The sequence below is a fragment of the Pelmatolapia mariae genome, linkage group LG14 (genome assembly GCF_036321145.2).
Source record: "Pelmatolapia mariae isolate MD_Pm_ZW linkage group LG14, Pm_UMD_F_2, whole genome shotgun sequence".
Lineage (NCBI taxonomy): Eukaryota > Metazoa > Chordata > Actinopteri > Cichliformes > Cichlidae > Pelmatolapia > Pelmatolapia mariae.
The window spans coordinates 21,539,605-21,827,962 of NC_086239.1; the positions used below are offsets into that span (position 1 = coordinate 21,539,605).

At 40.8% G+C, this 288,358-nt stretch overlaps 7 protein-coding genes across 11 annotated transcripts; 4 read left to right on the forward strand and 3 right to left on the reverse strand.

Moving 5' to 3' along the window:
- Positions 1 to 1,000: 1,000 nt before the first annotated feature.
- Positions 1,001 to 6,978, forward strand: laynb (layilin b). The gene is made up of 7 exons (XM_063493274.1): positions 1,001 to 1,330; positions 3,647 to 3,953; positions 4,505 to 4,656; positions 5,007 to 5,051; positions 6,005 to 6,082; positions 6,187 to 6,304; positions 6,400 to 6,978. The coding sequence occupies exons 1-7, from the start codon at positions 1,258 to 1,260 to the stop codon at positions 6,725 to 6,727; spliced, it is 1,101 nt and encodes a 366-aa protein (XP_063349344.1). The 5' UTR covers positions 1,001 to 1,257; the 3' UTR covers positions 6,728 to 6,978.
- A 2,395-nt stretch (positions 6,979 to 9,373) lies between these two features.
- Positions 9,374 to 58,710, forward strand: sik2b (salt-inducible kinase 2b). 2 transcript variants are annotated; one of them, XM_063493475.1, is made up of 15 exons: positions 9,374 to 9,897; positions 13,343 to 13,459; positions 20,791 to 20,854; positions 32,973 to 33,134; positions 38,952 to 39,076; positions 39,554 to 39,677; positions 42,211 to 42,437; positions 44,358 to 44,510; positions 44,966 to 45,124; positions 47,234 to 47,465; positions 47,561 to 47,854; positions 50,261 to 50,418; positions 51,097 to 51,210; positions 51,389 to 51,480; positions 53,223 to 58,710. In XM_063493475.1, exons 1-15 carry the CDS (start codon positions 9,760 to 9,762, stop codon positions 53,866 to 53,868), a joined length of 2,805 nt encoding a protein of 934 aa, XP_063349545.1. In that variant the 5' UTR covers positions 9,374 to 9,759; the 3' UTR covers positions 53,869 to 58,710. The 2 variants fall into 2 exon arrangements, with proteins under 2 accessions (XP_063349545.1, XP_063349546.1); XM_063493476.1 differs by having other exon boundaries at positions 51,392 to 51,480.
- Positions 58,711 to 66,090: 7,380 nt separating this feature from the next.
- ppp2r1bb (protein phosphatase 2, regulatory subunit A, beta b) lies at positions 66,091 to 81,132 on the reverse strand. The gene is made up of 15 exons (XM_063493157.1): positions 81,001 to 81,132; positions 80,303 to 80,393; positions 80,084 to 80,184; positions 79,081 to 79,313; positions 78,792 to 78,939; positions 78,519 to 78,674; positions 76,776 to 76,890; positions 76,606 to 76,676; positions 74,096 to 74,230; positions 72,567 to 72,740; positions 72,332 to 72,392; positions 68,766 to 68,920; positions 68,018 to 68,160; positions 67,799 to 67,890; positions 66,091 to 67,691 (listed from the first exon to the last, which is right to left on the reverse strand). The coding sequence occupies exons 1-15, from the start codon at positions 81,076 to 81,078 to the stop codon at positions 67,675 to 67,677; spliced, it is 1,770 nt and encodes a 589-aa protein (XP_063349227.1). The 5' UTR covers positions 81,079 to 81,132; the 3' UTR covers positions 66,091 to 67,674.
- Positions 81,133 to 81,875: 743 nt separating this feature from the next.
- med29 (mediator complex subunit 29) lies at positions 81,876 to 86,378 on the forward strand. Its single transcript, XM_063493293.1, has 5 exons — positions 81,876 to 82,146; positions 83,403 to 83,609; positions 84,388 to 84,446; positions 84,546 to 84,636; positions 85,563 to 86,378. Exons 1-5 carry the CDS (start codon positions 81,997 to 81,999, stop codon positions 85,788 to 85,790), a joined length of 735 nt encoding a protein of 244 aa, XP_063349363.1. The 5' UTR covers positions 81,876 to 81,996; the 3' UTR covers positions 85,791 to 86,378.
- A 1,566-nt stretch (positions 86,379 to 87,944) lies between these two features.
- mlf1 (myeloid leukemia factor 1) lies at positions 87,945 to 98,061 on the reverse strand. 3 transcript variants are annotated; one of them, XM_063493334.1, is made up of 8 exons: positions 97,729 to 98,061; positions 96,792 to 96,954; positions 92,662 to 92,706; positions 91,366 to 91,449; positions 90,917 to 91,045; positions 90,530 to 90,689; positions 88,947 to 89,085; positions 87,945 to 88,832 (listed from the first exon to the last, which is right to left on the reverse strand). In XM_063493334.1, the coding sequence occupies exons 1-8, from the start codon at positions 97,773 to 97,775 to the stop codon at positions 88,790 to 88,792; spliced, it is 810 nt and encodes a 269-aa protein (XP_063349404.1). In that variant the 5' UTR covers positions 97,776 to 98,061; the 3' UTR covers positions 87,945 to 88,789. The 3 variants fall into 3 exon arrangements, with proteins under 3 accessions (XP_063349404.1, XP_063349406.1, XP_063349407.1); XM_063493336.1 differs by lacking the exon at positions 92,662 to 92,706; XM_063493337.1 differs by lacking the exons at positions 91,366 to 91,449; positions 92,662 to 92,706.
- A 1,383-nt stretch (positions 98,062 to 99,444) lies between these two features.
- On the reverse strand, positions 99,445 to 220,464 carry rsrc1 (arginine/serine-rich coiled-coil 1). The gene is made up of 10 exons (XM_063493407.1): positions 220,394 to 220,464; positions 219,741 to 219,935; positions 215,589 to 215,711; positions 198,885 to 199,094; positions 175,342 to 175,378; positions 161,524 to 161,575; positions 123,588 to 123,659; positions 104,917 to 105,023; positions 102,730 to 102,837; positions 99,445 to 99,762 (listed from the first exon to the last, which is right to left on the reverse strand). The coding sequence occupies exons 2-10, from the start codon at positions 219,917 to 219,919 to the stop codon at positions 99,670 to 99,672; spliced, it is 981 nt and encodes a 326-aa protein (XP_063349477.1). The 5' UTR covers positions 219,920 to 219,935; positions 220,394 to 220,464; the 3' UTR covers positions 99,445 to 99,669.
- Positions 220,465 to 222,658: 2,194 nt separating this feature from the next.
- On the forward strand, positions 222,659 to 230,572 carry shox2 (shox homeobox 2). Of its 2 annotated transcripts, none has more exons than XM_063494047.1 (5): positions 222,659 to 223,133; positions 224,802 to 225,010; positions 227,456 to 227,513; positions 227,846 to 227,934; positions 228,761 to 230,572. In XM_063494047.1, exons 1-5 carry the CDS (start codon positions 222,878 to 222,880, stop codon positions 229,052 to 229,054), a joined length of 906 nt encoding a protein of 301 aa, XP_063350117.1. In that variant the 5' UTR covers positions 222,659 to 222,877; the 3' UTR covers positions 229,055 to 230,572. The 2 variants fall into 2 exon arrangements, with proteins under 2 accessions (XP_063350117.1, XP_063350118.1); XM_063494048.1 differs by having other exon boundaries at positions 228,797 to 230,572.
- The last annotated feature ends 57,786 nt before the right edge of the window (positions 230,573 to 288,358 follow it).

The following is a 288,358-nucleotide window of genomic DNA, read 5'->3' on the forward strand; positions in this document are numbered from 1 at the left end:
ATGCATGTCCAGATATGCTTCTTGATGCAAGGACTCATCTGATGCAGGTGCAGATTGGGCACTTGTCTTGTGATCAATAAGTGAAGATAGCAAACAGATGGGTGACTATGTATGCAGTCTTCAGTTGGTTTTATGGCTGCAAAGGCCAGTGCACATAATTCAGTCCACTCAGTTCCTCTTGATCAGAGAAAGACCCCCACCCTGGAAATGACCACTGACTTCACATTCATTTAGAATAGTGATGAAATAATTTGGCCAGAAAGAAAAATATCTGGTGGAGCTGGCGTTGAAATTTGATTTATTTTCATTGCATAATTCATGTCTGATCCAGACAGTCTAACCTCAGTCATTTCTACTCTGAAAATTAAGGAAACCAGACCAAAGCAATGAACAGGAAGTGCGGGTCTAAAAAAATACTTTCCTCTTCCTCCACTGCCTGTTTTCCTGTTTTATGGGCAATCCCTCGCTCTCTTCCACCCAATTCCTCTTTATTTTTTACTCTGTAATAATCTTACTTTGTGTCCTTACTGTTTCTCTCTCTTTGAATGTTGTTTTCACAGTGTGGTCTAAATCATTTTCCTCTAAACGTATTACTTACTGACGCATTTCTTTTAGTTGTGATCAGTATGTTTTTAAATAAATAAAATACAAAAAGCAGCATAATATCAAATCAACCTGTTTATCAGAAAGACACAATGAAAAACTGAATTCTACTATTAACGAGCAACACAACATTTTGAAGTAAACCTGTTTTTTTCTCCTCTGAGCTGTTTTTTCCCTGGACATGGCACTCAGCCAGGAAGAATGAAAGATACTCATTAACAGTTTTAATACAACGCGCATGATATGCACAAAGAACTCTATTCATCCTATCATGGCATCAGTATATATGAAATGGGACTCTGCATTGTTGATTAAGAACTGCACGGACTTATACCTCAGTGATTACAGCTAAAAAGAACACCAACTCTGTTTTTTCTTGCGACATATGTACTTTTTTTCTTTTTCTTTTCTTTCTTTTTTTTCAAAAATCTGCTCTGTCTATCCCTCCTGATTTTTTTTTCTTTTTTCCGCCTCAGCAGACGGCATATGCACGCCTTCAGCAAGACGACCCACTTTTAGGCTGAATAGACTATTCTGCTGCTCCTTCTGTGTCATCACTGTGTTTACCACGGAGGTCTGAAGCTCAAGCTCATATCCCAACTCCCTAGTTTACACCTTATTTACGATTCCAGCACACGAGGTGAACATGTAGAGATGGATTTTATGAAGCTGTTTGGCACTGTTATCGCCGTTTTGTTCCACCCTGGATCCGCTTCTAAACTTAATGGTAAGAATTTCCTTCGAAGTGGGGAAAACTCCCTTAAAAAAAACAAAAAAAAACTTATAGTAGTTTTATTTCCGAAGTGTACGAGTTTTGTTGTTTTTGTTTTGTTTTTCGCCGAGAAAGCTTCGATAATATCTGAATGACAGGACCATGAGTTGCATTTGTGTTGTTGTTAATGTTTAAGTTAACGGGCTTAAACCAGAACCGCTGGAAAACTTGTCCTCGTTGTGCGTGTGCGTGTGTGTGCGCTATAATCATAAACAGACAGCAGTCAAACTCACAGCACAGCAGCATGTGATTAGGTGGACGAACTCATTTAATATGAGGAAGAATTATAATTTAACACCTTTAACTGTACTATAGCGCATCAGTAGGACTAAAAGGATACAATAATGCTGCTAACTATAGGCCTATTCACAACAATAGCCATAACTACGCCAACATAATGTAAATCCCTATGCAGTATTGTGTTTTTTCCCCTTCACAGTCTCCGCTGCGAGCCAGTCTGAAGGTATTTCGAGCCCATGGTTTGATCCCTTGTCTCTCCCAGGCTAGCTTAAGTGATGTGCAGCAAGTAGCTAACTAGGATCAATTGATTGTGAAAAGCTGAAGAGACTGGGACAGTTGCAACACTTTTTGCACTTCTCTCAGTCACTCTGGGGATGTTTGGCTTACTTCTAGTCTGGGCAGACGTTGATATCTTGGTCATGTTTCCCTTGAAAGAGATATTGATCTCAAGGGATTTCCTGGTTAAATAATGCCAGTGATCAAAAGAGACTAGCCAGACTGCTTTGATTTGATAGGAAAACAACAGTAACTCAAATACCAACTCCTTACACCAAGATATGCAGAAGAGCATCTCTGAACACACAGTACATCAAAGCCTTGAAGATGATGGGCAGCAGCAAAAGACCACACCAGGTGCCACTGCTGTCTAATAAAAGCAATGGAAACTGAAGTTTGCATGGGGTTTGCAAGATTATAAAAACATCGCCTGGTCTGATGAGTCTTGATTTGTCCTGTGACATTGGGTTTGCAGTGTTAGGATTTGGTGTAAACAGCAGGAAAGGATCCATTCTGCCTTGTGTCAGTGGGTCAGACTTGTGGTGCTGGTGTAAAGGTGTGGGGGGCATTTTCTTGACTCGCTCTGGGTCCCTTTGTACCAACTGAGTGTTGTTTAAATGCCACAGTCTACCTAACTGTTGGTGACCATGTCCATCCTTTAATGACTGTAGTGCCTAATGAAGGTTCTGGTTAGTGTGTATGATGTATCACTCAAAATCTTGATGTGACTTTTGAGAAAGTCAGAAGTTGCACATGACCCAGTCTCAGAGGACGTTTGCACCATGAAGAAACTTGATTACATTTGACTAATTAATTAATTGCATAACTACTATTACTTAATGATAATTCTAAAATAGCAATGACTTTGCTGATCTTGATTTAACTTGCAGATTCTACTGAAGACAAGTTCTGTATGTTTTTATTTTAGTTAGATTTATCAGCACACAATGTCATTTAATTCAGATTTTACCCTTTTTTAAAGTTTGGTTCTTAGTTTTACTTCAGTTTTACTAAAATTGTTTATTCTTTAGTTTAATTTTAGCAAACTTCAACAACCTTGCACTGCAGCGAAACACAGCCACGTGTTTTCGATTGTTCTTGGGAATGTATAGGCAATCAGATTTGGCAATCAGAACACAACAAATTCAATTGTGCATTTTAATATAAGAAAATAGAAACAAGGGAGGTTTTTTAGCCTGTCTCACATGGGCTCATATTTCTTCATTCTTTTCATCAGATGCAATAGGATAAAGTGCGCGTAAACTAACCAAAAATCTAGAAAACCTAGAAAAACATTATTCTGATGGCTGCTTTGATATGGTTGCCCTGCTCTCTCCCATGACAAAATATCATGTACCAGCCTGACACACTAAGTTTGACGGATGTGGAAGTCAGAAAAACAGTGATTAAAACTAAGTCTGGACATACAGATGGTTGAGACAGCAAATTTTGAAATGTGAAAAAATGAGAGTAAAATAATTTTTACTGGAGTGAGACTGATGTAGAAAAAAAAACTTTTTTAAGCCCTTGAAAGTAAAGGTATAAATATCAGTACCATCTGGTTGACTCTGCCCACATTGCAGTGGAAAGAATTTGGCAATGCAACCCAAACATTCTGGTTCCTATTTTTTGTCTGTGACACTGTAAGCAGCTTAAAATCTTCCTGCCACACAGATACCACAGGAAGAGTTCAGAAAACAAAAACCCTGCATTTATCATCTTGTTTTCTCCTCAATGCTCCCGGTTGGTGTCCAGGGCAAAGAATATGCCGGAGCGGGACACAGCGTCCGTGTTACAAGGCGTCCTACATCCACGACAGCAGGCGAAGGCTGACCTTTGAGGATGCCAGACAGGCCTGCAGGTTGGACGGAGGCGAGCTGCTAAGCATCGAGACGGAAAGTGAGCAGCAACTGATGGAGAGGTACATACAAAAGCTGACCAATAGAGATGGCGACTTCTGGATCGGGCTCCGTCGCAGCCCGCAACGTTACAGTGTCGGGACGTCAAGCCCAGGTTGCCCCTCGCAGTATTACTGGTTGGATGGAAGCAAGGCTAAGTTCAGGTTTTTCCCTCTTTGTTTTAAAATATATTTTTCATCTGTGTAAATGTTTCAGCTGCATCTGTGAAAACAGTAAGAGCAGCCCCCCGAGACACAGTGTGCTGCAGATGGAAGTGGAAAAAGGCTGTATTCAATGATGACTCAGAAAAAAATATTGGATTAGGTGATGTTTGTGTGGGAGCGAAGGAATGTCTAATGTCCTTTGCAAGAATTTGGGATTAAGATAGAAATAAATGACACACCGTGTTTGAGCTCAGGACAGCACGATGGTGTGGTGGTTAGCATTGCTGCCACACAGTAAGTGGGTCCTGTGTTTGAATCCAGCATCCAACAGTGGAGTTTGCATGCTCTCGTTATATCTGAGTCCATTCTCTCGAGGTACCATAGGTTTCTCTCACAGACCAGACACATGCAGTTTAATGAGGTTTGTGTTAGGTAATTGGTGATTGTAAATTGCCCATAGGTGTGAGTAAGAATAGTCATCTGTCTCTGTCAGCAGTCGAATGAAAGAAAATTGATATATAGTCTAAACTTGTGCATCTTATTTGTTGCAGGAACTGGCACTGGGATGAGCCATCGTGCGGGAAGGAAATGTGCGTGGTTTTGTATCACCAGCCCTCTGAAACACCTGAGGGTCGTTTCCTGTTCAAGTGGAATGATGACAACTGCAGCTCCAAGAACAACTTTGTCTGCAAATACGCAGAAGGTGAGCTGGTATACCTCACAAATACTAGTGATCTAGCTGGCTTAAGAGTGCTGGAAAATGTTAAAATTTGGTACTCTTGGTTGTTTTTTTTTAGTTCCTAAATCTACAAAAACTAGAATTTTATTGTCTAGGGATCGCTGCTACAATGTATCCACTGCTGCCAGCAGCTAAAACTAAACAGAAAGAGTTTTAATGCTATGTTTTCTTACAACCGACATTAAAATATAGCTGATTACATGAAAAGAGGGGAAAAAATGACTCATTTCTTTCCATAAAGCAACCTTTAGTAGTCTCACCCATGTATTGCTTTCTTCCTATGAATAACACTAATTTATTTCCCTGTTCTGCAGAAAAAGTACCAGTATTTACCGAGGACAGAAACACAGCATATGCAGGTACTTGTCAGCTTAGAAATGCTAATATTAGAACATGATACACCTCTGTACTCACGTCTGCTGTGTGCTGTGCATTCTGAAAACAACCATGTATTCCATGTAATGTGATCGTATGAAAATTGTTATATTATACATAATATTATGTATGTTCGATTAAATTTTGTTTATTGTCCTTTGAGACAACCAACACCTGCAGGAAGCATCCTAATCAGATGCCTGAACCACTTCGACTGGCTCCTTTCAATGTGGAGGAGCAGCAGCTCTACTCCAAATCCATTTTTAATAACCAAGCTCTTCACCATTACTTTAAGGGAGAGCTCAGCCACCCTTTTCATTGCTTATATCTGCAGCCTCATTCTTTTGGGTATTACTACAGTCTTCATAAATACATAAAAGGTTAAAGACAATTTATACATGCTTGTGAACTCTTTTAAACACTTTTTCTGCGAGAAACATGGTAAATGGGCTACATACTACATGTGTCATTCACCCATGCACACCTATTCAAAAAGCACTTTTTTCTACTCATAAATCCTTTCTAGCTAAATTTCACACACATTCATACTCCGATAAATGCATTGGAGAGCAACCTGAGGTTCAGTATCTTGCCTAAGCATATTTGGTATGCAGACTGGAGCAGCCAAGGATCCAGCCACCAACCATATAAAGATAAAACATGAAGAACACACAGATACAAAACGTATTCTCTGGAGAACTCTATTTTTTTTAACTGCGAAATTTTCTAGAAATTAAAATGCAACTGTCCTCTGCAGTAGAACATATGCGTCAGCTGTAATAGTCTATCTATGGGTGAGTTTAGTGAAATCATACATTATGTGATAACAATATATATATATATATATATATATATATATATATATATTATGGACTAATCGAATCATTTAAAATATTTTTCACATGCACCTGTTGATTTTGTTTTCTGGTTTCTCTAGCTCCATCTTTGATTCCAAGCATATTGTCAACCACAGAAAGTAACGAAAGGATAAAAATAGCACTACCTGAATCCTCTGGTAAGAAAGGAAAGAAAATATTCTTGATACTCGGAGTCAGCACAGTATGTTTTGGGAAACTATGGAAAACCACTGTGTCACAAGCAAAGTTCTTTTGTTCGCAGTATCTTTCTCTGGCAACACCCTCAACATTTCCTACATCCTTTATGCGACTATCCCTGCGCTACTATTGCTGTTGTTTGCAGCTGCTGGTTTCTTTTGCTACAAACAGCATGCTAAGAGGTAAAACAGACAGCTATAAGAGAATTTTTTTTAAATGCATTTGATTATATGAGTATGTCCTGTTGATTTTAACTTTGGCCCTCTTTCATATTTAGGAGGAAGACAGAAACAGAAAGCTATCCCAGCAGATCAAAACAGTGGGTGCTAGCAACAGCTTCATCTTGCCCTGTGCAAGGACCTTATGCCTACAGTGACATTACCAAACTGCCTCACACTGCTCTGGACAGCAGGATAGCAGCAGAAATCATGACAAAGTACTCCGGTTCTCCGTCCCATGACTCCCTGTGCAACGATTATGAGAATGTGTCGTGTGTGGACAACGAGAGCGGCTTTGTCACCAATGACATTTACGAGCCCTGCAGAGCTCAAAGCCGGCGCTGCCGCAGTCAGACTGGATGGGTGGAAAATGAGATCTATGGATAACACCGGTGTCTGCAAATGTCCGTCAACCACAGACAGACTACAGTTACACTGTGCGGTGCAGGATTTCTAAACAGCTTGGCCATATCTGCACAGGTTTCATTCAATTTTCTAGTCCTGCATGTAGAATATACTGTCTGCAAATCAGTGTATTCCATAAAACAGGGATTCTTAATGTTTTGTCCATGACTCGGTATTCACCTACACATGACTTTATATTTCTGATGTTTTAATAAAAATGTGTTACAGTCAGACCAATGGCACTGTTAACTCCGTGAATCACTGTGATAGCATGCTGATAGATGTAGACACATTGTTTTCCATATTCACCATCGTAGTATGGATGCCCAAAATTGCAGACTAGTTCCACACACTATATAAAGCTGAAGCTGATCGAATCTGATTGAAAAAGAAAAGGATGAGAAGTTAAAGGATTGCCAAAGTGATTCTGATGAGGGCACAAATGTGTGTATACAATTTCATAATAATCCATCCAACAGCTGTTGAGACCCTTATTGTAATCCACTAATCTTATAGTGGCACTTACTACATTACAGGCTATGCACTGAAATGCAAAGGCTGGAAACTGCAAAAATACAAAACCAAATCATGCCATAAAGGTTCCAAGATTTCATAAGGTTAATGAAAAGTGGGTGAAGATATTACAGAAAAGTTAAAGTGAAACATCAAAAGCATTAGTCTATTTATCGCCTGGGGAGAATGCACAAATTTTCAAGGCAAATTTTGGTCCTGTATTAAAGTAATTTAGGCTAAAGAGGCAGGCCATCTGATAGACTGCTGATAATGCTGTCCTTAAAAATTGTGTTATATTTTAAGTTAACTGAATAAATGGTAAGACCAGTTCATCAAGCAGCTAAAGATGCAGGTCATGTATGCACAGGTCTCTAAGCTAAGCTAACAGAATGGGCTTTTTTTTTTTTCAACTCAAAGAAAAACACATTTTTGTGCCCACTTATTTCCTTTGTTCAGTTTAAACCTTCGGCTCTAATAAATTATGCAACATTACAGCAGCACTAAAGTTTTTAGAGGTTTTAGGAGGCATTAATGAAACCAAAGAAGCATTAATAGTTCAGGTCAGCTTGGTGGTGCAGCAGCACTGCTGAATCTGACATAACAGATTATGCAATTAGCCTAATCCTGCAATATTGCACCCCCACAGAGTTACTCATTTTGTAAACAATTGCACATTAAACTACTCAGCTTCTCTTTTTAAAATAATGTCAAAGGATATGATGAGTCAGAAGACAGAGACGGTTTGCTTGTTGGCTTGCTGCTGTGATGGAGACTCCAACCCAGGGACTTTTTTGACCTTTTCTCTAAACTTGAACTTTGGTGTCATCCCTGTGTAAGGCTTCCTGTTTGGTCTCTGATGTCAGAGCCCAGCAGAGAACATGAGGAAACACCGATGGCTGAACTGCTGTGGCCAAAATAAACCTCAAAGTTGTGCAGTTTCCTGACTCCACCTGATTGTACACGAGGTTCAACTTTCCCACTGATCTGACAGAAACGTGAGGCCAGTTTAGAATATATCACACCGTTAATCAATGCATGTGCATTTCCATGTTCATTTTTAAAGATCACTCTTTACGTTACATATACAAATGTCTGTGTTTTTTTCTAAACGTGCACTGAGTGGGTGTTGGATCGGTGTCTTGGAAAGATGTAGCAAGCCCAGTAAGGAGAGGCTGAGTGTGTTCTTGGAGAATGTTAGACAGGAAATGCCAAAAGCACATCTGGAACTCTTACATTCAGGAAGTCAATGCGTGACAGCGGAGGCCTTCGGAGCGCTGCTCTGCCTGCCTGCTTAGCAATCCACTGTTCTCCGTTTGACTGTCACTACACAACAGAAGAAAAGCAGTGCCAGTTGCAGAGCTGTGCTGTAATTCAGACATGAAGATTGCTTCTTTTTCTGATGTGTAGTTAAGATATTTTGGCTGCATTCTTTGTTTAATAATAATATAGATATACTGGTGGGATCTGCTTGAAAGCGGCTTGAAAGCATGAAGCGTGATCAGTCAAGCACTGAGGAAAAGGAAAATATGGAGCCTCGCTTCAGTTTTCTACTTTTGCCAACAGATGGTGCTGTCATGTAGCTGACAAAAGTGTCTTTGTGGCTGATAAAATGTCTGATTTTATATGAGGCTCTGCATATTCCATTATGTAATGTTATAGATTAGATATGCATGTTGCATAGCTGGATTAATCAGCTATATACATACATACATACATATATATATATATATATATATGTATATAAAGCACAACTAGCTGTTTGTTTTTTTGCTTCTTAAATTATTTTTGTTTTTACTTTTTTTGCAGACCTCACTCTGGAGGCTTTCAGGCCGGTTCAGACCGCTTTTAGCCCCTGTCTCCCCCTGCATTTTTCACTCTCAGCCGACAAAAGCTTATTAAACACCTGCAGGGCAAAAACTTCAAAGTTACCTATGCGTGCAATCAAGAAGGGCAGGCGAGCAAACAGATTTCAGAATAGCAATTTTACCGGTTGACGTAAGAGGTGGGTCTGGTTGTCCTGGCAACCAATTGGCACTGAAGTGTGGAGCGGCTCGGTGGCCCCGCCCCCTGTACAAATACCCCTATGGCTTTGACGTCAATACACGTCAACCAGAGAACATGATGCCTCTTTGCAAGTCAACTCGTGTGCTCTGTCGCTGATAGAGGCGCCTCAAGCTGAAATATTATAGCTCTATTGTACTGAAGAACGTGGTGTGACAGCCCGCGGGCTCAGCAAATGGCCAGCTTCGTATCGCCACACTAGCGGACAGGGTCGCCACAGTGGCGTTCAGGCTGCCGAGGGCGACACAGAAATCAACTTTGTGTATTTTAATGGACACGCTTCGAGCGGCGGCGGCGGCAGCAGCGGCGGTGGCGGGCGGTTTGTTTTCCTTTCGTCTTTATCTCGAGCTGCTCAAGTAAGCCCCAGTCTGCCCCTCGTGTGTCCCTGCACGTCTGGCTGCCTCCTACTCTTCCACTCAACAGTCCCGTTTTAGAACAGCATGGTCATGGCTGACAGTGTCCAAAAACCGCTGATCCGGGGTCCGGTCCGAGTGGGCTTCTACGACATCGAGCGCACTTTAGGAAAGGGCAATTTCGCTGTGGTGAAGTTGGCCCGACACCGCATAACCAAGACGGAGGTGAGTGTGTGAGCAAACTAGTTAGCCCGAAAGCTAACTTGTGCTACTGTTTTAGCGGAGTTATATAACTTTTATGCACAAGTTGACACCCCTAGATAGCGAAATGCTCTCCAGCACCGTGCACTAAATAGCATCTTTGGATCACATAACTACCGGCCACTTGGACTGCTCCGGTTCGAGCAACAGCTGGTGTGCCTGAAAGCTTGCAGGTACAGGAGCAGTGAATGACTGCACGTTCACCCCTCTCAGCTGACATCACTGCCAGTACAAAAAAAAAAAAGGTCTGACCACTAGCGCTGCTGGGAAACACAAACTGTGAACATGCATGCTTTATTATTATTATTATTATTATTATTTATTTGTTTTTCTGCACATGCATCCGTTTGGTTAATGACCCAGACGGTAGCCAAAGTGTACCTACTCAAGAGTGGCTGGTGCCGTATCTGGGGCATGCAGCATGGGTCGGTGGTCCCCTTATGTAATTCAAGTAATGATGTGATTTTTTTTTTTTTTTTAGTTGTTTCTTATCCCAGCACTGCTCAGAGCTTTGTGATGAGGAGGGTATGTCATGCCAGATATGCTGTAATTGGAAAGCAAAGTATTTTGCATGCAGACACTGCTTTTTAGGGGGGTGGGGGGTCGAGGGTCTTAACTAAGCTTGGAGTGATATTACAAACATTGCACACTCTTAGGTAATGCAGCATGAGAGCAGAGGGAACAGGGCTCGGGGTTTGTTTGAGTGTACTTCTGGTTTAATGTCATCTTTGTGCAGAAGGGCCCTTTCTCAACCAGTACCACGGAGTGCCACAACTTTCTGCTGTAATGACAGAGACACAAGGAATTTGCTGTGAAGAGTGTTCAGTTAGAAAAAGATAAGGGGCAAAGAAAAAAAAATAAAATAAAAGCTGTATTGTGTGAGACAGTGATAAGACTGGAGAGTTGCTGCACACTTTGATCTCTGGAGCCTCCAACTGATTACACCGTACAGAAAAAAAAAAACATAGATTTACATCATCCAGGCGAGACCCTTGGTAGGTTTAATGAATAACAAGGCAACAAAATGGCTCTGTAGACTCTTATCTTGTTACTCTGGTTATTAAAGCACGCAAAGTGGCACAGCATTAGTCTAGCCAGGTAATCTGCACCGTGTAACATTAACAGCTCTGTGAATGCAGGTTTTAATTTCAGGCAAACGTTACACCAGGTGATTTCAGTAAGCGACTACACCTCTCCCTCAGCTGGAGTGGTATTAAAGATGAATGAAAACATGGGTTGTTTTTTAGGCTGGGTTTGGTAGAGGTCACTCAGTGATGGTCAGTATGGAGAACAAATGCAGCTGCCTAGCTCTGGCAGTGGGCCTGGCACTGCTGGTTTTTTAATTTTTTTATTTTACAGCAGCCAAGGTCGGCCGGAGTGGCAGGCTATTAACTTATGTGATGCCATCTGCCTTGAGAATTTGCCCGGGCACAAGCGATATTAGCATAGTGTAAAGAAAACCAGTGTACTGACACATGAAACAGCAGATGTGGTGCGACGATGTGAATGTGTGGGCATATTCCCGGACAGGTTTATCTCTGTGTAAATAACCTACTTTTTCTGTGCGTGGCCCCTGCATGTGATACTGACCCATTCATCCCAGTAAGTACATATTGCAGCTTGTGGCTTTACATACTGTTGAGCCATTCCCTTCTGGTCTTGTGTGTCCGCTCAGCAAGTAGTACATCTCTCCATATCTGATTATAGCATCATCATGTCTTTCTGCTTTCATTGTATGAGCTAAATTCCCCTCTAACTCATTGTCCTCCAGTGACCTTGTGCCAGCACAGTTCACGAGAAGTCTTGTGTGCTGTGTGTGGGTTTAGTTTTGTTGACAATGTAATCAGCTAGCACAGATCTTTTCATGTTAGGTGCTCTGTTGTCCCTCTGTAGCAGAACAAAGATTTTGAATCTCATGCCCGAAGGGTCTGCACAGGTAGCTTGAGTGCCATTAAAAGATTTCGATTTAATCCTGAATTGAACACCTGCCCGTACGTAACTAGGGAGATGATAATGGAAAGTGTTAAACCTATCAAAATACCCATTGCTACTCATCTGTAAGTCCAAACTGTTAATATGTTAAAGGCAGGTCAATAAGTTACAGATCTGTCGTTAAAATTAAAAGCTGTGCTCATGCTCCGCGCAAGAGAATGCATTACATTTCCTTGACTTATTTGAATAATACCGCTTCACTGACATAGTGGGCTTGAACCTAAAAAAAAACAAAATATGCAGTGCGCTGTGATAGTCGATCACTGCAACTTTCCTGATGAAAATTTTAGTAATGTGAAAAGAATCTGCTGTTTATATGATCGTCACGCTACAGACAAAATGCCTGTGATAAGTGCCCGGATGAAAATCCAGTGTCAGACAGTGTTATTTTGGAATCAGATAAATCCTCAAACCACATGGCTCTGTAACCCAACTTGCCTTTCTAAGATAGTACCCTATAGTCTGTGCTGCCACATTCTTGTTTTGTCTAAGCAGTTCCAGAAGTCAAATTTATTCAGTTTTATATCATGGAAGAATTGGAAAAATGTTGAATATTCACGTTTCTGAAGCAGTAACTAGATGCTTTTTAGAGATATTTGCTTAAAATGAACTTGAATAAATAGCCACTATTTTGATAGCTGATTAGCTTTTCCCCCCACTCAGAATTAAGAATTTCTTTTTTGCCCTCATAATTCTGTGTGGGTGGGTAAATTAAAAAAAAATAAATCAAAGTCTAATAAATTCTTTGAAAATCTAAATTCTGACTCAGAATTCTGAATAAAACATTTAAATCTAAAAACTTGATGTTTCAGCTCAGTGCTTTAAAATCCTGCCCTCAGCTGAGTTTTCTAGCTCAGTCTAACGGTGGTGTGATTGCCGGGGTCCCCTGTTGTTTACTCGTTCAGCTTTGCTCACAGATGCTTGGAGCACTTCTGATGAAATGCTGTTTATGAGACAGTCTAAAGATGAGATGTTAATGTTGCTCTGCTCCTTCCCGGCCAATGTTAATCAAAGCCAAGCGTGTTGGAAGTTTTGCGTGTGTGATTTACACTTGTTCGTGTCATTGTGGCCGTGTGTATATCCAGTAAAGCAGGTGGTTGCATCAGTGGGATCTCCGATGTAATTTTTCATTATTTGAAGACTGTTTACGGAGGTTTTGGTACAAGCTGTATTTATCTCACGAACAGTTTTCTCATTTCCACAAAAAAAAAGGCACAAAGAAACCCCGAAGAGGAGCAGACTGTCCGCCTTTGTTGCTTGGAGAACATTAAATTCCTGTCTCCACTAGTGTTTGCGTAAATCTGGGGAGCTCCTTGTCATTGTCCATCAAACTCTGATGAGCTTTAACAATGACTCCGTTGTGTGTTATTAAGAAACTGATTGTTTACAGTTGTGTTGTTGATGCTTGATTCTGCAGGTGGCCATTAAGATCATCGACAAGACCCAGCTGGATGCCGTCAACCTGGAGAAGATCTACAGAGAAGTTCAGATCATGAAAATGCTGGACCACCCCCACATTATTAAGCTCTACCAGGTGAGTCTCTGGCTTCATTGTGTGTAGCGCAGCATCTTTTGAGTGCCAGATGGGGACTAAACGATTAATCATTTTGGATGTGCTGATTTCATCTTTCTACTTTGATTTGGACTACAGCATGGCATGCTTTTTTTTCTAGTCTCTGGTGCATTTTATGTCTCTCCCAAAAGGAAATATTTGTTAATTGTTATTCCCCTGTGTTGCAATGCTGTGAAGATAAGTAGTCTAGTGTCATTTTTTTAAATTTAGCGTTTGTCTCCCACTTGACAAGCCTTGATCAAGACTTTTTCCAGAGATTTATTTCTGTCTTGAGTGCTTAGATCTGACTTTTTCTTTAACCCGTCCAATCCTAATCTCTTGCGATTTCTCACAGACACTGTACAGGGTGGGCCATTTATATGGATACACCGTAATAAAATGGGAATGGTTGGTGATATTAAAGTCCTGTTTGTGGCACATTAGTATATGTGAGGGGCAAACTCCTCAAGATGGGTGGTGACCATGGTGGCCATTTAGAAGTCGGCCATCTTGGATACAACTTTTGTTTTTTCAATAGGAAGAGGGCCATGTGACACATCAAACTTATTGGTAATGTCACAAGAAAAACAATGGTGTGCTTGGTTTCAACGTAACTTTATTCTTTCATGAGTTATTTACAAGTTTCTGACCACTTATAAAATGTGTTCAATGTGCTGCCCATTGTGTTGGATTGTCAATGCAACCCTCTTCTCCCACTCTTCACACACTGATAGCAACACCGCAGGAGACATGCCATCACAGGCATCCAGTATCCGTAGTTTCAGGTGCTGCACATCTCGTATCTTCACACCATAGACAATTGCCTTCAGATGACCCCAAAGATAAAAGTCTAAGGGGGTCAGATCGGGAGACCTTGGGGGGCCATTCAACTGGCCCACGGCGACCAATCCACTTTCCAGGAAACTGTTCATCTAGGAATGCTCGGACCTGGCACCCATAATGTGGTGGTGCACTATCTTGCTGGAAAAACTCAGGGAACGTGCCAGCTTAAATGCATAAAGAGGGAAACACATAATCATGTAGCAATTTCAAATATCCAGTGGCCTTGAGGTTTCCATTGATGAAGAATGGACCCACTATCGTTGTACCCCATATACCACACCAAACCATCACTTTTGTTGGTCCAACAATCTTGGAGGGATCCATCCAATGTGGGTTAGTGTCAGACCAATAGCGGTGGTTTTGTTTGTTAACTTCACCATTCACATAAAAGTTTGCCTCATCACTGAACAAAATCTTCTGCGTGAACTGAGGGTCCTGTTCCAATTTTTGTTTTGCCCATTCTGCAAATTCTGTGCACCGATCTGGGTCATCCTCGTTGAGATGCTGCAGTAGCTGGAGTTTGTAAGGGTGCCATTTGTGAGTAGCTAATATCCGTCGAAGGGATGTTCGACTAATGCCACTCTCCAGTGACATGCGGCGAGTGCTACGCTGTGGGCTCTTGCTGAATGAAGCTAGGACAGCCACTGATGTTTCTTCATTAGTGACAGTTTTCTTGCGTCCACATTTTGGCAAATCCAACACTGAACCAGTTTCACGAAACTTAGCAAGCAGTTTGCTAACTGTAGCATGGGAGATGGGTGGTCTCGTAGGGTGTCTTGCATTGAAATCTGCTGCAATGACCCGGTTACTGCGTTCACCAGACATCAACACAATTTCGATCCGCTCCTCACGTGTTAACCTCTTCGACATGTCAATGGCTGTGAACAAAGAGAAACTTGTAAATAACTCATGAAATAATAAAGTTACGTTGAAACTAAGCACACCATTGTTTTTCTTGTGACATTACCAATAAGTTTGATGTGTCACATGGCCCTCTTCCTATTGAAAAAACAAAAGTTGTATCCAAGATGGCCGACTTCTAAATGGCCACCATGGTCACCACCCATCTTGAGGAGTTTGCCCCTCACATATACTAATGTGCCACAAACAGGACTTTAATATCACCAACCATTCCCATGTTATTACGGTGTATCCATATAAATGGCCCACCCTGTAGAGGTGATGTTGGAAGAATGCCCAGAGTACTGCATATATTTAAACAAGAATTTAACAGTTTACGAAAAAGTTTGTCAAAATTTATTAAAAGCGTCATCACACGGGCCCAAATTAACACGTGCCCTTAGAGTGTTTTCTAATGTAAACTGCTGTAATGGGTGCTCTGGGTTAGTCTTTATCATCAATCAGCCCTAACTGTGCAAACAGTCTCACAGAAAAGACAGAAAGAGAACATCATGGGTCAATATTTGTGGTTGGGAAACAATGTTTTCGGGTGAGTAAGGATAACAAGCTTCAGAGTGTGGAGTAATTTGTTGAAAATGTACATTGATGAGGACATTATGAGTCTTTTTTTTTTTTTTCACCCAGAAAAGATTTCTGGAGCCTGTTGATATTACTTTCGTCTTTTGAATGAATACGTGCACTTTTCCACGTCTCCAGTCAAAGTTTATCTTTGTGAAGGCAGGGGCGAGACTGTAATGTGTAACATGCATTGACTGTGTGGACCCAAAGTAACAGCTGTTGAAGGGCCCAAGAATTTGCAAGGAGACAGTTATGTGGAGGAGAGCTTGCTGTAGTAGTAGTAGTAGTAGCAGTAATAGTAGTGTGAAAACGCAGGAGCAGTCCAGGTCATTTTCTAATGCATAAGCAAACAACCATGGCCTAGCAGAACCTGCCACTGCAGTTACAGATATGAGAGCATAGTTAATGACTGACTGGCTCTCTGCACTTATTTCATCTCTGTATGTGTTGCACACTGTATGAAGATACCAGCGGCAGAAATTTAACAAACTAATTTTGGATTCATCATATGTAACGTGTGTTTTAAAATGAGTTGTAACTGACTGCTCGACTCCAGCACGAGTCACCACGTCAGTTTGTATTTGCTAAAACAAACTGAAACCACAAATGTTCCGTCAGACTTTGATTCACCATCTGGCAACAGCTTTATTTTTCAGCATGCACTGCCAGTGCAGTAAAAGCATACCTGGATTTAAAAACCACAAAACACACACACACTTTGTAGCACTATCATTCATAGATTGGCCTCCCCATAGTCTTGAATTGTGCGGCACATGAATGTCCTTCAAGAAGCCTGGAGAACTATTCCCAAAGACTACTTAAAGAAATTACAAGAAAGTTTGCATAAGAGTTCAGGCTGTGTTGAAAAATAAAAAGGTTTTTACTTCCAGCTTCAAGCTTGCCTTGTGTACTTTTTTTTTTTTTATTTAAGTTTGCACATATTCTTAAATTTTGTGGGCACCATCAGCAAACAATGCCAGTTTGGTGTTTTCTTTGGTTTTTTAATTTGCAGTAAAATGTCTCTTTGCCTTGAGCTGAGATTGTTTTTTAGATGAAGTACGTTTCAGTGGTTTCTTCACCAAGTTTATTTTTTGGACAATATCATGAGCACAAACCATTAAATAGACAAGAATGCTGAAGAACATGAACTTTTTTCTTTTTTTCTTCCCCCTCTGCACACAGAGGAGCCAGTATGTTATACTTCAGTATTATACTGGTTTACATCTGAATGCACGAGACACAGTCCAGAGTTTGATAATTGGACATTTAAAGGTGAACTCTGGTATTGCTCCTTTCCCCACAGGTTTTCTTGTCTGAAGACATCCTGACATGTTGCAGTAGAAAATCACTGGGTACATAAGGAAAATTAATGTTGGCTATGTTCCCTTCAGAGTTAGAGTCCTGGTGTTGTGCGTGTGGTTCGTTGTCAACCTGTCATGAGATACTGGGACGCTTGAATAGATTATAGCTGCTGTTAATGTTATTATTAAGAGCTTTATTTCTTTTTCCTCCTATGGAAAGTTAAAAAGTATGTTGTTGAACAAGTATATTTCACTTTGTACACACCTTTTTTTTTCTTCTTTTTGATCGCATGCTGCTAATTGGGGTGAATGTGATTTTATTTTATTTTAAATGTGGTACTATTAATGCTATTAGTTCATTATTAATATTAAACCAGAGCACATTATTAGCAGTATGAGCATATACTGAAAATATTTCAGGGAAATAAATCCTGCAACTAAATAATTTCCCATGTGCCACCTGGGCACTTTTACAGCATTCAAATAAATTTAGTCGACTCACAAAATAGTTTTTTCTAAAGTGAACAATCTTGATTGTTGGACTCTATTGGCATTTTAGACAGCCGAAGGTAAACTCATTTCACATAGTTACCATGATGGCCGCTGCTTTTCATAAAATAACCCTAACCACTGATAACTCAACAGTTTTGGTGATTCAGTTGTATTACATAAGCCTTTGGGTCCTGTTACATTTACTGTGTAGGAAAAGTAAATGAGTGTTCATTATCATTACACAACCATGTGGCACTGTTCCAGCTTTCTGTTGAGTTATTTTGGTGCGTATCATTATTTCCAGCAGCCTAACCATCCAATCAGCGCCGGTCAATTAGTGATTTCCTTTCCAATCTCATAAACTAGGATTGGCTCTGTGGCCCAGAGGAAAGCCTTAGCCAATGAAGGCAAACAAAGATACAGAACAGCGGATCCGGACTCTAGTTTTTCATGTGTTATGTAGCCTTTTCTTGTATTGGCCCCTGATCTGACTATCAAACTTTTTGGTCCATCTTTTAATCCTCTGGCTGTTTTTAGGGCTTCAGCTCTCTGCTTTCGCTCTTATTCTAGTCGATGTTATTTTTTGAAAGAGGTTTTGTAATATTGAGAGTAATGCCAGTACAATGTGAGTGCTTCATTTGAATATGAGTCATACTAAAGAAAAATGATTGAATCCATTAAGGATAGTATTGGATTGACCCTGACCCCATGTCAGTACACCGAACACTGCAATCAATGGTTGGTGTGAAAACCCATTCAGTTCATTACATTTAAAGCTATAAATCACTATTTCACAGTGCTTTTATTAAAACAATATACTGTAATGTGATTAATACTAGAGAGGTAGCAGCTGCAATTATTATGTTATTTATTTATTTATTGGGGGGGTTCCTATCTAACTACAGTTAGAGGTAACTATAACTGACAGCTTATGCAAGCCAAACATCTTTAGTTTTTAGGTTTGTCAACTAAACTTTTTATTTTCATACTAAAATAAATTTTTAAACTTCAGTTTCCCCCAAAACTACAATAAGTTATTACTGAAACTGCTGGAAATAAAGTGCTCTTTCACTGGAAAGATGTACAGATGATTAGTTGAAAATGACCTTCTGCACACCCACCTTTACCTGACACATTTTACCTTACCAAACAAAAGCATGCGCAACACGGTTATATAACCAAAAAAACTTAATTTTCCAGTGTGCTGATTACGTCACCAGATAACAGGATATCAGACTTTTTTTTCACTCAGTGCTATTATTTTCCTAATAACTGCTTTAATCCTTTGCTTATAACAAGCCTGCTGTCTTGTCACAAAGATTTAGCTACTTACTGGCTTTGTTAGCTTCTTTAAGCTAACAATCTTCTGAAGGTGACTGAAGTGTCTAATTAGATTGATTGATTGTTAGGTTTTCCACATGTTGGTGAACTTGTCTTCATCGCACGCATGAAAAGGTCCAGCTCATCATCAAGCATAAGTGAAGCTGACCAGCCGATCACCGAGTCCCGAGTCGAGGATGTTGAAAATCAGCAGATTCATGTCATTGTCGGGTCAATAAGTCCCTTAATTAACAGAGGAAATTAGAGGTGCTCTTTATCACAGTCTGATACTTAAAGTAGACAGTATCTAAAATAATGTTTAATTGATCTTCAAACCTTCTCGTGAAGTTATCTCAAAGGACAGCCAAAGCCAGCCCACAAGCACTAACACACAGTGCATTTCCATTTATTGGTTTTTAAAATTCTAACTATGAATTATCTCAGAATTTACTGCATGCCATTAAACCTCACAAGCAGGACTGGCTATATCAAACCCCTGTAATTTTTTTTTTTTGTCATGAATTATTCATTGTCTTGTTTACTTACTTTGATCAGAAGGTCCTGATGATGAAAATTGCCTTGCTTTTTATTATTTCCACCACTTAGACTGTTAATGTTGTGCTTGTGATAGTTTTGTTTGTTTGTTTGTTTGTTTGTTTTTGTCACAGGTGTCAAAAATCATTCCCTGCAGTTGCACAAGAGCATCACTCTTGTTGACTAATGTGCATTACCTCTAAAATTAAAGTAGAAGAATAAACTGTTGATTTTTATCACATGGCAATGTTGGCACTTCTTGAAGATGTTGCCCAAAAGATCTTCTGCATCTGTCAGCCCTTAGCTCTGCTGTCTTCCCAGATGTATGAACTTTAGAAAAAGACCAACAATATAGGAAGGTAGCAATCCCGTGTTTGTGTTATTCATGCGCAGGAGAAACTGTGAGATCAGCCACAGAATAAAAACTGCTCTCTCCCACAGTGGGCATTTTATCTTGTCAAACACGGGTGATTTAATATCATTAATAATGACTACATCTACTCAGGTGGGGCCAGTGCCAGGGCCCCACTACTCTCCATGCTGGTTTACTGGCACGCCGACATGAAACAGAGCCATCGTTAATACTATTAGTTACACCTGTGCTTTTCCTGCTGCGCCGGGTCAAAATGTCTGCTGTGAAAAGGTTTATTTTCCATTAGATGCTGTATTGGCTCTCAACAGAGTACCAATACCCAGATTTAATTCATCAATCGGTTGTAAACAGAGGACAGAGAATGTGTTTGTTACAAAACGAAGACCAACCAAAAAAAGAGGAAGAAAAAGGCTTTAATTTCCTAAATCCATGAATCGGTCAGTGTAACAGATGGAAAATTGATCATAAACAATGAGCGTGGGATTTCTAGTGTGAATGTCTGGCTCGCTGTGTCTGATTCATCCTCTTCTCTTCATCTGACTCTCCCCTCCGCATTTAATTCTATTCATCTCCTGAGTGTTTCTGCTTCTAAATCGGTTCTCCTCCTCCTACACAACACAGCACCGGGTGAGGATGGAAAGGTTTTAAGTACCATTCAGATATACTCAACAACACCAACCGTCCACCTCCATTCTTTTACATGGTTGCCATATTTAGACCCGTGCCATTCATGCATTTAGTTTTTCTCACAATTTTACGAACGCCAGACACTGCAGTTTAAACACACATTGAGCCCTGTAGTCAATTGTGTGATATTTCTGGTTATTTTTATTTTTTGGGGTTTTTTTAACTACTACTACTTCCTTCTTTTTCTTTTTTTTACATTTATTTTTACTTAATCTAATTCTTTTTGTGTGTCTCTTTTCCCCCTCCCCCCTCGGCCCTGTTCCTTCATCCTCTCCCTCTCTCAGGTGATGGAGACGAAGAACATGCTTTATTTAGTCACGGAGTATGCCAAGAGTGGGGAGATCTTTGGTGAGTGATCTTTTCAAGTATACGATCAGTCTGCCCATTGCTATTTGCGTTCTTCCCATATCAACTGAAAAAAAAATGTACTCTGTTGCGTCAATAAGGTTTTTGACAAACAAGGAAGTATCAAAGTCTTGTTGAGCTTGAGTTGCTATTACGGTTATCCCAGCCTCAATCTCAAAGGTCATATGATTGATGCAAATCTGACACGAGTATCCTGTGACCCTTGTCATGTGCTGCTGGTAATTGTTGCAGTAAATGTGCTGACATTTCTTTCCTGCTGTATAAAATGACGTCACCCCAGGCCTGTAAAAGCTGCCGGAGGGCAGCCTCAAAGGGAAATAAGTTCGATTTATTACTATCTGTACTGCAGAATCGCCCACACTGGACTGGTTTACTGCTCAAATGTTGAGATAATGCATGTCAAGGAGATAAGATTCCTTTCTTTGTCCTGGCAAGCAACATGTCATTCCTCCTCTTTCATTAAGATGGTACTTAGATTAATTTTCAGTGCTCCCTTTGTTCAACTCCGGTGGGATGTTTAAGAGCATTTGTCATATACTTGTACAGGTACAAGAATGGTTTCAATTTCTTTTCTTTTTTCCTTTATTTTGTTTTTTTGCACCATACAAATAGTAATATACCAGAAACCAAGGTTTTATAGGCGAATCTTCCTTTCAGAATCTGTAAGTCAGAGTGAGTCCTTGCAGCTAGTTTTGTGCAACCAAGTTTCCAAAATCCAAAGAGAATTATTTTACTATCACTGAGAGAAAAAAAAAGTTTCACATTGAAATCCTTTTTGTTTTCTGTTGATCAGCAGATTTATTTACCTAACTGCTGCAACTGCATTAAAGTTTCCTCTTACAAAACAGATCGGCGCACGATTTTAGAAGCTAAAGCTGTAACCAGACTTAATACGTTGTTCTTGATCTTTCAGACGAGCAACAGTCGTAAATTTAGTTTTCACTTAAAATGTGGCTGTGCCTGACTGGATGATTGTGGTTTGCAGCTTTGTTTAAAACTGCATAGTGAGTAAAATAAAGTTAATTTTAGACCAAATAACAGAAGAACTCATCAAGGTTATTTCAGAATGACTCAGCATTGTCTTCTTCCACCTAGCTTGAAATTCTTTGGAATTGCTGATCCTGAAATAGCTGTTGGCCAAAAGACCAAAGCCCAAACATACAGAGATTTCTTCATTTACTCGTCAGATGAATGGTGAACAATTCGGATTTCTAAGTCTGAAAGAAAACCAGAAGGCTCAAATGTGAAGGCTAGATAGATTAGGAATGTGCCAATCAAAAAGTTTATCTGTTTCCTGCTGTCATGGTCTTGGATATCCGCCCACACTGACCTGATCGTGGTCTTATATTAATAGACTGAGGAAGAATCTTTCTTTCATGACAAGCTGTCTTGTCATTTCTTCAAGTAGTCTTCATAAATAGTTTTCCAGGATTCTTGAAAGATATTCAAAGCTCTTCTTCGATGTTGGCTGCCTTTTGTTCCATTGTCTGTCAAGATGATCCCCCACTGCTCCAATAATGTTGAGGTCTGGGCTCTGGGGAGGCCAATCCATGACTGATGGTGTTCCATTATGTGTTTTTCTGTCCAGGTATGCTTTTACTGCATTGACACTTGGTTGGGTATCATTGTCATGTTGAAAAATGAAGCTGTTGCCCACTTTCCACATGGGATTGCATGGTGGATCAAAATCTATTGGTACCTTTCTCCATTCATAATTCAATCTGTTTTAACAAGGTCCCACTGGCTGAAATGGAGCCCTAAACCATGACAGAGCCTCCACCATGTGTTACAGATTGCTGTAGACACTGTTGTACCTTTCTCATCACCTCCTGTGTCAGTTTTAACCAAAAGTTTCACATTTGGATTCATCACTCCATAAGACCCTGTTGCCACTATGTTTTTTTTCCAGTCCTGTTCTGGAGTAATTTGACACTCTTCCAGTGAAACCATTTCTCATGAGATTTTTGTGAACAGTAGATGGATCAAGTGCCAGATCCATCTCTCATGTCCTGTGTCAGGTCTTTGTTGGATATGTTTTTTTCTTAATGACTTGACATGGCAAATGCTGGTCATCTGCTATAGATGGTTCATTAAGTTATCAGTTTATTTTAGGTTTGCCACTTCTTTAGTCCTCTGCTCATCCAGTTTCCACAAATGTTTTTAAGGTCACACTGCACACCATGCTGAGATATGCTAAGTGTTCAGCTAACAGCTCTTTGGGAATCATCTTGTTGGTACAAAAATACTATATTATATCTGAAATGTATTTTGTGAATAAAGAAAGCTAAATGTTTTGCTGTTAGCTTCCTTCATACTGTCTTAGCTCTCCAACCAGCAACCAGTGCACTGCTGCTTATATGCGGCGCACTGAAAACAAACAACTATAGAGACCAACTAGTATGTAGGTTTATATTTGGCATTTAATGTCTGAATCTAGAAGATACAATAAAATGTTTTTTAAAGTGAGTTTATTAAATTATTCTCTGTTTTTGTCAGAATCACAAACAAAATACACTGGTGCTGGAAAGGACAGACAAGTCAGAACATATCGAAAATAGTACACGAAGATAAGAAGTTATCTCAGTCGACCATAGCACCACACGCACTATATCGCTGCACAACACACACACTCAGTTTGTACACTTTGTACAGACTACAATCTTCAATCCAGGTTGCTGGACACGAGCCCATAGGCATTTCAGTTTGTTGCATTAATTTCTGGATTTTTAATATTTAGGTAAATATAACCAATATAGTCTTTTTAAAGGATTCTGGAAAAATTCTAATTCAGAAAAAATAATGTAATACAAGTAATTAAAGAATTATGAACATAAGTGTAGGCCTGTCTAATGTGGACAACCTGTAAGTGGCTCATGATCCAGATAGATTAATGGCCTCACCTGTTAGACAGTCTGAGAATGCTTGCCCTTAGCCTGCTTCCAGACACGGGAATTGATAGGATTAGTCAAGCAGTAGCCTATGATAAGCTTAATAGTCATGTCTTATGTGTGAGTGTATGTTGTTGTTTTGTTTATTGTTTTAGTGTCTTTGTAATTCGAAGAGCAGACCAGTGTTCCACTTGTGATGTTGACTCAGCAGCAACAACTACTGCCTCTGTGACCTAGAGAGAGCGGGGAAGCAGACCCAGAAAAACATGAATGAAATGAGTGTGGTTTAAAAACAAGGAGGAAGTACAGAAGTGTACAGCAATAAGGATGGAGAGGCTCACATGGTGTTGCAACTAAAACTTGCAATTTGAGCAAACGGCAGTTTCTGCTAAGAGAGTTAAAGGGCGTAGCAACAGGAATTATCCGATTTCAAAAGGCTTTTTAAGCCAAAAGACTATTTTTTTTCTTTAAGTAATGGGCATAGAAGCTTTCAGCAAATTTAAATTACATGGCTAAATATTAAAATTTTACATAAAAACATACGATGTTCATATGGACATATGCTATGTGTTCCCCTCTAGACACATAGAATTTTCCATACGATAGTCAAACTCGTCCCATACTGGAGCGACTGCTGTTGTTTCAAATAAGAACTTAATCTTATGTACAACTCATTTGAGCCAAAAGCTTTGGATTCAGACTGCTCTCAATGCTCAGTTTCCCGTAGGTTTTTCCACTTATGGCTCTGTTAGATGTCATTGAATCTGTACCTGCCTGATACCTGCTGTTCAAGCCTCATGTTTTCAAACCGCAGGACTGTCGATCGGAGGGAAGCCGGCCTCAAAGAAGGGTGGACTATAAAAGCATAATAGGTTAATTTTAAGCTAGGGTAGGCAATTAATTTGTTCAAGAAGCCACAGGAGAAAACTGGGACTGTTGTTGAAGATCGTACCAATAAACTGAACTCAGTTCATTTCAATATTAATTTTATCAGTTTATAAACTGCTGCTGGTAGGAGTACATGTTACAATTAGGTCTTAATTGTGGCCTAATTGCCCACCCCTGTTTTAAGCCCCCTTCTGTGTGCAGCTACTCAAAATAATAGCAGCACAAATGATAATTGCTTGCATTTCAATAATTTAGTTTCTTTTAAATATGAATCAGGAGCCAGGAAACTGTTAGGCTTGCTTAGCAGAAAGACTGAGAAATGACTAATGTGGCATAAAATCTTGCGGTTATAAATAAATTGTTTTAAAAGCGTTGGTATGGGTGGGTGCTTTTGGACACAGTCGACCTAGCCAGTTTTCTCTAGTTTCCTTCTATTAGTATTATTATTTTTATCGTCTAATTGTGTCCTGGCTGTAGAGAGTGGTGTCAGTTTAATCATCCAGCTATGAGCAAGAGTTTGCGCAATTCCCAAAATGTCAACCTATCCCTTTAAATAACCGATCATGATGATGGGTCAGCCTCATTTTCTGTAATCCATAGATGTTCTCATGGATCATCTCCTGGTATTATAAAACCATTGTGTCCTGATTCCTCAGACCCCTCTGCCCTGATTGCACAATGTAATGTAGTTATGTAAGACATTTATATGTCATCATCAGCCACAGCAATAGCAGCTTTGACTCAGCCAGGCAGACAACAACTGGTATCTGCAGCACTAGACTAGTATTACAGTATTCAATCTCGTGAAATTGAACAATCATTTCAGATTTCCAAATACACTTTGTGGAGGTGGATCAAGTCATGATGCACTCAGACAAATGGATAAGCTGCCAAGCCAGATCTCCAGTCTCTTCCTCCACAATCACCCTCCAGAGAGTTGCCTCCGCTTTGCTGACATGATGAATATCTTAGGTCTGTTCCTGGCCATAGGTTATAAAGAGCGGAATTTGTGAAGTTGTAGTGTAGTGCATGCCGTTACAGCCAGTCAGTGAAACGAAGGATGAGCCTGCAGTTCTGTCTTCAGACCAAATAGTAAATGGTGCTGTGGAGGAGCAGGAGGGGGTAGCATGTTTGTGTCTGGAGCCGCAAAGACAAAGAAGCGGATCTGGGTTTGGCACCAAGAGGGGGAGAGTGATGGGTTCATTCTTGCGAAAGGGTGGGTGGGCACAGCATAGGCATCGATGCCAGCTCGCTGATGTGCTTTGTGTCTGTCTGTCAGTCAGTCAGTCTGCTGCTCCACAGTCTGCCTCGACACCACAGGATGGATCAAACCTGGAAATTGGGTCAACCACAAATAAAGCAGAGTTGCAGAGAGCAGAAGCAGTAAGGGAGAGGAGGCAGAAGAGAATGGAGGCGAGAGCAGGGGACATCCATTTGAATTTGGAAGGTGGTGGGGAAATGTAGGGCATGCATATTTAAGAAAGCACTGCTGGAGAGAGGGGAGTATAATAGCTGGCAGTGAGTAAAATCACTCATGCAGATCTCTGTCTGGGTGTTGGGAAGGGAATGAGATACAGAGTGTGTTGACTTCAAAGGAGTACTCAGGCTATTTTTGAAAAACAGTTACTTAGACTGTCAATTTCAATTTCTCCATGAGCCATCCTTCATATTGCTTGGTCACTTTTCAGCAGATCTGTCAACCATCAGAAGCTTGGACTTCAGTGACATCAAAAGACAAACGGATGGCTTAAAGAAAACTAGAAGTACTTGCAAGCTTTGAAGGCAAAAATATACCTTATACAAGTCTGTATATAGATCTTTCAGATACATATGGTACAAAGCCTAAACTATAGCTATTTCCTCAATAAAATTAGAAATAATAAAGAAAGAATAAAAAGAAGATATGCAGGGACATTTAATTCTACAGTTCTACAAAGACTTTTCAAGGTCATCTCACCAGCTGCTCTTCGATCAACTAATTAGTGTCGGGGTGGCTTCTCAAAAGTTTTAAGTATGCATTACTTATTTGTACGCTCCAAAAAGCATACTTTCCACAAAGAGCACAGCTAACTTGTTACTATACATGTGACATTACTCCACAACATCACCTGAGATGCATTGCTATGTAATTGCTGGTTAACAGTACAGCGTAATTATGCCCACATGTCAACACAAATTCATGTTAAAGGTGATTCTTGCCAAACAAATGTCTCTGTACCTTTCTGCATTTTATTTTCCAAATACACTGTCAGTGGTCAGGTGATTGTTACTTGAGAACATATGAAAATATGCATATATGCATTAATACACTCTTATACTCTGCCCATAATGGCAATGCACTGCATTTCAATTAAATCTGACCACAGTAATTTGTTATCCCCAACACTGCAGCTAACCAAACTGAAGCTACGCAATTAATGCAGTCAGTACCAGTGCTTTCCATTATGTAGAAAGCACTAAATAGATAAAGAGATGTCTTGTATATATACTTTATAAATGGGAATGGGACTTCTATTTGGTGTTCTTACTTGACTTAAAGGTTGTGTTTGAATAGTGTACCTCCCATCCCATGGAGTTATTTCATAGCTTTGTGAAAGTGCATTCAGATTCTTTTAGCAATGTGTTTCTCCTTTCTTATGTCCTCATGAATTCCTCCACGTCTTTGCTTGACCTCCGTAAGACTTTCCATTGAGGTCAAGGAGGGTATTTTGGAGAAGCCCTGGAACTTTGTGTGACAAGTATACCACAATTTCAAGTACTGTTCATGTAGACTAGTTAAACCAACCTCTGCATTGTGCAGATAATATATGGAAAGTCAAAGAAGCGCATTCTACTTGTGTGTGTGAATGTAATCATTGCTATCTAAATTCCAGTAGATAAGGTAATATATATGGCTTTTTGAACAGGGATGGGGGTTAAGCATGAGGTTGCTGACTTCCTGTGTTTTGAAAGAAGTAATCCAAAGTATTTTTAGTTGAGCGACAGGCAGATTTTTCCACAGAAGTTTTCAAGGAGCCAAAAAAAAGGAATAAATAATAATAATAGTAAAAAAAAATGTTAGAAGAAAAATGTGCCAGACTTCACCTGATATGTTTGTCTGCATTTGAGCTCAGCTAATTTGCTCCTGTCTTCAGTGTGAGTTCAGACATTTGAAAGCAATGTAAGTTTTAGTGATTGATAAAACAGAACATATATATATAATATAATCTTTTAGATGTGTGCATTTTCACACCAAGTACAGGTGTTGCCATCACAGCTTTAACACCTCACTCTGATTACTTTACAAGCTCACCTTCATATTTTATATTTATCTCAACAGTAGTTTATCATTTTTAATGGCACTGCTATTAATCATCTAGGTAACACGCTAGCAAGGCTAATGTGAGCTACATGATCTTGTATGTCAAACATCAGTGTCAGAACTCCTTTTAATGTGTTTCATTTTTTTCTTTTTAGGGTCTTGGAACCCTCACTCAAAATACACATGATTGACAGACTACAGCATACCTGAATACAGCTTTATTTTTCATCAAGTAAATATGCTCACAGGCCTATGTAGAGTCAGGTGTTAGCGCTATAAAATCCCTTTTGATGAAGCTCTTTCTACAGACTTTGCCCTCGTCATGAAATATCAGCATACAACGATATGGCAGAATGTTATTTTTATGGGTCATTTATATGTCGAGGCTTTCAAAACAACATATTCTAGCTCATCTCACTCTCGGGTCACATGAAGACATGTGTAAGTAAAATCCCAGCTCCAGATAAAAAGTAACGTAGATATTGCATGCTATACATTTGTATGTGAATGTTAAAGTATGTCAAGATGGATTTATTTATGCGTGATTCAGTATCCTTGACTTCTAAATGCCTCTCATGTGGCTGCAACTAATTGCCGTTTTTCTTGTGGATTAGTCTGCCGTTGCTTTTTAGATTTGTTATAATTGTCAGAATGTAGTCTGACGTGTTGAAATGTTAGTGTTATCTGACCACCGAACCCACTACAGTATAGAAGAAACTACTTCTGGGTTCTGCCTCATTCACAAGGGGTTGCCAGAGTGGGTATCTTCATGTGTTTTGGGGTGTATTTTCACCAGCTGCCCTTCCTGACTCAAGATCAGAGGGATTTATATCTACTCCCGGGATCAAACCGGGAGTCTTTCCGTTTTAGACAATGTGTAAATCACTATACCAGGGATGTCTTACTCATTTTACATCCTGGGCCATAGACAGTCCACTTTGAACTTAAGTGGGCTAGACCAGTGAAACCTGCCTTTTTTTCCCATGTAAAGAAGTCTAATTACATATTTAATCCCTGAGATGTTTTAATATAAGAAAAAAGAAGTGCAGTTTCACAGTACATCTGTTTTTCTACTTTATAAAATGCCATAGTAAATAAAAAGTCTGTCAACATGAGTCTGAGAAAGAAATGTCCTTTTTACCCCTCATTAGTAAATTGTCGTCACCCTGCTGGGCAGGCGGGCAAACAGCGTGGACACCTAAGTTTGAGAACAAGGTGATGTAGGATTTTGAAATGATACCATAGGTGCAGCTACTGAAAATCTCAGAAAAGCTTGAATCTCGTTGACCCTTGACCTTGAGGTCAAGGTCAGAGGTCTAGTTTGCTGAAAATCTTGTGAATGGGATAACTCGAACGCAGCGATGTAGGATTTTCAAATTGTGTGTCTACTAGGAGATTCGCATTGGCAATCACCAGCAATTATTACTGTAAAAAGCATAAATTTGTATAGTGTATATAGTGAAAACCAAGAAACCTTCTTTTATTTTATTGTTTATTTGTTACTTATTTACCATGGTGTAGTATGAATGGCCATGAGGGAGCGCTTTATCAGTCAGAGAAGCTGCAAAACCCGTGAAAATACACTTAAAAGTCCAAATTTATGCCCTTCTTCACATTTTCCAAAGCCGCCAAACGGGTTAGATTGGAGTCTTTGACAACCGATTCTGGCCCCAGGCCTTTTATTTGACACCCCTGCACAGCACTATGGAGCCATTCAAAGGGTACTTCAAAATGCACATACCTACATTTTTGATTTTTGTTTTTTTTTTAAGGTAATTCCAACAAATGTAGGTATAAAAGTTTGTTTCTTCCTTTTAAAAATAAGTATTGGAATAAAGGATTACCAAGACAGTGGTATCACTTGATCACCTAATCCAACCCTGAATGTGTTTTTAAAAACACATGCCCTAGTTAAATAACCAGTAAGTTTCAATGGGAGGGGCTTACAGTAAATAGGTGGAGTATGTAGGTTTAAGATGTGGGCTTTGTTTCTCCAGATAAAACAGAGGTGTTATTTTTATGTGTGTATTTATAAGTATCCAAAGAAGGACAAGTGAGGTCAACTATAACCACCAGTAGCTGCAGTTGATGTTTGGCTGATTGGTACTTGGATGACATGGCATTGCTCTGTTCCAATTGGCTCTGTTCCCCTTTAACCCCTTTGGTGTGCCAGTATTAAATCAACACAAGCATCCATCACCATGCATATAGATGTGACTTTAATGAGGCCGTCGTATTTAAGTGGTTAGGGTATCAGTTACTGATGTGGAAACGGAGTGTGCGACCATGTGGCCCATGTCCTCTGCGCTCACACACACTCGCATGTATACACGCTCCCAGCGCCTGGCCCACGGTGTTATCTGAAGTCTGTCCAACAAGCCGGTCTGTACCCATGATGTTTGTCCCCTTCAAACCTGAGCAGCTGTTAAGAGATTTAGCTCCTCACGCAGCTCTCAGCAGAAGTGGAACACAGTGGCTTTTGAGCTGTTCCCTAATACCCCTATGATTCATACTTGTTCTGTTCGCTTTCCCAGAATGCCACTCTGCATGCCTCACTGTGCTGAGGTCCTTACCCTCACCAACATTGTATCAGTGGATTACTCATCCTTCCACTGGGGCAACATGCTGCATACTCTGTGTGTGAGTGTGTGTGTGTTGTACAGTGTTGTTTGCTTAAACAGTAATGGCTTGTTTTTCCAGTGTGACTGTAGAACAAGCAGTAGCAACACCGTGCTGCTGTTCATACAGAGCTAAGATACGCTTTAGTGTTCAGCGTTTGGTTTGTTGAGCATTTCAGTGTAAAAGCAGTCAGGCGGTGTTCTTTCCAGAGCTGCAAACAATAGTCAGTTGATCAAGCAGTCATTGAGAGAAATTAATCTGCAGCTGTTTTAGGCTTTAAATTGATTTCTTTCTCTTTTTTTCTCTTTAACAAAATTACTTTTACACCAGGTTTTGCATGAAGAAGAGGGTGCAACACCACATGAAAAATAGAAGTCTTACCTCTCTCTGTGATGGCTGCAAGAAACCCTGCTTTAACTCTTTACCCCATAAAGATGACCTTTTGACACCTAAGTGTGTGTATGTGTGTGTGTGTAGATAGATAGATAGATAGATATAGATGTGGTTTGGCCAACCATTAGAATAGTTTCTGTGCTTTTCCAAGGGTAGCTACACAGGCGCAGACAACCCTCACTAACCTCTGATGCAAACCTCATCATTTTTGTTTTATAAGCAGGCCTGAAATGTGAGAGAAAAGACCTTCAGTGTATCCCTAGTTGGTTTTCAAGGGGTAAAGAGTTAAACCAACCACTTTGTACAATGTTAGGCTCTGTAACAGTATGGCGAGTATTTATGTTGACCCATAAAGAAGGCTTTAAAGACCAAGAAAAGGAGAGGTTATGTCCTGAAACGGTTTTTATTTTAGATTGCTGTTTTCCACAGGTGCAACCTTGGACCTGCCCAACACATTCCCCTCCCCAGTGTGTTTTTTGATTAGCACCATTGCTTGAAAATTCCCCACGTTCATTAAAGAGACCTACTCTTATGGAATTTGTCAGCCACTCGCTAATAAGGTTTTCTCATTCTGTTGCTATCTATCACACACAATTTTAATATCGGGGCTTTGAGATGCAGGGCTGTGTAGATGAGGTGTAGTGTGATGCACAATGGTGGCCTCAACACGTATACTTTGAATATTTTATGTTTAGTTGACTGCCCACATCTGAAAAAAATGTGCAATCAACTAAATTGGCTTTTAGAGAGGCTTAGTATGACTTTGCTGTGCCTGTAAGTAGTTTGTGTGCACACCACTGAAATGACAGCGATATGAAAAGGAAAGCATATCAGGTATGTCTAACGAGTTAAAAGACAAAAGCAAAATATTGTTTTTATTGTCTCGATCAAATCAAGCTGCCGGTCTGCATCTGCTTCCTGATTACAAAAATGCTCTCTTATGAAACTGACCTAGTGGGTCTTCCCATAATTACATTCCTCATGATTTTGTGTTGGTGGGGTTTGTTGTGGTTGTTGTGCATTGTTGTCAGGTTTAGTTGGTGGTCTGTAACCATGCCAGCTGGAAGGACAGGCAGCAGAGTGTCCTATCTTGTTTGCCACTGAGTGTGAATTGAAGAGTTAGCAAGCTATCTGGACAGAGAGGTGTGAAGAGGAGCCCTGCCGACAGCAACAAACGCCACACTTTTCAAAGTTCACAGGGCTGTAAAAAAGAAAAAAAAAATCATACATCTTGTAAAATAATCTGTCGAGACAAACTTCACACAAACAGTAAGGGCAGAGGGAGAGCACACCATGAGAGAAAGGTCAGCGATCTGAGCGCTTAGAAATAGACGACGGCAAAATTTATGACTGTGGCTCTCCAGAGAAAGAATCGACTCTGGTTTCTTGTGTCTTTCTAAACAACCACAAACTCACTCTTTGGTCCTGCTGTGTGCAGAGTGTGTGCTAAGCAGATAAACTGCTAAATCCAGTGTTTTTGCTTCTCATTGGAAAAAGAGCTCAGTTTGTATTTATTTCAGTATCCTATTAAACCGACCCCCAACTTACAAGCTGAGCAGTGTGCGCTAAACTAGGCATTATATAGCAGAAGACCTGTTCTCGGAAAACTTCTGTCTCCACTTTCCTCATTCTGCTATGACAACACGGTGCATTCTTCGCCATCAGCCAATGCCTACTCACGCATGCACGCGCGGGGCTAGAGCAGGGGTCTCCAAAGAAAAAATACATTTTGCATCTTGCACTGAATGAGTTCACAAAACACGCTGTAATGTAGAGCAGCTGTAAGCTACCACTGGCACCAAGCCCGCACCTCATCAAAACCTATTATATTTTCAGCACAACCACTCGGTTGAATGAAGAAATTCAACTTTTATTGCATTCTTTTCAACTGTATAGTGATACCTTAATACGTGTTCGGAAGGCCTGTAGAGCCAGGTTATGTAATCAATTAAAAAAATGATATAGACTTAAAGTTCTAACATGACACGTCACCTCTTTCCAATGTCTGCAGACTATCTGGCAAAGCATGGCCGTCTCAGTGAGCTAGAGGCCAGGAGGAAGTTCTGGCAGATCCTGTCAGCGGTTGAGTACTGCCACAACCGGAACATCGTTCACAGAGACCTGAAGGCTGAGAATCTGCTGCTGGATGGCCATATGAACATCAAGATTGCAGGTAACACATTGCACAGGGGACTCATAAACTCAGTAGATGAAAAATCCAGGATCTCCGCATGAGTTTTTGATGTATTGCCTGTCATGATCTCAGCGCTCGTGGAGTTCAGAAATGTCTTCACTGCCTGCTTAGGTCATTTTTGCAGTGTTGAGAATTGGTCAGAGGTTGCTTGCAAGATAGCTGTTTGCCGACACATCCCATGACAGACATCTTAAAAGCTTAAAGGCCTGTGTTACTTTTTCAAAACAGATGATCAGAGGAACTTAAAAATGCTTCCCTGGTGACTCTTGAGTTTAAAAACATGAAAGATGGAGGACAAAGAGAAGAACGGACCCAGAGGCAGATATTTGAGGCTAAGCTGGAAGTCTGTAGTACAGGCATCAAAGTGTGATTATTAAGCAGCTGGTGTTTAGAGCTAGCTTGTGGGAATGTCACCCTGCTGCCTTGTCCCGGAGCGGAGAAGGGGAAGGCTGGGGTAGTCGCAGGGACGTCCTTAGGTTTAATGGAAGAGGAGCTAGGGTGATGGGATTGACTAGCTACTTTGGAGACAGAGTATCGGATAAGGGGATGAAGGAAGAATGATAAGGAGCGTGCATAGCAGGGTGGCAGGCCTTCAGGACCATGCTATGAGCGAGACTGAGGTTTATCTGAGGCTTAATTCAGAGCTGATACTGAAATCCATCTAAGGTGAGCTGATCACATGAGAGCAGCTAAAAATACGAGTGTGAAAGGATACCAGACCCTGAATATGTGCTAGAGAAGGAAATGGCTTCCTGTCCTCAAAGGACTTCATATCATCAGCTTCAGGTAGTTGAATCAAATCCTTGTTTATTGGTGTGATAAATGCACCTTATTTTTTCTTCTGATACCAGAAAAGGGCAAAGCGGACAGAACTACAGAATAACTGTTTTCGTTGCATCATTACTCACATCATCCTGTCCACGGTTTCTCAGAAGGGTCCAAGATGATAACCTGGAGATGTTATTACCCGAGCAGTAATTTTCACAAACATGTCTGACTCACAGCTGATTGTCCACACAGCAGATTAGATTTGATGCAGGAAAACAATGAACAGAACATTACCTGGCTTGTGATTAGTGAAAATTTCTCTGGGGAGGACATCATCTCCAAGGTACACGCCGTGCTCCTCTTGACTACAACATGCTCGAACAAGTTTGGTAAATGGCACATGAAGTTTGGATGAGTACAGGTGTCAGATTTGCACTGTACATGGGATCGACTCGTGTCGAGAGAGTTATAGATGTACTGTTTTTTGTACTCGTGCTGAAACGTAATGGTTATGTTTCGTTGTTAAGTAATCAGATTATTTTCAGATCTTAAGGGAAAATGTGCTAGGCCTTCTGCTATCAGGGCGCTATTGATTGAACCATTAGTTTGTTCATAAAATGTCCTCAGTTTAGTAACATTCAGACGAACCTTTTTCACAGTCTTAAGCAGGGCAGTGCATCGTAGTCTTCTGTACAAGGACAAGTTATATTGGTGAAATACACTCTGTAGTCACAATATGAATCAAAACAGTGAAGGTCGTGAGACTGATTTCTAAAGAAAACGTTGCTTAAGTAGTTTTGGGGAAATTACACTTTATCTTGCTTTTAATGGTGTTTCTGTTATTTCTTTTTATTTAAAATCTTAGTTATTGTGTTATTAAATGTTATTTTGTAAATGGGTCTTCAAGATTAACACAAAAGATTAAAATGAAATTAATATTTATAATAATAAACATTAATCGTAATGCAGTGGTTGTATAGGTTTAAAATAGAGGTTGAAAGGTATTTTTAACTGACCACACACTCGCTGTCAATCAGAAGCCCATTTAGCCTTTCTGAATCCTGACATGCATTCGTCAGACATTTCATTAGGTATACCTTGCTAGTACCAGGTTGGACCCACTTTTGCTTTCAGAGCTGCTTTATTTCTTCGTGGCATAGATTTAAGAAGGTGCTGGAAACAGTCCTTGTGGGTTTTGGTCCATATTGACACGGTAGCATCACGTAGCTGCTGCAGATTTTCCAGCTGCATCTATGATGTGAATCACCTGTTCCACTACATCACAAAGGTGCTCTATTGGATTGAGATCTGGTGATTATGAAGCCTATCGGAGTACACCGTTACACCGCTACCATCAGCGTGAACTGTTTATAAAAGGCAGGAAGGAGCCACGACCACATCTACGTGTCTAAAGGCACTGAGTTGCTGTCATGCGGTTGGCTGATCACATATTTGCATTAATGAGCAGTTGAGCAAGTGTTTGGTATTTTTGCTTGATAAAATAAACGGCTAATTAAATCTTAACATAATCAATTCTTTTTCTATTTGTCGGCTAAATCCGTTTTGGCACTACTCTGAATGTGTACATCCAGACAAAGTGCCAATGCTTCTGGGTTTTTCTCTTCTGTCCAGTGGTGGATTCGTGGCTTCTAAAGGCCACCTCTGGTCAGTCTGTATGTACCTTAACAGGCGGTCAGTCAAAGAAAGGTCATTCTCCTGGTGGCTGCAGAGGAAAGAGGAACAGGAGCAGCGGGGAGTGCCCTTAATGTTTTCACTTCAAACAGCCCCTTTACATTCGAGTTGACAGATTGAAAGCAATGGAAAGAGAGGAGGAGGAATAACAATAACAAAAGCAGGCATTGGCTGCTGGTTCAGAGTAGGCGAGAACGCCGCCATTGTGGTTAAGCAGGGAAATGCACGTGTACAGTGCAGTGTATACATTTCCTGTTTTTGAGCTTTATTCACTTCATGTGTTTTGATCACATTATCCAATACATGTTGTCATATCACTAAAATGCTTTCAGCAGCCATTTACAGCTTCATTATTTGAAGTTTTCATGTTGAAAGTATCCACAATGACGTTGCTAAAAGTGCACCACACCCTAAAGGTGTTTCATGTCTACCTCCAGATCAGAATCACCACTCTAAATGCTTTTTGACAAGAATCTGTTTAATTAATATTAAACATTAAATTAATAACAATGTAAAAAATATATGAAAAGTCTAATAGCTGCATAATTAAGACTGTTTTCCCAGCTGAGGAAAGCACACCAAATTTTACATTGTATGTCAGATTCTCAAAATTTCAACTGCGAAGTAAGTTGAAGGAAGAAATGTTCTTTTCTTCACATGCTACATAGAAACTTACAACATGCTTCATTTCAATTCATCAAGTTTAATCATGGGAGGAAAGTTAAAGGGTGAAAAATGTTGTTGTGAAGGAAGCAATAAGAAGGTTCAAGAATCAAGAGTTCAGTGTTTTGGAAAACCTGATGTAGAAGAAAAAGGAGGATAAAGAAAAGCAGCTGCAGCCACAAGTTTACTGATGCTCCATACAAGTGTGCCATCCTCTAACTGCATCATCATACTCTTATTTTGTTTTACACGTGCAGTCTTATAAACCTTCATAGGTTCTTGCCTGTAATCTTTTAGCTAATAATATGTTAATGTTGCCGTGCGCGACACACGCCCGCTCGTGCCCCGCCCTTGCTGTAGAGCTGGGACTGCTGTTAGTAGCCTGCAGCATGCTGGAGTGTTTGACGTCAACCAGTCTGTTCAGTATTCAGCTCCATGAAATGGGTCACAGCTTCTGACGATAAACCAGCTGCACTGCTCCGCTCAGCTCTGCCTGCATCTCACATCTCGCATCTCACCTTCGCAGCAGCATCAGACAGCAAACATACTTGTAATAAACCCACAGTGTCACGCTGCTTTAGCTCTCATTTTATTCCAGCCGCACCTGCTGCTACCTGCATTGCAGTAATTAAACGGTTCAGCTACACACGCTCACGTACACACTCAAAGAGCCGCTCAGCTCTGTTCAGGAGTTTACCCTTTGCTAATTACTTAAACTTGATTCCTACAGGTATTTAAGCTATAATGTGCTGCAGCTTTCCTTGTGTGTGCAAAAAACAAAAACAAAAAAACATTTGACAGCCTGGATTCTTCATCGTCTTCTTTATTTTTAAGCATTTTGCCTTTTAGAGGCACCATGCAGCAAAGTTTGCTGTAGAAATGGCCAGTCTGATCACATTTTATGATGTAACTCTTGACTATCAGACCTCTGTACACCCACACAGCCTCAGTTTTTAACACTAAAACAATTTGTCACTACACAGAAAAAAGCGAAACCCCTAATAATTTACTTACCATTGTGTTTCTAGCGTTCTAAATCTGACTGAGTCATACAGATTCAAACTACTAAAAACTAGGTCTGTCCAGCTTATTTGTGAGCGTTTGCTCAAAGATCCCCAGTGCGAGATCAGGAGGAGAGACAGACCCAGCCTCCGGAGGTCACAAGTTAGTGCACTCCTAAGTGCTGGTGCCAAGCCCGGGAGGGGTTTCTGGAAGGGTATAAAATCTGTGCCAAATCAAATATGCGGATCCATCCGCTGTGTCGACCCTTCGGGAAATAAGGGAGCAGCCGAAAGTACCTCTCACCTATTAAAGTTAGAAATGGATACTTGGTTTGGTCTGGTTTTGATTTTTGTGAAGAACACAACAGAACAAAACAAAAAATAAACTTTAGAGAAAATTGTGTTTCCACAATTCTCTGAACACATGGAGCTGACACAGCAAAAAATACAAATTTGTTGATAATTAAAAGTCACATGATCCGTTCTGATTGTCTCGTCAGTTTGAATTTGGCTTAAATTGGTCGATAGTTTCTTTTACATGAACTGCAAAGGATCGTGTTGAGGAATAGGGGGTTTGGGTCGCACACTGCTCATTGTGTTGTTTGTGTCTTTGCGTGTGTGTGTGAACCCACATCACCTCCAGCCCCATTATGTAAGCCAGATTTTTTTTAATCTCTTATTTATTTGTTTTGCAATACATTTTTGGTGTTTATGTAACTGTTTCGAATTATGGAAAAACGGTGGGGGTGGAGGGCTAAGTGAGCGTGATTGTCTGCTCCTGTGGCTGTCAGGCTCCGTGACGCCTTCCCATTGATAATGAACTAACTAAGCATGAAATTATTTATCCATTGTTATTTTTCCGTTTCTCTTTTTTTTTTTTTTTTTTCTTTTGATAGAGCAAAGGGTATTAACAATTCAATCCAGTCTCCAAGTTGATAAATAAAAATCAAATTCTCAAAACTAAGAAGCTATTTTTTTTTTATTTGTATAAACTGAATTAGAACAAACTAATCTTTTAGTTGAAAGGACCTGAGGGATGAGAAGAAGAGAACATAGGTGAAAGTCATATTGACTCATAAGAAAATAGGTTAGCTGAGTGATTGCAGGCACACATGTTGGCTCAGTGCAATTTGTCCGATTATGCTGCAACATTTAGTTGGATGGTAATGAAAGGCAGACATGAACTTCCCATAATTTTGTGTCCATTTGTTCACATTTTTTTTTCTTCTGAAGATTAAAATCTGACTTTTAGCCATTCTAGAGGGAACCAATCAGAGAACAGCACCGATTACCTCATGTCAGTCTCCAGGGGAGGTTACCTCATACAAAGGTCCATTTCGTAAATGTACAAATATGTGGATCACACATTGCGTTATACAAAACTTGCATGAACACACAAAACTATGAACTGCTACTCTGAGTTTTGTGTCTTCATGCTGAATTTGATAAACTATTTATAGTTTTCCCATTTCAACATATCACATCCACACTGTTTATGGTCTCTAAGTGCCTGAACTCTTTTTAAAAAAAATGTTTTCTTTACTTTTACGGTCACAGGGCAGAAACTGCTGGACAACAGCAGGATTTCTGTGTGCCATTACCAACTCTACAAGCCTAAATGTCTGAAACGATCTTTAATCTACTTACCGCCCTGATGTTTCGCCTTCTGCAGATTTTGGATTTGGCAACTTTTTCCAGCCCGGGAAGCCTCTGGCCACATGGTGTGGCAGCCCGCCCTATGCTGCTCCAGAGGTCTTTGAGGGACAACAGTATGAAGGCCCACAGCTGGATATCTGGGTAAAATGGCTGATTGCATAAATCGGACATCTCTTTAACACTTTATTTTTAATAATTCCTTGTAACTGCATACCCGTGGATTGAATTTCCCTGTAATATCTTCTCAGCTCTATTGCTGAGATTTTAAGCACCGTTTGCTTTAGTAAGCCACGTGAAATCATCGGATGCAGCTCATTTCTGAAAACGTTTCGTATTCATATATTAGTGGAAACAAAGTTTTGATTTCCTACAGTCAGCAGGTTTGGTTCCTGTCATGTCGTTCTGCGGTTATGTGGAATGTGATTTCCCAACCACAGTTTGTAGCCTCCTATATATCGCAATCATTTACCATAAAGTCGTGTGTGGACTCGTGCTTTAGTGGGACACGTGTGTCTGAGTTGTTTACATTTACATACCTAAGATTGATTAATCTACTGGTTTTTCTTCACTCCTGTCCTCACCTTGTTTTCTTGTGTGTGCATTTTTTCATGTCTCCAGAGTATGGGGGTGGTGCTTTACGTGCTGGTGTGTGGTGCATTGCCGTTTGATGGGCCCACTCTGCCTGACCTCCGGCAGAGAGTACTAGAGGGAAGGTTTCGCATCCCCTACTTCATGACTGAAGGTAAGAGGAGACGGCCTTGCTTTTTCCTGCAGGCACCAATGCGTTTGGTGTAATAGTGAAAAACTTTCGGGTCTTCTATACAACAGCACGTAGTCAAATTGAGGGAAAAAAAGTCATTAAAGTTCTTGGTAGGAACACTGACGCACAGACGAATAGATCACGCTTTCCTATTTGAGTCACTCCTGCAGCTATAACCAGTCAAGAGGTCAGTCAGCATTCCACCGATTTGAAGGGGATACAATATGAAGCACAGCAGTGTGTGTGTGTGTGTGTGTGTGTGTGTGTGCGCGCCTGTGTGTTTATGTGAGCATTCAGGCTGCAGAGTGAGTCAGTTCGGCTAACGGTCTCAAGCAGCCCTGCTGTTAGCGGCTGTGCTGGCTGGCTGGCTGTAGATTGAGTCCAGAGCTGGAGCTGTTTATGTAACCTGGGGAAGAGCCAGTGAAGCCCTCCAGCAGCTTGCCTGTCTGTCCCTCTGTCTGTTAGTATGTCTGCCTGACTCATACCCTCTGTGAGACAGCTTCCTGTCCGTCTGTAGCCCTGTCTGTTTCTTCTGTCTTGTTTCTCTGTGTCCCATCTGCACGTCTGAAGCAACTTCTCCGCAGGGGGGTGTGGTTAGAGAGTCGACCAGACTTTTTTTTTTTTTTTTCCTCCTCCTCCTTCTTGCTGTTCGGGACCTTGAAACAATTAAGACATACGGGGAATGTAGGAGTGTAATGTCAGCTCCCTGGCCAGACTGACACTCGAACCCGCCTACCCACCCCCAGTCCAGCCCCTGTTCTGCGAACAAGGAGAACATAGTGTGCTGATTTCTTTATCCAGAAACGGTCCGTCTTATTTCCTCCAGTTGCTCGCACTGGCCGACACTATAGTGCACAGCACAGGCTTGGACCACACACTGTACATGCTGTGGTTAACCCCACAGCCAGCGACTTACTTAGTGACTTAATAACTGTAAAAGACGTCATTTTTTTAAGGCTTGTTGGCTTGTTTGAGTATTCTTTGGTCAGCAAAAACTAAGGTCATCTTTTAAAAGCTAGGTTTAGAGGGCTATCATATTTACATGTAATAGCTACCTATGTGTAGCTGCTTCCCTTTCTTTAGGGCAGAACACCATTGAGCAGAGGAATGTGTGTATGCTGGGGTAATTACTACAGCAGCCTGTAATCATTCTGTATGTTCAGTCATGTTTGATGGTGGTTAAAATATTGGGATATTACCTGTGAGATAAAAATCAATGATATCTAAAACGATTACTTGCTCTTAAATCCATTGCAGTTCCTCTTTATTGGAAACTCTACACAACTCCAGCACTGCAAGTGTTAAAACTGGGATTGTTCTGTGGTTAAGTCATGGTGGTGTAAGGCACTGGATAAGAACAGACTGTGGATCAGGCAGTCAGCTACATGGGCATGCATTCTCACCCCCTTTACATGTAGTCTGACCTTTCCTGGTGGTTAGCAGAAGCTCACCTTCAACTGTTCTTATAAACAGGGCTGTAGCAACAAGCAGAGACTCAGACAAATTGTAGTGCATTGTGCCGCGTTTTATTCAAAAGGAATTTGTAACTTAGCAGCTGCACAAGCTGCTAAGTGGCCACAGCGTGTAGTAGAAGTGCATTGAAGGACGTGCTGGTTATGCACATAACGAGGAGAAAATTGAGTTGGCTGCACTACCAGGCACAAGGTAGAGGGGAAAAAAAGTGTGATGTAAGCAGATGTTAGTAGATCAGCAGGGCAACTGAGAAGAATGTGCAGCAGGGAGTTAATGTTAGCAGACAGGTCCTTGGGCTCTGTGTTTATGAACTGCTGAGGGTCTCTCTCTTCACAGGATATCTGCTGAAGGTGATGCACGGAGGAAAATGTTCCGAAAATCAAATTCTCTTTGAAAACTCGATTTTGGCATATTTGTATCTGAGATGTTTGTTTGCTAAAGTAAAAAGATAATATGACGACTACTCCTGAGAACGTGAAAAACTTCACTTTTTTTTTTTATAAATGCTACAAAATAGGAGTGATTAATTTCAAAAATAATATGTGACCAATTGCAGGGCTTATTTGATGAAAGCTTGCCTGTTTTGCTTTAAGATTACTGCAGTCAAGTAAATGTGTAACGTTGCTGTCTGGTAGGCAGGAATGCACTGCAGGCAGTAGGGGTGCAGTCAGGCCAAAGCAGAACAGCCAGGGGAGCTGTAATCCTGTTAAGAACCCAGCTGTGTCTGACGTCAAACTCATCTAGCCTCTAACTAGAGGTGAGGAGCTCTCATTAGGAGGGAAGGAAAGTAGAAAGGAGTGTAGTCACGCTGTTCAGATGTGACGGCAGGAGAACCTAAGAAAAGAACTTAGCAGATTTTAAGCTCTTAAAGTGTTATTTCTGCCCCACTTCATCTGGGCTACTTTGATAAGGGCATGAGGCTTTGAGGCTTTGTCTGCGTCATTATATTTACAAGAAGTACTTAGCATTAAGCAAACATAAAGGAACATTTTCTGATCATAAAAAAAAAATCCTGACTGATTGCTCTTCCCATCCCTCGCAGACTGTGAGCACCTGATCCGCAGAATGTTGGTCCTGGACCCGTCAAAGCGTCTCTCTGTGGCCCAGATTAAGGAACACAAGTGGATGACTCTGGATGTTCCTATACAGAGGCCAGTACTGTACCAACAGCCTCTGTCTTCTGACGGTGAGGCCGGTGTAGGAGAATACAGTGAACAGGTCCTTCGGTTGATGCACAGCCTTGGTATCGACCAGCACAAGACTATAGAGGTGAGAACAGAGCAAGAAGGAAGTTTGTGTTTTTTTTTCTTTAAGTTGAATTATAGTGTAAATGTGTGAGGTTTAAAGGTCATGTCTTTAGACTGTGGAGGAGGCGATAATAATGATAGTGGACAATAGATAAGCATAACTCTAACTTTGCAGGTAACAGGTATATTTCACTGGGCTGCATGATAAAGCTGAGAGTTCAGCAGTAAACTACTTAAACTGATAAAAGTAGGGGGGGAAAGGGTTCCTCATTGTGATCCAAGGAAAGATTTAATAGTGAGTCCATAATTGGGTATTTTGGGTAGTTGCCTATCTCGACTAAATGGTATAATTTCATTGCGATCCTCTCTTCAACCCTTCTCTTGCTAAGAAATTAAATTTATCAATTACTTCATTGGCGTAAAGAACATGCACACTTCTGAACTAATTTTCCACTATTCAGCAGTCACAGTACAGTTGTGTTAAGGCATTCACACACATTCATCATGGGCATAAATGCTATTGCTAATTTTGTGCTTTTAATCATTTCTTTAAACTGTTCTTTTTTTTCCTTGATGGAATGATTGTACAGCATACATCTTAAATGACCTTAAAAACAAGAATTGGGAGCACAAGTTTGAATTTATTCTGGATTTTTTCTAATCCACCCATGTTCAAAATTATTTAGGCTCAAATACACAAATACAGCACTACTAATATGTGGTTAAATGTCCCTTAGCAACTTGCGACTCGACCAGAAGCTTTTGGTAGCCATCAACAAGCACATCAACAACTTCTTGGCAGAATTAGTAGAGTTCAATTAAATTGTTTGTTTTCCTGGAACAGACCTGGCTTTAAAGCACAGTCTGCAAATTTTTAATAGAGTTGCGGTCGGGTCTTTGGGAAGTTCCGTCCCAGATGATTAATGCGGACCTGCTTTATCCATTCCAAAACCAGTTTTTAATGTGTACTGAAGAATTTGGAAGAAGTCCTTCTTCATTATTCCATCTACTTTGTGCAATGTATCAGTACCAATGGCTACAAAACAGCACCAGAGCATGATGCTACCACCACTTTACTTAACAGTTAGTGCAGTGTTCTTAGGTTTGAAAGCCTCACCTTTACTCCTCAAAACATACCTCTTGTCAGTTTGGCCAGACAGCTCGAGCTTCGTCTCGTCTGACCATAAAACATTCCCCAGAAGGTATTTGGCTTGTCCATGGGGACAGCTGCAAATTTCAGTTGAAGATGTCAATTTTGTGGCACTTATTAATAAGAATACAATTTTATTTCTGAAATCATCATTGAGTTCTGTGGACTTTCCCATTGCTCAGAGTATTGGTCAGTACAATGAGTCAAACAAATCCATGTTATCACAAAGAGAAAATACCAGATGTAGTCGATTATGATCACTAACCAGAAGTTAATAGAACTTGTAAAGTGATGATATTTTAGAAACTCAAAGCACTTAAAAAAACAAGAATTAGGTGCACAGGTTTGAATTTATTTAAGTCCTTAAAGATGTGTGCTGTACAATCATTCCATCCTGGAAAACAAACCATTAAAAGATATCATTAAAAAGCCCATGTAAATGTGTATGTAAACTTCTGGCCACGACTCCATGTAAATATTTTACAGCCCTGATTGAAAGAGATTCTTTTTACTCTCGAGGAATCAAAACCACTTTTTGAACTACTAAATCGAGTTGTGATTAAAGTGAAACTTATCTGAACTGCTGTATATAATGTATGCTGCCTTGTCAGCTTCCATATTCTCTGCATTGTATTTTTATCAACACTCCGCTCTTCAGCTGCTGCAATAACCCAGTTTCATACAGGGATAATTAAAGAATTATCTCACCATATCTTAAGAGCTGTCACAGTCAAGTCATCCTCATAACTTCCATCACAGACACTACCATTTATATTGTCTGTCATCCTCCAGTCTCTGCAGAACAAAAGCTACAACCACTTTGCTGCTATCTATTACCTGCTGGTGGAGCGGCTAAAGGCCCATCGCTGCAGCTTCCCCGTCGAACAGAGGCTCGACGCCCGCCAGCGACGACCCAGCACCATCGCCGAACAGACTGTCGTCAAGGTAACTTCAGGGCATTGAGGCGTTTCTGAATAATGCGTTTAGATTATTTTCCACGCCTCCCTGATCAAAGCGCTGTTATTCACACCTGCACCCAGGAACAAACAAACGGAAAGACATGGCCCATCCATTTATTTGTCCGTGTCTTCGTGTGCTCTCTTGCGGTCTTTTCTACCCAGCCTTGATCTTAATGCCTTTCCCTTGGTTGCATTATTCATGTTTTTCTTTTCTCTGCCTACGGCCTCTTCTTACCAGCACTGTGCAATTCCTCTCTCATTTCTATCACCATGTAGGACCTAGCTTTCCTTTCTGGTTGGCGTTGTAAAGGCAAAAATTTACAGCCCCTCGTATTTTGTCGCAGTTACATGTTTAAGAAGGATATTGTTATGAGCTGGTCTTAAATTAAGGGGTTTTGATGTAATTTCTAAGACTTATCTTTATTTTTTCCCTCTCCACAGTCGACCAGTGTTTCCGCCCAGGTGGGTTTGCTCCAGCAGGGCGGTCGTTTGTTGCGTTCTCCTGCTGTGCCTCAAGCGTCCTCTGATGCTTTCGCCTTCCCCCAGACTGCATCTCCCCTGGAGCAGACTTTCATGGTGGAGGATGTCAACACACCCAAAGTATGTTCAACACTAGTAAAAACAAGTTGTGTCTTTGTAAATAGGGATGTATTTTTGTTTTGTTGTGCATCTCCTTGTTTGTTCACTGTCCTTGTTTTACAGCTCGCTCACACGAGACGACTTAGTCGCTGAATTTGTAGTTATTACGGTCATTATCAGCTGCTGCAAGTATCATCCCAATAAGCTTGCCATGCTTTGATGAGCATGCCCGCTCGCTGTAAATCAGAAATGTCTCTCTACACCTCAGAGTGTGTGTGTGTGTGTGTGTGTGTGTGTGTGCGCGCGCGCACCAGACTCCTTTGAAGTTTTGAGCATCTGCAGCCTGGCAGTGTTGGGGCTAGGCGATTAAAAGACATTTTATTTTCAGTTACAATCCTGGCTTCCAATGACTTTGGGGAAAAAAATAAATGCAGCACAATAATCATACAGGTATATTCCCCCCCCCAGTCTTCTGGCTCATGTTATAAATCCAGATCATCCCTTTTTCTTTAAAGCAGTGTGCTTTGATCCCCTTCCTAAAAGGCCAGACTTGCTCACAGTTTAGTTCAGCTCGAGTCAGCATGATGGAAAGAAAGCCTTCGGTCAACAAAGGTCTATCTGGAGGAAGTTTCCATACCTTTGGAAATGCTATGTTGCTCTCCGGTGGCTTCGTGCAGATCTCCCGAGACCTGCAATTCTCTCCGGGCCTCTTGTAATTCTTGTGAGAAGAGATTCGCAGTCAGAAATCCCCACCTGCCTGTGCCTTACCTCCACCACATCAACCCTGAGTTCTATACCACCTGCACCTTTTTTTTTTTACTAGATTTTTAATAAAATTTAAATGTAATGAAAAGTACAGCTTTCAGCATAATTATTGAGTAATCATGTCAAATCGCTGTGATTTTAGTGTTAACCGCGGATAACACAGATTCCAATTTTTGCAATTAACAAGCTGCCAGAGTGCAGCTGACAATATCCTCTTATGTAAGTACTCAACCAGCACTCACATCAGACAGGACAGCTGCTTGTCCTGCAAGGCTCCTTGACAGAACACACACACACACACGCACACACACACAAACTGCTCTTCCTCTTTCTTTATTCATCTGAGCTAACCAACGGCACTTTCCTACATGCCTGTTGTTAGGAACCCCCATAGCCCCCACCTAACAACAGGCATTCAGGAAGAACAACTACAGATACATGCAGTATCGGTCAAAATTTCTTATCCATCCCACCTGCACGCCTGGCTCCAATAAAGAATGATTTGTGCGTGTGAGACAGTCTGTGGTAACAGAACAGGGCAGAGAGTCAGAGTGCGTGTTATCTGCGTGAATGGAGTGCAGTTATGTAAGCGGTCCTGTGATGATGATGTGACCTAATGCAGAACTGAGTGAACACACATGGACAGGAAGCTTCTGCACTGCTCCAGCGATCTCGCCGCCCAGACTTCCTACCCATCCGCAGACAGCTCATCTCTTCTTTTTTAAGCTTCTGTCTTTCTTTATCCTTCTCTGTTTCTGGTTCACTCTTTTCTTTTCCTTTTAGCTTCATGTCTCTCCCCTCTTCATCGTAACCTCCACACACACGCACACACTTTTGCCTGTTTCTCAGTCTAGTTTTCCCCTCTTGTCCTCTGTGTGTGAGTGTGTCTGTTGAGCAATAGCATTCCTATCCCAGCACACTACAGAAAGCAGATGGAGAACTGGGCAAAGCTGCTCTTACTAGACCAACACCAGGCATTCCAGTTATTGCAGCAAATCATGCAGATGATCTATGAGTGTGATTTTATCCCTCTGTGTATGTGTGCGTGTGTCAGTTTCACTGAATCGAAGCTTGCTTCCTGGCACTGCATTCCTTACCCTCCACCTCTAGGCCAACACATACAGGCCTGTGTGCTGCAACAAACACACACTCCCATCATTGTGAGTGGAAGGAAAACAGTTTTCAGCACAGTGATCGGCTTTCTTATACCCAAGTTTTTATTGCAGCTGAAGGTTTTGTCATGTTTGTGTGTGTCTGTGTGTGTGAACCTTGTGCATATTTAAGAAGCGTGATTTTAACTGATAACTTCAGTTTTTGAGTGGTTTTAAGTCAATAATCCAGAATTTTCTCTCTTTTGCTATCTAGGTTAACGGCTGCCTGCTGGACCCTCTACCTCCCCCCACTGTCCTGCGCAAGTCCTCCACCTCGTCGCCTAGCAACATGATGGAGACATCCATTGATGAGGGCATTGAAACAGAGGAGCCCGACACAGATGATGATCCGCCTCACCTGCTCTCTGCCTATCAGATAGCTCGATTTGGCCAGCGGCGACACACCTTGTCTGAGGTCACCAACCAGCCAGGGCCTTCGAACCAGGGTATGATTGGCCTTTGGTAGCAGACACACAGTGTTCAGATGAAACCGTTTATCACGATCTCTGTAATGATGTGGAAAAAATATTTCGTCCCTCAGGTAAATTATTCACTTTAGGCCAAAATCCTTCCATGGGTAGCGTGGACTCGGACATTGGCTACGACATGGGCTCGATGCACAGCGATCTCGGTCTGCTGGAGGATCCTCCCTCTCTGAGTGAAGTCGTTCCGCCCAACAGCTCTCCCCCTGGTGTTACCCCTACGTCTTTCTTGAGTGCCAGGCCTGCCAACCCAGCTATGGCTGCACTGACTTCCCAGCATAGGGAGACCCACAACCGTTCCCCAATCAGCTTCAGGGAAGGGCGCCGTGCCTCCGACACCTCCCTCACCCAAGGTCAGAAGCAGTTGGATTTCTTTCTTTTTCTTTGTTTTTTTAAAACCATTATTTAGTGATCTGTATCCTTTGAGAAGCAGATTCTCTTTTAAACAGTCGTGAGCTAAAGTAGGCAGCCATAACTTTGACTTAACTTGCTTCATAAAAGATTAAATACAGTGTATATTCCTTGTTAAATGCATGCACCCAAACTCAGGTCACCTGAGTATTTATGTAGCCAACCTACCTTAATATAAGGTTTTGCTGCACTTTGCACTTTTAACTGCAGCTTCGTGTGCAGCAGAAAAACAGTCCAGTGCCCCTTTAAGGTGGATTTAAATCCTTCTGCATATTCAGATGCAGTATGTGTTTAAGTGTTTGGCCCATGTTTCCTGATTTTTCCTGGTATACTACCAGAATGGAATAAAAATGAAGCAATCAACATCTGATTTAAATGGAGACTGTGAGCTTTAATCCAAAGGTTTTATCAAAAATTTTCTGCTAACCTTTTAAGGAGTCAAAGCCATTTTTTACAACGTCATTCCATTTTCACAGGCTCTGTAGAAGCTGTACAAACTAAGACAATTATAAATATAAGGGTTATTTTTTTCTACTTGGACTCAAATATTAGGTCTGGAACATTACCAGCTGAGTTTCCTCCATGTGAAGCTTTGCCAGGTCTTTATTGCAGTTTCCTTCAATAGCTGCTTGTTGTTTTTTTGTTGGTTTTTTTCCCTCACTTTCGTCCTCAGTAATTGAAGCAGCTCGGCTGGGTTAAGGTCAGGTGACTGACTCAGACATTTAACAACATCCCTTTTATTTATTTATTTTAGTTTTGCAGCGCTCTCCGATTGCTTTTGCAGTATTCTTTTGGACAGTTTTTCATGTGTGCGATGAAACCCCTGCGGCATTTGACTGAAACAGAGCAGACAATATAGCTCCTGTTAAACTGGTACTCTTGCATTCCCATGTTGCAAACACAGCCTCCACCATGTTTTACAGAAGCTGTTGTACGCATTGTAGATTTTATTGATTGACTGATTGCAGGACTGGGCAGGCTTGTTTAATGGTTTTCAAGAAAATCTGATCTAGTCTTTCTTTTTAGCGCCGCCAGTTGTTTCCATGTTGAGGTAAACCCTCTATTTACTTCTTGACTGTAGACTTCCCTAAAAGAATGTGCCAAATTGTTTGTTTGGCGACTCCTTAAGCATCTGCCATTTCTCTCAGAGGCCTGTTTGATTTTACAAAGCCCAGTGATGACGACCTCCTTTACTTGCTTTGGAATCCACTGGGACTACAACATTAAAAGCACTTGCCTAATATTCAGCAGCTCTGACCTGTTTGACTTCATAAGACCTCTGAAGGTTTTACTTTCACTTTACATAACTCTCATCTAGCCTGCACTTCGACAGGTGCCACAGTCATGAGATTCTCTGTCGTATCTGATTGGTATATACTGCTTTAAGATAAAAGTGCTTCACTATCCCCCACCCTCCCCCCCTTTTCACACACACTCCCCCCTCCCCTCCCCCCAATCTCTCTGATGACTACAATGGTGATGATTCACCTTATGAATCAGAGACAGATATTTGAAGGTTTCAGCCCACATATCCCCCCTCCTCCCTCCCTCCCCTCCTCAGTCATTTTCGCTCTCTTTCTCCCTCTTCACATACTCGTTCCCTGGCTTGTTTTTCTTTCTCTATTCAAAGTTTCAGTCTGCGGCAGGCAGGATTTGTTTCCCCTTCACATCAAAGAGAAGCCAAAATATAAGAGAGAATGTTAAACAACTATCTACCTCTCAGTTTCTCGCCCCCCCTCCTCCACCCTTCGCTGCTACTTTATTCTGTTCCTGCTGGTTATAAATCACCTGCACTTTAGCCCAGTAGAATCTATAATTACATTTCAGAAATGTGTGTTTCTTCCCTGGCTCCACGGTGACAGTCTGTACCGCGCGCTCCCACTTGGTTGTGTCAGTTATTTATTTATTTTTCGTAATCCTCTTTGGAGAGTGTTGATGTGGTGGATTCTTTTGCGTCAGACTGCTGACTCTGGTTTTAAATAACTCCCACCATCACAGTGAGTCAGGTCCTATCGTTCGCAGCCACAGCTCGTCACCACTGGATGGGTCTTATCTGAGCTACTTGCCGTTGCGCACACACAAGCGCTCACACGGAGATGCTGTCATATATGTGCATACACAAATGCACAGGAGCCGCAGCTTGTGACGTGCATGCAAGCACAATATTCGTAAGGGCTATGAAAAGCGCTAACCAGTCAACCAGCTTGCTTGCGTCAGTGACTGTTAAGCCTGGCTCTGAGAAAGGCTAGAAACTTTGACTTCCTGTTGTGGAAATAAAAAAAAGAGTGATTCTATTGATCACAAATCAATGCTGACTCTGTTTTGTGGGGATTCGTCTGTGCTCTCAGGTCTAGTCGCATTTCGGCAGCACCTTCAGAACTTGGCGAGGACCAAAGGCATCCTGGAGCTGAACAAAGTCCAGCTGCTGGTGGAGCAGATGGGCTCTGGGGATGGGGTCACCATGGACCCCTTGGGACCACAGCACCACTTGCACAACCTCCTCGAGGTTAGTCCTGCTGCATAATCACGCACAAACATACACACAGTTCCTTCTCTTTCAAAACCTGTTGTCACATTCAGCCTCATCTACTGTCCTGACCCCATGTCACCAAAAAAACAAACAAAAAAAAAAAAGAAAAAGCGCACCCAGGCTGTTGTGTAACCCCAGGAGAGGCAGCCAACTGTGGCTTGTTTACTGTCTCCTGTCCCCCTGGGGCCTGGAGCCTGGAGCCTTGGCTAAAATGAATACAGCCATTGTTGCAGTCGGCCAGACGTACCCATAGTAGTGGCTGGAACTGCACTGACACAAAAAGACAGGCACACATTGATACTAAATGATACAAGCACAGTGTAATAATGCAAGGGGGGAAAAAGCAAGCAAAATTAGTCGTACTGGCCGACAAGATCTAGTAGTTTTCCTTTTGTCCACCTCTCATAATGCAATGAAGCAGCTCTTTGTTGGTTATGATGCTCAGGCCCCATCATCCTTTTAATTTGCTTTCATTTCATTTACCTAATGTGTAATCCCAATGGTGCATGCCATTTAGAGCAAGGCATCTGGCTGATCAGTCACCACACAGGCATTTGGGCAGGAGACAGCAAAGATAATTCACTTAAAGCTTTATTAACCGGCAGCAGAGGGGATCTGGGCCCTTGTCCTAATGCTTCATATTTTTGATTGAAGGGTGAAGCATGCAAGCAGCAGGAAGGCCTAGCGTTATACCAAGGTGGGCCGCAGCCGCCTCTGCTGTCCCGCAGACAGAGTTTGGAGACACATTACCTCACACACAGACTACAGGTACAGTCTCCTACCACCTACTCTCATTATGCCTGTATTTATACCTGATACAGACGTTTCTTATCAAGCCAAATGACTGTTTTGCGTAACGTTCAGTGATATCATTTGTAAAGTTAAGATCGTTACCAAGGTATTTATCTCAAACCCAATCATCAGTCCAAATCTCTCTTGTACCCAGAAGGCCAACGTCTTGGCTAACAGTCCTGCTAGCTGCCAGGTTTTCTGTAAGGAGACTCCTCGAAGTTTAGAGCAACAGCTGCAGGAACACAGGTAAATGGCACTGGAAAATGTTTTTCACTGTATGAAATATTATCAGGGATTTTTTTTTATTTCTGTTGTGTTAGCGTAGCTGTGGTGGTCTTTCCCTGTTGAGATTTGAAGCAAAAATAATTTTCAATCTAAATTTTTAAACTTCTTTTGTTTTAAAAACAAGGAATCCAGGAATATAGCTTTTTTTTGTTTTGTTTTCCTGGACTTTTTCTGTAGTTGGATAAGGCGGGTTGCACTGTTAGTAAGAAAAGTAGGACTTGTCATACCTTTTAAGTAGACAATTTCTACTGCCACACTGATCTCATCCATGCTTCCAACCATTTTTCTTTTGCTATTTTTCATGTATCCAGCTATATAGAGACACGGTGTCTTCTGTGTGCCATCTACTAAGCTCAGATTGCTTGATTGGTTTTTCAACTGTCACCAAATACAGCCGATCATTTTGATTTGATTAACAAATCGTGACGCATGAGCAATAATGATTCGATGTTTAACTTGAGATGTTTTATCATTTCATAACAACATATTGGCTCATTCTTAATTTGATGGTTGCAACGTTGGTGATATGAGGAAACAAAAGGCTGGAAAAGTAAATAGTGCTTTAAAAAACAGCTTGAGGAGCATTTTGCAACAATTTCAGCTAAATGTCAGCAGGTCAGTCACATGATTGGGCATAAAAAGAACATTTTAGATAGGTTGAGTAAAGATCAGCATCTAAAACGGCATCTAAAAACTGTGGAACAATTTCAGAATAATCTTTCTCAGTGTAGAAATTTGGAAACTTCATATCTCATCATAGAGTACATATTGTCTTCAAAAGACGCACAGAGATCTGGAAAAATCTCTGTGCACAAGAGATGAGTTTTGGGCCCCAGATGATGGCACTGCATTAAAAACAGGCCTGATTCTGTCATGAAAATCACTGCATAGGCTCACAGACAATGATAACCCGGAAACCATTGTCCATGAACACAGTTCACCATGCAATCCTCAAATGCATCATACAAAGACGAAGCAATACGTGAGAGTTTTATTAGCGTTGCATCTCTGATAGTATGCATCAGTTCCTCTGGAATGATCAGCTTGCACATCTGGAAAGGCAACGTCAGTGCTGAAGGTATATACAGGCTTTTGAGCAACATGTGCCTTCAGTATTTCAGTCAGATGATGCTAAACTACATTCTGCATCTATTACAACAGCGTCACTTCATAGCAGATGAGTCCAGGTGCTGCCTGCAGTCGAGACTTTTCATTGGTTAAAAACCTTTGACACATCAGGAAACAATAAATACAACAAAGTAGACCGAGGACTGTTGAGCAGCTAAAATCCTGTGTCAATCAAGAACAGGACAACATTCCTGTCCCAAACGTCCAGCAGCTGTGTTCCTCAGTTCCCATATGTTTGCTGACTGTTGCTGAAAGAAGAGTAGATGCTACACAGTGGTAAACATGGCCCTGTCCCAGCTTTGAGACATGTTTCAGCCATCAAATTCAAAATGAACTAATATTTTTCTCTTAAAGTGGTACATTTGATATGTTTTATATGATCTGCTGTGAATAAAATATGGGTTTATGAGATCTGGAAATCATTGCATTCTGTTTTTTAGATTCTACCCGGTGCGCCATCATTTTTGGGGGAATTGGGGGTTTTATATTTTGTGCTCTGGAAAAAAATTTTTTAAACTTGTCTTGATTCAAAGTGTTATCTTGCTTGAAGTGAGTTACACCTGTTCTCCCGGCAGACTGCATCAGAAGAGGATGTACCTGCAGCAGCAATCACAGGGCATGGGGCTGCAGACCTACTTCAACCAGATGCAGATTGATGAAGGATCCTACCCAACAGGCAGCCCTCCGCTGGACCCAGCGGCATCCCAAAGTTCCCCTCAGGGCTCCCCCATGTCAGCCACCCACCAGCCTCAGGCCCAGCAGCAGGGCAGCCCTCAGGCCTCACCTCCATTCAGCCACGCTCATAACCTGAGCCCTGTGATGGAACCAGGCGAGGCCCTGGGTTATGATGCCTACATGACCCATCACCACTACACCCAACATCTGCCTCCAGGATCTCACCTCCACCACCAGTTCCATCATCCTCAGCCTCATGAAGCTGCTGCCAGCAGCCTGGGCTTCAGCTACCCTGGAAGCTGCGAGCAGCAGGCCCTGGGGCCCTCCACTGAGGCTCTTCTGCCAGAGCAGTACGAGTTCTCACTGGATCCCGCCTGCCTGCCCCCACCTGCTGGAGGAGAGGTTAATACCGGAGCTATGGGTGGAGTTTTGGCTGCTTCTGGGCAGTCTGACGGCTTGGGCTTGCCTGAGCTGCAGGGCTCCCTCTTGGACAGTGAGATGATGGAGACTGTGGACTCGCAGCATGGCTTTGTACTGGTCAACTAAAGCCAGCTGAGGGGCTTTATAGAAAGCAGTATTAAGAAATGAGAATCCACACAGCATTGAGAGCAGAGAGAATGGAGATGTAAGTGGAGGCCATAAGCGTAGCAACAGGGGAAGGAAGTGTTAATTTTTGTGCAACTAATACAAACTTCATTTCTTAGTTGTGACGAACCTCGACCTTTCTACCAGAATCCTCCCTTAACCTACCTCCCTTTCTCCCTCGTCTCCTCTGTTCTCGTTCTCATCAGCCCTGTGAGGCAGGAACAGGCCCGGTATGTGGCACAGCGGGAGTTTCACCGTACTGACTCGGCGAGGCTGCTGTTGTCACGTACGTTGTGTGAGGACTGCGCCGTGCAGCCCAAGGGGGGGGTTGGGATGCCGCACATCCCGGAGGCCGATGGAGCGCAGCGAGTCACCTATGGTTTGGAAGCGAACTCATTTAAGACCCGACTGCGTGGCAACCAAAAGCACAATGGCTGGCAGTGCTTTTTGTATTTAAAATAGGACACCATCAACAACAATAGACTGGTTCTCAAAACACTTTGACTTTATTTTTGTCCTTCTAAGAAACCGGTAGTTTAAAAAAAACAAAATTGTAAAAAAAAAAAGAGAGAAATTGGCCCTCATTTATCACGGTACCATGAAGATGCCCACAGTGTTTTTGGCTTTTTTGCAGTTATAGAAGTTATTTAAACACTAATGTACAAAGCCCAACATGGCTCTCATGCATAGGCTCCAACACTATCATTATACATTAAACCTCTCAGTACCTAAACACGTACCCTAAACCTGCTACATTTTTGCTTTTAACCATGTCTCCAAGCTATTACGTGGGTTGACTAATGAGAATATTAATGTAAGCTATGTGTGATATGCATTTTTTTTAGCTCATTGTAACTACTGATCCTGATTTTTCTCACACTACTGAACTGCTTTTTCATCGTTCAATCCAGCTGCACACAGCTGCCAGCTCCAGCTGTTATTGTACTGGCGAAGATGACCACCAGTTTTTGCGACGAAATGGCTACACCTTTGTTTAACAGTTGAATTGTGGGTCATGCGTGTGCCTGATAAATGAGGGCTGACGTAATTAAAACGTTAGGATCAGGAAGCTGCGATGTGAAACAGTCGATATTACTCTGTCTTGTTTTTTGTTTTTGTGGCAATACTGAAGCAATATTAATCCTTAATATGGAGGGGGATTTGTGAATGAAAATAGCCTCACCAGTACAGCCAGCTCTGATTGGTTCCTGGGGCCCTCCGTGTTGTCAGAAGTGACATCACTTGAGCCGATGATGTAACCAGGAGATAATCTCTCGCTTACTTTCCACAGAAGTGCAGAGACGAACTCGGAAACAGCTGTTTGGATGGTACTGTGCAAAAGTTTTAGGCTCTTAAAAAAAAAGGTGAGTTTAAATCGGGTTTGAGCGCCCTCGACCTTTAAAACAGAACTGATTCTCTTTGGTACACTCGCACGCAACCTTCCCAGGTACTTGGCAGGTAGGTTGTTGCGAGCATCTTGGAGAACGCGATGACTTTTTATGTCAGACTGATTCAGCGATGGAGATCAGGGCCGCCCTGCTGGTAAAGAAACGAAGCAATTGAATTGAAAGTTCCTGAAACCTTTTGCACAGTACTCGGTGTAAATGTGTGCGTGCGTGTGCGTTGGTGTGTTTGCACAATCCAGAATTCATCATTTTCACAGCATTTGTTATCATTGCTGAACTAGACAAACACTGTATTGACGGCTTTATTCAGAATAACACAGTGCAGTAGTAGCTTTTAGATTAATTCTGGTTTACATCCTTAATGCTCCAGTCATGCCGCTGTGTTGTTTTTAATCATGGATGATGTTTATAACAATGAAACGACCCCTGAAAGAGCCCCCTGTGTTAGATTTTATTAAAGAATGTGTTCTCTCTTACGCTAAGGCTTCTGTTAGCAGAACATCAGTCAGCACACACTGGATCTTGACTGTTGGCTCACCACCACTCTGACTGACAGCAAGCCAGCAACAAGAATGAGAGATTATATTTTGTTTTGTTTTTAATTTCTTCACAGCACTCGGACTGTGTTCAATCTACTTGAAAAACACAGACGCATCTTCTCTGACAGATGATTATGATGATTTTTTTGAAAAATGATCACAATAATAGAGAATAGGACTGTGACCATCTGCTACACTGTCACCTTCAGTGGTCATATGAGTTAGCCTTTAGAAGTGTTTGTAGACGAGGCAGACCCCTCGCGTTGTAGACGGCATTGACCCGGAGTGAAGAAGGTGGTTTGACAGTTAACAGTTTTCAGTGAAGGGAAAATAATGTGGACCAACTGGGGCTGCAGTTTTGGTTAAGACTGAAAGGAAAATCCAACCTAAAATGCTTTAACACTGTTCCACAGCAGATCATCTGTAATTAATTAACCAATTAAACAATCTGCTGATTATTTCATTGGCCATCTAAGTTGTTTGTTTTTTTTGAGTGGCAGTGGAAAAATGCTCATCTTTAAGCTTTAAGTATCACGACCCAGCTCATTGATATTTCTCATCAACAGTCCAAAACTAAAATATTATTGAGGTTTTACCAGATACTGACATTAACCTGTCACTGTGACAATCATGGTCCAGTGACTAGGCCGTCATTCACTCAGGTTTTGAGACGTTTCAGTTAGCCAGTGAGCGTTACTAAGGAAAAATGTACATGCCCTGACCAAAGCTTTGCGATTGTTTTGGCTGCTAGCAGGTTACCACGGTCGCCTGTAGTTTGCATGGTACACGGCAAATTGTCTACAGATGCTCGCCAGCTGCAGGTGCGATGCAGACCAGAAAAGGAGACAGTTTGCCTCTTGAAACACGATGGCTTTCACTTTGAAGGCAAAATATTCCCCATTTCTTGTTTGCATCTTACATCTTCCCGCTTAAGTAGGCCTCAGCTGGTAGTGGGTATTTGCAGACATGTCTGCGTCAGAGACCGCTGCAGTCTACTAGCAACAAAACCAACCATGAGGACGTTTTTAATGCAGTTGACTTGATTGATCTAATGCAGGGAATGCAATCACGCCCCCCACGCAACCTGTGGTCATAGAACATTTAACATGACTGGCAGCGTTCAAGTAATGAGGGTGACAAACCTCATTACTTTAACTCATTCTCTGGTTCTCGCAGTAGAATTGTGGTGTATCGTTAAAAAAAAGAGCACCACTGATGTGGACAAGCCTCATTCCCTCCCACATTTTGTTTTAGCCAGTAGAAGCTCCGAAAGACTCTGACACAACACATCTGTCATGAAGTCACCTCTCTCAGGTTGCAACGACCTGTTCTTGCTGCTAGGTAGCTTGGCTTATTAGCCTGTGAGGAGAAATGAGTCACCCAACATCGTCCAGCGAAACCAAGATCAGACTGAATAAAATGGTGTTGGCGTCCTTGGCCACAAAATTTTGAGAACCCTTTACTTGAATAATGCCACCTCTATAGCAAACACTGTAGTCGAGTTCTGAGGTCAGTCCCTCAGGATTTAAGAGAGAGAAAGCTTAGTAAGTCACCATTTTCCACATTTAACAGTCAAATGAGCAAAGATATCACCTTCAGAAACAATGGCCTCAATAGACCAGAGTGCACTGAAGCTAGAAGACCTGTTGCAAAACAAGTCTTGTGGTTGCATTAACAGTTCCACCCTTGACTTTACAAAACTAGTCCGTGAGCTGGATGTGTTTATGGTGTTATCTGCCCACATTTTATTGACGCAAATAAGCTCACACCCAGTTTGTGGGTCATGCTGAAATTGTCCTTTAGAAAGAATGAAGTCCGCTGAAGTGTGTGAGCTTTCTTTACAATGAAATAATTACTCTGAGGTTTGAAGAGCATTAGATTGTTAATAATGGTGGTGCAAGAGCATTAAAGGGTGGATTTCTCCTTGAAGTGAATATTGCGCTAATTGTTTTTCATTTTGTCAACGGCTACAGGATGTTCTGTGGAAGTTTTAAATACTGGAGCACTTTGACAGCAAAGGGGAAGAAGAGATGTAGCGAGAGAGGAGGAGGTGGGAAGGGTTCGTTTTTGCTCTGCTTGTTTTTTCCCCAGCAGATTAAAAACGAACCGCAGATCTGTAAGGAAACACCTTTTTCTCCGCTCTCTTCCCCAACAATAATGGAAACAAAATGACAACGGAAAAAAAACGCTTTCAAAAAAAGACCTGATGTAGTAACACTTTATTCAAATGTTGTTTTTAATTCAAGAAAAAGCAACACGTTTGAGTTTATTATGACGTGTTCTGTGTACAGATTAGGGGTGTAATGAATCGTCGGTGCGCGCTCAGTTTGCACCGAATTTTGTGTTGAACGTGAATAGTGTTCAGTGTGCCTTTTACTTTTTCGTGTTTTCAGTCTACATTGATTTTGAAATAGCACCAATACTTCCTGTCGGACCCTTTTTTTGTTGTTTATTTTACGATGATTATTTCTTTCTCTTCTGTATTATTTTCTTCTTTTCTTTTCTGAAAGTAAGTAGAGCCAGGTTTTACAAAGGTACAAAACCAAAGTCGCTCAGAAGTTTCCCTGTACGACCCACCGTGTGGAGTTTTGGAGCTTCTTTGTCAGCTTCTCTACCTTGCTTTTTTTTTTTCTTATTGGTCAATCAGTGTATGCCATTTAAAAGTATTATAGCAATATTTCTCTAGTGGAAGACTACAGTCATGAAGATTCTAGTTGATGTGTTTCCAAGTATAATTTCACCTCCTGCTGACAACAAAAAATCTATCAATAGAAATCCAGTTTTATATTTACCTTCATTGATGTTGACCACACATAAGCTAACTTGCTGTTGAGATTAAAAAGGTTTATTGAACAGAAGAGCCTTGTGTTTGTGTGTGAGTGTCTCTTTGCAACAATGCCGTTCATCCTGGTAGTTGGAGAGTTTTCTCCACCTAGTCCAGTTGTCCTATAACTTCACACTGCAGCCGACTGATAGTGCCCCACAGTGGTGCGGCGGAGGCGTGGGTTAATGAATCACGCTCAGCGCTCTGTATAAGCACTTGAGTCATACCTGAACCTGAAACCGCTTCAACCAGAGCTAATCTTCTCAAGGTGGACAATTTAGCAGAAGCCACAAAACCGGTTCAGGTGCAGCATTAAAATTTATATTCTCCAGTGTGAGACTTGCCAAGTAAAACTTTCTTGATACCAGTGAACACTTTCGTTGTTGGCAGGAACGTTGTAAAAGAGAAACACTCAAAGAATCCTGAACTGAGATTAATAGGAGAAATGTATAACACGCTTTTGAAATACTTGCAGGCATTTTTTGTATTTTTGTGATGTGTCCCAAATTTAAAATGATAATCTAGATCGATCTCTAATCCCTAAACCTACCCAAGAAAGGAAAATGGCAGATTTGCCTGGGTAAAAGACCGAAAGTTGAGGCACACAACGATGTGTGCTGCTGGCAAAGTTTCTGGGCTGCCTTTCCTCGTAACAGCCATCCCTCAAGAGTGTCTCCATCTAAAGCAATGCATTATCAGGGACTGTAACATCTAGTCCTTTTAACTGAATTAATCAAAGTTGACAATTGATTATATATGTGAAGGATTTATGTCCTAGTGATGATTGAAATTAAAGGTAATATAACCCACTGGCCACTTTATTAAGTACACCTGTTTGGCTTGACTTTAAAACATGGCCAAGTCAGTCCAAGTATTTCAGAAACTGCTGATCTACTGGGATTTTCCCACATGACCATCTCTAGGGTTTACAGAGAATAGTTTTTATTTGAAAAATGAGCAAACACTGTGGCAACAGTGGGAAGGAAAAACTTCTTTTTAACAGGAAGGAACCTCCAGCAGAACAAGACACAGGGAGGGGAAACCTTCTGCTGATACCGGCTGAGGGGAAGAGGACGGGACAGAAACACTGGAAGAGAGCCACAGTTTAATAATAATTAGTGATTAAAACCAGAGTGCTCTACAAGGACATATTGAATGGAAAAGGTGATCGAAGAAGAAACAGTTCATTGTGGGAGGCCACCAGCAGACTAGGCCTATTGCCTAGGAACTATCTCGACTAGGAACTATATGCTTTATCAAAAAGGACATTTTTAAGACTAAGGGGGGAAGAAATATAGTAAGGAAGAAATTGCCAGAATCTGAAAATATAAGACATCCTCCTGCTCCTCTCCTTTCTCTAAGCCCCTCCCCCCAGACAGTCACATTCACGTGCACATACTTCATGCAGGTTAAAAATAACACAGGAATCCAGACCTGCAAGCCCACTACTGAACCCATTTCTTTCTAATATTGTAGGGTCTTTACTTTACAATATAAAAGTGCCTTGGGGCAACTCTTGAATTGGCGCTATATAAATAAAAGTGAATTGAATTGTGCCACCACATCCTCCATCCTAAGAGGGGTTTTTTGTTTTGGGGTTTGTTTGTTTTTTTTGCTTTTTATACAAGTCATGTAATCAGGTCTGAAAAGACCTACGATTGGTCAAAATCTTTTCTCACGGGCTAGGTTTTCCAAAGCCTGTAAACAAAGCCCCAAGAAGATACAGGGGTCTAGTTTCACCATAGAGTACTTTTGTTTTATTCTGATGTGACACCTTTATCCCTAACTCATTTCCTCAAAGTCAAACGCTTTAAAGGAACTGTGTATTCCTCCATTCCCAACAACAGAAGTGTTTAAAATCTAATATACTGAGTGGTCACTAACGAGAGCAGGCCTGGAGTTAAACTGTTCAGCTCTTTGAAGCAACAAACACGCTTTTTCATTCTCATCTGCCTTTAAAGAGACATTATAATGCTAAAGATAATCAACTTAACACTGACAGACAAGACTATATTTGATATTACTGCCGATAATCCAGCATAGATTGCAATGAAAGGGAAAGTCTGTGCATTTCAGGTGCTCACTGATTTTAAAAAAACAAAAACAAATTAGCTACACCTTGATCACTGCGCAGTCATTCATTTTCTCCCCAGTACTTAGAGTCCATGAACTAATCACCAACAGGTGCATCAACAGTTTTAAAAGGCCCATTACCCCAAAATAAATGGCAGAACTTCTTATTTCAAAGAGCTGCAACAAGGCAGACAAACAGGTGACATCATGGAGTAAAAATATCTGCTTCCTTAAATACTTTTTTGTGTTCCTTGGGAGTCATTAACTATAAATACTGAATGCACATTTATCTGATTAAAACACCACAACCACATATCAATTAGACAACAAACTCACACTCTGCCTCTCTGTTGTACAACCAGCTGTGAGCCACTGCAGCGATTTTGCACGTCTCTTTTACGCTCAGCCTTAACGGAGCAGGAGAGGCTGAATAATTCATCACCAATGATGCGACCCAAAGCCCCGACCAGTGAGAGAGATCACTGCTCTCATATCACATTTAGTCCATCTCCATGGCAATCATCTGTCAATATTTAGCAAACTGCATGAAACTCAAACACCTTTTTTGTTCTGATAGTAAAGTGCACCTAAGGGGGGGGGGGGGGTCCCGAGAAGAGCTCCGATTGGCTGACCTCAGCTGCGGATCTCCAGCCTGTAAACACATTTGGAGCAAAATATGCTTCGAGAAAGCAGAAGAAGTTCTCAAAGCTGTTTGACTGCAGGGGCTCGCTCCCTCTTGAGTGGAAAGGGATCATGTAGAGAGACCACGTCAATCCAATCAGCCCACTCAGACAGAGAACAGCTAATCCCACTAATACACCACCAGAGGTAGGTGATGTGGGTGGAGGGCAGCAGGGGGGAGGGGAAGGGGGGGGGTCAATCTGTTCATGGAAACCAGGGTCTCACTTCTTTTCCTGGGATCAGACCATGTGCACAACATGCTGCTGGTACTGCTGAGTCAAACTCATGTTTCATCTGTGAGCTCTGCATTACAGGAGATGACAACACCGGGCTATTTTGATGCGCTTTTAATTTCGCCTTTGAAAAGTGCAACCTCGCCGGCAAATTTCCCTAAAAGACGGCACCATTTTCCAGTCAAACGTGGGTATTTATAGAACGTATTCACCAGCACAGTGGAATGCTGCTGAGACCTCCAGCAGGCTGCCTGTGACAGACAGAGAAAAGAAGGCTGATACAATAACAGACAGTGTAATCTTTTTTTTTCCTCCCCTCAGTAAAATATTACAATATCAGAAGCCTGTTCACTCATCAGGCCAAAGTATACTGTAATGACATCAATGGTTGTCATGACAACGGGAGGAGGGTGGATGACAACATCCTACTGCGTCTTTTAGAGCAGGAGATCACAGCACTGTTCAGGATTAGAGATGCACCAAAAAAAAGAGAGAGAGACAAATACTCTCTCAAATGCAGAGGAGAAACTAAACTTCTGTAACAAGCGATGCATTTTCTTTTCTTCATAATGTAATTCATCCAAAAAATAAATAAATGTATTAATAAAAACCTCTAAAAGCCCACTGCAGGCTTTGTAGTAAGTGGGTTTGAGGTAAATGCTATAGCTCTGCAGGGCGTCTGCCGAAGATTTTCTTCTATAAAATGATCTCCTGTTCGAAGGAAGGTCACGCAGCGCTCCCATTTCCTCCTCCACTGAATGCACACTGATCACATGCTAGCCAGCAGATGGACAGAGTCAGAAAATCCCAGCACACATGACCCAGTAGTGCCTGGAAAAATCAGGTCCTGCAGGGGCTCTGAGCTGGATGTTACAGCCGAGCCAAGTGTGAACCACACACTTGCTTGAGCGTTCTTCGTGTGTGCTTGGATATTATTTAAGGGCGGGGTGTGGGGGGGAGAAAAAAAAAGTTTGTACAGCTTATAAACCCCATGATAAAAGACGACAGAATAGAAGAGAAGGAGGAGGGAGCGCTGAGATGACAAGGTGACTTGAGGAGGGAAGAAAAAAAAAAGAAAAATGAGTGGGCCAACGTTCCTCTTCTCCCAACTGATATTTGTCATTTGTCACCCTGAGAGCGTCTGACCTCACTCGTGTGTGTGTGTGTGTGTGTGTGTGTGTGTGTGTGTGTGTGTGTGTGTGTGTGTGTGTGTGTGTGTGTGTGTGTGTGTGTGTGTGTGTGTGTGTGAGCCATGCTGTGTGGGGGCTTTGCTTGACTCCTTTCATTATAAATGACATGGTCCTGGGAGGCAGCTGCATTGACGTCAGGGCTCTCAGCTCTGTCAAGGGTTCTAGCTGCTGAAAATCCCCCCGAATAACAGGATCTAAATAGATAGGAATAGGTTGCTGCTGTTTCATTACTGCCTCATGAACTCAAGTGGATTTAGAGGGCGGATTAGCCCTTGTCCTCAAGTAATCGTGTTTTAATGAAGATTTGTGGCTGTAATGGGGAAAAAAAATGTGCTTCAAAGCTTCTAGATCATCAGATACTTTTGAAAGAAAAAAAAAACCTTCATTATCTCATATATGTCAAGCCATGTCTGAGGTATGGTTTGGCTCTTGTTATCAGTCTCACAGGTTCCATCTACCATCAAGCCTCCTCCTTCTCCTCCTACTACTTCACACCATTTCTTGAAAAGCACATCCTGCCTTTAAGCTGCTATATTCTCAATGGCTCTCGAGTGGGTCCTGCTGTAGCAGAATGTGCTGACACGCAGCAGCCACACCAGGCTGTGCATTACAGTATGTGTGCATAATGTGCTCCGGAAATTAGGGCTGGGTGGAGGATAGGGAGAGCACACAGCTCCAAGGAGGGCTGATGGAAGATTTGAGGCGATTAAAAAAAAAAAAAGTAAGGGTTGGGATTCTCATAAAGATCCCTGCCATGTGATTCATTGCCTCAAAGCTCTCTGCTGACTCCTCATTTGGAATGAACAGAAACGATGGGGCATCTCGGATGTGCTGCACATAGCATATGCATAACAAGAAAGTGGCATGTTATTCATACGCTTGCTTACAGCGCATGTCCACTTCTCAGCCGAGCCCTTATTTTGCAGTCTCCCTCTCCACAGTAGTAGTCGAGATGAGGGCAGGTGTCAGCTGCAGACCCTGCCCCTGCTCTGCGTGGTTCCCCGTGGCCAAAACAGCCCGCAGGACCTTCGCTTTCATCTCTGAACAGCTGCCTACCAGGTCAGAACTGAGCAAATATGAGACCAGGTGAAATTAATGCCACATTTTCCTCCAGACGTTTACAGGCTGAGAAGCACTCCTTCCAAATCGAACAAAGAGCATTTAAATCACAAGGACAAAATTGTATCTTTCTGCTTGTGACCAACTTTTCTAGTTGTTGATTAGACTTAAATATACAGATACATAAATCTACAATCTTCTTGTAGTGGCAAAGAGACAGTGTGTTAGAACGCCTGTCTTCGTCATAAATGGGGGGGGGGTTAGACGTTGTCCTTTAACCAGAAATATGTGATCATGAACCCCTGCTACTTCTGGGAATGCTGATGAACGAGGAGGAGCATAACCTGCAACACCATCACAGAACTGTGATCAGACTCAACTTCACTGCAAGAAAACAGGTTCAATCATTAAGCCAAAGTGACACAAGTGATTTTAACACCATGTTAAATCAGAATGGGCAAGTCCCAGCCTTGAGCCACTGCTTTTTCTTTCTTTTCCTTTGATGCCTCACTTGCTTTCAATTACTTCAACTCCTTCAGGCACATTTAACCGATACGTCAACTCGACTCAGAACTTAAGACCAGAAACCCTCCAAATTCATCCAGTGCACATCGCCAGAAACTTCAGCTGTTTTCTCTCACTGATTGCATTCTGACTCACTGACTTCTTTCACTGGTGAAATCATTTCAAGTACTATATCGGGAAATTTCAAGCAGAAAAGCTGAAAGTCATTCTTGATTATTATGGTAGCACTTTGATGCCCTTCTCATAGGGCCAAAATCATAATGAGTGACCCGCCAATTGTCAAAGCAGGCCACCATTATGATGCCTTTTGTTTTTTAAGGGGGTGGAACAGGTGTTTTCTATAAAATCTTTCCATGGGCATAGCCATAGCCCATAAACACACACATATATATATACACATATATACATATACATGTGTATACACACACACACACATACGTATGTATACATATGTAGCAATTAATGACCTTTAATAAAAAAAACAAAAAAAACAGCAAAGTATGCCCTCAAAGTTAAACTTAATATCAGTTCTATTAACCTCCTAAGACCCGAACTCTTCCATGGCATGCATTTTTAATTTCTCTTTGATATTTGGGCATATTGGGGCCCGATGAATGTAAAAACAAAGAATTACCAGAATTTTTTTTTTTACCTTATTTTTGTTATTATGAAAAATAAGAGCCACATATGAGGATATTCGTTTAAAATTTTGATAGAACAGTAGCAGTATAATGTCCTCGTAAGTGGATATCAGGCCCTTGTAGAGCAAAATTGAGTATTTTGGTCTAAATAACCCAAAATATGATGTCCACATATGTGGACGCCAGGTCCTAGGAGGTTAAGTTACTTATCTTCAGTTTGCTGCAAAATCAGATTGTCAAGCATAGAAACACTAAAACCTGCCATAAGACAGAGTCAATTAGTCTGTAGTGAATAGGGTCGTGTTGGCAACTGCTTGCAATCTGTTTCTGATAATACAGCAATTAACCACTATAAATCATCAAAAATCAAACATCTGTCTTATAAGACAGATATATGATACGACATATCTGTCTTATCTTAATTTATTTAACTTTTGTATTTGGTGTCCCTGTAATGTAATAATATTGCACTATTATGTATCAATACCCACCCCATACTTTCTATCCAGATGGAAACTGCCTCTTGGGAGAAACCAGTGTTGTGGATGTTTTCTACAGCCCCCTATGCAGATGGCACAAGGGACCAATGGCTATGACTTCAGTCACAGGTCCTCCATCCAGTGGAGTACACTGTAGAACAAAGTGGTAGACATCTCTCTTCTTTCCTATCATCAAAACACCAGATGAGGAATATCTCTGGGAAGAATGGTTCCATCCATCCAGCAGGGGTTTGTAAATACAAAGAGACCCCCCAAAAGACAGCTTTTACTGGTTTTTCCTTTGTCACCATTTTTAATAGTAATTTGTATATAAGAAGCTAAACATCCACAGCAGGCCTGTGATTTGATGTCAATACAATTTATATTTCAAGAATATTTTATAGTGGTTCGTCTGTTATTCTCCAAATTGTTTTAATTGGATGATTCCTGTCTTCACCCTGAAGTGGCCAATTATACTGACAAAAAGGACTTAATGTCCTAACTGCGAAGTTACAAAAGAAGGGTACACTGGCTCCTCTGTGTTACTTTATTCAGATCAAGATACAGTAGTACAGCATCCCAATTTAGAAGAGAATTCAAAACAAAAATAAAAGCGCAGTCTTCGTGATACAGGACAATCAACAATCAAGGTTTATTCAAGAACAAAATGAGGAAGGAGGGAGGGGAGAAGAGAGGAGAAGGGAATGGCATAAGGAGTTCAGGGAAAGACAAAAGTTCCTTTTATCAGCACAGACGATACATTTATTCAATCCGCCCATAACCACCCCAGCTCCCACCCCGTAATAAAACATTATGCAGCCTTACGTACACATGCTCCCTGCTCCCCTTCCCACTTTCTTTCAAAGCATGCACTTGTTCTCCATTGTGTAGAGGTTTTTAAGCAACGATTAAAAGTGATGGCCCTTAACGTTTATTGAAAGGCTTTTAAACCTCCTGTTCAGTGAGGAGGGGAGGGGAGAGGGGGCACCCAAACATGGATTTAAGGAAAAAATTGATCGGCTCTAGAGCGCATGGACTGCTGTGGTTGTGCGCTAGCCCCGATAGCTGTAGTCAATTAAGTTGTACGATCCCATTACCGTCAAGACTAATAGTGTCGCTTCCAGAAAACAATGCTGTCTTTTTACACAACATGGCAGGCGAAAACGGTTTACCGGCATATTAAAAGAAAACACAGCTGCTTTCTAAAGTCATTGGCACAAAGATTAAGAGCAATGCCGACAATATACTACAGAACATTACTTCCCATCCTTCCACGCGTACCAAAAATTACTAATTTGGATGTGGGACAGTTATGAGCAACAATTTACAACTGATCTGGCCCCTCTCCATTACTGACCAACTCAGAGCACAGCAGTCTGGTGGATGAGGAATTACACAGGACATCATTTCTTTAAAACCTTGTAGATTCTAATTCTGTGAAGGATTTCAGAGGAGAGGGGGTTGATTTGGTGACAAAAACAAAAAAAATATTCCATAACACCTTGAAAGACCTTTTAATTTCTACTTCTCTGTAGAGCTGCATCTCTGGGAAAAGGGGGCTGTTTCAAGACGAAGCTCAGGGAAAAAAATTAACAGCTTGTTGCACCATCTGCTGCTAAAAGTTTCCATCTAACACTGGGAGAAAAAGTGCTGCAGCACAGACAGTTAGCACAGTCCTAGGTAGCTAACAGAGACGTGGTACGGTGCGATGACTGCGGCTCAAGTACAACAGCGGCCAAGGGCATAAAAAGGGAGGAATGTGAGGGGGGTACTGGTTAGCAATGACTAGCGAGTACAGTAGCACATTAGTCAGCATGCACCACTTATTTCAGTTTCATCAACACTTTGCCTTTGTAGAAGCACCCATTTACAGCAAAGCGAAAGGTTAACAAAGAAGCCTATGTGCTATGCTTGGACATGGACACCCATTGGACAGTAAAAAAAAAAGAAAGAAAGAAAGAAAAAGGAATAAACATAGGGAAAAAGAAACAAAAAATAAAACTGTTGACAGCTTTCTCTATACATTAACCAGTTGATCCTGAACATCAATAAATATCTTGTAAAAGTGTTGCCTTGACTCAGGTGGGTATCTGGTTAACCCATGTCGGGCTGGCCGGTTATGCTAGCGCCAGAACTGTGTACAAAAGAGAAGATAAGAATTGCAATTTTAGTAATTTTTAAATATATGTCAAATATCACTCAATCTGTTAAATGGTGATAGGAAATGACAGGAAAGCTTACCACTAATGGCCTCCTGGGCAAAGTATTTAACATCCATGTCTGTGTCTGAAGCCAGCTTCTCCAGCACTGGCTTCACTTCTGTTTGAAGGGCACTGGAAGGGACAAGGTGAGGACAACATTTATTAGACTCAAAGTTCGTTCTGGATTTCAGACTTTAGTCGAATTTCTCCCTCCACTGTGCAGACAAAGCACTGAGTGCTCAAATTCCAGACAACATACTTGCTGTCGAGGATAGGGCCAATCTTCTGAAGGGATTTCGCCACATTGAAGCGGACGTTGGCCACTTGGTCATTGGACATCTTGAGGACCACGGGTAGCATCTGCTTAGTGGTGATCTCCTGGCCACATGCCTTTGACAAAGCCTGAGACAGAGAATGCAGGAGTTACCAAGATGACAAAATCTACATGTAAGTGATTTATTTTTTAAGAAGCTTATACACTTCTTTCCTAATAGTGACTGCTGCCTTCGTTTACCTTAAGTGAAGAAGGTAGGTGATCCAGATAAGTATACTTGGGTCATATTTTAGTACAGAGCTTAGCTTGCCCTGTTAAAGTTACTGCATTTATACTAATAAAACAAACCCTTAATTCCTAAACTGGGCTTTTCCCATGTGCAGTGCAATAAAGTGGATCAGCATTATTGAATCTAGCTTCAATACTGCGAGTCTGAAACCTTTAAGACATAACAGGTACTCAAAGAGTGCCAAAGAAAAACAAGTTATGTTGAGGCGCTTTGTAACAGAAGGCAAAGCTGCCACAACAAAACAGAAACCTCACGGTCTAACGATCCACTACGAGAAAGCACTTGGCGACAGCTGGTAGTATAAGAAAAACAACTAATCTCTGCTTTTTATTAGCGAGACTAGAGTCATTTTAGATGGATCAGTACAGAAAATAAGCCCTTCAAACAAACTCCAAAGGCCGTCATGTGCATTCAAGCATATAGAATAAAGTTCTGTCGACTCACATTGATGCAGAACAGAGTGGTCATCCTGTGGAGGTAATTGGGATCGTTGGCCATACCCAGCACTTTGGGCACGATGGTGTTCTGGGCCCACTCTGCTCCAAACTTCTCCACGAGCTTCATTAGGTTACAGGTCGCTGCCTCACGGATGGCATACACTAGAAAAAACACACAACAGCATTCTGTGTGAAAGGTCTGTGTGTGCCATGTCTCCCTTTCCAGGTCTCTGTGAATGAGTTTGATGGGTAGCTCTTTCCAAATCTGGAGGACAAATTTTCTGCAAAAGCGCACATGTGAGGTGTGTAATGGCATCAACACTTTGCTAACATACTGCTTGTTTTACACCTCTTTAACAGACAGAGCGGCTGTGCTGGGATCAGAGTGTGGCCCTGTGCTTACACAGGACACATTCAGGTTCAACAATGACTGTGGGTCAACACATGCTTCAGGTTATATATAAACATCCATGTAGTGTGACAAAATATGCCATGCACACAGTTGTACTGATTTCAGTGGGAGTGAGTGCGTCTATTAGTGTGTGAGATGGCCGACTTAAAAAGGTGACTGAAATTCTCTCTGGGCACTGGTATAAACTGCAGAGCCCTGAGGCAAACAAGACTCATCATACTGAACCAATTTGGTCAAGGGAACAGCAAGAGCAGTTTGCTTGCGAACATCTTCGAGCTGGACAATAAAAATCAGGGCGATAATTGCACGCACACACAAGCCAGAAAAACACGCCCTCAAAACACATTATTATGTGATGACTAACTTACTATAATTGTATCTATTCTGTTTTGGTTATATCTCATCTGGACAGTCATCCTTTTAAGGCCAGAGGGTTACTCAGCCAACACATGCAGGCCATTGTCTTCTCTGTGACAACTTAGATCTTTGTTACTGAAGGAGCCTTCTTTTGATTTATCCATCTCATTACATATTTTAAGTCTGTAGCCAGGAAATGTAAATACAGCTGCCAATCTTGTTATAAATACACCCAAGAGCATTTCTGCAGTTGCGTTGTTGGGCAAAGGTTATCCTACACTGGTTGTGAAGAGAATCTTCATGTCTCACAACCACAACATCCATGAAGATTTGTTTACATGCGTGTCCATCAGTGAAGTCTGACATACGTTTTAAAGTTACTGTAATGAAAGTACAAAATGTCCCATCCATTGTTTTACCCCCTGATTTTATCCCATTGTTAGGATATATGCAGTATCTACATCCATTCAACAAAAATTACATATTTTATTTATCAGCATTATTTACAATTATGACACTACATCTTTGACCTCAAATAGAATTTAGAGCAATAAAGCGACAAATAGAAGAACTCACTGTTAGAAATTAGATTAATGGTATTTGTATGCTGTGTGAAAAAAAAAAAAAAAAGGAAAATACACAAATAATTTTCTCTGTAATTAAGCCAGTGAGGGAAAGATTCTGGGCTGATTCCTGTGCTCCCGTCTTTCTCTGAAGGGCTTACGTAAGTGTGGCACAGCCCTAACCCCAGCCACACACACACACACACACACACACACACACACACACACACACACACACACACACACACACACACACACACACACACGTAGAGAAACTCACACCAGCAGCATTCCAATGATGTAACCCAGCTGGCCCTTTGTCCTCAACAGAGAGCGTGTCTCTCTCTAATTGGAAAACTCAATGTCAAAAGAACACTACATACTCAGTGAAAACTTAATGCATACCACAAATATTCTAGGTTATAAATACAGTTGGGTGTGTTGTGAAGTTCTAAGGATAAACAGCTCTTTCAGCGTTTGAATAAGGATGATTGTTTCGCAGAACCGTTTAAAACTACCGGGAAGAGAAAGACCCCAGGGCAAACATGCACAGATAAACACACACAGACTCACTCAGTGACCCAACAGGGATTTTAAAGTCCATTAACAACAGTATAAATCCAAAGCTAGAACTGCAGGCTGTTGTATAGAAAAACAAGGTTAACTGACGTAACAAAGTATGACAGAGTGGCTGAACTGTTCTATGGGGATGCAAACAGCGAAGGGTGACAGCATCGCGTGGACAGAGTAAAATGCTGCTACAGCTAGGAGGGTCTGAGGGCAGGCTCTCCTGGGAGCAAATTATCAGAGAAATTCTCTTTACAGGCTTTCTGTGTGTTACATAAAACACAATGTGAATCAATAACAGTGGGAGATAAATACATCAACAAGACATGTTTAAAAAATATACTGGAAATAACCGTATACAATTATCCATCAGGATAAAATTATTAAAAGTTTCCAACAGGACACTGTTTACCTCATTTATGTGTATTTGCTTCAATTTCCAGTCAGTGCAAGTCTTTGTGCCGACAACTGTTTTCACTCAAGGTTCTAGATTCTCTTTTTCTTTGTTTTCTGTTTCACTGACTGCGTGCAGCTACTCCCACAAAGCAGAGTGAACGGAGAAGATGGGTTAAGATAACGTTTCTTAAATTGACTGAAACTTGCTACGTGACTGAGTGCAATGAAAGAGGAGCCCTTTAACTGTGCAGACGAGCTGAAAAACCAATAGAAGAACTGCCGTGATTAACACAACGTAGCAACTCGAGATCACCCAAGATCTGCACAAATGTAGATGACTCCTTCATGTGTCAAAATGGAAATGAGAGGGTCCATATACAGTTCTATTATGACACAAGATCTGACAACTTCTCAAACACCATTGTACTAGATGATTTAGTTCTTTGCTGATTACAGCTGTACTACTCTACAGATGGAGAGTCTCCAATGGTATGTATAAAACAAAACACCTCCATCTCATCCCTTCTTTACCCTGAAACTTCTTCACTTCCACCCTCTAAGCTTATTAGTCTCTTCTCTCCAACAGTCTCTCTGACCTGGTCATAAAATAGTATCAGACTGGTAAGAGGACCTCTCTAAACTGCGTGCAAAGTTCAGTTAGAGAAATTAAAGAGAGAATCAAAATACAACCGTGTGGATATGTAATGGTGAAAATAAATCATAAAGGAATAAGCAGTGCCTACTTATGTTAAAAAGAAAAGAAAAGAAAAAAAAAAGAGCTAGTGTATGATGAAGGTATCAGAGTGCTACCGAGCACTGACAGCCAAAGCAAATAAAATGCCACTGGGAAGAGGCGAGAGAATTAGGGGCATTGCCACAGTAAGTGCAACCCTCCTGCAGCGAAAACTAGAAAACGAGGACAATTTTCAGGCTAAGATTTGTATTCATAGGATAAAGGGGGTGTTGCAAAGAAAGCATCTGTTTAAGCAGCGTCTCATAAGTTCGCCAAGTTGGCAACAATGAGGTGAGCTGAAGTGTGAAGACCACTGCTGTGAGTGAGAAGGGTGTCAGGCACCAAAGCTGACTGTATGCATTTACATAAAATATATGAACAAATATCCAAATCCCAAAATTGAAAACCAAATACCTCCCCAACAAACAAATATGCAAACAGTCAAATACTCAGCTCCACCTTAAGACCCAACAGATAAAGTATCATCCTATGACGATGATATTACATCAAATTGACAAACTTTGAAACCCATAACAGCACCTTACCATGGTCAATAAGCCAGGCCATACAAAGGGTATTGAGCTTCTCATCAAAGAACTCGACTCCCTGCAGGAAAAAGGATAAAATATAATCACAACCATTTCCTGGTTATCTACAGTCAAATCGGGCCTGATAGCATTTTAGCTAATATTGGTGTTTTTACACATGGTGTTAATTAAGGATGACATTTAAAACATGTTATATGGCTTGCAGCTGTCTTTCCTAGACTCCACGACTCACCAGCTGTCCTGCCAGCAAGGGCATGTACTCTATGATGGCAAGGCGAACCCTCCACTTTGCATCTTCTGCCAACTCCACAATGGCCGGCAGCAGTGACTGAGAGAGCTGTCGTATGCCAATCACCTCGTTCACACAGTCAAGGTTGGAGATGATGTTCAGACGCACCTCAGGGCACTAAAACAGACGAATTACGAGGGATAGGTTAAGGTCATGCCAGCCTACTGTCATCAAATTCTGATTCATTTCAAACCCGATATAATCGAAAATGTAAAACTTTTTAACCTATATATTTTACACTTAGTGAAAAAAAAAAGAAAAAAAAAAAAGACCAATCACATATTATGTATCCAACTACGCCAACCCCATCAAAAAAGGCCAGACTGCCAAGAGGTTATGTCTTACAAAGTGGAACCAATGTTTATTATAAAGAGCCTGAAATTAAGGCTTGCGTTTGTTCAGCTTTGAACAGGATATTAACTGGAACAGCAAAAGTACACAGCTAAACTTTTTAAATTAACATACTTTAAACTCCAGAAGCCACAAATTGAAGAATGATTTGACACATTCAGTCACACTAACTTAAGCTGGGACAGAGCAGTAGCTGAACAGGCCACAGAAACTATCTGAAATCTGTACAGTGTCTCCCTTTTCTCAGATAAATGGACTTTGATTTGAAATTTGCAAGTCAAAGCTGTCAGTTTAGACGTTAATCTAATTAGTCACTTAGTCTTGTGTTTGTGCCGTGAGGAAAATGGGCCGTCTTTAAATAGGACTAGGGGAAGAGAGTTGAGGAACTTAAAGCATAAGCCTTCCAAAACATTGATACACGTTTGTCTTCAACCTGCCAAACTTGTGTCTGATCTCAATATTCACTAATGTAATGGGACAATGTATTGTGGGAAGATGTGAGTGAGCTATTCTTCAACATGAACCTAACACACTTAGAGGAACAATGTAAATCAATATTCAGGAGCTAAAACACGGCTCACATTAACCTAATACAGAATCAGGACTGCTCTACAATTTGATTCTTGCAGCAGCTTCTTTGAAAAATGATTACAAAAGTAATACTGACAGTTGCAAAAATAACTCGGATGTTAGACACACAACCCTACCTCCTTTAATCAGCAAATATCCACAATTATTCCTTATTACTGAAAATACAATCAGAATGCATCAAGCAGTAACCCATTTGGCTAAGCTGTGTCTGACTTAATTATGCTTTCTTTCAGACAGCAGCCAATCAGTCTTCCAATTGTAAGGTCTCAGTTAGGCTGCCAACTGCATGAATCATCCTCCTACCCAGCCAGGTGGCAGCCAGGTACATCTGGTGGCTGCGGCTAAGTGGCTTTGCTGTCTCAGACGTGCTGATCACAGAAGGCCAAAGAACTTGGTCAAATTGGGCTGCCTTGTAAGCAGCGTTTGTTTACAGTGGTACCAAACCACAACCGTGCCTTGTGGATTTCCAAAGCCAGCTGTCTAATATAAAGAAACTGTGGTCCACAATTAAAAATCTGCATTTCCTTTACCTCGTCCTTGAGCTGAGCCAGAAATAGAGGCAGTAAGTGCTCTATTGTGTTGTCCTTGCCCAGGATGGTTGAAAGTCCCATAATGACTGAGGCCAGAGCCGATTTCACATGCTGGTTGGTGTCTGAAACAAGTTCCTAATGGAGGACGGGAAACACAGGAGACAGAGAGATCAGCCCAAACAAATAGTTAAGACAAAGTATGTAAATAAACATCAAGACCACTGCAATGGCTCATATTTGCAACGCAGCACACAAGGAGCCTATAATCGACCTGTGTGTAAATACATGGTAAAGTGAACTTAATACCAGTGAGAATTACAGTCATTGCATCTAACAACTGTGCGTGGAAAAACTTAAAATGTGATGTAGACAGAAACAGAAATGGGTGTACATAAACAAGCAAAGAAATCGCTTGTTATCTAAATGCTCATGTTTACTTGTGTTTTCAAACCAGTATTACATGGAAGCCTCTAATGAACTATAAAACCTTTGAAAAATTATTTTTCCTTTCCCAGAACATACAAATATATCAGCACACCAGGCATTTCAATCTACCAATAAAATCAACTCTGCAGTGGGAGTGATGGTATGTGTGTGCCAAGTGCCCGTGCTATGACGTTTATTACATTTTTCCAGGGAAGTGTGTTTGTTGCTACCTGGATGGCTTTTCCCACTGCTGTATGTATGTTTACAGGACAAACACAGACTTCTTATGACAGTCATGCAGCTTGCTCTCTTTCAAACACACACACACAAAAAAAAAAAAAGTACAGTTCCAGGAATTCCACTGTGAGGTTACCTGTATTTCCACTACCCTTAGTGACACAATAGTTAGTTACAACACAATAGTGCCACCTGCTGCTTAAAACTTGAACAACACTGGCATGTATAGTCTATACAACATAACCGCAAAACATAAGGCCTTGACGTCAATTTAAAGGAATTCAGAGATTTGCTTCCAATAAATGATAAAATGTTTTAGAAAAGTGCTATAAATGAGAAAAACCTGAATTATTTATTACTAGATTGAGGAAATTAATCTCTTATATTCTAGAGAATATAAGAGATATGGATGCCACCTTTTCAACATCATGACTTCATGACAGTGTAACCATATTTAACAATGATCTGCCCCAAACATTACATTATAAGATCTAGAGCTCATTATAATTAGATTCTCCTGCTATTCTTACAGGCTACGGCTTTACTGTTAACTATGTCTTTGTCTGAGAAATGGATCTTCCCTGCAAAAACAGCTCGGTGCTCTTATTCAAAATTCTTAGGCTTACACAAACAAATGTTTTACTTTTTGTGAAGGTGATGGCAGACTAAGGGTCACCAACCAAACATGTCTGCTCAGTGAACACTTTATACAAGATAGTCTCTTTTTTTTTTCCCTCCCTCCACAGGAGACAACTAAGATTCAAGGATTATCCACACTTTAAATCTGAATGTAGCTGAACCGACTACATCCTTCCCCATCCTGCCAGGTGATACAGCTGGCAAGGTATACATGCAGCCAGGCATCAAAGACAGTTCATATCTACACTGTGCACCCAGCCAGTTTGGGCGAAAGAACTTAAGTTTGTATATTTAGGCTGGTCAGAGAGCTGACAATTACTCCTTTAGCAGACACGCCCCTAGTACTTTAGAGGATTTTTTTTCCCTGAAACCATTATTATTATCATCATCATTTCTGTTGCTGCTCCCACATGTGACTGTGTGGTTTAAATCACATTTTCTGTGGTTTGACCAACTCAGAACACATTTATTAATCCTTCACAAAGACTTTAAAAGTTCTCTTGGTTAAAGAAGTTAGTGGGCATCTTTGAGCATCTCATGGTCTGCTGCCCCTACAGATTGCAGTCACACAACGGGCGCTTTGTTTTCTGCATGTGGATGCTGTCCATTTGATTTGCGTTTATGGTGTAGTCTGATCAAAGCACACCATATTTACAATGTGTCAATTCTCCTTTTGATCCAAATATTTGTGGGAAAGGTTTATTTTCATAGTTTTGAACACATGTAAAAATCTCATCAATTGCTAAAATCTGGGGAGAAGCTGGGAAAAATTCAGTCTTTAAGGGTACGCTTGCAGCTTTAAACATGCATTCAATTTTAAGAGGACCTTGGAGGCTCCACTGCCCTACCAGAGTCCTAATAAGCACATTTATCTACAGCAAGGACACTTTAGTGTATAACAATGCTGTTAAAGTCGGGGTTTATTCAAAACCCATGTTCTCGCCAAGCTCCAGACCAATGTCAGCAATGGCACTGGTCAACCCCCCCCCCCCCCCCCCCCCCAAAATAAATAAATAAATATGGACAAAATAAGACAAGCAGGTACTGCAACATCATATGCATTCGAAAATGCTTCAAGGGAACAATGAAAAGGTAAGCTTTTATTTGTTTTTCTTTCTTTACCAGTGAACACAAAACTCTTGTCTTACTGACAAGAAATATCACACTGCAGCTGACAGAAAAGTTTATTTATTTATATTTTTTTTTACCTTGACGCAGGGCAAGATGTGAGTCATGATGATCTGCTCACGATTGTCCTCTGGAAGGTTCTCGCAGAATTCTAACAAAGGGAAAAATACATCATCAAAATATAGAAAGCAGTGGTCAAGAGGCTGAATCATGTTCGGCCAGTGCGATTCATTTTAAGAAAATCTCCTACCTTTGACTTTGTTGGCTGCAGCCGCACGGACCTCAGCTTCACAGTCCTTCAGAAGATTCTGGAAAGCTGGGACCAGGTCGTTCTTTGTGATCTCTGGGCCCACTGCTTTCTGGAGCTACATTCAGACAGAAATCAATTAATCTCCATTTACTAAGTAAGCCCATCCATTCGCTTCCGCTTATCCTTTTCAGGGTTGCGGGGGGCGCTGGAGCCTATCCCAGTTGTCATAGGGCGAGAGGCGGGGGTACACCCTGGACAGGTCGCCAGTCTGTCGCAGGGCTAACACACAGAGACAGACAACCATTCGCACTCACATTCACTCCCGCATTCATACCTATGGGCAATTTAGACTAATCAATTAACCTATCCCCACAAACTGCATGTCTTTGGACGGTGGGAGGAAGCCGGAGTGCCCGGAGGGAACCCACGCATTGTCTCACATGCTTACTTAGCATGTGAGACAATTCCCAGTGTCTTCCAGTAAAAAGGTTACTGGAAGATACTGGGAGGTTATAATGTGGCTAAAAGTTCACATTGTGATATTATGAGCAAACAACCTGACTCAAAATTCTCAACACTGATAGTTAAGAGGTTTCAATGAATATTAAGATGGAAATAAACTTTAAGATTTCTATGTATAAACCAGAATTATTATTATTATTTTTTTAATGTACGTGCCATGGCCTGGGTCTATCACCTGGCACCTTATCCTCTTGATTTTGCTGACCCTGTATAGCCGTGTATTGCATGGATGCATGTCAAAGCTGCAGTCTTGCTAAATCTTCGGCTAGACTGGAAACTGACTTTTTAAAATGTACAATACTTAAATCTTTTCTGATGCTACTTATAATCTGATTTATTTGCACAGACACAGGTAAAACTCAAAATGGCCTCTGAAATAGGCCTGTTCAAGCTAATAAATATTTACTACGCATTTTTCCTTATATCACAACTGTTTTGTTGCAAATAAAAACACGTTTTTTATTAGCTCTAGAACTTACTAAATACGTCAAAACCATGGTGTTATTGTAATGAAAATGCAAAGATAAAGCTCCAAATATTACAAATCTTAATTAAAGCCCACTGGTAAAAGATTTTAATTACCTATTAGTAATGTTTGTGGGCTAATTTAAACTTGTGTCACCTTCATAATAAAGCTCAATAGAGTTTTGCAGCTGCATAGATTCTTTTGATCAAAAATGGCTCAATGACCTAGTTGAATGCATGTGATTAGTTGTGCCCACGGCAGCATGGCAACAAAGAACTTTAATCCAGCTCAAGTCTAAGAGAGCCACCTTGAAATCTCTCCATCCTGTTTTTGCTCTTAGTATTTTTTCTGAAAGTTCTGACAGGAAGTTAAGATTTTAATCTCAGCTACTTGTTTGAGGATGTTGGGTTTGTTAATCATTATTATTCCAATGACACCTTTGCTCAGTAAATGTGCAGCACAAATGTTTGGACAGGGGTGGTTTATTTAATGGTGTGATGTCAAACAATTCTTTGAAAGCACTACATGTGTCTAAACTAAGATTACTAACATTTATCAAAGACATACAGCAGGTTAACAATGAAATGTATGAACCTTTTATTGTTGTTGGTTTTATATCCAGTAAAAGAAAAACAGTCAACTCCACTTCAGAATTACTCTATATCAAAAAAGTGCCCTATTTAAAGTTAGCTTTAAACAGAATTTCCAAAATGTTAATTCTACATTTAAATCAAAGAAGTTGTTTTTCAGTTTACCTCAGAGAACTTGTCAGCAACCATGTAACGGACCCTCCAGGACTTATCTTCTGCAGCCTGACGTAGGGTTGGCATCACCAGGGTCTCCAGATCCTCCTGAGGCAGCAGAGTGGCAATACTGACACAAGCCTCCACTGCAAGCAGCCGCACTGAGTCCTGATGAAGAAAGATGGGATCGGTTTGGCCTCCCAACAGGCAACGACACCAAGAATGGACTACCCAAAAAAAGAACACTGCAGTTCAATGGATTTTTTTTTGGATGGATGTTCATACCTGCTCATCAGAGGCCAGGGCAGTGAAAAGGGAAATTATGTCACTTTTTACATACTCCAGCTCCAGGACTTTGGCAAATTCCCCCAGTTTGGATGCTGCAGCACGACGCACCATAGGAGTGTCATCTGAGCACAAGGTGCGAAAATGCCTAGAAATAACAACAAACATCAAATGAAACCTTGTTAGAAGACTAAAACAACCACCAAGTGACTCATTACAAGCAAATAAGTTAAGAAAAAAGGATTTGGAGCAATTTAAAAATCTGTCCCCTTTTCAAGAAGCCACTTACTGGCGAATCTCAGCCTTGACGGTGCTGGAGACACGAGGATAACACACGCTAAAGAGGCCACAGGCAGATGTGCGAGAAGTGAACCAGTCGCCACTGGCCAACCGCTTCACCAAAGGCTCAAAGTGGACCTCCAGGTCAACTGGAGAGTGCTCCTGAGAGATCTTTCGCAGGGACTCTACAGCTTTGTCTCTGACTACTGTCTCTTCCACTGTAGCTAGGCTTTCCAGAGGAGGCTAAACATCAAGAAGAAATAAGTGGAGAAAACTTAATCCACACTGATGATGGAAAAGCATCACAAACAAACATCTCACAAAAACTCTATATAGCAAATATGATACAATAGGCATTAAGGGGTTACTCACAATGAATCTCTAGATGCTACATAAACACTAAAAAATGACTGGCTGTATAGGATTGCTTACAGTCTGAATTTAGAAAATGTACCTTTCAACAAACTGAAAATTTATACAAGGTTGTGATATAACAATTGTATAGAATATGATGTACTGCTAATTCTAAATTTAAAATCTCTTTACAATGAACAAAGGAAAGTTAACAAAATCATCAAATCTGAAGAGCTGAAATGTCAGTCGATTACTTTTATTTTTGTCGTCACAAACATGATCATCTTTGATCCTAAGTCCACAGGTCAGTCCTATGTTGAAATTGTTAAGCTGAGGGACTGATGTAATTGTGTCAACAGTTTGTTATTACTAGTCTAAAACCAGTAAATGAACTCTGTGTGGGTTAAGATGTGTTTAGATACTACCTTTTGTGTCCTAGTGCAACCTAATATAATGTTAGTATTTGGTACACTTGTGAAAAATACGTTGTTGATGCAAAGTTCATGAAAACACTATGTGTAATAAATTGACTTTTACATAAACTAGCTAATTCTAAGGAAATATCATTACAGAGGTCTGAAAGATTTAATATAATGGGGAATGCATCTCCTTGCAAGCATGTGTTTACAAAAACTATCATCTGAAGCTTGTAGACTTACCAGAAGACAGTGGACATACTCTGGACCTCCCACCAGCATAGTGAAATTGCCAAGCTGTTCAGCCAATGCCAAAAGCACCTCATCTTCATCATAGATGGTGTCTGAGGGTGAGAGAAGGACTGTAAATCTACATGTGGATTACTGGCAGCCTCAGCAACTACAAGGCCCAGTTTAAAGTGCAACACATTCAGCGCTTTATTATAAAACTGCTTTTATTACCTGTGAGGAAAGGTAGGAGCTCAGTGCGGGTCCTCTCTACACCCAGGGCCAGAGCAATAGTGGACAGCTTCTTGATGCTGTTCAGACGCAACTGGAAGCAAAATGGAAAACAATTAGTGATGGATTCAGAAACCCTGAGCCAATAACAAAATAAATAAATAAATAAATAAATAAATACAACCCTATAATTCATACTGCTAACCCAAGAAAGCGTATTACTGTTATCATCTGGTTTAAAATTGCGTCACAAGTTGCTAGCTAAAGCTACCCAGCGTTTCAAATTGCTTGCTAGAAGGCAAAGCTTTCCACTGACTGATAGGAATAAATTGCGTGATCAGCCGTGATCTATACCCACTGCGGCCTCAAACGCCCCGCTGTTGTGATTCCTCATTCGGCTAGCTTGGCTAGACATTAGCTAGCAGCTAAATGAATGACCTAGTTTGTCAATCTTCGTGATAATATATTAAAATGTACATCTGCGTAAAAACCAACTCAAAGAGCGGTATATTACTGTCGACAACAAACTAGACTAGCCGGGTAGGGTGGGCCCGGCAGAAAATTCCTGATAGGCCCAGACCGGGAACGTTACTTAGCATATTTGCTAGATAGCTAGCTAACAATCTGACGACTAAGAAATTATGCCTAACGCTTTGGTCTTTAATATAAAAAATCAATAATATCAAAATCAGGGTTCCTACCTGAACGTCCTCATTTCGCAGTTCATCAATAAGAACGGCGATAGGGTAAAGAGAATCGTCTCCATCAGCTCCTGCCATTTTGGATACTGTTGCAGTTACCGAATGGCGCTGCAGTGATACACTACGGGGTTTCTGCCAGAAAGCAGCAGCTGCAGGGCCCTCCCCTCCTCGGAACTTGCTTCTTCTTCTACCTTTGGCGACTTTCAAACCAGCCTAGATGTGTTTTATCGCCACCTACTGGACTGGAGAATATTACAATAAACTAGGGCTATGTCCACACGTACCCGGGTATTTTTGAAAACGCAGATTTTTCTATGCGTTTGCACCTTTCGTCCACACGTAAACGGCGTTTTCGGTCACTGAAAACGGAGATTTCTAAAAACTCCTGCCAGGGTGGATATTTTCTAAAACTCCGTTTTTGCATTTACGTGTGGACGAGAAAAACGGAGAAAACGCAGCGTCAAAGGTGTGCGCCTTTTTTGACGTCACAGTGTGCGCCACGTTGTTGTTTGGGTGAAATGAATTTCTACAATACTGTTACTGTTAATTGTACTCTCTGCAGTGTTTAAATGCTTACATATACACACACAGTTACTGTCCCTCCACACATACGACTCAGTTCTGCTTCTATGCCCCAGCTTTGTTTACTATTTCCCACCGAGGCTTCTAGACTTCTGATTGGCCAACATTTCTACACGGTTAGGAATATAGCGCCACCTGCTGCTTTGGCATGTTCCTAGCAGCGTTTTCCTTCATTTCTGCCTTTACGTGTGGACGGGATTATTTTTTAAAACGAAAACGGAAAATCTCCGTTTTCAAAAATACCCGTGTACGTGTGGACATAGCCTAGAGTTTTTTTTTTTTTTTAGCTGAATCAATGGCTGTGTCCCAATTCAGGGTATGCACGCTTGAAGTACGCATTTCAAGTGCGAATACGTCACCGCCACGCGACGACGGCTGTCCCAATTCAAAGTGTACTTCAAATGCATACTCCAAATGCGCCGTCGATTTCCCCAAATATCAAGCGTGGTCCGGTGCACGCTTCGTGGTCCCATATATCCCACAATTCATAGCGCAGCGGTGGGTGTGGATAATTTTGCCGCAAAATACGGCAGAAGGGAGCGGCCGAAGAGTGAACTGGCAAAAGTAAGTATTGAATATCACTTATTTATGTGCGAATGTTTAATGACTGTGGCCAACATGACTGTTGGCCACATGTCGGCAAAGTTATGTGACATTAGTGATGTTTGAACTTTCAGCGTTAACTTGGTTTTAAAGCCTCTACTTCTATATGTATATATATGTATATATATATATATATATTTACAGTCCCGTGGTCTCAGCCTCAGATACTCAACTAATCAAAGTGATGTCATGACAAAAATGAATGACCAACAGAACATTTTTTTCTCCTTCATTTCTGTCACACACTGCTGTATGACACGTTTCTCGCGGTTAGTATCATGGTTGCTAGGCAACCTGAACAGCGCGACGAAGGCTAGACCGTCCCATTTCACAAGCCTCTCACTTCCGCATTTCCCGTACTTATAGTACGCACCGTCCGTAGTACGCGTAGTGTGCGTACTTCAAGCGTGCATACCCTGAATTGGGACACAGCCTATCTCTCTTTCCTCCCCTTAAAGACCTCTTTCTTCTTCTTTAAACTGCTTATTTAGGAGGCGGATCACCTGCCTCCATATCACCCTATCCTCAGCATCTCTCATCATTACATCCACGAATCTCTGAGGTCTTCCTTATTTGTTCCTGCTTTGCAAAGCCTGTAATTTTTTTAAAGTCATTCATACAATCATTGGTATATGTACAGAAAATACATTAAATATTGCAAAATAAAAATTGTATTTTTATGTAAATGAACAAAGAACCACGGAAAACAAACTAAAGTATTATTACAATTAATAAAAACAGTATCTCTGGGAATGAATAAGGTTGTACATGTATTTCAAAATAATCAAGACTGTACAACAGCGTATTAGGGCCACAGAAGGTAGGAAAAAACTAAGGGACAGGGCGTGGGGAGTGTAAAAAACAACAACTTTTTTTACATTAAAGTGGCAAATTGACACACAAAAGCTATCACCTAACCTAAATGAGTCTGTTATTTTCTTCTGAATGGACCCATTTCATTACAAGGTCTCTTCAAAGTCTGGAAGTTTATAATAATGTGGTGACTCTGTGCTAAAATATCAAGTATTTGTTTGTTGCTTAATCCAATTAAAATGTATAATATAAGGTGCCGCTTTAATATATAAAATTTTGAGGGGTTTTTTGTTGTTTTTTTAATTTATTTTATACTCCTCCCTGCCCTCTTCCTTCAGTGGCCTTCTTAAGAATTACTTTTATTTTGAAAATTATAGAACCGGATATTTTTCCGGATATTCTAGTCACAGCAGAACAAGATGGCGTCTCAGCAGCCGCAACCAGGAGGGTCGATGTCTCAGCCCGGATTACAACAACAGTCTGCTTCAATGCAGCAACAACAACAGCAGCAACAACAACAGCAACAGCAACAGCAACTGAGTCAACAGCAAGACTTTGACCCAGTTCAGAGATTTAAGATGCTTATACCGCAGCTAAAGGAGAGCTTACAGGTAAGTGCTGCGCATGTAGCTGGCTGAAGATTGAATAGCTTAACTTGCTAACGATTTCCCATCCCAGACAGTGAAATCTACAACCCTCACCTCACCTCACCTCACCTCACCTCACATACTGTTCGTTTTGACATTTAACAGCAGTAAAAAACAAAAACAAAACAAATTTAATTCTTTTAGCCTGAAATTTGATAACTTTCCCGAAAGTCACTCAGTATGCATAAAAATATATTTTATAATTTGATACTGTTGTACAGGTGCTTCAAATTTTTTGTACAATGACGTTAATCCCGATCTATTGAGGTGGATTTTAGATCCACCAGTGTGGTTCTACTTAAATTAAACTGTGATTTTAGTGAATATTGAAATCGTGAAACTGTACATCCCACGCCTCTTGATGTGTATTTTTATTATTTTTATTGGACAGTGGTGACGGAGGTCAAAGGGGACTTTCACACTGCCATGGGAACTGCCTGCCTCCCACCATATTTGGCCGGGTCCTGTAAAGTCCTGTGTAAATGTGTAGTTAAACAGCCAATCAGTTCTAGAATTATCTTGACATTTTTCCTTTGAATAAAATATATTTAAATCGTTTTGACTGTCATGTAAAACCTAAAAATATACTATCTTCCTGTTCTTTGAAACATTAATAAGGATCGTTAGTCACTAATTCACTATTATTCAAAATCTGTTGTAGACACTTAGGAAGGGATTCTTTGCCTGGCTCAATATTGATCTGAAACATACTGTGAATTTACTTTACTTCTTTCCAATGCAGAATGTAATGAGAATCGCCTCCCTGAATTTGGCATATAACACGACGATTGACAACGGCATGTAAGTAGCGTGGTTTGTGGCAACCTCTGATCTGTATGTCTGTGTCAAGCAGCCTTCTGATTCATTTCTATGTGTGTCTTTTTTTTCCTTTTGTTTTAGCAAAACCAGCGACACTTCAGTGACAGTTCAGCGCTTTGACAAAAGCCTGGAGGAGTTTTATGCCCTTTGCGATCAACTTGAGCTGTGTTTGGTAAGATTCAAACAAACAAATAATCCATCATGGAATAAAAACGGACATCCGCACAAATTTATGTGTTGATTTTTGTGAGTGTTTTGCCATTTCTGTAGGAGATCATAACTGTACCCCTAAAAACTAAATATGACTGTAGACCTTTTTTCTTACAAAACATTACAAATATTTAAATTGTGTTAAACCAATCTCATTGTGATATGTTTTAATGACTTAAATGGATGAAAAAGAACTTAACTCAAGACTGACTATTGACAAAAGCATTAAAATTAAAGAAGAGTTATCAGTCAAATCTAAAAGGGTTTAATTGTGTTGAACAAATCTAGCATGTACAGTGGTCCCTAGCTATAATGTGGTTCACCTTTCCCAGCCTCGCTGTTTCGCAGATTTTTTTTGTGCAATTTTCCATGTTTTTTTTTTTTTTGTTTCGTTTTTTTCTTTTTTTTACTTTACAGTGTCATTGTGTTCTGCGTCCTGTCAAATTTACATAAATCTTCGATCGCTAGCAGTGTACCTCTGAGGTGCTGCACTGTATGTTTGTAAGTTTTCTTCCCAACAAACACAATAATGTCGACAAAACGTTTTGCACCATTAAAGGCAACCGCGGGTGACTTTGGTTTCATTCTATAATACTGAACTTATTTTTCTATGAAGGTTTGAAATTTGAGAGTGTTTAAACAAGAGAGAAAAGTGTGAAAATGTTCATGCCTGTCAGAGAAAATTGTATAAAGTGTGTAGTGAGGGGTTTTACAGCCTTAAAACATCTATAATAATTGTAAAAAAATAAAGCTGGCTACTTTCTGGCTGATTTCACCTATCGCGGGTTATTTTTTAGAATGTAACTCCCACGATAAACAAGGGACCACTGTACTGTATCTACACTTAAGATTTCTTCCACAAACTGAAATTTTCTCTTCTCTATGCAGCGACTAGCATATGAGTGCCTCTCACAGAGCATCGACAGTGCCAAACACTCACCCAACCTGGTCCCGACAGCCACCAAGCCAGACACCGTCCAGACAGAGTCCATGTCATATGCCCAGTACCTCGGCATGATCAAATCTCAGATCTCCTGTGCCAAAGATATCCACAACGCTTTGCTGGAGTGTTCTAAGAAGATTGCAGGAAAGGGACAGCCTCAAGGAATCATGTAGATTTGGACTGATGGTTACAGCTCTTTATGCACCAGGTGTTTTGTAAAAGGTGACAGAATTGTAAAATATTTACTTCTCACTTTCATGCTACATTGGTCATGATGATGATTTATGTCAGCAGGTCAAAAGGTCATGTATATTTGGTGGAGTGTGAAGTTGTGTTTTTGCCACCACTTAGTAAATAATTCTGACAGACGTTATGTTGGAAGATGACCAGCAGGTGGCGGCAGAGGCGCAGGTGAAGTCTTTTATAACACATTTGTATTCCTAATAAAATCTTTCTACTTATGTTTTCTGTTTATTCAAGGTGCACAATTGGGGAAGGGGGGGTTGTCATTTATTAGCATATTATGTATTTATGTAATGAACAGATCAGCTGTGCATGCAGGAGCCATAATGACTGTAGAAAAAGATTCTAAAAACAGCAAATGGATTACAGCGTATTTTAACTTTGTCTTCAGTAAAGTGCTTTGATAAGGAAATAAAGATAAAGAGCCACTGGGATAAAATGACCGTCCTAAAGATGCTCACATTCAGCGAGTAAAAGCTGAGGTCTCTGTGCTCTAAGGACAGAATGGTAGCTTATTCTAAATAGTTTATTTATTTATTTAAATAGGAATAGTTCTCCAGGCTTCTTGAAGGACATTTAAAGCTCTGCTCCTTTGCTCAGTTCCCTGTCAAGATGATTCCCACACTGGTGTGGTTGTAGCACAAATCATCTACTAACTGGAAGGTTTGTGGTTTGTTCCTTAGCTTCTCTGGTCTGTGCCAAAGTATCCTTGGGCAAGATGCTGAACCCTAAGTTGCTCTCTGAATGTGTGTGAATGTTGGTTACAAAGCACTTACGTGTAGAAAGATGTTTTTGTGTGAATGAGTAAGTATAAATGAACAAGTCCATCCAGTTATCTATTTGGGATCATTGTCATGCTGAAAAATGAAGATGTTGCCCATCAGGTGTTTTCCACATGGTGGATCAAAATCTAGTGGCATATTCCTGTGCTCAGAAGTCCATTAATTTTTGCAGTATTCTCAACACCACTGCTGAACTATAGCCCCAAACCGCGACACACCTCAGACTAACCATGTTTTACAGATGGCGAGGGCGCTCACTGATGTACCTCTCCCCTGACCTCCCCTGTTCATAGTCACAATGATTTGTACCAAACATTTGCTGAAATTTTTCATGTTTCTTAAGGATGTGACTTTCAGATACCGTTCCTCTGCTGCAATTAGTTTTTTTAAGCTTGTCACTTCTTCTTTTGTCTCTCACTTATCCAGTTTCCTAATTTTTTGAAGGACAAGCTGGACACAATGCAGAAATATGCAAGTTTTCTGCTAATATATCTTTGGGAATCACTTTGTTGGTGAAAAAATAGTATTTAATGTCAACATATGTTATTGTTGGGGTTTTTCATAAATTCAGCTAAAGAAATGTGAATAAATTATGTGTTTTTATGACAGGCTGCTAATGACAAAGCGTCTAAAGATAATATTTAAAATTGTTTTGCTCATTTGTCTGTGAAGGCTCAAACATGGTTCATCCCTTGAATATGGTGCCTTTATGCTTGAATAAGTCAGTGTTAAGTGGCTTAATAAAAAAAGCACTTCTAAAAAAATGGTTCAGGCATAAGGACTGGACTGAAAATGATTGAAAAAGCAGCCAATGTACAGAGCTCTTCAGTAAAGGTCTGAGTCATTAGAAGCAAAATATAATGAAATGAAAGGTGTCTCAAGACTTTTGCACAGCACTCTATATTTACATACCATCATGCTCTTTTGGCCCTTGTGCTGTGTATTCAGAGGGGGAATGAGGACTTTGTTAACAGGTCAGGTTTCTGCAGCTTCTTCCAATTGTAGCTGAATCTCTGGGATGTATGCAGTCTGATATAGAAACATGTGAGAGGCACGCTTGCAGCTGTGTAACATCTCAGACCGATCTGAGCTACTGACAAGTGCTTAGATCCAAAAATACCACCCCAGGTCACTCCTAGAGACAAGGGGTTCATTACGACACTGGCTTATGGTCGTGAACCTTTTGTAGTGCTACACCAAACATACATATTTTTTTCTAGTTATTCAGTATTCAGACTGACTTCCAAATATTGAGGATAACCTTTGTATATAGTTAAAAAAAAACCCAACAGATTAGTCTTATCATTTTTATTTTCAGTTGATACATTTTCTTCACTGTTAAAGCTCGTAAAAATACACAAATCACTGAGAAAAATTCACACGTCGACAGTTTGTGCAATGCAGAACGGAGTTCATCAGATGAAAAGCGAGACAACACCAAATTAACAATATAAAAAGAGAAGGGTAATAGTTCTTTTTACATAGATTACAGCAGATAAAGTTCATATCTATCGCATCAGGTACAAGACAACATAATCTCAAACAAAACAGGTATGATCTAAGTGCATTAGCGCATTCCACACAGCTCAGTAATTCACTATGTTCTCTCCGGTCTGGCTGCATGACAATATTAAAAAAGACAATACGAGAAACTGATGAAATCAACTGCGTATTGAATGTGTTACCCCAATATGATGACATCACTACATCCACAAGGAAAAAAAATATAATGAAACCAAGCATATTCAAAGTGCACTATAACTGCTTTTGCAATTTCAATGCATTACATTTCTATATCATTAATGCCCCAGAGATATAAACATTTTCTAGTTTTTAATAATTCTTTTGTCTCGTGTAGTGCCAAACGCCTTACCATTTATGTGTAGTAAATAGTGCACCGATTCAAACTAAGTGCTGAAAAAGTTTAGCATTCTCATAGTTGTGCAGCATGTTTCAGAAAATGTGCAGCAGTAGTGTGAAATGTAAGTAACTGAGCCAAAATATTGAAAAACCAGACACAGCTTGACCTTTTAAAATCCAGGTCAGTGGTTTGACTGTGTTTGTGGGTAAGAAGGGCACCAGTTTGTACTGTATGCTGTTTAAAAACAAACAACTTTATTGCACACTGCTTCGTCGTCCCTGAGCTCTCACTTTTTCTGTTTTCCTTTAGCCTTGCTCCTTGGTTGGTCTCTGCAGGAAACACAAAAACAAAGACAAAAATTAAATACGTATCTTCCATATGTTTGTCATTTGATGCTGATCTGGAGTTTCTCAACTGTCTGCAGCACTACATAATAATCCAACCTGTGGGCCTGCTCAGGACCGGTGAGGGCTGCCTGGTGAACAACACGGGGTTGTGGTTCGTTCAAGCGAGACATGGGCCCGGTTTGCTGAAACTTGGACACTTCCTGCTGCCACTCATCATCAAAAGACTGTGCTTCAGCTGAGGAATTATTATCGTGTTAGGCAGACTCAGGGCCTAGAAAGACCTAAACACTGGCATTTCATAGTAGTATAACATTTTTATCTGAATGTTTTTTAAACATAAAGTTTTCATGGAACTTGTTGGTAACGCTTTATAATACCGCCCGCTACTAAGGACAGATTGAATTAAAAATGTAAAGACAAGCTGGTCATCTCCTGGAGTTCTGTGCCCTCAAATTTGGCGTTGTAAAAGCCTTTTACATTTCTTCACCCGAAACGTTCTGATCACTTTAAACAACTGTTGTGTAGAATTCAGTGACATCTAGTAAAGCTACAGGCTGAGACCAATTAAGTGTACCTCCTTCGCTGTTTTTAATCATTTAGATGAGACTATAGGGCGATGTGTGCAGGATGTACGCTGCCTCTCACCCTATGACAGCTTGGGAAAAACTCTGACCTTGAACTGGAATACCAGAAGTAAATTGATGGATGGACTGAAGGATGGGTCTATGGTATAGGTCAGATTTTGTGTCAACATTAAAATGTAAAAGTCCCTACAGAAAGTGTTTGATTTATCTGTACATCTACCAAGTAAACACAAAGAGCTCTTATTAAGCAATCCTGTTATTACGTAGCATTATGAACACTGCATTCCAGTTTAGCTGATACATATCCATCCCTACACACCTGCCCTTTAAGACTTTACACGACTCAGCTGGCATGTTATTAATTAAAATAAAAAAAATTAAAAATGAGAAAAAAAACAAAAAACTAAGGACATAATTACCCTGTAATTAAATGGAATTTCAGTATATGTTTTATGGAATTACAATGTATTTTATTTACCTACAGATACTTCAAGGTAGACACACAATAACAACAAGTCAGATTCTTTTTAAAGAAAATAAAGAAATAATTACATTGTAAGTAATTTTAAGTAATGGATAAGTAATGTTATAAAAGATGTAAGGGGCCAAGATGAATCCACTCCATTACAAATTTGTAATGTTGTTTGTTGTTCCACAAAATTATGATAAAATTACACACAAAATTGCTTACACTGTACTAAAATTACTTGAAGTATATTTTATGTCTCATTTCCTGTAAAATAACTGACGTTACATAATACTTAAAAATACTTATGCATTAAGCAAAATTACTTACATTTACTTAGTGTATAGTTTTTTCTTTGTTTCTTGTAAAAATCTGACTTGTTGCCGCCTTACTGTAGTGTACCTACTTTTAACTTTTTGTATAAGTAAAATGACATTGTAATTTCAAATAAAATACACGGAAATTCCATTAAATTACAGGGGAATTACGCCCTTAGTCGTGGGTCGTATTATAAAGTGTTACCAACTTATCCAAACATATCATAAAACTATGGTGGCACGCTTAAAAAAATTGAGGGAGAATACATTTTTGCAGTCTTTACATACAGAAATAGTAAAGTTATAACATACATTCATCCATATTTTGAAAGTCCTGGTTGAACTCCTTCTCTCCTGTTTTCTTGTTGTATTTCTTCTCAACAACATGCCCCCTGTCCTGGATGTGGTGTCCGATTTTCATCTTCTCAAGACCACTCTCAGAGTCTCTGATTGCTTGCCGGGTCTCCTTGATCTGGGGCGTGTTAAAAATAAGCACATATCATTAAAGTCATGTGACATAGGAGTTACAAGGAAAGCTGTAATAATAATAATAAAAAATGTAATAAAACAAGCTCATATTGAGAGTATATGACAGTCAAAGTGTAGACGTTTCTCATGTTGGACTGGAAACTTACAGCACTAACATGCATTTAGTTTTGATATAATATAGTGCAGTAATACATCCACAGGGTTACTTACCCCTCCTGGGGCACAGCGTGTTGACGCAGTTGCTTGGTAGACCTTGGGAGGCTCATTTCCAACCTTTGAATATGTCATTACTGATGAGGAGCTAAATGAGTGGGTGTTTGAATCTGCGGACATATTCTCCTGAAACACACAGAAACAAATACTGTCAGGCAATCGCCTTTTGTATAACATAATTTTCAATATCAATTCAGTTTTAGTTAAATCGTTCCAAATCACAACAATAGTTGCCTCAAGGCACTTTATATTGTAAGTTAATAGAGAGAAAACACCAACAATCGGACAACCCACTATTAGCAACCACTTGGCAACAGTGGGAAGGAAAAACTCCTTTTAACAGGAAGAAACTGCCAAGAGAAACAGGCTCAGGGAGGCGACTGTTTCAGACTGAGGGCAGGTGAGTCTGAGAAAGCCAAGAAGGAAGAGGCTGCACGTAAACTCACAAGGTTTCTGTGCATTCCCTCCATCCTATTTCTCATGCTGGCCATCATGTTGTCAAACACACCGAAAGGGTTTCTCATCAAGTCCTGTGCAGACACAACGGGAAAATAATAACAGTCATTTGATGGCTGGGCTCACATGCCACTGGGTCACAAAACATTTTCAGCTCATAAACAGCTGCAGCATGCGTACAAACATACATTTAGCGCAGTGAAGTCCGTACATGTATCTTACACATTTGCTGCCTGGGACACATTTTATCACTTCACAATACTGTATCACGTTACCTCCTGGCATTCGTGACAAAAGTTTAAGCAAGTACAGCAGAGGATTCCTTAATCTGGATTTTCCTTGCATAGATATATTAAAAGTGGATAACTTCAAATGTTTCTGTGCTGCTTTTGTCAAGCCGGGTTTTCCCCTAATTAAATGAACCCAGATCTTACAGAAACAGACGCATCATCAGCCTTGTACTTCAGAAACTGCAAACCACTATGGTTACATCCTTATAACTTCTCAGAGTAAGACAAAGACCAAGCACATTTTTTAAACTACTATACATAGCTAAGACATAATCTTAATTGTGCCAAACAACGACGATGATGCCATAGTTGAGACCATTACAAACTAGATTATGTAAAACTACTAAAGCAACCCGCCAGTCATTCCACATACTGGTCACAGAGTTTTCATAGGAATTATTCTTTGTATTTTTTTCAGAAGTTTAAAAATAGACTCTGCCTTCATGTATTCTGAGTATTGTTACAAGTAATGTATGTGTTTGGGTGTAATCTAGCACCACAATAATATTTATGTTACTAATCATCTCCCAAACACCATTTCATGATTAACTTTGACTTTAAAGTGTTAAAGCCTTGAAAGAGTAATGTGATAGTATAAATTTGGAGTTCAATTCAGTTTTACTTCTTGCTTAATATTTTAAGGTAACCAACCTACAACATTAGGGAGAAACCCCAAACAATACGTTATGAGGAAATACTCAGGGTTTAGGGGACTGGTGAGGAACCATCCATTACAACTGGTTACAGGGTAAGGGAAAACAGAAGAGAAAAAAGGAGAGCATAAAGAGACAAGGACAAGACATTTTTGCAGAGAGTTGGCAGAAGTTAATAGCATGGAGTAGTGGCATATAAATGGATCAGAAGAAATGGTCGATGAGTGCTGGTTCCTGGACAAACAGTAGTGGACAGAACTAGTTACAGACTTAGGAGCACACACATAGCCTATATATGAGAAAGTCACATGAGTTTTAATGAACAAAAGAGAACTCTACTGACCGTACTGTCAATCCCACCAAACGGCAACAACGACCGGCTCATATCCTGAGGAGTCAAACTACACCAGTTTAGCAACACAACTTCACACATAATATTTGAATAATTTGGAACAATAATAGTAAAAATGTCTGCATTATACACTTGTGATCATAAGTTCACATGTACTTGCCCTCATCAAGTTGAAAGACATTGTAGAACCTTTAGCACTACTCATTAAATGATTTACGTTAGTGTATGTATTTATTTGAGCCTATATGCTTCCTTTTGACTCAATGTGGGTTAGAGAAAATCTGTATGCTGTACAATCATTTTAACCTGAAAAAAAAAAACAGTTCAAACAAATCATTAAAAGCATGACATTAGCAATTAGCATGACATTGATGCCCATGATGAGTGTGTGTAAACTTTGGACAACTGTACATACATGTTCTAGCTCAGTGATATGTTGCTACATACAAAAACTGTAGACTTTCCATGTGTTTGCTGTGGTTATTGCCAGTAGCTGTTAGATTTTCGTACATCAGTAAGTAAGCCCTTGACACGGTCACACACAACTCCCCACATAGCTCAAAGCACAGGCGTTCAAGGCCTTGAATCTTCTGGAAGTGTAAGGAGTGAGAAACCAGGAGGGGCCAGCCTGCAGGCTTCATTCAGAGTCTGTGTTCCCTCGGCCAAAATCACAGGTGTTTGTGACCCTTTGACCCTGGATAAACATCTCAACTGCCATCATGATGTGTGCCAATGGATTTTCATTGAGTGTGATGCACAGTGGTATTGTGCGTGATCAGTGGGGTGTTGAGTGACTTGTGTTCCAAGTGTAATTGGGTCGCATTGCCAGAGATTAGTGTGGCTTGAACACTGAAACTGAGCTTCATTCTAGGAAGGCTTCAGTGGGCAGGGTGGACCACTGAGGACAGGAATCTCACAGCGGTCCCAGAGTCCAAGGCTGCTCTCTCAGCTCTTTTCAAAGGTCAAGCTGATGTAAAATGCTCCTGACCCGTATCTATGAGGCCCCCACAGCCATTTTTATCCCACAGTGGCATCTATGAACTAATAAATGCCAGTTACATATCTGCCAGCATTATATTTAGACCAGGGTTGAGCAGAGGAGAGACTGAGGGTGAAAAATAATGTGGTCTACATGTTACACATTATTTTTGGCTGGTGGATAGCTGAAAATTGATCTTTTCTGTCTGTCAGTTTGATATTAAACCTACAACTTTGCATCCCGAGGCAGGCTGCAGGAACCAAAGAAGTTATAAATCACCAGAAAGTTTTCTGTTAAATTTGTTCTCTCAGAGCTAAACGACTACAGAGAAGGTAAAGAGGCTCTGAGTCAGGTGATTAACAATAGGCGAATAAAGTTAACTTCCTACATTTTTATAGATTTTTTTATTCAGTGTAAACAGAATATTAATCAGCAACAAAAAAAAGAGCTCACACCAGCTCTTTCGCTGGTAGTTACCACATCTCTTTGTAACCCTAACTAAACAGAACCAACTGTAGAATTACAGTGAGGCTTGATTGTCAGTGATACTTTTGTAAACAAATGCCTAGATGAAGACGTGTTTTGAAATGTAATATAAACCCGGTGGTTGATATTGGCAAGCGACAGAGAAATGTGAGTACTCAAAGCAGCCATGGAAGGTAAGGCAGGACTTATTGTCCTGCTGAGAATCTAATGCTTGGTAAGCGAATACAAGAAGTACAAGTCTTCCAGCATTTATGTTGTCAGTGTGTGTATCATTGCATCCATGTTACTTTGTAAGCTGCGACTACGCCTAATTATGCTTGCGAAGATGTTTTAATGATGTATTTTTGCGTGCACATTTGTGCCTGTGATATTGGAGAACAGTTAGAGGGAGAGAGTGAGCTGTCTGTCGTGCAGCCGCTAATTGCGGCAGCATTGCCAAGGCACATTCTGCCAAACAGATGGATGAAAAGAGCAACAATGAATAAGCTGAGTGTCCGTGACATCTGTACATACAAGCCACTGCAAAGACAATAACACAGCTGCACAGCTTCAGACCACTCTTGGGCGGCATTTCTCCTTATCTTCAGATAAATGAGGCAAAGCAGAGACTTCATTTCATATGTCTTACCACACAGTAGGTCTTCTGATTGTTGTTTTAACAAAACAGTGTAAGAGAACCCTAACACAACAGGTTTCTGTAAACCATATTTGCTGTTAAAGGAAACAACAGAGCAGCACAACAGCTTTCAGTGTAGCCCCTTTCTTGTCCTTGACTTGAAGGAGGAAGTGTCTGTTCTGTTATGTGTAGACTATAACAGGGTGAATGAAGATCCACCGTTCGATGTTTATTCAGTGCCCCAGGCTGATGAGCTCCTGGACCTGTTAGGCTTTTCAAAACCCTGTGTTTGGAACACTGTCAGATTTGACATCTCAGCAGAGTACAAGCTGAAAGCCACTTCTTTAGTCTGTCAGTTTGTGGTACTTCCTTCTAACTTTTCTGGGTCTCCATGATGTGTTGTATCCACATGCAGCATACACTGCACATATCTGGATGATGGTAGGATTCCAAGCAAATGCTGGGAGAAACATGACATGGTGCATGATGGGCTCCAAACCAGCGCGTGAGGTAGGGCACAGCGAGATGCAATTACTTGACCAAAGAAGAAATCTTCTAGAAACTATAAGCCAGTCTTACCACTTGGCTGTCATCTTGTGGTCGATTATTGGGAAGCATTATCCAAAGTTAAAGTTAACTCCAGTAGTCACTGGGAAATAAAAAAAAGTCTGATTAAAAAAAAAAAGGAAGGTTTTTAAAAGATTTGTTTCTGGATGCTATACTTATATTCTCCCACAGACCTAAATTCAAGAAGCTTGAAGGGCCATGTTTGTGTTCCTGGGATTTGTAAGTTATGAGTGGGTGTTTTTTCCCTGAACTGCACAGCTCTAACAAGGCCCCTGACCAACCTAACTAAGATTGACTCAGATCTGGTGAAGCAGCCACTCTGTAGAGAACCACACCTCCGCTCACCTTACCTCTCTCCTATTTATTCTGCAGGCTGAAGCTTTAAACAAGAGGGTGAAGCAGTGCAGAGCAATCCGTCAGTCCCACTTTCTAGGATTTGCCTTGTGTCCATGACCCCCTGCAGTGCCTCCACTGCTTGAAGGAAACCCAGATCACCTGGTGGTTCTGTCTTTTCAGTGTTTTAAGCTCAAGGTGGTCTATAGGCTGTGCGTGCAGATAGTTGTGGCAGACTTCCTCTCCCACTCTCATTAGACAAGTAGTCAGAGCTTCCCTCTCAGCTGGCATTAGATAGTTAAAGGTATGGTGCTAATAAAGAGAAAGCAGACAGCTGGCGATTGAGGGCAGGCTTCTGATGTAAGTCATTATCAAGGATATAAATACAGGCTCTCATGAGGTAGTGGGATTAAAGCAGGTGACGGGAACTAAGTTTGACTAAAAGTAGGCAGTGGAGGGGCGATTTGGAAAAGGTTAACGGGTGCAGTAGCAGGTCTAAACTAACCCCTCCCTGGCCTATCTACTCGTTATTTCATTACATCGAGGACAGTTAACATCAAAAAGTTCCGGTCATCTGGTCAATGAATACTGTCTAACCATCATATCTTGAGGAAATATGTTGCAAAGCCATGGCCTTAAGCTCAGGGTATAAGACAAATTGCATGAAATAAAAGATTATTGGGATATGACTTGCATTTAATGATGACAGACCAGGTAAAGTAATATCTAAATAAACACTTATCTTCAGCAGAGAAAAGCAGAATTCTTTGGGGTCATATGCCTTGGAGTTTTCAAGCTTTAAGACTGTGCATGTTTTTGCAAGAAAGCAGTGTGTCAGTGGAACAATGCACTATAAATAGGGCTCTTCAGGGCTAGATATAACTGTCCAGAGAGGCCAAGGGGGTTGCCCTTTCACAAAACCAAAGACTCACATGGCCCCATACCTCAGTGAGAGGTGCCAGTGGCAGGCTTCCAGTATAGCCTTAGTAAACTCAAAATACCAGCCATCTGTGGTTATAAACTCACAGATCATAAGTGTTACACTTAAGCAGAGGCTTCATTCATTTCCCTTGTAGAGCTAAACTGGTGGTGTCTATTACATGTTAGCTGAGTTTACAAGTTGACGAAACACTTTCTCACCCTGTGTTCGTTTCTCAGTGGATGGGATGAACTAGGATGTTCTATCATCTCGTGGCCACGGTTTCTCCCATCCATTAGACTTGGCATAAGGGCCCCACCGAAAGGCTCGGAGAAGCTACGCATCATCTGCCGCATATGCTCCCTATGTGCACGGAAAGGATCCCTGTGGGAAAGGAAGAAGTAGTAAAGACAAAGTGCATCTCAATATTCGCTAAGGAAAAGAAAAGAAAAAGAAAAGAGAAATAAAAAAAGATTTATGTTTACATGTCAGAATGACTTACATCTTTTAGTTACATGAGCTTGAAACACATTATAGACAAAGTCTTTACTGAAGACAACACACTGAAATACGAAGGACTCCTAATATAATTTTAGCCACCTTTAACACTTGCCTTAAAAGTCGGGTCAAGTGTGGCTGCCCTAACTAAGTGATAGCACAGTGCCAGTGTAGACACTATACTACACTTTCTGCAAACTGCACTGGCTCTTCCTTATAATGATAGAAAGCTGCATCAAAAACAAATATGGACACAAAGTAACGCCCTTGTATTTATTTTTAACAAGTAAAGGGGTTCACATTAAAACCAACTATAACAACTTAAACTTATTAAAAACTGTGTCATATCACAGTTACTGTGTTTAGTGCAAAATGGCAGTAACATAACTAAGTCAAAGAAAACTATCAGGCTGCTATTATCTTGTATATTACACATCTAATTAACCGAACAACAGATAATACAGTCAATTTAGTTAGGTCTAATGTGCCAATGACAGATTTTATTAAAAACAATATTCCCACTGCTGTTCACTTGCGTGATAAATTGACAAATACACACACGAATGCAGAGACTTAGCAAGACTTCCAAACTGAAAACCCAACAGATTTGAACAGTGACAGCTCTTCAGAAACATTTAACACACTGGTTCAGTTACTCACGAGACGAACGGATCTTCATCAAACTCCCTGAGACTGCTGTTGAACATTTTCAGGTGTTTTCGAAGCGGTAAAGTTTTTCTAGAAAAAATCCGCCACAGGTGTCCGGAGCCCGCCGCTCAGCCTCGGTATCGTTACTATGGAGGCGATGACAGGCAACCTTATGTTAAAAGCAAAGTCGCGCTGACGGCAGACCACGTGGTACGAATCCGTCCCTCGAATTGGCTGGGTCATCATGGGGGTTCGAACGGGTTCTCTCCGCGCGCTGTGTTGTGACTGGCTGCTATGGCAACGCAACTCTCGAAATATCTTGGAAAACTGAAGTTTCTTATCCTGTTAATGTACGTTGCTGCAAAAAGTTGAAGTGTGTTTATCCGACTTATTCACACAAGGAGCTGTTACATTCATACAGTAAGCTATGCCACTAAATAACAAAAAAAGTAGACATATCGGTGACATGAGGGAACTCTCTGGAGCATCTGCTGGAGTGATTCTTGGAAGACATTTCTAAGAGTGGCTCTGTTTAAACAGTAACCCTATCCCAGAACATGCCAGGAGGCCATGCACACAAGTAAAAGTTGTACTTAACCCCATGCAAGCGCCCACACAGGCAAGCTTAATTTTGTCGCTTAGTTAATCACACATTCTTATTTATTATTTCATCGCAACACTCACTATTTGGAGAGTACTTGAGTGACACAGTGGATCCTAGAAGCAATATAGATTACCATCTGGCAGTTCCACAAATAGACCTGAGTGTAGACTCAGCCCTGACTTGGATCCAATCTTGCTGAAACATGGATACAGCACTAAAAACAAACACAAACATAAATAACTAAGAAGCACACATCTGATATATATATGTGTGTGTTATCTATATATATATTTAGGCCCTAGGCAGATGAGAAGTCATCTGTTTCATTCTTATGCAACCCTCCATGGTGTAATTTGGAGCCTTACAAATAAAATGCAAAATGTCACAAGTTCGTATTGTTTCTTTCATGTCACGTCCAATTCTACTTCATTCACACCAAAGCACAAGACAGCTTTCATTTGCACAAACACACAGAGCACTGTGTAGCTCACCCCTCACTTCTTTTTATTTTACTTCCAAGGCTCCAGGCTTCCTTGGATTTTTTTTAAGTGGTCTTGATCAGTAGTTCTCCGTGCTTTCAGATGCTCTCTCAAAGTTTTCCTTTGGGGTGGTTAGCTGCTTTTTCCACTTACTTTCAGTCAGGTACCTAACTCAAGGGATGAACCAGTGTTGGGTCCAGTGGTACACATAAATGACTCAGCAAAGACAGTAAGTATCTACAGCAATCTTCAAAACATGGTGGTGCTGTCATTGTGTGGTGCTGCATTTCAGCCGGTGGTGTTGGAGATATTGCAAAAAGTTGATGGAAAAATTTTGATCGATGCTGAAATAACATGTGGAAAGCACCTGACTGGCAACAGTGTGATTTTTCAGAATAACAATGATCCCAAACACACTACCAGTAAAAGCATATCTGGATAGGGAAAAAACAAACAAAAAAAACCCCAAACCAGACACACAAACACAAACAGCCATAGTTTGGCCTCTCCAGAGCCTGGAGCTCAGTTAAGGTAGTTAGAGCTTGGACCTTAACTGACAGTAAGATTTCCCTTCATTAAATATGAAATGTGTAAAAACAAAAGAAAAACGCTGATCTTAACAAAAACACACACAAACAGCACACATTGAAACCAAAAAATGTTTATTTGTACAAAGTCTCACTAGTCTGTATAATTGCTAAGAGAAATTAGAGGAAGGGGGATAAAAACATATTGTGATGTCCTGAAATATGAGAAAATATGACATGTGCTAAAAGAAAATAACACCAAACATGACTACATGAATGAGATTCAAACGTAGACTGAAACTGTCCTGGGAACAGGAAAGACCTCTCGGGTCACCGATGCTGCTCAGGGCACAGGGCTTCCCATCAGCCTCTCCTGTCGCAGCGAGATCAGCCTTAGCAGCCACAGCTCCTCAGCCTTCTCCTTGTCCAAAAACAACTGCAGACCAACAAAGAGAGGACATGTTAGTAAACACAAAGACAAAAGGCACATCTGTACTATGGACTGCTATGAAACCACACAATCTTTTCTTTAAAAAAATTGATTTGAACAATCCATCAAATACACAAATATTTAAGAGTTAAATCTATATTAAAGCAGCATCTTTAAAAAAAGAAAAGTGATATGGAAGCAATCCCCCTCAATGATCACATAATCCAGTGTATGAAATGTGTGGCAGTGGATTTATTTGAATTGACCCTGACATGCTGTTATTAAAGATAGCTTGTTTTATCTAAGGCTACATTGCAAAAGTGAAGCCATTCCTCTGTTTGAGAGAACTACCCATGCCTTTATTTTGTCTCGACTTCATTATTGTACTCTTCTTTATTCAGGTGTTAGCCAAGTACAGCTGGTCCAAAACACTGCAGCACGGTTATTAACTGACTACATATCTCCTATACTAGCATCCCTACACTGACTGCCAGTCAGTTTTCAAATCAATTTTGAAAATTGTATTAATTGTTTTTAAGCCACTGGATTAGCGTCCTAGTACATCTCCGATCTTTTAAGTTGGCTCATTCCTTAAAGATCACTGATGTCTGCGGAGCAAATGCTCCTAGCTGTGCTAAGGTCCAGATTAAAGCACACAGGAGATTGGGCCTGATTCAGCTTTTGTCTGGCAGAAAATATGTCTATGTATCTAATCTAATATTCTAATATGTAGAGCCCTACAAAAAAAGAATCACATTGCCATGTAGCTAAATATGCTTAATTAAAAAAAAACAAAAAAAACAGGTGATATTTAATGCCAACTGCAACATGCAACATCTAGCCAAAAAGCTTCCACCTGGATTTAGCTAAGAAAGCAGGAAGGAACTTTAAACACTCTGAAACAAACATGCTGGAAGACACTAGCATACACTGAAAAATCTCTTGCCAAACTACTAAAATTGTGTTATGACCTTGTTCACTGTCTTGTTCAAAGAATAAATGTGGTCATTAAAAAAATCTAATGATCTGAGAAAGCTATGTTTAATGGTGAAAGTAAGCACTTTTCCACAGACACCATGTGAAGAAAACTCACTAAACAGCTGTGTGGTATTAAAAAAAAAAACACGCTTATCAGTGAGGCTAAGACTTTGATTTGGTATGAAGCATAAAGATTGGATTCTGCAGCAAAGAAAAAGGTCAGATGGTTGGATGAGTCCAGATGTTCCTGCTTCCAGATTGGTGGGTGCATGGGGTAAGGAGAGAAATATCATGCCTCATGGCTACTGTACATGCCTGTAGGGGGCAGTGTTATGATTGGGGGTTGTTCCAGTTGGTTAGATCTGGGTAGAGCAGCATCGCGCATCCAAATAAAATGAGATCAGCTGAAAACCTGAATTTAGTGAAGGACAAGGATTTTTCTATCAATTGATTTTTTTTTCTGTCATATTCCAAGATGGAAAAAAAAACAGGATTTATTAGCCTAAAATTATGAAAGAGGGGTTCAGGAAGCATGAAATAATTTTCACACATGGATTGGCCACCACAGAATCCAGAATCCATCAATCAATCATAACATAGTCACCAGCTCCAGGTGACCCTACATCCTGAATGAAAATAAATCAGAAATAAATCAGTTAAGTTTCCCTGTAAGTAAGAGAGCACGACATGGAGTAGTCTGTGCTGCTCGCTGAGACCCATGTGGACAGATTAATGATGCTGAAATACAACAGTGAAGTCTCGGGCACCTTACACATCTTATCAGTCCTTTTCTATCTACTCAGCCCTAAATGCACATAGGAAAAACCTTAAAAAAACAAACAAAAAAAACATGTAACTCTCCTCTTGTCCCATAGGCCTAGGTGGATGTAAAAGCCTGGTGATAGAAAAGACCAACGACTTGCATTCACCTCAGTACTTCACCAGCAGTAATGATACTGATTGCAAGTGGGGTATAAAAACTGCTGCTGCAAGTGCCTGATGAATGAAGGCATCTGTTTATTACAAAGTAACATAATGACTGTGAGGCTGTGAAGCAAGGCGCTGAGACATAGGGGGAAAATTGGAAGATCATTTCTATATTCACTGCATGTGTTTGTGTGAGGGTGAGAGATAATGTTGACATGCTGACTACGTGTACATACTGTACATCTATGTGGTGATATGTGTCCATTATTATGCAGATTGCAGCGCAAACCCCGGGCATGCCAATCCTTCATTCCTAACCTACGCTGCTTACAGCTGCACTGCATGTTGGCTCCGTGTTAGATTCAGCACCAGTGAGTTCTTGTCTGTCGGCCCTGCGCTGGTGTCACGGTGCTAATGAGGCTGTGTGTGTGGGATGACAGTATCTGAGCTGGGCTAATGGGACTCATCTGTTCTAATTGGAAGTAGAGCTGGAGCTGGAGCTGGGGCTGGGGCCCGCCTGGGGCATATTGCTACCATACATCAGCCTGTCTAAGGGTGTGTATGTGTGCGGATTAGGCTGGGGGGCACTGTGTGCGTATGTAAGAGTGTGTGTGTGTGTGTGACGGGGGTTATCTGCATACATCAGAACATAACTTAGTTTCCCCAGTGGAGATAGATGACTGGGAAGCCCCAGGGAGCATTATTGGAGTTTAAAGTTTTCCTTCTCGTTTTTCATCGTTGGTCGGCAGAAGAGGAGGAGGTGGTGATGCAAGGCGGCACTAAACTGCTGTAGCACAGTGTCCTGCTTGCTATATGCAGGAGTGGTGTATCTAGTGGTGATGACAGCAGCAGCATTTTTAACATAAAAACTTTACAAAGTTTGTCCACAAATCGATAAATTCAAGCGACACAAATGACAAGATCAACTTCAGCGATGCCTCAGGATTAGAAACTCCTCACTGGCTCGGAGGCTGTTAAAAAGTTGGCTGTTATGGAGAAGAACGACAGCTTGTGGGTCATACTGTAGCAGAGGAAAACAGCAGAAGGGTTTGCCTGGTGAGAACTTACACTTGGATGAGCAAGTGTGTCAGTGTCGCTGTATACTATTGACATGGGAAGTGTGACGTCCTCCGAATATGCCCTCTCTGGCTCCTGCTTCACCTCAGGCAGCTCAGTCTGTATTTACAGGAATACACAAAAGCACACACACAAAATTTAAAATGAGCACAGAGACTTGCCTCAGTGTACAAATAAAGTTCAATGAATTACAAAAGTTCCAGCAAGGTCCAGAGGACTAAAACAAAAACTTTCACAACTGCAGTTTCAGGATTCCCGCAAACAATGTAAAAAAAAAAAACACTATATAGATTTGAATATACACAACATGTACAGACTATATATGCACAATTGTGTGATAGAAAACAATCATTAAATGCAATATGTTACTTCTCCAGCAGATGGCAGTGAAACCCTGGCCTAATGCAGTATATCTGAGGAAAGCAGAGTACTGATAAGCATCAGCTTGTATCCTGAATGCAATACATTTATCTGTGCATGTAATAAGGCAGTGTGATATCTTATATATTCATCTGAGGATGTCAGCCAGCTTGTGTCTTGTGTGAGGTATCAAATAAGCAGAAAGACAAGTCCACGTAGGTCTATTAAGCTCTTTTTATGCTGGTGATTACTGAAGTTTAAAATCTGGAAATATAAAAATATTAAAACACAGCTTTGTGACAGGTGAGCTTGGCCAGTCAAACAGCAACAACACACGCATGTTGTTAATTTTGTTGCAGTTACAGACACGTAACGTACACGGATTAGGACGGAGGCTCTCTACTAGATTTTCATCTGTACAGTCAAAGCTGATAGAAGGAAATGTGACATTTTAAAATGACTATCTATTTACTTAAAGCTGTTGTCCTTGTTGTTAATATGACATGTCAAAATGTTTGCATTGCAAAGTCCATTCATGTTTCAAACACTTCTAATACCAGTCTCAGAGCAAAGGTTTACCCAGCTGGAAAGATCCATTTCACAATAATTTGGCAGGATAAACAAATCCAAGCGAGATCTAAAACATGCCGATTAATAAGCACCATGCCGTGCCAAATATCTGATAGTAAAAGCAGTCATTATATTTTCCAGGGAACAATATGCTGAATTCACATTTTTACTCAATGAAACTTGCTTAAAAGGGGAGAAATATTTCTGATGAGCTACGGGAGCAGATGTTTAAGGTTTCACTGGGCTCTCCTCATTAACAGCTAATTATATATCATTAATAAACTCAACTCACAGATACACTACTATAAATACCAAATCCACTTCACAAGAGGGAGCGAAGATATGCCGAAATACATTTCAGTTATGGGCAAACATATTTGGAGATTTTGGGACAACATAGTTTAAATGGGTCAATTATCTGTGTATTTAAAAGAACAGTATATATATCTATATCTATCTATCTATCTATCTATCTATCTATCTATATATATATATATATGTATAGCCAAAATACACATAAATAATATGAATTATTAAGATCTATCAGTAATACTTGACTCATAATACAACTAAAACCTGAGTGTTTTTAAAAACGCAACTCATTAAAGAAACATTTTCTTTAGCAATTTAAATAAAATATTGTTGTTCATCTTTTAAAAATGTATCCCTGATCCTGGTAAATTTATGTGAAAGGCGCTCAAAACAGAAAGCATACTTTGCATGTGCAACCTGTGCAGCCCGCTGGTGCCAGAGCACGCTGGCTTAGTCCATTTCAAATTGCAACCACACAGGTCTTGACCTTTGTCAGACTCACCAAGCTATGTCACAAAAGTCTGTGCAGGCTTGCTGTCACATGTTGTCGCCTATCTTTTCAAAAGAGCCATGAGCCCCAACAAATCGAATTCCTGCTCCTTTGGAGACACGAACATTTCAATAATGACTTCTGTGTTTTGTCTGCATCTGCACAACCAGAGGGGGGAGAAAGAAACAGAGAGAGGGAGACAGAGGATGGCTGTTGCCTGCTGTGGCTTTTGTGTGGGTGCTGCCGCTTTGGAGGCGGCAGAACAGTGGAGCGTCTGATGAAACCGTCTCAGGTCGGAACAAACGGCACTGAATGGGAATGTTTGATTTGGTCTGGGCTGTCTCTGGACAGACGGCACAGCATTGCAGAGAGGGAAATTCAATAAGAGACGGAGTGAAAAGCTAGAGACAGTGAGGGGCAGGGAGAGAAAGACAGACAAAACGCACCTTTATTTCATCCCTGGATGATTTGAAAGCCTGAGGAACAAAAGAATCACTCTCGATGGCCTCAATGTCCTTTATCCTTCGCACTTGCTCCTCCAGAGAAGTTCCCTCTGAAACACATGTAACACAGACAGAAGATATGAACAAAAGCACGCACACACATGTACACAGACAGACACGTGTGTGTCAGCCAATCCTTGTCATGTTCTGAAAGGCACCAGATTTCATGTGGATTGGGCTATGGCTCTTTATAATGCCCTTTGACACATACAATATCAAATATCTGATATTCCCCTATTTTAATCTTGGCCTCCATGAAAAAAAGGAGTCTTGGCTTAGCCAAGGGCAAAGAGTTCCTACAAAAGCCAGCGGGAAAAAAAAAAATACTAACAGGATAATAGCCAGACAGTGAATTACACTCAGATAATGCATTCTAAAATAATCAAAAATATGAACACAAACTCATTGCAATGGAATTTCATTATGGAGACTAAATGTGATTAGGTTTCATACAGTTTTCATGCATCAGAAAGTATTTTGCTCGGGCTTGTCCAATCAAACAAAGAGACACAAAGGGTTTCAATAAATTACTCTTGGATATAAACACACCAGGATTCTGCATATCAGATAATAAAATCATTTCAAGAATTCGAGAGCAGTCTTTGTAGCGTAGGAGGGCAAAAATAGGTGTGCCGGGAAAGTTAGCGACAGAAAAAAAAAGAAGAAGAAAAAAAAGAGAAAGTCTGAATGCCGCTATTATTCTCTGCCTGTCAATCTTTCTACTGATCAGTCAATATTCATCCCTCTCTCCCCCATCCATCCGTCCTCTCCTGCACTCTCCCATCTCTCTATCTGTCAATCCAGCAGACATCCATGTTTCTCTGCAGCACTGATGTAGGCTGTGTCGTGAAAAGAAGTACACAAATGTGAACACACACACACACACACACACACACACACACACACACACATACACAGAACGGGATACAAGTGCTTCCGCATGCATAGGTGTTCGCAAACTTACATACTTACACTTGTGGCTTGCATAAATCTGTCCATACTACACACTCGCTCACACACACTCTCACTTTGTGCATTTGGAGCTAATAGCGGGAATTAATTCAATCCATTAGCAGCTACAGAAAGGGTGTCACAACAGATATTCATGGCCCTGGTGTTTAATGAATAAATGAATATTTGTTCCAGCTTTCACAGCAAAGCATCACACGCTATCAAACACACACACATACATACACAGGCAAACATGCGCACACACACACACCCTATTAAAGTTCATAATAGCACTCAAACAAACTCGGTTTTGATTTTAATGCAGTGCAGAATTGGACAAGTGAGTGACAAGTGGAATTAAGCCTTCCTATATGACAGACTATCAGCTTGTCATCCTGTGCGGGAAGATGCGAGCATAGACGCACTGCACAGCAGCTCCAAAAATAGTCATTACCTTGACTGGGCTGCTAGATGAAGTCTGAACACTGGCCCAATATCCTCTTCAAGACTGTGGCCTGTCCTTCACATCACTATCACACCACAGCTCGCTGCACGGGCATCCGCGCGCTCGCATAAAAACTAATGCCTGTGAATGGCCGACAATTAATTCAGCACATTAATTCGCTTTTTTTTAATTACCCCTTCTCTATTGTCCTTTGAGCATGAATGCCCTATATAAACAATCACCACACAAACAGCCACACTGACATGTATCCACACACATACACACACTCCATATCTGCTAGCATCTCCTTGGCAGGCCCGTCTGTTGCTGGGCTGTCCGTGCGCGCTGCAGGAATCCATTAAGAGCTCAGACTTTTTGACAAACACATTATTGGTAGATAAAATGACTTCCATATGCTGTTTGTCAGATGTCAGCGGGAAAAGATATGTATTTCATGAGAAAATCCAAAATAATGGACTTTGAGTGCGGGCCTAGCAAGCTCAGAGGCAGACAAAAATCAATACTCTAGCTGGGTGAACGCACTCTGCAGCTTGGAGAGGTCAAAGTTGATATTTAATATTGACACATTATCTGGCAAATTAATTTAACAGGTCGACTCGATTGTCACCGCATTAGGAACGCGTCTCTGTCAGCGATGAGAGGAGGATGAAGTGAAAGCAGATAGAGAGAAAACAGATGCAGAAAATGAGACGGGAAGGAGAAGGAACAAAAGTAGACACAATTAAATGCACAGTATGCACTGCTTTAAATTAAGTTATTTCTTTATCTCTCGGTGGCATCTGTCTGGATTCTCAAATGCACTCCAACCATTACTTTGACCGAGGAAATGAAATAAAAATCAGTCAATAAACTTTTCTTATGCATCTGCAGATTTGAATAATGGATAGTGACAAACCAATGTATGTCAGCATGCGTTTGTGTCCTTGCATGATTACATCCACACGTGTGTGTGGGCGCTCTTAGGAGTCAGAAAACTAACTTACCGTCTCATTACTGAAATTAGTTAGATAGACAGCAGTGCTGATGAGTGGCTCAGAATCAATAGGCTATTGTTCGCTCTAAATAGCTGTTTGTCCACTTCATTGATTAAGACCCAAAGACGGGGAGAGAAAATCAAACCAGCAAATGGAAGCAGATTTCCGCTCATCTCCATCAGCCTTGAAGACGAGAGCGCTAAGCAGCAGTTGCGCTTCACTGCCAGAAGAGGGGACTCTTCAACAACACATGCCCACATGAGAGTCGAAGCCCTGGGCTATGGCAGCATTGTCTTTGTATACTTGACTTCGGTCTGCTGTTTGTCAATCAGGAACAGCGGAGCTGAATATATTACTGCTGCTGATTAATTCCAGTAATTGACTGACCTAGCGTGTCTGCCAAAGCACCATAGAACTTGTTTTGTAAATAAATAAATAAAAAGGAAAACAAAATGCTTGTTTAATTGCATTGTTGTAAACTGTGGCAAATCTTTGGAATAATATGGCAGGGAAATTAAAGGCGGTTAATGATTTTATTAAAATCAATAGGCCAAAGCAAAGGCAAACCGAGCTCCTGTGTTTATGATGGGTAGTATAATGTGAGAAGAGCAATACATGTATTTGTGATCTGCCTAATAAAAAAAAAGTCCATTATAATTTTTAATATTTAATCAACAAATAAAGCATTTTAAAAAAGATTCAAATTGACACAAAGTAAATGTTATCCCGGTTTATTTTTTGACACAACAGTTATTTCCTGTGTATTGCAAACTCAAATCCCTACAAGACGTCTGGATAAACATTTATCCAACTTTTGTATCCCGTGCCCGACTTTCAGATGTGCACGTACACGTGCTTGCACATCACAGCATCTCTCAGTGTCCCAGGTTTCAATAATGCGCCTCTCTCTCCTCTGCCCCCCTGCACCGCACTAAAGATGTGTAATTCAATGCTCAATTTAGGCCTGTCTCGGTGGAGATTTTTTTGCCTGCTAATTGATAGAAATTAAGCCATTAATCAAGCCACTAGCCATCATTCAACCCAGGGAAGATGAATACAAACTTTCATAATAACCACCTTCCCCATTTTAGCCCTCATTAGCATTAATTTTTAATGTAATTATGCTATTCTTTTACACTGAGCTCATAAATTACTGCTCTTTTGTTGCTGGCTGGCCTTGTAAAATCCAAAGTAATGCTTTGTAGTCTGATCTTTAAGGCAATTACTGGCTTCTTCACTCTTTTATCTCCCTGCATTTCCAATAACCTGCTCTCTAATGATTTATCTCCGCTGCACCCCCCCTCCCTCCCCCACCATCATCCCCTTCCTCGCTCTCTCTCGCTCTGCACCAGCGGCCAAATGCCCAGCTGCCAGCCTACGCCTCCAATCCCCCATCCGCCCACATTCTCCCCATCTCTTTTCAGCAGCCCCAGATACATTTGGGGATGCACAAAAACACATGCACGGATGCTTGCCTCCGCCAGCTTAACTGTATTAACGCACCACACTCACACGTATATGAGGACATCCAGACAGTGTGTGTGTATGCGTGTGTGTGTGCGCGTGCAGCAACTTTGTTTACTATCTCCTTAAAGTAATTTTCCATCTCACCCTTCATTAGTAAATATCCAGCTCCACATGGCGACAACACCCAGGGAATGCCAAGGTAAGAGACTGCCGCTGCATCTCTCTCTCTCTCGGCTGGTCTCCTGTGGGTCTTACCTGTAGGCTAACTGCTCTTGTTTATGTAACCCCTGAGCTGAGCAAACTCACACATGATCGCATGCACGCACACAGGCACACACTCGCCGAGCTTGGCATCAAACAGCTGAGTTAAGCTTAGCAGGGCTGTGTGCTGGGGGCGATAGAGGGGCTCCGGTCTGGCCCTGTTCTCAGCAGCAGCATCCTGGCTGCATCAAAGTCTTTACTGTATGATTCTCCGGGCCCAAACAACAGGCTGCTCCGATGCATGACTGGGAATTGGACTAAATAACAACAACAGGAAAAAAATAAATAACCAAAAGGTTACTTATTAAAATCGTCGGCACAAATTGACTGTCTGGAAGACGTTTTGCTTTGCGGATGGGGATATTGGTGTTGCTGCTAATGAGATATTTTGTCCTGTCCTGCTCGGGACCAGAAGCACAGACTCAGACCTATTGTTTCACTTACGGATGGAAAGCAAAACAAGCAGCTTAGGTTATTAAAAAAGGCGTCCTGTGTGGGCCTTGGTTGGGTAATACTTTTAGACTGTATCGATTACAGAACACTGACAGGTTCTTATGTTAGCCCTGGAAATGTATCAAGTGGCTAATGAGCAGCTATTAGACCCATCGATTTGCTGATTTCAATTGATAGCTAGCAGGCCAAAGCTGCACGTCAATATTTGCATAACTAATACCCTGCAGCTTAAGGCACCAAAAAAAAAAAAGAGAGAGAGAGAACTCTATGAGTGAGGAGGACAGAAAAGAAAGACAGAACAAGAGAAATGAAGAGACATACTGAAAGCGAGAAAGCGTGGAAATGAGGATAATGAGAAATGACAAAAATAGATCAGCAACATCCTCTGTGTGAATTTGTTGATTATAAGGCAGCAGACCACCAAATGTGGCGTTACAACAATGACAAAATGTGATGCTGATGCCTGTCTGATGCCTGTGGCAGCCTGGGGTCAACAGGTTAAAAAAAAAAGAAAAGGAAAATTGTGACACTCTGAGCCAGATGTCCCGAGTCTGTCCCTGGGGGTGTGTGCGTATATGTATATATGAGTTTGTAAGTGAGCAGGGAGATGTCCACTGACAGAGCAGGTGGCTAAGCTAGTCTAATGTGGTTTCCCATGAGACCACACACACAAAATGCAGTCACTCATATGTTACCCCCCACCACCCCCTTTCAAAAAAAGCCACATGTCTTTATAAACCCATGTCCTCCAACAATGCGCCATCCACCACAGTACAAACACAGGCCAAGTGATCCCCTGCGGTGCTCAACTTGTTATCAGTGTCGACCAGTCTCTGTGGAGTTTTCTGTCCTGTCAGCTCCTGTCACAGTCATCAAGAGCCTGTCACACATCACTAATACTCAGCTGTCTGACTAAAACCACCCTGATAGAAACACTAAGGTGAAACTTAGCAAACCATATATGATTGTTTGCTTTGGATCAAACAGCATCGAATAAAATTTGACCTTGGCATTACATGTGATATGTTTATATGATCTTATGTGATATCTATTTGGCACGAGGAAATGAAGAGCAGCTGGTGACTGAGTGTCTCTCTTTCTCACACACACACACACACACACTTTGTAGCGTCTCCTGCTGATAGTGATCTCCCACTCTCCAGTCAATAAAGGTCTGAATGATGAATTAAAGACCCAAACAACCTGCTAATGACAGGATGACATGGCAGCCACGCGCCACGCTTGGCTATCTCCTTCCACATCTCCATTCCTCCCTCTATACTCACCCATCTCTCCTCTGCCATTCAACCCCCATTCTGCTCATCTATCCTTTTAACTTCCTTTCCTCAACTGACCCGGCTGTCTATATAATGTACTGTATAATCCTGCTGCTACGATTAATTTTATGTGTTTAGCCTCTTTTGGTGGTCTCTGCCTATAATGAAACAGACAGATTACAGTCTATGTTTCTGTCCATGCATCAATCATGCTGCGATGCGCATTGACTTTAATTATAAGGAATGATGCTGCATCTACTTGTTTGATTCTAGAATTAAGTGAATGCTCATAAAAACCTACACAATGTTTGTTTTTATGTGTGTATGTGATTTTGCCTTCAGAGCGGCCTCCACACCACTACACCACCATTGTGGATATAAGGTAGGATGGCTCCACGCTTCTGTTGTTTACACCAAATTCTGACCCTACCATCCAAGAAACTCATCAGATCAGGCAACAATTATCATTTTTGCCAAACAACAAACAACTGGAGCTTTAGTTTGATCTTCTCATCTGACAGGAGTGGCACCCAGCATAGTCATCTGCTGCTGTAGCGCATCTGCATCGAGGTTCAATACGTTGTGCATTCAGAGATGTTCTCTTACACACCTCACTTGTAACGATTTGAGTTATTGCTGCATTTTCTCACAGAGAACTGCTGTTGACTAGATATTTTCTCTTTTACAGACCGCCCTGTGTAAACCTTTGAGATGGTTGTGCATAAAAAGTCCCAGAAGATTGGTGGTTTCTGAAATACTCAGACCAGCTCTGACGCCAACAACCATGTCACATTCACAGTCATTTAAATCACCTCTCTTCCTCACTCTGATGCTCGTTTGAACTTCAGCAGGTAATCTTAGCCATGTCTACATGCCTATATGCATCAAGTTCCTGCCATGTGATTGGCTGATTATATATTTGTGCTAATATCAAAGTGGTTATTAGTGTTTGTACATGTATGTCATGCAATCCCAGTATCATTCAAAACACTATCATAACTAAAAAAAACGCTTTGAAAAAAGTAGAAAGGTGTTAAATTAATACCCACCCATTAACAATTTTCTGAGAATTCATAATATTAATGAAAAACATCTCAAAAAATATCTCAATCATAAAATACTTACATTTACTTTGGCAATTAAACTTTAATCAGAGAATTAGAGGAGAATGTTTTTTTATTGTTGACATTACACCTTTCCCTCTCGAGGTTGTAACTTTTATTTTGTAAGACAGATCTTTAAAAAATGTGCTAATATGTTAGCTATTTATCTGAAATACCTAATCAAGTCCTGCAGGTTCCTGCTGACTTGACTATGCAATGCTGGTACAAACAAAGTGCAATAACTAAAACCAGGTGAGTGCTTTTCTCTTGTTGTGAGTGTGCGTGTTAGTGAGGGAAAAAAAATAGTGTGAGTGTTAGTCGATGTTCTGAGTCTGGGCAGCATCACAGAATCTCATTAAATAGTGAAGCTTTCACAGGCTGACTGGTGAAATCTTCAAGATCACTGCCACTTTCTCTGCTGTCAGTCCCATATGGGGGGTGGGGGGTGGGGGGGGGGGGATTGGTGGCATTCCTAAAAATTTTGTCTCAATCAGTTTATCACAGAATTTAGGACTATGCTGCTTGTATGGACTTTGCTATTTTGGGGATATTGTCAGCATAGTGTATAAAAGGATTTCCCAAGAAACTTGGCGATGTAGTTAGTGAGGAAAAATGAATTTAAGACCATACTCGGATGAAAACGCATTCAACAAACACTGTATCTCTACTGAATATAGAACAGGAGGTAGACATGTAAATATAATTACATATATATATATATCTATCTATATATATAGATATATATATTACATATATATCTATATATATATATATATATATAGAGAGAGAGAGAGAGAGAGATGAAGGCCTGTATACTTTAAATATATTTCAAATGTTTTTCATTTCGTACTTTTCAGTAACCGTGAGTAGAATAATTGCCAATCCATCTGTGAGTCTCAAGCGCTTTATTAAGCACAGTGCTGTTTTAGTGTGATTAGAAATACAGAGTCCCGCCCTGCCCTTTACCAGAAATAACAAGGATTTGACTGCATTAACTTGATTTTAAACTAGAATGTGTGTGTGCATGTGTGTGTGTGTGTGTGTCGAAAAAAAGTGCAGCGCTCTCCATTTTTCAATCCCAGGCTGGTCAGCAGCTCTTTTATGAACAACTCTATAATTACAGAAACACCAAGCAACTAATTACTTAATTGGAGCAAGGTCTTTAAAATGAAAGTGATGTAATCAGAATCCTGGAAACAGACTCAAACACTGGTACATGACCACATGACCACACACACACACACACACACACACACACACACACACACACACACACACACACGTGACCTACAGTGTTCTTGACATGTAGCCATCAAGCAAGCAGCTCTTTTCCCTTAGTTGAGTTGTAATGGAGTCTCCGTTTGAGTCTGCTGGCTATAGCTCTGTGTGTGTGTGTGTGTGTGTGTGTGTGTGTGTGTGTGTGTGTGTGTGTGTCACAGGAAAAGGGACAGGGTCCTGTTTGTGTGGTCTGCTACAAACTATATTAGTAAAGGTCATGGCAGTGTGTGTATGTGTGTGTGAGTGTGTCTGAGTAGCAATTAATTAGGCAAATGTCCTCCTACCTCCTCCTCTCTTGACCTCAGTTGTAGACTAATAACCTTGGCACTGTGTAGAGCATTACTCTCCTTTATTCCACATTATTGGAGGGAATCATGCAAAATAACTAAACAAAAGTGACATTATCATTTCGAAGTACATCCCAAACCCCTCGCTGTATATGACTCTAATTAGCTAAATTAAAGGAAGGAAATGCATGAATAGATTTCTGACTCTAGTGTCTAGTCAATTCGAGATTTCTATAAACAGATACCTGCATATGACCAATTTTAATTTTACTGAAAGCTTTCTCATTTCTCTTTGTAGTCCGAGTAGTATTTACCAATTCGTGTCTCAGTGGGATTTAGGAACATGCAAGCAAATGGTCTCTTAGCTTTTTAAATTTATCTACATTTATATTCAGACATTTAGACACACACTGTGCAGCAAGTCTTGGCACAGACAGCAGTTATCTGTTGTGTAGATATCCGCTGGATACACTGTAAAACCCACGAAACTGGCCATAGACAGACACAAAAGCGGTCTGTTGTCCTGATTAAGTCAATCCTAAAATGTTTAATACCTGTCAGCTATATAGTGTGAGTAAGGGGTTAGAGAGACAATTCCCCTGTATTATCTACAGTGCACCGAGCCCCATGTCTCACCAGTCTAAAGCTGTCCTGATGCTAATGGGGAAAAATGTCGCTAAATGAGCTACAGGAGCAAGACTATCACCAAACCATGCCACCCTGTTTTTCTCATAGACCAATAATAATAATAATAATAATAATAATGATAATAATAATATGTTCCAGACACCGTCCTGGTGCATGATTGATTATAGCCAATGGCAACTAAAGGGCTTGTCAAAAAATAATGAAAAAACTGTTAAAAATAGGAATTTCAAGAGGTCAGTAAAGCTCCTGTTTCAACTGTTTCATTAAACTATTAAACATAAATGCTGACCTGGCCGGCGCGCATTATTAGCAACTGCCTGATAGCCACATTAGCTTTCTGCTCAGTTAAGGTAGCAGCTATGGCTAATAATAAAATGACAACAAATAATGTAGGAGCTATGTAGCAAAGCTTATGTATGTAATGTTAATTTAAAAGGATAACACAATTATCTGGGCCTAAATTATTTGACCTCTATAAACACTCTCCAGCTGAGTTTATGATCTCAGTCATTGATGGTGTGTTCCTGAATAAGTGGGAATTTCCAAGTTAACAGTCGGAATTTGAATCTGGAATGCCCCCTCAACTCGGAAATAAATAAAAGACAGACAGAAACTGATCAATATTAAAAATGACTGCTGAATTACAAACACAGCCTCTCCCCTCACTAGCAGCTGCAACCTCCCCAGCAACCGCTGAGTTAACAGTCCAATATGGCGACAGTGTTCGTAAACAGCAGTAAAACTGTAAAACTTATGTTTCCTGCCACTGTTGTGTATTTGTAACTCACAAATTAAGCACTGATCAGGCTCTATCAATGAATGTGTTTGCATGCACACCAAAACAAGTATTATGCTGCATTTCCAGTGATACCTGAATGGCTGCTTAATAACCAAAATAAATCCTGTTTTCCCTCGTTTTTTCTTTTTCGGGAATGGCATCACTCCTTACTTCCAACCTCAGAGTTCAGAGGCATCTGAACATTATTTTAGGTTACGCTGAATATAAAATTTTTGAAATTCTATTTTGAAAATCTTGGACATACTATGTTTCAAACTGGTAGATTATCAGTGCATGAAACCACACAAGTGTCATTGACTAATGACTTGTCAATCACAAGTCGCTCGACAGTCATTCAGTTTGACAGTCAGACCTGCCCCTCCTCATCACATCCAGGTTTTCACTCCTCATGAGTTTGTGGGCCGATATTGTTTTAATTAAAAAATTTAATTCATTCTGTAAACCGCAAACAAACTATGTTTCAAAATGGAGAATTACCTGTGGTATGCTCATTAATTAACGACTTATAACTGACCAGCTCCTAGCCAATAAGCAAACAATATCATAGGAAGACCCGCCTCTCCTCATCACAACTGTTCTTTTTTATTGTTTTAAACCAAGATGGCGACTGTGGAAATGCTAATCTCAAAACTTCAAAACGAGAATTCAGAAACCAGCGGATGATGTCACAGCAGCTACATCCATCTTTTATGCCTTTTATGCAAGCAGCTATACAAAAACAGTGGCAGCCTACCTTATCAGCTCTATCAGAAACAAAAACATGATGCCAAGTCACCAGAAGCCCATCACTACATCAGACAACCTAAAAATACAGTTGGGTTTCATATTTTTGCTTAGAAAATGTGCCAGATGTATATCTTAGTTATGTTCATGAATTCTTTGCGCTACTTCAAAAAACATACAAATAGTGTTGTGATTGATGTTATAGTTTGCATTTTTCTAATCTTTACATATATATATATATTAAAAAACAAACAAACTGATTTTTTCCTGTAGTATTGAAAATTATATCAAGTTTATTCATCAGTTTATTATTACATCACTATTTTGCTGACTATGTTGCTTTCTTTGCAGACAAATATATGCTCGCCCTAAAAACACCTATCACTCACACCCACCGGACTGCCATGACTTCATTCCAGGTATTTCAAAAGCACAATCGCTCACACTACATTTATAAAATGATACGCCCACAGCCACATATTAGAGCTTCCCTAAACAGAACACACAAGCACACTTAAGTGACCTCTGATGTCAATGACAAACCTTGCAGGAGCAACCAAATGTCCACAGCCACCCAGGATGCCAGCATTTTGACCGGTAGGGTGTGACTAATCACAGCACTCTGACCACCCTGTTAGACTGTGTGTGATCATGTCCAGACATACACTTGTACGTGTGTGTGTGTGTGTGTGTGTGTGTGTGTGTGTGTGTGTGTGTGTGTGTGTGTGTGTGTGTGTGTGTGTGTGTGTGTGTGCGCGCTGAGAAGTCGTTTTCACATACTAGGAATGTTATTAGTTATGGGGTCAAACTGCTGGTGTAATGCTAACCCAGTGTTCTTATACCTGGGCCAAAATGTTCATATCACTTCTCATTTTTTAATCAAACTGTGTAAAATTACTCTTAATCACCAAAATCATTTGCAGGATCCTGATTAAATATGTGAGTGTTACGCCAGTTTTTAATTTTAATTTAATCAAGAAAGAAGTCCACATTAAGTGTCTTAATTTTCAACAAATTTTCCCAAAGCTGTCATTAATCTAAATGGAAAGGAGAGGAAATCTGGAATAAATATCAAGCCTGTGACTCAATGCAAAGTTGCTGAACGTACATTGGTTTACTGGCAGCGGGTTAATTGATAAGGGTGACCCGAGAAACGATTACCAATCACGGAGGGCAGCAGGGTGCTGTCAATCATCTGTCTGCCTGACCTGAATGAACAGAGGATGGAAGCCTGCATGGTCAATTTCTGTCGTAATCTAGCCTACGGCAGAGACAGCCCGGCCGCTATCGAGTCAAACATGTCATTCCATAGATATCCTTATAGAAATGATTAGGTTGTAGGCTCCATAGCTGCCATTTAACAGCCACACTGGGCGGCATCAGCATCCCATTACCCTGGGACAACAAGGGGTCAAACGGGGTTAGCAGAATTCGGCATTCACCTCCACACCTCTCCGGCGACCAGCAGCGCTTAGGACAGGCGGGTCACCTAATCACCTTCCTGAGCCACTGCTCAGCGAAAAATGGGGGGAGCGAGAGGTAGATGGAGGTGGGAGGGGGGGGGAGGGGAAAAAAATCAACTTTAAATTTGCAGTGATGAAAAATCAATAAAGCAGTAATTGCTTGGCTTATCACCATGTAATGAAACAAATTGGGAGGAGAAGGAAGGCAAGGAGAGGGCTGGCTTGCATGCTGCACGCCAGGGCTTTTTTGGCTGCAGAGTGTGGAGCTCAGAGTAGAACGGGAGAAAGAAAGAGAGAGAGAGGAGACGGGTTTGGGCTTCAGTGGGCCAAGGCAAGGAAAAAAGGTCTCCTCGTGATAATTAAATCTTCTCACACTGATTTTCTGCCAAATTTATTTCCCCGGGGACCATAACTCTGATTCAGTGCTTACAAGCCTTGCATAACTAATCATTTCAACGTGGGGGGAACCACAAACCTGAATGAATAGGGAGGAGAGAGGAGCAAATAAAAGAGATGGCTGGAGTGAGGCACTGTAGCACTATTCATCTCCAAATCAATCATTATTTAGGCAGGATAAAAAAAATAAAAAGTGGAACATTCTTCTGTAGGACAGTGTTTGAAAAAGACCTTTAAAGTGAAGGTGTAATTGATTGTCAATATGCTCTCTTTTTCCACTTTCAATGTGGCGCTATACTGGCAGAAAACATCCTTTAATTCCTGGAACAAATGGAGCCCATGAAGCCAATGAAGTGTCGGTTCAATATTCCTCTGACTGTTCCTGGCATGATTGTGTTGAACATAATAACACAACAAATAAGGCCATTTATCTGAAGTAACGACAGGAGATGAGGCTAACTCCGCTGATCAATACCGAATCGATACAAACCAGATTTTCTTACATCAAAATCACTGAGATGGATCTTCCTTCAGTGCAAAGTGCACAAGAGCAATACAGCGCCTCCCTCGAGTCCTCGGGTAGATCATATAGCCGGTGGAAAGAACACAGGTTAAAAAAAAAATTACAAATAAAGTATGATGTCTACTCTGAGGGAGAATGCTAGGAACTATAATTATAGCCTGGCAAAATTCCTCCTATCGGATCCTTATGTTGTAGTTAATACGATAAGATCACGGACACCAGATCACTCGTGTTTACCAGCAGTTGAATTTCACCGCTTGTCCTTCAAGTGACGCTGCTCGGTGAGGTAGCGTGGCACGCCACACCACACCACGGCACCGGTAATTAAAACATTTAAAGCAGAGGCAGCCCCCCATGCACCGAGGGTGTGATATGGGGGTCACGCGCCTGTAGATTCTAATTTGCGCGCCATTTGTATTCATGACAGGCACGTGCTAAATATTTAACAGCAGCCTGGCAGGAGTTTTGTATTGTTAGGCTTTCCAGGTCAAATAATTTGATTTCAAGGCAGATTACATTAAGCGTCAATGTCCAAGCCACCACTCTCACTTGCCTCTCATTTCCTGTCTTTTATTACAGCCGAGATAGGCCAGAACTGAAGGGATATGGCTTTGGATTATACAAGAGCTTGTTATCCATGGATTAGTTATTATTTTCAATTAGAAAAAGGGATCACATCATTTATTATGGACACCCACACCAGTGCTGCATGAAGAGGTTTGCATGCAGAGTTGAAATTTTAGCTGACTGCCAAATTGTTTAGGATGGTATGTAATCATACCTAAAAAGAGAGATATTATATCAGACAAATTACAGTGAAGGCATATTCACCCTTAATGATTCGGTTATATTGATTGTCCTTGACTGAGGTATCCTTCAGTTAGAAAGGCTGTTTATTCTCATTCACTCTTTTTTTTCTATATGTAGAACAAGTAAGACAGGAAACCAAATCCAGACATTTTCTGTTTCAACCGAGGCCCTGTGGTGATTGACAACAGAGCTAGTTAAATGGTGATGAGGCGTTAATGGATGCTGGGTCGAGGGAGGGTTGGGGCTGGAGCGGGGGGGCTGTGGTTGAATATTTAATGGTCATATAATTCCTGAACGCAGACACACTCACAGACAGGTACACACCCAACTCGTGACCTGTCCTACACACAGCGTAATTAGGGAAACAGTCCTTTCGTTTAACTGCCAAAAGAGCAAACGGTAGGTATATATTCCCCTAATGATATGGGTTAAAGAGCTATTATACGTCTCATTAAAATATATGATCTCCCAATCTGGTGGTGGATTGAGGTAATGGGGAAAGTGCAGGTTCGGGGCTAAAATACCATCTGCAGGCTATAGGCTAGTGTCCAATCCACAATTACATAAATGTTGAAGAATGGCTGCGCGAATGAAAAAATGTTTCTATCAGAGCTTGATAAAAAGACACGCACGACCCAGATTTCACGAGACAATAGTGTTGAGAGTGCGCTGTTTTTGGAGGCTTTTCAAACAGCATGTCAGTCTGAACGAATTAATCGGGGTCACTGAGAATTTGACACAAATTTTAATGTCAGCTAGTCAATGTGTTACCTCTTTTTTTGGTTACACAAAAGCAAGAGCTGACATAACATCTTAATTAAACCTAATGAGGCTAGGTATAATGAAAAACATTACTGCAATGGAGGCTTTCTCATTATGTTTTAAGCACACCATCAAAGTTTTCCAGATCGGAGCATACACCTGCAGAGACCGTGCCTGAAACTGAACAGTTTATGCTGTTTAGCAGAAGCTATGCAGATTTAAACAGAGATATGTATTTGAAATAAACTATAAATACAGTACTGCGCAAAGGTCTTTAGCGATCCCTCATTTCTTTATATTTTGCCAGGAAAATGAAAAATCCGGGCAGAAAACGAACTGAAACATGAAAACATACATGGAAATGCATATAATGCATAAACAGAGCTTGTACAATATTTGGTAAGACCACCTTTATTCTTCAACATAGCCTGAACTCTCTTAGGCAAGCTGTTTTGCAATTTTTGGAAGGTCACTCAAACCTCTTCTTTGGCTGCCGTTCTCTGTCAGGACGATCTCACACTGCTTCAGTAACGCTGAGGTCTGGGCACTGACGAGACCAATCCATGTCTGATAGAGTTGTGTTGTGTGTTTCTATCCAGGGATGCTTTTACTGCAATGGCGGCGTGTTTGGGATCACTGTCATGCTAAAATACTTAACAGATGGTACTGCATGGTGGTTCAAAACCTGATGGTACTTCCATCAATATTGACTAGCTCCCCAACAGCACTGGCTAAAATGACGCCCCAAACCATGAGCCTTCACTGTGTTTTACTCCCGACTACAATTTGAACCAAAAATTTCTAATTTGGATTCATTTTACCGCAAGACCTGTTGCCACTGACTTTCAACTTGGCATACCTCAAACATCTCTTCCTCTTTCCCTTCCTTAAGCATAGCTACTTGTCAGCAACCCTTCTACTAATAACAAAATCCCTAAACATACCATTTAAAAACTGGTTGTTTGCCCTTAATATCCGCAGATATTACTATTGGGAATATGATTTAAAATTGACATATTCAAAAAATAATTTAAATATGCAAATCATAATAACTATATTTTACACTTCTACACATTTGATTTTATCTCATTTGATCTACCCGTGAACATTGGTATGAATGAATTACTAGATAGAGTTTTGTCAGTGTTGTTTGTAGTGAAAGACATTTCCAGTAAATTACAACAGGCACACAGCAGTGTAACAGGTACACCCGGTGTAAAGACCTCACGGAAAGACGGACAAGTTTTGAAAAGATTCATAATGGCTGTAATTTAACATACTGTCCAGCCGGACATATAGTTCTACTACACAGGCTGACTCTGGTTATAGAAGTGCCAGCTGATAGTACAGTCCACACACACACACACACACACACACACACACACACACACACACACACACATACGTACACACAAACACACCGAACAGTCAGTCCATCTTATTATAGCTGGACTCACCACGCTAGCTAAAAGCCCCCTGGGCAAACAAACAGCATCTCTCAGCTTTAATAGCCTAAACAAGGCATGCAACTAACAAAGGAATCATCCACCCCTCTCATTCTCACACCCTTTCATATCATATGTTTCCTTTTTCAACCGCTAGCATCATCTGGCTGCCCTTAACCAGAGAGCCAAACACTCCTTTTAAGTGGAAACTACTTTGTTAACTGATGACCACAGGGCCAGTTATTGATCCTCTCCTTCCTCTCTGTCAGTAAACCCTGCTGATAAAAACCCCTCTCTTCTCTCAGGGCTCCGCAGTATGCAGCCACAGTTCGCTACAATAATAGCTTGCATATCATAGCATCCACATGAATCAGATCTCGATGGTTTCGATTAGGGCTAAACTAACTCAAACACATTGCCAGTCTAGGATGTGAATCTATTTATGAACGAGGAGTGTAGGTGGTAGTGTTCTTCACTTCTCCCCTCCATTCTGTTTAAACGGTTTTCTCATTTCAGTTGACTTAGCGGTTCAAGTGTAAACTTTCTAGTTGTGTTGACCTCTGAGAGCCCCTGCAGGGAATCAGGAGAACTTTGGTGATCTGCTGTTTAGCAGCATCAGTGGCCCACCTCCATTTTTCAATGTGCTGGAAGGAAAGGCAGAAAAAGATGGAGCTAGCCGACACCGCTTGTGCATACGTGCTTGTGTGTATTTGTGACGGCGGCTCCTATTGGTGCCGAGACAAGGGCGAGTCGTCAGGGCCACTTTGTCGTGACTCTGATCTCACTTCTTGTGTCCCTGTGCAGGGGGAAACGAATAAAATGATCATCCTCCAAGGCAGTGCCTGTTCAGTATGCTGTACTGCACCGCTCCACTACAGTCGAGCACAACACCTTCTTTTTTTTTCTCCACGCAAAAAGAACAGTTGGAGTGAGGGTAGAGGGAGCTTTGAGCAAAGGGGAGAACGAGTCAACTGATTCTAAAAAGAGGCAACGGTGCAGTGTGAACTTTGCTTAAGAAAGCTATTTGACTGGGAGCCTTGATCTGTTGCCCCAAGCAAGACACTTAGTCACCACTTTGGCAATGCATCCACACAGAGATGTGAAAAAACAGAAAGAAAGACACAGAAAGAGAGCTGGAGGTGCAGGTGATGAGGGCAAATGGAGACAAGGAAAGGAAAGGAATGAAAAGGAAAGGATAGGAAAGGAAAGGTAGAGACAGTGCACTAGACCAGAAAAAAAAGAGTAATATGAACATGAAAAAAGAGACGCTGAATAAAACAAACAAACAAAAACAAAAAAAGGACAAAAACATTGTGCAATACAGAGGAGGAAGGAATCAATTCCTCCCACTACTGGGCGACTAAAGTAAGAGTGCAGGGCTAATTAGTTTCTGATGGCTGGACTTTCATTTGGCTAAAAGGTCAGCTAACTTTAAAGGTCACACTGCCATGCATCCTTGACGTAAACAAAAAAAATTATACAAGAAGAAAAGTGGGAGAGTCCAGAAATATAAAACATCAGAAAAAAGAAATGACACGACTACACAAGTCTGTGTGTGCATGTACACATAAACATACACAGTTTGTTGATAACATTTGATATTCTCATTTATATCGTGCTGGTCAGAAAGGGACCAGGGTCATTATTCTATCTAAGGACTTTTATTAGTGTTAGCACATCCACTGCAAATTACTCTTGACTTAATTTGAATGTGTATTGAGATAATGTGTGGGTCTGTGAGTGTGTGTGTGTGTCTGCTTGTCCTTTGCTGGTGGTAGTGGGGGTTTTGGGATAGATTTATTGCCTGTAATGCTGTGTGTATTTCTACTTTTCTACCAGCGTTTTTCATGTAAATTACAGCTGTCCTAATAAAAACTAATCAGCAGCTCAGAATCCATGTTTTGCAAAGTATAGATGGTGTGTGAAAGCATAAGACGGGTTGCTGATCTGTTAATGTAAACACATTAGATGAGTAACACTGTAAAATCCCCAATTCTGCAGAGCGCGGAGGGATTTCTTGCTATAAGAATGAGCACTATATTTCCTGCTCTTTCACTTCATAGCATTTCAAGTGTTTGCTTTTTTTACGTGCCACTAAGCTTTACAAAATATGTCTGAACACACATGCAACAATTTTGCCTTTTTGTTGTTTACCAGTTACACCTGATCCTGCTGATTTTAGACAAACGTGTAGAAACTGAAGTTGAGCAACAGATGTCTTACAGCCCACAATTTTGTCTGTTTTTTGTTTCATGTTTACCACTCCTCAAAATTAATATTGATGGCTCTTAATAGAGAACAAAATATGAACAAAGATTACTAGTAATATAATTAGAATGAACTATTTTATTATTTCCACTGCTCAATCTTGCCGACGTCTCTAATTTTGCAGTTTTGCTATAGTTAATGGTTCAGGCTTTGATTTTTTTTCTATTTTTCTTTGAACTTGCCTTGCCAAATTAAAACTGGTTTGGTATTGGTGCCGATATTAACGTGAACACAAAAGCACACAAACTCTTTTCACTCACCTTCTTCTAGCTTCTTCCGGGCCTCCTCCTCTCTTTTGGCAACTTTGGCCTTCAGGACTTCATCAGTCTTAGCTGAAAGGAAAGACGTATATCATTTTAATAATCAATTAAACAATTAATAATAATATTAAAGGTATATGATCATTTTGTGTCCTGTAAAAAAATAGAAATAAATTCAGTCCAAACCCCTTTTTTCAAATAAATCTGAGCACCTCTAAAATAAATACATCTCTTTGTGGCCTTTTTTCTGTATTTTGAAACAAACGTGCTCATCGGAGAGGAAATGCAGGCAATTTTCACAGAATTCGTCACTGAATAAACAGTATGCCTGGAAATACACAAAATATGAATGATGCCTTATCCTCCTCTCCATATCAGGCAGCACCCCTTCACTGCTTTCCCTTTATGCTGCTGTAAAAGTCAGCATTTCTTCCTGAGAGGTGTTTATCGTCTTGGTATAATGAAAAGCTTAAGAGAAAGTGAGGCAGCGGGAGTAAACACTCGTCAGGGCATTTTACGCATGTCTCATCATGAATCGTGTTGTCTCCGCTCCCTTTTCCGCCACCTTTTCCCCCTGAATAATCAAGATGTTAAGCCACATTAAAGAATATAATGCCGTGTATGGCAGGACTATCAATACTGCCTCTAAATTAATTACATTTCCGTTGCGGCGCATCATTTATTTTGCAGCGTTAGGGCCTCAGCGGAGCCATTCGCCTTTATTGCTATCTCACTTGGTTGATGAGTGAGCTATGTAAAATTGAGTCTCCAATATCATTACACTTAATGAGTTTAAACTTTGAGAAAAAAAAGGAAAAAAAAGAGGGAGAGAAACAGAAGAAGAGAGTGAGTCGACGAGAGGGAAGGGGGAGGAAGAGAATGAGAGCGCTGCACTGTTTTTGGGGAAGTTAATACAATATAAGAGTGGGTGTAAGTGTTTGTGAGCGCTTACAGCATGTTTGTGTCAGGGCACAGCTGTGGGTGTCCAAATGTGGTTTATTGTACTGCTCGAGGTGTCTGCATATGCATGTGTGCTCAGCGCACGCTTCTCATTTTGTGCCTGACTTTGTGTATTAGTTAGACTGCAAGTAAATATGTTACATAAAAATACAATACATAGGCCCGTGTACGTGTCTGTGTGTGTTTGGATGCAGGAGGCCATGGGTTGTGCCAGTCTCTCTGTGACTGCGCTGCTGTTTTTGTTCAGTAATTGGCGTAGACAAAGAACCCGTCACACTGCTGTTACGGCTGGTTAAGTCTGGAGGTTCCGCATCTTTACTAACAATGACTCTACATGGATGACTGAACCCTCCACTACCTCCCTCAGCTATGGCGGGTGCATGTATGTGTATGCGCATGGGAGCAAGCCTAACCAAATCAACAACAGCCAATCTATTTCTCTTAGCAAACACAGTCATAATTTAGTAAGTTTGTGTCTGTGTGAATGTGCCAAATGAAAAAAAGAGAGGGGGAAAAAAAGACGATGTGCAACATCCTTCACAAGTTTGCTTGCCTGTGTGCACAGATGTGCATGCGTGTGTTTTTGTATGTGTGTGTGAACTCCTCTGTGTTCTTCAGTTCACTCTTTGCTCGGGGCTACCGAGAGGCAGGTAGGAGACAGAGAGGTATTGGTGGTGTGATGGAGTGGAAGGGAGACGGGGAGAAAGAGGAGGGAAAAAAGGGAGAGGGAGATCGGCAGATATACGGGGGCCATGTACGATAAAGGAGGAACTAAAACAGCACGGGAAACAGACAAACAAGCAAAAATAAGAGGCAAAGCTTCGCCTCTGTGCACACAAACGTGTACACAAAACAACAGGAGTGATTTGTCGCCTCTTTTTCTTTGCATGTTTATCCTCCACCTCTATCCCTTCATCCCTCCCCCAATAGGTTCTCTTATCCTCTTGCTCGCTTCTCTCCTTCTGTTTTGCCCTATCCCACCCCTCCTCGTTTTTAATGCTTTCTCTTCCTTCTCTTGCTCATCTCTCCAGTACACTGCGCCTGGGGGCGATAGCAGAAAATCAAACTGTTTATCCATCTCTCATCAGTGCACTGCCTCACGGGGCTCCTGCCCCCTCAAAACAATGAAAGTAGGCCTGAGCGCTGAGCCAGGGATATGATTTAATTACATCAATAAGTAGCTCTGCTTTAAAAAAAAAAGATTAACTACAGAAAAATACATTAAAGCAACATACTTTGCTGCACTAGCATGAAAAGCCTGTTAACATTACAGGTGCAAAACGCATGTAAAATGAATTAACGTACATAGGCGCATCTGCGCGTAGATGTTGCTTATTGGAAGTATCTTTCTCGGCAACTTAGCGGCTCCAGTTCATTGTCGGATAATTCTGTGATGGACTTTTATTAAAGCAGGTAATAAACGGCCGGCTGTTGGGAGAGGAGAGGCCTTTCACTTCATTTAGACTTCGTTCAGTCTTGGCTGCAGGGGTGGAGGGAAAAAGGAGGGAAGGCAGCGGGAAGGGGCGGAGAGTGTCAGTGAAATCGCATTGTGATTATGAGTGTAATTGCAGCTCAGGGGCCCAGGGGCTATGTAGCTGTGATGGCGCTGGAAGATGTTTTATGCGCGGCAACAGAAAGGAAGAAAGTGTGAAAGAGAGAAGGCAGGAGAGTGGGAGGTAGATGGAGGATGCCAGGATGGATCTTTTTTTTTCTTCTTTTTTTTTTTTAAACCCTCTTCTATCTCTTTCCTCCTCCCTACTTTTTCTTTTTTCTTCTCTTCCTCCCCCAACATTTTCCTTCACTCCTCTCTTTACTATTCTCTTCTTTTCTCCCCTCTTCTGTTCTCCTCCCTTGGCAGGATTAGCTGGGTCTCGTTAGAGGGGAAATGTAATAATGCTCCCACCAGGTGGAATCGGGCCCGCTCCATTATCAGCCGGGAGATGGATGGGCCGTGTAGGGCCGGCGGGGGCCAAGCGCGCACGCAATTTAGATTCAATAAACTGGCAAAGCAAGACCCCCAATCTGATTTATCTCTTACACGCCGCCAATGCTTGCTGCTACGATGCTGATTCCCTATTACCGCTCAGAGAAGGACTATTCATTGGATGTAAGGCACGGCAGTCAGAGAGCCTTGTCGGGCCCCCGGGACGGCAGCAAAACAGATACAGCAGAGGGTTAATACGTTTACACACAGATAAGCAATTAAATCTAAGGCTGAGGTGAGTTATAGAGTTATTAAGGAGGGATGGGGAGCAGAGGGGGTGGAGGTGGCGGTTATTCAACGCAAGAGTATGCTAGCTTGGGCCTTAGGCCGCGTGCAGTAAGTGAGCATTAAAAGTGAGAAAGGCTAGCATATTATAGAGTTCGTGGGGTGAAGGAACAACAAAAGAGCAGCAGTCTGCCCACATTGTTCGATAAACTCAATACAACACTTACAAACTAGCGTGCAGAAGACAGAGTTCATAACTCTGCTCAGACTCTGTGTATTTGTGCAAGTTTATGAGTGAGTTTATGTATGCAAGTGCATGTCTTCAAGTGTAAGTGGGAATGTGTTGGTGGAATAGGCATATTCATATCCACTGCGTACCTGGCTGCGAGTATGCAGAGCATCACATTTGACTATCTGTGTTTGTGTGTGTGTGTGTGAGAGAGAATGTGCGTGCAAACGCTGTAGTGGTGTTTCAGTGTTGGAAGTGGTGGGTGTCATTCTGTCCAGCCGCCAATCAAAGTGAATCTGAATGTCAGCAGCAGAGGGGGCGTGATAAATCAGCCTCACACCCAACGACAAACAGAATATTAGAGGCAGCGCGGCGCCATTGGAAAAATGTCCCTTCCAATCAGCCGAGCACTTTACAGTGAAGCTCGGCAGCTGGGCCTCCAACCAACACAGCACACTGAAGAGACAGCTAAGACAATAAATAAATAAATAATACACAGACAGGCTGGAGGACAGGCAGACAGACACGTTGACACACTGACGGATAACGGCACTGACAGGCAGAAAGGCGAGAATAAGAAACTTAAGAAAACAATGGGGATGGCAAACAGACATGTGGCATACCGGCAGATGCATAACAGGCCGGGCAGGCATGGAAGACAAGACAGACGGGACAGACCGACATGCTAATCAGTGGAGAACAGTATACTGTTACATTTAAAAATACAAAGCATATTAGTGTTAGAGCTACTTCTGTTTTGGAATTACTGTATTAGGACCACTTTATCGTTAAATCTGTAACAGCTTGGAAAACCCAAATAGCTGTGTAGCTAATGTAGCTTGTTACAAAGTCAGATCACCATTTGATGAGGAAGAAATATTTTGGAGGCTTTGGAGGAAGAATTCAAACACCACAAAAAAGAGACGATATTTCAGTTTAATACCAAAGCCTCACTGGGCTGACATTTCACAAAAGGCAAGAGAGAGAACTTTTGAACTTTTCTCTAACTGTTAAAAAAATATGAATTCAGGAAATACTAAGAAAAAGCCTGTAACACATGACACATGAGGACGAAGAAAAAAAACAGACTTTGGCTATCTATGAGACATCTATCTGAAGGAGCAATGTGATTATGCACTGCAGGTTTGGAGGTGAGAGTGATCATGGGAAGACGCAATATCCCGAGCGACCACTAGGTGGCACAGTCCACAGTCAACACAGGCAGAATGCTTTATCCAGGCCTGGATTTTATGTGCATGTCTGAGTTGACATGCAGGTGCCTGTGGGTCTATCAAAACCAGCTCACTTAGACCTCATAGCTGTAAACTGTAATTTGATATGATTGGATGGGCAGAGATGAAACGATACTACATAAAGTCATTTAAATATTTAACACCAGAACGCATGAAATTATACAAGGGGGAGGTTTTACTACGGCAACAGATAATTTTTGGTATTTGGGCCTTGAAAAAGGCCTTCAGGTCACAATAACGTGAACAAAATCGTAATCAATTCACAAAATTCCTGTTTATGAATGAGTGCGACTCAATCAGATGTCTCTAAAAGCCATTCGAGAACAAATCTTTTAGGCACTGAACTTCGATGATCTTTATCACAAGCTTCTCTTAGCTTCTGTCGTCAATCTGAATTAATGACGCACATGAAATATTTACAAACTAAACAATTAGAGAACGATATCTTACAAAAAAATCAATGAATTATTCATCTGCAGTCGTCTGAAAAGCTTTTTTTTATTTTGCTGCTATATCGTGATGCTGGGGGGGGGATGCATCAATTAGGTCTTCTGTTCCTGTGGTGTAATGGATGCTTCAGTGAAGAGTTATTGTCTAAATGACGGAGCCAGATGTAAGATGCCGGTTCTGTAATGCTGCCATGTTGTTGTGACAGATTGACATGCTGATCTCTACACTATGAAGTCATAAGGACTATTTGGATCATTCATCTCAGTATGTGAAGAATTTTGACTTTCCCTACTTTTCACAGTGTCAGACTCAACACCCAAAACTCTCCTCCTCCTCCTCTTCTCAACATTTGTTCTTTCATTTTTTAAAAACAGCCTCTTAACTCCAGACACCTGGGCTCCATGTTTGTATTTTCATTTCAGTGATCACGCTGAGATTGCATCTGTCAAACTCAGAGGAAAGGAATTAAGAGGAGTTTTAGCTAAAGGAAAAACTCTGGATCGAGTTTATATCTTTGCATACTGAGAACAAAAGCTCGAGGGAACTGATATATGCAGTAAATCTCAAAACAAAAAGTCCAACATCTTCCTTTTCACAGCCTATTTCCCAAGATACAGAGTACCCAGGCCAAAACTTTGATCTTTCACACTGCAACCCTTTGTCCACATCACATAGAAAGATTTATTTCAAAGCTGAAATGATTAAAAACAATGATTTTCATCACAAATGAATTACATGGAGTAATTTTTAATGTAAAAATGCCAAAAATTTATTGACTAATAAATGAAAATTATTTGCCTATGCTGACAGATCAGTATACATCAGTGGGGCTTTAACTCCAACAGATCCAGAAACCACGGGATTAAAAAAAAATGTAATAAAACTGCTATTTATCTATGTTATGTGGACTTTATCACAGCTCAGTGTCAGAGCATCGTCTTCCTGAGCAGCAAATAACAGATGACAGTTGCTGTTATGGCACCATGTGTAGCTTCAGATCTTGAATATATTGTTTAGCATTAATGGTGCCTTCACAAATGTGCAAGCTACACAAAGTGTGGACTACTGCACCCCCTTATTAGCATTGATGCTTTGGTTTTAACTGTGTGCTTTTTGCTTTAGCCTCCAAAATGCAATGTGCATCCAGCTATTTTTTTCTGTGCATAGTAGAGTTTAATTTGCATTTGAGAATGCAGTGGGAAGCTGTGTTGAATTATGGTGTTTTTCTGAGTACATGCAGTAATTTCCACTACAGAATCCTGTCTGTTTTTAATGCAGTGCTGCCTGACAGCCTGAAGATCACAACCGTTAGCCTAACACACAACAGTATCTCCAGACTCTCTGAATCGTTCTTTGATATTATGTAGTATAGATGATGAAATCTTCAAATTCTTAAAATTTTTATATTAAGAAACCTTATTCTTAAATAGTTCAACTGTTTGCCGACATGGTCTTTCACAGAATATTGAATCCCTCTCCAATTTTACTTCGCTGATGGCCGATTTATACCCAGTTATGTCACTTACCTGTGGTCACTTAATCTTCTTAGTCGTTTGATTAAGTCAATATTTTACTGGTGCAAAACCGGTCTTTTGCCCCATGAGTCCCAACTTTTTTGAGAGGTATTGAAAAAAAAAAACTAAGTTTCAACATCTCATATGTTGCCTTTTTAATTAAATAACAGTTTTAAATGACAGTGTCACTGCATTCATGAAAAAGGGCTTGAATGAATGTGTGAAAACAGGTGAATGAGATGTGTTGTTTAAAGCCCTTTGAGTGCTCAAGCAGAATGGGAAACCACTATATAAGAACTAGTAGATTTACCAAATTAATTGCACATTTAAAATAATTTATAAGTGAGGCTTAATAATAAGGTTGATCAATACAAACACCATGTTTGCCCCAGTGGGGTCCAGGTCTTATTTCCTTTGGGCAAAATCTTTCACAGGAGGTCTGCCGATGAGCACCGGCTTCATTAAGGCCAGGCGAGGAAATAACAAGGTAAGCAGTGGGGTCTTCCTGATGCATGTGGGTGGCTTGGACCAGTCACCCCACCTTGCCCTTTAGACTCAAGGGTGAAAATGTATATCAGGATTCGCGAGATAACAGGCCCTGGACCCTGGACCAGAAAGGAGAATTGCTGAAAACCTTGGGATGAACAGAGGCCTGCAGCGGTCAGGGAGATCAGAAAGGGACGTTACTCTAAGGACCATACACTGCCACAGGCTGTTCACACACATGCACACATAAACACACCTTAAGGAAAACACACGGCTGGACATGAGACACACACAGAAGTGCCTCATATACACATACAGGCCTTGGGGGGGGGAGGCTAACAACAAAGCCTCTATATGATAGTTACAAGGTCAAACAAAGTTCAACCTTGAAACCTCAGTATGGAAATCTCATATATACATTGCAAATACTTTAAGTGCTTCCGGTGCATACTAAAATATCCCATTTATATGTGTGCCTCTAATATTTAAAATGACAGATTTTGTGGTTTCATAAGAGGGCGGGAATGTCTTTGAGACAAATACAAAAGTTTTGTAATTAAGAACTTTGCACTAAGATGTGTGGGTAAGTGCATAACAGAGGTCTTGAGAGGGCAATCAGACCAATCCATAATGCAGCGATCACACGGTGAAATATTAAGCATCCCGGGGCCTCTGAATGACATCTCACCCTCAACTTCAACCCTGCCACTTCTACAAATGCCATCGTCTCCCCTTTACAGATGTCTAGTTTTTCCTTTCTTCTTCGTCATGTGCTCTCTTCTCCTCTGCGATCTCTCCCTAACCTTTTCCACTCTCCTGCCCCTTTTCTATTTTTTAACCTTTCAACGTATTTGTGCACTTGATTCATTTCATCTTGAGATGTTATGTCAACATCACGATTTAATTTTTTTTTTAAACTGGCCATAGTAATGACTTTTTTAGGAAATGGATAGGTAGTGACGTAAGTTTCCATCACTAAATACCGTGTACCCCTGAGCTCACACTGGCAGCAACTTAGCTGTGTCAGCAAGTACCTTTCACTTGTTGGAAACGACCAATTTTTAGGGGAAAACACACAAAGCAGAGCCAGTTGCTGGTAAGTTTGCAATAAACCGATGATCCTGGATGTCATTAATTATTTCTCATGTTCTCAATTTAAAAAAAGTTCAGTTATTTTGTGAAGAAAAAGCAGGAAATAATTGGTATTCTTACATTTTTGATCAAAAAGGAAACCTAAAAGACCCAAGACCTAATACCTAAGACAAGTTATAAAAAAGTAGAACCTAATGTAATTTATGCATGTTTCATATGCTCTTTGTTACAATAAACACTACAACCAAATGTGGGATCCCTCTGCCAGCTGTTGCTCCACTGTGTTGCTTCACACTCAGGTGATCCCGGTCTTAGAACGCACATTCAAAAATTAAAGGAGCACAGCTAATGATTTTTACCTCTCCACTGAGGTGGTCCAGCAGTCCCACCATGTGTGTCTGCACAAGTTTATGCTTTACCTTTTTGCACATACGAGTGGCTCACAGTCACACTTTTTGTTGTGCCCAATTGGCAACCGTCCCTCTGACATGTGGTTTTCTTGAGTTGCTGCGTGCCAGTAGCGGCAGTATCTCTGGACACTTCATAACAGACTCTACAGATGGGAAGTCACTACATAAACTAACGATCTCAGAGCTCGCCTAATCCAAAAATATATATAAGCACAATTCAAATGCATGTGTTCAAATCTGAGTGTCTGTCTTTACAAATAAATTTGGAGCCCTTGTCAGCAAGAATGCATGTAAATTATACAGATTTAATCCTGTCTTGTAGTTTGCCTCTAAAGACCAGAATAGAAATTATTACAACAGTAGTGCAATTATTGTTGAGTCTGTTGATTGCAAAATTTCATTTTTCCCAAATTAAACAAGGATGCCATAAGTCCAGAACAGCTGCACAAGAAACAGAAACAATTCATTTGCAAAAGCATTGAGTGTGATTATGAATTTGTGTGCTCTACAATGTCAGGGCCAAAATATTCTTGCCTAGTGTGTGTGTCTGTGCGTCTGTGTGTTTATATCTGCTCATTTATTCCTGTGTGAATGCACTTCAGCATGCTGTTGAATGGCAGAGAATAGGCTCTGGTTCCCATGCTGAAAGCCTGTTGGATGCCATTGTAATGGCACACCACTGAGTGTGTGTCTCATGTGTGTGCAGGCGGTTACAAAGGGGGTAGATGGGACTAAATCTATGAGGACCCCCGCACATGAAAGGTAAACTCAAGCCGCTAATCGCAGCGCTGACACAAGGAGGTTCAAAAGGGCGGCCACTTAGAAAAAAGACAGGAGAGGCGGGACCCTGCCAGCATCAATAGGACCCAGCACAACTGACCACATTACAGGAACAAACACACACTACAGAAAAGACATACAAACTTGGTGGTCTCGGGTACTCCCAGTCCACTCTTTGGTCTGGACTTCATGAATGATGAGTGTGTGTGTGTTCGTGTGCACGTGGTTCTCCTCAGAAAGATTATTTAATTTCATGTCACAAATTCTGTCGAGCCACAGTCTGACAGACAGTGCCCTCAGTGTAGCTGGCTACAGCGATTTCTTTTCTTTCTTACAGGAAAAAAAAAATTAATAAGTGATTACAATCCTAAATTATGCACTCTGAGACACAAGATGACTGATAGCAGCAAATCATCAGAGACAAAACTGAAGGTGAGAGCGAAGAAATAAAGTGCAGCATTGCAATACGAGTCCAGGAACATATTTGACAATTAACGCTGAAATATCAGCTCATAAGTCATGATTAAGGAAAACCAAAAGGAGGAATGCATTAAAAAAAAGTAGAGGGGGGTAATGAGGGAGACAGCCTGGCCGCGGGAGCAGCAGACGCAAGAGAGAGGGAGAGAAAGAAGGAGGTAGACTGGACAAATGACAGCCCCCCCCCCCACCCCCCCTTTTAAGGCACTGTTCTGCACTCTCTTTCCTCTTTCTCATCTCTTAATGCTTATTTTCATCACTTTGCTTAAAATATTGATAATCAATTAGCACTACGTCTGTTTTGCTACAGAATCTGTGTCACGGTCTATCACTCTGTCAGAGCCAATTCGCCACTCATTCAAAGTTCATTTTTCCTTGGCGGCTCTGTGCCTTTGGAGGAGTCATTACGCGGGGAACATAGCCCGGGGTGCAATCACCTATTCTCTTTCATTACTGGGGAGATGGAGAAGGTGAGAGAGATTATTAGAACTTTGGAATGATCACAAAGCTTCACGCCGCCTGTCAGATCCCCCCTACGTGTAATTCATCTGGCCTCCCTCCCTCCCTCCAACCCCCGACTTACCCCCTTCCCTTCCCTTCCCCTCTCCCTCATCCCACTATCCCTCCTCCCCCAGCCTCAGCCAGGGGTTTGGCCACAGACATTATTCATGAACATCTGCAGCGCACTGAATATTCCACAGCTTCTGCCGTGATGAAAAGGGAGCTGCCCCTTTGACTCGAAAATTAACATGCCGGCACAGAGATTATGGACGTGCCGCTTCATTCCAAGCCGAGCTGGGCCACGCTGCGACCGGCCAAGCTGACGGTTCAGGCTGGGCTGAGCAGAGCAGAATAAACGACGCAGGTGGAAGAATTTGCTCTTTGTAACGGTGTGCTGTCAGTTTCAGTGGTTAACAGAGGAAACAATCAAGTTATTAAAATTATTATTTTATTTCAAAGGGATGAGAGCGACCGTGGTCTTGGCGCACAAACATGAACTGTCATGAAAACACACTCAAACCTGACGCTCCTAGGAGAGAAGCCCTCAACTTTGTAGACTAGAGCCTTCATTATCTCAGGTACAATTTAATAGATATAACTGCAGTTCTATGAGAAACACAATACGATTTTCTATAAGCTATTAGCCTGTTATTTATCAAATATTTTCATTTTGTGTATGTAATATGCAGGATAAAATACAATGTACTAACCCAGAGACACTGACCTGAATAGGTTTGATCAAAAACAACAAATATCAAAAGATTTGGCAATGTGTGTTCAACTAATTGATTAATCGAGTAATAACAGCTGCAGCTCCATTTCAAAGACCGGCGATAAAGCTGGGTCAAAGCTAAAATGTTCCCCGGTAAACACCTCGTTGCACACTCTCACCTCTGCGCATCTCTTGCTTTCATTCTCTCATAGGCATCTCTACATGAAAGCTCAGCCAGAGCACGGAGACCCTTCCTCCCTCACACCAGGAGCACCACTGCTGGAAAGAAGCCAAGCATCCTCCCTCTTTCTGTCTCTCTTATGTTCGTGTGTGCCGTCCCTCGCCCTCCCTATGTGACATAACACAATGTGTTAAAAAGACCCATTTCAATCACTTTTTGGTTAAGAAGTTGGATCCAAACACGGGTGCTCTAAGGTAAACCTCTACACTACCTCATAACTACGCAATTTGTACATGATTCCTTGATATGATGCCAAAAAACTAGGAGACTAAGGAATTCCCTGTTGAGTGGAATTACCTTGCCATAACTTAATCATCTTCCCATACGGCAGCAGCCTATCAGAACAATCTTCACTATTACCACAAATGTTATAAACACGCAATGTGCAAACCAGGAAAATGCAATAAAAGCAGACTAACTACCTAAATTTTCTAACCATAAGAATATGCGTTACATGCCTATAAACATCTCTAAATACACCAGGCAGTCTTATCACCAAAGTAAATGTACAAACTGGACCACAAAGGCAGAAAACAGAAGAAAAGATCAAGAATATAAGCAGCGAAACATAATGTAAAGAGAGAAAATGCACTTTAACACATGTGAAAAGGGGAGCAGTTGGAGGGTTCTGACACGGGCTGGAGCGAGACTTTGCACTGCCTCTTGTTGATTGTGAATGGCAGAGCAAGTTTACTCTGGCAGTTGGATCCAAAATGGAGTCTGACAGCTTTGTCAGGGAGTTTGAGCAGCTCAGTGGCAGGGCAGGAATCGGGATGAATCCATCCCTTTCATCTCCAAATCGCCGGCGTACGTTCGTGAAACCTCCACGGTAATAAAAAAAAAAAAAGAGGGGGAAAAAGAAAACCAGCCTGGCATAGCGTCGGGGATGACAAGCGATTTTTTCGAAACACTTGTCAAAATGGAACACAGAAATAAAGCCCAAAAAAGGGAGCAAAGAACGGGAGAAATGGCAGACCAAAGTCTGAACGAGCCAGACGCAGAACAAACATGTCAGGAAATGTTAGCACTCACCTCAAAAAAACACCAGTATTAATAATCCTAACAGTCATTCCTACCTTTTCTTTCTCTTCCCCTTTCATTTCCTTTTTGTAAATTGCTTCACAAGATACTTCTGCATTAAAACCCTCTGTGTACCATAACTCTGGCCTCTATACAATGTGACCACCTTTGCAACCTTTGAGTCTCTTATTTCTTTTATAACAGATCTAAAAATATAACGACTGTCAGGAACTTTAAATGCTCTCATGGCCTGTTTATTTTCTCTTTTAGTTTCACGAACAGTTCATTCTCCAAATTCTTTACTTTTCTTCAGGAGAGTCTGAGGAGAAACAGCTGAGAAATGTAAAGACAAGCCTATAGCTTGTGCTTGAGAGGAGAATAAAGGAAGTCTTACTCGTACTGCTTTGTACTGTTACGCTCCCATATCTTTATCCCTCTGATCCCTCCTGCCTCTATCTGCCTGCCTCGGGTTTTTTTTTCTTTTTCAATTTACAGGATTTGTCTCTGTGTGTCTGACAGTGAGAAGGATGAGGTATAAAATTAATCTTTATCCCCGTTTTGTTGTGTTTCCTCCTCGTCGACAATGCATGTCAGTAATTAGCTGGCCAGTTTGGTTCCAGGCTTTTCGATGGGTGCCTCCGTTTGCCAACTTCTGCCTTTTGTTCTTGCCACACAATACCGCCCACTCGCCCTCGGTGTCTCTCTCCCTCTCTCCCCTCCCTGCCTCACACCCACACAGGGCGTTACACAATCTATCCAAATGTGCTTCGCTTTAAAACCCCATTACTTAGCCCCTCTTGTTTTGTTCAACACAATTAAAAGAACAGACCATTCATGAGAACTTAGCGAGCCGCGCTCTGCCCGTCTTCCCTCTCCTCTCTTCTGTGGTTCAACGTTGGCCGAGGAGTTACTGTGAACAGGCCAGCTTAGTTCCCCTAATTCCCTGGGTTTTGTTTGCATATAGGCTTAGTTTGGTTCCATTTGAAACTACTCAATGCCATGCCTCACCCCCTGGCTGTAACCAGACCAGTGAGCAACTTTAAAGATCAGCCAGCAGAATGGAAACAGGGAAGTCTGCACACAGACACACAGCTGACGAGCCCTTACAAGGTCAAAGGGCACCAGCATCTAAGCACTGACACACTTCAAAAGGGTGGCAAACTCAGTAATGACAACCTGGCCAGAGTTTGGCAGAGGGTTTGTTAGTAATTGTAGGCTGCTGGCATCTACACAAGTGTGTTAGCCTTACAAGACAGGTTTAACTCAAAGATAAGTCTATGGGTTAGTTGTAGCCAGAAGGTCCAATCTGATCTACAGTGTGATTTAAAGAGGCATCCATAGAAAGTATGAAAGTACAACTACGTTTCCAAAAACACTGGGACTCTGCAAATAAAAACAGAATGCAATCATTTGTAAGCCATTCAAACCCTTAAAAATCTTAAAACAGTGATGTTTTATTTATTATTTGATGATATTAACATCTTTCAAGAACTTTGTGACAAAGGTCATCAGATTCTAAAAACATCTGGTGGAACATCTGCCAGCAATTCTTTTATTGTGATACTAAATTTACTGTTTGTACAAAATGTCACAATAGGCTTTTAGAAAATTAAAATTGTACTGCTTACTGAAGCCTCAGACATTTTTTTTTGGTAATAAACATTTTTGGTTTAGTTAAGTTTGGCATTTTCTTGTGTTGAATGTAAAAATATAAATGGTCTTTCCAGGACACACTAATTAAAATTTCAGAACAATAAATTTATCTTTTTCCAAGAAGCTGAAGATGATTACACTCTGTAAACTGACAATAATGACAGGATAAGTTTAACAATTTCAAAAAGATTTATTCACCACAAACACAGAGAAACATCAGCTCAATGTTATGCTGTTATTTGTCAAGCTGAAGGCCTCAAACTGAATTACATGATCACCTGAACGTGCATGTGTCTAAATACAGTAGATACAGAGGTCTGCATTTAGCCAGTGCTCTCTGCCTTTGTTACAGAGGAAGGCTGGCCCTGCCCACCAAATGACAGGCGTGATGCTATGGGCGAGTTGTCTCAAGTTGGAGAAGGCTCTATATTTTACCCCTGACAAGGCTTTTAAGAACAAACACGAATAATAGCTTTAAAGTAGAAACCAGGAAACTGTTAATGTGTGCGTGCTGGCTCCTGACAGCGAGCACAGCAAACATCCACCTTGTTTCTTTTTTTTACCCCCAAACAGCAACACAGAGGAAATACAATCATCTAAGAATGCTAAACATGTGCAAAATGCTGGGAAGAATCAGCAAAATTTAGACTTTCCATTAGCATTCATAATCAGACATCTGAGCCATGTTTTCCTCCTGTTGCATCACAGTGCAAGAACCAAGTTAATCACCTCAATCTGACAGCGACACATATCAGTATCACTAGTGTGCATTTAATGAACCAAAATCCCAAATAGTTCTGCTTCACACAACACAGCTTGGCTGTATTTGTGCTCACTGGATGAGAGCTCTTTGTTGTGGTTAGGAAATTAGGTTTAACTCATTTTGTCGTTGAAAATCGGTAACAACACCAAAGATAGTTTGTATTAATCATTTGACCATTTGCATTCGGGCAATCCTGTTTAAGCTTAAACCACTTAATCATGTTAATTAATAAAACAACCCTTTCCTAATAAGATAACACCAAACTTACATATATTAATGTGATGGATTGTGTGTAAGAAATTGAATTGTTTTGGGAAGATTTTAATTGCTTTGACTTAATATTCATAGTTATCCAAACAGCAGCAACTGTTGCAAGTTTGGAGAGAAGGCAGTGTAAGCGTTTTTCAGTCCATGTAACTACTACCGCTAGTACGAACGCTTCCCTGTTTCTGTTAATGTAACCCTTTGTGTGAGTTGATATTGATGTTCCTTCAAATATAATCCCCCCCGCCCTCAAAAAGGGGAAAAAACACAGATAGAAGAATAAAACTGGCTTAAAACCACTAATTACATCAATGCTGAAAGGAAATCATTGATCAACGGTATTATGGGAAATTAAACTGCTCCCCAAAACTGGATCAAAGTGAATGAAGTGGCTTAGTGGGGTTTCACTTGGGCTCTACAGATGGGAGACAGGATTATCACCCCCAGACACACACACTCACACACCAAAACACACACCATTATACTGATACTGTAGTATGTTACAGGCTCAAATGATGGACACATGTTTTCCAATGCTGTAGTCGTTCACACTTGCATGCAAACCAAAGTTTGCTTGCTTTTATCAACATGAGCCTTCAATCAGTCCACGCTAAATCATCCAAACTCTACAAAAACCCAAACTTTACATGCTCTGTCAACACAGTTACTTCAACACAATGATGCAAAGAAAAATAACTGTTTTAAAATGCAGGCCTGGGCTGGTGTGCACAGGCCTTCTGTGGGGTCGTCCACTGGGAGAATGAATAAAAGAAAGGGGCCCCTGCTGGTTCATCTATCCATCTATTAGTGCCCCGAGACCAAAGTAATCTGTTTCTCCCGTCCCAACAGCTTCACCACTGGCCCCTTAAGGGCGCCTGGCCTGCTGCTAAGAGACCTCTCTAAGTGTAATTAGTGGCTCCCAAAGCTGCAACACACATACAAAGAAATAATTCTGGTACTTTTCAGACCACTGATTATGTTTACGTGGCCTGCAGTTTTTCAGATATTTACTTGATTAAGAAAAGATTTCCTGATTTTGCCTACCACTCTAATAATAGATACATTGTGACAATATGTGTGATTCATGTACACAACCCAGCACCTAGAGGAGCTAAAAATTAATCTACGTTTAAGCTTAAATACTTTATAGAAAGAGGGATATGACTGGGAATCTTTAACTTTTGCGTCTTCCCTATTTTGACTTTTGTATAGAAAGTGCACACCAACATGTGTGAGTAATACAGTACAACAACAGTTGGACACTTATAGTCCCTTAACAACAGGAGAAGTCAAGGGTTAATAAGATGAAGGTATTAGAGCTGGCCTTCGCTTGAAGCAAACTAGTACTTAAGGGAGGCCAACTGTTTAAATGGAGATAAGGGTTCACACTTTCCATTGGCTTATGGTCACTTCAGGTTTTCCATATGAAAAGTGAAGTGACAAGAGCAAGCATTCAACAAGAGACACTCTGAGAAAGTTAGAGACACACTGATTGACCAGCCAGGGACTGGAACCATTTTCTACCATCTAGCTGATTTCTGGCCTAGATTTATTTCTGTTCAATTATGAGCCAGTCCGTTTTATGCATGTGCAAGACGGGCACAGCAGCACCAGCAAATTGTCACACACACACTCACAGTTGCATGCTAAATTGTGTTTAGCATGTAAGCTAAGACATAATTTTTGTGACAACAAACCTAATCAGGCATTTAATTCACCTTCACCCAGGAGAACAATGACATTTTAAAGAAGCTAACAAAGGCAAAGTGGCTAAAGTTAACGCTATCCAGTGCTCACAGCCAGTCACAAGCCAGCAGCCTCGGTATGAGCAAAGGATTAAAGCAGCTACAAGGATAATCATGTAGACGAGTAAAAAAGATAAAAGTAACACTGCAAAAAGATGCAAGTAACTGACATTTTTTGCGTTACATAAATCAGTTGCACCTGCTTTTGTTCGGTAAGTTCAAATGTGTCAGGTAAAGGTGCGTTCACAGCAGCTCATTTTCAGTTAATTATTTGTAGCTCTTTCTAGTAGCAGAGCATTTTCTTTTCTTCTTTTTTTTAACATACTTAGTGCAGTTTTGAGAAATTTTTTAAGTTTAGTTGTTTTATTTTTTTAATAAAAATAATATTTCATGTTTAAAAAAAAAGATGTTTTTGTTGTATGTATTTGCTGTCGGTTATTTACTCCATCACTTTTAAACACCTGTCTAATAGCAAACTATGTGGACATGATGACGACAATAGTAGGAGCTCTATTATCATCATCAAAGGATCAATATAAATGGATCAATATTGATCCGATTAGTTCTGAAATCATTCGGACCAATTTTGAAATAAAAACCCTGAAAAATATATAACCAACATGTACACTTCCAAATATATAAGACATGAAAACAGAGCCCCTGAATACAACTTCTGCGCCTAAAATGATGTGTCATCAAAAAAATTGTGACTCAGCTGCTGGATTATATGTTACTTAAGGCTTCTCCCTTACTGCCCAAGGGGTTCGCCACAGTAGATGGATCTGCATGTTTGATTTGGCATAGATTTTAAGCCAGATACCCTTCCTGACACAATCCTCTCATTTATCTGGGATTGGGACTGGGAGGAGGCATGGAAGATGATGAGGAGGCATGGTGGTGCAATGAGGGAGTACAGGAAAGTATTCCAAGGAAGAGGTTAGCAAAGAAAAAGTGGGATAGTTAGGGAGATGAAGAAGTAGACAGGAGGTGCGACATATAGCAAAGAGAGAGGTGGAAAAGGCTCAGTGAGTTACTGTGTGAGAAAAAAATACTTAAGAAAAAAGACCAATTACCAAGGCAGAGAGCTGGAAAGCTGGAAAGGATGTGCAGCAGGTTAGTTTAAATAAAGGATAGAGATGGAAATGTATTAACAAGTGAAGATAGTGTGTTTGAAGATAGAAGCGATACTTTGAGGACCTGATGAATGAAGAAAATGAAAGAGAGAGGAAGATGGATGGATGGATGATAGTTACTGAATCGGGAAGTGTGGAGAATTAGCGTAACATACCTGTGGACGTATGGAGATGCCTGGGAGTGAGGGCAGTGAATTTTTGACTAGACTGTTTAACGTAATCTTGGAGAGCTGGAGAACGCCCAACCAGTACAGAAGTGGTACAGATTTTTAAGAACAAGGGTGCAGAGATGTAGCACCTACAGAGGGATAATGCTGATGAACCATACCATGAAGATATGGAAAACGAATTGTTGAAGCTAGGCTAAGAAGAGAGGTGATGACCAGTGAGCAGCAATAGGGTTTCATGCTAAGAAAGAGCACTACAGATGTGATGTTTGTTTTAAGAGTATTGATGAAAAAGTATTGGGATGGTATTGGCACTGTATCATTGTGGATTTAGAGAGAGCATATGCTAGGGTGCCAAGAGAGGAAAGCCAGCTCAGACTTGATTGATCAGTAGAACTTGAAATCAATGTGGAGACTAGAAAACCTTGAAATTGTTCTTAATACTCACTTTTTGGATATCTGTTTATAGCAATTAGTGTGTGACAAATAACGCTTTTATAATTAGATTTCATGTGGGAAACTTTGCACTTGTTCTAATACTGTATTTACTATGACAATGCGATTTGTGAGTGGTGTTTTCATGGTCAGCAGTTAAAATATTATACCCCTTAAACCTTGTTCAGATTCTAAATCATGTGCATAAACATCTACTGATAAGAACTTTTGGCTCAGTCAGTACTACCTCTCCAAAGGTAACCCCAAAACCACCTCAGTGGTTCCAGCAGCTGCAGCCAGTTACAGCAAAAATCTATGAAAACTCAACAATGACAGAGAGGAGCTCACACGAAAACACAGCAAGCAGCCACTTAGTACAAAGTTAGCTACATCAACTCCACTTGTACTTACATTGTGCCCCAATCTACTTACACTGGCAAATCCAGGGCTTACATTATGCAGAAATAAGCACTGGATATTGGCAGAATGGGCTTACCCAGTCATTGTTTTAACTGGGCTTTTCTGAGAGAATTTTCAGGCCTACTGTTTAAAAAAGAAAATATTGAGGACAAAAATAAAGTAGTTGTTGGCCACCGTCTTCAGGAGATGGAGTTCAGGGGATTCAGAGGGTGTTAAGATGATTTGGAGGCCTTTTCTCCTATCAGATCATCTAAAATGTAAGTGATTACACCGGTAATCAGCTGCAAGCCCACACTGGCACAGTCTGTGTTTAAGAGATAAAGGCAGAGAGAGAGAGAGTTAAGAATGAAGAGAGAGCCAGAAAATGAGAGACCTATGAGATACACAACGGAAAGAAAGAGAAGAGGAGTAAGAAGGTGGCAGATTATTTCTCAATATTATCACATGCCAGGATGGCCATTCTCCCTCTACTTCAGCTTTCTCTCTCACACTCTTGCTATTCAGAGATTCATTTGTGCTTGGCCAAACAAATAGCTGACACTGGCTCATCAAAGCTTTGGATTGGCAGTCTGGGCCAAGTGGGGCTGTTGACAAGCGAGGGCAGTGAAAGCAGAGGAGGAGAGGAAAGAGCAAGACAGAAAGAGAAACAACAGAAATCCCTACTGTAATTCCCCAAACTGTAATCCATTGGGTTTAATGGTGTATGTGTGTGTGCGGGGATTATACATTTATCATCAGTGCTCATCCCTACTCTCATACCGTTGTGTGTGTGTGTGTTGGTGTGTATGACAGGAGAAAAGCCAACTTGTATAGAAGGCCCAACAATGCCAGTAGAGGGATTTAATCCCTCACGCTCTATCATATAACCACATATCTTGGCCAATTCAGAATAACAACTACCCTATTCACGGTGGCTGATCCCACCGATTAGCCCTGAGATGGAGACAACCCCCAAAACACACACACACACACACGCTTACTTACTTTCCTCCGCATCTCTACCACTACTCAAACATACTGCACATTTTGTCAAAAGTGAGGATCCCCCCCTCCCTCTTGCTACTGTGTGTCCATCAGTCTTTCACAACTCATCTGTTTCTCACTATTAGTAAACTGGTTCCAGAAGGAGTAATCAAGACTCCCATAAGCTTGTTGAAGTCCATAACCTCCATCAACTCAAGGTCAAAGGTTACACCTGGGTGTGTAAAACCCTGGCAGGTTTTTTAACGCAGAAAGGCGACTTAAAGGTTTGCTGCCGTTAGAAACAAGATTACACATTTAATTCACCGATGCAGCAACAAACGATCTCAGATATATAGATTGTATACAAACCTCTCTCTTTCTCACACACATGGATTAGGTGTGTGTTTAGGTCTCCTTTAGAGACACAGGAAATCAGAGGTTTACAGTATTAGCAAAGCAGACTACAAAAATAGGTGACGCTAGTGAGGTTAACTCACATCTGCAGGATTTTCAAGCCACACAGAGGCTTCTCTTGGCTCAAAATGGACCTTTGGAGGGGAACTATACAAAGCGCCGAGTATGATTGGTATGAACGGTAAATGCAAGTAAAGACTATCCCCTTATTAGACATCAGGCTACTTGATAAACAATCATGTGTAGAATGTTTCCTTGAATAAAAAGCCTAATTATTTTCATAACAACATTCAAGGCGGGAGGTTATGAGGGTGGATGAAAGCTTTTTGAAAGGGGCACCAAAAATCTTTCTATCCAGGGAAAAACTGCATCTTCAACTAGTGCAAAACACCCAAAACACTTGTACTTGATTTATGCTTTTGTAGGGAATCTACGTCATAATTTGTGATTCAAGGAGGAGAACCTCCTTTTCACCCTACGCCATAACCTTCCACATCACCTGACCTGCACCTCCCAAGAAACGTAATTACACGTTAGGTTGACTCAGCCCACAATGATGGAATGGTGTGGAAAGTTGCAGTGTAAAGTTAAGAGGGGTTTCTGGCTCCGTTGTAAGTTAGGATGTAGATTTCCAGCAGAAGTCTAAATCAAGCTTTAGAGCCAGATTTACTAAGGAGTTGCACCAGCGCAAACTGGGTTTTAAAGCATAAAAAAATACTGTCTGTATTAACAAAGAGTGTGCAATGACAAGATTGCGTGTACAAGGTGGGAACTCTGACAACTGACCCTGTTACATATGTATTACGGTTAAAATACAGGGAGAGGAAACCTGATTTGCTAAATTTTGCAATTCACAATTTACTGCTAATTACGCCAATATTTTATGCCTAAAATAGGCATATTTTATTTTTTTTGTACTTAATATTAAAATGAACTGAATGCGCATGCATTTAAAAACAGCACAAAATTTGTAAACCCGTGAAAGTAATCACACGTATGAGCACTATCTGAGGATTGCACTTTTACGCTTTTTAGTAAATAGCTTGAAGTAAGAATGAATCAACATAATATGCATAAGTATGAGTATCTGACCACCTGCGGTTGAATATTTTGAGTAGTTAGTGGAAAAGCCTTACTTGTTGATCAAAAGAGTGATCATTCATGCCTCTATGTTTAAGTATTTTGCAGATAATTTGTATTATACAGTAGCCAGTCGCCAGTTCACTGGTCAAAGCCAGCCAAAACTAGCACTGCCGCACACAAAACACTATCAAACAGTAAATCATGCCTTCATGAAGTGTGCAGTCTCCAGTTTTGGTTGAAACTGGTGATTAAATGTTGATTCAGGGAGAGAAGTATTTCTGTTCTTTAGTTGAACCTCGCTTAGTTCAACAGTGAGAAAAAACATAAAAACAGATAAAGAAATCTGCATTAGCAGAATAAGGATTTGTTACTGAACCAAAAATTCTACCTCCCTGAATCAAATCCTTTCCAAATGAAAACTGTACATCAGCACTTTGATGTGAAATTTATGCATTACTGCAGCATTTGGTTACAGGACTACAAAGTAACGAAGACATCATGATAACCCCCCATTAGACACAACAACCAGAGCAGATCTTTCTCATAGTGCAGAGATTTGGACTCTAAGTAACCCTTTATATGTCACACTGAACCATGTTGCATCCTTCAAAATTCACGGGCTGTTTTTGCCCATTTACTCCTTCAAATTGAGGACTCAAGTTTAACTATGAAATTTAACCATCTAAATGTGCTGAGTGTTACTGAACTGTATATGATGACAAATGCCGAATAATGGTACGAGGAATGCAAAATGCTGCATTAAACAAATAACTCAGTGGAACACACTAAGTCCTAAACTTTAACCCGTTGAGTCGTTTGTCGATTTAGATACATTAGCGGTGTAGGTGTTGAGACCAAAGCATCCTTGGCCGTCGTGACCTCTCAGGTATGCGACTGTCACTAAAACCCCTGGGCCATTTGGGGATTTTGAATGTGGCGTCTAGATAGCTAAAACATGTCCATAAAGCTGCAGCTCAAGATTGCTTTCCTTTGAGTATGAACAGAGCTGATCGCATCAATCTCTGCTCTGGAGCTCTGTGGCTCGGATTGGCTTCGGCTTTTGTCCACTGGCTCTAAAAGGACATGAATCAAACTGAGGGAGACAGATTAGCCTTTGGTAACAAGGGATAATGTTCAGCACATCAGAAAAACATACTTTCACCATCAGCAGATACAGGCCCAGACATCTTTCTTTTAAGCTAACACACTCTAATTCATGGCACGCTGACACTCACACAAATGTACATACACTCAACATGTGTCCTGCAGATGTAGTAGCTATGAAACAAGGCCCTGTTCTCTGTGTGTATATGAGAGAAAGTGCGAGGGGGAAAGAGAGCAAGAGAAACAGAGAGAGAGACAAGAAATACCTGAAGAATGCAAATATATGAGGGGAAGAAAGAAGGGAAATTAAATGAACATTAATTCTCCCACAGCAATTCCCTCTCCTCAGCACAAGGAGATGAAAGAGCAGCAATGCACTTTCTGATATTTATTTCTCCTAAAACACACGGCTGGAGTTCTGTTCTGGTACACTGGGCCTTGCTTGAGAGGATAGGGGCACCCAGGGGCCCCTTAGTGCCTGGTTTACTAATTAGACTTAAATATGCAAGATTGAGCCAATTGAGGATTAATTAACTGTTTATTTCTCTTCACTCCTTCTACTGGACCCACTAGACTTGGGTAGGATGAGCATAAGAAGGAGCGCTGGGTGTGGCTGCTTGGACAAGTGAGCAGTTTAGATGAGTGCATGTATGGGTGTGCGTGGCCCACTGTAAATAGTGTGGCGGTAATGCCTTTTTGAATGAGTGTGGGTGGATGTCTCTGTCATCGGCCACACAGTGGAGAGCTGTTCAAGTTGTTATGTCTGCGTGTGGATTGCAAATGACTACAAGACGGTGGCATGAGGGGACAGTAAGGGAAAACCTGAGGAGCAGCTGTAGCTGAAATATGATGAGTAGCTAAAAAAGGGCGTCAGAGGAAGAAAGACAGGAAAAACAAAAAAAAAAACCCTCTATATATAGATGTGGGTGACACGACAACAGAGCGAGACAGAAGCATGTAAAAGGATACAGGAGAGAGAACTAATAAGGTGAGTGTGTGTGTGTCAGTTGGGATTGTTGTAGCAGCACAATCTGTACACAATTAGGTCTCCATTAGAAGTTTAAAACAACTCATGACTTCCATCTGTTCCTGAGGCCTGGAACGTGAGATTGGAGACGACAGGTGTCTAAATGTTTATCAGCCATGCTGCATTTATTCCTGTGTCTCTGAGTTAGGAGGAAAAATGACCCACACTAATCTAATTCAAACTAACATTCACTTTGGAAGGTTGCTGGTGTGGCAGGAATAAAACACATGCTGTTCAAAACCACTCCAGTCGGTACAGTATGAACATTGGCATGTGCTATTTAACTCAGCCTCGTGAGAATAAACACATGCGCACATGCTGATGCATCAATCTTACAAAATGAAGTCAAAATACGTAGCTAACACTTAGAAAGTCAGGGCGTTAAAAACATGTTGCAGCCCATTTAGCTACAAATCTGAAATCAGCAGAAGGAATAAGCAGGTAGTACACGCAGCGACTCTGGCTAATAACATTCAGCTGAATGGCAGGGAGAAAACGGTTAAGTGTACACTTAAGCATCTGAGCAATTTGAAAATCTCTGTTGGTGGAAACTCCATGGAAAAGTACAGTAAGCTACACAATGTAAGAGTCCCAACTTTTGACTGCACCACTATACTTTACACAGTAATTGTCACATTTCAAGCCTGTGACTAGATTCCTGCTAATCAGATCAGGCTAATCAAGTTCAGGCAACACATACAAAGGTTACACACTTTATTTGCCCTTCAGCTCCTGGTTATATTTGAACACACAACCTGAAAAAAGTACCAAGGCTGATCTTAGATTTGAGATGGTTTTATGTCAGTAGTAGAAGAATTGTATGAGAAACAGTGATCGTCTTGAATTTCACATTTTACATCATTAAGTTATTTATAAAATAGTTTCCCTTGCTGCAGTGCTACTGTTGAAAGAAGGGGGCAGTAAAGCACCTACAACACCAAGAAACAACAAGAAGAGAAGAACGACATGCTAATAAAGATCAGGCCTCAAACTGACAAAGTGTGCAAATAAAATCAGGAAAAACATGCAAAGCAAGCCAACGACAGCTGTTAAAAAGATCTGCGTGGAGGACTAAACAAAGGCGAGCTCCAGCACAAACAGTGCCAGGTAAAGCTAGCATGCTGCAAGTCTGCCACAAGTCTGCCACAGCCAATGACCACGTGGTCATTTGAGAGCAGCATATGGATGACTTGCTTAAAAAGCCCATCCTAAGAAAAAATAACAGACTTTAAACACAATGCCCAAATACAAAAGTATAAAAGTATTCGGAAATGTGGCTATTCAATGTTTCTGAAGCAGATTCTTCTTGCATCATTATTTTCTTATGCTAATTCACATTGATATTCAATTTGCATGAGTATAAATGAGATAAATGCACACACGAAAAGGAGATGATGCAAAAAAAAAATAAAAATCTTACAGGTATTAAAGTTTTGCTAAATCAAAAGAAACCAAGAATACTTTAATGTGCATGTATGTGTTTTCTTAGTCATATGTATGTACAGTACATCATCACAGTAGTTGTTGCAGTATGGCAAGATTGCTCAAGTGTTAACAATTTGCTTTTAGAATGATTTAATATAAAATGTATCCAAAATTAAACAAATAAAATACACAAACATAACCGCTCTTACAGAAGACATTCACCACAGCCTGTAATGCCGTTTTCCTCTTAAATTAAAAGCAAAGCAAAAGCAATTTATTTGAAATTATTTTAAGTTTAGAAAAAATGAAAGAAGAAACTACAAGAAAAAAAGATAAACAGACAAAAGTAATATTCAGTTATCTTCATGCAGTAAACAACAGGTTAACAGATTTAGCTAGATTTTGTGTTTTATAGAATAAAATCTGAAGCATTGCTGGGTCATTTAACAAGAGCAGCAAATAAAAGTGAATAACAGACAGCAGCTAACTGTAGGCGTTAAGCTTGACATAATTTAATTGGTCCTGAGTCGGGATGTAAACATTAATACCAATGACAATCTTCTTATTTCTCAAGTCGATTATATCGCGACAAGTTATTTTATCGGTGTGTGCCGCGGGACATCGGCCATTAATCCACGAGCTACATCATAATCTCCCTCTGCTGGCCATTAAACCCCCTAGCTTTTCCTGATCTGTAAATCAGCCCCTTTCCTTGATACACCTCCACATTTTGGTCCCCTGGGGGAAGCCGTTGCTCACTGTTTAGGAGTTTTACACCGATTTGTTGCCAATTTGTTGCTTTCCAGAGGAAAAAAGTAAATGTAATAATGAGGGGGGAGAAATTCATTAAACGTGCAGAAAATACTTTTCAAGAACAAGAAAAAGATTCACGGGGATGTTCGTGCGGCGCATAATCATGCCTCTGTCTGCTTGGCCCGCAACTGCATAAAACATTGAATCTGGGGATGAACACGTTCTGCTGCTTTCATTCTCTCTTTGGACCCTCTTCCTCTAAACACTCCATCCCCACTCCTTATTTTCCTCCCTCCCAAATCCCTCTATCTTCCTTTCTATCCCTCTCCCCCCCTCTCTCTCTCTCTCTCTCTCGAGATCTTTCTCTGCGACTGCCAGAAACCACAATCATAAAATTATTAAAATGCTGTTTGGCTGCCATTAATCAGTAATGGTGATAAATCCTTGTGTGGGAAGTGACAGAGCATTAGTTACATACCTCTTGGCCTCAAAGACAGAGAGTAATGAGCCACGAGCCGGACCGGGTCAATCATAAACTCATCAAATGCGTCATTTAATTTCTTCATTTAGACAAACACAATTTGTTTATGGGAAAGATATCAGGTGTTGTGGAATGAGAAACAGCGCTGAAACGCTGGTACATTAATCAGGGCTTGATTACACGCGACTCTGCGGTTGTTTATCCTAATTTCATTCATTTCCATCAACAAAGCAAACACAGACGAACACAGCCATTAGTGATGGTTGGGGATGGCACAATTACAGCCTCGTATTAAATAAAGTGATGATGAATGGTCCAATACAAACTAAAACAAAGGGGTTTTTATTACTTCAATTCCATCCCAGCCTCGCCTTCCTGTGTATGTGTGTGTGTGTCTGTGAAGCTTCGCCGGTGTGAAAGGAGAGAAGCTGTTTCAAATTTATTACCAGAGGAGGACATATTGATGAGAGAAAAAGAAAAGGGAAAAATAAAAAAAAACTTTCAGAAGTAGTGACTCGTTTCAATTGGCTGTTGGTTGCATATGATAGCAAAGGACAGCGTTATATACAGCAAATCCTCTGTTACCGCTTCTAATTGAAATTGGTGGGTGAGCTTGTTACAGAAGCAGCTCAACCCCAGAAAGTAACACACAGACACACGCATTTATCTATACACACACAAACACTAGTTTAGCATAAACTCGAGTGTACGCGTACTACCAAACAACCCCCCTACACAAGCTGATAAAGATGAAAAAACTAACAGCAAAGTTGGATATTTTTCTTGATCATGTAAAGCTTCAAGAAGCTCAACCAGCATGTCTGCGGCTTGTTGATGCCGGCTTGCGAAAAGCTACAGAACCGCACGCGGTGTTTTTCTCCAAACCACTCACTGTTAGCCATAACAACACCCGACACCTCCTTTAAATATAGCTGTAAAATTAGCCATGTGTAATTGTATAATGCTGCACTCGTTTCAACAATATCATAATTATGCACTTGCGTGATTTGTAAACCTCTCACAGAGCAGAGGCACATTCTGGGGAGTACAGTAGATACTCAGTTTCTTGCCTGCAGCCATGAAAACACAACTTGTTTTTACACTTTTACATATTAAATGAGATATAATTTGTTTGTTTGTGAGCTTTGGAGGCGCTGGTAGGCAGATTCGGTTACATTTACACAAAGCTTGACTAGCATTTGCTTGGATTTACATTTGTCATTTCCTGTGACTCAGTCATGCAGGACTGTAGCACAACAGCTGAGGCTCTACATGCTGGCATGAAGAGATGCATGATGTGTGGTCTTGGACTTGATCTTCATTAAGAAAATACCTAAGCTTGGACATTATCAGTCAAAATAAAAACAAACAATTATCTAAATTTGAGCTTAACAAGCTCTGGAGTTTTTGCCACTGATAAAGGCACCTTTGTTCCTCTAGCCTGTATATGTATTTATCCATATTGAGACAGCTCCTGAAGAAATGTCTTTCTTCTCCTAAGATCTCAGTCACAAATGTCTAGAGACCAGTCGACAACCTCCTGCCAACCGCCAGTTGCTGTGGGAAAATATGCATTTCTAAACCAGTCCTTGAGCGTCTGCTTGAGGTTGTTGCAATAAAAACTTGCTTCCATCATGGGAGACAGAGTTGTCTGCACTTGCCAACAACTAACAAGTCTCTAGCAATGTGTGACTGGAGCCCAACTTACAGTTTAGATTAGATTTAAGTGACATCAAACAACCCTTGACGCTTGTTCCTTTGACCTGTAGTGCTACTTATCGAATGCACTGTTACCCAGTCTTGGAAAAAGCCACTGTAGGCATGTCTGCCTTCTCTTAATCTAATTCAGCAATATTTCCTTCCATAAATCATGACACTGTTAACCATAAAATCATGCTGTAAGCTGTTTCAGCCATTTTCTTTTCACTGACAAATCATATCAGCCTGGTTTCGAATCTACTTTTGATGACGATACAAACATTAAAGTATCTCCAAAACGGGACATTTCACCAAAACAATCTACATGGATAAATACCATTACAGGCCAGAGGAAAAATAATACACCTTATCTATTCAATTACCAAAACGGCTATCAAAAGAATGCAGCTGGATGTGTACAAAATCCAAGGTTGTTTCAGCCTCCCATCCGAACATTCATTCAGCCATTTTCTGTATCTGCTTATTTGTATTCACGGTCACAGTTGGGCTGCGGCTTGCACTGGGCAGAAGGCAGCGAAACATCACAAACACACACATTCAGGCCTATGAGCGTTTTTAATTTCAAACACACCTCACCTGTGAACCTTTTCTGGCCTGTGATACGAGACCAGCCGAGGCTACAGACAGGCTACACATCGGTCCAACTGGACAGTTTTGTTGCCGATTCAAATCACACAAATAACCTGCATGAAATTTCAACACAGCCGATCTTCATTTAAACAATTACGCTCATTCCAAAGTTGGAATGATGACTAGAAAAAAAAAAAAAGTGGTTGAATATTTCCATGTGAAAATTGGAGAGTGTTAAAATCTGACCATATATATACATGATTCATCAAATGGCAAATGCTTAGTAACATGGTGATGCTATTAATGACATCACAGAGTTTGTTTCTCCTCAGTTCATAGCAGAGGGGGAGGGGGTTTGTGGGTAAAGTACTTTTCAAAAACCCAGCACGCATGTAGAGCCATGTTGCCGAAGTAGCACTATCCCACTCTGCATAAATTCACCGAGACCAACAATCATGATTAACAACCACGGCTACAGTAACAGCCAAAACACGATTGCATTTCTGGCATAATTGTATGGCCCCGGCCTTAACATGAAGAATAGTGTGTCACAGGGTGGAAATGATTCCAAATCACGAAAGCAGGAATGCACAGGTCAACACTTTGCTGCAATCCATTTATATCTAATCCAGGGCCAATTGGACAGCTACATCTATTAAACGCCTGCAGAAATATTTACAAACACAAAGTGAGGAGATGGGGCGATCCTAAAAACCACATGATATCACAGTACGACTTGCTAAAAGATTCACCTCTTCACCGTCTTCCCTTGCAAGAAGAAAAAAAATGCCCTAGACACAAAATCTTTTGCAGCAATACCTTTCACATGGTGAGAATTCGAGTACTGCTGCTACACACGGTCTTTATTCTTTCCTTCTAATCTTTCTCTCACGCTCTGCATTCTTTGCATTCAGCCTCCCTTCTCCACCATCTTCCAAAAAAAGCCCTGAGTGCCTGCCAGTGGTCCAAGGTAATTAAATTACTTAGCAAAGTTTACTTAACAGTAAATGGTTAGCAAAATTTAAGGTGATTGCAAATTTGCTTTCATTTCACTTCAATGGCTGGCCTGTTTAAGGCTCGTCTGCAAATAATTAGCACATACATTTGCATCAAAATCGTTTAAACCATATGTTGCAAAATTATGGAAAGCAGCAAATTAAAAATATTCCTTTTCTGTTATGGAAATGCCTACATGTTGAGAGGAGAGAAAGAGAGTTAGAGCGGGAGGGAGGAGGGAAAGATATCACCATGTGTCTCCAAACACCAACAACAAGGAGGGGAGAAAAAGAAAAGGAGGAGGAAGGAGGGTGCAATAATGATTCAGTTTGGATTTGAACACACTCATAACGGTCTTTTTCAAGAGCTCACCAGATGCTGTTTGAAATCTGCCCACAGAAGAAAAACAAAGCTTTCCTCAATCTCTTACTCGCCTTCTCTTTCTCTCTCTCTCTCACACACTCTCACACACACACAAAGAATCAGAGAACTTCCTCTAAGTGGCTCTGTCTGGTACAGTATATACTACTCCCTAAGGCAGGGCAAGTAAAGCTGTACATTAATTTGACAAGTAGTATCGACAACCTGAACCCTCAATATCACAGAGAAGGATAAGTAAGGCTAAAATAAGTGACAATAAATAAGGCGATTGTGGACCCCAGCATCCAAATAACCTCATATTTTCTCAACTAATGAAGTAATTATTTAGTCAGTACAATTCCAGAAAGTAAAAGAAGAAAACCTCAAATGTTTTGTCCAACCCACACCCTCCTCAAACCCAAAAATATTGAATATATAATGATGTTAAGATAGAGAAACGCAGCAAATCTCGATGTTTTGAAAGCTTTAACCAGCATGTGTTTCACGTCAATAAACAGAGTTATCAAAATAATTGACAAGTGAATATCTGCTGATCCACTCGTCAGTTAATCTCCCCTGTAGCCAATTATTTTTAGTTACCGCTGCATCTACCAGTTATTTGCATGACGGGTTTGTTGAAAATATTGTTTGATTAAATGTTTGACAACAAAATATTGACAACTTGTGAAAAATGTCCACAGTTTGCAAGGGGTGCAAACTGACAATGAAATGACTCAAAAAGCCAGCGCAGATTCCTGTTTAAAGACTGCACCGATAATCAAAAAAGCTGCAGATACATTTTACTTAAATGAACAATTAATACAGTGTATGGATTCCTTTTAAATAAAAAATTATAATAATTAAAGCACAATAAAAACTATGAATAAGATGAAAACATTACACAAAGCTCTGGACCGATTGATGAACAGCTTCCTGTTAAAATAAGTGAAATTCAAGTTGATAAACTTATTGTAGAGCAGCAGTCACGAGGACCAAATTCTCCTCAAAATCCTTAAATGTTTATTCTTTAAAGGTGGAGAGCACTCATCATTTAGCCAAAGTTAAGACTGCTTTAGCGTTTTGCAGTGTTGCTGTTGAATTTTTGCCGTAGCTTTAATGTTAAATCAGCTAAACTGTTCCCGTACCATGGCAATGCAGGAAAAGCAAGAAAGCAGGACATGAAAAAGCGTAGGATGCAGCCGGACCTGCGTTTATTATACCCATAAAACAAACCAAAAATCAATTGGCACATAAACCTCGTATCTGTGCAGTCATTTGCTCAATCATACCCCCCTCCCCACGACTGACAAATGCCTGACCTGAAAGACTTCCTATTGAAAGTAGAGATTACTTGTAAGTATAGATGAACGCAGATAGAGTTCTTTTTAAAATTCACACACAACCTTAAAATGTGCACTTCTTTCGAGAGGGTTTTGTGGAAAGTGAGCTTGACAAACCCTTCCACCCATCACATGGCTATCAGTGTGTGTTAGGGGCTGTTTGTTAAAAATCTTATTCAGGTATTGGGGTCTTGTATAAGTGGAGGCCCCATACTCACTCTCTCTCGCTCCCTCTCCCTCAGAGACATAATTACGAGTGTTGACTGGAACAGTGAGGTAATGGCACATAAATCCAGCTGATCAATGGTTACGGAGACTAAATTACAGGACACTCTTGTCCCATTATCCTCTCAGAGGACAACAGGAGATGCATTCCTGCAGAGATGCAAAGGGGATTTCTGCTGCAGTTGTGTAATTGTTTCCTTTATTTGAATATGCTGGAAGCAATGTTGTTACCTTTCTAGCTTTATGATCACACAAACAGGAAACCAAACTGTATATCAAACTACACTCTCTGTAATTCCACTAAACTAATACAATGTTATGGTAAGGCTTTTAAAACAGGTGCAATTATCACTTAGGAAGCTATATTAATACTTATCCTTTTTTTTTCTTTATTCTTTGACCAAACTTTTATTGTTAAATTAGGAAAGCAAAACATGACTGTTATAACAAGAGAGTAAATTACAAAAAGCATATAGTGTTGTCTTTAAATAAAACCATCATGTCTAATTGTTTACAATGTTTTAATCCAAGAGATTCCCTGATTCTGATTACAGAGCACCCTGGTCATAGTAAACAGGCATACATTTAGACTGAATGCGAGCAAGGGGGAATGTGTAGTTAGGGGTTATTACAGGGTAATTCCCTTGTGTTTTAACAGAGAAAATCCCCTTTGAAATGAAGGTCATCACTTGTGTTTGTGACAATCATTTCAGTCATGTCATACAAAGAGTGCTGCCACAACAGGAGTGACAGCAAGGTGATGAAGATGGATAATGGGATAACTGTAATTCGCCACCTAACAAATCCTGTGCTGCAATCGCGTGAAGATTGCTCAATCTAAGTAGATGGCAATAACAGTAGAGATAATAAAAACCGAAGAAAGACAAAGTTTATAAAAAAAAGTATGTATTTGAGCGAGGCAAACAAAAAAAAAGAAAGAAAAAGGACTAGGTCTCGCCTCCGTCGCCCAGTCCCCGTCACCTCTTATCCTATCAGAACAAAGGGTGGCAGCCTCCTAAATGCGGCGCATTAGCCCTTTAGTTCCAGAGGGGGTAAGGTGACACCCTCCATGTATGTGGTCTGTTCAGCACACATCTGTCAGGGCCTAAGGGGGTGGGCAGGAGGGGGTGGGAGGGACAGCAGGACCTAGAAGCACAAGGAAGACGGAGGAAAGCAGGAGAAAGCTCAAGAAAAAGGGTGTGTGTGTTTTTGGGAACCCTGCTGCGACCAAGAAGCCTAATACCCTGTATTTACTCTGGATGAATTAGTCCTATCGTATGATGCTGCTAAGCTTTGCTGATCACGCAACGCTTTGCCTCTTCAGTAAAAGACACACAAACCCAAACAGAAGAGACTGAGACACTTCAACAGACAAGCTGATAAAAATGAATAAATGTGCACCATCATACCCTGGTAGCTGTGGTAGTGATATTTATTAAAACTGAGTTAAACATGTCATGCTGAACGACTGGTCTCTGAGACTTCAATAGGACTTGTTCTCCGTCTCGCCTCTTACTAATTTTTTTTTTTTTTTACAGAACGCCATGAAAGCAAACGTAAACACGGGATTTCAACTGACATGAACAGATATCAACAGTGAATTTATCGGTTACTCTTACTGACTCAATACATCAAGATTTTTCCTTGTTAAAAATAATGCTACTTGACTTGGAATGTAACATAATTTCATAAAAAGGCAATAAGCTTTAGAATAATTAGTATGAAGAATTTGGACTATATTTAAACTTGACTGGACTGATGATGAACAGTCCAGTCAAGTTTACTTGACGCACTACTACTGATGAAAGTTGGAGCTTTTTTTTCCTAATCAAAGCTGTATTTTTAAAAAACAGGCATCGATACAAACAACTGCAAATTTGAGCCTTTTGTATTTCAATATGACACATATGCACGAACACTGCTTACAATCAAAAAGTACGTTGGCCAGACATTCAAATACATATGTCTTATTTTTCATTATTAATAAAGCATTAGGTGTTTTAATTATAACTCTGTAGCTTAAGTTAAAAACTGAAACAATGCTCGGTTTTTCAGCTAGGTGTTAAACTGACAGAAGAAGTTAATTCAGAGCAGTGAAGCCCTTCCAAGTTCAAGCCTCTGATGAGATCTTAAGGATTGTTTGTTTTGCTGCTGTCAAAGGTTCAAATGGGGAGAAGAAGGAGGTTTTGATGACCCTTGGCCCTCAGGTCCTAAGTGGGTGTTCTGCAAACACTCCCTATTGACATGTGGATAAGGAGAGGCCCGCTGCTGTGCACAGTACTTATGCTCGTTTGAGTGGAAATGGACACTGCTATGAAAAGAGCCAAGAACCAAGCAAGTGGCTGAAAGGAACAAGAGTATTAGACATAGTAAGGGTGTCATGGTTGCTGTGTGTCTGAATGGAGGTATGTATGGATCGAATAAAGTGGTTTCTTTTGTGTTTGTCAGCTTTGAAAACAACAAGGCTGCGATACTTCTTATTTATGTGTGATTTATGACAACTCAGTATGTCGCTCAAGAGATGTGCATATGAATCAGGGGACAGAAATAAGTTGTGCTGAAATCCAAATGAATCAAACATATGGAGGGTGTCACACAGTGTTACTTTGGCCTCTATGTAAATTGTACACTGCCCAAATAAATCCAGATGAACTTCCAGTAATGACAACCTTCCAAAAAGTTTTTCTGTTTTCTGTCTCATACATTTTTTGATAATCCACACTATGCAGGAAAAGCAAGCACTATATAATAATATATCATAATATTAATAATAATAATGAAATAAATTCTTTAAATGGCGTATATCATAAACAAGATACAGAAAAGGTTTCTCTTCATATATTTTGGAAAGATGAATCAGATTCAGAATGCAATAAATAAAATGTATGCATCCTGCTATGATGCAACATTTACTATCAATTCTATGTGCATAAGAATTATTACATATATAAATAGTGAAATTTTGATCAGTATCTTATTATTGATTAAATTATGATAAGCAGGTTTGGTGTGGAAATACGGGGTGTACTCTGTGAGTGTGTGTGTAGGTGTGTGCGTGTTTGATATGTAGGCCAAGCAGGAAGTGACCCATAAACATATCCATCCAGCTCTTTCATTGGGGGCCAGTGTTGCCCTCCTCATCCCGCTCCATACACACACACACACACACACACACACACACACACACACACTCTCAAAGCCCCTAGTGAGCGCTAAGCAGGCCAGCGGGCCAGCCGAGGGGGCTCATTACAGGTCCACAGAGCCCCCCAACACAAAGGCCTGAGCCGCTTTAGCCATGGGATGATCTGCTCTCTACTGACTAGAGAGAGTCCATAGACGGACAAAAGGAGGGAGGGGAGGGAGGGGATGGAGAGAAAGAGGTGAAGGAGAGCAGAGATGAGGAGAGGAGAGGAGAGCCGCGGGCTTTAAGGATGTCAGGAGACCCCGAGAGAGAAAGCCTGGCGGGCGCTCAGAGAGGAACGGAGAGAAGGAGGAGGAGGAAGCTTAAGCTCCACGGCTACGTCAGGACATTAACATTCACACAACCTCCCAACATCTGCTGCTTCCTTCTCGCCTTCCATCCCTATCTCCCTCTACCCGCTAACAACGCTGGAACAAAGACGGTGAGACAGAATGAGCGGACAGATAGACGGAGAGAAGAGAAGCAAAAATGGGGAGAGCAAGGAGAGATATGAGCCAGATGAATTAAGAAGATTTGGCAGCAAGAGACTTAGCAGCTGCAAGTTCAGAGGATTTTAGAAGTAAAACTAAAAAAAAAAAAAAAGACATCCCTAATAATTGTAATTATACAAATGTGATGAAATTACCAAGGGCACACTGACTAAAACTGAGGGCAAAAAGCTGAAAATAAATCTGAAATAAAAACACGATTATAAAGTATTAAATATAAAGTATTTCATCAAGTTAAAACCGTTTGCCTATTTGTATTTTATTATGGGTCTTTATGAGTGACATGATCACCCGAAGACCTGATACAGGCCAGGCTCTGCTCTATGGTGGAGACAGTTTCTGACTGAGCCATAAAACTGTTCTTCTGGAAGCCTCCAGGAAAGAGAGGAAAACCAGAGACATGTCCAGCGCATTAAACCCTCTCCTTTAGTCCTGCGTCTGGCCCTGAGCCTGTGTCTGCACCAGTGTGACCCAATGCACTCAAAGCCACATGCTCAATTTTATGATGCTTCACCGCCATTAGTACAACATTAGCCTTGAGGTGGCAGTGCAACGAGCTGGGGCTATACAAGAATACGCATGAGAAAAAGAGAGAACTCAAATATTTCTAAAGTAGTTCCCATTCTTTAACAAAATAAATGTTAAAAATCACCAATCCTCACAAGTAAACTATGCCAATTTAACATATGATGGAGTATGTAAGATATGGCTCTGAAAGTTAAAGTTCAACTGAGTGAAATCACATCAAGGGATGGCAGTGTTGTTCTGTGGCCTACGGCGAGGGTGAACAAGTCTTAAGTGAGCTAAGTATGTGGCTGGCGGGTGCTTTATAGATGATGTATAGATGCTTGGTTCTTTCATATATTTCCTGTGGTGAAATTAGAGCCCTGTTCTGAAGTGCTGTGTGAGTGTGTGTGAGAGTGTGTGTGTATGACTGTAAACATGAAGACATCTTTCTCCACAGTCAATCTCTGCCTGTCACATCTGGCTCGCAACTCTACCCCTCGAATACACACTGGAATATATACACCGTGTACATGGTGACATCTATGACTTATGTACTGGGAGGAGTGTTTGAAATTAAGCTGCAGTGAATATGGGCCCAGAAGCACTCAAAGTGGAGAGTGTGAGTGTGTGTGTGTGTGTGTGTGTGTGTGTGTGCATTTGTCTGTGTGTGTGTGAGGTAGTTGTAATGTATGTGGGGAGGGTTGCTTTGACTCTGTGCGGAGGAAAACAACCATGAAACCCACTCAGGTTCACAGTGGAGAGAGACAAGAGACTGTGGCTTAATCCCAAAAGGTTTAGCAGTCCAGCTGGAAAACGTGTTTTAAAAAGTGTTATATTTTTAAATTTAACATATTTATCACTGCATGTAAAAGTGGTCACCTGTTGGTTTCTTGGCTACTGTCTCGAAGCCTTGAGTTTGGCATTTTAGTCAATTATAGTTTTCTTTGGGAGCTGCAAATGGCCAAATTTGGAAGTGAGGGTGGCTCCGACGCTATCACCTAGTGCTAATTTGCTGGGTTAGTAAGGTGGACAGACCGTATGAGTGCATTGCAAAGACAAAGTTAGCTACTTTCTTGGCCAATTCCAATTTTTGAGAATGCTAAACATTGGTGAAGCCGCCCAGTGGCTACCAATAAGTACTAACACAACTATTACAGTTACTAGAATTTCACCCACTGAAAGCACTGCAATCGACTTGGCCAACATGGGAAAGTAGCACATTTATCCAATCAAAACACTCAGCTGTGACTTTAATATGTAGCTACATCAAAAAGGGTGCCACACTATTTCATTTAAATGAATTGGCACAAATAATTTTACAGTGCACAGGTTTCATCAGGTCCCACTCACACAAACCGAGAGACAAGTTGGCAACCACCGAGCAATCATGAGCAACCACCAGTTGTGAGGGAAAACTGTGTAGTGGTTGGTGGATTCTGCTGCTGCTGCCTATTCCTGAGTGAAATTAGATGAAAAGTTTTTATTTCACCAAAATCATTCTTGTGATTGTTTTGGTCGCTAGCAGATTGCCACAAGGGCCAGTGTTTGTATGGAAGACAACAACTTGTCTGCAAACTGTTGCCAACTACTTGTGGAGCAGTTGAAAAACTACAAAAACTGTGACAAACCAGAAACAGAGAATGCTCGCCTTACAACTGTGCCACACTGCTCCGGTCAAGACATGTTAAACTTTTATTTTGAAGGCAAATGCTTGACTTTTCACCACCGCTGCGAGAGTTTTAATCGAGTCTTTGCAGACAAGTCTGCATCTTCCATGCAATCTATGGTCGAATGTGACAGTCTGCAACCAGTGCAATCTCGCTTTCAAGAACATATACCTCTTCACAATCATTTTCAGCTAGCAACTGCCAGCAACCAAGTTGGGGAACACACATTTTTTCTCACTGGGTGACGGATGGTTACCAGATGGTTGCTAACTGGTCTCTAGGACTCCTACAGGGAACAGTCAGTGGTAATCTCAAGAAATGATCAATAATCACTTTAAAATAATCAGCAACAAAAAAAAATGTTGTATTGTTTTTCCAAACATATTACCGTAAATAATTTGTAAATCCACTGCTTTAGTGTTTAACCTTAAGTACTATGAAAGGGTTATTTGTCTTTCAATTAATAAAAAGGAGACTGACAGTGGACCGACCGACCTATACTGACATCCCTAGACTGATGAGTTATAGTGACAGAAAATACCCACTTCTGCATAGAAAATACTGTACTGTACTGTCAGACTACAGATTTGCAGCACTGCACAGTATTTTTACATACTTCCACAGATTCCCGACATGAGGGAGCAACATTTCTGAGCCACGCTGTGACTAAAATAAAAACATTAATATTATCCACTTACCCGCAGCCTGCAGGACCAAATGCATTCGAACCTTAGCCTGCTCTGCTGGAGTCTGCAGAAGAGTGACAGACAAAGAGATATCGAAATAAAAAAATCAGACAGTAACATGATATTTTAATTGTTGGATTTTGTTATTTTAAATGGTTTATTGGTAAAGGCCAGCTGCAGATTAGCAGGTAGACTGAGTGTGTTTGAGGGCATTTTTAGCAGGATAGACACTTGTTGACACAAAAGCTTCCAAATTTTTATTTTTCTATAAAGAAGAAAAAAGAAAAAAGATGATCCACCTTTCACTTTGGCACCCTGCTGCCTGACACATCACAAAGCACAGTTTGCGACAGGACCAACGGCAGCCACACTTGCAAAATGTCATCTATGTAATTTAGCTCGAAAACAGCTGTGTCCCTTAGGCCAACAAAATATTTTACCCATGATAATCTTTAACTGCAACCATTAGAGTGAATGTTCCCGTAAACTGTCCTCATAGAGCACCAAGGGACAACTTCACCAAGCTACTAGGCCTCGTCATCTATAAAAATGCTGCTAGTGGAGAAAAAAAATAAAAAAGAATAAAATGAAATAAAACAGAAAGCAGCATCTCTGACACACCAGGGAGAATCAATGAGTAAAAGATGAAGAGAAATTTAGAGACAAAGAAAGAGAGAGAGGGTAGGAGAGAAAACAAAAGCTGGTGTAACAAGTCTTTGGAGAGTTGGATAAGAGGGCACGGAGAGCACATTTTACAAAGATCACAGCCAAAGACTCAACATATTCCCCCTTCCTATTGTGTGTGTGTGTGTGTGTGTGTGTGTGTGTGTGTGTGTGTGTGTGTGTGTGTGTGTGTGTGCGCGCATCAGAAACATTTAGCGGGCATGAACGGGGGAGGGTCTTGTGCTTTGACAGCTGTATTGGGAAGCACATCCCTTTTCTTTTTTTTTCCCGTGACATGGCCTCAAAAGGGTCTTGCTGTAATTCCAATATCACTGCTATTAGATTTGAGGGTCTTAATTGTCAAGCAAGAATGATGGCTACGACAGGGCACGAGCTATAAAAGGCGAAGCGCGATGCAGATTGCTCTCGGAGGTGTTTTGGCGCTGCCGTGGCAAAGCGGCCCTCGTTACCATGCAGCGGCAGAGACTGTGTGTAGGATTAGAGAGAAATTAAATGCTAATGGGGATGGGATCTGAATCCGCTGCCTGGGAGCATCATTTAGACGACAGGGCCGGGGCGTCGCTGACAGGCAGCGCTTCCTCCCTCCTCCTCCTCCAACAGACAACCCAGCTCTTCCTCCCATCCTTCCATCTCATGACTCCCCACCCCACGCACAACACAAAAAAATCGGATTTATCAAACTGTAAACTTGTCACTTTGTAAAAACGTCACTTTTCGGTGGCAGTCGGGGAAATATAATGACCCCCTTTAATGTAGTGATGTCAGGGTGCTGTATCCTAGATGGTACACACATCAAGGCACGACTGACACTGAGACATACGTAATGCAACATGGATGTGTGCTGACATGGCGGATCACACGCACTGACTGGCACTGCTTGACAGCCAAAATTATGAAGCGTTATTATAAGAAGAGGAAAAACACTTGAGGCCTTCATTCACACAAAAATGTATGTATACACACACACACACAAACACTCTACCTACCTTCACAAAAAAGGGATTATACCATAATTTGTCTAATTTCTCCTCCTTTTTCAGCAGCTTTGCATTCAGAGGACAGGTTTTGAACCCGGTTTAAAGGCACAATTATGACAAAGTAATCAGTCTTGCTACAACCAGCCACATAACACAATAACACATCACTGCTTAACTATCCTGATCATTGTGTGCTACGCAATCATCTTAGTTACAGTTTATTACAACGCCCACTCCGTAATTACATTAGCATTTGTTTACATTGGCCTTAAGGCATGTGCAAGTCCATGCATCCTAAATGCGCATGCACGCACGCACACACAAACACACACACACTTCCAACAGTTCCTCAAGGGGTAATGAAACACTGAATCGCACTACTGCTGCTACTGTACGCGGTCTCTGTAAGGGCTGAAAATCCCAAGCAATTCTTACAACATTAACCAGTAAAGTGAAAACAACTATTTCCTAATAACAACAACAATGATTGGATTGAGGCCAGAGGGGTGAAGCGTGTTTCCAAGTTTTAGCAGAGAGAATGAAAGCAGTTTTCTCCTCAGAGTCACGCATGGTTTCAGTTTCCCTTTAAATAAATGCAGAACAACAAGGGAGGGGGAAAAAGCATCTTAAAAAAAAACTGCGCTCCCCGTATAAAGTACTAAATGAAGTGTGACAGAGTAACACTCTAATTAATATCAAGTTATCATCACAAGTAATGTAAAAGGTACTCAGAAGTCAGCTAACAAACATACATACACGCCCAAAATTGCATGTTTTTTTGCTTCACAACTAACTCTTTATTTTTCACTCTAATTCACATGCGCACGCCTGCTCCCTCTGTGTGTAATTCATTAGTAAACAATAAAAAGGCGTTAATTGTGTTCCCCAGAGGCAGATCTGAGCTCCCCCCACTGGGAGAGAGGCACCCGCTGCATCTGAAGTGGCTTTGCCCCTCAATTAGAACTGCGCCTTTCCCCACGTGCACAAACAAACACGAGACACCGGGAGGAGGACTGTGTGTGTGTGTGTGTGTGTGTGTGTGTGTGTGTGTGTGTGTGTGTGTGTGTGTGTGTGTGTGTAGGGAAGTAATGTGACTTGGAAATGAGCAGTGCTTTCCTTGTAGAGGTTTTAGATTATCACACTGTGAGAAAAAGGGAGAATGGCACAGAAAAAAAAATGAGACAGGGAAAAAGAAGTTGTGCTTTCTTTATGGTTCTGGAAATACAGAAGATCAAATGAAGTGGAGTGTTAAGAAGAGGGGAAAAAACTTAAAAGAGGAAGAATATAGACATATAGGAGGCCAAAGACAAATTAGAAAAAAGCAATATAAATACTTTTAATGGTGTTATATTAGCAAGCACTTACACGCCATACCACTAACAGCTTGAGAACAATGCAGATCTGCTCATTCAGAGCCATCAAAGAAGTGTCTTTCTGAAGGACACTGTGGACAAGAAAAGCTGAAAGAAACCCTCCAATTAACTGACCAGCACCTTTACCAATAAACTTCCAGGCACCTTAAAACCACAATTATATTCCAATAGAACTTTTTCATATGATTTTCATTGAATCATATTGCATCCTGAAATGTTTTCAGGTGTTCCAAATAGGACCATCGGCAGACAAGGTGAAGAGCTAACTGTCAAAGAGGGGCATACAGACGTACTAGTATGCACTTTTGACATTAATTTCAAAGGAATTTTTTGGCTTGTACTTCATTATAAAATAAAAACTGACAGATTAATATCGTTCAATTTTTCTATTTATTTATTTTTAAATTCTACCTATTTTTTCTTCTTTCCACACATCTGGCGAATTGCTGGAGCATGTAAACAGTACTTATGTATAAGCCCTGTTTGTCAAAATCTGCAGTATTTCAGGTTTTTTTTAGCAAGGAAATATTAAATGTGTGTCCTGCTATGGAGCCCTCTAAGTGTTGTATGTATGACAATGAAAAATCCAGTTATGCACGTATGGAGCAGGTAATATTACTAACAGCATAGGTATCGCATTTTTCCTCTTTTTCACTATCAAGCTGTAAAGAAACAACTTTAAAAAAAAAAAAACACACATTCCCCTATCATAAAAGAATCTGCTCTTATTGGTTTTACAACACTGTGGCACCCACACCCTCTTGAAATTCTTGTTCCAAATGTAACAGGAAGTCCAGTGTGCTCAAAGCAGCTTGCACGCTTACCTCACCACGCCGACGACAGACACACTGAGACACGCTAAGTGCCATTAGTCAAAAATAAACACGTCCCATTAGAAAAATAAATTACCCTCACACTGCTTGGTAAAAACAATGCTAGCCTGTGTATAATGAGGTCCCGCATGCAGGAAATTTCATCTTTTTGCGGTAATTCACTAGTTCGAGACGCAGACAAAGCAAAGTGTGGTGGGTCAGGTGATGATTGTTAAAGCAGGAAGAGTGAAGCCAAACAAAGGTCAGAAAGGCCATCTCTAACCAGCGTGATGTATCTGCTCCATCTAACCACACAACAGGAAGAGTTCATTTATGATTAAGCAAAAAGAGGTGGAGGACAGAAGTAAACAACAAAAAGTACACAGAGAGTGCAAACCTCCAACCAAGGCACAGCTTAAATTCTCAGCAGTATTTACTTTTAAGGGAATAGTCTTGTATTTTCTATATATTCATTTCCCCCCCTTTTTGTCTTTTTAAACATACTTTAAGAAGTTTGTAGTGCAGTAAAAAGAAGTGCAAAGAACAGGCTTTTGTTACTTGTCCCATTTTAATATACTTTACATAATTTTCAGTATATTTTTTTAATTTATGTGGATATAGTGCATTCACATCATTGTTTAGAAAGAATTGTTTAAATGTTTACTAATAATTATCAAGTTATTTTTTATTTCCCCCAAAACTATACATATTCAGGAAAATGGTGCATGTATTTAAATTGTTATGTATTTAAATGTTTATAATCTGTTACTGTCATGTATGTAACAAAGTCATAATAAAATAAAGTGATATTTAGACTCCCCATATATCATTCCCTGTACATCTATTAAATCTATATATAATCATTATCACTTTGACCTTCAGATCAGTCCATTGACCTTGAAAGAGAGGTCAGGGGTCATACGGGACATGATATTTTAAATCTTTACACGGTACTCTCTATATGCTCATAGTTTCATAATCATAGTTTCTACGTTGGTCAATACTCGACCAATAAATCATTTAAAAGACTTTGGTGGAATCTAAATTTTAACGGCTTGTTAAAACGACCTCAATCCAAACCCTTAAAATTTTTTATCAGAATTCACTCACAACCTTTTGAAGCATTGTGTTTACAGAGAAAATGCTGACACACATGCACACGCTACAAAAAACATAAACAAAACGAAACACATAACCAGCAGCGGTAACTAAACTTAACGATATTGGAAAGACTTGAAGTGGATGAGCAAAGCAGAGCGTCAGCACATGAAGGAAAATTACCAACATGAGCTGCAGTAAATAAATAAAGAACACTGGGCTGGTCCTACCTTACAAAGCGCTCCAGGTCTATCTTGTTTAATGCAGTTTGCATTTTACAATCGAACAATCAGCATCTTAAAAACAACGGGTTAACTGATCTGTGGGTATTCTGCCAACTTTTATTTTAACGCTCAAGGCTCTGAGTGAACAGAACTGGCACATTTCATTATATCTGACCAAATAATAATTTTATAAACAACAGACTAAGCTTGAGGTGAGGCCAAAATAAAATGTTAAAATGATTCTATTGCTTAAGATGTGAGGTCTGTTGGCGTTAATCTTCAACAGTTGTTGTGCTCATATTAAAAAAAAAATAATAATAATAATCATATACAGGCAGATGCACACTAGTTGGCTCTGAGTTTATTGATTTCATTATGAAAGAATGAAGTTAAAATTAGTTAATATGCTGCAAAGGCTAGATATTTAAACATATTTATGAATAATTTAGGCAATAGGGTTGGAAGAGTGCACTTAATGCACTGTGGCCATTTAAGTAAATATAGAGATAGTGCACAAGCAATTGATTGGTTTAAGGGCAGGTATGATTTAAGTCAGCCTACAGTGTGGCACCTCTTTCCTGCTTCTCAAAGAACACATTAGTGAAATGTGGGTTTGGCTAAAGTCACCTTTCTCTTCAAATGTCTTTAAAGAAACCATCTATGGGGGGTGGGAGGAAATGGGACATCAGTCCATATACTGTAACATTAATCCTAATTGCGCCACTGTAACCATTATTTTCTGTCAATAAACGGCTTCAATATACACAGTGCCTACCTCAACAAACTCTTTATGCTGGAGTTGATATGCTCAATATTCATCTCATTATATTTTTAAAGTCTTCATCTGTTTCCATTTTCTTTCATTTGTTGAATTCCTCTCGGGCTTCCCCTGCATCGCCTCCTCTTCTTCCTCTCCCTCTCTCTCATACCCCCCATAAACAAACACACAGATATATCCCATACCCAAAAGAGGACAGGGGAAAACAGAGCCCCTAGAAAATGCAATATTTCTGTTTTTAATATCGAGGTCTATAAGATCAGGGCAAAGATGGGTTCCATGGCAATATGTTTATTTATATATTTTATAAGAAGGAAAAAAATCTGCCTATCTGTATGTATTCGGGGTGCCTGAGCCACAGTATCTTAGCTCATCTTATATGAAAAATAATGTTGTGTATGGCTATACTTTTATATATAATGGCAATATGGGATCAGGGCTCTTTTACAATGCGCCATACTTCAGGCTAGGCCTAACAGCATTTTATGACCCGCCAGCAGTTCATCTTCATGTCTCAGGCAGGCAGGAGCACTGCATAATAATGTCGTTTCCTGCCCCCAAATGCTATTTCACAGGCCGGGGCTCATTTCTCAAACTTCACCACTTTTACAATTTCCTAAACTTTTATTCCCGTCATTATTACCAACAAGATTTCATTACGTATTTAGAATGTAAACAAGTCTGAGTAATGACACTCCCCCGTCTCCCTGGAATCATTCCCATTGATGGCTCTGCTGCTATCTCAGGCGTGTGTATTCATAAAGACACACTAGTACAAACACACACAAACACAAACAGACAAACATGCACGTGCATACAAATACACAAAACTCCATGCACTGCCACAAACATCCATACAGAAATGATGCATACACTTGCATAAACTGCCCCAGACAAGATACAACTCAAAGGCAGTAATTTACTACCCTGTGTGTGTGTGTCTGTGTGTGTGTGTACATGCATGTATGTGTTCCTGATAAAGGGGGATGTGGTGGGGAGTAAAGAGGGGGGGAGAAGAAGGAGAGAGTTTTATACTCAACTCACATAAATCATGTAGAAGAAAAATGAGCAAATGTGCAGGCTAACTCATCTTCTTCCCATCCGGAGAAAATGAAATTCACTGGAATACCTATCAAAACTGCAATCATCCAGAGATAATATCTTCTTTGGTCTATCTGCACTTTCCGATTTAATTTCCTCCATGCCCTTGACATCCAGCGATACCATTAAGATGAAGCACATACAGTAAGGGAGTAGTTCTCACGTTTTGATATATGAGAGCTCCGTGCTTAATGTAATATCATCATTTGAAAATTAATGCAATCTTTCTTTTGTTTGGGGTCTCTTTTTAACATTTTTTGGGGGGAAACACTCAAGGAGCGAACCGCAGTGAGACAAGCAACAAGACGGGGACTGGGTTTCACATGAAAAGGAGACACAGAAACAACCAGAGATATGTGAGAAAGACCGGACAGACGGGGGGTGGGGGGGGTGGGAGATATTTTGTATTTTGAGGAGCCGCGCACACCCACCCACCCCTTCCTCATTCCGTGCGAGAATGACATGCAATTATGTCTGGGCCTGCCCCAAGTCAGAGGTCACTCAAATTACTCCATCATTTAGCCGTGCCGTTGAGATGAGAGAGACACAGAGAGAGAGGGGGGGGGAAGAGAGAAAGAGCGAGACCCCCAGCCCTCCCTCGCAAATCCTCCCAATCCCAGCCACAACATCAAATATCATGAAATCATTAGTGTAATAAGCATGGAAATCTGTTTGCAGATTATCAACGCCCCCTCTCCCCCTCCTTTATCTGTCCACAATCTCTTCATCTAAGCTGTTTTCACCTCTTTATCCTATACAATTAGTGCAAGAAAGACAGAAGAAATAGAGAAAGGAATACATAGATTAATTAAAAGAAAGTCTATGACATACACAAAGACAGAACTGAGAGAGAAAAAACAGCTATATTGACCTAACTCTTTGTATTTCATACTAAGACTTCTCTAGGACAAAACCCTGCCATATGAGGCAATGTCACAGTTTCGGTGTGCGAGTGTCCTGGCTACAGCTGTTGGTCCATATCTGTCATTAGCCCAACCAGGCAATTTGCCTCAGTAAACTCTTCAACTCACCAAGGGACACTCAGACATCAGCTATCCCCGAAGAGAACCATGTGGACAACAACCTGTGATGCATCGCAAAAATAAAGAGGCTTGTTTCCATGCTGCCCGTCCCAATAAAACAAACCCATTTAGTTTTCACAAAGAAAGAAACATCTGAAACTAAACCACAGTTTTACAGAAAAAAAGGGAACGGTAGCTCCCACGGAGATAGCATGGAACACCAAATATCCCCAAACACCAGATCATGTTGAGGTTTATCAGCAAACTAGTTTGTCAAAACTGCATATAAGTGATATTTAAAATATGATGAGGATTTGACAGCATTATGGGAAATGTACTATTTGTATTTTTAATACTATGTATTAAAGGTAAAGCTGTAGGATTAATCCCTGGATTACTTTTTACTTCCCTGATGAAAATGACATTAACATATAAATTGCAGGACTGTTCAAGAAATATTGATAGTCAATAGGTAGGTATGCTTATGCTTATAGCATTAGTAGAACCAAAACTGACCAACACAAAAACTCGATGATCAATCTTTTTCTTTTTTTTAATCTCTGACAGCACCTAGCTATCATAGCTGTTTAGGGTATAAAGAGTCAAGACGTGTATGTTACCATAGTAAATCATGTCATGTGACTCATTACTAATGGCACAAGCCATTAATAAACCTGACACTTACTTTTGTACAACTGAGGTTTATTAAATTATGCTACTTTGGAGGGGATGACACAAAGTTGTTAAGACAACATTGCTTTTACTGCTTTTATTTAATTTTTATATAAAGCACAAAACTTCTTTTCACATGTGTTCTAGAGTTTTATTTATGATGTCTGAACGACATTACTTACATGTAGTTGGGCGTGGATATTAAGTTTGACTTTTTTTTTCCCTTGCTGTCCACTTCCCCGAGTATTGTTTAACATCTTCATGACTCCTTTTTAAAACATTTAAAGTTAATCTGAGTTTTTGTGAACTTTTTGACATGTATGGGGTTTACACCATACCGCAGGTGTTGGTAGATGTTTTTACCTATAACACATAAAATCCATCTTATTTGAGGTCTATTTCAGTTTGATTTTTAAGAGGAGCTACTCCTCATTACCACGTGTAATATGGTAATCCAACTGTCAAGCATATGATTAAAAATTGGTAAGATAAAAAAAATAGAACAGAAACAGAAACAAACTCAAACTTTGTGACAACACAGCTTCTCACCCTGTGAAAAGCAGATGCTACATTTAAACGCCAAACTTTTAAAGGTCCTTTAAAGAGTTGAGGTATAAATTTATTCTAAGTAGTACACATTTTACCTCACAGACCCCAACAAACACTTGTTAAAATGAGAATAAAGGGCTATTTAAGGAAGGGCATTAAGTAACAATTTTCTAATCTATTTGCACTTTGTTCATCAGAGAGCCAACATTAAACCCAACACGCATAGAGCGAAGATTTGGAAACGGAAATATTGAAAATCTTAGAGTCACATTCTATGTGAATTTAGCTGTTTTCAATACTTGCACTTCAACAAAGGGAGGCATGTTTTTAAAGGATACCATGTGTTTAATGAGAGGAGGAGTTGTTATTCACTTATACAGTAATACTTCCAAATTAAAATACTGTTAAACACCGATAATGTAATACAGAGCAACCCACGTTACAAAAAATGTGGCTTTGCTATTAAGAAAAAAAGTCCTTCAATTTACTTTTAGCAAAGGTCTACAATGTCATATCATGACATAAGGTAAATCCCACAGTTACAGTTTTGTATGAATCGTGACCTTAACTCAACCTGCAACCCTGGACTGACCTGCAAGTCACCTTCCACCATTAGGGTTTCTTCAGACTCTTTCCTCAGAACCGATGACGTACCCTCCTCCCCCCTCGTTCTTCTACTCCCCCCTCTTGTCTTGTATCCTTCCTTGGGCAGTGTGAGCGGTAGAACGATGGGTACAGCTGCTGATTGAGCCAGTAATCCTGATGAGGCTGATTCCTCGTGTATTGATTGAGCTGCTGGCTTTCTTCTACTTCACTCTAAGAAAAATGTGCATCTGGACTGATTATCTGCTGTAGGCCACCTCTTTTGCTATCGCTCCAAATCTCCCAAAGCAAAAAAAAAGAAAAAGAAAAAAAAATCCAACTCAGACTTGGGTGATCTTTGTTTGTGTATCTGTTTGTATGTGTGTCTGTGTGTATATGTGCCTGGACATGTACGTGAGTGCAAACAAAAACAGAAACTAACGCAGAGCCCTGGGAGCAATTAGCTTCAGACTTTGTTTCTGAATTCGCTACTGATCGCGTTCAGTCAATCTGCTGAGATGCAAAAACAAAACAAGCCAAACGTGAACAATGAAACAAACCTTAGACCACATAAGCCTTAAATGCCCACCTAATTACTTCACCACTTGTGAGGTTACAACAGGAAAAGGTAACATTAGTATTCATCATGAAAAATCAAGCTCCAGAATAATGTAAAGGGAAGCCTGACTGTCACATCAGTGTGAAATCTGATCCGGTTTTAGTCATGAATAAACAGCAAAACAGCTACTGACACCCATATAAAAATGACTTACAGTAATGTAAGCAAATAATTACTGTAAAAAAAATAAAAAGTGTATACTTGACTGAGAGTCAGGATAGCTGGTTGAAACACCATGGTAAGTGTCAATGTGGCTGATGCACCAATCGTGAAAGCAATAGATCAGCAGAAAGTCATAAATGCCTGTTTGGAAATCTACACAAATATGCGTGTGAGGAATTGAGAAAAACATTTGCAACAGCCCTGGAACTCTACCTCTGAGAGAGATGAGCTCTGTTATTTACAGTTCTCTGTCCCGAATCGTAATCAGAGTCTTGCACTCCCCAGGCAACTGACTACTGGGGTGCAATCTCTCCGTAAGCATTAAAATGCCCATAAATTCAAACACTCAGTATTCAACTATTCAAATTCCCTGAGACATACATATATACACAAAAAAACCATAAACTGGTAAACATACAAATGTGTTTGCATGTGAGTCTTCGTAAGTTTGTAATGTTTAACTCAGCTATCCTGATGAGTATAAAAACAAAGCAACAACCAAGAATCAAATGCAAATATGGTATAATCAGTCCCTGTGGGTATACTCGGGGGGGAAATATATAGGAAAAAAAACATCTGCAGATGCACAGTGGCTAAAATATAAGTCTACCAATCTCTGGGAGTACATGATTGTGTCAATAATTTGGTCTATGTGTATATCTCCAGCTTTTCTGGACAAAATTTTATAATCACAATACAAAATTGTGCCATAATAGAAACTATAACTCAATATAACCCGTCTTGCCTTAAATTTGTTAATAAGTTTGAAAACTCAGTGCACTCATTTGTGACTTTGCAAATGAGTTCACAGTCATGCACATGTCATTTAGAGAAACTTAAAACCACTAGCTTTCATATTTGACAACGCATATAAGCATATTGATTAATGCTGTTTATGCATCTAATCTTCTCTTGAATAATTCAAAGCACCTTTTATGGAGTACTACATCAATCACACCTATAGACCAAGCAACAGACATCTCCAAACTCAATCTAGACCATTACCATACAACATGCTATATTTAACCATCACTTCATTTGAATGTCTACTCTTGAAGCACTTTGAGGGGAAACAACAGTGCTCTTAAAAAATACCAACATTGAAAAGATTTTAATGACAAATTTACAATCAGCTTAACAACATTTAGTGATGATGCAGAGAAAAGAAGAGAATCCAAGATTGTATTTACCTCTTATGGTAAAGAAAAATACGGCCTGTTTGTTATTTGGTAATAATGAACAATGGAGTTTTGTTGAGAACTGAAAAGATCACAATAGCCAACCAGCACCTCTATACGCCATGGATAGTGTGCTGAAAACACTCTTCGGAGACTTTGCTCCATATTGATATGATAGTGTCACACAGTTGTTGCACATCCATGATGCCAATCTGCCGTTCCATAAGGTGCTCTACTGGAATGAGATCTGATAAGTGTGGAGCTCATTTGAGTACAGTAAACACACTGTCATATTAATGATACCAGTTTGAGAAGCACATTGAATGACCACTGTGGTTATAACAGGATGGAAATGGTCAGAAATAATACTTAGGTAGGCTGGGGCATTTAAACAATGCTGAGCTGGTGTTTAAGGGCCCAAAGTATGGCCAAAAATATCTGCAATATCAATATTTGCCAGCCTTAACCAATGATAGACAGCACAATTTATCTATGCTTCATGTTGTTTATGCTGACTTTGGACTGCACCATTGAAATGTTGCAGCTGAAATCGAGACTCATCAGGCCAGGAATGCTTTTCAATCTTCAATCGCCCGTTGTGACCTCAGTTTCCTGTTCTTAGCTGACAGGTGTTTCACCTGGTGTGGTCTTCTGCTGCTATCTTCTTCTGCTTCAAGGTTAAACATGTGCATTCAGAGATGCTCTTCTGCATGCCTTAATTGCCAACAGTCTGACCATTTTCCTTTGACCTTTGGCATTAACAAGTCGTTTTCACTCAGAACTGCTGCTCACTGGATATTTTACCTTTTTGAGACCATTCTCTGTAAACCCCAGAGTGAGACAACCCCAGCAGATCAGCAGTTACTGAAATACTCATACCAACAACCATGCCATGTTCAAAGTCGCTTTAATCTCCCTTTTTCCCCTATTCTGATAGTCTGAACTTCAGCAGGTCCTCTTGACCATCTCTAAATGTGCTGAGTCCCTCCCATGTGATCGGTTCATTAGCTATTTGCGTTATCAAGCAGTTGAGCAGGTGTACCTAATAAAGTGGCTGGTGAGCAATCACACCACTTTAAATCCAATGTCACTCAAATCAAAGTTATGAATATCCTCAACAACAGAGTTAAGTGGAAACTGGGGCTGTGCTTGACAGTGTTGAAAGATGATTTTAACTTTATGAGCTCAGACGTTTGCAGAAGTGGAGAGTTACTGAGAAGTGTTTGAATTTCGGGGTCACTCATTTGTGTGGCATATTCAGGGTCATTTGCGTAGCGTGTGGTGGGGCGAGGGTCATTTGCGTAAGGGTGCTGGGAACTGCAGTTTAGTATGCAGGGAGGCAAGGGAGGGAGGGCATGTGACATCCACAGAGAGCCAGGACCCTCACTGACCCCTCTCTATAATTCATCCCCTGGAATATGGGGCACATCAAACCTTCGTTTCTTCCCACCCAAAAAGAGGAGAGAAAACCTTTTCACTTTGTTGCACGGCACTCTGACCCCGTATTAAAGCGAGTAGCAAGAGAAACCCTGAAAATGTCGGTTATTAAATTTTCAGGGCTGTCCCAGGAGAGCGTTTCCAGCAGCTCTCTGATTCATAGCTGGAAGAGGACTGAGGAAAGGCCCCATGCTGACAAAAGGACCAAGAGGGACAAGGGGATGGGGAGAAAAACTTTTGCTTTCATTTTTAGCGTTTACGAACAGGTACACACACACACGCACACACACACACAAAAGTAGCAGCTAATATGAGAGAGGACACAGTGGATTACCTGTGTGTGTGTTTGGGCACAATTTGGGATGAATTAAATGCTAATATAAAAGCGGGACCAGACCCTCGGGGAGGCTCCATCCTCCCTCTACCCCGTTTTCTCTGCCACTCTCTCTCTCTCTCCCTGCTTGTTAGCTGCAGGTATTCAGCTCCAATTGCAGAGGTTTCATTAGGAATGCAGATATCAAAGTGTGCAAGTGTGTGTGAGTGTGTTTTGAATAGAACTTACCAGATGTTCTAATCTGCCTTTGATGTTCCCAGCGTCCCTGCAACACAACAACACATTTCCCCCACTGTAAATAAAGTGCCGGCACAAAAAGTCATTTAATAAAAGCAGATTTGCAGACACACACACACAAACATCAACTAACACACACAACAAACTCTGTCAAGTGTGATTTTCTGATTTAATTTCACAGTTTGAGTCATTGCACTGAAACACTACCTGTGGCCAATCCTAAGTAGCCAGAATTAGACTCCAGCTACGAATCATTGTTATTAATAAACAATCTATTTTCTTGATTCCTCGATGAATGGGGAGGCAAGCCATCAGTGGTTTTCTGAGGTTATGATGATACCTTAAAATGTCTCACTGTGATGGTAGTTAAGCCGAATTATTTTCAACTAATCATTTCACAGTCGGCAACTGTCATAACCACTAAACCCTCTTTCTGTTTCAGGTGCAACGTACGCGGGATGAGAATAGCTGTAAGAGGGGAAAAAAATCCTGATGATATCAAAAGGCATTTGGTTAATCAAAAGAGGTAACAAAAAAAAGCACATAATGAGGAATTATACTAATTGTTAACCTTTCAGACTGAAATGCTGTGTGCATTTTCATGTGTTTGCATCTGCACCACACAGAGGTTAACTAATATTGTTGCCACACTGCTGGCATTCATAATAATAATTTCCAACTACAAAGAAAGAACTGGGAGCTTATTATCTGTGAATTAATAAAAAATGTGTGTATGATTATCAGGGTAGCAACAGCAGAACGGCGAGCCGAGGAAGCGGAGGAGTGGGGAGCAGTCTGTTTTTAAAAAGAGCAAATTGGCAGTAAATAATAGATGCAATTTTGGCACATTTCAAATTTGCAGCAGTGGAAATCAAAAGATCAAGAGAACACAAACAGCCCCCGTCCCCCCGATCTCAGCACCCCTCGTCCAACTCTGGCCTCCATTACTGACAACTCCACCCAGGCTGTGGCGTTTTACGGCGTTCATGTGTGTCTGTGTGTGTGCTGAAAGGGAGAAAGGCTTATCGACAGGCTTCAGTTGCTAATGCAGCCAGCAGCATCACAGTGTAAATCTACACCATCTCTAAAATTACATACTGTCTAATCCATCCCACCCCTCCAGCCCCCTCTACCTCCATTCACCCATCCATCCATGTCTCAACACCATCTACCTTTCTGAAAAGCATCAAGGAATGAAGAAAAAGCTAGACACCCTAGAAAACTTAAAATAAAATAAAAAAAAAACACTACAAGAACTAAAGAAAAACAAAAAAATAAAGTCATGAAGAAAAGATGTTTGCTTGTTTATTCTGAGCTCTGTCACTGAGCCACAGGCAGACAAGTCAACCACTTAAGGCAAACTTCATCTAGCTGTAATTACATTACATTCTGACAAACACCCCGCCACATTCATTATACATGACGGGCGCCCGGCTACTAGACAGCAAGACATTTGTTACCGTGGTGACAGTGTGTGTAATCCACTAATGAAGCGCAATTAGTGAGAAACAATCTAACACAGGGGAGACGCAGCGCTCGATCCCTCCTCCTCCACTCATTTCCCTTTGCTTTTTCCCCCCCGTCTCCCCTCTTCCTTTTTATAGCTACAGTTATTCTTTTTTTCCTTTTTTTTTTGATTCAACCTTTATTAAGCTCTTAACATGCATTTAATCTCCCACTCTTTCATCTGTTGTCCTGACTTCATCAAGGACAAGCTGTCCAGCATGGTCCGCACCAGTGCCGAAGGGATCGCTCTATCCATTAGACAACCACAGCTGACACACACACAGACACACACACACACACGCACGCACACTTTTACATCCTCATCTCTCTTTTCAAAACATCATATAATCTGCGGAGGTCTTCGGGGACCGAGCTTTCCTTTTCTCCTTATCTGTCTCTCCCTCCCTCCTTCTGTACTCTGTGCATTCAGCGCAGAGGCAGCATCGATTTCTGAATTACGCCACAATATTAAATAATTAATATACTTGCCGTGATTGATGTTTTGCATTAGGCCAATATTAGGTTATCAATCAAAATCCACTTGGTTTAATGTAATAATATTGAAAATGTGTCAGTGCCTGTTCATCCAATTTGTAGTGGAGGCAGGCCAGATAGTAATGGTGGTGTAGCACAAGGCCTCAGAGACACTATGGCCTGCTTACTACAACCACAGGAGCAGATTACAGCCCCGGCACACAGCATGAGAGAGGGAGGGCGGCAATGGCAAGAGAGATGAAGTGCAGACATGGGAAGACGAGAATGAAGCAGACAGACGGTGATTTGTGATGTGATGGGATGTGATGGACTTGGCACGGTGAGAAGGCACACTAATCATGTGACATATTTAGTAGCCCTCTATGAAGAAAATGAATTCATGGCGCATTAAAATCACACTTTTCATACTGTATAAATACTGATTAATTTATTTTTAAGTGAGCAGTTTACTCATAAGTGCTATTAGTTTTTCAGTGGTAGTCATTTTATAACTGTTAAGGTCTATTAAAGGCAGCTAAGTTTGGCTGAAAAAAAACTGTGGTTCAAATCGGTCCCTAAAACTTGCTTTAGATATTAGTCTTCCAAACTCCAAATCATTTACTGACTTCAGTTAAAAAAGTATTTTCACATTAGAAATTGACTAATTAAAGCAATATAAGCCCATACACTACCGCTGTTTACTGCTGTAATGTACTGCTGCAGTAAACCAAGACAGCTCGACAATATATAACATATAGAATTAAGAAATCATTTATTTTAATGGCTATGTCTGTACCTTTGTCATCATGACATATCAAAATATCTTCAAAAAATTGGATTGGTTGGCAGGTGAGTGTTTTAAACATTCCCACACTGCTGCAAATTAGCTCTGACAAACACTGGTCAACTCTGACCTCTAAGACAACGTCTATTTAAGTGTACAAAAGTTGCACAACTTTGGGACTTTGAGTTGGGAGATAACCAACATGAAAGAACTACGGTATTATCTCTGGTCTTGCCTTCAGGACAGTAGTCCTGTTTCGCACAATGAGCGAGGTTACAGCTTGGCTATTGTAATGGTCTTGCAACAGCTGGGGTCAAATGGCCCATGATATGAGGGCAGCAACAACCTACACTTATTGATCAGCTGATACAATTATCCCATGAATGTGCTTATTATGGCACCATTTTAAGTTAAAATAATACTAATGGTATACCATAAAAACCCCTAAGAAAATTCTTGTTGAGTTGTGGCAGCAGATTTGTTTGCAGCCATTAGTACGTTTTGCCATCATGCAGTCTACATACATAAAATATGACCACTTAAAGTTGCAGGGAAGCTAACAGAGGGAAGCTAACAGCCACGGGGTAACGCTAATGTCATACCCGAGTTTATTAAATCCAATGTGCACTCCGTGGCTTGCAAAAAGGTTATAAAATTGCTAAAAATCACACAGTCTGGACACACACCTGTAAGTGGAAAGCTTTTCCTTTAAAATTGAAAATGTAGCAGCCATAGAATTGTCACTTGTCCCCACTAAAGCTATGGCTTGCCATGGCATGTGAGTGTCTTTACAGAATCACTGGGAGTTAACCAGCAACTATTTAAGGATATAATGCCAGAATCTGACAGAAGAGACAGGTTGGACTATTGAGCAGACAAAAACATGAAAATCTCTGACCTTCACCCATCCTAGTCAGACACAGCGATTTGTCATTGTGTTCAGTGTTTCACACAACAAAAAAAGAAGGAAATTTATGTCATTACTTGTTCACATTACCTCTCTTTTCTCTTCGGAATAGTTACAAGCCAGGATGACTGAGAGGCCTGGCAGAGAATGGCAAGTGGGCAAGAAGGGGAAAGACACAGGGAGAGTAATGCCCTGTTGTTCCAGGAAATTTAATTAGTTATCTGCGGTCAATTAAGTAAAACTGGACAAACAAGGGAGAGTGTTAAGCTCTGGCAAGGTCAATACTGACCAATTTAACATGGTCGCTGGATCCATCACACTGTCTGCACTCATGCTTTCTCATTCCTGCTCCTTTTCTCTTTTTCCCCCCTCTCCTTCCACTCAGTCGCTTTTCTTCTCATCGTGCCCTCCCAGCATACTTTCTTCCTCTATCACTCACAGTAGATGCTCTGTTACAATGTGTCCAAAGCCCTTTTGTCTCTTGTATTCGACCAATGATTTTAAGCTGTTGCCTCATCTTACCTCATCGTTTTCCTTATGTCTCTCCTTACCTGTCATGTTGCCTTCTTCCAAACCCCCCCGGATGGCTTTCTTTCTCTTTTCTCTCTTTACCTGACCCTCCAAAGCCCCCGCAATTCTGCTAGCAGACAATTAATTACACAGCTAGCTCCAGATGAGTTGTCATTTGCGGTTCACGTTTCTAATAATTGCATTAGGTCTTCAGGTTTTGCTAAGATCCCCCCCCTTCTTTCCTTCACTCTCTTTCCCTTTCTTTCTCTTTCCATCTTTGCTAGATTCCCCCCCACCCCCCCTTTGACATAGCTGATCTGAATATCTTTAGTCAGTCAATGGAGGTGACAGAGGGACTTAAAATGCAGAGGCAGTCATTTGATTTCCAGCTTACAGAGCTGCCCATTAGCCCAGCACTCATCAGCCATGCATTACCTCTCAGACCCACAATCCGGTGTGCGGACGATTTAACCCTTTCACTCTCCACTACTAGCCAGGTTTACCATGTAATATCAGGCTTTCATACATCAATGGGTTTGCTTCCACAGGCCGTGTTACACACCTTTAACGTTCCCCTTTATCTGACTGTAATGATTTCACTGCCCTTTACTCACAGTTTCAGTTCAGGAACCATAAGAGGCTTCCTATTAAATAAAAATGACTTCTAATAAGAACATACCGTGTTATTACTTGTGTTGTAATGTATTGTATTACACATTACTCTATTTCACTGATTTACCCCGTATGGAAAGTCATATGTTACACTTGTTGTTACAGCACTTTTGAATTAGCACGTAACACTGCTGCCAGCTGTCATGCTAACACTAAACTTATCATATCCTCGCATACCTGCAAAAAATAACTCCCTAAATTAATGAGACGGACATAGTTACGATTTGATAGCAAACTCACAAAGCACTGACACAGGAAACTGTTGTGGTGACAGTGGCACTACTGTAGGAACACGTATATGTAGAAATGTGTTGTTAGCTGTTAAAAATCAAGCTCAGCATAAACTCCCCTGCAGCATCACTCCAAGTATTTGTCACAGCATCACAGCTGATAAGTCAGGACAAGGGAACATCTGGATATTTTGCTTAAGGAATTAATTATTTAAAATTTACTTTGTATGTTGAAAGACCATAATCTATCATAGTCCAATATAATCTGACTAAAATAATAAAACAGTTTTACCTTTTTAAACCTTATTTTCTACATACTAGCCCGTATGAGCTATATAAGTCTTCACTCTGTATTTAGTGGTGACTCGAACAAAATTCCATCACAGATAACATTTTTTATGACCGTTAAGTTACGTAGAGGTGACACGTTGAGCGTGGCATGGGAAACAAACGGAGAATGTAACGTCGCATTCACAAGGATATGATGAAATAAACATAATATACAGGAAAATCAAAAGAATTGTGATTTATTAAAAAAATTAAAAAACATATAGATGTTATTAATCATATGTGTGACGATATTTGTGCAAAGTTTCTTTCCGACTGGCTCACCTGTTAAGAAGGAGATAGGGTACATGGGGATCTATATATACACATATGCTACGGTCATTACAATAAGATTCATTAATTGCTCAGCAATTGATGGAAAGGTGACAAGCAGTAGCAGCAGCAGCAACTTCAAGATATTTCTATTAGATATTTCTCACTTTGCCATGACAAAACATGACTTTCTTTTTGCTGCCGATTTGCAAAACCTGAGGAAGCCAAACAGCCGAATAATGCTTTACATTTGGGGTGATTAACTTTTATCTCTTTCATTCAGAAAATCCCAGAAATGTGGTGGTTTATAGAAAAAGTTAAAACATAACATTTTGCAAGAAACAAAACAAAACAAAAAACTAACCAAAAAAGTGTGATCAATAAAGAAAACGCTTAATATAAAACTGGTGTTTTGTCAGATTGTATTTATAACTGTGAGTTAAAGACTTCTTGGTATTCCAAACAAAGGGTTCACAAACGATATCCTGCGACTGTATAACCAACAGAAGTCTTTAACCTTTTGATTAGCAACAGTGCATTTTTCTATTTTCTCATACAATTAAAAAATAAAATAAAATAAAATAAAAAAAACCTGGCCCTCAGCAGCCTCTTCGTCCTCAACTTATCATCAGTCACTGATAGTGAGAAGAGGAGCAGAACGGGAGCAAAAGAAGGCAAGACACCGTATTACTATAAAGAAGACATCATACATAAGAGAGAGTGAGAGAGTGTGCGAGTGTATATGTGTGTGTGAGAGAGAGTGTGTGAATTTGTGACTCATTTGCTACAGTTGCATGCCTTGTCAAGCGTGTCATTGAGCATTCATATGTTGTTTGACTGCTGGCAGAATGGCAGGCATATTTATTAAAAAGTCAATGTGATGGGGACACTGGAGCAAGCATATTCATTCACACATACACACTCACATAAAGCACACTAATACAGAGTCCACATCAGTGGGATCTGCCTGTTTAACTAATATAGGGATAAAGCTTGATATTGAACTGTAGAGGATTGGGTATAGAGACGCACACACAAGCACAATAGTACAGGGAGTGCAGCTTCCCCTCAGGCCTGATTGCCATCTCCATAGCCCTTTTTTAACAGGGCTGCCAATTGAAATTGAAATTGTATTCTTGTGTGTGCTATCAGAACTACCTCTCAGGGTTTTATACAGCTAAGAGGAGGGCTGGTGGGACACACACTCTCAGACTCACACACACATATGCACAGGAAGGGATAATACAGGGGCAAGTCGGGGGCTGTCACTCTTCCATGCAGAACACAGAGAGGGAACAAAACGCAGACTTATCGTTCTATGCTTTTATGTAATTCAGCATGCATACAGGCGCGCGCGCACACACACACACACACACATACATTTGCGGGTACACAAGCTGACCTCCCTCCCAGTGGAAGGGGCTTTACTTTAGCATAATCCCAAAATGGTAGAGAAAAGCAGGCCATTAAAATGGGGGTAAAAAATTCAGCACTTTATGTTTCTCTCAAGGAGGTTTAAGTGCAGTCAATAAAAAAGTCAAAGAAGTATGAATATGAAAAGAAGAAGTTGATTTAAGGAGGCTCTTTCTGTTGTATGAGATAAAAACGCAAGCAGACACCTGTTCGTGTTATCCGTGTCTGCCAAACACGGGACCAACGCCCAAATACAAGAGCGACAGCAACACTTGTGGAGCGAGAAAATGAAGAATAAATCTCTTTAAAGTCTTCCAGGGTTTATTACTTGAACTGACAGGATTAACATCATCTTCATTTATAATAAGAAACAGCAATATCGTCACAATGTGAAACTGGGAAAACCTTTCAAGAAGCGGCATCATGACTACTATCTTATCAGTGTCTCCAAACTAAAAAAACATTTATTTAGCCCACACTAATCAACTGACAGGACCTAATTTTGCACAATCAACACAAAAATGCAACATAGCCATCAATGACAAACACAGGCATTTTTTTTCAATATGGTGGGCATTATGAATATAAATAGCACTGAGAAGAAAACAAAGAAAGGGACAAATTATGGAGAGACTGGTGTTGGTGAACCTTGTAGTAGAGACTGAAAATAATTTTCTTTCTAAAGATAGATTAGTTATATTAGCAAATAATTAAACTAGGTTTAAACTAATTTTTTAAAAAAGTGTCACCAATGCGTAATCAATTTTATGTTGATTTGACCTTTTACAGAATGTGATTATAAGAGCAAGTTACACCTAAGCTCTAAGCAATCCACTACAAAAGAAGACAAGCTCCACAGGTGTGTCTACAACTGTGAAACTCATTTAAAATCACAAGACAGATAAATAGTATAAAGGCAATTCAAGAATTGGGTTTAAATAAACAAACTTGGAGATTAACATCAATATATTGATTCATTTACATCATATGTAAAATCAAAACAAAATATGGAAGAGTCTAAAATTATAAACAGGACTTACTTCAGTCCAGGGACACATACAGCCCTGTTTGAACTCAACTGGGCCGAGGCAGTAAAAACATTGAATAATAACCCATTAAAATAAAAATATTCATCCCAACAAACATAATCACACACTCAAATCACCTTCACCTAGATCAATACGGATATTTTAAAGAATCTAATAAGGGCAAAGTGGCTAATGCTAAATCTGTCTGGGTTCAGAGTCAGCCAGAAGCCTCGGTATGAGCAAAGGATCAAAGTCATCCTGAGGACATTTATGGAGACCAACGAAAAACACAAAAGGGTTCAGATTCTGTTATCTGGTGATGTTATAAACATACAGGAAAATAATTAAAGTACCTGACACTTGTTTTGTTATATAAATCTGTTCCACCTGCTTTTGTTTTGCAACGCAAAATATGTCAAGTAAAGGTGGGTGTACAGCAACTCATTTTCAGTTAATTACTTGTACTAATTTCCTGTACCAGAGCACCTTACTCTCAATTGTTTTCAGTGGGAGAAGAACCTGTAGTTTGGGGAGATTTATTGTTTTTTATGACAAAAATATTTCACATTGTGGAAAAGTTCCATTTTTGTTTCTACAGTTCTCAGAAAGAAAATAACAGAAGCAAAAAAAGTTGGTATCAGCAGGTCACACAAAGAAAAAAAATTATAACAACCGAAGAAATTTGCTACTGGGGCATCTCTCGTATTTAATATATAGGGTTTTTTTTTACCATTGCTGTGGTCGAGAAACACATCGCCCCCCTTTGGCTTAAGCGTCCTGGGTACAGGGCAATGACTCTGATCTGTCACTCTGATAACAGCTCAGACAACCGTTCTCATAATCAAACATTAGCAGGCCATAGTTAAAGGACCGCCTTCAGCTCCCTGTGAGCTAAGAAATGCTAAACTGCTGAAGACGTCATATCACGGATAAAATATTACACACAGAACAAGTCTCCCTATTTAAAAAACTATATCTCCCCCTTCTTAGCCTATACACACCAGCTCTGGAGGGATCTGAGGGCTGGGGCCAAGTTTTAAAGAAAATTGACTTCTTTTTATCGTGTTACATAGAGGGAGATCAGGACAAAGACAGAGAGAGAAAAGCAAAAGGGAGACATGGAGAGCAATCAATTTCCCCATGGTTTTCTTCAATAGCCAGTGGTCCTTTTCATACTTCCCAATTATAACCTTTCCTAATCAGAGAAATGCCTCTCTATTATTGAGGCTGAGACAATGACGCTCCCCAACATTACTGCCTGTTCCAAAACTATGTAGATTGCCGTACTGGTACACAAAGACTACACTGGGCTATACGGCAAGGACTGGGGGGGTGGTGGCTGTGTTAAAATCACATGTGGAAATCTTTTGGCTCTCCTCTCGGCCCCAGAAAAACTGATGGGGAACAATGGCAGCACGGCACAGCATCTGTCATGGCACAATATAAAAAGATGATCTTGGCACCGAATGGACAAAAAAAAAGAAAAAAGAAAAAAAAGAACGAAAGAGAGGGAGGAAGACGGGGGAATGAAGAGGAGGGGAAGGGGAGGGCCAGGCGAGAGGTAATTCATTTGCAAATCAGGCCCTGGTGCTCAGGTCTATTTCAAGCTGCCAGTGGGTGCCAGGAGTTAACAAGGTAATCAGTTTCAATCCTGCCCTTCAATTGTACATCACACCCTCATCCAGAGAATACCCAGGCCTTTCTATACAGGGTAGAGGGGGAAATAGCAATCTGGCTGCTGGCTTGCCGCACACAAAACCCACACACACACACACCTGAAGACAAGTTATTAATAGCCATGTATCCACTACATGTCCTTACAAGCAACTGTACGGAGACAACTAGAGCTGACACAAGCAGCTAAGGAATCTATAGAAGAAAACTAAACTGATATTTCCTGAGTTTATGATTTCCACTTAAGAGTCAATGACTTACTATTTTCAAATACTTAATTAGGGCAAAATATTAGGGATAAAACTAAAGAAATCTCTGCTCAAGTTCTGGGAAAAAAAACATCCACAAAGCCCACGATAAATGCATTTCTTTTACACTAATTCATCAAGAATATAAACATTAGATTGGTAGGCATTAAAAATAAATGAGATTCAGTACAACTAAAGCACTGTAAAATATTGCTTTAGTAGTCCTGCACTTTTTCCCCATCTTATTTTTACTGCATGTTTGAATCTGTCTATGTATACTCTTACCTGTATTTTGAGTTATTGCAAGTCAAATAAAAAAATCTGCATGAATTTTAGGGTGCGTGCATTTAAAGAGTCTCCCTACTTTATACCTACTTTCAGTCTCAACTTTAGTGGCAGCAGGAGCAGTAGGTTGCACTGAACCAAACAGTGGTACATGCAAAGTGGCAGAGGGAAAACAGAGCTAAACCTGTTCTAATCTTTTCTTTCCTCTCTCTGCATCCCTCCCTTTGGCCTTTGTCAGCTGTAACCGGCTGGCCGAGAGGCAGTTAGCCCCCGTTAGTCCCTCATCTACATAATCAATATGACAACCTTATTTTTCTGATGCAAACAGGATTTCACTGCTGAGCTGTGTTTGTTGATGTGTGTGTGTATCTGTGAGTGAGGGAGTGTGTGAGTGTGTGTGTGAGAGAGAAAGAGTGCCCAGTCTGCTCGTAGCCAGCCTCAGTCATGGCCCTCTTTAGCCTAATTAGATTAGGTGTGATTATCCCGGCTCTACCTTACAAGTGTACAGGCGGGATAAAGTGGCCACAAAGGCCAGCCTGTCACAGGCACCGGGCTCTGGTCTGCAGGTTATCAGGGTCCAGGGAGACACACCGCGTACATTGTTATTCATATCATCTACACACCGTTTTCTACTGTGCCTTTTTCACTTCTCTTCGTTCAACCCCCCCCCCTTCAGTGTCTGTGGTGTCAAACTGGCGTAAGCACCGGCCAGGGTAACTGTCTTTTTTTTTCTCTCTCTCTCGTTCTGTCTGTCAGAAGACAAAACAACATGGCCCCAAGCACTCTGCAGTTTAGCCTACAGGGAGAAATGTCAGGAGCGCTCGTGTGTACGTGCATGCATGTGTGTGTGTCTGTTTTTCTGCAGACTTCAAGGAAAAGTGGTTAAAAAAAAAAGAAAGAAAAGTTAACCCAAGTCTTCGAGTAATGCAAGAAGACAAACGAACACAGCAAAGGCTAACGTGCACACAAAGATTGCAAAGAAAGTGTTTAACCTTACTCTGAAGACCTGAATCTACTGCATTCTACTCTAAACGCTTTATTGGTAGAGACCAAAATGTGTCCGAACCACTGCAATGAGTCACTGAATGTCTCATCACATATGTGGCTTGTTGGCATATTTCGTTTAGGTCTTAAAAAGTCCAGATTAAAATCTAATGTTACACGTTTGTGATCACTTTTTGGGATTTTCACTTTGGGTATCATTTTTGTCATCTTCATGTTTTTAAAAGTAAAGCCACCGCAAGAATCTCAGAATCTTGCTCAGTGTGTGGTAACACGCTTTCTATACATGAGAGATTTCAACATACAGTATGACCACAAATAAACTTCTCCTCTCTAATGCACACTCAACATACAGCAATTATGGCATATGTATACCTGCCAAAATGTGCGTGCCATAACATTAGCTCCAGTGGCATTTTTCATTCTGATTAATATGTGTTTGAAAATTTAACGAGATGATTTGCTACTCTGTTTCATTTTTGTGAAATACTCCACCATTTTCCCCTAAAAACATTTTCCACATACAGCTCGGCACTGACAGATTTCAGTTGGCCTCCATCAGTGAGTGTGTACGTGGAGGAAAAGAAGTGAATTATTTCACTCTGTTGATTAGACAGCAGTGCCCGCGATATTTATACACACTGTACATACTTTCCGTGGCGTCAGAACTGGGCATAGAAAGAGGCAGAAACAGAGAGTTAGAGGCGCACAAAAAAAAGAGAAGAGAGCGAAAAAGAAGAGAAGAGGCAGTCACAGTAAGGCAGTAAGCAATGAGAAACATACAGCATTGGATCTGAGAAAAGACTAGTAACTCATATAACAGCCTGGCATTAATTCCACAGTATTACTCACGCATCTAAACTGCAAGAAGAGCTGATATATCATACAAAAATGAAGACTGCATATACGCTACTGGCAAAAAGTGGACAGAAGTGGAGTGAGCGATGTGTGTGTGTTAGGGAGAATGAGTGAGATGCAAGGTGGAATAACTCTATTAGAGAACCACAGGGACTACGCTGGCGAGAGAGTAAGACAGAGCACACGAGGATGAAGGAGAGCCAGAGTGAGCGAGACATTAGTACAAATGAATTAAACATCGGCCCAGAGATCTAAACTTCTGTTGAAAAAGAGGCAGACTAAATGGGTAGGAGGGAAGGAGGAAGAAGAGGAGGGAGGCTTCGTAACTTTCCTGCGGCTACTAAATGTTCAGCATAAGCTGTGCAGGGCCGCCAACTCCATCAGCGACACAAATAAGCGCACACCCACTTGCGTGATCGGCGACTACGATCACAACTCTTTTGTTTCAGCTCGTTTCTGCGCAAAAGAAAAAAAAAACACTCTGAGCATGGCTGTCGATTTCAAACCTCCGCTGAGGATGATTGTTATACACCCCTCTCAGGCAAGATTTACTTCCTTACTTCTGCAACTGAGTCATGGTACTTAAACTCAATGCCTGGAAAGCTGTTTACCCAGTCTGAAGAAGGTATTCTTGCAATGATCAATGCCACGAGGGAAGACCTGCAGAGCAGTATTTTTGTCTCGGGCCAGCAGAGGTCAAATGCACAGCGAGAGGTACTCCTTAGTTAACTGAAAACCATCGTCTGCTATTCTTCTTCATGTTACTTTGCCAGTTCAACTAAAAGGAACATCACTTTCTATAACGTTTTCTCACTCTCAGCCTTCCTCATAAAGACTTCAGTCAACACCTTTCCTTGCCCCTGGTGCAGATGAATAAGCACCGGAGCCTGGAGAAAATTAAACATTAACAGTGCGTCTCTTTTACACATCATTCTGCATAACCGCCTTCTCGTTTAGCTCCCCTCCTTGCCTTCAACACCACTCTGCATCCTCCAAACCAAACTAACCCAGCTTTTCCAGAAAGGGAGAGAGAGTGCAGAAAAACGTATTTTGTCGACAAGCGCAACATAAACCCTCCTAAAATCGGAGCTGGCCCGTCATGTTTGCTGCTCATAACCTGCTGCTTATAATCCTGCCCGCATCCTCTCCTGATCCATAAAGCAGAGCAGCCAGCCACTTAAACAGCAGCCAGGACTGCCATCACTAGCTCCTGCTAAGAAAAAGGCCATAAAATGAGGAGAGGAGAGGAGAGGCAAGGAGAGAAGAGGAGAAAATAAAAGAGAGGAACAGGGTAATTGGATTGGGGGATCTTCTATTTGGCCAGGTCTGGTCTCTGTCATCACGCTCCAGGCCTGGCTTCTCTCAGTGCCTACAGTAGGTCTCAAAGACATCAACACACTCACAAACAAATGAACACACACACTCTTCCCTAGATGTGTAACGACACTGAATTGCTACCAAGTTGTCCTGTGCGCTGCTACAGCCTGCAGGGTGTTTAGTGTGCTTTTTTTTTTCTTTTTCCCCAATGTGAGTGTTTGCATACTCCCTTAACAACTCACTAAATGGTTAAACAGATTACAGAGCGCAGTAAGTGGATTGTCACAGCTCTCTATCGCTCACTCAGGGTGTCTCTCCTGTGATTAAAAGTGGCCAGATTTTTCTCTCTCGCTCTCTCTGTCTATGCAAACACACACGCACACCCACACACCAGTTTACACAGGAAACAGGGAGGTCATTCTCAGCCAAACACAGCAAGAAAGCCCTCTTATTCATTTCAGTCTTAAGAGATTCTGATTACTTATTTATAATAACGTTAATAATTAACAATACAGTCTAAAAATCATATCATATATTAAACATTATAATAGTAAGAATCATCACCATTATTGACTTTTAGTTTTGTTTTCAGTTCAGTTTCAGGGCAGTACCCTGAAATCAGGCTAATCTCATGGCCTGGGACTGCTGTTTAACACCCCAAAGCTGTAAAAACCTCAAATTCCAGGAGGAAATATCAATCTGACTGTACCCATACCCATCCACCATTTCAGTAAAATACTGACATAGGCAAAGAAATGTGAAGGAGTGAAAGTTGACCTTTTTCTATGATTTTTTTAAGCAGAAAAATATTTCCAGAGACAACGGGAACCAAAGAATCTTCCCAGACCATCCAACCATCCCCAAAAAGCACTAATTATGTGTTTCACATTTGCATAACCGGTCCAAGTGACATAAATTTCAGAAATGGGTCACGCCCACAGAATGAATGCACTGTCTGTGTCTCCTGTCTGCATCATACGTGGCACTTACGAACCATTAATCGTCCCAGACTGGCAAAGACCAAATACATTTTCTGGAGCTACAAGTTGCACGGATCCCTGTGGAGGATTCCTATGATAATACCCTTTTGACAAAGCTATTTATAAGTCGTTATACCGTTCACTTTTTTTGGCCTTAAACCAAGTTTTGGAGAAGGGGTGTGGAGTCTAGTTAGATGACCTGCTTTTGTATCTAAAAGGGTTCTCTAGATGTAAAGTAAGTCTATTATTAATGACTACTTTGTTTTATTTGTTTGTTTTTTAATCTAATCTGCTCATTATTTGTATTAAAAAAAATAAATAATGACTACATGCAGCCATAGGCCAAGAAATGCTACAGCTGAACCAAACTGTGTGTGCATTTATCTACTGGGACCTGAGTGTGCGTCTGTGTGCACATGCTCGCTGTCCACCCTTTGCATGTAGGCATCACTCCTATTTCAGCCACCCAGCCCCCACCCAGACTACACACACGCACACCTACTCCTCTTCAGCTTCACCCACGTCTCATCTTGCTCCTGGCCACTAGGCTACCCCCCTTGACGCACACACAAATAAAACACACACTTACAGTTCATTGATTTAAGTCAATGTGAGTGTATCCTAACCTTCCGAGGACGGTGTTTGAAGTCTCTCTTACCTCCCCGGACCCGCTCCCAGAGCCAGACACAGCCTAGAGTCCTGCAAGAGTGCAGTGAAACGCAAATACAACAAACACACACACACACACACAGAAGCAGCAGCTAGTGGTCCCATCCACACCACCCATACACACATTCCCACCAGGCTGAGAGGATGCCGCAGGCAGGGGCTACACACCCACAAACACACACACAAACACACTTACTTTCTCTGTGTATTACCAACACTAATGAGCTGATAGATGTTCAACAGAAGCAAAGAAGCAGACAATCATTTCCTCAGAGTAAGGCAAGAAGGGAGAGAAAATCAACAGTAGTAAGTGAAAATGTGTGTGTGCCGGTGTCTAGGGTCTTGTTTTATTTTCTCTCTCTGCCTCACAGCATCCCGGCTTCCAGAGGTTAAGGCTGAGCAATGGAGCAAAGCTAGCCAAACTCAGGCCTGCAGGTCCTGCTGGGACCCCTGTGGTGAGGTTGGGTTCTGTTTAGTTTGTCAGCAGGGAAAACAGACTAATGAGAGGAATTACTAAACAATCACATTCACAGAAAGAAAACAGCAATGGGTGGGTTGGTGAGGACGGCTTGTTGTATAAAAATGTCAAGAAAATATGTTTTATATTAATGGTTTATTTTTAAAAAAAGAAACTCTACCAACATGAACTAAGCTGTCCTATTCTGTACAAATAATGGATGCTGTTGAACTGCTGTTCCTCTCTAGCAGACAAAAACCTCTAAATGATTCTTTCATAGAAAAGGACTTCAAAAAAAGGCTTTAATGAAAGGTAGGCTGTCTTTTCATTTCTTTAACCCTAAGCTCATTATATAAACTCCTTTTACATGCACAGGGAAAAGATGGCTCTCTGCTGCCATGAGGTCTCCACACTGCTCTCTGTGCCTCGGTTGCCCAGCCTGTGCCCATTTCTTACTCAAATTACATTAAATTGAGTAAGATGAACCAATGTGTTCCCGTGACCCGGCATAGGCAAGGAGTTCAGCCTAATTGGACAGACCTCTCAGAATGAGCATGTGAAGCATGTGAAGCTTGCAGTACCTCTATGATCTGTTACAGAGAAAAGAGGTCAGCACCACCCAAAGCAAAAGGGTGACGACTTCTCCTAAAGAAGTAAAAAAAAATTTGTTGAAGGCGTTGAATTCCGAGAAGGTTGCTCGAGATGAAGAGAAGAAGGGGGAAAAGTGAGAGTGTGCACACCTGTGTGTATGGCGTATGCATGCATTAACAATATAATGAAATGCAGAAAAACTGGAGCCTGACTGTTCTCCATCCACGACCTAACGAAATCCCTTCAAGCCTGATCAAAGCCTGAACCACTACAGCGTTTAATGATGCCAAACCCGTACTTACTAACAAACACTTACTTCTTACTATAAAATTTAGTTGTAATTTAAAAATAAATAAATAAATAAAAATGTAAAATGCTTAAAACCTGTCACTTTCTGTGAAGAAACAGCCATCTGTTAGCGTAAATTCTCAGTGTCTGCTCATTAATCAGGGGTGTGAATTGGGTCGGAACATCAGGTGAAATACGCTCTTACTTCTGTCAATTCCCAGCCTGGGGACAGGTGCGCACTTGTTAACATGAGACACTGTTTACCTCTTGTACTTTGTTTCAGGGAATACGATAAAACTCTGACAAATAAAATTAATCTTGACCTGTGCACAAGGTATTATGAGAAAGTATCTGGTGCGCTGCAAAGCTAATTTATATATATTCAGAAAATTGTCATTCGGCAGTAATTCTATCGCCTGCCAGGGGTGTTCAGATGGCCTTAATTTAGTGGTATTTGTCAAACAAAGACTTGCATGAGTTTAGATTCACCTAGTTTGTGTTTGGATTTTTCTGCATAAATCCTGCTCCAGATCAGCACTGTAGTTGATGAATTACAATACCGTGCAAAAGTCTTGAGCCACCGTTTGTTTCTTTACATTTTGTTTCCATGGAGCCAGACTCTCTTGTTGGGCAATAGACTTTCTGAAAGTCTTTTAGTTTTTCACTCATTTTCAGTCCAGTCCTTTTTTTATTGTTTGTCTGTTAAGATACTTAACGCCGATCTACAGTGGATTGCAAAAGTATTCGGCCCCCTTGAACTTTCCCACATTTTGTCACATTACAGCCACAAACATGAATCAATTTTATTGGAATTCCACGTGAAAGACCAATACAAAGTGGTGTACACGTGAGAAGTGGAACAAAAATCATACATGATTCCAAACATTTTTTACAAATAAATAACTGAAAACTGGGGTGTGCGTAATTATTCAGCCCCCTTTGGTCTGAGTGCAGTCAGTTGCCCATCGACATTGCCTGATGAGTGCTAATGACTAAATAGAGTGCACCTGTGTGTAATCTAATGTCAGTACAAATACAGCTGCTCTGTGATGGCCTCAGAGGTTGTCAAAGAGAATATTGGGAGCAACAACACCATGAAGTCCAAAGAACACACCAGACAGGTCAGGGATAAAGTTATTGAGAAATTTAAAGCAGGCTTAGGCTACAAAAAGATTTCCCAAGCCTTGAACATCCCACGGAGCACTGTTCAAGCCATCATTCAGAAATGGAAGGAGTATGGCACAACTGTAACCCTACCAAGACAAGGCCGTCCACCTAAACTCACAGGCCGAACAAGGAGAGCGCTGATCAGAAATGCAGCCAAGAGGCCCATGGTGACTCTGGACGAGCTGCAGAGATCTACAGCTCAGGTGGGGGAATCTGTCCATAGGACAACTATTAGTCGTGCACTGCACAAAGTTGGCCTTTATGGAAGAGCGGCAAGAAGAAAGCCATTGTTAACAGAAAACCATAAGAAGTCCCGTTTGCAGTTTGCTACAAGCCATGTGGGGGGGACAGAAAGATGTGGAAGAAGGTGCTCTGGTCAGATGAGACCAAAATGGAACTTTTTGGGCAAAATGCAAAACACTATGTGTGGTGGAAACTAACACTGCACATCACTCTGAACACACCATCCCCACTGTCAAATATGGTGGTGGCAGCATCATGCTCTGGAGGTGCTTCTCTTCAGCAGGGACAGGGAAGCTGGTCAGAGTTGATGGGAAGATGGATGGATGGAGCCAAATACAGGGCTTGGAAGAAAATCTCTTGGAGTCTGCAAAAGACTTGAGACTGGGGCGGAGGTTCACCTTCCAGCAGGACAACGACCCTAAACATAAAGCCAGGGCAACAATGGAATGGTTTAAAACAAAACATATCCATGTGTTAGAATGGCCCAGCCAAAGTCCAGATCTAAATCCAATCGAGAATCTGTGGCAAGATCTGAAAACTGCTGTTCACAAATGCTGTCCATCTAATCTGACTGAGCTGGAGCTGTTTGGCAAAGAAGAATGGGCAAGGATTTCAGTCTCTAGATGTGCAAAGGTGGTAGAGACATACCCTAAAAGACTGGCAGCTGTAATTGCAGCAAAAGGTGATTCTACAAAGTATTGACTCAGGGGGCTGAATAATTACGCACACCCCACTTTGCAGTTATTTATTTGTAAAAAATGTTTGGAATCATGTATGATTTTCATTCCACTTCTCACGTGTACACCACTTTGTATTGGTCTTTCACGTGGAATTCCAATAAAATTGATTCATGTTTGTGGCTGTAATGTGACAAAATGTGGAAAAGTTCAAGGGGGCCAAATACTTTTGCAATCCACTGTATGACTCATTCAAAAATAAAAAAGGCACCTAACTCAAGAGATGAACCAGTGTTGGGTCTACACATAGCCCAAAAAAATAGGAAAAAGTAATAGAAAAAAATAGCCTGTCAGAAAGAGGCTTTCTTCTCATCTCTTTAGTAGAATCTACAAAAAAAGTAAGAGACACAACAGTTTGACAAATGTTTTGTTATTTTTGCACCAGCAATCTGATTCCCAAAGAGCTATTGCCAAAATATTTGGCACAATTTAGCAGTTTTTGCCTCTATGCTGTATATTCATGCAAGGTAGCACACATTTCAGTGAGTCACTGCATCTATTTCCTAGCGACATATAAAGAAATGTGGGGTAACTCAAGACTTTTGCACAGTAACCGTAGAGCTGTGCAGGGGTTTGAAGGTTTAGCATGTGTATTCATTTAAGTGATGCACTCTAACAATTGTTTTGAGGACAGCAAATACACTCTGGATGTAATCTGATCTTCTTGAACTTTGCCCCTGGCATATTTCATTACTCGTGGAAAATTTATGAAGTAATTCAGGTAATTTTAAAAAGGAAAAAAAAAAAACCTCACAGCTTGCTGAAATTTAATCTAGAGAATAAACAGGTCATGATGTCTTTATGAAACTGTGTTAAACCGTTTCAGGTTTTTTTTTATCCATGAAACGGATCGTTTCTCAATTATTGTCATCATAAATCATGAAAGAGAAGTGCTCATCAAAGGGCACTGGGCACATGTTAAAAATCACCACTGCATTCAGCTTAATGCTGAATAAAAACAGCATGCAGGACACAAGCATGCAATCATCTTGAGAAAAGTGTCAATGAAAAGAAAAAGGTAAACAATGTAAGTGGTGGTTAAATTAAAGGAAACTAACACCCTCTCTGCAAGTACTAACCCAGATGCTTATCCAGAGCAAAGTTGACCTACTAACCTTGTACATAATCCTGTGTAAACACACACACGCACACACACTTGCACAGAAGTACACAAGTACACACACACCCCTACAATCACCCACTTACCCTTTGCCACTGGTGAAAAGCAACAAGATCTCTTAACAACAGCTCGTCTTTTTCAATAAATTTTGCATGAAAACATGCCGCTGGAGCACCAAGTTGCCTGCTGTCATACTAGAGGAGTCTTAAATGTTTAATGACAACAACACCAAACACATGTGCGCACACACAGAGTCGGTGTCAGGGTGCCGCTCTGAGGGGCCCCTCTTTCATCCTGACAGACACTATAAAGCTCCTGAGCCGCTTCTCCACCCCGCCCCGCCATCAGCATACCACCGCCACACTCCTCTCCTATCACCCAGCAAGAAAACCTGGATGTAAATGAGGCTGGAGTGTAATAGTATGTGGGAGTGCGCAGGTGTTTGTGTTCAAGTGGTGAGGATCAGGGGCTTGCATAGACCCTACCCCCATTGCCATTAAAAAAAAAGAAGAAGAATGGAAATGGAAAAGGAAGAGGAAGTAGCTTGTCAAATTAGATACAGTAAAAAGGGAAAAAATGTTTTACATATTCCTGAAGTATCTTGTTGCTTCTGCCTTTCTTCTGCTGAAAGAGGACATGCTAGGCAGCTAAACTCCTGTGAGCATCAAGCAGATTTTGGACAGTTATAAGATCACATCAGCATCTGCAGGCATAAATGGCAGCCATACTGACAGTTATCCAACCTGTGTGTTGTTGTGCTATCAAAAGTCAAAATTAAACTGAAAACATTTCTTCATAAAATTCATCATCTCAAACACTATTTATCAATTTTAAAATGAAATGCCAACTCTTTATGCTGGAAATGCAAGACTGAAAGAGGCACTAATGTGCTTGGATTATGGAAATGTTCCAGTGTTTTTCCTTTTTGGAGAGATGTTTTGGATTATATAGGCCAATAGTTGAAGTGTAATTTACCCAGGTCACCAAGACCATGTCTCCTAGGAGACAGAGATGCCTTACAACAGCTGAATAAGTATGTAATGGGAGTATTTATAGTTGGTTTAGTAACTTGTGCCAGACTAATTCTCAGGCTTTGGTGTCTGTGAGAAGATTTTGGGGAGGCTTAATTGTAAAAACGATGTGGTCAAGGAGCAATGGGACAGTTACTGAGAGTTTATATCCAGAATTAAAATGTAACTTGATATGAACTGTCCAGTGTGTACTGGAAACTTGGCAAATGAATATTACCAAGTAACTTATTGTACAAAGTGTTTTGTATACCTCACTGTACGTCAGTGTCTTTGAACTTCCTTGTTCTGTCTTGATGCTTTTATATCTAATTTAAAAAAAATTGCAATAGTCTATTGTAAAGTGATATCACATGACTTGGAGAATAATGTCTTTAGTGTTAAATCTGAAGTTAAAACTCCCCACCCCCGCAAAAAACAAAAGAATTAACTAACTTGGAAAGAAAAGATGTTTATATTTTATTTGTAAAAGGGCAAAAAACTCTATCAACACTCTGATATCGTTAAAAAAAAAACATCTTTAAAAACTATATACATGTAAAATGTAGAAGCTTTGTAAAGGTAGGATTTAGCACAGCGGTGCATTGCAACAGATTTCACAGTTACACCTACTAAAGTGGGTGCTGACTCGATATGTCACGTCAGTTAGTGGGTCAGCGCCATATGTCGAACTTATTCAATCTTTAAACCTCCACAGGCTTAGGCATAAATCAACACTGCCACAGGTGGAAATGCAGACACGCGCACGCACAGATTTACACAAATATGCACACAGACAAGCTAAAGCAGGGTCAGAGATAAAAGAAGAGATTCCTATCGATGCTAAAGGATATTGAAGCCTTAATAAGAAAATGGATATAGTCTGCTGGCCTTACATTTCACTGTTAGCTTTATTTGTTTTCCTGATACTGATCTAAGAAAGGCAATATGTAATGGCGGCAAATAAATGGGAGCACTTTTCCTTTAAAAGCAAATATCCAGGCTCTGGCCATACAGAGAAGTCTTAACACCCAAGCTTCTCACTGACAACCAACAAAAGTGATGAAAAAACAAGTGCTGAATACACAGAAATCCTTCAAAAATTGTTATTATCAACAAATACGACCCTATGATCTTTAATTCTAAATAAACATCTTGAATAACACATAAGTGTTTAACAATATTCCTGATCGTGCTTGTGTTTTCCTCAATGACGTCAATGTATAATACTTCCTAAATACATGAAATCTGTTGTGCTAGCAAAGATATACATTTTCTTCTGTTCTTGGCATTTAACTCAGTTAATGAGATTCAGTACACGTGATTTCCACCCAAAGTTGTTCAAGTGCGTTATTTAACAAAAAAAAGAAAGAAATGTTCTTAGATATACCATACAGCATTTCTGGTCTCTCACAGCCACTGCTACAGTTATAAGTTTCCTCATCTGAGTGCACAGTTGCATCAAGAACACATCTGAGGAATGGAGATTTTAGTCAGATCAAACAGTCATAAAATCAGAAACTGTCGTACGGCTATTACTGCATGTTTCTGTAAGGAAAAACCAGTGAAAAGCCTAGAAAATACTCCCTCAAAGTGTTTCCTCCCAGAAAACTTTGTGTTAAATTTAAGCATAATATAAGCAATCCTTAAAACAAGAGTTTTGACAGTAACTGACAAATGCATCTGCTAATCTGCCAATGAGATCTTCAACTAATTATTTATCCGAAATTGAAAAGTGCCCATGATTGTTTTCTTAAGCTGAATATACTTGTTTATTATCAGCATTAAGGCTACATTTGCCATTAAATTTTCAGTCGATGAATTAATCAATTAATCGGCTTAAGGTTTTGTCGACTGTGGAGTAAATTCAGCCTGTCCCTCAGTTTCCATGCAGTAACATGGGGGGACTAAAGTCTGGTAAGCCGATGTGTAGCACAACAGCTGCTCTGTATCACTCTTGGGATCCGCAGTTTAATACACACATCTGTGCCATTCAATGTGACAGGCAACAACTGAGTACCAGTCGTATTACAGTGGCCTCCAATCACATTAGAGAATGCCGCGATGGGGGAGGGATTGAGAGTGCTATATCGGCAGACGCAAAGAGAAGCCTCTAAGGTAGTTATACCTGTAGTGGAGTGTACAACTGCTAACACTCTGAACCTGTTCCTCGTCTGTATTAGAGTCTTTAGTAGACATAAACTTGCAAGTGTAGATGTCCTTTGGTAACTTTCCTAACTTTAATAATAAGACACTCTTGTTTATTGTTTTTTTTTCCTGGCAGAGACAACAAAGACATTTGGAGGTGCATATAATCCTGTTATGTTTCTAGACTTATTGCTGCCGGGTCCAGAGGGTGAAAAGTGCAGTTAAATACATCAGAAATCATCTGGTGACCAACGCATTCGGTAAAAACCGAACCTGTGCCACACTCCTAACTACCATCTATTTTTATATCACTGTGAGATTTTCCTCTTACAAGAGGGAACTATATCGCATTACATGGCCCGTGCTGCCCGGTGCTTGATGAGAAGGAGAAATGGATAAAGAAAGGGAATGATGGATTGATGGATGGAAGGATCGAGTGATGGATGGACAGATGGAGGAGCTGAGACCGAGCTCCGCATTTATGTCCGTATTACACCAATCAGCATTTTCTGCTCTCCTGTGGTCCAGTAGAGTCGACAGTACCTAAGACTTATTAAGGTATCTTTGTGTCTACCTGTGCTGTCACCTCACATATAAGGGATAATATCATCCTACTTACCCCTTTTTCTCTGCCTTATCTTTACTCTTGTCCTTCTCTTTGTCCTTGTCTCTGTCCCGTCCTCTCTCCTTGTCTTTTTCCCTCTCCCGGTCACGGCCCTTGCGCCGGCTCCGGTCCCTGCTGTGGCTGCGGCTCCTTTTGCGGCTGTGGGTACCTCGCCGGCTGCGACTGCCGCTCCTACTTCGAGACCGCCGGTGGCGAGAATGAGACCTAAAGCAGAGATAAGGCAAAGTTAAAGCAGATAAACCACTGACATTTCTTTTCATTTCTGGCACAGTGAATACGAAAGGGAAAGCACCTTTATTGTTTTAGCTACTCGCGTTCTGCCTTGTAAGTGTCTATATTTCCCAGAATGCCTTTTAATCCCTAAATGCCTAATCAAATGTGGCTGAAACTGTTTCACACCAGAAAAATGTGGCAAGAGTAATATGAAATAGAAACAGGTGCAATAGTAGGTTCAGTTTTACTTATATAGCGCCAAATCACAACAACAATCCCCTCAAGGCTGTTTATACTGTAAGATAAAGACCTGACAATGTGAGAGAGGATATGCAGTTTTCAGAACTGAAATTCAAAGCAAATTGATAACAACTATGGGAAATGACACCCAACACAGTTCAAGTTTTAGCAAATTGCGACTTTATGTTGCAATATAATGCTGAAGCATCCATGTCAATACTTCTAGGCTATATAAGCGACAGAGCACCGATTCCCAGTTAACGTCATTCACATACAGCAGTGGATACAGGGTTCACAATTAAAACAGTTTTAAGTCATTACATTTGTTTGGTAATTTATTATAAAACTTCTTTACAGCTTTAATATATTTCAGCTGTTTTTATACGTGTAACAAAGCCAAACTATATTAGCTAAATTAATAGTTGTACTTTTCTACATATATAAAACAAAACTCCGTTGCTTATCGGTACGTTCGGTAGAGGATCAATTTAGTTCCATCTGAGCTGCCAGGCTTTGAAACACTGGTGAAATTCCTGCATAGCAATACTTTGAGGCTTGCATCTGCTAAAACACAAAATGAAACTCTGAGATCAAATTTCACAGGAGCTGATAGAGTCATCGTTCACTGGTCCACAGTAATATTAGTTATATACAAGCCCACACACTATAAACACACACACACACACACACACACACACACACGCTCACAGAAAAACCACACCGACATTTTAGAAATTGAGCCAATTAGAGGCTGGCTCAGAGGAAGACCTATCATTGGTATTGATCCTGACACTGGCCCTCTGGTCTCAAAAAGATTTGCAGTGGGAGATTTACTTTGTTAGCCATGACACACGAACATAAACACACTTACTTTGAACATACAGGAAAGGGAAAATTCAAAGTGTAATTTATATCCCAAAGAGTTCGATGCATAAAGACACGTAATACTGAAATATAAACTTATTGATGTGTCGCTGCATGTTCCTATCAACGCAGAAATGTGCCGCAACTGTGTGCGTTTGTGTGTGTGCAGAGGGGAAAGATCATGATTTGAAACCCCAGTAGAAATCGGCAGCTGAGATGCCGTTATTTTCCATCATCTATCATTTTATTGATTTGTCTATAAAAACAGTCAAACCTGCTGTCCATGAGCTTTATTGCTTTCCCCCCTTTATTAGTTTGCAGTTTGGGGCATCCAGAGCTGTCTCTCTCCCGACAGAAAACTAATCATTTTCTTCAGACGCCTGTCACCATCCTAACAGACAACACTCTGACAACTGTTGCAATCAATTAGGCCGGGGTGATCCTGATCACCGGAGAATCCCTGCTCTGTTTCTGTGCTCTATGTCTACACTTTCTCTCTCTCTCTCTTTTTTTTTTTTTTTTTTAAACTGACACCGAAATCCTAAATGTTAGAAATAAATTTCACATCCCTCAAATGTCCAACCAAACACTCCAGTTGGAAAAACTATTAACATATTGATTATTCTGCTTGTATTTGGGGTTTTTTTTAGATAAAAATGTAGAGAATGGTGAAAAAAATCCCAAGGTGACACCTTTAATCTCAGAGTCAGCTGCATAACTACATAACACGTAACTCATGCACTGCAGTCAGCTACAACAGCCCCTGTGTGGTATAATTTTCCTGCCAAGCCATTCTCATTGCATCTGCAGATCAGAAACTAAAGCAGTAACCTGGGGTGATTATCAAAAATAATTGTTATGATACATCCTATTCATAGGTAAAGGTGAGAGCAGTCTCCAGTTCCAGGCCTTGTGATTGGCTTGTTAAATATAGCCTTTACTGGAACTATGATTCAGCCAGTCAGGGAATCACTTGTAAAGGAAAAAGAAAAATCTTGCACTTTTTGGGGGGTATGGAGTCTCCAAGAGAGATTATCCATCATGGCCCTGACTGACCTTGGAATGAGTGAATATATGTGTTGACAATGCATGCGTATGTTTTTAATCAGCAGTACATGAGGGGAAATACAACAGAGCCGCAGTGTTCCAAGTCCAAGTCCTATATTTACAGCCAAGCAAATTGTGGTCAGAAGCAGCAGATGCAATAAACAGAACTTCCCTCTCTCCCACTCCCTCTATTTCTCTGTCTCTGTCTCCCATTCCCTTCCTCCCTCTGATGGCAAAGAAAACAGCCCACTTCTGGGGTGTGCAGCAAATTAAATTTACTGTAGTTAATAGAGTGAGCCTATGCTGCTAAATGTCAATTTCCTGACCAAGTCCTTCCCCTTGGAGAATGATTAGCTAATTTAAGGCTGGGGATAAATGGGCTAATGCAGGACACACACAGATAAACAGCCACAGTTGGACCCCATTCCAAGCCCTTCCCCTGCTTTACATTTTATTGGCCTTATTATCTCCAGGGAAAATGGGTCCCCCTATGACCTAAACATATTTTCATTTCTAATAAAAGGCCCTTGCTGTTTGCCCCCATGTGCAGACCTCCTCCCTCCGCGCGCGCACACGCACACACGCACACACACACACACACACACACACACACACACACACACACACACACTCCCCCCTTGCAGCCTCCTTTCCTCCATTCCTTCCTCGTTTCATCGTCCAATCCATTAAATCGAAGCTCTGCAATTGGCTGGGACCATTTTCCTGGTGAATTATCAATAGAGTAATTATGCTCCACGTTGGGAGCTGGGCTGAAGCTTATCGCCGCTGACCCCCCAGCGCGCGCCAGGATATGATCCCTCACCACAGCCCATTGGGGTAATTATGTGGTCGGGTGTGAAGCTGGATGGTGTTTTACCTTTATCTGTATTCTATTTCTGTTTTCACTGAAAATTGGACATTAATGGCAGCTACGCGATACCACTAGTGTCAGATACAGGTGAACGCCTCCAATGGAATCTGACCCGAGTCGAATCATTATTCACGGTTCGCAGTGTACGGACGAGCAGCACATGAACCCCCCACACAAACACAGAAAAAGACCAATCATCCGCACTGTCGTTTAACCTTATCTGGCACCTGTTTGAGCAGACGCGATGGACATTCACACAGTTTCCTCTCCTTTCTTCCCAACCTCCATCCTCTGCTGGGAAGACAAAAAGTTTGCGTCCGTGGTGTTTTGTTTTGTTTTTTTTCCCCCCTGTAGAAGAAAACACCAACACAACAGCTCGTCTCCTCGGTAACGCCACGAGTGTCGCACCTGTCCATTACCCCAGTGTAGCAAAGCAGTGATTAATGGCAGTATAACTTTAACTATATCACATTTCAGAAGACACTGGCAACAGTTTCCCCCTGTTTGACCAGCAATGCATTAAGAAATAGACATGCAGTATAAAAATGACCATCTCCGTTTTCTTGCAAGATACTGTATTTAAGAGGGCACGAGGGAAAATGATTGATCATTGTAACTTTTATTTTGCTTATTCCCATCACCGCAGGCTTGCTAGAAATGTGTCAGGGGAATGAAATCCTGCCACACTTCTAAACTAGCATCCAGGCCAGCCTTATTTAAAGATTATTGATTTTTCTGGAACTTTGTGTAATAAAGCATCCTCTATTTTAAGCTAAAAATAAGTGACATTTGAACAATTTGTCATCTTCCAAAAGATGCAACAAAATGATTAGCTTTTATTAGCTTTATATATCATCATTAAAATGAGTTTGTCTTGTTTTACGCAGAAATTCAAACATCAACAATACACTCCAAAGGGGCAGCTGAGCAGATGTTAATGATGATATTTATGATATGACTTTAAAAATTATTTGTGGCATATCAGATGAAACAGAAACGATAGGCTATTCATTATTAACTGGGACCTGCTTGAAGGAGGAGGGGGGCACATAAACTTAAAAATCCTTATTTATTCAGACAGCATGATCCAGAAACAATAAAAAAGCAGGACCTGACACTAATATCCAAACTATGTCTGAACTAAACTGACATAAAAACAGCATAAATAAAAAAGATAAACTTATTGTAATAACTTGTAAGTCATTTTTAAACACCACAGAAAGACGATTTTGGAAACCTCAACTATTACAATAAAAACAGAGTATTATTGCATTGCCTGAAAAATGTATTTGACTAGAAAATGGGAAAAATTTAACCTATTAAGTTAACGGTAAAGCACTGGATTTAAGTACTCTACAGCCACACACACACACACACACACACACACACACACAAAGTAGAAAAAAGCTCGCTAGTCGACTTTTCCGAGCAATAGACAGATTGAAAAAGAAACAGGCCTATTGAAAGCGAGACGATCCATATTTGAAGAACTTCATTAATGCACTGTTCCCCGCCGAGTTATTTCCAGTGACAGAGCACACAGCAGCAGCTTCATGTTCAAGTTAAAAGTCACTTTTCTTTTTTTTTATGCAATTTCAATGTGTCTAAAAGCACCTTGAGTGAGCAATGTGCATTTCCTGCTGCCAAAAGACGTGGAAAACAGCTGTTCCTGCCCGACGCTGCCTGCTGAATGGAATGCAAATATGTTAACCATCCAGAATTTATTACTTTTGAGTGCTCTTCAAACGCAACGGCAGACACAAGTTTAATTTATGATATTCCTCTAATTATGAGAGCTGTTGAAATCATTTCCCAAGCTGCTTCCTCCTTCCAAGCAGCCACAATATCTGTTCCCTCGGTTCACAGTACACGCACAGACGCACACACTCAGACGGATTCAGTCATCCACTGTGCACACCCACACAGAAACATAAATATACATACACACACACTAGCACACAAGGAATCGCTGCAAAGTAGCTGATTGTGAGCACAATTAACACAGCAAAGACGGAGCATGAAAGATTCGCAGAAATGTTTTTTCTTCATTCCGCTCTGCTTCATAAAAGCAAAGTTTAGATTTGTCATAATCTTCAGTTTGCTTTTAATTTGGCAGTCGTCAACACAAACGTCTGCAATGCCCTGCTACGCTGTGAAACAGAAATGAGACCCCATGCAGGCCACCCACTCACTATCTCCCATACACACCCAAACACACACACACACACACACACACACGGCTACAGCCACAAGCCACAAGGTCAAGTCATTTAGCAGAGTTCAAAGGCCTTCAAAGATCCCTCAGATCTATATGAACCTAAACGGCCAGCCAACGATGAGGGAAAAGATGACTTTCTGCAGCAAGATACAGTTTCCATGTGCGTGCACGCATGTTTCTATGCCCATGTGCTGCTGGGTGCTTGTGTGTTGATTACCCACCGTCTTCACTGGCACATATGCGCAGTGTCACTCAGCCTCTACGTCGCAATCCTAAACTTGGCCGTCTGGTGTGCACTCGCAACCTTTGACCTCCTTGCAGCCGCAGCTTGACATGACACCCATTAGCAGCTGGAGCTGGGGCTGGCCCAGCCACTCGCTCTGACACAAGGTCAAGTAGAGGTCACGCTCAGACTAGGTGCTAACTCGCCAACTCGCTCACAGCCACTCACGCAATTGAAACCCACTTTTTTCTCCCCCTCTTTCCAAATCCATCACGGCTCGGGACAATTAGCTACGCTGAATCAGAGTTGTTTTGGATGTCGCCGTCCCCATCGGTAAGGAGGGACAGAAAAGTAGAAGGACAAACAAAGAAGAGGAGAAAGGACATGGAGCACAGGCTAGACGAGGAGCAAAAGGTGAAGGACAGCAGGAGGTTAAGGAGGGAAAAGAGGGGAAACGATTTTTTAAAAAGTTGGAAAGTCAAGAACAATCAGGGTTTTTAAAAAAAAAACAAAAAAAAAAAAAACGAGGAAGAATGAAAAAGAAATTGGGAGAAGACGGAGCAGACAGCCGTACTTCACATCAAGCTGGCTCCAATTAGCAGGTGTGCTCTCAGACGCTCACTCTCCCTCTCTCTCTGGTCAGGGAAGATGTATTTTTCTGCCTTTTATACGCATGTATTTATGAAGTGGTAGGAGATCTGAGGGCCCTTAGCATAACAGCCTTTTATTGTTTAAATGTGGACTGCTCGGCCCCGTGTGCTTAAGTGATTTAGGAACCTCACAACTCCGGTATAAGAAAAATCATAAACGCTGAGACAAACCATGTGGGTGGACTGTAAAAGGCACAGAGGAACGGGCCGACAGAAAGCAGACACACATTCCACTACTAAAGGGAAACTACACTTAATTAAACACCCAAGACACAACTGGAACAGTGCCCTGTAAAAAACATGGAACTATTAGTTTCGCCTCTTCGGTGGAATAACATAAAGTTGTCTTCTAACAGAACAGAGACTTGTCTCATAAAGAAGTTTCTAAAAATCTTTTTTTTATAAACCGCTGTCGAGATTGAACAAGGAGAGGAGAGAAACACTGGAAGAGAGATCAAGAAGTGAATAGAAAGAGAAAACACTCGTACCCTTCGAGGAAAAAAACCCCCCAATTCTGTCACTTCACATAATCTACATGTCCTGTGCATTGAACTAGAAGTAGGAGAAGTATGATTTTTTCCCCTCTTTACTGCTCACAGACAAACACAAACACAGAACTTTATGACTCGAGAACCCGAGACGCTCCAGTTTCGTAAACATTGAGCAGAAAAATATACAAACATATAGACCAGCTCTGGTGAAAATTTAGTTTAGTGTACTGTATACCATAACTCAATTTTTTATACATGCGGCATGCTGGGTATATGGCTTTTATCCCTAAGGGAATTTCACTGTTTGAGGCCATTTCATATCTTTACATTTTATGTTATTTAAATGTAAAGATAATAAAGATATTAGAATTCACGTTTTAAAAAAAAAGTTTGCAAGTTACTGTGATGGCATGAATGTCATTCTTTACACATCTGCAGTGCCACACTTTGTTATCCCTCTTTTAGTGTCAATATCCCACCGAGTTTATAGAGAAATCTGCCCAACTTCCACTCCAACAAAACCGTTGACTGCATTTAGAATAATTACATTTCCCGGCTTTTATTTAATGCCAAAATCCCAACGTCAAGTTCTCTGTTCAACCAGTCACAGAAACGCTCTGCTCCTTTGTTCAACCAATCACACGACAGTTGGCCACGTATCCTTTGGCTGATCCATCTATCTCCACTTCCTCCTCATGTCCTCGACTGTGCCAAAACCCAAATGGATACATAGAGCAAAAAAAAAAAAAAAAAAAAGGAAGACAAATTTCAAATAGAAAACCTCATGCGCATGCTGAGAAAGTGTTTCATTACTTTTAAAAAGATTGTCAAGGTTTCAGTCAAGGCGCACATGATCCTCGTTTCATTTCTCTGCCATTCTCTCTCATTTTTCTTCTCTTTTTCCACAAATAAATTACCAAATGTGTGAGTGAAACCACGTGCGTGTGTGTGCGGTTGCTTTGCTTGTCCAAAGAGAACTGACAAGTGCAGGCAGTCGATCCATTAGCTGGCAATTTGCTCTCAAGTTGTCCGGGTTGGGGACGGGGGTGAGGGCGGTGGGGGAAGAAGGGTTTTTTGGCAAGACAATGCACATGACTCTGCTGAGGACAAGTTAAGTGAGGTGCTCACACACATAATCCTAGGCCATCACTCAAACACCCCTTTAAGACTTGCACTCTTACGCACAGCGTAAATGGAAATCAGTGGCCCAATAATGAAAACAAAAGTCTGTTGTAAAAAATTTGGATGCATTTAATAATGTTAAAAAATCATTATAGTATAAACAGGGCCATGCCAGCAAACTTGAAACTATATGTGTTTACATATGCATCCTCCAAGTTCAAGTGTCCATATGGCCAGAGTAGGCACACAACGAGAGTACAAGGTAAACACGGCTGACTGAGGTTTGTCCATGCATGCTCTCTGAGCTCAGGTCTCCATGGACTGGCTCAAAACCTGGCCAGTGAATCTCACACACACACACACACACAGAGCACATAAACATACCTCCCGTCCACCCTCCCTCCCTGTGTGTGTGTGTGTAGTATGTTTAAGAGTGAAAAGAAGAACTGTGGACAGACGGTGGCGTTTATGTGTGCATAAATTAAGAGCAGAAGCTGTTAATTAAAAGGGGGGGAAAATAAGCAGGGATGAAATAAAACTTTGCTAATCGACTGCTTGGCAAGGTGACCTCCGAGTGTGTCGGCCATCGTTCTAGGACCTGCTGTCCTGCTGGGCGAGGGACACAGGAGGGCAATGTGCAGGTCTGACTATGAAAAGAAGACAACCGGTAGAGCGCCCCTCTTCTCTTTGCTCTCTCGCTCTCTAGCAATGCATCTCTAGCTCGCTCTACCCTCCTTCTCCGCCCAGAGCGTTATTAGACCCAGAGCTCCGCTGCGGCTCCAAACAGCTCAATGACAACACACAGGGCCTGCCAATTAGAAATAATTAGACAGTCATTTCAGTGGCAAGTCTTTTTAAGTGCATATATAACGATGCAATGATGCTTATTAGCCGGCCTGAGCCGGCGAGGACCAGGGCCTCAAACGCTTTGGTGCTGGAGAAAATAATTATGCCAGTGATCACAAAGCGAGCTGCACATCTCTGTACTTCACCTCCACGCGTTTCAAAAATCCACTTCATTAGCTCCCGTAATTAATCCTCCATTAATTGCAGGAAAAGCCCAGTTTACCTCCCTTCGTTTCTAATTATCATCTTATAAATAGTTATGGTTCTAATTAATGTGTTCATTAGGCAGGATATTTCTCTCAAAGCCTCGCTGGGAGCCAAAGGTCCGGCTCAGCTCTCTCTGAAGCCTAACCAGCCAGAAGGTGAGGCCATCCTGCCTGCATTTGCTTTTATTTTACTACATTCAACCTCCTAATTGGCATTTAAAACCCAATTTGGAAGAACTTCAAGAAGCTTAAATAGGAGAGAGAGACAGAGAAAAAGCAGGAAGGAGAGCGAGAGAGATACATTTGGTGTTCATTTTCCTATGCCAGAGCTAAAAGCGTTTCTGTCTCCGTCTTTCTCTCGGTCTGGCCAGACGGATGAGGCTTTTCACTGTCATAAAGTGAACACAATGAGGGCTGATTGCATGTTATTAGTGTTTGGCATTTCAGTGGTTTTATTTGGAAAACAGCGAATCTGTTACTCTACCCAAAAAAATAACACTGGAAATGACATACTTCTACTGAGTTTCAGTCATCAAAGAACTAAATCGTGTCTTTGGTATACAAACAGAAATTAACTTTAGGCTGGTGTCTATGATACCTAATTAACCCTGAAGACTTTCACTGGCAGAGCTGCGAAACAATACAAAACCTTCTCAATTATCACAGGTATGATCTTGAAACTGTATCCTCATTTTATCATTTTGCATTTACTTTTTTAAGACAAGACTATAAACTTGAAGATTTTAAACTGCAATGCTATTAATACAGTTATTTTGGGTACTTGTATCACTCATCCTCAAATATGATGTTGCTCGGCACAAATTATATTGATTTACTGTATGTTTTATGTCTCCAGTATATATATATTAACATAAAATGTTAATTTGTGTTTATAACTTCTGCTCCTGGGCATCACCGCTGCTTCCCAGCAAGAAGGTCCTTGGTTCAAATCCACTGGCCGGCTCAGGCCTCTGTGTGGAATCTGCATGTTGTGCTTGTGTGTGTGTTCTCTCCAGGTATTCTGGCTTCCTCCAACAGTCCAAAGACATGCATGGGGCTAGGTTAATTGGCAATGCTAACTGGGCTGTAGGTGTGAATGCAAATGGCTGGAATGGTGAAAGGTTTGACTGCAATAAACAGGTGACCTGTTCACGTGTACCCAGCCTTCACCCTATGACAGCTGGGATAGGGTGAAGGCTGGGTACAAGGCTGGGTACACGTGAACAGGTCACCTGAACAAAATTAATGGATGGACTTTTACTTAGTTTTAGCTGCTTCAAAACAAATGTGTTGAGTGACCTTCAGAGAAAACTGATTATTAGGACCAAAATACTGTCAATTTAAAAAAAAAAAAAAAAACCATACTAAAAGCTAATAACGTCACAGCTAAGATAAAAAGATATTTTATTTTCCCAAATAAACCATTCAAATTTTGCATGTTCGTAGTGATTAGGGACAACAGTTGGTGTGTTTTATATTGAAAATCTGGATAGGTACTAGTGGTTAAACAGGCAGTTAGTCCAAGTGTATTAATAATGCCTTCCTATGTGATGATTTGAGTTTTAGGGAAATACAGAATTTCCTCATTTTACAACCATACTAATGATAATGAGAATGAGTGTGAATGTTCTTTTCTAATTTTGAAGTAACTTTCTGCTTTGAACCCAGATCAATGTGTTCAAATGATTTCTGACATAATGATTAGGCGACCGAGATATTCCTCTTTACCCTCTATGAACTGACATAAAAAAAAAATGTTTTTTTAAACTACATTTTCCAACCGCCGCTACAATGTAACAAGCTTTATGCGTCATTACTACCCATTTGTTTAGCAGACAGATAATATGAGTAAACGGACCAGTCTGTGCCGTCTGTGATGTTAAACTCGTCTTTGTTTAGGACCATCGAATTTTTGTGCGTGTGCACAAGTGCAGACTACAGCTAGGTTTCTACCCAGGGGAGTGGGCTAGTGTGTTGTGAGCCTGCAGGATGGAGGGGTGCGATGGAGAGGGGGGTGGCTTGGCAGAAGTGAAGGGGAGGGTGGGTAGGAGGGGGGTTTCCTCTGGCAGTAGAGGGGAACACTGCTTGCGGCGAAGCGGGGATGAAAGAGGCTGTCTGTGTCAGTCACTTATTCCTCCCTTTGGTAAATAAAGGTTTCTGACAACAAAGCCGAGCAGCGCTTGACTGGCCTTTACAGCAGATAAATAAAAAAGACAACACAGAAAGAGAGTAAGACAGAGAGAGGGGGGAAAAGAGAGAAACACAACAACAAACGCGTTCAGATCTCACGACTGGAAGCATGTTGATTTTTATGGAGTAGAGAAGACGTAGCTGAACTAAACCAGGTCATCTTTCAGTTTAAATCAACACTTTGCAAGTCCGGTAATAGGGGAAGAAGGAAAAAAGGGCTAAATGTCATCCTGAGGAAAGGGGAGAAGAAAAGATGTTGAGAGTCAATGGGATAACAGACAGATGGATGGAAAAACAGCCAGGAGCCTGCTCTTAAATTCCAGTATAAGACCCACTACAACACTGGGAGAACACAAGTGAGATTCTATACCTTGAAGAAGAAAAAGGATTTAAGGATTGTTAGCAGTCTTCCTCATTTTATTTTGTATCCATCAGCAACACAATTCAGCCCTTATGGCCAACTTATAAAAGCAAAATGTCAGTGTGTTTTTGAGGAAATCACATTTCACATGTCATTTCCTCAAAACACACTCGGGCTTGTTTCCCTCATGAAGCTAGCGACACCCAAAACCACCTGCTACTTCTCGCTCACAGACACACTCTAAACTGTGCAAATAAAAATATATGTCAGAAAAAAACGCAGAGAAAAATTCCCACCCCGCCATCTGACAGGGGAATTGCTGATCCAGGTGCAATGAAAGCTGGGAGGCTTCACTTCAGCTTCCCCACAATAAAGTTGCTGATTTTCCTCCTCCCTCTTCTGTCTACTTGCACTCAGCTGCCCCACCATCCACTCCTCCCTTCCGCTCCTCACCTCGGCGCTCCCTGTTCCAAGCTGCCTGGATGACCTTGTACACACTCCATGTCAGTGCAAGGCAGAAAAAGCTATCTAGCAGATGTACGACACCTCATCTTATACGGGAGAAAATTGCTGAGTGAAATAAATACCAGGCCATCGCTCAACCTTTGCACGTACACGTGCACACGCCTGGAGTGCTTCTGTGATCTCCTGTGCAGAAAACAGAGCTCATGTTATGGTCTGTAACATCCAAATAACCTAGTTCTTCCAGTCTTGCTGGAGAAGTTCCACAATGAGGTTCCAATCGTACCGCTGTCTGTGATATTTACAAACACAAAGAAAGCAATTTGGAAATCATCAATCTAATACTCCCACAATCTTAAATTAATCTGAGTGTAGCCATCGATTTGACTTGTTCCAGCATCCTGAATCTCGTCTACTACAGACCTGAATAGGTCAGCGTTTTGATATTTTAACCCGTTTCATTATCGATCCCCATTCTTATTGCTCCAAAATGAAAAGCTTTTGCTGTTGCAACCGAGCCTGGACATGCAAAAGTAGTTCAGTTTCTTTCTGAGTACTCCTTTTAACAGGAACACTCGAGGCTTACTTTAAAAAAATCAATACAACCCATAGATATGAAAACAAACTCTGTACAATTACTGATTATTATTTCCATCTTCAGCAAGTTTAAAATGCACTTATTCATTTACTAATAGCTGAAATACTATCCAAAGGTGGTGGAGATTAAAATCCACCTACACCTCTAAGGTGCTCCAATCTAGTTTTACTGACCAATCGAAGCACTTTATACTACAAGGTGCATTTAACAATGCATTCAGTTATCCTATAAACTTTCAGTTCTTTTATTATTTTACAAGCATGATCAATTTAACGTGCAGGTCTTTAGAGTGTGAAAGGAAGCTGGAGTACCAGCCAAGAAACCACATAGGCACAGGAGAACATGCACCTCTCACATGACAGAATCTAGATGGGGTTCAAAGCAGGAACCTTCTTGCTGTGAAGTGACCGTTGTAACCATTGCACCCCTGTGTTGCCAAAGATATGCATGTTCAATTTATTAGTCATTCCAAACTGGCCATAGGTGTGAAAGTGAGTATGAATGATTTCAACAGACTGGCAAACTGTGCCCTATAAGAGCTAGGTTAAGCTCCAACCCTCATGACTGCCCTGAACTGAATAAGCTGAAAAAAATGGATAGACTTTAGATTTGGAGTCATTTTCCTGCTTTAAGCAAGCACCAGTTTGGAACTCATCTTGACATGTGTGAGAGTCTGAGACAATCCTAACTCTGGTCAGCGTAGCATAGCACTTTGGATGGTGTGTTTATATATTTCGCTACTACTAGGAAAATGACTGCTAATTAGAGGTCTCACTCACCATATAATTATGACAGCAGTGATGAAGTCACTCTGTGCTAGCAGGGCTAAACCCTGACGCTAGCACTCTGCGCTGCTAGCTCAACACACCCTGAAATATTAATGGGGAAAATGTAAGCGTTACCGTGTGCCCTCCAGTATATGCTCACCTACGTGTGAATAGCTAACATTACCCGAAATGCTCAGCTTCCTTTTGATGGGTCAAGTGGTGGATTTGACGCATGAGACATTCCTCCTCATCTTCCAACGGCCCTCTAAAGCTAACTGTTGTGAATGAAAGGCTGACAGAATGACTGACTGCGCCACACACATTTAACCCCTGCTGTGGCCGCCCATGAAAGCGGAGCACACCGATGCTCCGTTGAGCTCACCTAAAGACGTTCCTGTGATCCGACTGTGATGATAGGCCGTGTCGCCTTTGTTGGACTGGGTATGCATCAGATCACTCTACTCTGCTGCTGCCATGCTCCACTCTGCTCTCCCCCAGTGGACTAGGCCGTGACACTCCCCCACATATTCACGCAAATCTGCACATACATGCATTCTCTCAATCAGTCTCACACATGTTCACTTGACAGCGTGCTCACAGGAAGGCACGACACACACCCACAGAGCCTGATATGCCTGCTCACATCAAAGAGAATAAACATTAATGGCAAATAGGTAATCTGCTCCTCTTGTCTGTTTTACATTTCAGGGCTAGATTGACTGCCTCTGGGGGACCTGGCCCTTCTCTGATTGAGGGCAGGAAAAAAAAAAAAAAAAAAGAGTGTAAAAGAGAGGAGAGAAGAAGGGAGCAACGATAGATGGTAAACACACGATAGAGCGTTATTCTTATTTCATGTATCTCTTTATTTTTTATTTATACAAAGGGGATTGAAAAGGAGGTAATAAAATTCCTTCACTTCAACCCACGATGGCCCACTATGGTCCTAATCTTCTCCCCAGCAATATTCCAATGCAGACATTATTATTCTTATTTCTTCTGAATAATATCCCTCTCAAGTCTATCTCTTCTCTACACTGGGGCTCACTTTTGTCTTTCCACTTTATTCCTCCCCCTGTTTTAGGATCTTCTCTGCTCTATCCCTCGCCTGGAGAAACTCAGCCTATTCTCTCCAAACTTTTTCATTCCCTTCTAACTTCTGAACCCCTCTCTCCATCTTCTCCTCCAGTCAGTGCTCTCTGTATCTTCTTACTCCTCTGCTTCACATGCTGAAGGAGGTGCCAGGTTGGTGTGGCCAGGGTGGGGGGTGAGGGGGTTGGCAGGCAGCACCTCATATCCTATCTGCGTATCAATCATGAGCTCCTGTCCATGCAATCCTCCTCTGATCCATCAGCCAGCCTCTCAGGGAGCTCAGGCAGCCTCATCCCCACGCACACACACACAGCACTGACTAATAGCAGTCAGGGCACCTGTGCACACATCAACCTGCTTTCATTTCACAACCCCCAGCTGCTGTAAAATATGCAGTGTCCCACCAAAGACATGCACAGCGCAGATGCAGCACTTCTGATAAATACAGACGAAAGAATAGTCTCATTTCTCCACAACTGCTCAACTACCATTTAGCTTTGCTGCCAATTAAATTAAATTAAATATTATGCTCTAGATTCATTCTTAAATTGTGTGGTTGATAAAAGATTTAAAACAAAAAATGAAATTACTATTTTTTGCCAATCAATCATCTCATCACTTCTGCTCTTGTCCCATTTATTACACAAGAAAACTGCCACTGGATTCTTCGAACGCTAACACAGGAGCACATGTGCCCGTGTCAACTTCTGCAGACACAAATTGTAGCTGCCATCACTTAACTGCATAAATTTAATCATCAATGCCATCATTTTGCACATCCCCACCTCCAACACCGCCTCAACCTCATAACGCCCCACCACGCGCTCCCACCAACACCAGCCCAGCCCACCTGCTCCTCGCTTACCGCTAAGCCGATTACACAACGCAACCCTCCTAATCACACTGCAGCGTTTGTAAACACCGATGTCATCGACTGTAGTTCTAAATCTCCCAAATCCCTTCCACCTTTCATCTCGCACCACACCATTTTCAACTGATGTTTTAATCACCAGTGGTGCTGTGAGTGACTGCCACTGTACCGCAGAGAGCAGCGAGAGAATGTGTGAAAAATGTTTGGCTGAATTCTCCCAATAAATGGCCTCAGCGCGCAGTCAAACACCGAAATTCGCTTATTCCAAAAGCCTGTGAGCATTACATCGGAGAGTTGAAGTGTGGTGCCTTTTCATGGCGCAATCAACCACACGTGTCAGAACATCCCTGTTGCATCATCCCTTCATCCTGACACCTCTGTAATCAAGATATTAAAACACTTTTTCCTTTGTGATTAAAATGATCTATGCTCTCCCCCGCAGCCATACACAAGTAAACAAAGGGCCTTGCTTGCGCATATATTATGACAACCTTTTCTTCAAATGTGCGTCTGTGCATGTATTTATGCATTTGTGTGTGTGTGTGTGAGAAAGGGATTTAAAAACAGCACAGTTTACTGGTTCATTAGCACCAGATTAGCTATGGTAATGACATGGACCACCACACACAGAGACTTTCTCTTTATGTTTCTGAAAGGGACACGGGACTGTGAGTGTGTGCATAGTGTGGTGCAGCCGTGTACACATTTGTCACGTCAATAACTTTGTTCCACTTTTTTTTTTTTTTTTTTTAAAAGGAGCGACAACATTAATAATCATAATTCAACAAAGTATGTACCGCTAATGACGGTTTAATGGTGCTAATGAGTGAAAGGAGAGGTGCTTCCAGAAAAGGGTTTGGCAGGCAGACTGGAGTGGTGCTGCATGTGACCTGCTGTCTCTGCGTGTCACGGTCTCATTAATACTCATGCAGTAAGATGGATAGTCGGAGCAAACTGAGACACAACTAGATGCACACGCAATACAGTAATTCAGACCTAAAACATAAGTTTCCATGTGCTTCCATCTGATGACATAAGACATAAATACGAAATGATGTGTTGTTTAGACTACAATAAACTTTCAAAAAAATGTATTTTTCTGTAATAAGAAAAATCTGCAATGGCATTCCTTGCACTGATTTGTAATACAAACACCCTTAACCTTTCCAAGCTTCCCCCCCCACCCCCAAACCAACTTTTAAAATGATGTGGGTACCGTCTCTCTCGCTCCTTTTCTCCAAGCGTGACTAAAACTTAGACAATCTGACTTTAAAATCCTGCTAGGAAACTTCAAGTGACTGGAAATAATACAGCAGTTTGAGGGAGTGTGCAGAATGAGCAGAATGAATAATGTCCACGATGGTGCTACCTCCTGTCCCGGCTGCGTGACCTGTGTGAACGGTGGCTCCTCCCTTTGTCTCTCTCTGCGCTTCGACTCCTCCTCCTGCGAGATGAACTGTGAGACGAACTGCTGCTGGAACGTCTTCTCCTCCTGGGACAGGAAAAAAAATACACACATACATTTAATCTTATTATAGAATCTTTAAAAACAGATCAATCATACAGGAGTATGATTATACAACTAATCATTGTTTTGGACTTCTGCACAAAATCTGCACAAATTTGTCCTGAATGCTTTTGTCCTGAATGCTTAGGGTGGTTAATTGGAGGGGGGGGAGGGGGGGTGTCTCATTCAGCTGTATTGTTTAGTTTCTCACAGTTTACTTTCCACAAAAATCAAAATCTTACCATTCCCGTAAAAGGTCTCTCGTCACTTCACCCTAATGCTCCACTACGTCAAGCACATTTTTCTGTGTTCATTTTCCCAGTGGACAAAAACTCAGAAAGCACCATCTAAAATTCTTCCCTCTTCTAAAAAAGCGGATATCGTGTCACTACTTTATTTTGCTGTTATGTTTAAGAGAAAACATACCCACACGACCCAGAAAACTTAGCTTGTTATCAGAATCACAAGCAGCTACTGTGCATTAGTGAATGCTCTGGTCCAAGGCCCAGAGCTGCAGAGCCATGCAGGATGCCTTACAGTTCCTCCACAGGGGCCCTTTAGTTCTCTGCTGCTCTTTAATGTGGCTACAGCAGCGTGTGCAGCGTCTATTTTCCAAACACCGCTCACACTGAGTTCCTATTGATATCATGTAGCAGGAGTCATTTATGGGAGTGAATGTAAATGCTGAAACAGCCCCATGCCCGATACTGCAAACACTTTGTGCAATATTCATTATTTAAAACATCTTCTTTTGTTTCACCAGAACCAAAAATACCCAAATCTTTAATACACATGCCCCCCCCCCAACAAAAAAACCCTCTCTCAGTCCTGTGGGAGCTCTGCTAGATAGAGAAGGAGAGAAGAAAAAGGCAAGCAATACAAATAACACAGAGGCTGAACTATCAAACCAGATTTGTACCACTTAGAGAAACCCAGCAAAGATCTATTAGTATTCTAAAGGCTGGATCCCAAGAGCGGGGCCTTATGAAATAACTTCCACAGCCCCTGCACAACCACTTCACACACTGCACAGAAGAAGCACACAGTAGTGAGATGGGATTATTTGGAAGGAGGGGTAAGCTCACACATTTTCACAAAAGCCTGTGTGTACATAATAAAACATAATGGGTAGAACACATGCAAGAGGGAAGCAATGGCCATCACAGAAGTCTTTAACGTGAACACAAATAACACCTCACAACTTGGACTTCATTTTGCGTTTATTCACACACACTTTTCCATCTCACTCCCGTATTGTAACTTAACCACGGCCAGGGATACAATTGCTTTCCTTACATATACATGTTAATTATGTGGTTATGATGTCACCCAGCCAGAACATAAGCCCTCTTCTGTTTTACCTCATGTAAGGTCACTTTACATTACTCAGGTTGACAGTGCTACAAAACGTGTGGTCGCTTTCATGAGCCTATTTAAAGCAAGTAGATCCAACACACACACAGAGAGAGACAGAAATACAGAAGGTCTTAGTCAATTGTTCAAAACACACAAGCAGTTAATAGATGAAGGACTGTGGTCCCAGGGTTTACACTGCCCACCCAACCCCCCCCTGTGCAGGCAGCCAATGACTTCCCATCAGCAGTAATGGACCTTGACCAAGCCTCATAAATAATTACCATCAACTGGCCTTGTCTGAACAGCCGCATACACCCAGTGGCAGCTGTGGATAGACGGTTGGATGGATGGAGGTCAGGTCCAGTCAGTAGCTACTTGCAAAGAAGGTTGATTATTACTGAACCTCCTCATTCCTCAGCAACAGCTAAACACTGAAGTGTTTTGCTTTCCGAAGATCAGAATAAAATGATAAAACTGATGTTATGTCATAACCTTTTATATTTAAGCCTTCATATTATCAAGGGGAGGGTAGACATGAAATAAGCCCACCAAAAACAAACATCTATCCTAGATTTCTATTGAAGAATAAGAAACTAACCTCTCTGCAATGCTGTTTGCCTTCTAAACCTATTTTTACAGACGCAAAAGTGCTTGTTTAAATTCTTACTGACATCCTTTCCTGGACAAATTATTACCAGTGCACACTGATTCAAAATTTCGTTGTTAAATTTTATTTCTTGGTCCTTTTAAAGTGTCCTAATTCTGGCATTTAATGGAAGACATATGAAGGCCCTTCGCTGTCCACACGGAATCATTACCGAAGACATAATTTTCCAACCTAGGCACTTCATAACTCATTTACTAGAAAATAGGTACTGTATACTCTTAAATGAGCTATGTTGTAAAAAGCCTATGCTAAACATCTGTACTTTTAAAATCAGAACATTTAATGTGAAACGTTTAGAAAGCTAGCATGCTGGCCAGACAAACATCTCTTAATCAGCTCTTCTATCTAGCTTCATTACCTAAGCTTCTGTCTGTTGAGAAAAAGTCTGAATAAGATATAATCCGATATCATGACGTTCTTCATTTTGCCACAAAAACTAGAGAACATTTTGAAGTCAAAACAAAATAATGTCCACCATTTTTTCGTGTATCAGCTGGCATGCAAATACATTCCTCTACTTGGCTGTCTGAAATGCAAATTCCTGAAATTCTCATGATTCCAGACACATTTTGATGGGATGACAACCAAAGATATAAACAATATAATTCATGAAAATATATATAATTAGTTTAGCTGCTCCTGTTTCAGGGTGCCGGTACCATGTATGTCCAGTGGCTGTCATACGTTCATGTTTTACTGAAATGCTTGAATACAAAAGAGTCACAGTTATGAAAACCTGCTCTTTTCCAACTACAATAAGTCAAAATATGTGAGTGGAAAAAAAAAATCTGCATAAAATGTTTATGTTTTGTTTTTTTAAAGCTATCCAAGCTATACAGATAATATATGTATACAGAAGAATGTGGTAACTTAACTACAGAGCACAAGAAATATACAAGAAGTATACATCAGGTTTTTTAGCCTCTGCTTTATCGAGTTTTGCAAGAAAAGACTGGCTGCTGGGAAGCATAATACCACTAAAATCCAAGTGGAACCCAAGCAGCATATCAGCTGGTGATAGTGGCCAAAAGTGATCCCTCATAGACACGTCAGCATCAATGCAATTGTTGTCCCATAGACAATACATACAACTTTAATCCAGGAAAAAGATATACTAGGGTTGAATGCAGCCAGTCTACAGCACGTGTTGCAGAGTTAGTCATAACAAAACAACCAGCAGCTCCTTCATGTGAAGTCTGTAGAATACATTCCGCTTTTCAAAAACTCTAGAACAGTATAGGTTTACACCTTATATTCAAATATATTGGCCAAAATACAGGGTGTGATTGGACACGTTTTATTACTAGTTTACAAGTGCATGGTCATTTGTGTGCATTTGAAATGCTGTGTATTGTAATGTACATGCCAAGCATTAATCGCCTTCCACTCATCCAGGGCTGAGTCACGGGGGTAGCAGCGTAACCAGAGTTCATTTGGATATTATACTTTAATAGGCATCTCATTACATTTTTGCAGATAGTGGACCCTCATAATGTTATGGACTCCAACAGAAATTGTGTATGTCACACAGCATGACTGACAATGGCAACCCTTCAAAAACAATTCCCTGGACACTTCAGTTTGATATTCATTGATATCCATTGGCCATCCAGATCACCGGATCTAACCACAGTGGACTACTTCCCTATACCGAGATCTGTTTAGACTGAAAGGGGGGGGAATTAAATCTTCTAAACTGAGAATCCTGAATTTTAGTTATGCAATAAATATATTTTGTACAAACCAAAATACTTGAGTTTAAAATGTGTCACATTTTAATGAGACACCCTGTATATATCAACACTGGAACTGTGAAACTTGGGTCTTGTCATCAGCCCCTCCAATGAAATGCTCAATTTCTGAATGCATCTGGCTTTTAACCTTTCAGAAGCTTTCAATGCAAAACAGTCGTTGGTTAAACACACTCCAGCCGAACAGAGAGCCGCACTCTGCACACATGTAAGAAGGAAAATTTCATGATGAAGCCTAACCTCCTGTCTCTGGAGCGAGAGCGACTCCGGCGGCGACTGGACCTCCGACTGCGGCTACTTCTCACTCTGCTGCCAGAGGAAGAGGACGAAGAAGAAGAAGAGGAAGAAGAGCGGCGACGCTGTTTCTTCCTTCTCCTGCTTCGGCTGTCATCATCACTGTCGGACGAGCGCTTACCCATGCTGGCGGTCAGTCAGCTGGCAAAACATACACAAGAGTGGGGTTGCTCCTTTTGACATCTGTCAGACAACCCTTAGAGACGGTTTGCTGGAATATCAGTGGGAACCGACCTAATTATTTACTTCTTCACGTGTATAAAACACAACGTTTTTACTACTCTGACCACTGTACCATAAGCCCATTTAACGACTATTAAAACACAACCACCTACATACAGTAGTATTTAACTTATTAAATCACCACCGACAGCTAAAAGGTAAAGTACCGTTGCCGCAAGCAGCTAATAAATGTTTGTTTTTGTGCAGAGGCTAGCTAGTAAGCTAACGGTGCTAACTTAACCAGCTTGGGACCGCGGTTCTTGTTCTAAATAAAGGTCCCGGATGTGCAACAGTAAACGTATCACATCTACTAGTATGTCTTATATTAAAAATAAGTGTATCCCAATAAAAATTAAAAGGAGAGTCCCGCTTCTCACCTTTAAATGGCACTGCCTCTCAACAACAGCCATGCACTGTTCGGGAGACTCTGCTTGTCAAACCGGAAAGCATCGATCAAGGAACTAGAATCAAACACAGAGCAATCGATCGAAGGACCCTTTTTTTTTAACCACAGCTTTACGGATTTTGCCTCTATTATGTTTCATTTACCTAAAACGAACACTTATTTAATAATTCGGCGTACATAGTTTGTCGTCGTTGTTGTTGTTGCTGCAACGTTAGGTATTGTGTTAAACAGTTTTAAAGTATTTTTGTATAACACTACTACATAAACAAAGTCGCTTGAATCGCCTTAATTAAACGAGATAAAGTTAGACAATTACATTTCCATAATAGCATGACTATTATGACGATTTGAGGGATGGTAAAAGCTCTTTAAAAACGAGCATTTCTAAATGGAGATTAATTGAATGTAGTATTTTAATGAGGGACTAACATATACAGTAAGCTTCATTTGTATTTTTTCTCTTTTTATGGTGTATTTTCTGTGCAGTTTTTAAAATAGCATCCAGTCGATGAAAAATGATGACTACAAATGTATTGCAAGTGTATGTATGCCAAGAGCACGAGCTACTTATATTTCGTTTTAATCTGACAAAATACTCACTCACAATGCGCCCAAATAAACGAGTGGATGTGTGTCAGTGATTATTTGCATGAGATCATCTTCTCAGATATTAATCTTTTTCACAAACAAGGCCAGGCAGAGGATCCAAACAACATTAAGTGAATAACTGCTTCCTGACATTTAAAAACAGAAGAAAGGACAACATTATATTGACTGATACATTGCTAATGTGCACAGGAATGGCAGATAAGAGAGCATTAAATGGGGCAGTTTCAGTGCAAATAGACACAGGAGGCAACTCAACGCTACAGGAGGAATCCTCCCGCTTTCTGATGCAGTAGAAATAATAGTAATTAATGCCTAAGGTTTAAGCTGAAACTTCATTAATATTTAATCAGGAGAACTGTAAAGAGGCCTTGTGTGGAAATGAGGCTTTTTATAGATTATCAATAAACGTGCTTAATTTTACATCAAATTCATTTCGACTTTTTTTTTTTTTAAATCCGGCTGTATCCTGTTTCTTCTCTGGCTACACGTCCCCTCCTCTTCTGGCTTAATTGCCATCTCTTCGCTGCACTCGCTATACCTGAACACGCAAGTGAACCATTGTTTATTTTTTTATTTTTTGCAAATAATCGTTTCAGCTGGAGGGGGAGAAAAAAACGAGTTGAAAGCGTTAATTAGTGAGCCCAATGGCAACGCATCGCAAGAGGCACTATAATTAAACGTTTAGCTGCTTAAACATCCTAATGACTTAAAAACCCCACTGAGGATTAATATGAAGCGATGTGGCGTGTCTAATGATGACGTTGCAAAACACAACAATTAGTGATCAGAGACACAAACGGGATGGTCTAAAAAAATATTGATTAAGTTGTCCAAAAAAACATCCGATAATAATAATAATAATAATAATAATAATAATAATAATACTTTACCATACAATATTTTTTATCCAATTTTATTATTATTTTTAAACCGTGAAAATCCACTTTCAAATTAAAAGCACAATAAAATAAAATAAATAAATAGAGCAGGCCTGAAGCGAACTATGTACAACTGTGGGTTAAAGCTAAATGTGTTCACTTGAACTTGATTTGAAGCTCCGTGTATAAGTTGGTGCTGCACCTCTCGGCATCCCAGCTGGTCCCAGCTTTCACCGCTTTCTCTCTCCGTGTCAGCGTTGCGTCTTTTTTGTTATTATTTTTCCCCCTCCGCAGATCACAGAGATATAGCGAGGAAGGACTCCTCATCCATGTGCTTCCCTCTCTCTTGTCATTTTCTGATTTTTTTTAAGCCACACCCCTGCAGAAAGAGAGAGAGTGAGCGAGAGAGAGGGGAGAGAGAGAGAGAGCGAGAGATCCGTGACCATCTCCCGGGTGTTTAAAAAACTAACTCAGGACAATAGCAGCGAATGAGCGCTTAATTAAATTAATTAGTCCTTCTTGTCAATCTCGGATTAATGGCCAATAGCGGTGGTGCTGCTTAATGTTTTTACTCCGCTTCTCTCTCTCTCTCTCGCTCCAGTATCAGTGAAGGGGTAGGAGGTGGGGGGCGTGGGGGGGGGGCTCATCCCGGCATCCTGAGGGGAGGTAATTTGCACGGATCAAGGGGGCAAGGCGCCGCAAAGTATAAATACTGTGACTTCAATAGAGGATCACCAGCAGGTTCCCAACTCCGCTACCAAAGGAGGAGGAATTGGCTGAGAAGATATATCTTCATATATTTTTTACCTTTTGTCCAGAGTTTGGCTGCATCACCTTGTATCATTTTCAAGGGGTCGACTTTAAAAAGAGCCGCACCACTGATGTCTTAAGCTGTCGTGGAGCAAAGGGAGAGTGTGTGAGTGTGTGTGTGGTGTGTGTGATTTTTTTAAAGAGGAGAGGAAGGAGTGATGGAAGAGCTCACCGCTTTCGTGTCTAAGTCTTTCGATCAGAAAGTGAAGGAGAAGAAGGAAGTGATAACCTACAGGGAGGTGTTGGAGACCGGGTCGACGCGAGCAGGGAGCAGGGAGTCTTTATCTGCGGAGCCGGGGAGCCGAGAGGAGCCGGCCGCCGTTAACCGGAACGTTGCGCTCTCGCCGGGCAGGGAAACTGACATGCTCGGCCCGGAAAGAATCAGGGACGCCGGGAGCCCCAAACTCATTGACGGTAGGACTTCACGGTGTTCTGTACACAGTCTTTACGAGCAGGAATGTCTAGAGGACTTAGAGGAGAGAAAGACAGAGAGAGAGAGAGGAGTGATCGAGCCCTGAGAAGACAAGCGAGCGTGCAGCCACATGTTTATTTGCGAAAAAGAGTTGAGCTCATGACTGTCATCCACACGGATATATTGCAGATTTTTAGCAGCCCGGTGGGGCGATTCTCGATTTAGTGACAGTCAGTTAGCGAGGTAAGAAGAGAAATTATTAACTGGTGCTTTCTGGAAGTGCAGGCTATCGATTGTTTTTGGTAACTGTAGCTGTTTGCCTTATTAAAAAAAGAAAGAAAGAAAGAAAAGAGCTACTCCTCAGACTGTAATGCTAATTAAAATATAGCTTATTATCTCTTTATTATGCATTAAAAAAGTTTCAATTTAAAAAATACAGAACACCAGGAAAAGGCCCACGTGTGACAAACAGTAAGGCCCGCATGTGGAAAACTATCCATATTTCTATAATATTAGTGCACTTGCGATATCGTGCTTTTTATGTATATATATATATCATACAAGTAATTATGTGGATTGTGGCCCTCGATTTGTCTTCAGTAACGCTGCAGGTTAACCTACTTGAGAGTGATCAGATTTATTTAAGGAGCATTGATTGTCAATGACCTCGGGCATCTGTACTTGCTATATTGTGAGGCCTATAGGGGGAACGTTTGAACTCAAAGAAGGCGTAAAAACACACCTGGCGTTCAAATCGGTGGACTCGAGCGATTCAGTACGAGTCCTGTCATTTCTGCTGTCACTAACGTGTGATCCCGCACACCAATATAACACAGGCTTACACCAGAAGGGAGAATTATTTATCACCGCTATCCTCAAAAATTTAGTGTTTTTATGTATATATTTATGATTGCATAACCAACACATTAGCAGGTAAACAAACCGGTGATGTAAAAATCGTACTTCCAACACTAAAGGCTGAACCAAATAGAAATATTTACATTTGATTATGATTTTCAGAGAAAATTTTGCTTGACGTTTTAATGAAAGTGGAGCAGATGCTCGTGTGTCCCGTGCAAGCCTTCCCCACAGTGTTTTCTGAAACCTGGACAAAATGTGACAACATACTGGACAAGATATCTTAGAGCTGGGTGCTTGCGAAAAAAAGACATCTGTTCGTCATGGGCAGCGTGGTTAAAAGCGGAACTGCGACAAGCGTGTATCAGACATCCAACAGCGGGCACAGCGTTGCATATTTATAAGCAGTTAATAATTAAAGAGCTTTATGTAGCTCTACAAAACATCCGAGGTCTGATAGCTCTGTGATATTTGAGGGCACGTCTTTCTTTCTCTCTTTCTTTGGCGGTTGTAAGCTTTTATTTAATTGCTTTATTTAAATTCCTAGCTGATTTTTGTGTGTGTTAGGTGCCCTTTAATCTCCGTTTGCATACCCAGGTGGGTGGCTTGTGTTTTTACCTGTTTATAATCTGAATTATGCGCTAGCCTAAACATGACAGTGAAGCCTTTTTGCACACTGAAAAAAGAAAGAAAGAAAAAAAAATAACACTTTTAAGCACCTCAGAAATATGCAGTCCAGTAATAAGCAGGCTGGAGGTCACAGTACAACCACATGATGTTGACGTCTCCCTCTTTTCTCGTCCTCACAACAGGCACCACGGATGTAAAAGAGAGAAAAGAGGACTCGAAGCCCATTGAAGACGAGACACAAACTAAAATCAAACAGAGGAGAAGTCGGACTAACTTCACATTAGAGCAGCTCAATGAGCTGGAGCGGCTCTTCGACGAAACCCACTACCCGGACGCCTTCATGCGGGAGGAGCTTAGCCAGCGACTGGGACTGTCGGAGGCCCGAGTACAGGTAGGGACAGTCAGTTAAACGAGACTCTAATAATAATAATAATAATAATAATAGAGGAAAAAAAATAAGACAACATCTGTAATAGAAAAAGTGACCATATTTTGAGTCTAAGCATGAAATTAAGATCTAAAACATAATTAAAAATTCATTATAATGACAATTATAATTACCACTATCGGCATTATGGAAGTGTAAGATGATGTTTGCTGTAATAATAATAATAATAATAATAATAATAATAATAATAAACGGGAAAAACTTCCACGGGTCTTTCATTTTTCAGGAAGGATTTTACACTCTTCCTTGATTTTTGTTTTGCTTGGTATCCCGCATGTAAACGGTGTGAGGGTGATAATATTTTGTTTGATTGAGGGTTGTTGTTTTCTTTTAATGCAATACGATAAGTGTGGCCCGACTGACTTGTATTAATGCTGCATTTATTGATGTAATGCTGTGTTTGTGAGACGGTTGAGTGGATCCCCAAAAGTGTTTTGGAAGATGTAATAAGTTAAATGAGATCTTAAGATCTTAAGAAAGGAAGGCAGAGTTCACCAACAGCATGCAACTTCCTCTCCCAATTATTCTCTGTGATTAGGGTTTTTTCCCCCTCTCAACACGTTTGGATTATTTAATGTGTTCATTGTCTCAATTAGGAGCTGCTCGTGTCACGAGACCACGTTTTGAATCTTTATTGTCCAAACGGGCGGAAACAAATAAAACCTCCAAATATTTGTCTTCGGTTTCTGGGTGTATATGTTACCATGGCCCTGTTTGTCAGCGCTGCTGTAGTTTTTCACGGGGACAGGCCATCTGCGCAGAAACCCAGTAAGGGCTTCGCCGAGTCTGTGGGGTGGGTGGTTGGTTGGTGGGGGCTCAGACAGGTCTTGTGCAAGGCGCGGGAGGGGCGGGGGGCATATTGAACACAGTTGTTGTTTTTGTTGTTATTTTTTTTGTTGTCATCTGTTTTTATCAAAAACCTTACAGCATCTTATTTCACACTCGTATGGCACGATTTCGTGGAGGACACAGTATTTGTCTCCACAACGAACATGGCGGTCTTGTGGATTGGGGTGGGGGGCATAACAAAACGGGTACCTCCATTAAAAAAAAAAAAAAAAAAAAAATCCCCCATCTCAAACTCAACCCACCACACCCCCCGAAAAAAAGTTAAAGCCAGCTTTTTGCAGGGCTCTATACCGGCCTCAACTGGAATCTCACCAATAAGGCGTATTGTGTCCCGAACAAGGGGCACAGCTCGGGGGATTTGCATAAATTATGTATTATTTTTTACCCAAATCAAGAACAGCTCACCCTCACTCTCTATCTGTCTCGTTCTCTCTCTCTCTTTTATCTCTGCTGGGGCATTATAAATTTTTACCAGTTGCATGCACAGACCACACATTTATTTTGATGTATTTTTTTATTTTTTAAATTGCGCCTCAATCAATAACTGCAGTGCATTTTCCTGCTTTTATCGTGCTAATAAATTATACCTGAAGCGTGCACAAAAGGACTTCCGATTGACATCTAACTGTGATCAATAAATGAAGCCAGCTGACAGCCAAATCAATATGATATTTCAATCAAGCTTTCGCCGTGCGTGTATATAGGCCTGCTGACGTGAAAGGGGGACTGCACGCCGACGCGTTGCATCGTGGGCTAATTCAGCCCGTGCTTTGTCTGAGAGATTCAAAGCAGATTATCATAGTAATAAATCGTTTAATCTGTGTTCCAAGGCGTTTCTCTGAAATTGACGCTTGTCGATTTCAACAGGAGGAAAAAGAGAAGTGAGCTGTCTTTGAAGCGAGGTTTTTTTGTGTGTGTCTGTGTGTGAGTGCGTGTTATGGCGGTGATTAGACAAAACTGCGAGGCATTTAAGCGATTCTCTGACATGGATTTTTCTGCAGATAAGGGTAATTAATTTCAGTGGTCATTTAATGAGAGGGAGGCGGAAAGAGAAAGAGGGAGATGCTCTCAGATCGCTTTGCTCTGATGTCCAAAACCATAATAGCATTGCTGCTATTCGATATCCGAGAGACCATTCAACTCTTCAGGGACACTAATCTATAGAAAGATGAAACCAGCGCTGACAAGGTTATTTATTATAGTCCAATAGTCCTGCATATTTCCAACAAGAGCGTTTCATTTCTGATATGATTTTAATATCTCCCTTTAGTAGATTTACACTTTCCATTTTTTTTCTTTCTTTTTTTTTCTTTTTTTGACTCCACTGTTTCCCTTCTCTCTGCTTCCGCCCAAACTGTCTCTCTCTTGTTGTAGACTAAACGTAATAATTAAAATCTGGGGTTAAGCAGTGCCATTAATATTTCACTACTCCTCGGGGATATTGTTTTTCTGCGGTTGTTGTCACTTTGAGAGGAATTACACATGGCCTCGCAAGCAGCTGCCAATCAGTGGGTCTCTAATTAATTTCTGTCCCCACAGGTTTGGTTCCAGAACAGAAGAGCCAAATGCAGAAAGCAGGAGAACCAATTACATAAAGGTACACTTTTATCCCACACAACACAAACGACTATATGTTTATGTCTATTCCACTTTTCTTTTATTCAACTGCAAAGCAACTGCACACTCGAACGCGAGCCAGCCTTTATGTTACTATTTAGTTAGTGGCTTAATTTCCAGTTAATTACGCCATCAGAAGCATCGCGTTTTCTTTTTGTTTATATATTTTTTAAGTGAGTGTCTATCTTGGACGTTATTGCAAGTTTACTCCAGACAATCAGCTTTTACTGCTCGTTATTCAGCCCTGCGGTTTTACTCTTTGTGTCGTTGAATATTCTTCTCACAATTAGGCTATCATCTGTGTTTTCGCAGGAGTCCTGATTGGAGCAGCGAATCAGTTTGAAGCTTGTCGTGTAGCGCCATATGTCAACGTGGGGGCTTTACGGATGCCATTCCAACAGGCAAGTTACTTTGAAGCGTCTAGTCTTAAAACCAGACCAATCCCCCGACTGCTGTCTTGGCACAGGCTCTGCCCAAGTGCTATGCAGAGACTCCAGATCCAATGTAGGGGGTAACTAAACTCTTATTACCACACTGACAAAAACACTGTGCCAACACAGAGGAGTCTGTACAGCCTAATTGGAAAATTCCTTTTATTTTTTTACAAATTTATTATTATTATTTTTTTAAACCAGCTATTTGTCTTTTTTTTCTTAACCATTAAACCACAGCACACAAACATATTAACAGGCCCAGCAGGCCTAAATTACCAGTAGTAGTACTAAAACATTTTAACATTTAAATAAGTGAAGGGAAATCCCTGATATTTGATTTAGGCTACTAATTTGAACACCTGTATATATAGCACGATGCAGAGAATCTGGATAAAGCCGTTAAGTTATTGAGTTTATATCTTCTGTCATGTCGGTGAAGTCTAGTCTTTAGTTTGAGCACCGCTGGTTAACTTTATTTCCCAAAGGTCACATAAGTTTGGCTTTAGATTGCATTTCATGCAGTCGATGTCCAGCAAAATAAAAACACAAATGTGATCTTTGACTCACAAGAGTTGCAGTGTAGCCACTAAAACCCCAGGAGCTAAACGACACGGCCAGTGATTATTGCTCACTGTTGCACTGAGCAGCCATACATTTTCTTTCTTTCTTCTTTTTTTTTTAAAGCAGCCTAATCGAAACTAAATCTGCAGTCACACCAGTGAAAATGAGCCTACAGACAAAGTTAACGCATGTTCTCCCCCTTCTCTCCCCATCCGTGCGTCCCGTCCTGTAGGATAGTCATTGCAACGTGCCGCCCTTCTCCTTTCAGGTGCAGGCGCAGCTACAGCTGGACAGCGCCGTGGCGCACGCGCAACACCACCTGCACTCTCACCTGGCGGCGCACGCGCCCTACATGATGTTCCCCGCGCCGCCGTTCGGCCTCCCCCTGGCAACGCTCGCGGCAGAGTCAGCCTCCGCCGCCTCCGTCGTGGCCGCTGCCGCCGCCGCCAAGAACACCAGCAAAAACTCCAGCATCGCCGACCTAAGACTGAAGGCCAAAAAGCACACGGCCGCGTTGGGACTGTGACCCCCCCTCCCTCTCCCCCCTTTCACTCCACTCCACTTCCCTCACCTCACCTCCCCCCAGAGAGACGTTACAGGACACGAGGCGCGGACGCACTACGGAACTTGCGACTGAGAGACACTGAACTTTAACGCTTATAAAGTGTGCGGGAAAAAAATAATCCAAGGACAAAGTGAGAAAAAAAAATATCCGTGGACGTTATTTATGTTTTTAAAACGAAGGACAACGAACATGACTATTAAATATAGGCTATTTATGAGAAAAATAAAAGGAGACTGTGACGTTATAGCCTACCCAGACGTGGTTTTTGACGCCAAAAAACAAAAACAAAACAAACAGACAGACAAACAAACAAACAAACAAAGAAAAAAGATTTAAAAAAATAAAAAAAAAATTGGCGGATGGGGTGGATAGCAAGGCTATACCCACCGCCTTCTCTCTGCAGCCACACGGCTGGGGAGGCCGGCGGGACACCTCGAGGAGCAGGAGGAGGAGGATGCAGCTGGGTCGGTTAATACTTTGTCAAACAAGGCGAACCATTCTGCAGTTATGTTGATCTGTTTTATTATTATTGTTATGTTATTATTATTATTATTATTATTATTTTAGTTTGAACCTATATAGAGGCTGGCCTCGTTATATTTCCAAACCAATTTCTCTGTGTAAGGACAGAGCGGGAATTCTTTGCAAACAACAAACAAACAAACAAAAAAGAGAGAGACAATAATCGAAGTGTTTTTCCCTCCTCTGTTTCCTGTCCAATTTGGAAATGCCTCGGCAGTGTTGTGCATGAGTATGTCTTCACGGATGACGTGACGTGAGCCATCTCTCTCCCCTCCCTTTCTCTATCTCTCCCCCCCACCACCTCCTCGACAAAGGGCAACTCTCACTTGAATGTCTGGCCCATCTGACCTTGTTTGGACCTCCTCTGGTAAAGGTGAAACGGGCGACACACCAGAAATGTGAGATTGTAAAACATGTGTAGGCTATGCTGAACTTTCTGTTAGGATAACCCGATCTGCTGTCCATATTCACAAGGCGATCTGTGCCTCCCTCCCAGCCCCCCTCCTCCAGCGCTTTAAAGGAGGGCGTATTGCCATGAATGCCATCTTTTTGGCAGTGAACAAACAGAGAAATTACAGCAACACGAAGACTGTATTCAAAACGGTACGGGCACGTGTAAAATATGTTTATAAACCAGACACATGCATTATTTTATTATTTAGTGGCTTCAAGAATGCCTTGTGTGTGGGAGGGGGTGGGGTTTGTTCATTTTGTATTTTACTTTATTTCCGTGTATTAAAAAATCATGTGCTTTCTGTATGTAATTTTGATGTTTTTATAAACAGTGAAAGTGAACTCACCTGAGGCACGGGTTTCTACAAAAGTAAAAACAAGCAAACCAAAAAAAAAAAGTTTAAAAAAATCACGAGATTGTTTAACTTTTTTTCCCCCCATCACATGTGAAACGTGGATCCACCTAAACAAAAGTGTTTTTCGGTCATATAATAAATTAACAAACGTTTCTTAAACGAGTCGACATTTTTTTTTTACAAAACAATTGGCTATTATTATTATTATTATTATTATTATTATTATTGCCAGTAAAACATGAAAAGCAACAGCTCTTTATTAATTCATTCCTGTGGCTGTGGTCTTTTGATACGTCACGGTTGTGACAGGCCCGTTTAGCAGGAACATCGGTGTCTGCCGCTGCGTGCATGCCAATCCGATGCATTATTCATAGTTTGGTTATGGAGGGTTTGTGGAAAAGGACTGGTAATTTCCAGTACAAGCTAAAACGGGCAGATAAAGATTTAAAGAAAAGAAGAAGAAGACTCAGTGACTCGAGTTCTGCCGCATTTAGGCACTTCAAATGGACACAGTTATATTCTTTTTTTAGGCTACTCATTTAGATTTGAAACGACTCTGTTATTCTTGCAGGAAATTAAGTCCCCCCGGACCCATGAGCCAACCCCAAATGGCCTGATGATTACATAAAACAAAGATGGATTTTTAATGTAATTATACTCGCGCGGTTTGTTTGTGCGTGCAGCTAGCAACAGCCTTAATGCTACAGATGATAAATATTAGGCTACTTAGTCTCAGTCCTAATGCCTTAAACAAATAGCAGGTGTCGCACTTTGTTACATGCGCAACATTAAGGTTGCTGTAAGTAACTGCGATGGGAAATAATTGTAATAGAAAAAAAAATGTAACATAGGTTAATGACACAGTGTAACACCATTTCTGAAAAGCTTGCTCTCCACTAAATACAAATGCTGCTTTCCCCCCTTCTTCTTCTTTATATCATTGGCCAAAGTTGGACATCATGTATGAAAACATGCAGGCAGCTCACAGGCTAACCAAAGCCAAAGTGTTTGGAAAAAATGGGGAGAGATTTATTAACGCCTGCCTCACTTGACTTACAAATTCGCCTGATTCATTTCCTGACATCTTAACCGCCTCTTATTGAACATTTAATAAACACCTGACACGGGAGCCTATAATTATAGGAATCCAGATCGCATTACCCTTCCGATATTTCCACACAAAACACAATGTCTTTAGCTATTAATTAATACTGATCTCACAGAGTCTGCACTACAGTCTGGACTGTTTGTATAGCCCAGCTCTGCGTTCAGGGCAGGATTTAGACGCCAAAACTATTGACTTATTGATTCTGAACCTCGCCAGTAATGGAGGAGACGGAACTGGGAAACTGCTGAATCGAGAGCGCGCATGCATGCTGTCCTGCGAGGGAACAGATACCGGGATGCGGGAGCGCGCCTGACCTGCTACTGTCCCGTTTGGGAACTGTGGCGTTAGTGTGATCGGTTTAGCTGCGGTGACCACAAAGTAAGCTCAAATCCATCACATTATCTGCTACATATTGAGATATTTTGTAGCATCAAAAAAAAAGAAGTTGGACACAGATCATGAATTTAGTTTAAAAAAAGCATTTAAGGAAGACCTTCTACAAATGATATTTAAATAGCATAACCTTCATTACTGAGTACACCACAAGCACATTCCTGTACAACTTAATGAAAACTACAAGTGAGATTTTTACGAAGGGTTAATTACTTGCAAAGTAATTACACGAATGGTGTCTGTGCTTCAACCACGTGTCGGTTGTTGCACTCTCCACTTCTTTGTGACATCAACCCAAAGTCTTGATTTCCAGCGTGAGCCGTGCGTGTCCCGTTGTGGAGTGGTCGAGCAGCTATCAGCATGTCCTGGAGGTGTAGTGCCTGGAGTGGAGGGCCTCTGCTCAGAGGGGCCCAGGAGACAAAGAGACTGGGACACACAAGTGTTCTGATTAGACATGGAGACTAGCAGTGCTCGCACTCTCCTCTCAACACACTCTTAAGACACACACTCCCACACAGCCAGCCGGGAGCCAGCCGTGCAGGCTTCTTCTCACTGTCTTTCCCTCTTGCTTGCTTCAACCTGCTTCACTCTCCTCAGCTCTTACTCTCTGTCTGTTGCAATGGATTATTTTACACCGAGCTGGATGAGTCAAGAGGTGGTAGGTAATATTAACGTTCATCAAATGAATGAAAGCAGCATGCATGTTCAAATGCATAACATATCTATCGGGATCCTACACACACACACACACACACGCCGACGCACACATACAGATCATCATAGTCTGGTGAGTCACAACAGCACTCGACACCATGGGATCCTTCATATCAACTGGTGCTGTCTTGCTGCTATATTTACCCCACTACAACCCCTGAGACAAATACACTACTCTCTCATTTCCCACACTTGGCCCTTTATCAAATTAGGGCACGTTAAACAACCACGTAGAGCAGTTTTTTTTCCCTTTACTGACAGCAAAAGCATTTTTCTTTTTTTCGCTGTTTTCTTCTTCCATGTGAATGGCTACAGCTAAATGTTTTGTGTATACAGTTGGTAACCATGCTTGTGTGTGAGTGAATTTATGTGAGAAAGTATGAGAGAGAACTCCCTTTCTCTTCTTTTCTCTCTAAGGGCTTGCCTTTGTTACATGTTAGGAGTGCTCAAAGAGCAGGGCGCACACAGCACTGCACCAAAGACAACAGCCATCAGGAGCAAAGGCAGATAAAAGACCAACTTCAAAGACATCAAATGGAGTGAAAGTGAAAAAGAAACCTGCTGAAAACTCCCTCCAATAGCACTCAGGCCAGCAATTAGGACGCCGTATCGCTGCCTGTTATCACATGCATGCGCTGTACGGGCCTGGGTGGCTAACCGCAGCACTTGGTGTGGGCTGCAGTCAGCGGAGAATTACTGCATTTATAGAGCTCGACTGTAACACTGTATTTAATTTCACTGTAGGATGAAAAGTGGGTGTTCACACAGATTTGACCCCTGCTATGACCAGGGAGGCTTAACCATGGTGATTACAGACACAGAAAAACAACAGCCTCTATCTCCAGCCTCCTTCTATTCAGCAGCGAAGTAGAACAAAACAAAACAGAGGTCAGAACAAAACAAGAAGTCTAATTGTTTCACTGTTTCCTGTTTAGGTGCCCCAGGGCAATCTACACATTTTTATGTACTGGGCGCATTTTATTTGTTATTAATTCATTTCCAGTTGCAGCTGGTTTGCAGATTAGAGAGATAACATAATGTATAACTCCCTGCCCTGGGAAGAAGACATAACAAGGGTGTATGTGTTGAGACCTGTGGGCATTAGTAACCCTGAGGGGATTTTATTGTTTCCACTGAAAAAAAGAAAAGAAAAAGAAAGTGACATTTGGTGGAGCGTGGATGCACTAGGCATTTTTGTGTATATAGGTTTATGCGTGCATTGTGGCCCAACAGAGAAAGAGTGTGAGAACAAAATGAAACACTAAGGCAGAGAGAGAGAGAGAGAGGGAGAGAGGGAGAGTAATGAGGGGCACACAGTAAATGTTAAACATTTGGCCCATGCCGTTCTGTATTTACAAGCTGGTAAGATCCAATCATCTGTGTGTGAGTATAATCGAGTACTTGCTTTTCAATCATCAGATGTTTGTACACAGACTCTTAAATTACAAAAAGCCTTTTGGAAACACAGGCCTAACTCATCTCATATTGATTGTATTCACGCTGTCTGAAGTTTACAAAATGTCATTTTAAAATGTCATGAAATGACAAAAAAGCCGACAAATCACCCAATATTTGTATCAGGATGCTCAAGTGTCTTTTTAATGTGGGCAAATCCAGGGAGGTCCACGATCATTCATTCTGGGGTTAAATGCTTTTTCAACATTCTGTCCAGGGAACCATTTATGACCATTTATATATCTTTCAGCTGCATTCAAATGCTCTCTGAACTGGTGACAGACATGTGTGGTCAAGGCAAAGTTTAGATGTGATGGAAAATGGTGCCTGGCTTTCAGTATAAGCATCAATCACCTGTGTACTGTAAATGTTATACTCATAAAGCTGTTAGCTGTTTTCGCACGGCCATAAATCTGTGTAGGACAAAAATCAATATGTCTTGCTGATGTTCGAAAACATACAACCCCGTGATGGATACACTGGTTGCATTCTACTTAAAGTTTTCCATCCTTTTTGCTACAGTTGCATGCAAACGCATCATAACTGGATGAGAAGTGCACTGTTAATCTTTTATGAGAATCTGACCCATGAACTGTAATCGTAACATTTGTCTGCTCTCTAAAATTGATTCTGAATTCATGTGTCAACTGGTAACATCTAAAGAACTTGAACTTTTTGACAGTTTGGACACATGTGTTATGTAACAATGTAGCTACATGTGGCTTAGCTAATATAAAATCTACAGGCACAGTTTGTTTGTTTTTTAATAAAAACAGACAAACACAAAAATAAGTAAATAATCAGAAACATAGCTTATCATGCAAAACCTGTGTAATTAAAAAATGTGCCCGTCACAGTCATGTAGTCAAAAAGTTTTGCATGTCATCCCTCATGTACTTCCCCTTTTCTCTTGTCAACTACCCGGCTGTCAAGTAAATGCCCACCCCCACCCCCTGCGGCGAACATGGATTGAGAATGTATAAGGTTAAAGTTAAAGTAGTAAGCTGGCAGATTACTGTAGTAGAGGTATATTTTCATATTATTATGTCTCTGTGACTTGAGAAGTAATGCAGACATAGTAAAATACGTAAACCTAAAACAAAAATATATAAATCTTACTTGATTAACTGTACTTACATTCAGCCAATGATTTTAGTTAGGAACTTTGAATGTTCAAAATAAAATAAAAACTAGCAGCAGGTTATCATGAGTTCAGCTTTATTATCTCTTCACATTTCCTGCCTGCCTCTAAACTAAAGTTAAATGCAAATAAATGCCTCCAAAATGTCTAAAAATGCAGCACTTTGGGGCAAATTCACATCTCCAAATAACCTATTCCTAATTTTTTTTTCTCCACACTGCTGCATGAGAATGTAGCGAAAGCTATTACACAGGATTCAAGATTATGCATCCGCCTACAGTATGTTAACTTGAATTCATTGTTTAAGCATTACCCCAGAAAATTAAAGTTTACCTGTCCAAGTGCTCTGCTGTATATTAATAAGTCTTTGGGGCAGTGGAATATAGGAGCAGGAGGTCAAGTGCTTTAGAAGTAATAGAATTTTAAAGCAGGGTACTACTTCCAGGGCATCTTATTCAGATGTTTTCATTGATCCTGCCACTTGTGTCCCCTCACTGATACAGCAGTATTGACAGCTTTATTGCTATGGTAATTTACTCTTTCGATGAGTTTCTGTGCATGGGCTGGAAGATAAACACATACCACACACAAACACATAACGCACACATGCCATATTATGGGCTAATAAGATGAGCGTGAAAAGTAATGTATAACGGTGGGGGAGCATGTCAAGTTCAACTGGGCGCAGCAGGTCGGAACAACGCGTCTTGTTCCAGCGCAGGCTAATATAAATTGATGTCGCAAGCTGAGAGAAGGGCAGACAAAATGCGAAGAGCTGACGGTGCTGCATTATAGGGCCAAGGAGGCATCAGAGGCGGCAGGACCCCATAGTGGTGCGATGTTCTATTGGATTACAGAGTTGGCTCAACGATCTGCCGACGTCTAATTAAATAGGCCTGCATTACTTTCCTCCACAGTGGGGTGTGTGAGAAGTACACTTGTATCTCATTCTGAAATGGAAAGTAAAAATAGACCTTAAAAGTTAGCCCTCACACACCCTCCCTCCTGTGATATTGCCACAGTGTGTGTGTGTGTGTATGTGTGTGTCAGCCTCTCTTTGTCTCTTTGACTTTCTCTCTGACTTTTCTCACAGTCTTTGCTTTCAAACGCTTTATATCATTATTCATGTTATAAACTAAACAAAGAAAATGACTGCTAAAATTTGTTGGTGTAGCTGTTACGTTACACCCAATTTAATGCAGGATTGTGTTTATTCAGTGGATTCGGTGATGACTTTCAAAGCAGACAATGGAAAAAATGGGCAATCGTTTCACTTCAACAAGAGGAAATCTTTAAAAGTTTAACGACACTGGATGCCAGTCCGTGCAGTGAGCAAAACTTTCCCTCTCCTTTTTGTTTTGAAGTGGGGAAAAAAAATTCGAGGAAGTGACACATGAATTGAGAATGAATACAGCACGCATCCTAAAATAGCTGACACTTACAGCTGGAGATAACTGGTTGTGTTATAGAAAGGAAGGAAGCGAGCTGACTGAAAACAACTGTATCTCTCAACCGGTGCTGATATTCTTATAGGAGATTTAACAGCACGATGTGAATCCTTTTTGAAAAACTCAGTTTCTGAGCCGACTGATTGACAGCGAATTTGGACATCTATGGACTAAACATAGTGGAATGTGAAAGGAGGGGAAACAGAAAAGACTCCGAAAGAATGAGAAGGCAGAGTTATAAGGACAAAGGCAGCGATATGAGTAGAATATCTTGGAGAGGATAGGCAGAAGTGCCAAAGACATGAGTGTGCCAAAGAGGAAGCACTTTGTTGAGCTAAAGCATGCTTGAAAGACTGCCTCTTATCTTAATGATGACAGGGACCCTTTTAAAGGGTCACATGTAACACACTGTCTGCTGGAAGTACACTTGTAGGACCACCGAAGAGAAGCTAAAGGAGTTGGTTTAAATCCATGCTAGAAAATCACATGAAATGTATAATTTTTCTGAAATTCACATATGATTAAAGCAAGCAGGATATTTTTCTAAATACCGTTTTCTAAACTAAAAGCACTATATAGATATATATCTGAAAGTTTTTAATGTTAAACTGTTAATCAGCCAGAACATTGCTCCTGAGTTTTTTTTATCATCAGCTGATTAGCTTAGCTTAGCTTAGCTTAAGGACCAGAAACAAGAAAACAATTGGCTTAGCTCTGTCTAACCCTGTTTGCTAACAAGTATGGATTTGACCAGCTATTATATATTTCTATCAGTAAAGATATATGTATGCATATGTAAGCTCATGGATATTTATGTCCTTGTCAATTCATAAAATACACAAAATGCTCATAAATTGGGTTTTTCCCGCCAAAATATCTGGCAAGTATAAGATTTGTTATGGCTGGTACAGTTTATAAAGTAGTTCTTTATACAAATACTTTTTTATTAAAAAACTTAATTTCAATTCAAAACCATTTAGTTATCTAGAAATGTAAGTTTTAGAAGTTAGGATTGCTTTGTCTCATAGCTAATAATTATACAGTGTTTTTAAAATTGATCAGTTTGCACAGTATAACTTGGTCAACCAGCAGTGCAATGTGTTACAAAGGAACAAAGCCACGTGCTACTGTCATCATATTACATTTTTCAATAACACAGCAATGTAATGATTTACTGTACTAAATTTAGTAATCACATTACAGTTACGATTACGTTGTGAATTGCATTCTAAAAGTTCTTCAGTTTTCTGCATGATGAGAAGACCATAAACCAAAAATCAATACAACTACACTATTTTCATTTCTATTGAACAAAAGAACAAGAGCATGTTAGTAAAATGCAAACTGTGCACATGTTTGAAACAATTGCTGCTAATACAAACGCATCCTCACGGACAGCATGCTAACATAAAGCTAGTTTGTTTGGCTAACCCAAACCAAAGAGCCAGAGCAGGAAACACAAGCAGAGATAAACAGACTTGCAATGTTGTAGCCTTCTTTTCTCTGCATACCTGACTCTACAGTATAATCGCAGTAGTAATCACTGTGAAACAGTGTGTGAGGTGGTTTCCAGCCTAGGAGTTACTGATGGAGCTTTGTGTTTAAATTTAAACATTAAAAGAACATTCATGTGTGTGTCACCATTAGGACAGCAATTTGTGTGACATTATGTGGGACTATATTGGGTCTATATTGTTAAATTTAAATTATGTAAGAGGCCATGTTTCAAAGACAAAATCAATTATAAAGGGTAGTGTAAGAAATTACTTTCTTGATTAAGTATAAGTTATGTATTACTTTTTAAAGTAACATATAATACATTACTTTTTTTGCTTGTTGGTGCCGTTTGCCACCACCGCACAGAGAACGGGTTAGGTGCTTTCAGGGCACAAAGCTTCACTATAAGAGTCTCTATCAGAAAGTGAATGATACTGCTATTACTGCCATGACAAAATGCTTTAAAAATGAAACAAATGACACAAATTTTTCTTACTAAGAGAAACATTCTCTGTCTTATATTTAAACAGTTTCACTGGATTACAGAACAACACTTGAAAATGTTACTTTTAATGCTTATGTTCTTGCTTCCATCTGTAACGCTTATAATTGATATTGTATAATACAGTTAACGTAACTTGATATTATGGAATTATCATAAATGTTCATTAATACATTTATTTAGAGTATCAAACTCTAAAGTTTATATAATAAAGAATGGCAAATAACACAGTTGGCATTAGCCAATATATCAATACATGTTTTTAAGCATAAATAATTTTACAGGTAAACAGTGAATGTATTGTTTTGTCTTACTATTGTTTCTGTGATATAGAATCAGCATATTTATGCAACCACGCCTTATATTTTCTTGTTTTTTGTTTTTAATGAGAACAAAACTCTGCTTTATGACTTGTTTATCGCTACTGGTACCCTGTTTTTATACGCATACACAGCTGTCTGAGTATTCAAAGGCAGTACTGGTAAACAATATAACATGTTATTGGGCTATATGAGGTAGAAACGCAAACAATATAATTTTCTGGGCTCGGCGAGCATGGCACATATAGAATTGCACCACTGACGATAAAAGCAATATTATATTTTTTCTAGCGTCTTACAAATTTAGAAAATTAAAATGACACGGCATTATAGTGTAATTATTTTTTGTTGAAAGACATGAACAAAAACATGAATGCATTCACAAACCTTTTTTTAATAGAAACATTCAGCATGTTTTGACTCATAATTATAATTTTGAGCTCTCTACTGCCGCCAACATCAACAATTTTTTCCATATTAGTCACATTTGCTTACTTTATTCCCTAAAAGCCATTCTCATTTCATGAGTGGGTTGGATAAATATAGCACTGCTTCTCTGAGAGAGGTTTCAGCTGCTCCTGATGAAGCAAATACAATGTATCTTTATCATATTTCCTTTGGGTGATATTTACAATCCCAACACTCATATCACAGTGATTTCCCTTAAATACTATTAGAAATAATTTGGGGAAGCAGCAACATGCTGGAGTAACTGAACTTCTCATAAGTGCTCACTCAATTGGCTTCATGACCAAAATATGAAATGAAAACCTGAGTTGAGAGCCTGCAGACCACAGAGAGATGGTGTAGTGTGGTCTGGAGGGCGTGCGTGGACACAGAAGAGATCTGAGAACTGTAAAAACACATCCCTCCGGCACCATTATATAAGCATACATATGGGACAGTAAAAATGGAAGACGACACTTTAAATGACATTATTATAAAATGCAATACTCCTGGAATGATCCCTTATTAAATTAGGCCCTATGATCCAAGATGAATTTCCCGCTTCCCTAATCCATCAAGAGGGGAATATTAAAAGATAGGCCTCAACTGGCATTAGAAGCTCACTCCGTCTTGACTTTCATTATTCTGCATTAGGGTGCTGCTGGGGGAGAGCCTCTTAATGAGAATTACAATGATTCACTGGCCCCGGCCCCACTTCTGACAAGTCAAATATTAACTCCTCAGTCACAGCTGTCGGAATTAAAATACTTTGTAGCCGCGGACGTGCTAAATTAAATTGGCCTTTTATGTTCCTTACATGACTGACCCCCGTGGGGCTCCACTGCCTCAGTCGCCACTGAGACGGCTATGACAGAGCAAGAGGAAGAGGCGAGGCAAGCAGTGCACTCGGCACAGAGAGGCAGGCTCACACGAAAACAAACATTTCTGTCCCCCGTGTGTCATTCTGTCATCTTCTCTTGCTATCGCTCTATTCTCCCCCTCTTCCTTCATTCTGTGTTTCTCACCAGAGGCTGTTTCTTTGGCAGACATCTTCACCGCACTGTTTGTTTGATAGCCAGTGTCAGCTACTGTCGACTACTGTCTGCGTTTCGCTGCAGTCTCTCTCTATTACTCGGGCCACAGACACACATAAAGGCTCCTCACCTGTTGCTTGCCCTTCATGTTTAACAGCCAAACAGATTAACATGGCGGAGGAGCCTTTTTCAAAGAGCAAGGGAACTTTGTTCTAATCTGATTAAGGTTTAGTGTGCAGACAACAAATCAAATTTCTATTGACCTTTAAAAGTTTTATTTCAGTTAATTTGCACTCACTTAAGCAGAGGGCTAGGGCTCACAGACCTGCGCTTGTCTCTGCCTTCCTAATTCCTCTGTGTGTGCACCAACGCTTGTTGGGCGGTTCCTCCACCCGCCTCCTTTCTAGCTCACTCTGGCCCCAAGGTCATGTGCACTGATGCTGTGAGTGGGGAGGTTTTCTGCCTTTTGCCTGTCTCTTTCCCCAGCAGCATTTCTGCTCTGCTTGCGTTGCCAGCAGAGCTATGAATCCTTCTCCCGTTCTGTTTGAGCTGCTCACAAACAAACGATCGATTTCACAGGGAGAGAGAGAGGAGGGAGAGGGAAAATATAACTGCCAGTGACCCTGCAGTCTGCAAATGTTACACTTGAAATCGCTGGATTTAAAAAAAAAAAAAAAAAATACCACATACATGCCCCGGGACATGTCACCTCTCCCCTTTCAAAAGTCAACTGAATGAATAAAGAAATGGATGGAGCTGATAAAGAAAACAAAAAAACGGCCAAATGGAAGAGAGTGGAGGATTAATTCAGTGGGCAGATGGGTCTTGGTGTCAATTTGAGCTATTCTGATCCACTGAATTGAAACCAGAGCTTCAACCAAGCCCCAAACAAGCCACCTTTGACCCCCATGACAGACACAATACTGATACTCTATATTCATTCAGTTCCTCTGCATGCTTTGTTTTAAGTAAATCTGCTTCTCCCTTTACTGCTCTGGCCTTACTTTAAAACTCTGCACCTTAGGTCAGCTGATTAGCATAGGGCAATATACAGCAGACTGTAATAGACAGCTTGACTACTGCTGCCTATAAGATACAGCTGCTTTGTACTACTTTGTAACACTTTAAATAACTTTTAACGAATAAATTAAATGTACCAGTGCATTGTTGACCCAGGGTTATCGTAAAGGTTCTTAATTACCGCCCAGAAAGTAATTACCTCTTCTTGAAAGCATATCTCTCGTTGCATTTTTAGGTTTCTTTGACTCTTTGGGGGAAAATGTATTCCTTATAATAAAAGCTATTAGGATTAAAAATTGTTCTGACCTTAAAATTGAATGTCGAACATTTTCATGGGTCTCATTATCTAGTTACAATGAGCTTCAAGTATTAGCTATATCCATTCACATGTTAAGAACAAAAGTAAGCAGTGGGTTATATTAAAATCCCCCAAATCAATGTTTCCTGAAGGGTTGTGCATAAATGGCCCCATTACTGTGCTTAGAGGCTTCAGCGGGGAATGATTTAGACGACACCCCTGCAGTGGACCATCAGTCACTCTTTTAGAGTTAAATAAGCCATGAGAAGGACTGTTATCCTTACTGGCTTAAGCTACCATTAATCAGTCCACTTCACCTGTCAATACAGCCACTGGCTTCCAATCAAACAACCATTACAGCAGTGAGCATCCCAGTAAAGGAGATCTTTGTTTCTTATTGAGTTAATCACTCAGCATGCACACACTGCTCTCGTAAGACTGGCACTGGCAGTGTATACGCCTCTCCTCATGTGTGGAGGAGTGCAGGGGTCAGGCTTAACACACAGTGTGACTTGGAATGTGGAGGAGGCGTAGGATGAAACAATATTATAAGCGATGCTTTGCAATTACAACTGTGTGGAGACAGATCATTGTTCGAGATTGCCCTTTGAAGGTGTACCATTGATCTATGCAAATTGATAGCCAATGAAAATAATAAGTGCTCATTGCGAGTGTCATTATCTCTAAAGCTATGATTAATGCTAACAGTGTGAGAGAAGCGAACGAGGGAGAGGCGAGGGGGGATCGGGCCAGAACAACGTGATGGACTGATGTGTCATCCACAACCTGAGTTGGAGGATATGGCTCCAAGCAGGTGGGAGTGAACTACCCTCTGACAGCCCTCTTCAAAATGACAAAATCCATCCTCTTATATTGATCAGTTATTCCTCTGTCTTTCACCAGGCATCTTTGGACACTCCCTTCTTCTCTTCATCCCTCTGTCCAGCCCCTCCCTCCACCACAACCCTGCCCAGCCGCTCCCTATTGATCCTCACCAGTGATTGGTTGAGCTGTAATTTGAGATGGACATTGACGGATGAGTGCAAACTGTTTTTCTTTTTCTCTCTTTTTTCCTCCTCTCCGGGGTGATGAAGTCATAATGCTAGTGACAAATCCAGACAGGGACCAATTGCAATGGAGTAGTGGCCTGAGTAACCTTTAGAACCAAGGCAGGATGTCGCCTGGTTTGTCACACATGCCCCCTGGGTACAGGATGGTCACAGCACTCATAAATCCTCCCATACAGGCAGTCAGAGCTGTTTGAATGGACAGAGAGAGGATAGTGAAACAGAGAGCCTGGAAATTGGCTTCTCTGTAGTGGATTTCTGAAGTGCTACCTTTTTTTTTTTTCTGTGAAACAGGATAAATATCCCTTTGTAAAGTGCCAAACAGATTATCTTATTCATTTCTAGGTAACTTGTTGCTAGAAATGAATGCAGATAATCGTGTAAAGGTGGTTAGTACTGTCAACATATTCAATTTTGTAAAGTAGCTACTGTGTAACTGACAATCACATAGTAACTACTTTAAAAGCAATGTCATAATGTGCAATTAACCACTTGTTATCATAAACCTACAAATGATTTTTACTCAAAGCAGGGCTTGCTTTAGATTTAAAGAGGGAATTTTCAACTGTCTGGAGCCCAACTTTAATGATTTCATTAGGTCCTGGTCATATAGACTTAGATACTGGTTGGAGACCCCCTGGCAACCACAAGTTGCTATAGAAAAATGAGTGCTTCCTGATCAGTTGCAAATGGTTGCTGTAAAAATGATTGCTAAAGCTCTAGTGACGCAGGGCTAGAGGCTTGTCAGTAACTTTCTGATAGCCAAGGGGAAGAAATATATGTTCCCCAACTGGTTGGCAAGTGGTTGTAGGAGGCCGCTGGCAGTTGCTGGGTGAAATTAGCTATAAATGTCCAAAAACCTCTTTGTGGTCTGCCTTGAGTTTGCATGGAAGACGTCGACTTGTTTGCAAATGCTACTCAGTGGCATGAAGATTGCGACACAAACACAAAACAGAGACAGTTCATCTTCACAGTAATGGTTGTACCTTGTAAAATGTGTTGTTTTAGCGGCAAGGCACAACTTTTACTTTGAAAGCGAATTTTCTCCGTTTCTGGTTTGCCTTTCATTTCACTTTTGCTCAGTGAATAGTTAGTGAGGGTTTGCAGACAAGTCAGCTTCTGCCATGCAAACAACTGCCAACTGTGGAAGTCTTTTACAAACAAAAGCAATCACAATGAAGACTTTAATATAGCACCCTCTTTTTTGACCAGTATCACCCAGCAGCCAGCAGCCTCTAGCAGCAACTTGCAAACAGCCGGTGATACACATTTTCCCCTTAAACCTGAAGGTTGATAGGGGGTTGCCGACTGCTATCTCTAGGCCTGTGTGACTGAGGCCTCAGTACTAACTGCAGTAAAAACAACAACAAAACAACCGATCAAACAAAAAAGCCCAAAACATTCTACTATTTACACACACTCACACCAGTAACAAGCTGGTGAAGATAGCAGATAATTTAATAGACTATGGACCAGAGATTTTTCTCAGGAGTTTGTTGTGATTTAAAACAGAGTTGAAGAGGGTAGCAAATGGACTTCAGCAGGTGCCCAAATGTGTGACTCCTAATATATGCACATAACAAGTAAAAAAAAATATTCAGAAAGTTTGTTCTCTAGCTCTCACTTAGGATTGACTGAAGTTTAATGGAAAACTGTTCTGCAGATGACCCACCTCAGTTCAAAATTCTTTTGGAGGTCATAAATTCCTAGAGGTTAAGTGGGAAAAAGCCTAATATCACTGCACAATTCAAAATGTTAAGGTGCAGTAGTGCACATAGCATCAGTATCATGCTCATCTGTGAAGGCACCATTAATGTTAGATTGTTTGTAGAAACATATGGCATCATCCAGACATCACATTTTTATTTGAGGCTTGATTATTTCAGAAGAGAGTGCTACACCACATTCTGCACATATTCTAAATAACAATGTGGCTCCATAATAAGAACCTGCATGCTATACTGTCCTGTCTGCATTCCAAACTTGTCACCCTGACTGAAAAGATTTGGTAAATTATGAAACAATAAATATGACAAAGAATCCTACATCAAGCAAGAATGGACATTTCTCTTTTACATCACAGAGTGTTTTTTGAAGAAGAAGTGATGCAACACTGTAGTAAGCATGCCCCTGTTACATTTTTTTTAAAATGTGTTGCAGGCATCAATTTCAGAATGGGCCATATATTTTTCAAAAACAATCATATTTCTCTGTTTCAACATTTAATATCCTGTCTTTTGTACTATTTTCAACAAATATTGGGTTTAAATGAGTCGCAAATTATCGGACCCTCTTTTGATTTAAATTTCAAACAGCATCTCAGCTTTTGTGGAAACCGGGGTTAATCTAGTGATCAAGAATAAGCTAGAAGTAACCCAAGTAAGCCTATTGACCAACTGGTCCACAACACACATATGAAACAAATAAGACTGGGAAGCCGAAAATAAGGAGATAAAAGAACAGGAGACGCATCAGTCTCTGCATATCAAACTTTTGAAAGCTGTCTTGACCAGCTCTCTCTTGAAAGAGAACAGTAACTCCTGATCAGTACTTGTGGTAAATAACCAGCCAATTAGGAGCAGACAAACAGATAGAGAATCGTGCCAGAGGCAAGATTTCAGAGAGCGGCACAGATTCTGACGCACAGGAATAACTTTGAGAAATGACAAAGATCAAGAAGATAATGAGATAAAGAAAAAATAAAAAAAAAATGAAGCAGTCAGAATCTGCCCACAACAGTATGCCCTCTGGTTTTTACTTCAAACCAATTTGAGTTTTTATTGTCTTAAACTGTTTATTGCTATATGTGAATAAAGTTATAAAGTATCCAAGAAATCTGTTTAAATATGCCATTTGAACAGATCTCTTAAAGTGGCAGGTCTTAAAATGGTCTTTTCTGTCTGTGATTACAGCCACACATACTGTTTTAACAGCATCCTTGTCTCTGTAATTGCACGCATATTGGATTTTAATAATAGTGTAGAATATTATCAAACAGAGAACACGCTGATAACGAGCCTTGTGCTTTGACTATTTGACAACTCAATCTTTCACTGCCGTTTACTTTGTCTAATGCCGTCGCAGCAGAGGAGTCATCCTTCTATAAAAAAAAGCAGCTTGTGCCAGTGGTTGAACAGGAGACAGTTTGATTAATATTTCCCATTTGTTTAGCGAGCTTTGAGCTAAAATTAGATGGCCACCTTTTCCCTCGACAGGACAGCGGTGACTTTGGTTTCCCCGCCAGGCCAGTCCGACGCGCACACACACCAGTTCCAGGGAGGAGAAGAAGGGAGGGAGAGCTGGTGCGGGAGTAATTTCAGCGGATTGTGAGCGGACAGTAGCTCCGCTGGGAGAGCTGGCAATCATGGGGGAAACAATGTTTACATCGATCAGCTGTCAGGAAGATTTATGGCCTCATTTTGCTGTAATGGAGAATTAGTGGGGAGATTATCAGCGACTCAACACCATTGCTTGTTACCCGTGTCCAGGCCTGGCAATTTGTCTCTCCCCAGGAGCAGCCCAAACACTTGTGACAGCATCAGCACTTGCCCTAATTCAATCAAGAGAAAATGTTGGAATTAATTTGTTACAAGAAAATCTAAATATGTTCCAGTTGAGCAGTGGCCTATAGCCACTCGAAAAAGCAAAGGGGAAAGAGAGAAGGGAAGAGAGAAAGAATCTGATTTATTGTGGCGGGCAAGATATTGATCCATTTCGATCCTGGCCAGCGCGCAGAGGGTTTAATGTGTAATAATTTCCAATTTAAAGCTCTTTCTCAAGATCATGGCTGTAAAGAGTGGCGAGGTGAAAGCAGGCCGGGGCTCCGCAGCCAGACCGCTGATTAAGGAGCCTGTTGCTAAGGCTTTGTCAAAAGCTCAGTTTGAATGTAAATGCAGGGTTATCTCTCCCCTGCATCTCCCACGTGCCTAACACACGCTTTATTTGTCTGTCATGGAGATGGCCGTGAGGACAGGGTGAATGCTCAGCCCGTGTAATAACAGACAAGTGGGATTGACTTAAGGTAGCCTTTCTTTGTAATATAATTGGGAAGTAGACGACGTGCAAACTCATCAAGGCCCGGGATTAAACTTACAGTGCGGTGCATATCATGAAGACAAGAAGAAGGCAAGAAATGGCAAATTCTGGACCTCTGGAAGTATTGACTTAGGTTTTGGAATCAAGGTATGAGAACAGCAATTTCGAGTTCAGAGTCAGTGGCTGGGATAAGGGTCATCCGTTAAGTGAGTGTTTTGTGGGTTTTGTTCCACCTGCTTAGTTGCTTCTATTGTCTGCGGGATACATGATCACCCTTAACTACCCCCTTCCTCAACCCACCCAGTCTCTCCATCTACCAAGACCCCGAGGACTGCTGTCAGAACACTGACCTATTGATCAAGCTGTCTGTACGCTGCTAAGGGTCCTCAACGCGAGCAGGCTAAGGTTAACAGAGCACAGCAAGAAAGCTAGATAACCATCATATAAATCAGCAGTCAGATGACACGAGGCATGTTACTCGATGCTGCACGTTGGGTTTTATTTCAGGGAACATTTTACTCTGGCCTGAGCTGCGCGTTCCATTTTAGTCTGTTTTACAAACAAATGAGTCATAAAGAGAGTCATTAGTGTATTTAATATTAGACAGGTGACACTATCCTGTGACTGTGGGTGGCTATGCAGTAGAGAAAACATTATGACATTATCCCAGATATAAGTTTCTATATTGTTTATATTGAGTGTGCATTAAAAAAAAAATCAGTGTATTAATATATAATATGTTCCACTCTGCATATGCTGTATGTATTATGCAGGTTACATGACCCCGTGAGCTTTCTCTATAAACCAGACAACACTGCTGTTGGAGTGGCTAGCCTACTACTGTATTAACACAAGAGCTGCTGGAAACCTCCTGGCAAAAGAAAGCAACAAGACAGTGGACTCAACACACACACACACACACACACACACACACACACACACACACACACACACACACACACACACACACACACACACACACACACACACACACACACACACACACACACTCTCTGAACTCTACCTTTGGGGTTTCCCTGCCAAACCAGCAGCCCGTTAAGAGTGAAACAACAAATAAACGCCTCACTTCCCTTTCCTCTCCCTCCATCTCACTTTCCCACTCTCTACATCTTTCTATGAATCTGTGTGTGTGTGTGTGTGTGTTAGCTTGCAGGCCATTCTAGGCCAGGGACACAGTTAAATGAAGAGGAGAAGCAGGCTTCGGCGCCGTGACCTCTGCAGGCCACATTCTCCTCCTCCTCCAGCTTTGTTTATTAACATCTCAAGGCTTTTCTCTATTCCACTCTGATTTCATATTTTTTTTCTCTGTGTGTGAGAAAATAGCCTACAAGACACTGTCTGTTCCTGACTGTTGACGTTTCTGCGAAACAGTTTTTACAAATTAGTTAACAGCCGGGCTCTTAAAAAAAAAGCTCAATGCATACGCATTAGCATGAGTTAATTGATGCCTAATTAATTTCTGCTGCCATGCATAAATTTGGGCTGCCTTCCCTCGCTGCCACAGGAGACCAAGACAAGGGCCATGATTTCCAGGCTTCCCATAAATAAATGAATAAACATCAAGATGGGCCAGAGAGAAGCTGGTCTCGCAGAGTATCCAGGTGTGCAAGGTTAAAGACCAACTATGTGGGCGTACACACTCACAAACACATGCACGAAGCACGGCAGGAGCAGGTGCAAATACAAATGATCTTTGAAACTCACTAGAAGTGCTAGGCTAAAGCACAAAGGCGCAGAGCTAAGTGCGCTGCGGAGCAACGCATACACAATGTTAACAGCATCCTCTCTGAACATCACACCTCCAGGAATCCAAAACGCACGTCCCTGTCATGATTATTTTCCCGCCTCATTACTTATTCTACCTGAGCATCCCACTACATCCGAATCCCGTGGAAGTGTTGAGAAGAGTGTGTGGAGTGGATGATAGCAGTGGCCTCTCTCTCGCCTAATTTGTAGTAATTGGTAGCTCATTAGGTGAAGCAGGTCAGTGTCACAGGGAGCAGGCTGTCAGGGCATGAGGTTAATGACAGAGAGAAGACACAGACAGACAGATTAAAAACTCTGCTGCCTGCCATGCCTCTCCTCTGCCGGCTTGTCTCTAGCCAAAGGTCCAGATGTCCACCATATGCAGAGCTCTGAACATATCTATCCCAGCACTCATTTGAAGCCTTCACTGCAAAGTGGCTGCTTTATGATGTGACGGTGACCATCTTTTCAGATTGCTTGAAAGATGCTACTTAACAGAAACTTGGTACGGAACTGGTTTACAGGAAGTTGTCACTTTTGGTAAAGAGCGACGTCTGTGGTTACAAATGTACATTAAATCGGCAGCGGTTTGCAAATAATTGTCATCTAATTTATAAATGCACAAAGGCTGCCAAAATGCTGCAATCAGTCTGAGTTAGTTTGCACGAATGAGTGCAACTCATCTGTGACGCTTCTATTTTAAGTGGGAGATTCGACTCAACTGGTTGCCAACTGGCTGTATTCTGGTTATACATTTCTATAGAAAAGCATTTCCTGTCATTTTGGCATCATCTCATTTTACAGTTAAATTGCAGTCCTGTAGCAACTATGTTACTGTTTGTGTAAGAATTTATACATTTCTGTTCGAAATCTTTAAAGTCAGGTTGGACTCGGAATGCATGCAGTTAGAGTATGGAAACAGACAGAATTTGCCAGATTAGATTATAACAAACAAATCGCATGTAACTGCCAACTCGGCCCCATTCAACTGCAAACTGATAGTAAACTGACTCTGTCTTAGTGCAACTTTATTGCCATCTTGGCTCACCAAAGTTGCTTTGAAGCCGGCAACAGACTGCGAGTGGTCGCAGATCTGGTTCCCAATTTTGAAGCAAAGGCAACATGCTTTGAAACATGGCCGCAACAATTTCGATCCCGCTGCCATCTCCAACCGCTGTTTTTCATAGATTGCAGCATTATTAACTACAGTTATAAAGGCAGTGACAACTAGTTCTCAATCAGCAATCTACTTTAATATCTATGTCCAAAAATGTCTATCAGAAAGTATTCCAAATATAGTAAATTTTAAACATCATCATCGTCATATTATAATGATGGTAGCTTATGTATGTCTGTACAATGCAAATCACACAGATCAGGAAATACATATATATTTAATATATTTATGTAAAAGTAAATTGCAAGTGTACACAAGGTTACATTGCACGTTCCTCAGAGTTTTTCTTATTTGCATGTCCTGCAACATCCACCCATACAGCCTATAAAAAGAAGACTAAATAAACATATACATTTACTATTCAATATTTTCAAGCTTTTAAAAACCTTTTTGTTGTCTGACTATATACAATAACTCAAAGAATGTCTAAGCATGACTGAAATGAACAACTGAACAATCGCCTGCAGGTTGGGTTTTTGCTTGACCTTTAAATGATGAGAAACAGGAAAGAGGGAAAAAGTACGCAAATTTGGTTTAGAAAGAAAGATGAGCAGGACTGGAGAGCTAAAACAGAAATGTAATTTAGAGCTGATTATTATTTTGTGAGATGTCTGTGATTTACAGGAAGACTTGATGCAGCTTGATGCATGGTCATGCTTGAAAATATGAGACAGAATCAGTGGGTCTGGGCAGCTATCTATTTCCCCAGAAATGACCACGGCATACATTAAGTGACATCTATTAGAACGAGGCTGCGTTAACCTGATAGTGAGACGACAGTAAGAAATACAGACCTAAGGCTGAGAGAACAGCGGCGAACCACATGCAGGTGATTTGAACGTTAGATGGAGTCCCATCAGTCCTAGTGGAGGATGTGTGTGTTTGAGGCCACTCTGTGGGAGGAAAAACCTGTTTCTAATGTATCAAATAAAGAGAGTAACTGTGTAACTTAAGAGTGACGGCGAAATGAACGAAACTGAGCTTGTAAAAGCTCCTATGGTTATGTAAATCTAGCCCAAGAATCTTTTTATATTTATCCACCTTACGTAGGCCTTTTCCCATCACAACTTGGAATGGATTACTGTACCTAATTTAGATTGTGTTTCATCAATTTTCTTTTGCAAAGATTCAAACCTCTGGCAGGAATTGTGGGTAATTATCAGCTGCCAGTTTCCCAGACATAATCGGGTACTTTTGACAGGTGAGTTATTAAAATGTCCTCTGTACCTGATAAACATATTAATTTATTTCAAGATAGATAATTTCATCAATGCTGGAGTCACATCATATATGGGGTAGACGATACCCTCTCCGTTTTAATTATACAAATATCACAGTCGTCAGAATGACGGATTTTTAGACATTTAGATCCTTCATTGCTGCTTCTTCCCTGGGACGCTTTGATTAAAAGAGCAACACTGCTTTCACAGTTGCACTGAAGAGCTGAGGGCATTTTATTCATGATAATCCAACAGTTATTTACAGAGAAAACTGCCCTGAATCAGATCTTATCCAGCTTCCTTTTTTTTCAGGCTAATTTATTCAGAAGAAACATTTAGCCTTCAGCCATCCCTCACTTACAACAGCTCTTAAAGATAATCAATAATTTACTTAAACATGGGTCTAGTGTAAGTTTTCATGTTTTCATTATTCACTGTGTCCTGTTAATGATTCTGAGTAAGTCGTCTTAAAAGGCTAAAATGAACATGCCCATTAAATGAAAACAAACATGTTTGCAAATGTAAGCAGACATAAGAGCTCTCTGTAGGTCCGGCTGTCTTGTACAAATCTCAACATCTGATGGAGGAAAGATACTGGACTTTATAGAAGCTAACAATGGTAACAGCACTCCTTATTGACTGGCTTCTCTCTAACTATCCATTGTGACTTACAGCTCCAAAAAAGATTATTAGGGACATTTATTATTTGCACATTTACTTGACAAAAGATAGGTGGTCAAAGATGTGCCCACACGTGCGTGATTGGATCACAAAGCATCTTAGTCATCGTTTAAACTTCTTTTTGGGATTGCAGAATCAAGTGTAACAAGCTCTTAATGTAACTTCTTTCCCTAAATGAAAATAAAACTCTTGCTACTTTTGGTAAGCTCAACAGAGATATACACCTTCTCCTGCTGATATTAAATTGGTAATAGAGCTAAGATGCACCAAAAAGAACGTTTGATATGCTCGTAGGTTTTACAAAATCAGGTTTTAAAATTGTAGACCCGAGGTGCTGCGTTGTCCCAGGAGGGGGTTATGAAATTTGTCAGAACTTATGAAGAAAATTTGGCTAGCTCAGAAAAAAAGCATCAAGCTAAAGAGAGGCACATTCTGCAAAAAGAGGCTCTTCACTTTACAGCGACAGTGGTAGGTATTGCTGCTCATTTAGCTCCAGGAGATGATGATGTTCAGTACAAACAGAAGGAGAGGGAAGAGCACGAGCTTCAGTGAGTGAAAAGACAATTCCCCCTGGTAGATCCAAATGGCCCACATTGTAAAACAGCCAACCCATCACAGCAGTATGTGGATGAGTGTAAACACACAGCTTTGTACATCTAACTCACAGTTTGCATCTTTATTCTTGAGTCAGAACTCGCAGTCTGCTGCTTTACATTTTTTGCATTATGCAGCATGGCAATCAGTGCTGCCTTAAATACATTACAACAAACTGCTTGTATGTCTCGCTGAGAGATGAACAAGACAACTGCACTCATTCAGTGAGTGTTCTGAGTGTGACTTTTCCTGCAGAAAGCTGACGAGATGAGGAAAGAAGACAATTCAAAAACAGTAGGTGCGTTAACATTTCCCTGGTGTGGAGCTACTGTGTTCCTGTTGTAATGTTTTCCTGGCCACTGTGGAAGCTGTGTTTGGAGTATGGTGACCCTGCATCAGTGGACCTCGTTGTGCATGTCCACACAGCTGTGTAGCCTCTGTGCAGGCATTGTCCTACAGATTCAGATCTTGTTCCTGGACAAAGAAGATACATGAGATTAACTCAGATGTTTATACAGCTCATCAGCTGTGTTAGTTTTAGCAGACACACACACATGCGCGCACACACAGACAGATTCTGTGCCAATACCATTAAGTTAGTGATCCCAGAAAAAAAAGTGTAAAATGCTGTTGTTACGCTGGTTTTTGTATAGATTAAACAAAATGAGATATGATACGTTAATACTGAATTTAAACAGTATATGCTAACAGTACAAAAGTGTATGCATTTTAGTTTTAGCTTAATTTTAATGGACATCCATGGCAGTGATACGGTGGTGTCTATCACAACAACGACACAAGCTCAGGCATGTCTGAAAGTGAGAGCTGCACATCAGCCTCGGATGATAATTTAGTAAAAAGGCAGCTACTTTAACAACCTATTTTTCAAAGCACGATGCTCTGAAAAATATACAAGACAACTGTTACTGATTAAATAGAAACAACAAACCAGTTCTACCAACTAAGGCAAAACCACACAACCAAGTACAACCAAGTATATGGAGGCACACAAGAAAGATATATATGTTTTTACTTAAGGTTTCCAATCTGGGCACAACTTTTGTACTTACATTTGACTCTGTCTCTATTAAAGATAGTTTTGTCACATGGAGCTAACTCCACATGGTTGGTTTGCACTAACACAACCCCAGATGGGGTTAAAGTGTTGAACTCAGAATCCTCTGATCTATAGTCAGATGAGTTATCCATTGCACCACTGGACTGGGCCACAGTAATGCTGTATCACTACAATAGATTCACACTTTAAATGAAGCCATCTGTCATCATTGACAGTAACTCATTGGAAAATAAGAAGATATTAAATGCCATTCACTTTAATTGTGGTAATTGCTGCCTGGAAGTTATAATAGTCGATAAAATGTTGCTCTGTGTGTGTTTTTATCCACCACATCATCATAAATATCATTATTGCAAATTTCCTTGAAATATCTTGATATCATTTTGAGGTTACATAAGAGACCCTAGGCAGCGGTTTCCTCGAACTTTGCCAGAAAAAAATGAATGTGTTTCTCTAAATATAGAACTATGAAAGTTTGTTAAGCAGCGTACTGTTTATACCACTTTTGAACTTAGCCTTAAGTTAATTCCAGAATTAGTTAGTTACAATTAAAACACACACACACACATACAGAAAACTTAAAAATAAAAATATTTTAGTGTCTTGAAATGGCAACCTCTTCTTTTTTAAAGATGCAAAGTGAATACTGGATTTCAGATATTGGCTAACGACAAACAAACGGGCATATGTTTCTGTTTTGGGGCTTTGGGGAATACATTTGAACCGAGACAAATTAACAGTTTCATTTGCAACTTTGTTGGTTAACACGATACACTGCTGAGTCAATTTCCCATTAAGGGTCGTCTTCTTCTGAAAATCCTTGCAATTTGGAGCTCTGTGGATATGGGATTCTCTGCTTGAGGTGACCTCAGCGGACCAGGCCTTGGCCCGAAGGAACGTGATTGACAGGTAAGGTTGACCTCATCTGTGGTGGTGGGTCCCTGAAGACTGATCACTATCACACAACATGGGACAGATGGGATGAAGCCATCACCAACAACACCACTGGAGGGACGCCACAACACCTCAGGGCTTCCTCATCCTCTCATTTACTTTTTTTTTTTTTTTTTTTTAGCAGTTTCCTTTTTCTATGGCTTTCTTTGATTCTCTACCTTCCTCAATAACTCACACTTTTTTGATTGCTTCATTCCTTTTTCAATTTGTTTTCTATCACACCACTTAACATGATACATCTTAAGCCTCTAAATGCTGATAAACGGCAAAAAACCCTCACATCACACATCAAGTGGCTTCTGAAAATTCACTTAAAAACTGCTGCAAACACACGCAAGTTGCAAGGTAATAACTTGATAATAAACAGTCAAGTTTGAAATGAAAGTAGAACATAAGGTCTGCGCTGATCATTAGGTATCAATTAATCACTCAATTATCTAAATGGTTAAGCGTGTGCGTTAATGCAGACAGGATCTAAGACTCCAACATCAGTTAAAACAGTCTAATGAACTGAGCTGAATTCATCATGAAACACCGAATAATTAGCAACTGTGTCTTAGGGGAAAACTTCAAAAGGAACCTCAAAGTGGTTATGTTTAGTGAAGCTTTCCCTTCAAAAGCAGAACATAAACATACCGCTTAAGACTACACAGGCAGGAAAAGCTGTCCCCCATGCCTTTCATTTACAGCAATAAATAATGATTCATCACCAAAAAAGTTTAGAGAGGGTGTATTTGTTTGCATCAGAAGACGGTGACCTTTGTGGCATTGTTTGGAGATTAAAGTGACACAGCAGCCAAACATGTTCAGAATCAACAAATTAACATAAAAACAAGCCTGTCATAGCTTTGGTTGACAGGAAGGAGAGTTAAGTTTGTTGTTTTTCTTTTTGTTTTTTTTGTAAAGCTCTGCTGGGACCTGGTGCAGTCGCACACATGGCAGCAGAGCTAAGAGACTGAAGGTTCACTGGTGGCTTCACTGCTGGGGACCGCACCGTAATTAAAATGACACAAACAAAGTGAATCTAATTAGGAATCCCTCCGCTCTAGCTCGTTAGCGCCCGACACTGCTAAATTATTTTCCTCCATGGAAATAAATGAGGCCACTTGTCTTTGCAGATTTGGGGGCTGCGAGGTGCTCAGGGAAGCAGCGCACGCTGAAAGTAATTATTGAAGTGTAACTAGCAGATCCCTGCCTGCGCCTCGACCCAAACTCTTATGTGCTCGCATATGCTGACATCTATATTGGTCAGCAGCAGAGCGACATGTCAGTACAATCACAGACCTGAAAGCACTTGTTTTGCTGGCTAACACAGGTCTCCCTCTTTATGTGGGCCCAATGAGTAGGTGTTTGTGAGAATGTGAGGTTTCCAGCTCTCCCATCCACCACCTGCGTTCCATTACACAGAAAACACAAAGCTCATCAGAAACAGTTGGACCTCCTCAGTGTTTCTGTCTGTCCATGGTCTGGCTTTCTGTCTCACACCTACACTCAATCATTCACACACACACACACACGCACACAAGAGCACACTTTCTTTGCCTTATGCCACGTCCACACCACTCAGACCCCCCACACTCACCCTTAGTTGGTGTAGTGAGGTAAGTGAATCCAGTGGCTGATAGTTTTGAGGGAGCCAGGGGAGCCATTGAGAGCCCATTAGGAGGTTAAGTGGAGGAAGCTCTCCATTGTTCTGCTGTTTGATTCCTGCCCTGTGACCCACACTCCCCTGGCCAGAGCATGGGAAACCCTGTTAGTGATGATGAGGGGGGATAAAAGATGGCCACACGTGCATGAGTATACACATACACACACACACACACGTACACAGCTCACACTGAGAGTTGACGCGAGGCTGGAACAGTACAGAGCACTGACAGTTAGATGACTCTCTGCGGACCCACTGGCTGTCTGTAAGGGCAGCAAGGTTTTCCGGCCAGACGACAGTAGCAGTGCACAAGGCCAACAAAAGGGCAAATCCAGAACTTACTGAAATTAATGCTTTTCTAATAAGATCCTTGAGTGGGATTTATGAAAATTTATTAATGCAGAATGATTTTTTTAATTAATGCTGTCAGGTCTGAGTCATTATTGTCTAGTTACCAAGTTGTAGAAAATCCCTTTGATCAGTGTTTATTTTCCTCCTTGGTCTTTTGAGCTCTTTATTTTATTGTGAAAAGCCCTCCAACACACCATTTGATCAGTAACCACATGAAAAATACTGATGGATGAAACATGAGAGCCACAATAGCATCTCTGAGAGGCTGTACTCAGACACTTTGAGATAAATTCTAACATTAGCATGTTAATGCGCATGTAGTGACAGCGCTAAGCTACTATCAGCTGCTTCCTTTGTCACAAGAGGTCGGGACAGTGGGTAGCTCTGCATATTTGATTTAGCAGATTTTTATGGATGCCCTCCCTGACGCCATTATATTTCTGGGATCAAACCAGTGACCACTACAGTATGGAGCCACCAATGTAGTGACGGTACTAATGTGCAAATATTTACCAGGTATAATGTCCATTTTAGTTCAGTTTGATTGCTAACATTACCTGGTATTAAGTAATGAAAGTTGGGTTAATTACTGTAGTAAGAAAATCCAACTATTTTGTGGTGTGCTGCCAGCATTTTACTATCAGAACCAGACGTTTTTTAATGGAAATGTTGGACCCAATTCTACGTTAGGCACTAGTATGATTGGTCAATTGCTGGAAAAGGATTGCGGGGGCAGACTGGCTATCCTATCTAGTATCTATCTTGGATATGTCAAGTAAGTGACTTTCAGTCATAGAAGTCACAGAAAAACCAGTCTAATTACAATGTATCCTCTGGGAACCATGAATGTCGTATTAAGTTTCATTCTAATGTTGAGATATTTCACATAAGTTGTGGACAGATCAACAAAGCCCGCTTTGTAAAGGGGCTTTAATATGAAGATTTGGTACCAGAGTAACATAAAATAATATCAAACAACATAAGAGAAAATATTGGAGATGCATCGAGCAGAGTTTGAAAATAGTCAATTCAAGAACATCGGATTACATGTAAAACCCCCCAAAACAAAACAAAACAAAACACGTGTTTGAGCAGCTTAGGAGGACTTCTGATTTTTCCTTAGTCCTACTCATTGATTTGTGGATTAACCTTCCTCTTTAATGCTCTATTGTGCTTTTAGCTCTTTAAATCTTGTTGAGGTGGATCTCATTTAGGGAAACTGAGTGGAGGTTGGGTTGCACAGCAGGAGAAGGTGATGGGTGGTGGATGAAAACAAGGTTAAGTTGGAAAGAGAGGCACAGGTGGACAAAGAGGAGGACCAGACAACAACGTGGAAGATAGCAGTGGAGTATGTGGGAGAAAAGGGGAGGAGGGGGAAGGACAGGAGGCTGGATGTCTTGTTTGGCTGATAGTAATCTGACAGCTATTAGAGAGGGGAGAGTCAGAGACCTGCTGGCTTGGGGTGGTGGGTGGTAGTGGTGGAGTTTGGGGGTGGTATAATGGTGGCGTTGGGGTGATGTGATATATGCTCTCTTTCACACTGACACCAGCCTGAGTCTGTGTGTGTGTGTGTGTGTGTGTGTGCGTGCGTGCGTGCGTGCGTGCGTCTATATTACTTCATTCTTCTACATTCAATTCTCTCTTACCCTCAATGGCCTCTCTCTCATCTCTTCCCTCCCTCCATTTCTCGCTCTCTCTCCTTCCTCCCCTCTGTCACCTCCCCCAATCTCCCCTCTTTCTCCGGTGATGTGGGTGCCACTGTACATTTCAGTGTCTCACCATGTTACAAGGCTTGCCCTTAATTTGACAGTGTCACAGGGATCCATCTTCATTCTCTTACTCTTTTCATAATCTGATCCTCTTCCTCTAGCATGCAATTAGTGCCCCTCCCCTTTTTTCCCTCCTCCCATTGCTCCGTCCTCGGTCTCCTCGCTGCCCCCCCGAGCGGCGTGCCGCTGCCCCCTCTGAGCGGCCCGGATGATTGCTACAGCTTTCCCTGTGCAATCCATTTAGAGCCGGGGCCCTGTAATGAATATGTACATTGAGAGGGACCTCGGCAGGGGGGAGGGTCACGAGCAATCAACCTTGAATTCAATTATGCCAGTGAAGGTTAATGACTGTGCTCAGTGGTCAGAGGCACGCGCCACATCGCCCATTAAAGCAGCTTGTCAGAACTGACAACGTGGGGGCAGGGATGCGCTGGCTCGGAGGGAGAGTGTGGCTGGGTGAGAGAGGTGGGAGAAAGATATAGGTGAGGGGAAGGAGGAGGGGGGCAGAGAAAACAAGCAAGAGGGATGAAAAAGAGTTTGCAGCGTGGATGTGCGCTGGAGGGGTGGAGAGGGAGACAGAGCGAGCCGGCGAGCAGGGGAGGAGTCATGTGACACACGCAGCCAGATAGATGGACAGATAGATAAAACGGTGTCAGTTAGAGGTGCTAGATTACATTGAGTTCTCCCGGACAAATCAGATTGTAAAGTTCGCCAACCTCTCCCCCCCTTCCTCCTCCGACTGCCTCCCCCGGGGTGAAGCTGAGCGCGGTAGCTGTAATATGATTAGTCTACATAAAGACGTGTCTGGAGTGTAATTCACTGCTCACTAATGAGGCCCTGTCTGAACCCAGGACAGATGAATCCCCCTGGCGGCACATGCTCACCTGCTGCCTGAATCCCCCCAACACCACCACCACCCTCCCTCTGTCAGACCCCTCCGTGCCTCCGCGTGCCCGCTTCCTCACCTTTACTTCCAATGCCTCACCTTCACCTCAACCTCATAAATTCACCTAAGTTGCTCACATGTTGTGTCTCATCTGTTTCTCTAAACTGTGTACTGGTCTTCATTTTAACCAACTATCATTTTACCAGAGCTGTCTGTAAATATTTGTTGTCCATGATGAGTCTCAAGTTCAGAGAGAAGGAAAAAAATAAATATTTCTCAAGGCTTACTCAGTCAGTTGCAGATCATCAAAATCTCCAAGTGGTGACCATAAAGGACGTGCCATCTAAACAAAACTTGCTTCCGATGTCTGTTTTGTTTTTAATAGAGACGGGATTTGATCAGGTTGGCACTAGTTTTTTTCTTTTTCTTTCATCTAGACAAGTGGAGGATAACAAAATCAAGTCCCAGTCAGTCAGGGCCAAATCAAGTATTAAGTCATCATTTTGTGACTTAAGTCATAGTGACACAAGTTTATGTTAAACGCTCTGCATCATATTTTCCATCTTTTCACCCACAAGGCCAAAATACTGGACGGCACCTTTAATGCCTGAACTCAGGTATTTCCAATTCCATTGCTGCATGTGTAGGAAATCAAGCACCTAGCCATGCAGTCTGTCTTTACAAAAATTTGCGAAAGAATGGGTCGTTCTAAAGAGCTCACTGAATTTAAGCATGATACTGTGAAAGGATTCCACCAGTGCAAAGTCAGTTTGTGAAATTTCCTAGGTGGTGCTGGTTTAGCTCACTGGGCTGAGCAGATGACCCCATATGTCATAAGGCTACCGCAGAGGCCTGGGTTTGAATATGCTCTAAGGTCATTTGCTCTGTGTCTATCTCCTAACTTTTCTGTATTTTCCTATTGAATAAAGGTAATGAAAAATAAATTTCCCTTTTAGATATTCCACAATCAACTATCAACAATGTTATTATTGCAAAGTGAAAGTGTTTAGGAAATAACAGCAATTCAGCTACAAAGTGGCTACATCAAGCGATAAGGTGCATAGTGCATAAAAGTTACACTGTTACTCCATAACCGCAGAACTCTAAACCTCCCCCGGCATTAACATCAACAAAAAATCTGTGCAGTCGGAGCTTCATGGCATGGCTTTCCATGGCTGATCAGCTACTATAGTTGTATAGGGGCCCAATGCCTTTGCCTATATAGTGCTCACTCCTGTTCCTACTTTTATAATACATATTGTCCTGGAACACTAAATAAGGCAACTTTTTCCTCCTCTACCTGCGTTTACAAAGTTTTTTAGATTAAAATCAAAGGATCACCTGTGCTTAAGCACCCCCCCCCACACACACACACACACGAACACACCTGCTACGTTTTCCCCCATTAAGAATTCATACATTTTCTTTTCAAAATTGTCCACATTTGTAAGACACAGGCAAATTACGGAAGGTCAATTATCAAAAAGAAAAAAAGAAAACATCTACAACATCACAAAAATCAGCTTTTATAAGTAATACAAAGCCTAACACTGATATAACAAGACTAAATTTTGTATGCATTTTAGAATGAGGAAGGTCTGACGCCGAAAGCCCTCTCACCTTTTGTCCTTAGCCTACAATTGAGAGCAGCCAAGAGAGCCCTGCCTGAGGATGTATAGCTGAACTGTTGCTCATAAGGGCTTAAAATGTCAAATGCAAAAGCTCCTGTCTGGAAGCATGCCACAGCTTTTTTTCTACTGTGAGAAAAACATGAATGTATTTATTTTACTTAAGTATAATGAAGAAGCTCTTACTACACTACTGTATATACCTTCATCAAAGCAAGAGGTGAGGCAGAGGTAGATCTAATAATAACAAAACAATGAGCTGAAAGACACTAAGAAGCATCTCCGGTGAATTTTAATTAGCTAGTAGCAATCATTTTTCACCTATTTTTTTATATGAATGTATTAAAAGAATTTAAAGATCACAAGTTTGGTCACTCACTGAACTTACTTGATATACATATAAAATCAAGTAAGTTGGATTATAGTCCAACAGCCATGCATTGTGTCATGTTACAAATCATAAAATTTTGACAAAACATCAGGTTAAGTAGATCAAACAGACGACTTCAGCACTTGGGATTTATCAGTTCCATTTAATTAATAAACAGATTAGTCTCTGACAAGAGCTGGACCTGACAGTGAACTTAAATGATTCATGAATAGAGCACCCAGGGTCATGGATGTTATGATAAACCTGAGTGATGTGATGTGTGTGTGTGTGCGTGTGCGTGCCCCAGCCTGTGATACTCTAGCTGCCCAATATTTGTATCCCTTCTAGGCTGACTCCTGCGGTATCCATCACAGGGGAATATCCAAAAGCAGATTTAAGGATGGGAGGAAAAGTTTGCCACACCAGCATCCTTTTTAAATAGTTTATGTTGTTCACTGATGAAGAAAATATCAAATTCCAGATGAAAATTTATGGAAATTAGATCAGCGCTATTACGGCAGCGACTTTTTAAAGCAATATATTCTTTCCACCGACAGTCTATGCACGGATGATAAATAGAAGGTAGTCAGAGAGAGTTGCAAGGGTCTTTCCTCCTGTGGAGCGGACCTACGTATCTGTTATTGCATTTCAGCCTAACAGGATCAACATGCATACTAAAAAATGCAGCTTCCAAAGAAAACCCCCATCCCAACATTCCTGTCATTCTCCACCTCTCTTCCTCACTTTCTTTATTTGTCATCCACAATCTAATACTATTTCCACCACAGTGGATTGTATTGTAAATAAGATGATATTTTCCCAGAGAGAGAAAGAGATAGAGTGTGTGTCTGTGTGTGTGTGTTTGCACAAGGAGACAGTAAAGCTTTATAATGTTGATTTATCAGCTTGTCAGAATCAAGTATGCTTTAGACACTAATGCGTATGTGCACATTTGTGTGTGTGTGTGTGTGTATGTGTGCGAGTGTGTGTATTTGAGTGACAGCACCTCATACACAGCCCTTGTGCACTTGCTTTGATTCAGTGACAGTCGCCCAGTCTGTCCTGGCTTCCTATCAGTGTGTGTTGATTGGTTCAGTCACATCAAACCAGCAATATTTCTGTTCATCTATTGGCCACTCTCGGCTCTCTGGTTTGTCTGCCAGCGGGGTGGTATTGGCTTTCCAATCAATGCTTTGATTGTTGTGGGGGTGGGGTCGTGGGGATGATTATTCAAAACTGAATGCTCATTCTGTCTTTAAAACTTCCTCTGATAGCACATGATATTGATTTTGTATTTCTCGCATGCAGCTATTAAGTTCCCTCCTTCACAAACAATCAGCCGTTTAAGTAAAATGATAATATCAGCTGGAGTGAGAGCTCAATTCCCTGATGGTATTATCTCCTGTGGTGTGCCACTGTGTACTTTTCCAGAGGTACAATTCTTTAACAATTAGGTGAATAGAAGATGGTAAAATCAAATACATGTTTGATACGTGTGTTAGTGTGCACTGCCTTACAGTATGGTTTTACAGATGGATGTAGCTACCATGATTAGTTCAACTTTTAAAGCTTAGACTGAGTGTTATGATCAATGCCAATCTTGGTGTTTGGAAACCTGACATGAAAACCTTATTCTGCTAAAGCATCCGTTTTACTCTACCACAATTTACAAAATAAAGCTTGTGAAATAAACAGGACATAAAACTAGTGATCTATAACATAAACTGACCAGGAACAAGATTACTGAGTTCATAAAACAACCACAGGAGTTGCTGCATGTTGGTCATTAGAAAGGATGACCCCCCCACCCAAACCAAACCAAAACCAAAAAAATGGAAAAACATCCGTAAAAACTGAACATTTAACAATTTCTTTATTTTAAAACAGTACTGTATTTTTACAGATTTAGTTTTTACTGTGTAAATGCTTCTTAAAAATGCACCGAACCAATGTAGTATCTATTTCTTTAAAGAGTAAGTATTGTCTATAATTTCAATTTGAACCATCAATAACATTCAGTAAATCAGACACTATTTTTTGCACATACTGATGCCTATTGTCAACATAACTATTTAAGCATGTGCTCTCTCTTTAATATCATACCTCTTTTCACACACACTGTGATCCACCCTTGATGTAGAGTCTACAATATTTTTAACATTAATCAACACCCCCACAGTGCATTCCTTGTCAGTCATCATATTTGATATCTCTTCTATAAGTTGTATTATAGCCACTGTCACTTTAAACCCAAACTGGTAGTCAGTGAAAAAGTCACACCATTGTAGTCAAGATTTGCAGCTCTGTAAGGGACAAATTTGACAAATGTTAATGTTTTACATCTTAAGGGGATCTGTTGTGAAGTGATTACTGCATGCTATAAATCTTGTTCAAGACCGGGAGGAGACACAAATCAGCTGAAAGGGATCATAAGTGTGGATAAAGGGGAGGGCTGTGGCAACTGCTTGGGTAACAAGGGAGCAGTCAAAAGTACTTTTTAACTTTGGATATTGGAATCTACTCAAAACAACATGCACTCAATTGGACCACAGTGGTCATTCTCCACAAAAATAAAGCTTTGTTGCCATACTGGAGTCATCACTTTTTATGCTTCATTATTATTTAAAAGATCAGCAAGTTTTAAGGGTTTGAAGAGTTTATGTTGCATAACTGGTTTTTTCCCTTTTTTTTTTTTTACTCTTGTTGAAAATTTTGTTTTTTGTTCTTAAATTGATATAAATACTCACATAAAGTATACAGTAGAAAACAGAAATGCATTAATCAATTTTGGCTGGACTATAAATGTGTTAACAATTAATATAAAGTATTATTCACTTCTGAAAGACCTTCAGATGTGTCACGTATTCTATCTGAATAAACCCCATGAGATGCAAATTCTCATTTTACAGGTATGAATAATAAACTTTATCTTTTCTACACCAAAGTTACAGGGTGCTTCAGGGAATTTATAAAAAATAGTAGCATTAAAACACTGAAAAATATGGAGAATGAGTGAAAAAATACAGTCACTAACAAAAGGTAAAGAAGACAAAAGTAACAAATGATTAATTGTAAAACATCATACAAACGCCAATCTATACATGTGGGTTTAAAAAAAAAAGTCCTCTTACAAACTTTGTTCTACAGTGCTGGGTCTAAAGCAATGAAAACACAGTCCCCTTTTATTTTTAAAGCTGGACAGTGGTAACTGTAAAATGTATGTTTTTCCATATTAACAACAAATCATGAAAAATCAATGAATACGCAGTAAATGACTAAACTGACAAGAGTATACATCCCCAAAAATTTCTGCGGTGGGTCTGCCAGTTTCCGTCCGGGACAATGAAGGTCTCAAATGAATGCAGGGAAGTGTGATAATTACTGCTATTCTGAGAAGCAGACAGAGAACAGGAGAAGGAGGGAATTATTGTTCTACAGCTAGGGAGGGGAAATACATGTTTCCTCTCCTGGGCCTAAATATTTACCCTCCTCTATGGCCAGCTGATTCGCACTCAGACGACGGCACACAAGGCCCCGGAAAGGCCCCTTGCCGTGTTAAAGTGATGCCTTAAACTCTTCAAGTCCACTGCCTCCTCAAACACAACTGCCATTAGCGCCACGTTTACATGCCGTGGCTCACACACATACAGAGACACATGCAGACATGCTTTCTCTCGCTAAGACACACACACCCAGCTTCCTGATCTGATTAGTGGACTGCGGTACCCTGTTAGCCTGATAACAGCCCATTTCCCATTTTCCCATCAGGCTACTGTCCTGCCCTCGCCCCGCAGTGGGCATTTGCTGGAGCAGGTGACAAAAGATCGAAGGAAGTCGGCAGCATGTGTTTGCCATGTGTGCTATGACCCTGCGCCACAGAGAAGGCTGATGGAGGAGCCTGAAGGAGGAGCACTGTTTAGCTTCTCTTTTTTTCTTCATTTGTTAGTTTTAAAATTTGGAATTTTGTCAAAGGGTAAAATCAGAAAACAAACAATTCAGGGCAGATTTTTTTTTAAACTCAACTTGTTTAACTTTCTAATTCACTTCATGTTTCCCAAGAAGAAACTGCCCCCACAGGAAAAGTTTGCACATTCCACTCCAATTTATTACATAGCATCCAGCTAACCTTTTGAATTCAGACAATCTCGAGAACAGGTGGTCAGATATCTTCCTCACAGTATAGGGCGACCTGATAGAGAATTCCTATTGTAATATTAGTAGGTGGCAACTGAATTAAACAGCAGAAGAAAGGCGCGGTGAGCAGAGTTTTGTGCCGACCACAGTGACCCTAAAGCTGGAGTCCTTCTGTCACCTGCTGCGTGTTTGGGTTGTTCTCGTTGTTTTTCTTGTTTCTTCCCTGAGTGTATGGTCAATCTGTCTTCATGGCCCAAACACACATACAAACACGCACACATGTACATGCTTTTCTTTACAATAATGGAAGTCCCACTGCCTCCTCCGTGGTAACTGAGACACCCATGTGGCAGATAGTTTACAAAGAAAGAGCTGTGGACCCCAAACTGATGGACCTCAAATGAGAACATCTGAAAGGAAATCAAATTCATGGTTTCTCTGCTTATAATGAATTTATTAAAAATGAAAAAAATTAAATACACAATATCAAACTATATGAGTTAGAAAACTATTAATATTTCAGAGAGTATGAGCTCAGGTTATTTGCTGTTAATGTGCTTGGCAGCGGCTGAGAGTTAAAGATGACTTCTTTAAGCGTTCTTCGCTGGTTTGAGCGCGGAGTCAAGGAGGCCATTTACGTGAAAAGGGAAAGACCATCTCTGAATCGAGGAGGGGGCCTAAGGGTACATCTTTCGCCATCTTACAATGCTGTGATTGCAGCCATTCCCCAACTCTCTGTGAATGGTACTCATGGCCATTGATCAGTGTTCTTTGATCAGTGGGTTTTGATTAGTGGTTGTTGATCAATGGTCATGAGAATTTGCATAATTATGATTAAGGAACTGACCTCCCAGCCCATTATTCTTTCAGTGGGCTGGTTTCAGTCATTATGCAAATGTACTGTTTATAAGTTTGGGGAAACCTGCAGTCAGCTGAGACTGAAGAAGTCACTTGGATGAGTGACGAAACGTTTCTCCCACAAAACGCTACGTCCAGATGAACAGATTTAACTTTTGGAGATTTACTTTCCTGGATGATTGAGAATGCACCAAGACGTTAAAGACTTGCAGACAGATTCATTCATAAAACAAGGAAAAATGTCCTAATGTTATCATGAGTTGTTTGATAAGAGGAAGCAAAATAATAAGAAAGAGACCCAATTTAAACGTTATTTGTTAACAGTTTAATTGGCATATTGCAGAAATCTGAAATTAAGGGTTGTTTTTTTCTTTTTCTTTTTTTTTTTTTTACAACTGGATATATCGTCATTCATTCATTGCAACCTGATACAGTTTGTGTTGCTGCCAATCTTCAACAGTTCTTCTGATGTGGTGAAAGTTTATAAGTGTGCAAAAAACACATTTTGAGCTTACTGGAGGTACTGAGTTTGGTTTCTTGGAAAGACTTGGTCAAAAAGGATTTCAACTTACCATGACTGGGACTTCCAACCTTTGTGCTAGGAGAAAATTTGAGCAGCTTTCAAAGAGCTTACACACCGAACACAAATGTAAAACAAGCCGTAATCGACCACAAAAAACTATTACCTTCAATATGTGTTTTGTATGCACAAAACGGGAGCTAAAGAAGCAGGTGAAAAAAAAGTCTGTTTTTTCAGCTCAGTCTTTAAAGAATTACAGTTTCTGAGGCTCACGGTAGAACCGGCGTATTCCCTGCTGTAATCCTGAGTAAAAACAAAAGAGACAATAAATAATAAATGGTTCTCTTTAAGCTGTGTTCCTAACATCAAAAAGTAATGCCTCTAATATGCATCTAATAACCCATATTTTGTCCTCAGAGGAATCTAATGAATAACAGAGCTATACCAATTAGGTGCAGGAAGTTACTGTTAATTACATTTCTAAGTTCTATTATGTAGTTAGCATGCATTAATCACAATGTTATTTTTCCAAATCCTATTTGTGGTTAAAGCAGAGTCAAAGTTTATTTGGAGTGGATTAGGGCTCAGCTACGGGATGCAAAAGATCCCAAATAAACAGAAATGGATCTTGATACATCAAGGCTGCATATTATCAGATAGAAATAAAAAACACATTTGTGGAGGGAACTAATTCAATAATATGTATTCAAATGCATATTGCGACTTTAATATGGAATTATAAAAGCAAAGACCAGACAAGACAAATAAAGTAATGTAATATCTAAACCACTTTGGCTAAAGTCACAGAATTGTTTTGAGTATGCAAATGTAAAATACAGGCTAAGAGTACTCAGAGGTAATGCTAATATCGGCATTAGGGCTATAAGTAGCAATTATTCCCACGATAAAGCAATTAAGTCCCTGTTAAAATAATCAGTTAACAGTGACATAAGTGAGACAAAAAACAGCAAATCTTTTAAATGTCCAAATCTGGAGCCAGAGAACATTTGGCATATTTACCCCTCTATTTCTACATGAAAAATCATTTGAATTATTTGCTGATTATCGAAAATAGTGTTCATATGTTGCCTAACTGATTAATCACTGTAGCTGTTTCTGCTGTACTCAACTGCAACATGACTTTCAGCTGCCATGGCGTTATTAATGTGCTGCTTTTTGCTAAAGTAATGAAGAAATGATAACTCTGTCACAGTAATAACTGCTTGGACCATGCAGAGGAAAGTGACCGGCACCGCAGGCTGTAAGGAGCCAATAATTGTTTTCCTGAGGTCAAAGAGAGAGTGACAGAGAGACACAGTTCCTTCTAATCAAGCTCAGTACAACCGTCTCCAGTTTCCCCCTGTTCACTGTGTATACTCCAGCAGGAGGAAATACTGAGCTAACAGGAAATGTCAGATTATAAAACCACTGAGCAAGAGTTAGATTATCAAATCAAAGAGGAAGTGAAAGTTTAAAAACTATGAGATATTCTGAAACTTTTGTCCTGCACATGCAACGGCACTGGTTGAGGTTTTAGGTTTTTCTAAAAACAACAACGCCCTTCCAAACCCCCTGCACGTTCATCGACTGTTAAATCCACTGAGACAAACTCCTCTCTTGGCACCCTTTCTCCCTACAATTAAAAAAGCTCCTGTCGGTCTGATTGTACACTTAATACTCGGCAGGAAGAACAAACCAGCAAACACGCACGTACTTGCCAAAACAAATGATGGATACAAAAAAGGGACTGATTCAGTGGTAATGTACGACTGAGGCTGTCAGCATTGTGCCTGCTTTCATCCAGGCCGCACCTTTAAATAGACATGAACTATCGATAGGAGGAGCAGGAGGCAAATGAGAAGAAGGTGTTGAAAGAAGCAGAGGACTGCTTCAGAGAAACAATCTCCTCTGACCCTAATCCACCATTGAAGAACCAAGACAACCTATTGGCATCTATTAATTCCGAATTGGCCTACAATCAATGGGCTCTTCAATAACCTCTTATTCATTCATTCATCGATAATTATTGATGAGTGCATTGGCCACTCCTGATCGCCATTGCACTTGCCTGTGCTTCCTTTTGGTTTTAAATCCATGCTGAAAGAGCGGCTCCAATCAGCTTCAGTCATGCAGTTGTCCACCAGAGTGCGTGAGACTGAATTACAGCCACTGAATGATGTCTCTGAATTTTTTGTTGTTCAGGCTTAACAACATGAAACATATGGAAACTTGTTTCCACCACAGAAAAGAAAAAAAACGCAGCTCTTTCCATTTATAGGTCAAGATTTTTAGTGGGACAAACAAGCTTCCATAGAAATCCAAAGGTTTTGATGGCAGAAGTATTGGATGCACTGCTGTTGAATTTGGCTCAGAAAGTTGTGTCCCCCATCAGGATGAACTACAATAGGGTCACAGGGACCCTAGCACGTGCCACTGACACATGTCCTGATGGACGTGTGAATGGGCGTGTCACTGTGCACAGCGTAAATCAATTAGGCGGCGGGGATCTCAAGGGAGTGACTAGAGGTGCTATTTCCTGTCTCCAATTCCCCTAAGGCCCTTAAAATACACATATAATTTAAAAAGCAATCTGTGTTTCCATTACAAAGTCCACAACCATACTGTAGTCACATGTCTTGGCTTCACGGTCGCAGCTGTCGAACCCGCAAAAAGAAATCAGCCTTGATTTGTATCACTGCATCTTCTACTTGAGCAACAAATTAATGATGCTTAATCAGCTCCATCTGCAATCAAATTAGGTTATGATGAAGCATAAAGTATAATCCAGTCTCATGGTACCTCAGGGATGGAAAGCATCTACATTTGTTGCGTATTTGTCTGATGTTGAATATCTGGGGCACAAAAACCACCACTTCTGCTGTCTCCTGGGTTATTTATGTACATCGGCAATTACTGTAAACAACCGTAAACAAAGACAAATATTTCCGTGATAATGTGCGCCACTGTGGTGTTGTACAGGGGTCGCAAAGCTAAACTCTAGAGCTTAAAGGTTGAACTATCCCTGAGGGGAGTGGGGAGCAGTTAAGGGGTTGAGGTGGTGCGAATGGGGTTGGGTAACCATCTAGGATGTGCTTAGCTTCTTCAAAAGGAAGACCAGAACCCTGCCCCAAAGGGGGAGGTCCACAGGGAGACTGTATCAATGTATCTTCTTCTTCCTTTTTTTAAAAAAAAATATTAGCAATTCATGAATGACTCTGTTATTTTATATCTATGTGCCATGAGATTAAACACATAAAATAACTCAGTGTGCATTTTTATAGCAAAAGTGATGCTGATTAGATGTTTATATCTAACACTAATTACTTACAATAAATCAGCCAGGCTAAAACAGAGCAGCTCAACGTTTACTGCCCACCCCCTGCTTGGCTGCTCCCATCCTCACCCTGAACTTTCACCTTAACCATCCCACCCCCCGAGAGGCACAGGGGGAGCCCAGGGAGTGGGATGCACAGGCTAGATGAAAACAGCAAAAAAGAGCAGCGTTTTAATTGACACCCTTTAAGTTATCTGCAATATAATTATAGCCAACAGCTGTAGACGGTGCAACATGCAACAATGAGACTTATTAACATTCTGGTGGAAGCCTGTCAGGGAGTGCCAGACCACATGAATGACACTGTTTACATGAAGTATCTGCACGCTCAAGAAAGTATTTATACACAGTGGAAATATTCATGCACAAAAGATGTGCACGGGCATTAATTGTATTGACACATAACAGCTTCGTGCCGCTTTGAAAGGGATGGGAAAATAGTTGAAAAGACACTGCAGCCGATGACTATTGTTATTTTTTTGTTCATGTCAAAGGGTCAAAGCTCTCTCCACACTCTCCACTTTGCCTCAAAGCAACAGAGGAACCCACCGAGCTTAAGAATATGTGCTCTCCATTTTAGTCCTAATGCAGGAATTAATTATGAATTAATTAACAGTACACTTAGGAGTGGCTACTTTTAAATCGCCGCATTTTATTTTCTCTCTCTCTCTGCAGTCAGGAATAGCAGGAGAGAGAAAGCCAAGGAGAAACAAAGAGAAAGGATCGAGATATAGATGCATTGTGTTCTTATGTCTAAGACTATCTCCAGGATATGAATTAGAGAATGTGTATAGAGTTTGTTTCTCCCGGCGAGCCATTAAATATTTCATGGAGGGGGATAAATGTTGCTAGAACACCACCACCCCCACCCCCTCTCCTACCAACCTGATCCACACTGCAATTAGAGGCCCATTATCCCTTTCTCAACCCTCACACTCTTTACAAACTGCGCCTCAAAAGCAGCAATAAAAAGCCCTGTGATGAGATATGACAACAGAAATGATGAGTAGTTATCTTTAGGTTTTTATAATGAAATTACATAGTTTTGCTAACCCGTGTGATTTTATAGGTCATTTCCCACCAAACATCATCAAAAAAAATTTAAAAAAAGAGTGAGAGAGCGAGAGAAAGGAAACCCTCCAGCTTCACACTATTGGGTTTCATTCATTTCATTTGATTTGACATATCATGCTTCTGTGCCTTGGCAATAAGGACACAACATTGCAGCATATTGGCAAGCTCATTTGCTTTTCATAGTGAGCGTCGTGGCCAAAAAAAGTGCCCCCTGGGATAAACACGTGTACGGGGACTGCGGGCTCGCCGCCCCAGCAGCAGGTGGCCCATTGCTGCCTAATGAACACCGCAATCTGTTACTATCGCAGCGGTGCTTTTCACCAGACAATTAGGCGACTAAGCATGTCATTATTCCAGGCCAACAAGAAGAGCCTCTTCTCTAATTTCATCTTTTCATTCCTGTTTACTCACCCACACTCCCCTCATTAACGAGAGATTTTCCAGTCCATGCTAATTGGTTTCAATAACATTCATTTTAGTTGAAAGGAAACGATTCTGTTAATTGAGGAGCGCAGAGAGAGGAGAGAGCGAGCGAGGAGGGGGAGAGGAAGAGAGAGAGAGTGAGAGAGAGATTGAGAGAGGGGGGAAAAAAAGCGAGGGTTTCTTTTCATTTTCAAGTGCGTCCATGAGATGATGCTTTTGAAAAAGCGCTCTACAGGTTCAGAGCTAATGAAATTAAGTGATGCCGGCCGTGGCAAAAAGGAAAGCCTAAATTAAAAGCAATTTATTTTCATTGAGGCATGTGGCACTGTTCGGGCACAATTAATGGGCTGAACATAGACACGGATATGGAGAGAGAGAACAAAAAAGAGAGAGAGAGAGAGAGACAAAGATACAAAGCAATGACTGGTGGCACAGATGAGTCAAGAGAGAGCAAAGTCTAGACCTGGACAGATTAGCTGTAATGATTCCTATTATTCTATTTCTCTCTCTTTTTTTTCTACTTTGCTAAGTTTAAATTGGGAATGTTGGAACTGGCAATCCAAATATTTAAAACAGTCTCAAATACTGTAAAGTCTAGCACAGAGAAAGTGCATTAAGAAATTACAGTTTATCTTAGTATTGATATTTTTAACAGAAAAAAAAACCGTATAATACTAATGACAATTTCCATCATCATTATTATGTGAAAAATGAATCTCTTTAGTTGAAAGGAGGTGTGGTGGTGGTGATGGTCTGTTTAGAGGCTTTTAAGTTGCTTTTGATCATAACATATATGATCATCATCAGCAGAGTGGAGCAGCTGCCAGGGAATTATTAAATGTATGCCGGCATTTTCTTTCTAACCTAAAAGTGCTTAATTCATTTAAGAATTCATCACGTCAGTTAATGGTTAATTCCCTATAAATGATAGAGTTTGATTAGATCACTAAAGGCAGCACAACACCCACAATATTAACATAGTTCTCCACTCTTTTTTCCCCCAACTCAAACATTAGATGGAAAGCAATAGCAGTAGAATGACCTTAAAGTCAAGTTGATTTTATATGTTGCTTCATATACTTTACAGTATATGTCTTTGGGGAGGAATTTGCAGTTTATACAGCATAAAATAAAGGCCAAGCATGAGGAACTCTGTAAGTAATACATAAAAAAAAGATTGCAGGGCGTCTAATCTTGCAGGCTGTGTTTTGGTAGACTGATAAATTAGTTTGTAATCCTTCTGAGTGGTTATCAAGTGACAGAGCCCAGTGTCACTGCCAATAATAGAGCCACAGTTAAGGCCATAACCTCTCAGATACGGTCAGCCAGCTCCCTAACCAGCCATTGTCCCGTTGTTTAGTGACGGCAGAGTGAGCGTGTTAATGGTCTGTCTAAACAGTCTCAGCTGGGGGCTGGCAGTAAAGAGAGGGGAGTGTAGCAACCCTCTGGTTGCGCTGCAGGCTGGAGGTGTGGCAGGCTGCAGCCTGTGGAGGCATCTAAAGACCGCAGAATGAAGGAACAGAAGGGATATGACTCAAGCTGCTCTATCATTACTGATCAATATGTTGACAAGCAGACTGAAGGGGGAGGAGGGAGCATGAGATGGAAAACAATTATACAAATTATTTTCAGGCTACTGTGCTGTCTGTTTCCTAGCTGAACCGTGAGTGTATCCGTCTCTGCCTGTGTTAAAGCCAATGAGAAACTAAACTAGTATAAAGTATGACTAAATGCCCTGCTAGTCTCCGAGGAGCTCTGAGTGCGGAGCTAGAGGGAGATCAGTGCAGTTAATTTACATAGCATTTGCATTATGTCAGGACATGAGCTACAAATAGGTATGAGTGTGTGGCTTAATTAGAAATGAGCCAGGCTTTTCAAAAACACCCTTTTGCATCATAATTGAGTCAGCTCAGTGCTGGATAAACGGCAGTGAGTGGGGGAAAGGATGCCTGTTTCTGAACACGCTCTGAGATGACTGGTAATTATGATACACCTACTTGGGCTCAGAGCATGGTGTATTATTCTTATAAAAAAAAATAAAGCAAAAACAAAACACTTATGCATTTTTTGAACACCAGCAGAAGAAACTGCCCTATAATATCTGGGTCAAAACAATTAAATATATGATAAACACTGTGAATGGTCTGAATCCGGAAGGTTGTAACTTTATGGTTGCTTTTGTTTAGATATGTGGGATCAGACACAGTTGTTCTCAAGACTTTACTCATGCATGACAACTGCTTTCAATAGGAGGCCCCAAAAGGAAGTGGAAAGTTAAAGGTTTAACAATCAGTGCAAATAAATACATAATCAGATTTCTGAAAATTGAGTTCTTCCAGAGCCTGCGTGGGTTTTCTCCTGGTGCTCTTGTTTTCTCCCACGGTCCAAAGACATGCACTTTAGATTAATTAGTTATTTTAGATTGGGTATAGATGTGGTTGCAAGCATGAATGGATCATTGCATGCCTCTCTTGCAACTAGAAACCTGTCCACGGTCAATAAAGTAGAGATTTTTGGCCTTTTCTTCCATCAGAGAGTGTAAAAAAAAGGTTCTCTTATGGATTTAATAACTCTTTCTCCCATAAAGATGACATTTGAGGACCTCCCTGTACCCTTAATGACGGGTTTTGGCACTTCAGTGTGTATCAATAAAAACGTGGTTTGACGACCATGAGTTTTCTGGTTTTTCTAATGGTATCTGTGTGGGCAGACACAACCCACACCAACTTCTGATGAAAACGTAATCATTTTGTTCTATAAGCACGCCTGAAACATGACAGAAACTGCAACATTTCAATAAAAGGTTGCTCCTAATAGGCTGTATTTTAGAGTCCGGGAAAGAGTCAGCAAATGTAGGGAAAAAATACAGATCTATAATGCAAAATCTTTTGCACACTTCTTTTAATGTTTTTCAGGCTGATTAAGCCAAACTCATAGCAAAACATGGACATTTCAGCACTCAAAATACATGATAATTTCCAGTTTTCCAAAAAGACATTTGATAGTGTGTCAGTATCAGCTTGTGCTTGTGCAAACTGAGCTAAGATGTGGTAAACCTTGTTAGCTAATATTGACTAGCGCAGGGAGATGGGCAACTTTTGGACAGGCCAGCTTCGAAAGGATGGAATTCAGCAAGTTATCTTGTTATTCCATTAGTAAAGAAAAACCAAAACAAACGCTTGCACACATATGCACTATGCAAAATTACAACTACACCCATAGCACCCTCATAGAGAAATGTGGCCATAGTTATAGATTGCTGAGGCAAAGCAGGAGACAAACACCAGAGACATTTTCTACAGGTGCAGAAGAGGATCAATGAACTCACCAAGCACTAGCACAGTTGACTGCAAGCGTACAATATCCTCAATGCAATTTTTGAGTAGGGTCATACTCTTAAACTCGCTGCACAAGCTGATGAGTGACCTCTATAGGTACTTCCCAAAGTCTGACCAGAACAGGCCCCGTTTTTACATTACCAAATTTGTTAGATTAGTGTAACTCAAAGTATTTAGTTTCAAAATAGAGAATATTTAGAGGAAATAGTGTCAACGTAATTGGTGGTCACAAAAAGAACAATAACAATATGGTAAAAAAAAGGTGGTTATGACATATTATTATTTCCAGTTGAATGCAAGCTCATCTTTAAGGATGTCAGCACGTAGATCACTGGGCAGATAGTCTATCAGGGGTTGCCATGGGTCCTTAAAACTTTTGGTGTTGCATCTTAATTTTGTACTTAGTATCTCCAGTGGAATAACTCCAAAGATTTCTTTGTACCATTGAGTTATCGTGGGAGGTTTATCACAAATTCAGTTACAACGTATAGATTTCCTACTTAAGAGGAGTAGTTTGTTAATAAACTCAAGTTTTTTACCTTTCATTCTTTTATCTGAGGGGCAGTAGAAATTGTCCAGGATCTTTACAAACTTTTTACAATTGCACTTCTCGCTTTAGCTACATATTTCCACACTTGGAAATACAAGGGCATTCCCAAAAACAGTGAATATGCAGGTGAACTGGGTTTTTGTTTGTAAACGTGCACGTTTTCTTACCGCACTTGCTAAGTGATGTGCCAAAAATGGGGATGTGATGGGGAGTGTGGTTGTTCACAGTACCTGGGGTTACCAAGGTTACCAAATTGAATCGCCCCCCTCAGACATGGCTGATCTACATAATTTGGTGGTATCATTCACAGCGTCTCATGGCTCGGGTGATGAATGGCATCCGCAGAAGATAATATTTCTGCTTGGATGTAATAAATCTTATGTAAAGTGTTCCACTGCTTATATAGAAAAGGCAGCGAGGTGGTAGAAAAACAAACACTCCTTTTTTTTTTTTAAACTCTGTCTTGGTTTTTACTTTCATGCTTTTTTCATCCCCACATGGTTCAGTTTTTAACTGAGAAACATGCAAACATGAGGCCTTTTCTAGCCAGCCTTGTATCTCTGCTGTGTGCGCAGTGTTCATAAGGGTTACCCTGTATTCCCAGTGTATATGTATGTGAAATCTCACTTAATGCTGTAGTGTGTCTCTTTGTATACAATAGATGTTTTTATTTTTTCACACTGTATAGATTCTGATAATGTTCATCTCCCCAGTGAGGTTCTCTCTCTGCTCCTTTTCTGCTGCTCCTTTACCTGTAGTATTGATCACAGCCCCAGCAATCCCCTCAAAGGCAGCCTGCAGTGTCCTACTATTACTAAACCAGCCCCGGGGTTGTGAACTTGTGACCTCCTGCTGCTCAGCACCACTCAGTGAGGGGGCATGACCCCCACAGGGGGCTGGGAGGCCAGGGACACTCTGAAAAGCTATTCCTGTTATTCATATGGCCCTGATAGTCATGCGTTTGCATGTGTTTACCATGCATTAGCGCCCGATTAAAAGCCTAACAACAACAACAACAACAACAACTGAGAACAGCTTTGCGTTACATATCCAGACAGATTCAAGTGATTGACACGAAAATGAGAAACAGATGTGGAGCGGTTTGTATAGATAGAGACTTCTGAACAGTTTCTCCATGTAGAACCAGGAACGTGTGAAAATTAAATGCAACCTGTGTGCGTTACTCACTTGTAGTTTAATTCTAAATACGATGTGATAACACTGCTCGGAAAATGTCTATTTATTCCAAAGGTTACTAATCACAATTGTTTACTAATTAAGTTTTTCGATCTCCTTCCACCTATTAAGCCTGTTTTTAATAAGCTGAGAGTCAGGTGTACTTGACAGTAATGAATGACTGATTTTAGCTGATCGTTATTGCTGCCCTCCTCTTGCCTGCGATGCACCGGGTGTGTACGTGCGCACGTGCGTGTGTGTCTGCGCGTGATGCGGCTGCCTAATAAAAGGGATAATTGTTCCATCTTTGCTTGCAGACACATAAAGCAGTGTGTATTGACTGCTTGACAGGCTGTGATTCCAGTAAAGCTAATGGCTTTCTCAATTCTCCTGCTCCATCCATCAGGCCCCGAGAGCACCCCGTCATGTTTTCAATTAATGAAGAGAAAACCATAAAAAGTTAAAAGCCAGTGTGACAAAGTGGACGACAGCAAGTACACACACTCAGACAAGGGTGCACGCACACACTCAAAATTTGTAATCACCGGTATGAAATATACACACATGCAGGAGGGAAACACAGGCTTTGGGCCTGGCAAAAACAAGCTCTCACAGTTTTTTTTTTTTTACCTTGACACACACAAAGAAAAACAATCATATCTTTTGTTTGCTGCGGGTTTGAAGCTCTCCTGTGTCTCAACTTCACACCTTCAGCTTGTAATCATAACGTCTCTGAATTCTGGTGTGAGGCCTGCTTAGTCTGGGTGAGGCTTGCTGTTTTTCTTTTTTTTTTTTTTGCAGGAGATAAAGGGAAACTTCCGATCTGCCTGGGTGAGTGATAGTAAAGCCCTCCAATTCAGGCAGGAAATTATGGAGTAAGTGGCTCGGTGGCTGATAGTCAAATGAAGCCAGGGCGGCTGGATGCCTGCTCTAATTAACCGGCTGGCAGCGATATCAGGAATCCTACTGGCCAACCTGATGACAAGAGCAGGGTGCGCACAGGGGTACAAACAGGCACACGTCCGGAAATATCCAGGATAACGCACACATACATACACACACAATCATAAACACACATATTCACAGATGTGTACACGAGCGCTTTCTCAAAGTAAGATGCCTTTTTGGTGAATTAACAATATTGTATTATTATTATTTTTTTAAAGAGATCACAAAGAATGAGCAATGAGCATAAAATATAAATTTAGCATTTTATTCTGAAATGGAGGCAGCAGAGGAGGTAATTTTACCATCAGCGGTGTCGTCTGCTGCCTAATGATGGCTCATGTCTGAAAATCAGCAATCTAACAATCACACCGCATGACGCTTTACAGAATTAATTTTAAATGATTGACAGTCTTTTATATGCATATCACTAATCTCTGTTGCTTTCCATTACCTTATTGGACAGAAATAGGGAAAGAAAATGGCTAAACTTTGTTAGTGGGACAATTAATTCAGAAGAAAAAAAAGAAAATGAAAAATCAGTGAAATTCACTGATCGTTTCGCAAATAAAAACTGAAGAGCGTTTTAGAAATGTGCTGCAATGTCAAGCCTTAATTCTTTTGTGACTGCGGTGTATGAACTCACAATAGGGGCCAAAATGGGACAGTAAAAAATTGGAGAAGGTGGGAGATTTATGTCTCTTCACATGTTTAATTTGCTGGTCTAAATCACCCCGTGATTGGAAAGTAAGTTAAAAAATAAATGTCAAGAGTGTCCGCTGGGGAAATGTTTGACATGACTTCCATATTCCTGAAGTTTCCTGGCAGTGTTTACTCCAGATTGGCTTAAAAAACAAAACAAAAAAACATTCATCTCCACTCCCGGTTTCACTGAAATTAATATTTACTGAGAGAGAATATTTCCTGATTTCGTGTTTGACATTCTCCTATTAAAGCCTGCGTGTGTGAGCATCTCTGACTCGCCGCTATGGGAGTTCACACCTTACCCTGCAGGCCCTTTTGTTTCCTGACCGGTAATAGGTTCAATAAGATGAAAATTTAAAGCAGGGAAAACGAGAAGTTAACTTGGTGAGAACGACTTGATAGAAATCACATGAGCGTCTAGCGCTGCGCCTACACGCCTCTTCACTTTAACCAAACAGAGCTGAAGGTGAGAGAGCTACTGGAGGATAGATGAAGACGGCGTAATCATGCGTGGGAGTGAGATACAACCAACACTTGTCAATCATCATCAAGCACCCTTCTAGATGCTCGCGGTTTGACTTTCCTCATCATTCAGGATAACTTCCAGCTCGACACACTCGAGGTTTCTTTTCTTTTCTTTCTTGATTTCGATGAAGTTATTTTTCACTTTACTTGTGCATGTTGAATGTGACACGCACCTTATTTTGTCTCACAAACACACTTGCATTTTCCCTGCAATGTTTTTCAGAGAGGAGAAAAGGAGGACTGGCAGCTGAAGATAAATGCATTTTTCATTATTATAGATTCTCTCCACTTCTCCGCTGGCAGTGAGAGCAACCTCTGCTTAAACATCTCTTCTCTGCCCCTCGGCGCTTCCCCACGTTTGGATGCCGGCCAAGCAAAAAAAAAAAAAAAGAAAATAAAAAGAAAAAAAGAGAAAAAGTAATTTAAACATTACAGGAAATTAAATCTCACATTTCCAATTTTTACCCTAAAGTTTAAGTACAATGAAAATGTCACCCATGAATTATGGAATCAAGCTGAATTTCTCCTCTAAACTTTAAACGGCAAATCTAAGTGCCCTTGACAACAAGGTGGGCACTCGGAGGCTTTGCCGGTCCCATCCTCTGATGTGATGCTACAGCCAATCAGGAGCAGGAAGAGCGCGGAGAATAATACCATTTTGCTCGGCTGCGTTTCTCTACTTGAAATATGAAAGAATATCAGATGAGAGTGATCACTATCGGCTACATTTTTTAATCTGATTTATACTTCTCTCGCAGTGGGGAGAATGCTGCACAGTGACGTATAGCTTAACATATATTTTCATGGCAAACTGTTGAATCGCTCACGAAGACATCATCTGCTCAGCCCAATTTACGACAGCATCTAATATTATATTTTATATTAAGACCTTATAGCAGTGTTCATAGTTATCCTAAAATCACCTGTTAAAACATGTCTTTGCTAGATTTCATTCTCTGAGCACAACATTACGGCAAAGATAATACATTCACTTGAAATGTCTCACACCAAGACCAAATTATATTTACTGCTAAATCACATTTCTGATGGCGCCGCGTTATTAGAAAATTGCATGTTGTGCGTTTGATTTATGTCCCAGCATATCTAGAAGAGGAAAAAAAAACACACACACACACATCCACCCTCCCACGCTCGCAGGTGAGATGAGTTCCTACAGATTGCTTTTAGTGTCATCCTCCGGGCTAAGTGTTGTATATTAAAGAGACAACGCAGTGGATTGTCACCCTGGCGCCCCACCACCTAGCAATGGGCCATCTTTAATTATGGTCCAACGGAGGTGAATGCATTAGAAAAGGCCTGACAGAGCGGCCGGTGTGTAGATTATTTTAATTTGTGCCACGCCTCTAGGTGAGCGATGCAGCCGGCCTTGACCCTCCTCTGACTGCATGGATTAATGCCTGGTAATGACTGCTGAGGCTATCATTGCAGCGGGCATCATTAATTATCCTTATTGATTGTTGCTCTCAGAGATAAAGCATTCTGCTGACTGGAAAATACCCTGCATGCGCAAGGTCAAAGTACAAAAAAAAAAAAAAGAGGAACTTAGGTAATGGCAATGAGACAACAACACCTACTATTTTCCAATAGACAATAGAAAATAAATATGGTTGGTGCCCATTGCACATGTCCTGCCGTCTTCCCCCTGTCCGTTACTCCTGCCACCTGTCTCCTCCTCTACCCCTCAAATCTGTCTCACAGTTTCCTGCAATCCAATCATTTTATCCCAACTGGGAATTTAAGAAACCTGAGCAGGTTTGGTGTACACTGTACAGAAGGAAGATAAACTTTTATATGACAGAAAAAAGTGGAGAGTCTTGAAGAAGCAATAGTGAAGCAACATGCTGTGTAAGAGAGAGAGGAACCAGGTGGATGATGGTGGGAATGAAGAGTCAGGGAGCAGAGGAGTCAGGCAAGCTGGCAGGCAGCTGTAGCGCTCAGGCGGATTATGTTTCTGTGGCTACCATAATGGAGGAGACAGCAGGAAGTCATGGTTTTATATTTACACTACCCTACTACATCACCCTGCCCTCAAATACACAGAAACTGGCACACACACCCATGTTACTAATATTCCACTCTGTGGAACAGTGTCAGAGCACAGGGTCAGAAATCACCCGATACACATGAAATCCACTGGTAAATTCCAATCCTGTCACCAAACAAGAACATCAACAATGATGCAAAATCCCAAACCGGATTTAATGTTTGTTTTTACATCTAAAGGAAGGGACTGGAAGCAGCTAGTCTCCTTTGGTTGGAGGAAAACAAGAAACAGCCAGTCACAGCAATATCCATATATCAGCCAAGTGACATGTTTTGTTGTCAAATCCCATAGATCCCAGATGTTAAAATGCCTGACTTCAAAACAAAACTAAGCATGTACTCTGGTCCCAGAACTGTTTTGGTCTCTATAGCTAATTTTCCATTCTTGACAGCTGTTCTGGGGATAGGTATTGTAGAAATGAACCCAATGAAATAAAGCTTAAAGTTAGGCACTATTAGGGGTGTAGCACTAATTCAAGTAACTGAACTCGACCTCTTGAGCACTGTGACCAATGACCATCGTGTGGCTAGGATGCAATCGTGGCAGGTAGAAGCAGGTTTTGGTGCAGGCCAACTTTTCCTAATTTTTTTCACACACTTGATGTTCAGAGCCCAACATGGCAGGGCTGTGTAGCACTATGGGCCTCAATCAGGAGCAACCACCAACTAAGCTGAGACGGTCGTTTATACCCTGCTGCTGATGAGCCACTCCTAGCACATAACATGCCGAACATATTCAACATTTCCTAACATGAGATTAATTATAAGCTACAACAAAAACTGTCACCAATATCACATACACAAATACTGCATTTCCATAATGACATAACCCTAAAATCACCAGAGCATGAAAACTAAAATATACGTTACTGAAAAAGTGTTGCTTGGACTGAATTAAAAGTGATTTAATGGGTTTTTTTTGAGTTGCTACTATAGGGAGACTAATATAAATATCCTACAGATATGACACTTTTATTAACAATTCTTTACAAAAGAGTGTAAACACTTTCCAAATGCCTTAACTATTCATTTAAAGTGAGGTAAAGAGTGGGTTAATAGCAATCCTACCAGGGTTCAGATTGTCTGCTAAAGTCCAGCCGTCTGTGAGAAAATCTGACTTCAGCTGCATCCAATCCATTCAGTCCCCCAGTATGAACATAGAAGGAGAGTGCAAATTTAGGCTCATTTGAGAGTATCTGTTAACTGTTAGCCTACCACCTTCATGTGTGTACCTCAGTGTTTACGGTTGAGTGTCTCCTATTCCCGGCTCAGACAGGCAGATAGAGCAGATGGGAAGTGAGTGTGACAGAAATGTATTTTCTTTTCAAAAGCTGGTTGGAGAGGCTGCAGAGCACCTCTCTTATTCTCCCTCTTCACTGCCTTCTCCTAAGCCTGTGATTGGCATTTCCTCATATGTGGATCCTGTTCTTCCTGTGACTTGCTCCTTTGTACAACTAGCCAATGTCAAACAACAAATCCATCCCAATCCCAATGTGGAAGACAAGGAGAGAGGGAACCACAGCAAAGGGGAAGAATATGCAGATGCTTGGTCATACAGGCTGACACAGTCCTGCAAAGAAATAAATTGTTTTTTCATGTTCTTAAAGTGATATTAAAGATGTATTTAAGTGAGCATTGGCTTTTTTTTGGTGGTCTTGATCCATAAATGTACTTGTCTAGGTTTCAGGAGGCAGCAGACAGTGGAGGTAGGGCAAGACGAAGGAACAGTCTATCTTTTTTTGTTAGTACCTGTTTGAAGTATATCAGAAGGAGCTTTTCAAGGTCTGGAAATTCATTACTGGACAGGAGCTTTGAAAGAGGTCTGTTGGATGTGTATGGCTTGCTGTGTATTTGTGCGTATGTGTGTGTGTGTGCGTGTGTATATATACGTGTGAGTGAGTGCAAGCCTGCAGCCCATTGTATTCAGAGTGGAATTGCTAAGCAGTTGCCCGAGGCCATGAGAAGGCAGCTACGACCAGGTATGGCTAGCCATTACTGCAGGGCATCAGAGTCTGTGAGACTCTCTGGAGAAAAGATCATACAGACCATACACATCCATATAGATAGTGTGTGTCTATCTGGGTGTGTGGACGCTTTTGTGCGACAAAGACAGGTGAAAAAAAAAATCACTGAGATACTGAAATCATAAAGCTTATACAGAATCCGTATCACATCAGCCTTGATTGTGATCTAATTGAAATTAGCTGTTTGATTTGGATTAGGCAAACCATATGTGAATATATCTGTGTGTGTAGGACTTCAATAGTGAGAAAGGGAATCAAACTGTACATCTGTGTACAAATCAATACATAATGAAAACCCTGCCAGGAGATCCGGATCACAGGCAAAAGGCTGAGGGTATGACTTTAGCATGTAGCTGTACACAGAAGTTTACACTGATGCAAAACAATAAACTTCTGTTTATTGTTTTACTTCTCATCTTTTTTCGTTCTTGCATTGGAAGAGGAAATTCTTGGTTAAACAGACAGACTCTGAGACAGGTGTGCCAGCCACTAGAGGCCTTAGATCAGGTCTTGCATCAATCATCCAGACTGGCCTGGGAGAAAAAAACTAACTATTCCTGGTGGCTTAAATACTAATGCTGCATTATACAGTGCACGGTACAGCCTTCAGATACTAACTGCAGTGTGAAATAAAGTGCAAGACAACAAGACGATGGTATTACACCCAAGTTTTGGATATGCAATTTAAAGTAAATATTACCTATAGAACATTTTGGATTCACACATAGGTGAATGTGATATGTATGATAAGCACACACATGCAAAACAATTTGAGGGGTGTAGGGGGGGCTGGGGTGTCGTACCATGATGCCCATCTATCTTTCTGACATCTCCTAACCCAATCCCACTGGGGCTAACTGAATTCAATCCTCAACATTAGAAAAGCACATACCCCCTCCCCTCTACACATGCGTGTAAGTGTGTGCGTGCATGTGTGTGTCTGAACATATCACACGCATAGCAGCAGGCCTAGATTGTTTCTACAGTGGAGTGTTAGTGTGCAGGTCACATAGCAAGAGGGGGAATGAGGCAGAAATCAAGAGAAAAATGCCAACAGGCCCAGAAGACAAAAAGAGACCCTGGCAGAGACAGAGGGGGAGAGAGAGAGAGGCTTGACGTTGCCTTTCCGGTGGGAGTCCATCCTCTGTTTCCCCTCTCATGCTTTCTCTCTTCCCTCCTCTCGCTCCCTCATACCCACTGCCCTGTACCCCCACCCACCCCAGCCCCCTCTTGGCTGCTCTCTGCTGATTGTTTGGGTGCTTCTTGGTGCCTATCAGGCCCATCGCTCTATGTTTCCATCAAACACAGCATTTATCTTATCATTGCCTTGACAACTGCCTATTAGTCCAAAAGAGTCTGCGGGCTCTGTGTTCCCATGGCGATGACATGGTGACATTGCCTGGCAGCTCTGCACCGCCTGCTGAGACAGTGGACCATTTTCCTCTTCTCCTCTCACCCTCTGTCTTCCTCTTTGCCCATCCTTTTGCCTCCTTTTTTTTCTCCTCCCCTGCTCCTCCTTTGGCAGCAGCCCCCCAACCCAGTCCCTGGGGCTTCCAACTCTTTGAATCTGTGTGCACGGATGCATGTGCGTGTGAAAACATGCATGTGTATGGACAACAGATGGGGAATTCAGCAGCATGCAAGTGGGCTAAAACCTCAACATAATAATAATAACAGATAAAATAGTAACCAAAATCTTCCTTTTACTTTAGTGTGAACAAGTACAAAAATATTAATCTTTTAATGAAAAATGATAAATAGACAATTTCAGCAATATTTCTCAGGTTTATTGTCATAAATAAAAGGAGCAGTGTTTAACACCCTTACTCCAGTTTTGTATGATAAGCCTTGGGGTGTTTTTTGTCAGTAAGAAAGCTGCGAAACTGCTTCTAATTAAGACCTTCTAATGATTTAGATTAAATTAACAGTTCAACCATTCTCATGACCTGATCTGTTGTAATGATTGTTGTTGATTGTTGTAATGAACAATGCTTCCTTGTGCAAAATACTGTAAAAAAGTCCCAAAATTATCTCCACCTCTTCTACAGTTTTCTCTTGTTCTAAAGCCATCCAGTGGATTGTTCTGGGCTGAGAGACTTTGAGACGTCAGCCAGAATTCACACAACTTTTAACCATAAAGAACATTCGGCACTCATAATGATGTTAAAAACAAAGAGAGATCTAAGTTTGCAGGCACGCAGTGACCATGCTTCAAGTTTTGACGAGCAAAATAGCCTTACAACTGCACGACCGTGTCCCGCAGTGCGTGCTACTCATGATGCTTATCATCTCTGTGGCATAATGTGTTCTTGTGTACTTAATAAGAAACACAAGTTCAACTTATAACAACCATGTTTGTCTGAACTGAAGACATGCAGAGTCAAAGTTAGCAGGAGGGTAAAAAGGGGAAAAAAGGAAAATAGATTTCTGTTTAAAAAAAAAATACCAAAGACAGAAACAATGCTAATTAGATGCTAACCTAGCGAGTATTTTCCTGTTGAGCACAGAAACAAACAACTAATGAAAAGTGGTACCAGAAATAACTGGAACATATTTTGTCCTAACTAATTACTGTCTCCTTACCGTCTTCCTCTAGTCCGGTAACTGAGCTCCTAGGAGTGTTATTACGAGCAGTTTGGTTTATTGGGTTCACAGACTGAGTTAATGTGTTTTGCCGTTTCCGCACGCTCACCCGTTTTGTATGTTAAGCAGTAACACAGACACGTTTAGAATTTCATCCTGTGATCTGGCTTGTACTTTGCAAAAAAAGGAGAGATGAAGACACACGGTAGAGACAATACTGCAATTATACTTCTTATCAGCATGTTATCCTGTGCTTGGCGATTCAGTGCATTAGCTGTGATCTGTGCTCTGTCTCTTTCTGGATCTGGATGAGAGAGGAAGGGGTCTCCTGTGGCAGCTCACAGGGGCCCAGCTCTAATAATAGAGTGTAAATCTCAGTCATTACTTCTCTGACAGGACACTGTGTCATCATTGTCTGGCTCGCAACTCCACTCGAGTGGAGAGGGTTCAAGTTAACTACTGTTTTCATTTCGAGTAGCCCCAGCTCGCTTGTAGTGTGGCAAATGGCAGAGGGCGAAGGGAATTATGAGTGAAGCACAGTCGGTACTAGATGTTTGATTCAAACGGCAACAGATTTTATGATCTTATATTGAACTTTGAATTGCTGCCTATCGATCCAGACAACTACCATGAGACAAAACGAAAAAGAAAAAAAGTTTGCAATAATGAAAGGTTTTCTTAGATTCAAACGTCACGTGCGGTTATCCCATCAAAACTGAAGAGCAGTGCTAGCACAGCAGCAGTTTATAAGGCCGGTTTCCATTAAAACAGCACACCAGTGGGACTGACATTCCACAGCCTGTTAAACAGGAAATCATCATTGGTCTCAGTAACAACGGACCATAAAATCACATTTCAGCATCCATTGATTTTTATTTCATAGTAAATGGCAGGTAACAAACCGTGGGGCCGCTGAGCGGTGCAGTGTAAATGTGCCTCTGATAAACAGTTACAGAAGTTCATCCACTCTGCTGAACTGCGGCTTGGTGGCAGAAAAATCAACACTAATCTGATGAGAGGTAGCAAAACAAATTCCACTGTTGTGCTCTCAACACAGAACTCAAGGGGGAGTAGGGCAGAGGAAAAATCAAGGCAAAGGAGTGTGTGTGTGTGTGTGTGTGTGTGTGTGTGGGGGGGGGGGGGTGTAGAGGAGACACACATGGGAAGAAAGGAACAGGTGAAGAAGACAAAGGAGGAGAAGGAGAACAGCTAAAAATGGGAGGGCAGTGAAAATTACATAAGGAATGGAAAGAGTAAGAAAGGAGGAGGAGAGATTAGGTTTGGAGAAAGGACTTGAGGGATGCATGGGAAGATATATGGAAGAAAAAAGGAAATGGGATTGAACAATGAAACCAAATTAGATTATTCTCTCTGAATGGATTGTTTTGCTTTTTGTCTTGAACTTTAAATGGTTCCACTGCTTAAAAGGACCATACCATTACATTTTCATATACTAACTCAGCAACGATAAAATCAAGTCTATTGCCTTAAGTAATGACCATTTTTGAAAAACATACCATTGAAATTCAGTATAGTATGAAAATGAGTTTGCATACTCTACACTTTAAAAATTGACATTAGCTTTTAGTATTGTGGCCTTTGAGTCATCATATGAGATCTACGCATATTCACATTATTCATTTCACAACGCAAGTGTTTAACTGCTGTTTTTCAGATTTGACTGACCCTTCAAAAGACCCCTCATCTATTCGAAAATCTGTGATCAAGATAAAACTCTAACAGATGAAAGTGTAAAATAAATTCACTCTGATGGATTACCCACTTTAGGTAGACTTTAAGCTCTTGAAAGTTGATGTTTATATTCACCCGGCATGAACTAGCATGAAAATGGAAGGGTGTGTTAAGTGCTGCAGTAATCCATTCTCACTTCCAGCCTCTCATATGGTTACGCTTGGTTAGGACTCATTAGTCTCACATTTTAACACACTAAACTCGTATACAGTGTCATATTTTAATGTGCTATGTGACAGACTTCAAAAGGTTCTTCATAGTAGATAGATGCCAGGGTATTGTAGCCAAATGTGCTCTCGTGGTGTAGTCTCTGTCACAGGGTGCAACACAGTGGCAGGAAATCGAGACAAGTGCTGCGAATGGAGCAGAGGTTAACCTTGTGAAAAGAGTGTACAATAAACCATGAAATCATGATCTTGTACTAATACCCCAGTCACACCGGCCTAGAGACCACCTGGCAACCACCAGGACAAGGGAAAAATGTGTATTCCCTGGTTGGTGTTTTCAGGAAGCTGCTGGCTGTCACTAGGTGAAAGACGGTAGTGATTCCTTGTGATTCCTTTGGTGTCTAGCAGAATGCTAAAGTAGCCTGTAGTTTGTATGTAAGATGGAGACTTATCTGCAAACACTTGCTAACTACTGACTGAGCGGTTGTAAAACTTGAAAAATTGTGATGCAAACTGGAAATGGAGAACATTTTTCTTCAAAATAAAAGTTGTACACAATATGTTTCAAAATAAATGCCATATTTACATTGAGGGTAAATGGTCTAAGTTTTAGGTTTGTGTCGCACTTTCATGACTTCACGTTTTTGCGTAGTTGGCAAGTTTTTGCAGATAAGTTGGAGCCTTCCATACAAACTACAGGCAGCAGCAGCAACTGCAAGGAGGTTTTTGGTGTAGCACCATATACTTTTTGTGGCTGGTTTCATCTTGCAGAATAAGCTCTAGCAACACTAAATTGTGTAAAACCCCATGTGTTAAAATACATAAAATGCTGACCATGTGTCAGAATGTCAAGAGTTGGGAGAGTGTGCGAGAATATCTTGTTTTGTGTGTTGCAGTGTATGAATGCTGTAAGTAATGGGTTAAAAAAATGAAGAAAACCCTTCCTAGCATGTTCTTTTATCCCCATGTCTCCCTTTCCTCCTCTTCTGTTGTTTCTTTTAGCCTCTTTTGTCTCTGTGCTCTTTTTGGGGAAAAATGCCAGATCAACAGAAACGTCACATCCAGGATAGGGGGCTTACTTTTGTATCTTCTAATTGAAGTGCCTTCCTGCCTTAGTGTCTGACGGCTGCTTTTGACAAGTGATGTGTTTTTTGAAAGTG

Excerpts from the sequence above, each read along its gene's own strand:
- laynb (XM_063493274.1), top strand. The coding sequence starts at position 1,258 with ATGGATTTTATGAAGCTGTTTGGCACTGTTATCGCCGTTTTGTTCCAC. Across the intron at positions 4,657-5,006 it reads TGTCTGCAAATACGCAGAAG|AAAAAGTACCAGTATTTACC; the intron begins GTGAGCTGGTAT and ends CCTGTTCTGCAG. Across the intron at positions 6,305-6,399 it reads TACAAACAGCATGCTAAGAG|GAGGAAGACAGAAACAGAAA; the intron begins GTAAAACAGACA and ends TTTCATATTTAG.
- sik2b (XM_063493475.1), top strand. The coding sequence starts at position 9,760 with ATGGTCATGGCTGACAGTGTCCAAAAACCGCTGATCCGGGGTCCGGTC. Across the intron at positions 44,511-44,965 it reads CCGAACAGACTGTCGTCAAG|TCGACCAGTGTTTCCGCCCA; the intron begins GTAACTTCAGGG and ends CCCTCTCCACAG. Across the intron at positions 47,466-47,560 it reads GCCAGGGCCTTCGAACCAGG|GTAAATTATTCACTTTAGGC; the intron begins GTATGATTGGCC and ends TTCGTCCCTCAG.
- ppp2r1bb (XM_063493157.1), bottom strand. The coding sequence starts at position 81,078 with ATGGCAGGAGCTGATGGAGACGATTCTCTTTACCCTATCGCCGTTCTT. Across the intron at positions 80,394-81,000 it reads TGCGAAATGAGGACGTTCAG|TTGCGTCTGAACAGCATCAA; the intron begins GTAGGAACCCTG and ends TTTTGCTTCCAG. Across the intron at positions 76,677-76,775 it reads TGCAGCCAACAAAGTCAAAG|AATTCTGCGAGAACCTTCCA; the intron begins GTAGGAGATTTT and ends TCCCTTTGTTAG.
- med29 (XM_063493293.1), top strand. The coding sequence starts at position 81,997 with ATGCGCCGTCGATTTCCCCAAATATCAAGCGTGGTCCGGTGCACGCTT. Across the intron at positions 82,147-83,402 it reads CGAAGAGTGAACTGGCAAAA|TCACAGCAGAACAAGATGGC; the intron begins GTAAGTATTGAA and ends CGGATATTCTAG. Across the intron at positions 84,637-85,562 it reads ATCAACTTGAGCTGTGTTTG|CGACTAGCATATGAGTGCCT; the intron begins GTAAGATTCAAA and ends TTCTCTATGCAG.
- mlf1 (XM_063493334.1), bottom strand. The coding sequence starts at position 97,775 with ATGTTCAACAGCAGTCTCAGGGAGTTTGATGAAGATCCGTTCGTCTC. Across the intron at positions 91,046-91,365 it reads AGGGAATGCACAGAAACCTT|GAGAATATGTCCGCAGATTC; the intron begins GTGAGTTTACGT and ends TGTGTGTTTCAG. Across the intron at positions 88,833-88,946 it reads GGTCCTGAGCAGGCCCACAG|AGACCAACCAAGGAGCAAGG; the intron begins GTTGGATTATTA and ends TGTTTCCTGCAG.
- rsrc1 (XM_063493407.1), bottom strand. The coding sequence starts at position 219,919 with ATGGGTAAGCGCTCGTCCGACAGTGATGATGACAGCCGAAGCAGGAGA. Across the intron at positions 199,095-215,588 it reads TCACGCAGCCGGGACAGGAG|GTCTCATTCTCGCCACCGGC; the intron begins GTAGCACCATCG and ends TCTCTGCTTTAG. Across the intron at positions 102,838-104,916 it reads CATCCAGGGATGAAATAAAG|ACTGAGCTGCCTGAGGTGAA; the intron begins GTGCGTTTTGTC and ends CTGTAAATACAG.
- shox2 (XM_063494047.1), top strand. The coding sequence starts at position 222,878 with ATGGAAGAGCTCACCGCTTTCGTGTCTAAGTCTTTCGATCAGAAAGTG. Across the intron at positions 223,134-224,801 it reads GAGCCCCAAACTCATTGACG|GCACCACGGATGTAAAAGAG; the intron begins GTAGGACTTCAC and ends TCCTCACAACAG. Across the intron at positions 227,935-228,760 it reads TACGGATGCCATTCCAACAG|GATAGTCATTGCAACGTGCC; the intron begins GCAAGTTACTTT and ends CCCGTCCTGTAG.